Consider the following 288358-nt stretch of genomic DNA (forward strand, 5'->3'; position numbering starts at 1 on the left):
CTCCGCCCTCTTTGACAAGGCCGTTGGCAGAATGAGGCTGACTTCTTATGCCGGAAGTCTTCGGCCGCCAATGCTGATTATTTATCAAAATTTAGGCAGTGGCGGGGATCGAACCCGTGACCGAAGACGTTTTGATTATGAATCAAAGACGCTACCCCTAGACCACGGATATCTCCAATCTCGTAAAGCACGCGTAAATAATGAACACCTGTATCTTTCCGTACGAGCTCTGATTTCCTTTATTTTATCTTGGTGATCGTTCTTCCCTATGTAGCTCGGTGTCAACAAAATATTTTCGCATTCGGAGGAGAAAGTTGGTGATTGGAATTTCGTGAGAAGATTCCGTCGTAACGAAAAACGCCTTTCTTTTAATGATGTCCAGCCCAAATCCGGTATCATTTCTGCGACACTCTCTCCCATATTTCGCGATAATACAAAACATGCTGCCTTTCTTTGAACTTTTTGATGTACTCCGTTAGTCCTATCTGGTAAGGATCCCACACCGCGAGGCAGTATTCTAAAAGCGGACGGACAAGCATAGTGTAGGCAGTCTCCTTAGTAGGTCTGTTACATTTTCTAAGTGTCCTGCCAATACAACGCAGTCTTTGGTTAGTCTTTCCCACAACATTTTTTACGTGTTCCTTCCAATTTAAGTTGTTCGTAATTGTAATACCTAGGTATTTAGTTGAATTTAGGGCTTTTAGATTACCCTGATTTATCGTGCAACCGAAGATTAACGAGTTCCTTTTAGTACTCATATGCATGACCTCACACTTTTCGTTATTTAGGGTTAACTGCTACTTTTCGCACCATTTAGATACCTTTTTTAAATCGTTTTTCAGTTTGTTTCAGAAAAATTGGATGATTTATTCACGAAAAAGAGCTTCACAAATTGAACAGGTCAACAACTTCTTGGTCCACCTCTAGCCCTTATGCAAACATTTATTCGGCTTGCTATTGATTGATAGAGTTGTAGGATGTCCTCCTGAAGGATACAGTGTCGATGGATACAGCGGCATCTTACATCGCCAAATTCCCTAGACGGCTGCAGATCCCTGATCATGCTGCTCCACAAGTTCTCAACCGGAACATATCCATCGACGTTGCTGGCTAAGGTAGGGGTTGCGAAGCGCGAAGACAAGCATCAGAAACTCTTGCCGTGTGCTGAAATGTAACCAGAGGATGGTTTACAATGAGAGGTAGCAAAAAAGGGTGTAGAATATATGACCTACTGCTGTCGGAGTGCAGCGGATGAGAACCAGAGGGGTCCTGCTATGAAAAGAAATGCACCCCAAACCATCACGTCTGGTTGCCAGGCATTACAGCAGGTGGCAGTCAGGTTGGTTCCCACCGCAGTCTGGGGAACCTCTAGACACGTCTTCGACCTGAAATCTCATTGACTGGAGTAGAATTGTCTTCAGGCATGAGTCACACTTGGAACTGAGCTCCGATGACCAGAGAATACGTGTCTAGAGACCCCCACCAAACAGCGGTGGGACACCAATCTGACTGTGGCCCGACAACCAGTAATGATGCTCTGGGGTGCCACTTCTTTTCATACCAGGACTCCTTTGGTTGTCATCTACGGCATCCTTCGACAATGTTTTAACTTCAGTAATATAAGTGACATAAAATCATGCAGGAGGCAGGCGACCATTTTTGTAATAATCAGTATTTCCCAATTCAGGCTGAAAGGGTCGCAATATCAAAAGTCAAACATCGGCAAGGAATGACTTTATTGCTCATATGAGGCGTTTCGGGATTTCTTCATCATCAGATATCCGGGAGCGATTACTACACGTAGATATGGCGTTTCAAGTTGCATGTGAAACAAACATTCGCTGGCTGGTCTGCGAATATTTGTTTCACATACAACTTGCAACCCCATTGTTTCATATACAGCTTGAAATGACATATCCGCTAGTCTGCGAATATTTGCTCATATACAACTTGAAACGCCATACGTACATGCAATAATCGCTCCTGTATATCTGATGATGGATAAATTCCGAAAAGCGTCTTATGAGCAATAAAGCCATTCTTTGCCTGAAGTTTGACTTTTGGCATCGCGAGTCAGAATGCAGAACTACTGATTGTTATACAATAATTTCGCGTTGACGTCGGATAACAAATGAAAAATCAATTTTTTCGTGTGATGTACTTAAAGGTTAATAATTTTCGGCTTTTTACGTTACTGGTTCTATGCAACCTTGCTTCTCGCCAAATTTTATCATTTTAGATCAACGGGATGTACCTTATACATAGGTTTTAATGAATAAGTTTGCGAGAGTCAAAATATGTGACACAAATGGCTGTGTCTTCTAATTGGTCTGACTTGGAAGTTAAAGTTTATTATACCGCCAAGAGACCATAGACTTTGGACTGTAACACAAATTTCAGCTTGATATGTCTACCCGTTTCTGAGAAAAAGGGGTCTTAACACACGTACGGACAGCCAGTTAGATGAGGAAAAGTACAAAAAAATTGTTTTTGTTTGATATTAAGGCAGATATACAGTTTCCTGATGTTTTTATTTGATTGCACTGTGAAACCTTCCTTTTTGCCAATAGAAAAATGTACGGTCACACATGTATCATCTGTGCCCAGAAAACACATGGCGCACTGAGTTAAGAAGGAAGGAAAACCGAACAAATTATGATCCAATAAAAATCTCAAAGCATTTACAAAGCGTCATTAACACAGTGACGAAATCAACTGTATTACCATTCGGATGAATTAACAGCAAACAGATTCTGAACGGAGCCGCGAAACATGCTCGCCTCACAAAGACCCAATAACCATATGTGACACGCTAGTCCAGAACGTGAAAGTTATAGCAGTTCCGGGGGCTGAAACATGAAAGAGTTAAGCACAAATCACACACATGGCATGAATGACTAACAGCGTCGTATCGCAAGTGCGCATTTCCTGACCGCAACCGAGCAATGGCCACCCCCACCGTCCAGCGTTCACCAACTTTCAGCATTCAGAAAAAAGTACATCTTCCTTCAATATGGCGAAACGCATGGGTGCCCATTCAGACTCATGACCCAGAATTCTCCGCAAGCAGACCGTGACCTGGTTGGTCGGTTAATCTGAATCTAAACAAGGCTTTCTGGATGCCTCACAGGCTAACCCCAAAGATAACTAAGTTGTTTGTAGTCGATACTCGGGACAGAACTGTATCTCTGCAGTAGGTCTGCGGTAAACTAGTACACGAAAATGATTGAACTGTATAACAGCAAATTAAATATTCAAACTTGCAATGTAACATTAACTTTTATTGTATGTGTGCCCCCCCCCCCTCCAAGTTCGTAAAATAATTTCTGAAACTCACTTTGTATATTAAAAATTAAAGTTGTATATTTCGGACTACAGAGGACGTTTCAGAAATGAATCGTAACATAATGTGTGTGGTTCACATTAAAACGTCTTTCATTTTTTTGTACGGACTGATATATATATTAAATAAAAAAAATCTCAAAATAAATAAGAGTTCTTCACAGATCAATACATATGTTAACTGCACATGTTAACAGAAGTAGCTTATCGAGACTTACAACTTTGCATTGAAAGAAAATGTCACAATGTACGACATTTTTGGTTTCCTACATTATCGTGGACAAAGGCCCATCGATCTTGAACATTTATTCCTGCATATCAAGAGCAAACGTGAATTCGTTGCCGACGCCAACCAACGGTGCAGTGACACCATAAAATCCTTTACCAAGAATGATCACACTGCATCCATGGCCCATTCGCAACGTAACCACTTCAAGTATATTTTGGAATATGACGTTGCCTGAGGAGTGTTTGTTTCTTTCAGTTTCGTGCTAACCAGTGATCATGGTTCACCTTCAGCTACTCTTCTTACTTTGTTGAGTGTTGTTCTAATGGCCTTATATCTTCTTCCTGTTTTGCGTTTCCTTTCTTTTTGTGCGTACTGCCCCTACTTTTTTCAAAAAATTCTTTCCTCACAGGTGTTTTTCTGGATGTAGTATATGTGTCATGAAAGAGTTTCTTTTATTTCTGATTGTTGCTTACTTATTGAATCCAGATATCACAGTGACTAAGATTATTCTAATTCCTTTTTCTTGAAAGAGTGGGATATTTGGTAACTATTGAAATATTTGCTAATATGCCTTAATTCATTCTATACGGAGCTGTCCAAATTAGGTCTGCATTCGCATTTCTGTTACTTCTGATCTTCTACATAGGCTTCGGTGATTTTCCTCTTTGATTCCCATTTTTCATATATCATCAGCCTGTATTGTACATATTATTTCTCTTGTGCAATTCTCTTTTCTACTATCTTTTGTCTATTTAGTTCTTCATCAAACGTTCTCACAACTATAAACATACCACTGTAACTACACTAATGAAGTACAATAATTTTATATTTCAACTACTACCTTTGTTGTATAGCTTGCTCAGTAGACTATTTGGTCTTTCCATACTACCGTTTCTTCCTCTTATTGCCCACCTTTTTAATCAGTTTTCGTGTATGTAATTTTAAAAGTTTCACATTTTCTATTTTGCCTATTTCCTTAAGATATCTTGTGCTTTGGTGCATTCTTTTATATTTGTCATAAATTTAGTTTCTTCAGCTTATATTCATCCATGTCTCGAGTTATGTCAACAGGATTGCATTTGTTGACACGTTTACAAAGAGGTTGTCAGTTCGACTACATTCCTTCAGATTTTCTACATGTAATAACTGATTTTGTATGAGATTTTGTAATGGTATTCCTTCACAAATATTGGTTACAAATTGTACCGAAAGTTTTTTTTTTATGAAACTGTTAATAGATAGTGTGGTACAAGGTTGAGAGTAGCTGCAGTAGTCACTTGTAAAATTTTGTTTCCGAACAACAACAAACTAATGACCAATCGATTAATAAAGTATGTAATAGTGAAATCAGTCTGAAGTGTGTAACAGTTAATGTAGAGAGACAGTGTTTACTGTAGAGATTTGTAGGAAGCTTTCACTGGGTGTCATATAAAAAGAGGCACTTTAGGTGGGTATAGATATATTTTAGAAATATATCAAAGAGTAACTATAAATACAAACAAAGAAAACAGGATTGTTAAAAGACGAGACTAGCCATGGTAGGCCTTGCCGTAGGCCAGCGCGGGGGCGGCGGCGTAGGCGGGGGCGGCGGCCACGACGGGGGCGGGGTGAGCGCCGCCCTCCCTGTGCACGACGGCGTTGAAGCCGTTGACGGGGTCAGCCGTGTAGTCGACGGTGCGGATGGAGCCGTCGGGTTCGGCGACGCTGTAGCTGCCCTGGACGACGTCACCGCTGCGGGTTTCGTGCTGCTCCTTCGAGTCACCGGTGAGGGCGTCCTGCACGTTGTACCCGTAGCTGTACTGGGGGTTGGGGTCGTATTCGGCAGCCACGGCGGCGGGGGCGGCGATGGCGGGAGCGGCTCGCAGGTAGCCTGCCCGCGCCACTGCTACCACTGCGGCCAAGACGATCAACTGCTGGCCAACAAGACATCGCAAAGAATCACACAGTGCTCATTTACAGCAGCATCATGAAAGAGAATTGTGAACATATTCGAGAGCTCGCGGCCGTACCCCGGTGTACAGAAGGACTGCACAAACCTCACACTAACGTTTTTATCATCACCCCAGCAATCCCCTTGGTTACAGACAGAATATAGGCAGGTCTCACTGTTCCCTACGTATCCTAGCCGCCTGCACTAATCAGCACCAGATGTCAAGCGACTCCAACTAATCAGCACCGGATGTGTAGCGATTCCAACTTATGACAGATTGTTCAACGTACCTCTTCTCTAGTAAGTTGATAAGCACATGCATACTCAGCTTCCTCCCTGTACACTATTCGGCTTCCTTTTCCATATTAAAGATGATCAGTCTGTATGTATTATGCCTTCCCCCGATCTTTGCTCTGGCTTACTCAGACAATATTAGGAGGAAAGTTTTGCCTGGACTCTGAACCATTTTGATGTATGCGTGGTGATTCAGTTGCCTCTGCTGCTGGGTCCTATGCAGTTCACAGTGCTTTCGCATACAACGTGAAAGAGTTTCATAATCTATTTCTCGCTACGTGGAAACTGTTAGTCCTACGGAACAAATGAACAACACCTTTTTGCACGAAATTCAATGCAGTTAAATTTTTACTGTGTTAGGTTTTCGGAGGAGGCCACAGTTTTCGGGTTATTCAAGAAAAATGCGTTTTAAGGTCGTTTTGTAAGTTTCTCTAGAATAATTAGGAAACTATTGCCTGTAGCAAAAACGTACCTGAATGCAAATAGAACTGCATTAAATTTATTACAGAAACGTCCTGTTAATTTTTCCCGTTGGAGTAATATTTGTATGTAGTGAGCGACAGAATACGAAAACAGCGTCCGATATTTGAAGGCGTTGCGGGTTATATATTAACGCCTTCAAATATATACATATTATATCGTTTTGTGCATCGATATTCCAAACGAGAAAAACTAGATGGTCGATGTGGCCGAGCGGTTCTAGGCGCTACAGTTTGGAACCGCGCGACCGCTACAGTCGCAGGTTCGAATCCTGCCTCGGGCATGGATGTGTGTGATGTCCTTAGGTTAGTTAGGTTTAAGTAGTTCTAAGTTCTAGGGAACTGATGACCTCAGAAGTTAAGTCCCATAGTGCTCAGAGCCATTTGAACCATTTGAGAAAAACTATGTTAATTGTTACATAATTTGATGAAAGTCCATCTAGTCTCTTGTTCAGGACTTCACTTATGTGACACCATCAGTATTTGAGCAATTACACCTCTTCGCCTAATTTTCGCATTCACGAACCTTACTTTGCTGTTAAATATCCTGCGTCGACTCAAGTTCTTAAAAAATCCAATCCTTCTAAAAACAAATTGATTCAAACACTTGCATGCACCAAATACCTCTTGCACCTAGTCTGATGTGACTAATCTTGCAAATCCCGAGTGATCTCTAACACCGGCCATGGAATACTTCTCCCCGAGAAAATCTTCAAAATGAATATATTGCGAACGCAAAGGACCGCTATTTAAGTATTCGACACGCACAGCTTGCGATTAGATTTTTTTCTAGTTATACCTTCAGCGAATATACGAATGCACCCCATATGATGCGTGACGTGTTGCCTTATGAGATTCTTCAGTCAGCCCAAACAGAACAGACAAGCTGTGATAATTTCATTTAAATAACGTTTCTATGGTAACTAGTTGGGACGTCTCGGCATGTTCGGTGATGCGGGGAAACAGATACTTCTCTGAAAGAAAGAACAGGAACTATAGACCGTTAAAACTGTATAGCTCAGTGCAGTGACCTCCAGACGCTAGGATAAAAGGGACCACTGTGTAGTGCATTCGTGACTGGACCCGTGTTAGACAAAACCCAGGAAATGTGATTATCGCCGGGGCACGGGCACTGCGGTGCACGGCCGCGTGGGGCGCAAACCAGATCTGCGGAGAGAGCCGGTGCCGCTGGCGTTGCCTCACCTTGCAAGCCATGCTGCTGCTGGTGTGGGTCCTCGCTGCTGTCTGCTCGCCGTGGACACTCGCCCCGCTTATATAGCGCACCACCTGACGGCCAACAGCCACCGGTCACCACGCCGAATGCGGCCACACCCTCCGACACCTCGCCACAACTGTTAAAAAGGGCAACGCTTGCTTGTGCAGCAGCTGCAACAATAAATTTACGGTTCCTTGCGACACCCAAGAGGCTGCTATAGCACAGGTACTTCCTCATACAGTATTTCTTTATCGCGAGGAAAAGCTTTTAATGAAGAGTCTCAGATATGAATAAGGAATAATGGGTGAAAATATAATTTTATCCAAACTTTTCCTGCATTCAGTTCAACATTTAAACAGTGCTGCATTGATGTACTCTACGAAAGGAAAAAGAGGGACGTTAGATGTGCTTTATATGTGATTTTCCCGGCCTATACTGCTGACGAACATCCCGCTGAGCTCAATAATCTAAAAACAGAGCACTAAAAAAATGGCTCTAAGCACTATGGGACTTAACATCTGAAGTCATCAGTCCCCTAGACTTAGAACTAATTAAACCTAACTGGCATAAGGACATCACACACATCCATGCCCGAGGCAGAATTCCAAGCTGCGGCCGTAGCAGCTGCGCGGTTCCGGGCTGAAGCGCATAGAGCCGCTCGGCCACAGCGGCCGGCTAACAGAGCACTAGCATTATTGGACTTTTACAAGGGAATAAAACATCTAGAGTTTCATTCAAGAAACCATGTTCGTTGTTGTTGGGTTGGGTTGGGTTGTTTAGGGGAGGACACCAGACAGCGAGGTCATTGGTCTCATCAGATTAGGGAAGGATCCCGGTATTTGCCTGGAGCGATTTAGGGAAATCACAGAAAACCGTTGTTGTTGTGGTCTTCAGTTTGAAGACTGGTTTGATGTTGTTCCATACTACTCTATCCTGTGCAAGGCTCTTCATTTCTCCTGATGAAGACATCCTCCTGAGTAGTCTCCGCCCGGAGATCAGAATGGGGCACTATTTTACTTCCGGAATATCTTACCGGGGAGGATACAATCATCCTTTAACCGTACAGTAGAACTCCACCCCTCGGGAAAAAATTACGGCTGTAGTTTCCCCTTGCTTTCAGCCATTGGCAGTACCAGTACAGCAAGGTCGTTTCTGTTGATGTTACAAGAAAAGATTAATCAATGATCCAGACAGTTGCCCCTGCAGCTACTGAAAAGGGCCGGCCGCTGGTGGCCGAGCGGTTCTGGCGCTACAGTCTGGAACCGCGCGACCGCTACGGTCGCAGGTTCGAATCCTGCCTCGGGCATGGATGTGTGTGTTGTCCTTAGGTTAGGTTTAAGTAGTTCTAAGTTCTAGGGGACTTACGACCTCAGCAGTTGAGTCCCATAGTGCTCAGAGCCATTTGACCCATTTTTTTTTTTACTGAAAAGGCTGCTGCCACTCGTCAGGAACCACACACTTTACTGGACTCTCAACAGATACCCCTTCGTCGTGGTTGCACCTACTACGGCTATATGTATCGCTGATGCATTCAAGCCACCCAATCAATGGCATGGTTCGTGGTTCATGTGTTGGGTGGCGGGGGGCGGGGGGGGGGAGGGAGGAAGATGGGGAGGAGGGAGAAGAAACCACACAAGCATTCAATTGTAGTGTTTTTTCGAAACCATAGAATTCTTACATTTGGTTCGATAGCATTTACTTCAAAGTGATTCCTTCCGAATAAGCTTCTTAATCACCGACTCCTTTAATTTCCGCAGTTTCATACTACAACCACTTGCTCTTCATGTTCTTTATTTCATTCATGTGACTTCAAATCAACTAATTTTTACTTCACGTCAGTGTCTTAATATTTTACCCGCAAGGGAAGGCAATATTTCTGTATAATTCATTTTTCCAACGATTATTGTTAACCAACATAGAGAACGACAGGTCCATACAAACGAAACTTTGCTCGTCATAGATGAGGAGAACGTTTCTTGCATTCTCATAGAATGAACTGAACGATGTGACGCAGCGATTAGCACACTAGCATTCGGGCGGATGACGGTTCAAATACCCGTCTAGCCATCCAGATTTAGGTTTTCCGCGACTTTCCTAAATCACTCCGGGCAAATTCCGGGATGATACCTCTGAAAAGGACACGGCCGGTTTCCTCCACCGTCCTTCCTTAATGCGAGCTTGTGGTCCGTCTAATTAGACTTCGCAGTAGAAGGGTCGTTAAACTCTCGCCTTCTTCTTTCCTTTCTGGACCATGCAGAGGGCTATGGCTAGAAAATACTTTAAACATTAATCAATGTCCGCAGTTTTACCGCTTCCATGTCACAAAAACCAACTAAAAACTAATCTTCAGTTCCACAGCTGATTCTGGTTAATATTAATAAGAAACCACCACAACTGTACTGATACATTTTTATTGTGTCTCACGACTATTATCGTTCGAAACACCATACTCAGGTTTCCTGCAGTTGAACAAAAGAATAGCTAAGGCAAAAGTCGTAGTAACTTTCCCGTATGAACGATGTGCAACTCACATAGAAAATGCTCACAGTTGTACCACTTTCATGACATAAGAAGTCTAGATATCTTACGAAACGTTAGCGAATACTCTGTTCAAGAATCACAAGAGGAGGAGGAGGTGTACTTGGAAAAGACCAGTAGAGACAGCAAGATTCCAAATGGACTACATCATGATCAGCCAGAGGTTTGAAAATCAGATATTGTTGTAAGGCGTAGCCAGTAACAGATGTAGACCCAGATCACAAGTTGGTAATGATAAAGAGTAGACTGAAGTTAAGAAGAATCATCCAGAAGAATCAGTGTGGAAAGAAACGGGGTAGTGAGAAATGATGAGACGCGCCTGAAATTCTCTAAGGATGTGGGTACTGCGATAAGGAATACCAGAGCATGCAGTTCAGCTGAAGAGGAGTTGACATCTATATAAAGCACAATGACAGATTCTGGACAAACAAACATAGGTACAGGGAAAATAGCTCCGAAGGAACCATGTGCTCGGGAAAAGACAGGAATACAACAACATAAATCTCTTAGGAATCAAATGAAGTGCAGGGAAGCCAAGATTAAATGGATGCGGAACAATTGTGAAAAAATCGAAAAAGAAGTCCTCGTCTAAAGGACTGACTTAGCATACAGAAAAGTCACAAAAGTTTTGGTGATACTAAAAACGAGGGTGGTAACATTAATCGTCCGATGGGAACTCCAATGTCAACTGCAGAGAAGAGAGCTGATAGGTGTAAGGAGTACACTGAAGGCCTCAATGAGTGAGAGGACGTGTCTGACGACGTGATAGAAGGAGAAACTGAAGTCGATAGGGGAGACGTAGGGGATCTTGTATTTGAATCAGAATTTACAAGAGCTCTGGAAGAAGGGATAAATAATATTCCATCGTAACTCCTTAACTCGTTGAGGGATGTGGCAATCAAACGTCTATTCAACTTGGAGCCAGAATGTATGAGACTGACGATATGACATCAGACTTTCGGAAAAATATCTTCCACACAATTCCGAAAATAACAAGGCCCGATAAGTGAGACAACTGTCGCACTATCAGCTTAACAGCTAATTTACAGAAGAACGGGAAACAAAACTGAGATGGCGATCAGTTTAGCTTTAATCGTTCACCATTAGGAAATGTAAAGGCGCCAGAGAGACGGTTCCGACGTTTCGTTTAATAATGTAAACAAGACTAAAGAAAAATCAAGAGAGGCTCGTAGGATTTGTCGACCTAAAAAAAGTGTTCGATAATGTAAAATGGAATAAAATGTTCGAAATCCTGAGAAGAGTAGGAGTAATCTATAGGCAAAGATGGGTAATATACTATATGAACAAGAGTAAAGAAGGAACAATAAGACTGGCTGACCAAGAACGAAGTTCTCGGATTAAAAAAGGTGTAAGACAGGAACGTAGCCTTTCGCCCCTACTATTCAATCTACACATCGAAGCAGCAATGGTGGAAATAAAAGAAAGGTTTGTAACCTCCCCCTCACTTATCGACCTTAATGACAGTGGAAAATTAAACCGCGTGTACCTAATGGAAATTTGGGAAAAGCAATCGTCATCCGAAGTTAATCTGTCGGTAAAGAGGGAGGAAAGGGTTACATCTAAATGAAAGGAAAAATGCAAATGAAACTGGTGGAAATTAATTTTGAAAAGGGGTAAAGGTAATAAAGAAAGTAAATGTGCGGCCGTTACGTTAACAATTAACTAGCGGTAATTAGATATTTGAGATTTGGGGAAAATTACGGTCGCCAGTCCTATGGACATTTACTATAGTAACTGAAAAAGAAAGGTAATTGCACATATAATTAGCACTAGAAGCGTGGCAACTGAAGGTTGACATGTGTAGTGTGAAATTGAAAGTTTGTCAGAAGTAATAAATTTCGCTACACTCTGACTTAATTTAGCAAAAGAGTTAATAAAACCGGAAAATTGAAAGTTAATTTAGTGACTGAAATTAATAGTGAGCTTTGTTTCTAAAGCACATCGAAATTAAATAAAATAAGGTTAGTCTTGGGCTACCTCAACAATCACTTCAAAAGCTGCCCGCATCTCGTGGTCGTGCGGTAGCGTTCTCGCTTCCCACGCCCGGGTTCCCGGGTTCGATTCCCGGCGGGGTCAGGGATTTTCTCTGCCTCGTGATGGCTGGGTGTTGTGTGCTGTCCTTAGGTTAGTTAGGTTTAAGTAGTTCTAAGTTCTAGGGGACTGATGACCATAGATGTTAAGTCCCATAGTGCTCAGAGCCACTTCAAAAGCTACTTGAATCTACGCAATTTAGAAATAAGAGATTTAACTTTGAACTTGAAATAAATGATTCTGAACAATTAACAATAGTAAAATTTAGTACGTACCAAGCTGAGCTGCAGTCACAGGTAAGCTAAAATACGGTAACAAAACTCGCACTCTTAATTTGTGCTTGCGTAATCTAAATATTGTAGCCAGCTATGAATACCTTAACTGAACTTTGAAATTAAAGCAGTGAAATCGAATGATATTACTTTAATGCTGGCGTTTGAATTTCAACGACACTCGGGTTCATTCCGGAAAAGGAAGGGACCCTGCTTGGTAATGCAATTGGGACAATGAGCAACAAAGATTCATGCTACGTTGCTGTAATTTTGTGATGCAACAATTTTAAAAGCTGAGGTCTGCCATACAGTTCTAAAACTTTACGTGCTTCCAGTCTTCCTTGTTGGTTGATTGAAGGTCTGCAGTCGTCGGTCGAGCAGGTGACGACAGCCACTCATTGTCGGCCGTCGCTGTTGCAGAAGCTGGATGTTGGCGCGCCTTCTTCTCGACACGGTCACCAGGCGAAACGGGCTCTTGATGTGTGCCAACTAACACTTCCCGTCCGCGACACCATGTCAGAAACTATCATAGCAGTTCGAGCGCAATTACATGCTGCCAAACCCCGAAAGCGCGGCAACTCGCGGGAGCGTCGCACAACACACCTGCTCCACTGCACTACTCCAGCCAGACTCTCCTCTGCCCGCGCTCCACGCGACAGAGTTAACACTACCAAAGATCCTAAACACTTTGGTTCTCCACACGACCTATCGATGTATTCGTTCGATAGCATAGTTTTCCCTAGGCCAGACCCAGCATATAAATACAAATAATACACTCCTGGAAATTGAAATAAGAACACCGTGAATTCATTGTCCCAGGAAGGGGAAACTTTATTGACACATTCCTGGGGTCAGATACATCACATGATCACATTGACAGAACCACAGGCACATAGACACAGGCAACAGAGCATGCACAATGTCGGCACTAGTACAGTGTATATCCACCTTTCGCAGCAATGCAGGCTGTTATTCTCCCATGGAGACGATCGTAGAGATGCTGGATGTAGTCCTGTGGAACGGCTTGCCATGCCATTTCCACCTGGCGCCTCAGTTGGACCAGCGTTCGTGCCGGACGTGCAGACCGCGTGAGACGACGCTTCATCCAGTCCCAAACATGCTCAATGGGGGACAGATCCGGAGATCTTGCTGGCCAGGGTAGTTGACTTACACCTTCTAGAGCACGTTGGGTGGCACGGGATACATGCGGACGTGCATTGTCCTGTTGGAACAGCAAGTTCCCTTGTCGGTCTAGGAATGGTAGAACGATGGGTTCGATGACGGTTTGGATGTACCGTGCACTATTCAGTGTCCCCTCGAACATCACCAGTGGTGTACGGCCAGTGTAGGAGATCGCTCCCCACACCATGATGCCGGGTGTTGGCCCTGTGTGCCTCGGTCGTATGCAGTCCTGATTGTGGCGCTCACCTGCACGGCGCCAAACACGCATACGACCATCATTGGCACCAAGGCAGAAGCGACTCTCATCGCTGAAGACGACACGTCTCCATTCGTCCCTCCATTCACGCCTGTCGCGACACCACTGGAGGCGGGCTGCACGATGTTGGGGCGTGAGCGGAAGACGGCCTAACGGTGTGCGGGACCGTAGCCCAGCTTCATGGACACGGTTGCGAATGGTCCTCGCCGATACCCCAGGAGCAACAGTGTCCCTAATTTGCTGGGAAGTGGCGGTGCGGTCCCCTACGGCACTGCGTAGGATCCTACGGTCTTGGCGTGCATCCGTGCGTCGCTGCGGTCCGGTCCCAGGTCGACGGGCACGTGCACCTTCCGCCGACCACTGGCGACAACATCGATGTACTGTGGAGACCTCACGCCCCACGTGTTGAGCAATTCGGCGGTACGTCCACCCGGCCTCCCGCATGCCCACTATACGCCCTCGCTCAAAGTCCGTCAACAGCACATACGGTTCACGTCCACGCTGTCGCGGCATGCTACCAGTGTTAAAGACTGCGATGGAGCTCCGTATGCCACGGCAAACTGGCTGACACTGACGGCGGTGGTGCACAAATGCTGCGCAGCTAGCGCCATTCGACGGCCAACACCGCGGTTCCTGGTGTGTCCGCTGTGCCGTGCGTGTGATCATTGCTTGTACAGCCCTCTCGCAGTGTCCGGAGCAAGTATGGTGGGTCTGACACACCGGTGTCAATGTGTTCTTTTTTCCATTTCCAGGAGTGTATTTACAAAACAAACCAATTATACATCGACATAAATGCATAAATATACAAATAGTAAAACAATTACAATATACAAGGACACAGAAACGTCATATCTTCAGGTAACAAAATAAGGAAAAAAATTTATAGTACTATAGATGTAAATAGGAGGATATGCATTTCCGGCGTTACAGGTTCAAGGTGGTATTAAATTCCAGGATGGAAGGATATCAATGATAGGATTCGTTGCCGACATTGCTATCGTCAGTGAAAGTGAATAACGATTACAGGAGCTGCTGAATAGAATGAATAGTCTAATGAGCACAGAAAATGGATTGAGGGTAAACCACAAAAAGAGCATAGTAAGGAGAAGCAGCAGAAATCGATTAACGAGAAACTTAACATCAAAATTTGTGATGACGAAGTAGGATGAAATTAAAAAATTCCGCTACTTGGAAGCAAAATAACCTATGACGGACGAATCAAATATGACATAAAAATCTGACTAGCACAGGCGAAGAGGGGACTGTTGGCTGGTACCAAACATTTAACTTTGTTTGAGGAAGAACTTTCTGAGAATGTACATTTGGAGCGCAGCATTGTACGGTAGTGAATTATCGACAGTGGGAAAAAAAGAAACAGAGGAGAATCGAAGCATTTTGCGATGTGGTGCTACAGAAGAATGCTGAAAGTTAGATGGACTGATAAAGAACGAGGCTCTGCGCAGAATTGGTAATGAAAGGAACATATGGAAAACACTGATAAGAAAAAGGGCCAGAACGACAGAATATCTGTTAAGACACCAGGGAATAACCTCCATGGTAGTAGAGGAAGCAGTAGTGGGCAAAAACAGTAGATGAGGACAGAGACAGGCACACACCTAGAAGATAATTCTAGACGTGAGGGGCAAGTGGTACTCCGAGATGAAGAGGTTAGCGTAGGAGAGAAATACGTGGCAGTCCATCAAACCAGTCAGAAGACTGATGACTCAACAACAACAACAACAACAACAACAAAAACTAACGTTAAAGTTAAATTCCGGAACATAACGATCGTGCAAACACTTCGTAGACCGCCTATCAGAAGCACGACACTTTTTCGTATTGGAAGTAATTGTTTTATGAGTACTGTAGGCATTGCTGAATCTATGTACGTAGCGATGCAACCACTGGAGTGCTAGTACATTTTATGGGCTGTTAAGAAAATCCGATAATCGATAACTTACACTCAACAGAGTCGTACCAGCATGCTCAGGTGTTTACTTCTCTCATTGAGCGGCGCTGTCTGAATAGTCTAGTGTACATAGGATCCCATGTTGCTTGTACTCACTGCTTTCGGCGCTTCTGCCAGGTGTCGTCAGGTTCGTACGTTACGTACGCCAACTAGACTTCTTAAGTCATGATACTGGCACAACTCTCAGAATTACTTATGAAGACTGTTGGCAGTGTGAGCTGCACATCGTTTATTCTTGTAAGTTACCAAAGCTTTTACCCTAACCTTTGTTTGTTCAACTGCAGGTAACCTGATGATGTTCTTTCGAATGGAACTGCTCGTGGCATAATAAATATGTATTAATACAGCTGTTGTGGTTATTATTAACATTGAGAAAAACTTAGTGATTCATTTTCCCGCATCTACGAGGTGAAAAAGTGGAAGTCATTTACTATGGCTCTGGTATCTATTAGATTTGCAGCCATCTCGCTAAAATAGTAACAGTTCGCAAAGCGCAGGATGCGGATTATTCCAGGAAGATGAGACACATACATTATGTGATCAATAGTATCCGGACACCCCTAGAAACATCCGTTTTTTTTTATACTGGGTGCATTGTGCTGCCACCTACTCCCAGGTACTCCATATCAGCAACCTAAGTAGTCATTAACATCATGAGAAAGCACAATGGGACGCTCAGCGGAACTCACGGGCTTCGAACGTGGTCAGGTGATTGGGTGTCACTTGTGTCGTAACACACGCGAGATTTCCACTCTCCTAAAGACCCCTAGGTCCACTGTTTCCGATGTGATAGTGAAGTGTAAACGTAAAGGGACACATACATCACAAAAGCGTACAGGCCGACCTCGTCTGTTGACTGTCAGAGACCGGCGACAGTTGAAGAGGGTCGTAATGTGTAATAGGCAGTCACACATCTATCCAGACTATCAAACAGGAATTCCAAACTGCATCAGGATCCACTGCAAAGTACTATGACAGTTAGACGGGAGGCGAGAAAACTTGGATTTCATGGACGAGCGACCGCTCATAAGCCACACATCACGCCGGTAGATGCGAAACGACGCCTCGCATGGTGTAAGGAGCGTAAACAGTGGACGATTGAACAGTGGAAAAACGTTGTGTGGAGTGACGAATCACGGTACACAGGAAAAACGTTGTGTAGAGCGACGAATCACGGTCCACAATATGCCGATCCGATGGCAGAGTGTGGGTATGGCGAATGCCCGGTGAACATCTGCCAGCGTGTGTAGTGCCAACAGTAAAATTCGGTGGAGGTGGTGTCATAATGTAGTCGTGTTTTTCATGGAGGGGGCTTGCACCCCTTGTTGTTTTGCGTGGCACTATCACAGCACAGGCCTACATTGATGTTTTAAGCACCTTCTTGCTTTCCACTGTTGAAGGCCAATTCGGGGATGATGGTGATCGCATCTTTCAACACGATCGAGCACCTTTTCATAAAGCAAGGCCTGTGACGAAGTGGTTACCCGAAATAACATCTCTTTAATGGACTGGCCTGCACAGAGTCCTGACCTAAATCCTATAGAACACCTTTGGGAAGTTTTGGAACGCCGACTTGTGCCAGGCCCCACCGACTGACATAGATACTTCTCCTCAGCGCAGCACTCCGTGAAGAGTGGGCTGACATTCTCCGAGAAACCTTCCAGCACCTGATTGAACATGTCTGCGAGAGTGGAAGCTGACATCAAGGCTAAGTGTGGGCCAACACCATACTGAATTCCAGGATTACCGATGGAGGGCGCCACGAACTTGTAAGTCAATTTCATGCAAGTGTCCGGATACTTTTGATCACATAGAGTAGATGTTGTATTTCCTGTGTATCGCAATCGATTTTGGTGGAGTTGTCCACAACGTAAGGACACATTTGAAGGTTAAAAAAATGTGACACACTAACACACATCGACAAAGATTTTCATATCAATGTAAACTGTTTCGTCTTTAAGGCAGTAAAAGGGCAACTCGCAGCTAATATATCATGCATGTAATAATTACTGTCTAGCTGAAAATTTCATAGAAATATTGTATCTACAATGGAGGTTATTTAATCATCATGAGTTATTTTCCAGGATGCCATAGATTCATTTAGTTTCCAAGAATTTGCTACTATTACATCAGTTTAGGGTGAACTTTTGAATTCAGAAGTGGAGGCGAATATCACCTTGGGTCGTATTTTACTTGTAGCTCAGTGAGTTAACTGGTATACGCCAGGACCGTGTAGCAGTTAAGAGACGTATCTTATACATCCGAACAACATGCCGGCCGCTGTGGCCGAGCCGTTCCTGGCGATTCAGTCTTAATCCACGCGGCTGCAACGGTCGAAGTTTCGAATCCTGCCTCGGGCATGGATGTGTGTGATGTCCTTAGGTTAGTTAGGTTCAAGTAGTTCTAAGTCTAGGGGACTGATGACTTCAGATGTTAAGTCCCATAGTGCTTAGAGCCATTTGAACCATTTGAACCGAACAACATCCTCATGAGTGGTTCATGACCTCTCGTGGGAAAACCTGCACCTGAGCATTCTGCAAGCAACATTGCTTGCGAGCGCGTGTGCACTTCCGAGCATGCAACAGTACCAGCAGTTAAAACAGAGCCTTCATCTCTTGAGTGGCAAAAATTAAGACAATTTTGCCGCGAACCTACGTCTATTGCGGACTCGATTTCTGGAACAGATTTCAGTTTCTCAAGTATCCACCACTGTGTCACAGGGACTTTACAGTCCAACAACATCCATAGTTTTGAGAGCCTCAGCCAGATTGAACGTCATGAAAATTAAGCCTACTCCATTTGGACTTGACAATGGCTGTCTCACGGTTTGTTAAACCGGATGCAATCTCACCTTTGCTTCAGAGATGGTGTCGACTAACAGCGGACACCACATTTGCAAAATTTCACATGAATGCTAATGGAGAATAAGGCTCTACATACGGCTGATTCTAGAATGTTTCATCGTCTGTGGTGAATGGTACAGACTGTCTTCACCGAAATGCCCCATTTTTAATTTGTTCCCAACACAAAATTAAATAAATTTATTCCTTCTCAAAAAGTATATGTATGTTAAGTTTTTTAAAAAAATCACGACATCAAATAAAAATACCTCCAAGTGAACCCCTGCGGTGACATGAAGAATGTCTAGTCTTCAATTATTTCAATAAAGGCGGTCTTGATCGCATGAAAGTAATTTATTTCATTGATGACCGGTCCCCTGCTGTCACCAAGGAGAAAAATGGTCTGATTCGACCCCGTAACAGATCAAAACCTGTCACAAATTGAAATAAATAACTTACATGTGATTAAGACTGTTTTTATTGAAATAATTTTATTACAGTTTCATCAATCGCAGTTTTTCATGGAAAGCGTTCCAAAAATCCTAAATGTCTAGTCTGTAATCAGTTTCCAAAAATGTTCAAATGTGTGTGAAATCTTATGGGACTTAACTGCTAAGGTCATCAGCCCCTAAGCTTGCACACTACTTAACCTCAATTATCCTAAGGACAAACACACCCATCCATGCCCGAGGGAGGACTCGAACCTCCGCCGGTACCAGCCGCACAATCCATGACTGCAGCGCCTTAGCCCGCTCGGCTAATCCCGCGCGGCATCGGTTTCCAACTAGGTCCGCTGCAACATGTGCCGAGAGATGATGGCACCGTTGCCTTTCACAGTACAAGAGAGGGGGTCTGATGGGCCTCTGCACTGCAGTGGCGAACACCCTGTCCTTCATGTAGACCCAGAGAAAAAAAGCCAATGGTGTGATGCCAGGAGGACAGAAATGCTAATTCATTGGCTCATCACGTCCAGTTCAGCATCCTGGAAACGTTCGATTCAGAGCTTTACGAACATCCAACTATCAGTGAGTTGTAGCATCATCTTGTCGAAAACAAAGGTTTGGTTGCAGATCTTCAACATGAGGAAAAGCAAACATCTACATCATGTCTAGATAAGTCGTTCCGGTGACAATTTCGACAGTAAAGAAGAACGCTCCAATTATCTTGTGGCGCATGAGGCCTCGCCTAACGTTCAGTAGAGGGGTATCTCGCACCTTTATCCTGAAGCTGCGTGCTTTCTTTGACCCCTAAGTGCGAACGTTATGCTTATTCACAGTTCCAGGTACATGGAATGTGCCCTCATCAGGAAACATTACAATTGACAAGAGATCAGGATTCCAGTCGATTAGGTCAAGCAATTCACATTCAAATCAATATCGCTGTTGTCTGTCTTTGGGCTTTATGGGCTGCAGAATCTGCATCTTGTATGAATAAAAAAAAACCGCTTCTTGTGGACCTTATGAATAGTCACATGTTGTATCTGAAAGTCCTGTGAAGTTTGACTAACGGATTTGCGTGGACTTCGTTGGAACTCTTGGCGGACATTCCCAAACTGCTCTTCAGAGACACGTCTGTTCTCTACACGCCGCGTCATATTGCTGCCTGCGTCGAGACACTGCCTGTGTCACGCTTTTAGTGTCTTGGCGTCTGGCGCTACTCTCTTTGCGCTTTAGCAATGGATTTAATCTCTGCAAACCAACGCATAGTTTCTGCCTCTTCCTCAAGTGTCGCCATTTTCGCTTGGACGGATAACAATGACACAGTGAAAACGTGCCAAAAGTTGACAAAAGTTAGGCAGCAGCTTGTAATAGAACATTATGAAAGAGAATCCACAGCCTCCCAAGATCCGAGATGTAAAAAATAATTGTACTGTCTATATAAATTTTTCATTGTGTTTTTTTTTTTAAACACCTGCTGGGACTAGCTCAGCTCCTTGTATCACTCACTTCCTGGTGATATTGTTATCATTGTACAACTTAGATTAATTATATGTTCTCCAAAGTAGCATTAATTTTGTTTAATGTTACTAATATTTCCTGTCCTAACATCGTTTTTAAATGTTTTTTCAGGATTGTAGCAGTGGGTGCCAGATGAAGTTGGTTGTTACTGATAAGGTGATGCTGTTAATTGGTTGCCATTTTTGCACACACACTCACACACACACACACACACACACACACACACACACATGATATAGTGCAAACATTAATAGTATTGTAACCTAATGTAGTAACTTTAAGAAACCCTGTGGAGATGTTGCTCAATGGAGTAGAAAGAATTATCAGAAATTATCGTAGAAAATTAACCAAAAAAAGTTAAAGCCATGAGACGGATATTCCGATATAGGCACAATTCTGTAAACATACGTACTGCCGGTAGGCATACAAATAATGAGTTGAAACCATCAGTGATGACTAGAACCACCACCAGATTGACTGACTATTGTCACTAAGTGACCAAGTTATTAGATTTGTAAGGTAGTATAATTGGCGTCAATGAGTCAGTTAATGAACACTGCAGAGGACCATGGAGAACGTCATGGAGATTGCTGTGCACTCGTGTGACACAATATTATCGGTACTTGCCAGTCTGAAAGCGCCACCTTGCGGTTGACTGTAGACGAATTGTTTAATATGCAGGCATTTGGAGTGTTTGTATGTGATGATGAACCAATACTGGATTGTATGGGAACGTGAGGAAAACCAAACGCATCGTTAAGATTATGGTCCACCAAGTCTGGCCATACCAAGGGAGGATTCCCCTCCTGCGCACCAAGCCCGTAACATCTCCTTCAGATACATACCAGATGTTCCGGAAGAAGTAATGGATTCAATGCAGCACCCTGTGTATTGGTTGTAGGCTACCAGTAATCTGGCTACTAAATACACTCCTGGAAATGGAAAAAAGAACACATTGACACCGGTGTGTCAGACCCACCATACTTGCTCCGGACACTGCGAGAGGGCTGTACAAGCAATGATCACACGCACGGCACAGCGGACACACCAGGAACCGCGGTGTTGGCCGTCGAATGGCGCTAGCTGCGCAGCATTTGTGCACCGCCGCCGTCAGTGTCAGCCAGTTTGCCGTGGCATACGGAGCTCCATCGCAGTCTTTAACACTGGTAGCATGCCGCGACAGCGTGGACGTGAACCGTATGTGCAGTTGACGGACTTTGAGCGAGGGCGTATAGTGGGCATGCGGGAGGCCGGGTGGACGTACCGCCGAATTGCTCAACACGTGGGGCGTGAGGTCTCCACAGTACATCGATGTTGTCGCCAGTGGTCGGCGGAAGGTGCACGTGCCCGTCGACCTGGGACCGGACCGCAGCGACGCACGGATGCACGCCAAGACCGTAGGATCCTACGCAGTGCCGTAGGGGACCGCACCGCCACTTCCCAGCAAATTAGGGACACTGTTGCTCCTGGGGTATCGGCGAGGACCATTCGCAACCGTGTCCATGAAGCTGGGCTACGGTCCCGCACACCGTTAGGCCGTCTTCCGCTCACGCCCCAACATCGTGCAGCCCGCCTCCAGTGGTGTCGCGACAGGCGTGAATGGAGGGACGAATGGAGACGTGTCGTCTTCAGCGATGAGAGTCGCTTCTGCCTTGGTGCCAATGATGGTCGTATGCGTGTCTGGCGCCGTGCAGGTGAGCGCCACAATCAGGACTGCATACGACCGAGGCACACAGGGCCAACACCCGGCATCATGGTATGGGGAGCGATCTCCTACACTGGCCGTACACCACTGGTGATCGTCGATGGGACACTGAATAGTGCACGGTACATCCAAACCGTCATCGAACCCATCGTTCTACCATTCCTAGACCGGCAAGGGAACTTGCTGTTCCAACAGGACAATGCACGTCCGCATGTATCCCGTGCCACCCAACGTGCTCTAGAAGGTGTAAGTCAACTACCCTGGCCAGCAAGATCTCCGGATCTGTCCCCCATTGAGCATGTTTGGGACTGGATGAAGCGTCGTCTCACGCGGTCTGCATGTCCAGCACGAACGCTGGTCCAACTGAGGCGCCAGGTGGAAATGGCATGGCAAGCCGTTCCACAGGACTACATCCAGCATCTCTACGATCGTCTCCATGGGAGAATAGCAGCCTGCATTGCTGCGAAAGGTGGATATACACTGTACTAGTGCCGACATTGTGCATGCTCTGTTGCCTGTGTCTATGTGCCTGTGGTTCTGTCAGTGTGATCATGTGATGTATCTGACCCCAGGAATGTGTCAATAAAGTTTCCCCTTCCTGGGACAATGAATTCACGGTGTTCTTATTTCAATTTCCAGGAGTGTAGCTACCCAATGAGTGGGTTGTCGTTGACACCACAGCACAAACGCATGCCTTTTGACTGGTGCCGTAATTGGGAAACATATATTGCTACTAAATGGCGTCGCGTCATGTTCAGTGACGAATCTTGATTCGGCTCTAGCTCATATGAGCAAGTAAGGTATCTTAAAGTACAGTGGACACAACGTGCCAATGTTTTGGAGGGACGCATTGATGTAGGCCTAGCATCATAGCTTCAATTAATACCTGAGGAAGAATAAGATATTCTTATTTTTAGTTTAAAAGTGTCTTCGACATTACTGAATCAGATTTACAAACTCACTGGTAATATCAGCTTACTTTATCGACGAAATTAAGCCACGACTATATTGATTTCTTATGAGGTGCTACAACATTTCTTTCATTTTTTAGTCTAAATGATGGTTTTTCTGTTCGATATTTCTTATCGATCTCTTCCGGTGCAAATAATGAACAGATATCCTTTTATAGTTCTGAATTTATTTATATGTTAACCAAAACATATGCACACACAAATTTACTTCTCGCTGTTGTAAAACATGCAAAGCTTTGAAAAACCTTGCTTGGATCATACACCAAGAAAATGTTTACCATGCCGAAAGTCTTTTTGTTGCTTTCTTCCTGTAAAAGAAGACGGTCTAAAAGCCTTGCACACACATTAACAGATACTATTAGAAGTGTACCAATTAGGAGTTAGTAGCTACCAGACGAATTCAGATGAAACAGATAAATGTTTAGATGCTTTGACACTTCACGTTGTGTCTTTACAAAATTCCTGTACAATGAGGTACAGTATTAAAAGTGTCTAACCGTTTGACTACTAGCGACGTATATACGAGCCGTGCACAAACATCGTGCCTCCAGTGCTGAAAATGTATATCACAGTCGACAGCTGTTGGGCGGGCCCGGACTGCTAGCGTCAGGTATATACGCTTCAAGGTTTTCTTAATAAATGCACGCTATGAGACACGCGCTATTCGTGGACAACTCATACACAAGCCCGTCTCTCTTCCACTACTTGCATGAAAGAAGAACAAACGCGTGACGTACATTTTGCGGGAGCCGGAAAGCCACGCCAAAACTTTGAAGCCAATTAGCAGAGATGTGAGATGGAATCTAGTCTAACAGACACTATGATAGGTTTCCAGTGCTATGACAAGACAGACTATCTACAGGGCATACATAATTTAATTCCAGTTTCAGAACGCTGTAAAAGACAACCACTGCTCAGAATGACGTCAGATTTGAACAGCATATTATGATGCAGAGGAAAACGTCATGGGGAAAAAATGACCCGTAGATGGTGCTGTAAGAGTCAGGACATGCTCACCAGCAGACGCGCGGCTCACGGCAGTTCCTCTGTTTGCGTCCGAGACGCCCAACATGGCTGTCTCAATGAAGGATCAAACGCTGCTGGTGCAGCTCTTTTACAGAGGACCACGATTGAGCCAGTAGCCCTGCACGAGTCCCGGACACTGATGGGTATGAAAAAAGGTATTATTGGTCCATTGTCTGCTAACGGTCTACAAAAAAATGATTATAAAATTTGAAACGAGAGGTTCTTTTGAAGTGCATTATGGCAGAGGGAAGAAGGCACTTGAACAGGCATTGTTGAAGGTGTGATCACAGCAGTGCAGGAGGGATCGAGCGGTGGTGTGAAACTACACTACTGGCCGTAGGCTACAACCCGAGCTTTATCAAAGTCGGAAACGTGATTGTACGCATTTCTCCTCATTATACGATGCATCACAACAACGTTTCACCAGGCAACGGCGGTCAACTGGTGTTTGTGTATGAGAAATCGGTTGGAAACTTTCCTCGTGTCAGCAGGTTGTAGGTGTCGCCACCGGCGCCAACCTTGTGTGAATGCTCTAGAAAGCTAATCATTTGCATATCGCAACATCTTCTTTCTGTCAGTTAAATTTCGCGTCTGTAGCACGTCATCTTCGTGGTGTAGCAATTTTAATGGCTAGTAGTGTACGTAATGCAAACATGTAGTGCACGTGGAATTGCCCGAAAGCTGGAGATGCCTGCGAGCACGGTGCATAAAATGCTACGAAACATCCTACTTTGTTATCCATGCAAAACCACCGATGTTCAGGAGCTGTCTTCGAGCAAGACAAACGTTGACTCTGGAATTTCTTACTCGCATGGAAGTGGACAATGAATGGGCATGGAATATTCTGTTGACAGATGACGCCCATTTCCGTCTCCAAGGTTATGTCAATAGGCAGATTGTAAAATATGGGCAACGGAAAATCCGTATGCACATCAACCGGTACCACTTCATTCCGCAAAGGTGACTGTGTGGTGCGAGTTGACCGCATCTTTTATCGTAGGGCCGTATTTTTTCGAGGAGATGGGTCCTGCGGGTCCTGTTACCCGTACAGCCTCTGTTATTGCGCACCAACGTCATCCCTACCTTCATCAGCGTGGATGCGTGGGTAGCCTTATTTTTTTGCAAGCTGGCGCTGCTGCAGGGGCTTTTCGGAAATTCTAGAATTATCAGTCGGCATTTCCCTAGGTCACCTACCTTAACCCCTGTGACTTCTGGTTTTGCGGTTATCTGAAAGATGTATTCAGTATTCCAGTTGCGAACGTAGCTGAACTGAACGCAAGCACTGAAGAAAGCATTCTGAGCGTGACCCCAGAAACAACCCGATTTGTCGTGTAGCATACTGTTTCTCGATTATAACTTGTGGCAGAAAACGGTGGACAGCGTATTCAACATGTCTTGCACCAGTTTCACGATATTTGCTTTTTATGCTGTTTTTTGCCCGAAGATAATTAAAACCGATGTCGTTTTGCGTTTTATTCAGTTGCTGGCCAATCTTTCGCATCCGATGTGATACGATCTGGCCGTGTCGGATGGGTCACAACTGTTGACTGACGAACATTGCAGTCTTGACTTGGAACATTGCGGATGGAGTAGTGTGCAATTCAAACCATAGCCGTCGAATTGTGAGTCATCTGTCACTTGTAGCTGACCCCATTTACATTAAGACGCTTTATAGTGCCATCTGTTTGTAAAACTTTCGTTTTTTTTCATGAGTTTCCCCCTGCGTCAGTAATATACTATTCAAATTTGACGTCATTCCGAGCGTAGTTCACTCTCTGCAGCGTTTTCAAACTGGATCTATAATTGTGATCAGCCTGTATGCTGCTGGGCCTGGTGATGCCAATTGAGGAGCTACTCGACCGAATAATAGCGGCTTCGGTCAAGAATACCATCTTACGACCGGGAGGGAGGTGTGCTGACCCCACGCCCCTCCTATCCGCATTCTCCACTGAGGATGACACGGCGGTCGGATGGTCCCGGTAGGCCACTCGTGGCCTGAAGATAGAGTGCTTTTTTGTATGCTGCTGGCATGCTACAAAGATGTGATAAAATCAGCTGCGGAAATGGACTGCCAAAGTAATCCCGAAAATGTTGAACAAAAATATGTGTTGGATTACATCGAGTCTAAAGATGCGGGGGACAAACACGACATTTTACTTACCGCAGTGTAATGTGTTATTAAACCAATGAAATGATACGAGGAACGCTTTTTTCTCTCCTTAGACACGTCTGTCTTAAATTCTCACGTTATTTACAAGATTCACACCGCAAAGAATACTTGAATTCTTGAATTTCTCAGCCTCATTTGTCAGATTTTAGGGGCATGAGGGGCATGAGGAAGTCGTCGATCTGACGACAAAAATCCATTGCGGCTTCGAGAAGAGAGCTTTTCAAGTGTTTTCAGTAAAACAACACGGACCTGTAAGGAGACGGATCAGCTGCAGAAAGAACCAAAAACAAAAGGTATCGTGTCACTGCTGTAAACAAAGTGAAGCGGGACTGTATCTTACGCCTTGTTTCGAAATCTATCACGCAAAAATCTTTCTGAAATACGCTTCTTTTAATGTTATCGAGTTTTGGGAACGTAGACAATAAAGAACAACCAAAGTAAAATTTATTTTAAGACCTTGTCGATGAGAAAAAATACAGGGGAGACTGCGATAATAACGATGATACCAGGCGCTGTCGTGTTCAGCGCCGAATATCGTGCCCAGCACGGGCGGCGCCGTCGTGTGGAACTGCGCGATCACACACGGATGGGCGCACTGTTAAGGCGCCCTGAGCAGTGAAAGGAATAGCTTGTGTAAGACTGAGCACTACAGAACATAATACGACAGCGTGAGCTCACACAATGCACTCATAAATTATGGCTAATCGTGTGCCCTAATTAGCAAATCGAATCTACGATCGTCCATGCTTCTATCTCTCCGACCTCAGATAAAGAAATATGAAAGTAGCACTGTATATCGTGAATCTATGAGAAAGAACAAAGATTAGAATCAAACATTCAGTTGGTACTACAGTCATCAAAGAGGAAGCTCTAGCTGAGGTTGGATAAGCTGTCTTGAAGTAATTGAGGAAAACCGATGAAAATCTAAATTAGGGTGACCGCATAGCGCTTCTTTTGAATGTGAATCCATTGTAATGTACAGCCACTCAGGTTTGTTAGTTGATTTGGGGGAGGGAACCAAACAGCAGTGACCTTTAAAAGGAACCATCTCGGCATTTGCTTGAAGCGATTTAGGGAAATCACGGAAAAATTAAATCAGGATGACCGGACGCGGGTTTGAACCGTCTTCCTCGCGAATGCGAGTCCAGTGGACTAACCAACGTGCCACCGCTCCCGGTCACTCAAGACAAAACAAAATACTGACAATTGTAAAATTTTGCGCATGCATGCAAGCCGTGAATGACGTAGCGGAAAATGAGAGAAGCTACTGAAACAGTTAAACGCTCCAACATTATGACCAGGAAGGATAGTTACAAGTAGTCGATGGCTGGCCTCCAGCGATCGCACGCAACGGAACGAAAGTGTTCGCCAGCAGGAAGACTAACAAGACCCCATTTCACCAGGATTAACAAGTGGTCAGAAGAACATGCATGCATACAACGTTGCGAATGGGGTTTCCAATTAGACGTTATGAAATACTGGCCTGTCATAGGTCGTGAAGGTGGGGTCCACGTGCCATTGAACATTCAAGGGCAATCGACTAGCATGTCGTAAATTATGATTGTGTACCCATTTCTGTTTCTCCGATTACAGCGCCATCTGCGGCGAAACAAAACAAAAAAAAAATGCTTCAGACGAAACTTATGTAAATTTTGCCACAGAATTGTAAAAAACAGATGTTCCCATTGAAGATTTCAATGTTGTCCCCCGCCATCCACGCGCGAGTTCGAGCGTGGTATCATTGGATCTCTTCCTCCGAGACAAACAAATTGGAATCATAACTTTTTTTGATTCGATGTGTAATTTTCGAGATATTTCAATGCCTTCAGTTAAAATGAACACCCTGTATGTGGAAAACTACTTCCAGAAAGCAGCCAGCTCTTTCACTATGCTGATGACACAGCCTTCCTAGCCCTCTCCCCAAAACACCAGATATCCCAACGATCTCTCCATTTGAATCAAACATTTTTTCACATGGTGCGACAAATGGCTGTTGAAGAAAACACACTTCAAAACACAGGAATAATTATAAGACGAACGAACCAAACCTGCAGTTTCCAGGAATTTCACCCAAGCATTTACAACCGTCCTAAACAGTTGACGAAAACACTCGACTGGCAAGTAACATGATATTCTTACCTACTGACAGTTCAACAGAAAGCCCAGAATAGATTAAGACTTCTGAAACTACTAACGAGCCGAACATTGGGATTACAGCCCTCTCCACCGTACATCACAGCTACAAAACAGTGACTCGCCCTATGCTCCCTTAGGCCAAAGTTGCCTGGATACCCGCTCTGCCCAAATTCTATCACTTCTCCAAAATCCTTGAAGGCCATGCATTAGTATTGTTTTTCGCATCCTTTTACTTTCCTCATGTGGATTCTCTACGATCTAATCAAATTTCCAACACTCCTCACCCACCGCAAACAGCTCCGCATATCCTGCACTATCCGCAAACTAGATTCCAATAAGCCTATTTTTCCCCTCTTACTACCAATACTGATATGCTGCCACGTCTCTACACCTACACACAGTTTATATCCTATCACGATGCAACTTCAACCAGCTCCCACACACAGACCGCAAAATCTGTCCTATCGACTATCTTTCCCATCTATCCTGCTCCATATCAGGGCTCCCTCTTCTCTCTGACCTCTGCATATTTCCCCATCTTTTCTATTCTTGATGCTGTAGCACTGCCCACGCCAAACTCCTCACTTTTCTCATTTCACTATCCACCTCAACAATAATCTTCTTCTTCATAGATACTATCAACCGAATTCTTACATTTTTAACCATAACCTTCAAGCCACTTTTCCCTTCCCTAAAACATTTTCCTGTTACATGTCTCTCAGCTTTCTGAGAATGTCCAATGCTACTTTTTAAAAGAATGTCATCATGTTTGCAAAATGTATTATGTGTATATTTTTACAAAATAGACTGATTAAAATATCGAGTCAAATTTGCTAGGAACTTGGCAGTACAGGCCCACTTGCTAGTATAACGTTGCACCCCTTTTGGTCTGGTCTGTCATAAGCTGTTCTATCGTCAAAGAGGGTGGAGGAGCGGACAGAGGTTCAGGGCACTCTCTTGTCCTAGGGGTGGGAAACTGACCCTAAAGGTAGAAGAATCACCAATGATCAACGGCATGTGGACGCAGAAGGCAATGGAAACCGCGTAACGCGTATCCACAGGACATGTGGCCTGTAATTGAAGAAGTGTCATGATGATCTCTCCATTGGAAAAAGATTCCGGAATAGTCCCCCTTCCGGATCTTGTGGAAGGAACTGCCAAGGGAGAGGAATAATCAACGGAAGCATAGCGTTCTACGAGTCGGGGCGTGGAATCTCAGAAGCTTGAACGTCGTAGGGAAACTAGAAAATCTGAAAAGGAAAATACAAAACCTCAGTCTAGGTATAATGGGGGTCAGTGAAGTGAAGTGTAAATAAGACAAGAATTTCTGGTCAGATGAGTATCGGGTAATATCAACAGCAGCAGAAAATGGTATAATGGGAGTAAGATTCGTTATGAATAGGAAGTTAGAGCAAAGAGTGTGTTACTGTGAACAGTTCAGTGACCGGGTTGTTCTAATCAGAATCGACAGCAGACCAACACTGACAACGGTAGTTCAGGTATACATGCCAACGTCGCAAGCTGAAGATGAAGAGACAGAGAAAGTGTATGAGGATATTGAAAGAGTAATACAGAATGTAAAGGTAAATGAAAATATAATAGTCATGAGAGACTGGAATGCAGTTGTAGCGGAAGGAGTAGAAGAAAATGTCACAGGGACAAGGAATGAGAGAGGAGAAAGAGTAATTGAGTTCTGTAACAAGTTTCAGCTAGTAATAGCGAATACTCTGTTCAAGAATCACAAGAGGAGGAGGTATACTTGTAAAATTCCGGGTGATTCCGGAAGATTTTAGTTACATTTCCTCATAGTCAGACAGAGAAAAATGGTTCAAATGGTTCTGAGCACTATGGGACTCAACTGCTGAGGTCATTAGTCCCCTAGAACTTAGAACTAGTTAAACCTAACTAACCTAAGAACATCACAAACATCCATGCCCGAGGCAGGATTCGAACCTGCGACCGTAGCGGTCTTGCGGTTCCAGACTGCAGCGCCTTTAACCGCACGGCCACTTCGGCCGGCTTCAGACAGAGATTCCGAAATCAGATACTGGATTGTAAGGTGTTCCCAGGAGCACACATAGTCTCAGATCACAATATAGTAGTGATGAAGAGTAGGCTGAAGTGTAAGACATTAGTCAGGAAGAATCAATACCCAAAGAAGTGGGTTACGAAAGTACTAAGAAATGACGAGATGCAGTTGAAGTTCTTTAAGGCTATAGATACAGTAATAAGGAATAGCTCAGTAGACAGCACAGTTGAAGAGGAGTGGACTTCTCTAAAAAGGGTCATCAGACAAGTTGGGAAGGAAAACATAGGTACAAAGAAGGTAGCTGCGAAGAAACCATGGGTAACAGAGGAAATACTTCAGTTGATTGATGAAAGGAGGAAGTTCCTGGAAACTCAGGAATAGAGAAATGCAAGTCGCTGAGGAATGAAACAAATAGTAAGTGCCGGGAAGCTAAGACGTAATGGCTGCAGGAAAAATGTGAAGACGTCGAAAAAGAAATAATTGTCGGAAGGACAGATTTAGCATACAGGAGAGACAAAACAACCTTCTGTGACATTAAAACCAAGGGTGATAACATTAAGTGTGTTAAATGCAGAGAGGAGAGCGGATAGGTGGAAAGAATACATTGAAAGCCACTGTGAAGGGGAAGATTTGTCTGATGTGAGAGAAGCAGAAACAGGAGTCGATTTAGAAGAGATAGGGAATCCAGTGTTAGAATCAGAATTTAAAAGAGCTTTGGAGCAGTTAAGATCAAATAAGGCAGAAAGGATATAATATTCCATCATAATTTCTAAAATCATTGGTTGAAGTGACAACAAAACGACCATTCACGTTGGTGTCTGGTGACATACCATCTTACTTTTGGTAAAGCATCATCCACACAATTCCAAAGACATTAAGAGCTGACAAGTGCGAGAATAATTGCACAATCAGCTTAACAGCTCATGCATCCAAGTTGCTGACGCAGTTTGGCTTTAGAAAGGGTAAAGGCACGAGAGAGGCAATTCTGATGTTCCGGTTAATAATGGAAGCAAGACTAAAGAAAAATCAAGACACGTTCATAGGATTTGTCGGCCTGGAAAAAGCGTTCGACAATGTAAAATGGTGCAAGATGTTAGAAATTTCTGAGAAAAGAAGGGGTAAGCTATAGGGAGAGACGGGTCATATACAGTATGTACAACAAACAAGAGGGGATAATAAGAGTGGACGACCAAGAACGATGTGCTTGCATTAAAAAGGGTGTAAGACAAGGATATAGCCTTTCGCTCCTACTGTTCAATCTGTACATTGAGGAAACTACGATGGAGATAGAATAAAGGTTCAGGAGTGGAATTAAAATACAAGGTGAAACGATATCAATGATACGCTTCGCTGATGACATTGCTATCCTCAGTGGAAGTTAAGAAGAATTACATGATCTGCTGAACGGAATGAACAGCCTGATGAGTACAGAGTATCGATTGAGAGCAAGTCGAAGAAAGACGAAGGTAATGAGAAGTAGAAGGAATGAGAACAGCGAGAAACTTAACATCGGGATTGATGGTCACGAAGTAGATGAAGTTAAGGAATTCTGATACCTTGGAAGTACAATAACCAATGACGGACGGAGCAAGGAAGACATCAAAAGCAGACTAGTAATGGCAAAAAGGGCATTCCCGACCAAATTAAGTCTACTAACATCAAATATCGGCCTTAATTTCAGGAAGAAATTTCTGAGAATTTACGTCTGGAGTACATCATTGCATGATAGTGAAACATGGACTGTGGGAAAACCGGAACAGACGAGAATCGAAGAATTTGAGATGTGATGCTACAGACGAATGTTGAAAGTTAGATTGAATGATAAGGTACGGAATGAGGAGGTTCTGCGCAGAATCGGAGAGGAAAATAATATGTGGAAAACACTAATGAGGAGAAGGGACAGGATGATAGGACATCTGTTAAGACATGAGGGAATGACTTCCATGGTACTAAAGGGAACTGTAGAGGGCAAACACTATAGAGGAAGACAGAGACTGGAATACATCCAGCAAATAATTGAGGACGTAGGTTGCAAGTGCTACTCTGAGATGAAGAGGGCTAGTACAGGAGAGGAATTCGTGGCAGGCCGCATCAAACCAGTCAGAAGACTGATGACAGGAAAAAAAATCGTCTCCTGTTGTAGTCTGGCCCACAACTTATCCTTCATATCCTGGATAATGACACTGGGACAGCTATGACGTCCGATCTGGTCCCAAACAGATTCTATTGGGAACAGGTCCGGAGGCTTTTCTGGAGCCGGTAGTACCTCAATACAATGAAGACAGTTCATATAAAAACGTGTCCCATGTGTGGATGCCGCGCGGGATAGCCGCGCGACCTAGGAGCCTTGCCACGGTTCGTGCGGCTCCCCCCGTCGGAGGTTCGAGTCCTCCCTCGGGTATGGGTATATGTGTTGTGTTAGCGTAAGTTAGATTAAGTAGTGTGTAAGCCTAGGGACCGATGACCTCAGCAGTTTGGTCGCATAGTAACTCACCACTAATTTCCATTTCCGTGAGTGGACAAGTAATGTCTTCTTGGCAAATAAGACCGCATGAGCGGTAACACATCAGAAAGCAAGATTGTCGTGATGCCCCGTTGAGTTATTAGAGTTCCTTCAATCACTATCAGCTATGACCTGAACTCATACCCGATGGCTTCCCACCGGGGCCAACATGAAATACCGACTCGGCAACGAACTTGTGACGTCACACCAGCTTCCTTGCATGAAATAAATCACAAACGCTCGGCTGCGTCCTGGGTCAGGTGGAAAAGCAGCATGTCAATGAAAATATACCCAATAAAGTCTTCACCTTTGCTATATCTTATCGAAGCGTGGGTCTATTTAAACGCGCAGCTACATATTATTAAAGTGATTTCAAATAATAAATCGCTCTCACCTGGAGATGGTCGCTGCAGTTTGTAAGACCTGTAGTACCACGTTCGTTGACGTACGCCACTAGACCTATAAATTTCATTGGTCCTGTTCGCCACTCCACTACACCAGAAGAATGGCACCAGTCCAAGGGCAGCCGTTTTTGTCGTTGTGTGAAAGGCAGCCTACACATAGGACTGTAATTATCTACTGTGGCTGCTGCTAGTTTACGACCAATGACAGTACAAAAGCTGAAAACCACTAATATTAAGATAAAATTGTACGTATAAGTATAATTATTAAAGTAACTGCTGCGTACATCCATTAATCGTTTTCTGTCATTGCAGCTTCTTTAGTGTACCCATCATGTCTTTACCCGTGATATAAGAATATGCTTATTCGGTTTCGTGTTAATATATATATGGTCCGAATTTGAAGAAAGAAATAGGTTTTACAACACTTCAGTCGTAACTGCAGCAATATTAAGATTAATAACAGGGCACATGTAGAAAACAACCAAAAATATTCGAAAAATAACAAAATTCCGGAACATCACGAAGGAGGTAGGATATAATCAGAAAACTAAACGGTAATTAATTTCGTGTGGCTCTCCAAAGACTTATCTAATTAATTCAAGAATTCAGTATAGAGCGTTGTGGAGAAGTCAGTCTACGATAGAAACACTAATTGTTCTCCTTGTTTAGCTGTCACCGAAAATAAAGCGACTGCGAATAGTCTGCGGTCACTGTATCCAATGAGCACATTAAATAACACCCTATCTGTAAGGGGAACCAAAAACAGGATTTTTGCTGTTACTGGGGGACACGTAAAAGTTCCAGGAGCACATTTGTTAACTCCAAGCACACATCACAGAAGAAAACGAAAATATCTTCAATAACATCAGAGAAAGGCATCCGCCTCAGTCACGCGCTGTTTTGAATCAGCATCCGTGAGAAATCGTCAATTAGAACGGAGCGCTTGTATTCATAAACGTCGCTCCAAAACAGTCTGTAGGAGAGGAACCTCGTGAAACCACATGGTCAACCACCCATAAGAAAAAAGATGCAGAATGTGTGAGAGAAAAGGAAAAGGAGATCATATTCACTAAAAATAACGCATAAATATTTAATAACAAACGGGTTGACAGTTTCGCTACAACACGTTGCACAAGCGATCATTGGTTCAAATGGCTCTGAGCACTATGGGACTCAACTGCTGAGGTCATTAGTCCCCTAGAACTTAGAACTAGTTAAACCTAACTAACCTAAGGACATCACAAACATCCATGCCCGAGGCAGGATTCGAACCTGCGACCGTAGCGGTCCTGCGGTTCCAGACTGCAGCGCCTTTAACCGCACGACCACTTCGGCCGGCCAGCGATCATTGTTTGCCCATTGTCAAATTTGTGCGCAGCAGAGTTACGTGTTAACAGACGGTCATAGAAGTATGCCATGGATAATGGCTCTTGCATTTCTTGGTTTCCTGTCTTCTTCTTTTTCTTCTGTATTTCTCCCGCATCGGCACGGGGTCGGCATGGCTATTGATGGACTTGGCACGGTTAATTTAAGGGATTTTGGAACAGTGAAAAGTAGTCTCCACTCACAGGAACATCCTGCAGTCCGTTGGTATTTAGTAGTGTCAAGGACAACCATTCTGTGCCCTTTGACAGAAACAGTTATGGATTTCACTGTCATCACATTATTTCTTTACTTCTACTTGCAAAACTGATGTTTACTTATTTTATGCAACAAGTTAAAATTTTGTGTTGGACTAGGATTTGAACCCAGTGCCCTATCTTTAGACTCTGACAGCTACAAATTACACCATCCGAACACACCTCACGGACCGATCCTAACTTTCAACTTGTCACACGCAGGCTCCTCCACTCTTAAAATCTTCAGCTGTTCTTCCACTGTGTTGAGAGCCAGTAAATCCTAGAGAAAGGACGAAGTGGGGAATGTGGCTTATGCCTAGCCTTAGGGTATTTGCTGCAAAGTGTCAAGTTGAAGATTTTAAATGTCTACGACGCGTGCTCGGATGCAACGATCGGTAACGTGTTACATTGAGAGGTTCGACTCCTGGCGTAGCGGACAGTTTTGGCTTGACGTATGTAACTAACACTAAACACAGCACACTTTCCGCGTAGAGTAGGAAGACAATTCATTATCAGAATCTTATTGCCCAATTATTTGGTAATCACCGTGACCTTATAGCTTAACCTCGCAGCAAATTCGAAAATTTGTCCGGACTGTTACTTTGCATATGAGCTGTGGATGTTACCTTTTTCTTATTCGAAGCGACCTCACACAATACTTGGCAGAACATAGATATTTTAACAAGGAGTGAAGACTGGTTCTTCGAGAAAAAAACTGTATTTAACTGTATTTTTACTGTCTGAAGAAAGGTGCTGAAGCACTGAAACAATTATTAAACAGACGGTACTTTCATCTTCCCAACGCTCTTTCTTGGTGCGAATATAAACAGCCGGTTTCTGTATTTTTCTTTATTGTTATTTCATCACTCTCGCCCAATAAGGGCGGAGAGCGGAGTGTACACCACTCCTCCATTAAAAGCTTTGAAAGATACATTAAGGAAAACAAATACACCGCCTTACTAAAAAAGTGAAGCACCTAGAACACATAGTCAGAAGTCAATGTAGCTTCGTACATGTGAATACTATCGGCTGCTATGTAAATGACTACAGTACATTACTGCTGTTCGTGTTTAGTGTTGTTAGCAGACGTGGTAGGGTGTAAGAGCGGAGTGAACAGCGTCCGGTGTGGAGCGCCCACTGTAAAGGACACGGCAGTGGCTCTGAGCACTATGCGACTTAACTTCGGAGGTCATCAGTCGCCTAGGACTTAGAACTAATTAAACCTAACTAACCTAGGACATCACACACATCCATGCCCGAGGCAGGATTCGAACCCGCGACCGTAGCGGCCGCTCGGCTCCAGACTGTAGCGCCCAGAACCGCACGGCTACTCCGGCCGGCGGACACGGCAGTGGAGAGCTACAGTGTGAGACAGCGTTGTCAGCTCCTAACAGAGTTTCAGAGGGGCCTCATTGTGGGTTTCCATTCGGCCAGCTGGTGGAATCGTGCAGTATCGAGATTTGTGGGGCATTCGGATGTGACAGTGGCTGTTGCTGGTCTACTTCGCCATACTTGTCTTTAAGGTAGCAGTCGACCACGTCTGACTACCATAAGGAGGATCACCGTATTTAGCACCAAGCAAATCCGTTGCATCTGCGTCTGCCATCCGAGAACGAATAATGGACTCCCTGAAACACAATATGCTAATTCTCATATAAGTTAACTAGTAGTCATATGAACTACTAATTAGGTATGGCATCACTCTCATGACCTACGTAGTTTTTGCTTCTTTTAAAAATATGTGTATTATTATCATTATTCTCGATTATTCCCCTTTCACAGAGTGTGTGAACTTGAACCTGTCACAGCTAACCTTCCTTTTCTTCTTTTCTTTTCTTCCCAAAACCTCTTCATTAATTCTCTGCGTTTTTTTCCTATCATCTGTTTATTTTTTCGCTGTTGCTTTCTCGTTGAGACTTTTTCAAAAATTCTTGTTTTTAATTTTCTTCTGAACTGTTTGCTGTCCTCGCTTTTTTCTTCTGAAATTTCCAATTGCTATTCTCTTTGAGTTTCTTTCATCCAAATAGTCTTTAATTTGCTTGCTTTTCCGATGTTAAAAATTTTCTTTCTCAGTGTTTTCACCCATCCCACATAGGTGTCCGCGGAATTGTAGGTGTCTTCTCCTAATTTTATTTGTGATGTCGTAGAGTTCCTTTGTTGGTCGTCTGACCCAACTTCCATCTCGCACAACAACGCCAATGATTTTTTTAAAGAATTTTCTTTCTTGTTTCTCTATGGTATGAAGTTTTGTCATACCTCTAATTACTGTGGTTTCTACCGCACCGCGCGGGATTATCCGAGCGGTCTAGGGCGCAGCAGTCAAGGACTGTGCGACTGGTCCCTGCGGAGGTTCGAGTCCTCCCTGGGGCATGGGTGTGTGTGTTTGTCCTTAGGATAATTCAGGTTAAGTAGTGTGTAAGCTTAGGGACTGATGACCTTAGCAGTTAAGTCCCATAAGATTTCACACACATTTGAACATTTTTGTTTCTGCCTTATGCGAAGCTTCTGGTAAAATAACCATGTCGTAGTGTCGTAGTTTTGCAGTACGAGATGTTGCTTTTTTGTTGTGCTGAGTCCATATCAGTTTGTACGCCTTTTGCTGATTGAATATTCTCTCTGCGTTGAAGATTGAGTTCAGTCCTGTGGGCTGGATGGTTTCCATAAGTACTTGAAGTGAGTGGCCAGTGATATTTTTCCACATTTTGTTTTCACTGGACGTTTTCCGTTTGATTTTCTGTTGACATACTGAAATTTTTTCATTGAAAATTTGGAGTCCGGTTTTACACGAGATTTCGTGTAGTTTATCCAGCCTTATTTTGGCTCCATCTTTGTTGTTCGTTAATGTAGTCAGGTCACCCGCAAAAGACAGGCATTTCGCAGTGACACTTTTTTCTTTCTCTTTTCCAGTTTGTATACCTCTGATTCATTTTTCCCATTCTTTGATTATTTTTTTCAGTACGATGTTGAAGAAGAGTGACGCTAAGCCGTCTGCCGCTATGCCGTCTGCTTGTCGGTCTCCAGTGAGTTTGAGACTTTTTCCATGAATTTCACTGTTGTAATGGTTTCTAATAAAGTTCCCTGCATGGTGGCTCTAATTTAAATGTTAATTCAGTGCATTTTATTATATCCTCTGGTATTGTTGGAACATTTTGATAGACAGCATCCTTGACTGCCCCCCCCCCCCCCCCCCACACACACACAGCAAAAAAAAAGAAACAGCGGTGTAAGGTTCGGGGATCGGGCACGCCAACTAACTGGCCCGCCACCTCCAATCCATGTACCATTGTATTTACGGTCCAGAGTTCGTCGTACTCGTAAGGGGCTATATGCAGGGCATCCACCATGTCGTCAAATCAGAGGTACGGCGTCCAAGAGCACAGGAAAAGTGTATTCTGTAAGTCGGGTATATTGTCTGCCATTTTGGTTGCCATTTACAAAGAATGACATCTCCAGTAATGATAATGACATCTCCAATAATTCCACACCAAACTTCAACGTTCCATGGACGTTGACGTTCTACCTGTCGGAGCCATCGTGTGTTGTTGATGGACCAATAATGCATATTTCTTCTACTGGCAGTTCCTCTGTTGGAGAATGACTCCTCGTCGGTAAAAAGAGCATCCGAGAAGAAATTAGGTTTAGTCAGAAGATGTTGCTGAACCTACTGACAAAATTGAACCTTATTGTTGAAGTCATTTCCATGGAATTCTTGGTGTGAATGAACATTGTAAGCATGACGTTTCAGATTGCAATGTGCACTTGTTTTCGAGACAGCAGTTTCATCTTGAATTTGTACTTTGCTGACTTTAGGGTTCACGGCTATAGCAGCGAGCACTGCAACCTCAGAAGCTTCGTCTGTTCGTGTTCTATCCCGTGCTATATCCTGTGGAAGTCTGATGGATGGGTTTGCGTTTTGCGAAGTCCTGGAGGATGTTGCCTGCCACCATCTGTAGTGCCAACAGTGGAGTACGGAGAAGATGGTGTTATGGCATGGGAGTATTTTTCGTGGTTTAAGGTGTGGTTCCTTTATTCTACTTAAGAAAACTCTAAATGCTGAAGGATTATAACACATTTTACAGCATTTTGTACTGCTTTCGTTAGAGAATCAGTTCGGAGACGTTGACTGTTCGTATCACACCCTGTCATAAAGCAGCATTTGTGAGCCATCGTCTATGGACAATAATATCCCTCAAATCGACTAATCTCCCCACAGTTCCGATCGGAACCGAATGCAACACACTTGGAGTGTGTTATAGCGTGACTTCGCTCCAGACCCCAGCATCCAGTACCACTACCTTCTCCGGTTTCGGTTCTTGAGGAAGAATGAGTTGAAATTCCCCAACAGACATTTTAATACCTCATTGATAGTGTCCCCAGCAGATTTAAAATCGTCATGAAGGCGGAGGATGGACACATCCCATATTAATGTCGACTATAGGTGTCCGTATAATTTTGATCAAGTAGTGTAATCAATTTGGGCTCTAGGCGACCATTAGAAACGTCCGAGTACCATCGTGTGGGAAGAAGGTGATGTTGGGAAATCTGGGGTGGAATGTGGTTCAGTGATGTTTAGTTTTCTTCAGCGACGATCGTAGGATTTGTGTGATATCTTGTCATCGTCGTACAATAGTTTCGAGGTGAGCAGAAACAATACATATCTCACGGATGGAGCAGAGAGGTGGGGCAATCACGTTTTGGACCGATATCGCATGCTGAAGTTCGACGTCTCTCATCTCTGTGGGTGTGTAGTTTCAGCACAGGATCCTTCAAATTACTGTCCAGAACTTAGGTCTACTTCTAGGCCTGTCAAAACAGTAATGGACGAGCACGTCGCGCCCATCTCGTGAACACCTCCCTCCAAGACTTGTGGGTCAACCGGCTGGAACAGCCTACGTTGCCTGCTGACATGAACCTGATTGACCATGCTTGGAACCATTGGAAACTCGCAATGCGTCATCGCAGCAACTGTCCTGGAACACCGTATGGCCTCAGGAAGTAGCAGTCGAAGACTAGGGAAGACTTGACCAGAATGACTTTACTGTCTTGTTGACACCGTGCTAAGTAGAATCCAACTTTGTTAAATGAATGGGATGGAGCAACACGATATTTCACAGATGTGCAAAATTGTGCGCTTTACGATAGACTGCATTTATTACGGCTATACAGAGCCCAATCACATTAATATGATCGCCACCTGTACTCGGCGTCAACGTGCAATAACCACTCAAAGATTGCAGGTGACAACACTAGCAGTGATGGGTACATAAAGGATGTCTGGAGGACACGGAAATTGTACAGTCGTTCAAGTAAGGCGGCAAACGGAGCGATTTATCTGACATCTAAAAGGACATGATCATTGCTTTCGGGACAAGGGAGGAAGCATTTCAGAAAGAACTAACTTTGTAAATTTTTCGCGCACCGCCGTGGTTAAAGTATACCGTGCGTGGCAAAATGGCACTATCGAGAATCGGCGCCGAGGCAACTGTGGTGTACCAAGGGCCATAAATGATGGGAATGAGCGACGGCTGCGGAGATGTGTACGGGCGAATAGACGCGCAACTGTTGCGCAACTGACCGCCCAGATGAACCAGTGTCTTTCTCCTCAAGGATCGTTCAGCGAAGTTGCTGCGTATTGGCCCCCGCAGAAAGCACTTGTTTCATGTAACCATTCTGAGTGCAGTTCATCGAAAACGTAAACTGGAATTTGCGAGCGACAGTACGTCAATACCGCAACAGGACGTCCATTGAGAGGCGGCAAGTGGCCTTTTCAGACGAGAAGGGAGGAGAGAGAGTTGTGGTTTGGGTGATTTCGTCATTCTGGAAGGCACAATGGATCGACACAAGAATGCATCTACCACTGGGGACCTCGTCCACCCCTACATGCAGTTAGTTTTTCTCAGCACGATGGCAAATACCAGCAGGACTATGCAACATGTCACACAGCTTGCAGTGTACGTGCGTAGTTTCGAAGAGCACCAGGATGAGTGTACCGTACTCTCGTGGCCTCCAAACTCCTCGGATTTATACCCAGTCGAGAGTCTGCCAAACCCCAAACCACCTTGATCGGGCTGTTTGCGCCATGGATCCTCATCCGAGAAACCTGGCGCAGCTGGCCGCGGCACTGGAGTCGGCTTGGCTTTACATCCCAGTCGGTATCTCCCAGAACCTCACTGACTTTCTGCCTGCATGTTTCGCAGAGTTCCGCGACGCAAAAGATGGTTATTCATGCTCTTGACAGGTGTCCACATTAATGTGACTGGACAGTGTAGTTTTGTTTACATTTTACAGTAAAGTTATTTTTTCACATCCGTAGGAATTATTCTTTCGTTTCCTGCTCCCAGTGAATGAAAGATAACTCAGGTTGACAAGTACGTAATGGAAACGAAACTTTTTTGAGCAAATTATGGAAATTCAAGTCGGTATATTATCCACCCCACTCTTCTTTATAAATGCCCAAATATTTTTCAGCACCTTTGTGTTCTCAGTAGTAGGTAATTTTATTCACTTCTATAAAATGCAAACATGTCTTAAGTACAAATTATCCTAACGAAATCAGAGCTAAAAAATGTTATGCCTGTTGTTATTGCCTAATATATATTTTGTTCGGTTGTGTAGGGCCCCCTTTGCATTACTGTGTATTGGTAGCTTCTCATCTGCAACTAACTGATATGACTTATAAGTCTGGCTGACCCTGAAAAGCCGTCCGAAGTGGCCGTGCGGTTAAAGGCGCTGCGGTCTGGAACCGCGGGACCGCTACGGTCGCAGGTTCGAATCCTGCCCCGGGCATGGATGTTTGTGATGTCCTTAGGTTAGTTAGGTTTAACTAGTTCTAAGTTCTAGGGGACTAATGACCTCAGCAGTTGAGTCCCATAGTGCTCAGAGCCATTTGAACCATTTGACCCTGAAAAATATTTGGGCATTTACAGACAGTAGTTTCATGCGTGGTAGGCGGACCAGAATTCCCATAATTTAGTCTGTTAACATGACTTTTGCTTGAGCTTTAAAATCAAACGATCATTAATTTTTTGACCAGTTTATACCCTTTATCTCACGTCAACTGACTCATTTGCAAATATATTTGAGTTTTTTCTATATTTAACCGTTGTAAGCTTTTATATGTTGGTGTATACCCTCTTTTCCTTAATGTTATCGAATAAAACTCCGTCAGAATAGGCCTCTGGCGGCCCGACGGTAACGAGCAACGGCCGTGTCATCCTCTGCCGACTGGAGTCATCAGACGTGCTTACAGAGCGGTGTGCGTGCTGTCAGCACACTGTTCTCCCGGCTCTGTTGTCAGTTATCGTGGTGACCTGGAGCCGCTAGTACTCGGTCAAGTAGCTTCGCAATGGGCGTCGTTAGATTGAGTGCGCCCCCTCGCCCCCTCGCCCCCCCCCCCTTTGCACTAGGGGACAGTGCATCTCAGCGCGGACGATCATCCATTAGAGTGCCAAATTCGCCCGACGGTGCTTAGATGGGAACCGGTGCATCCACTGCGGTACAACCGTTGACTAGTAAGACCTAGTTTTTTTTTTGGTCAGCAGTCTACTGACTGGTTTGGTGCGGCCCGCCACGAATTCCTTTCCCGTGCTAACCTCTTCATCTCAGAGTAGCACTTGCAACCTACGTCCTCAATTATTTGCTTGACGTATACCAATCTCTGTCTTCCTCTACAGTTTTTGCCCTCTACAGCTCCCTCTAGTACCATGGAAGTCATTCCCTCATGTCTTAGCAGATGTCCTATCATCCTGTCCCTTCTCCTTATCAAGGTTTTCCACATATTCCTTTCCTCTCCGATTCTGCGTAGAACCTCCTCGTTCCTTACCTTATCAGTCCACCTAATTTTCACCATTCGTCTACAGCACCACATCTCAAATGCTTCGATTCTCTTCTGCTCCGGTTTTCCCACAGTCCATGTTTCACTACCATACAATGCTGTACTCCAGACGTACATCCTCAGAAATTTCTTCCTCAAATTAAGGCGGGTATTTGATATTAGTAGACTTCTCTTGGCCAGAAATGCCTTTTTTGCCATAGCGAGTCTGCTTTTGATGTCCTCCTTTCTCCGTCCGTCATTGGTTATTTTACTGCCTAGGTAGCAGAATTCCTTAACTTCATTGACTTCGTGACCATCAATCCTGATCTCGCTGTACTCATTTCTACTACTTCTCATTACCTTCGTCTTTCTCCGATTTACTCTCAAACCGTACTGTGTTCTCATTAGACTGTTCATTCCGTTCAGCAGATCATTTAATTCTTCTTCACTTTCACACAGGATAGCAATGTCATCAGCGAATCGTATCATTGATATCCTTTCACCTTGTATTTTAATTCCACTCCTGAACCTTTCTTTTATTTCCATCATTGCTTCCTCGATGTACAGATTGAAGAGTAGGTGCGAAAGGCTACAGCCTTGTCTTACACCCTTCTTAATACGTGCACTTCGTTCTTGATCGTCCACTCTTATTATTCCCTCTTGGTACATATTGTATATGACCCGTCTCTCCCTATAGCTTACCCCTACTTTTTTCAGAATCTGGAACAGCTTGCACCATTTTATATTGTCGAACGCTTTTTCCAGGTCGACAAATCCTATGAAAGTGTCTTGATTTTTCTTTAGCCTTGCTTCCATTATTAGCCGTAAGGTCAGAATTGCCTCTCTCGTCCCTTTACTTTTCCTAAAGCCAAACTGATCGTCACCTAGCGCATTCTCAATTTTCTTTTCCATTCTTCTGTATATTATTCTTGTAAGCAGCTTTGATGCATGAGCTGTTAAGCTGACTGTGCGATAATTCTCGCACTTGTCAGCTCTTGCCGTCTTCGGAATTGTGTGGATGATGCTTTTCCGAAAGTCAGATGGTATGTCGCCAGACTCATATATTCTACACACCAACATGAATAATTGCTTTGTTGGCACTTCCCCCAATGATTTTAGAAATTCTGATGGAATTTTATCTATCCCTTCTGCCTTATTTGACCGTAAGCCCTCCAAAGCTCTTTTAAATTCCGATTCAAATACTGGATCCCCTATCTCTTCTAAATCGACTCCTGTTTCTTTTTCTATCACATCAGACAAATCTTCACCCTCATAGAGGCTTTCAATGTATTCTTTCCACCTATCTGCTCTCTCCTCTGCATTTAACAGTGGAATTCCCGTTGCACTCTTAATGTTACCACCGTTGCTTTTAATGTCACCAAAGGTTGTTTTGACTTTCCTGTATGCTGAGTCTGTCCTTCCGACAATCATATCTTTTTCGATGTCTTCACATTTTTCCTGCAGCCATTTCGTCTTAGCTTCCCTGCACTTCCTATTTATTTCATTCTTCAGCGACTTGTATTTCTGTATTCCTGATTTTCCCGGAACATGTTTGTACTTCCTCCTTTCATCAATCAACTGAAGTATTTCTTCTGTTACCCATGGTTTCTTCGCAGCTACCTTCTTTGTACCTATGTTTTCCTTCCCAACTTCTGTCATGGCCCTTTTTAGAGATGTCCATTCCTCTTCAACTGTACTGCCTACTGCGCTATTCCTTATTGCTGTATCTATAGCGTTAGAGAACTTCAAACGTATCTCGTCATTCCTTAGTACTTCCATATCCCACTTCTTTGCATATTGATTCTTCCTGACTAATGTCTTGAACTTCAGCCTACTCTTCATCACTACTATATTGTGATCTGAGTCTATATCTGCTCCTGGGTACGCCTTACAATCCAGTATCTGATTTCGGAATCTCTGTCTGACCATGATGTAATCTAATTGAAATCTTCCCGTATCTCCCTGCCTTTTCCAAGTATACCTCCTCCTCTTGTGATTTTTGAACAGGGTATTCGCCATTACTAGCTGAAACTTGTTACAGAACTCAATTAGTCTTTCTCCTCTTTCATTCCTTGTCCCAAGTCCATATTCTCCTGTAATCTTTTCTTCTACTCCTTCCCCTACAACTGCATTCCAGTCGCCCATGACTATTAGATTTTCGTCCCCCTTTACATACTGCATTCCCCTTTCAATATCCTCATATTCTTTCTCTATCTGTTCATCTTCAGCTTGCAACGTCGGCATGTATACCTGAACTATCGTTGTCGGTGTTGGTCTGCTGTCGATTCTGATTAGAACAACCCGGTCACTGAACTGTTCACAGTAACATACCCTCTGCCCTATCTTCCTATTCATAACGAATCCTACACCTGTTATACCATTTTCTGCTGCTGTTGATATTACCCGATACTCATCTGACCAGAAATCCTTGTCTTCCTTCCACTTCACTTCACTGGCCCCTACTATATCTAGATTGAGCCTTTGCATTTCCCTTTTCAGATTTTCTAGTTTCCCTACCACATTCAAGCTTCTGACATTCCACGCCCCGACTCATAGAACGTTATCCTTTCGTTGATTATTCCTTTTTTTTTCTCATGGTAACCTCCCCCTTGGCAGTCCCCTCCCGGAGATCCGAATGGGGGACTATTCTGGAATCTTTTGCCAATGGAGAGATCATCATGACACTTCTTCAATTACAGGCCACATGTCCTGTGGATACACGTTACGTGTCTTTAATGCAGTGGTTTCCATTGCCTTCTGCATCCTCATGTCGTTGATCATTGCTGATTCTTCCGCCTTTAGGGGAAATTTCCCACCCCTAGGACAAGAGAGTGCCCTGAACCTCTATCTGCTCCTCCGCCCTCTTTGACAAGGCCGTTGGCAGAATGAGGCTGACTTCTTATGCCGGAAGTCTTCGGCCACCAATGCTGATTATTTATCAAAATTTAGGCAGTGGCGGGGATCGAACCCGATGCCGAAGACGTTTTGATTATGAATCAAAGACGCTACCCCTCTTTTTTTTTCAAAAGAAGACTCCAATTATACTGGATTCTCCTTCCAGTAAACAAAATGAGTCTCCTCCGTCTTGTTGGCGAAGAAGCGATCTTGTGGAACAAAAAAAAATTCCTCGAAACCAATATCAAATTTCTTTTTCCTTTAAGAACAAATTATGAGGAATAATTAAGGAAACTTTTTTTTTAAATTAAAGTCGTCGTGCAACTTGTAGTTAAAGACCAGTTCTTACAGTGGCTCCTGAAGTGTCTCCGCCTACAGCATGCCAGCTCGTCCAAACGTGTCTTCTCATTGAGTAGGCGTGGGTTCTGGGTAGCAGATCTATTCAGTTCGGTTCGGTTTATACAGTTTTCAGCTTCTCAGGGCTTGGACGTTCCAGCTACTTGGTGGGTCATCGAAAGTGCTCCGTAAGAAATTGGAAAATTATTGCTTATAACGTGGGTTGCGTATCAGGACGCAGTGTCGTTCGTTGACGTAAGTCCAATATCCTAGCGTAGACTGGTCGCCAGAAGTAAAAAGATAGCGGATCGTGTGGCCACAGATCCAATTCACAGAGTGAGTTTTGGCGGAGGGGTAGAAAGTCTTATCGGGGTACAAAAGCATGTGGACGTCGATCTGAGCCGGTGTCTGGCGAGTAAGACACGCCAAAATTAGCCGCGTAAGTGTCCAGACGTCGAACGCTGTGCCACAGTTGAACCGGTGGACATCCGTGTCATCCACTCCACAGTGGGTGCAGAGGGATGAATCGGTGAGATGGATGCGGTGCAGACGAGCAAAAGAATAAATCAATTTTTGGCTCGTTTCAAAGTGAAACGGCTTGAGTTGAATTTAAACTTAATTCTGAATATTACTATTTCTGATCATTCTAGGTGATTCTACAAAGCAAATACTCTCTCAATTTCTGTGAGTTGGCTTGGTAATTACTACCAAGACAATTTATGCAACTTGGGTTAACAAAATTCTATCCTTCAACTTATTTAATGATTTTGGATATTACTCTTTGGACAATTGATATAGAATTAGTTAAGTGACTTTACTTGAAAGGTTACTCAGAAAAATTTAAGTAACTATAAATAGGCGACTCATTCTGGTGTGACCATTGCTCTTTTCAACATTCTTATACGCTAAAGTATTCTACAACCAAAAGAATTGTAAATGAAAGAGGCGATGGTGGCATCAGTCTGATTTCACTATACTACACTCCTGGAAATGGAAAAAAGAACACATTGACACCGGTGTGTCAGACCCACCATACTTGCTCCGGACACTGCGAGAGGGCTGTACAAGCAATGATCACACGCACGGCACAGCGGACACACCAGGAACCGCGGTGTTGGCCGTCGAATGGCGCTAGCTGCGCAGCATTTGTGCACCACCGCCGTCAGTGTCAGCCAGTTTGCCGTAGCATACGGAGCTCCATCGCAGTCTTTAACACTGGTAGCATGCCGCGACAGCGTGGACGTGAACCGTATGTGCAGTTGACGGACTTTGAGCGAGGGCGTATAGTGGGCATGCGGGAGGCCGGGCGGACGTACCGCCAAATTGCTCAACACGTGGGGCGTGAGGTCTCCACAGTACATCGATGTTGTCGCCAGTGGTCGGCGGAAGGTGCACGTGCCCGTCGACCTGGGACCGGACCGCAGCGACGCACGGATGCACGCCAAGACCGTAGGATCCTACGCAGTGCCGTAGGGGACCGCACTGCCACTTCCCAGCAAATTAGGGACACTGTTGCTCCTGGGGTATCGGCGAGGACCATTCGCAACCGTCTCCATGAAGCTGGGCTACGGCCCCGCACACCGTTAGGCCGTCTTCCGCTCACGCCCCAACATCGTGCAGCCCGCCTCCAGTGGTGTCGCGACAGGCGTGAATGGAGGGACGAATGGAGACGTGTCGTCTTCAGCGATGAGAGTCGCTTCTGCCTTGGTGCCAATGATGGCCGTATGCGTGTTTGGCGCCGTGCAGGTGAGTGCCACAATCAGGACTGCATACGACCGAGGCACACAGGGCCAACACCCGGCATCATGGTGTGGGGAGCGATCTCCTACACTGGCCGTACACCACTGGTGATCGTCGAGGGGACACTGAATAGTGCACGGTACATCCAAACCGCCATCGAAGCCATCGTTCTACCATTCCTAGACTGTCAAGGGAACTTGCTGTTCCAACAGGACAATGCACGTCCGCATGTATCCCGTGCCACCCAACGTGCTCTAGAAGGTGTAAGTCAACTACCCTGGCCAGCAAGATCTCCGGATCTGTCCCCCATTGAGCATGTTTGGGACTGGATGAAGCGTCGTCTCACGCAGTCTGCACGTCCAGCACGAACGCTGGTCCAACTGAGGCGCCAGGTGGAAATGGCATGGCAAGCCGTTCCACAGGACTACATCCAGCATCTCTACGATCGTCTCCATGGGAGAATAGCAGCCTGCATTGCTGCGAAAGGTGGATATACACTGTACTAGTGCCGACATTGTGCATGCTCTGTTGCCTGTGTCTATGTGCCTGTGGTTCTGTCAGTGTGATCATGTGATGTATCTGACCCGAGGAATGTGTCAATAAAGTTTCCTCTTCCTGGGACAATGAATTCACGGTGTTCTTATTTTAATTTCCAGGAGTGTATGTTTGAGGTTACTACACTTTACAATGAACAACATGCATCGTAATTTTACTCATTACTATATTCTGTCCTCTGCACTTGCATAAAAGAAAACTGGTATTCTCCTTTTACATGTATACAAAGTTCGAATTAACAATTGCAAGCAGTCTTGCCTTGGGTAGACGTGTCGGTGCTGGTGGTGAGATGCAAGTGGCTAACGCAGCTCTTCACGCCTCATGCCCTTAATGGCGGCTGGAACTACGAGCTGTAGCACTCGTATAAGCTACTGCACGTCCGCTATAAAATCTGGGCGCAGGAACTCTTACAATCAGCCCCAGTGGCATAGAGGCGGCTTCGACAACCATTCGTCGCGTTTTACTCCACAAACGGCGACGATATTCGCCTCTTCGCTGTTGCACAATAACTTTTGAGTGAGCACAGTTACGCACGTCCGATCACGTCAACACTCCCCAGGCCATTCCATTGTTCAGTCCCTGTGTCTCCAGCTACCCGTAGCTACGCTCGTATCACCAAGAGTGGGGGGGGGGGGGGGCTTTCCCCTACCACCTTTTTACCGAAATCATTTAGTATTTAAGAATATTTATATTTATTACCCTGGAGTTCATACCATTCATAATGATTTACTACTAGCGCTTTACAACATTAAATTATACAGTAATAACTTATAATTACCAAGAAAAAGAATACATTTGACTCCGAGAGCTTAGTGCATTGTCTGACAGGTAGCGCTAATTCCCAGTTTCGCCAATAGATGGCATCAGGGTGCACTCCCTGGCAGTCTCACACCAGCGCGCCCGTTTCCGACGCGCGGGCTCCAAATTATTGTCAGCCCACCATCATTTCAGTTCCGTTACAACCGGTAGATATAACTGAACTCCAGGAAAAATCGTTGGATGTAATAAAAGGGGGTTGGAATGGTCGATACCAGTACTGGGGCGGACAAGGAGGCCGGTGCAAAGTTGTGAAGCAGGAGGCTAGTAAGGCTCTGCGGGCAACGATGCCAAAGTTTTAGTTGGGAGCTGACGTATAGTGCCTTGACACGAGTCGGCACGTGGATGAGTCCCACCCCGCCACGATCTCGTGGCAGTGCAAGGGATTCATACTGCACCTTGAATAACATCCCCGAGCTGACGAAGGAGCCGAAAGCCATCAACAGTCGTCGCGCCAGGAGATTTGGGACTGGTAGTACTTGAGCCATGTGTGGTATACGGGAAGCATGATACATGTTCACGTATTGCGCGCGTTGGATAACGTCGAGAGCTCGTAGCCGGTGATCTGCGAGATTTGCTCTGATTGTCTGTAGCAAGCGGCTGCCATTGATAGTCGCTGAGCGGCGCAGGTCTGCCGTGAAATCAAGTCCGAGACACCGTATGGTGGCGGCGACACTGAGGGGGGCGGCGCATCTCTCCGGCAAGCCCTCACCAATGAGCAGGACCTTGGATTTTGACACGTTGAGGCAGCTCCCCGACGCTTCGCCGTAAGTCGCCATCCACGTCAGTGCTGCTCGTACTTCATCTTCACTTCGCAGATATAGTACTATGTCGTCTGCGTAGGCTGTACAACAAAAACGGTGGCCGTGCACAGCCATTTCCAAACGTTGGCGCATGCCCTAGAGCAGGGGTTCCAAGGCGAAAGCATACAAAATCGTGGAAAGAGGGCAGCCTTGCCTCACAGATCGTGCGATGACCAGGAGTGGTGTAAGGCGACCATTGTACATGATTTTAGAGGTTGCACTACTCAACAGGCGCATAACCACTGTGACAATACCGCCAGGAAAACCCATATGCTGAAGAACTGTCCGTAAATAGAAGTTGTCAACACGGTCGAAAGCCTGGCTTAAGTCCAGTGAAGCCAAGGCGCCAGGGAGACGCTGATAATGCGCTAATGCTATCATGTCTCTGTAACGGCAAAGGGCCGTACGGATGTTGTTGTCGCCTCCTAGGGAAGTCTGGTCGCAGGATGTGACGTAACGTGCGACCTTCTTGAGTCGCGATGCCAGTAGCCGTGTGAATATTTTCATGTCGCTGTTGAGCAAAGTAATTGGTCGATAGTCCTGGACCTTCGATAACCCGCGCGGTTTATGTACGGGGATAATAATGCCTTCGAGAAAGGCACTCGGGACCACTGTCATCGGTGACATCAGCTCTTGTGCGATTGTCGTCCATGTTGAAGCCAACAAATATTTAAAATTTTTATAAAATTCGATGGGTATACCGTCGGGTCCAGGAGATCTGTTATCGGAAGCCGCCTTGATAGCATCTACCACTTCATCTGTGGTTACGTCGTCTTGGAGGTCATGCACTGCATCCTCCGGAAGAGTGTTCGTAGTAAGCTGAGCGACTTCTGTGATCAGTGCTGCAGAATGCGGTACGGCTGCGTACAGCCCGGCAAAATGAGCATGGAGAGTACGACCGATGCTTTGTTGGGTGTCGTGCCGGCGCCCTTCCACATCAGTGAGGACTTGGATCAGAGCTCGTCGTCGTCGTTGTCTTTCCTGAATGAGGTGGTACATCGACGGACGTTCTTGAGGGATTCGATTAGAAGCTCGAGAACGGACTACAGTGCCTTCCAAGTGACGCCGCATGATCAAGGAGATCTGCGCCTTCGTGCGATGGACCATCGACTGCCGGGCTGGCGAGAAAGGCATCGTCGTACCGTCACGTAGTATGGTGTAGTAGAAGTGCAGGGTATTAGTTTGCCACGCCTTTAATTCCTTCCCATAACTCATCAGAGTCTTCCTGAGGGTCGGCTTTGCACAGGAGAGCCACCATGATAAGGTGGAGTCATAGGCTTCTCGACGATGGTGGCAGCGTGCCCACGCTTCTTCGACCATACGGTGACAGTCTGAGGAGGTCAGGTGAGCGACATTGAGTTTCCACAGACCACGACTATGCCACACTTGCTGTCGGGCGAGAGTGACGTCACAAAGGTACGCATCATGGTCTGAAAAGGCCAAGGGCCAGACTTCCGCATGACGTGTGCCATCAGCAAGGGAGCGGGTAACGTAGATGCGATCTATGCGGCTTGACGAGTGAGAGGTGTAGAATGTATAGCCCGGTTGAATTCCGTGGAGCTTCTTCCATGTGTCAACAAGTCGTAGACGGTCGATGACCACTGAGAGAGATGCACAAGAGGAAAGTCGCGGGAGTTGGTCCGCGGGCTCTTGTGTCGAGTTAAAATCCCCACCGAATATCAAATCGTAATGCGGACCGGTGAAGAGAGCTGTGACGCTTTCGGCAAAAAAAGTTTGTCGGTCATGACGGCGGCCAGTGCCGGACGGAGCGTAGATATTAATAATACGCACGCCGAACAGTGTGAGGGCCATACCTCGCGCAGTGGGGAGGTAGACGACGTCCTCTGCAGGGATTCCGTCGCGTAGCAGGATGGCGACGCCGCTACCGGTGTCGGATGCGGGGGAAACAGGCGTTGTATCCGGTGGGAACTAGGAAGTCAGCTACAAACACCTCTTGTAAGAGTGCTATATCCACATCCGCAGAGTAAATAGAGTCTCTGAACATGGCCAGTTTATGGGGGGCACGAATGGTGGCAAGATTCATCGTGGCGATACGATATTGCTGTGTACGGCCATCCACAGTATTTGCAGAACGTGCGGTAGAAGTAGCCGGCAGGTGGAGACCCGCCGGTGGTGCCGCAGCGGTGATAATTACTGGCGGGGCGCCAGCCCCTGTGTCGCCGTGGTGGACTCCTGTGCAGACACGCTGGCAGTCTGTTCCACTTCGTCTTCAACGTCATCGGCCCAGGAAGCTGACGACGTGGACATGTGACGGTCACGTATTTCCGGAACGGGTGTTGTGGATTCCGCAACTTGAGTGGCAGGGGGACCGCCGTCATCATTCGTTGACAACGGCGAGGACACGTCCCGAACTGGGAGAGGAGGCGTCACAGGAGGGGCGCCTGCTGCTGCTGGATCGTGTGACTGGACGCAATGTGGGAGATCACCGTCAGACATCAGGTCGACGTCTCGCGGGGAAGTCTGAGAAAGGGCGTCATCGGAAGGCGTTAGTCGTCGTTTCCTGTGTTTGCGAGGAGACTGCTGTTTTCTGATGTGGCCTTCTGAATCAGAATGTGGTCGCCCGTCGTCTGACGCCGAACCCGTCTGGACAAAGGCAGACGTCGGCACGACACCGAGGTCGACGTCCATGGTTCCAACAGGAACATCGGTTTCGGTCTGCAACCCGGACGGTCCTGAAGCGAGCACTGGCGGCGACGCCGTGCTTGTGTCCTCGGCGCGTTGTGCTGCGGCGGGTGGCGTTGACGATGCTGCTGGCGCAATCGAGATTGGTACGACCGGCTCCTGTGCATCCTTGGCGTAGGTGATGGGTAAGGATGTGACCGTCGAAGCCTGGGTCTCTTCACGTAACGGCGTCCGTATTAAACGGCGGTGTAAGCATTCGGAGCGTACATGTTCCTCCTGGCCACATCCTGCGCACGTTCGTGGCTGTCCATCGTACATGACGATGGCCCTCACACCGCCAATCAGCAGGTACGATGGGACATGTTGCGTCAGTTCAATTTTTATTTGCCGGACGCCATTTAATATGGGTTAGGTCGTAAATGTTTGCCACTTCTCCGCGACGTGACCCAAAACGGTGCCACATGGTTGAAAAGCGACAAGACCACATCCTGAGGCACCTCGAACGGGAGCTCAAACACCCGCAATGTCCGGAGACCGAATCCAGCATGGGCGACTGTCACAGCACGCGTATGTCCATCAGAGTGTTTAAATTGAGTCCGGTGGCATGACGGTGAATTATGTCATTGCAAATTTCCTCCGTCGACATCTTGATGTAGACAACACTTCCAGTGATGGAAAAATGTATGCCGATTACGTCCTGGGGATTCAAACGTAGATCCTCACGTATGAACTGTTCGACTTCGAAAGCTCTGGGTCGTGGATGTTCGGCCTGAAACGTTACTTTGATCGTTGCACGGCGGTTCGAGTGCGCCATGGTGTACGTTAGTACTGGACTCGATAGACACAAACACCGCGACGCGTAAGTAAACACCGCCGAGAGCGGTGCGTCGGACGGCGCGCGGAGCAGCCCCGCACGCTAGCACGGCTGCGAGCCGACTGTGATTATTCAATCTTTTTCTCATGGTAACCTCCCCCTTGTCAGTCCCCTCCCGGAGATCCGAATGGGAGACTATTTCGGAATCTTTTGCCAATGGAGAGATCATCATGACACTTCTTCAATTACAGGCCACATGTCCTGTGGATACACGTTACGTGTCTTTAATGCAGTGGTTTCCATTGCCTTCTGCATCCTCATGTCGTTGATCATTGCTGATTCTTCCGCCTTTAGGGGCAATTTCCCACACCTAGGACAAGAGAGTGCCCTGAACCTCTATCTGCTCCTCCACCCTCTTTGACAAGGCCGTTGGCAGAATGAGGCTGACTTCTTATGCCGGAAGTCTTCGGCCACCAATGCTGATTATTTATCAAAATTTAGGCAGTGGCGGGGATCGAACCCGGGACCGAAGACGTTTTGATTATGAATCACAGACACTACCCCTTTTTTTGTTTTGTTTTTTTTTCTTTTTTTTCTTTTTTTTCCAAGTGCTCTACCAACTTTTTTTTCTTTTTATTTGTTTGTTTGTTTGTTTTTTTTAAACTGTCGCGCTGACCACTTTTTTTTGTTTTTGTGTTTTTTGTTTTACGCTACCCCATTTTTACAATAAAGAAAGAAAATTACCTCTTCCACTTCAAGCGTTGGCCCCTATCACCCATACTACCCCCGAAAACCTATCTAGTCTAAAAACAAAAACAAAACTAGTGCCACCGCCACTTTCATCCTAAAGCTAACTAGGGCGGCCGTTCGCAACCACTTCAGGTTCCGCCAACGAACGAAAATTAAATATGCCTCTGAACTTTGTATGAAAAAATAAAATAAAAGGAGAAAGAAAAGGGTATAATACTTTATTATATTTTATTTGTTGTTCATTTTGTTCTTATTTTGTTCTTGTGCATTTATTTGGATTCGAACGCAGGTCTCCTGCCCACTTTTTTTAATTTTTTTTTTATTTATATAGATATCAATGTGCGAACAATCATAGTTAATCAAGCCTGGAAAACTAAAACAGAATGAAGACGCCATCGAAGATATGAAACATAAATAACATGAAAAGAAAGCTACCACGTCGTAGTGAGGCTTTCCAGCGACTGCGCCCACTGATAAAGATTGTTCAATATATGCTCGTTTGCAGTTCGTTCTGACCTCATCTGCCACTGCCTGGAACATTCCAGCTACACGGCGGGCTGTGAAAGGCACTCCATAGGTAGTTTGCGAAGCACTGTCGATATCTGGTATGCCCAGAAATAGCATGGTGTCTTTCTTGCAAATAGAGCCAGAAGTCAAGGAAATTCTTGTGTCCGTCACGACAGAGGTAATGGACTGCATGTCCACGTATCCAGGTGACAGAGTTGGTTCGAGTTTTGGGGTAAAATGTCTCATCCGCAAACAATAACGTGCGTGCAGATATATGCTCCGGCCTAACTCGCAAGAGATAGCCAGCATCTGCCGCACTAGGTGCCAAACCGGTTCCGCCTCTCCACAGCTGAGGCGGTGCTCGTCAGAATCTACTGTATTACAACCCACATAATTGGGAGATTCTGCCATGTGAATATTGTAGAGACGTTCTTGCGTCACGAGCTTCCCATTAACGACTACGTACCATTGAGAAACAACATCGGAATCAAGCATGGCATCGTGTACAGTCTTCCACACCACGCGCCACCGTACGCCAGGATATCTTAGTTCGACCACATTTAGGGGGCGGCGTTGCAGCATGTCATGATATAGGCGTCGAGTTGTGGCCATTTGTGGTGTCGTGAGCGCGACACTGCAATAACTTTGTTCTAAATAGCAACGTCCTATATAAAAGAGGGGCGCTGGGATGTCCTGTAGTGGCACCGGCGCTCTTAGTGAAGCAGGTCGTAGCGTCGTCAGAAGCAGACTCGTGAGGCTCATAGGACAACGGCGCAGCAGACATAAATGTGAGCTAACATAGAGGGCAATGGCCCTATCATGGACGTTAACTAGGCCGAGACCACCTTTTTCCTTGGGGAGGGTAAGAGATACGTATCTGATCTTCAGTAACATACCAGCGGTGACGAAGTATCCCAGCGCTGCCATAATGCTACGAGCCAAGGGCTTCGGAATGGGTAGCGTTTGCGCGACATGCGGAATGCGGGGCGCAAGGTATACATTGGCATAATACGCCCGCTGAACGATGTTGAGGGATCGCAAGCGCTGATTTGCAATTCCGGCCCTAATTTGGCTAAGAAGGCGTCGATAATTGAGCGTCGTCGCGCGTCGCATGTCGTTCATGAAATCTAAGCCCAAGCAGCGTACAGTACCACTGAAGCGTAAGGGGGCAATGTGTTCCTGCGGTAGCCCAATCCCGATGCTCAAGGCGACGGACTTGTCAACGTTGATTTGGCTACCAGAAGCTGTACCGTAGGTTGCAATCCAGTCCAAAGCCGCGGCCATGCCGTCAGCTCCACGTATGACGATCATCAAATCATCCGCATATGCGGTGCAACGATAGATGGAGCCGCCGAACTGTATCCCAGTGAGCCTGTCTCGGAGACCACACAACAAAGGTTCTAAGGCCAATGCAAATAACAATGTTGATAATGGACATCCCTGTCGTACTGATCGGCGGATCGGCATGGGTGCCGTCAGTCTTACATTAACAAGAACTCGAGAAGTTGTACCATGTAGTAGGCGTGTCAACACTGTGATAAAGGGGTCGGGGTATTCCATGCGCCGTAGAACGGCCGTGAGGAAAGTGTGGCCCACACGGTCAAAAGCCTGGCTAAAGTCGATAGACGCGAGGGCTGCCGGCAAACGTCTCACCCGTGCAAGGGAGATGAGATTTCTGTAACGACATAACGCAGTTCTGATGTTGTTGGGTCCCCCCAAGGACGTCTGATCGTCGAACAAGACGTGCCATAGTGTGCCGCGAATACGTTCTGATAGCAGCCTCGAAAAGATCTTGAAGTCGCTGTTCAATAACGTTAAGGGACGATAGTCGCGGACATGATTCCGTCCCTTCGGCTTATGGATGGGGACAATCAGACCTTCCAAGAATGGTGCAGGCAATGTTATACCCGGGGACATCAATTCCTGGCAAATTTCAATCAAACACGGTAGCAACAGTTGTTTAAAGGCTCGATAGAACTCTAATGGTAATCCATCGATTCCTGGTGATTTATGGGGAGCACCTTTACCAATGGCGTCGAGCACTTCCTCTTCTGTCACTTCTCCCAGTAAAGTCGGTACCATGTCTGGTGGAACTGTACCGTGGACATGTGCTGAAATGGTGTCTACCGTCGCCATATCAGGGAGCACTGCTGAATAAAGTTGAGCGTAATGCCCATAGAAGGCTTCTGCTATATCTGCTTGTTCTACCACGTGTCGACCGTCGTCGGTTATCATGTCGGTTACCAGTGCCCTACGGCGCCTCCTGCGTTCCATGAGCACGTGGTGCATAGATGGCCTTTCTGATTGTATCATGTCTGGAGCAAGCGACCGTATAACAGCGCCTTGTAAATGATGGCATGCTAAGGAGACGAGCTGCGCTTTCGCGCGATTGACTGTGATCTGCCTGTCCGGTGAGGGCTCCATAGCAAGACATTCCCGTAGGACGGTCTAATAAAAGTTTTCCGTGCTCCTCCTCCATGCCGCTGCTTCCCGGCCGTAAGCCATGAAGGTGCGCCTAAGAGCAGGCTTCGCACATTCAATCCACCAACTGAGGGTCGATCGGTAACGACCACGACGCTGTAAGGACGCGTTCCACGACTCTTCGACAGCACCTTTACATGCCGTCTCGTCCAGATGGGCGACGTTCAGTTTCCAGGGGGGCCTACTGCGCCACACACGTGCAGGTTGGAGGGCAATGGTACAAATATAGGCTGTGTGGTCGGTGAATGCAGTGGGCCAGAGCTCTGCTCCTCTCGTCGCCGTCGAAAGGGTGCTTGTGACGTAAATCCTGTCCAACCGACTTGATGAATGGCTTGTATAATGGGTGTAACCAGGAGCTGGGCCATGGATGTGGCGCCACGTGTCAATCAGGTGGAGGTCACGCACTAGCATTTCCAATTCCGCACACGGGACGTGATGTGGCTGCTGATCAGATGGAGATAATGTACAGTTAAAATCTCCTCCGATCACCATATCGTCTGTGCGGCCCATGAATAGACGCGTAATATCTTCCGAAAAAAAGCGGGCCCGATCTCTCCGTCTCCCTGATCCTGAAGGGGCATATACATTGATGAGACGTACACCGTTGACAGTTACTGCCATGGCTCTTCCACTCGGTAAGTACAGTACGTCCGTAGCCGCCAAACCGTCCCGTAGCAGAACAGCCACACCACAATCGGTAGAAGAGGCGTGGGAGATGTGGGCGATATATCCGTAGACGTCATGGAAACTAGCGACACATACTTCCTGTAAGAGGGCCACGTCGATGTCCGCCGCATCAAGCATGCGTTGTAGCATTGTTACTTTGTGTGGTGCCCTTATCGCGTTGATATTGATTGTGGCAAGGCGAAAGGTGTGCTGCCTAGTCTCTTCACCTAGGGTAGACGCCATGGCAATCAAAGCTAACCGCAAGAGATGCCGGACCCACCAAACCCGTTACAAATTATGAGCCTTTCACGCTAGGAGTGGCATCCCCAATGCTGCCCCCTCCCCTGTCACCTGTGCCCTCTTCAGGAAGTTCCTCAACATCGTCCGACCACAGTGGGTGCAACACGATGCTGTGTAGCTGATCGGCACCTAAATCTCTCTCACGTACGTCGTCTCTGGTAGAGGTAGACGGAGCGCCATCCATCGACGCGACCTGCCGCGTTTGTGGTGCAAGAAGTAACTGGGCACTCGTAGTATGGGCAAGTGAACCGTCTACACCACTTAGATCCTCAGCAGGCGCAGCATCCATGCTGTCTGATGAGGTGTCACCTTCTTGACCGGCCGTGTGTAGGAGGCAATCGTCAGAAGGGGTCCGCCGACGTCGCTTGCGTCGTCGAGGCGAACGTTGCTTTCGAACGTGGACATCCGTATCCGAATGTGGGAGACAATCCAGCGTCGTATCACCTTCTGCGAGGAAAGCCGCGGTCGGGACAATGTTCGCGTCCACGTCCATCGCGTTCTGAATGTTATGTTGCGTCTGGAGTCCGTGGGACTGTTGCTGCTGTTGTTGCTGTGGAGGGGGCGACGTATGGGTTGGCACCGAGGGTCCTTCCTCTTCCTCCCTTGGTGCTTCTGGCGTCGATGGATGTGTCTGATCGCCCGTTTCATCAACTATGGTGCGCATCGTCGTCTGAGCGTACTTGAGGGGCAGGATTGTCGTCCCCTTCGGGGAAACGGAGTCTTCCACTGGTATCTGCGTAATTCTACGTTGTAAGCAGCTCGATCGAACATGGCCTTTCTGCCCACATCCGGAACAGGTACGCGGTTGACCGTCGTACATGATGATTGCACGACAGCCACCGATGTTCAAATAGGACGGCACATGTTTCTTGAGCTCAAGTTTAATTTGGCGCACACCATTGTAGACCTTATAAGTCGAGAAAGTTTGCCACTTTTCTGCAACGTGGCTGATAACATTGCCATATGGTCGGAAGGCGTCCTTGACAACTTCCTCTGGGACCTCAAAGGGGAGCTCAAAAACCCTTACAGTCCTTAGGCCCATGCCTGCATGATCCACCGTCACTGCACCGATATGCCCGTCAGAATGTTTGAATCGGAGAGAGTTCGAGTATTTAGAAACCACTGTCGCGCAGACCTCTGCACTGGTCATTTTAACATAAACCACGCTCGCCGTTATAGAAAAATGTATTCCGACGACAGTCGCCGGATCTAAACGTAGATCGTCGCGTATGAACTGTTCTATTCCATAGGCTCGAGGACGCGCGTGATCTGGTTGGAAAGTAATTTTGATCGTATCGTGGCGCCATGTGTGTGCCATAGTCGCACTGAACTTGGAACAAATACAACTCGCGCCGCGAGAAGGTAAACACAAGCAAGCGCTCACCGTCGCGCACGGCGGGGCGCAGCGGACGTCCTCGCCCCACCACAGCCGAAAGCTGACTGCACCCCTAGACCACGGGTACAGACCTAGTATCTAACCAAAATTGCAATGAAATATTTCGAGCGATGTGTGCGTAAGGGATGGGAGAGACATTAAAACTGCACTTTGATTTCTGCTTCTTGATTCGATGATATGAAACAATAAGTACGATATTTCACTCGAAACAAACTGCCTTCTACAGGGACAGTGCTTTTTATAATATACACTATGATTCAATATGAACCTAATAAAACACTTCTAGTGCGGATACATCTTCATCCGTTGCCTTTTTCGTGCTTGTCTTCTGCATTTCACTAATTTCGTAAATACAAAGATGGAATTGTAGAAGTGTATTATTTATTAAAAATCAAAATGGTTCAAATGGCTCTGAGCACTATGGGACTTAACTTCTGAGGTCATCAGTCCCCTAGGCTTAGAACTACTTAAATCTAACTAACCTAAGGACATCATACACATCCATGCCCGAGGCAGGATCCGAACCTGCGACCCTAGCAGTCGCGCGGTTCCGGACTGAAGCGCCTTGAACCGCTCGGCCACCGCGGCCGGCTATTAAACATCCAAACAACAACCAAAAGAAAAGTCAGTTCATTGCTTCAATTACGTCATGACGTTTAGAGGCATTGTTTGGAATTACAAGCGAGGAGATTGTAGTAGATTTGTTCATGAACAGACATGGATTACACCAGTGCTAAAATGCTAGCGGAAGACGTGGAGCTATAGAAAAGCTAAGTCATTTAATAGAGGTGAGGAACCGCTGTTCGCAAAATTTTGTGTTGTCACTTGTGAGAACGTAGGAGTTAACTAGCAGCAGCAGGGCAGGGTCGGGTTTTGCGTGGATAGCAGGAAAAGTGAGACAGACCGGGCTGGAGCCGGCGCGACTGGCTGGTCGCCGCAGGGTGGCGCTGCGCTATATAAGCGGCCAGCTGGCCACAAGGCGCAGCTCTCCGTCTTCCACGACCGCACCAGCATGGCTTGCAAGGTGAGACAACCTCTCTCTCACATACACACACACACACCCACACACACAAACACAGACCAGCTATAGTAGCTCCATGGCATAGACACATGTGTTTGTTACATAATTGAAGTTGCCGTAGGTGGTAAACGTTGGCTGGCTTTCTTAACTCAGTACATATTCCTAATGAAATGCATCGAACGACCGTAATATCCGTCGAATCTGACAGACGGTGTGTAGCTCTCTGTAGTGTACAGGGAGATCGTATTAAAAAAAATCCTGACAAATTTGTAAAGACTGTTGTATGATGAGTGCTTCCTGCGAACACATGCAACTGGTCCACATCATAAACAAATGTTTTGCCACGCAACAGTATGGTGCATTAGTCGATCGTCTGACGATATTTCCGACGTAGAACGTTTTACAAGTAATCCCCTCACACAAAGATGCATAACTGCAGAACTTCACTGCACGTCAATTACAAAAGGTACACTTTCATGCTTTTCAACACTAAATTATCGCTGTTGGAATTGTTACGTACCTTTGCATCTCCTATAACACACAGCTCTTCCAAATCTTGCAGTACATTGTGACTTCATTCCAACTTATCTTACGAAGCCTCTACTAACTTATCTGTGAAATACTACACCGTAGCGCCGGCCGCGGTGGTCTAGCGGTTCTGGCGCTGCAGTCCGGAACCGCGGGACTGCTACGGTCGCAGGTTCGAATCCTGCCTCGGGCATGGGTGTGTGTGATGTCCTTAGGTTAGTTAGGTTTAATTAGTTCTAAGTTCTAGGGGACTTATGACCTAAGATGTTGAGTCCCATAGTGCTCAGAGCCATTTGAACCACTACACCGTAGCTTTCGTACGCTACCACGTTTCGTAACTGAAGCTACATTTCCAACAGATTTTAATTGTGGTTATCACATACAAACTTGTGTCTTGTATCAGATACGCTTTGCTTCATATTCTAACTGTATTACAAGTTTAAGTGGCAGATAAAAGAACCTAGACAGTGGTGTTACAGAAGCTGTCCATACCTTTGGGAACTTTTGGGCGTAGGATGGTACACGTCAGTTTTTAACACTCGAGGTGATACTTAACTATTAAATATCTTGCTTGACCAAGGCTCAGTTTTTTTTCTTTCTAGTCACCTTGTCAAATGCACGTCTGCATTTTTCCTCTACTATTCTCGTGCCAGCAAAGTGGGCAGCCACGTATGGTAGACGCGCGATCTGAGGCGCCTTGGCACGGTTCACGCAGCTTCCCCTGTCGGAGGTTCGAGTCCTGCCTCGGGTGTGTGTGTTGTCCTTAGTATAAATTAGTTTTAGTTAGATTGATTAGTGCGTAAGCCTAGGGACCGATTACGTCAGCAGTTTCGTCCCATAGGAACTTACCACCACCACAATAACAAAATGGTCATTGCTTGTACTAAAATCAACATAAACAAGTAAATATCACATCAGATTGATTTTAGCTGCGTTAAATACTTTGTTGGAAAAGTAAGAGGGCAAAACAGCTCCATTTAAGTCCCATCCGTAATTTGTGCTGAGAAATATGACCGTTGTCAGTGGATGCAAGGTTACGTATAAAAGGCAGCAAACCGATAACGCATTTGCTTTCAGGTTGTAATGTTGGCCGCCCTGGTGGCAATGGCCAGAGCCGGCTACCTGGGCGCACCCGCCGTCTACGCACCTGGAGCTCCCCTGGCCTCCCGCGCCTATGCCGCCCCCGCCATCGCCGCCGCTCCCATTGCCAGAGCCTACGCCCCAGCAATTGCTGCCGCCCCCATAGCAAGGGCGTACGCCCCTGCCATCGCCGCCGCCCCCATCGCCAGATACGCCGCCGCCCCCATCGCTAGGTACGCCGCCGCCCCCGCCGTCAGAGCCGCCCCTGTGGCCGTTGCCGCTCCTGCCGCTGTCGCCGCCGAGTTCGACCCCAACCCGCAGTACAGCTACGGCTACAGCGTGCAGGACGCGCTCACCGGTGACTCCAAGAACCAGCACGAGACGCGCAGCGGTGACGTCGTCCAGGGCAGCTACAGCCTGGCCGAACCTGACGGCTCCATCCGCACCGTCGAGTACACAGCTGACCCCGTCAACGGCTTCAACGCCGTCGTACACAGAGAGAGCGGTGCCCACCCCGCAGCGGTCGCCGCCGCCGCCCCCGCCATCGCCGCCGCCCCTGCCATCGCCGCCGCCCCCATCGCTAGGGCTGCTTATGCTGCCCCCGCGCTGGCGTATGGCAAGGCTTACCACGGCTAGGTTTCCAATACGTCATCTTTTACGCTCATAACCATCATGTACAAATTTATTATATTCATAATTAAACGTCAGTATCTAAAAAATCCTGGCTCATGTCAATTATTATCCTACGGAGTCGTTGGAGGCATTTCACCATGCACTTTAAGAGCACAGTTTCTTGCTCCTGTAAACATCTTCATGGAAGAGATTAGTTGCTTCCACCATCCGTGATGCAAGGGTAACAGCTGATGAGTGCATTATCACAGTCTTGATTCCACTGATTACTGCAATACCACGAACTGCAGTTCATTGTTTTATTCTCTCTGTCCTCGCTTGTACCAAATCTCGCTTTTTTTCTTTCTTATAACCTCCTCGTCCCGAGTACATCTGCATTTTACTTGTACTATTATCTGTTTGTCGCGATTGTTCCCCGTCAGGAATTAATCCTCTACGCCTACATTTCATATTGTTATGTCCCATAATTCGCAAAGAGTTCCCAACCAGTATGAATGGTAAAGCATTCAGCAGGGTCTATAGGATCTAAGCTGCCCTCTGCATTGCCACGATCCGTGCCGATGAACGAGCGGAGTACAGGAAGGGTGACTTGGATAGACAGTGCTGATAACAAAGCTCAGACGCAAAGAAACATAATCGCTCAGCAGTACTTCATTACTGTACTTCCTGATCACAACGAGCCTTGGTTCATCTCAAAGACATTAAACCGTCAACCTGTTGGGTTTAACAATTCTGAGGACGATATAATGAGAGCCACTCCATGCAGTCTTCGTGTGACGCTTAGATAATTATGGCCCACTTCGCTCAACTGCTCTCATTATCCATCTACCTCCGTCACAGTAAAGAAATATATTGAACACGCAAATGCCACGCAGTTAGCACTATGACTAACTGGCATCGTTACCTCAAAATAAGAAGAAAAGTTAAATCCCTTCACCACCTCCAGATATTGTGCAGAAATAGAGAGTATATCAAATTTTTGGGTCAAATTGAGGTAATAATTGGCGCACAACCAATTATACTGAGATAAGGAATCAGTCGTCGAAAGTGCACATTTATTGTGCTATGGGCATACAAATCGCACACCGCATAACAACAACGTAACTAATAGTAATTGTTCAACGTGACAACCGCCAACCTCAATGCATGCATGGCAACGGGGGATGAAGTTCTGCCGCACTCTCACAATCATCGCTGATGTCGGTTGCACCAGGAGAAAGGCAGCTTGGACACTAGCAAGCAGGTCTTCACTCGTTTCTATAAGGGTTTCATACACCAACGTCTTGACATACAGTCAGAGGAAAAATTGCAGAGATGTGAGATACGGAAATCTTGCTGCATGGGAAAGGACCTCTCCCTCCAATCCATCTTTAATAGTACATGTTGTTCAGGTGCTCGCGGACCTTAGCATGGAAGTAGGCTGGTGCAGTGTCGTGCTGAAACCACATCCTTTCACGGACGACAACGGGTACAGCTCCCACGAACTCTGGCAACGTGTCTGGCAGGAACACGAGGTAACGCCGACCGGCCAGTCGGGGACCCAGCAAATGCCCTCCCATACGTTGACAGAATATCGTTGCTGCTGGCCACCGATATTTGTGGCGTAGGGATTATCCTCACTCCAAACATGTCTGTTGGAGCTGTTGAAATCACCATCACAAATTAATTAAGTCTCATCCGCGAACAGTACAAACTGTACGAAGTTCGGCATTACATCACTGGAGTAGACAATCTTTTGACAGACGTGGACACGGGGCTCAAAATCCTTCGGTCACAGTGCTTGGACACGTTCTTTGCGATAGGGTGTAATACCTGTTCCACCAGTATTCTCCCCACTGTATCCTTCGGAATTGCGTTTCACGGACAAGTTGTATTGCTGGGTGATCAGCTACACCATCCAACACCATCTTCTGAAAATCTCGTGTTAGGACGTGTCTTTGGCGGGAACGTTGGGCGACTCTATGCATGAACGGTCCCGTCTCTCTTAAGCTGGTATCCACGGAGGTAAACTTCTTCTCCAATTATGATGATGCCTGCTAGGAATGGGTTCTCTGTACTTTCGAGGTGCCTTACGGCACTACCTCCTGCTGCACCTTACATTAAACGCATGTCTGCTAATTCTTGTGACGAGTAACTTTCCGTCTTTGACCACGCGTCATGCAGTGTATACAGAAAGTCACCTCACCATGGACAAATCACAAGTTGTCTGATGGAATGGACAACTAACTCCAGGGATAATGGTGTGCGTGTGACACATTATATTGCGCTGATGCGATGCATGCGATTGTCACATGACACACGTGCTATGAGCTAAGTTGTGTATTGTATGTCTGTTTTGTGGTCAGGGGTGTACACTGTTTATCTACATCTACATCTACATGGATACTCTGAAAATCACATTTAAGTGCCTGGCAGAGGGTTCATCGAACCACCTTCACAATTCTCTATTATTCCAATCTCGTATAGCTCGCGGAAAGAACGAACGCCTATATCTTTCCGGCCGCCTGTTCCAGTGTATAACAGTCAATTGGAATCTTTGCGCCACGCGGAATGGCCGCGCGATTTGAGATGCCATGTCACTGACTGCGCGGCCCCTCCCGTCGGAGGTTCGAGTCCTCCCTCGGGCATGGGTGTTTGTGTTGTTCTTAGCATAAGTTAGTTTAAGTAGTGTGTACGTCTAGGGACCGATGACCTCAGCAGTTTGGTCTCTTAGGAATTCACACACATTTGAACATTTTTTTTTTTTTTAATCTTTGCGAGGATGCGGCTGAACTGCCTGCGCAAGATGCGTTGTTGTTATGCGGTATACTCTGTATATGTCCATAACATAATAAATATGCATTTCCGACCATTGGTTCCCTGTCTTAGTATAATCGATTGCGGACACACTATCACCTGCTTCAGTTTCACCCAAAAGATTTTAGACACCCTGTATAACTAAAAACAGAATTTTAACAACGTTGGTTAAACACGCAACATTGTGAAGGATTTGGACACGTTCATTAAATGTTCAAATGTGAGTGAATTCCTAAGAGACCAAACTGCTGAGGTCATCGGTCCCTAGACTTACACACTACTTAAACTAACTTATGCTAAGAACAACACACTAGGGGTAAGATAGATACGGCCTACAGGAAAATTAAAGAGACCTTTGGAGATAAGAGAACCACTTGTATGAACATCAAGAGTTCAGATGGAAACCCAGTTCTAAGCAAAGAAGGGAAAGCAGAAAGGTGGAAGGAGTATAAAGAGGGTCTATACAAGGGCGATGTACTTGAGGACAATATTATGGAAATGGAAGAGGATGTAGATGAAGATGAAATGGGATATACGATACTGCGTGAAGAGTTGGACAGAGCACTGAAAGACCTGAGTCGAAACAAGGCCCCCGGAGTAGACAACATTCCATTGGAACTACTGACGGATTTGGGAGAGCCAGTCCTGACAAAACTCTACCATCTGGTGAGCAAGATGTATGAAACAGGCGAAATACCCTCAGACTTCAAGAAGAATATAATAATTCCAATCCCAAAGAAAGCAGTTGTTGACAGATGTGAAAATTACCGAACTATCAGTTTAATAAGTCACAGCTGCAAAATACTAACACGAATTCTTTACAGACGAATGGAAAAACTAGTAGAAGCCGACCTCGGGGAAGATCAGTTTGGATTCCGTAGAAATACTGGAACACGTGAGGCAATACTGACCTTACGACTTATCTTAGAAGAAAGATTAAGGAAAAGGAAACCTACGTTTCTAGCATTTGTAGACTTAGAGAAAGTTTTTGACAATGTTGACTGGAATACTCTCTTTCAAATTCTAAAGGTGGCAGGGGTAAAATACAAGGAGCGAAAGGCTATTTACAATTTGTACAGAAACCAGATGGCAGTTATAAGAGTCGAGGGACATGAGAGGGAAGCAGTGGTTGGGAAGGGAGTAAGACAGGGTTGTAGCCTCTCCCCGATGTTATTCAATCTGTATATTGAGCAAGCAGTAAAGGAAACAAAAGAAAAATTCGGAGTAGGTATTAAAATCCATGGAGAAGAAATAAAAACTTTGAGGTTCGCCGATGACATTGTAATTCTGTCAGAGACAGCAAAGGACTTGGAAGAGCAGTTGAACGGAATGGATGGTGTCTTGAAGGGAGGATATAAGATGAACATCAACAAAAGCAAAACAAGGATAATGGAATGTAGTCGAATTAAGTCGGGTGATGTTGAGGGAATTAGATTAGGAAATGAGACACTTAAAGTAGTAAAGGAGTTTTGCTATTTGGGGAGCAAAATAACTGATGATGGTCGAAGTAGCGAGGATATAAAATGTAGACTGGCAATGGCAAGGAAAGCGTTTCTGAAGAAGAGAAATTTGTTAACATCGAGTATGGATTTAAGTGTCAGGAAGTCATTTCTGAAAGTATTTGTATGGAGTGTAGCCATGTATGGAAGTGAAACATGGACGGTAAATAGTTTGGACAAGAAGAGAATAGAAGCTTTCGAAATGTGGTGCTACAGAAGAATGCTGAAGATTAGATGGGTAGATCACATAACTAATGAGGAGGTACTGAATAGGATTGGGGAGAAGAGGAGTTTGTGGCACAACTTGACCAGAAGAAGGGATCGGTTGGTAGGACATGTTCTGAGGCATCAAGGGATCACCAATTTAGTATTGGAGGGCAGCGTGGAGAGTAAAAATCGTAGGGTGAGACCAAGAGATGAATACACTAAGCAGATTCAGAAGGATGTGGGTTGCAGTAGGTACTGGGAGATGAAGAAGCTTGCACAGGATAGAGTAGCATGGAGAGCTGCATCAAACCAGTCTCAGGACTGAAGACCACAACAACAACATTTTTCGAAGGAAACAATATTGCTTTCATACATGTAAACCGAGAAAAACCTGAAGCAATTTCCCCAGCCAGAGGTTGAGCCTCGCTTCTCTCAAACATAAATTCAGTGTCCTGTGATCAAGCAATTTGTTTAAGCTCGATGTAGCCATTTTCTTCGTAGAGTTCTTTATTCAGTTTTTCGTAGAAGATGTTAATTTTCGAGAAAAATAAGAAAAAAGCTAAATGGATAAAACATGCGACTAATACCAAGATTTAAGTGTTTACAAAGGTATCCATAAAATAGCCAACATTAAAAATGATTAAAAGCATAACGTTGGCACTAAAAAAAATCAGGAACCCGAAAAGGTGAACGCTTAGAAACTCACAGGAATCTTGTGCTACACGATTCACGAAAATTAAAGATAGGGTATAATGGTTGTCACAGATACATATCAGGATAAAAAATGGAATAACCTTAAATACAATTCTTTCAGCTGAAAGAAGGTATAAACTACATTATCTAGTTTGGTAAGAAGGTAAATCTAAAAGAGGCGAAGGGTTAGAATTCACTTCAGACAGGCACGCTACACAGAAAATTAGTAATTTTTTATTGTTCAAAAATTGACAGAATTGTATAAATAGTGAACAGCATTCTCAACATAATAGTATAATTTTTTGTGCTTATGCTGTTATACAGGAAACCACAAACTGTGTCATTTCCGCAGAAGTAAAGGAGACATTGACAAATCTTTAATACGAAAAATATGTTGCCAATAACAATTTGGGTTATTCACACAAATACGGAGATGAGCATTAAAGTCTTCCCTTTTTCAGTTATGAAATAATTTATTACCAGATTACTGAATTGCTTACTAACAACAACCACTGCAGTTTTTATAGTGGCACAGTGCAGCTAACAACAGAGCTGCTGTTTCGTGTGTAACTTGTGACGGCCAAATGAGGTGAGACGGGCCATGGTTCGATGCATATCGCTCTGCGAAGCATTAGAGATTAAGATTGTTATACCTGCCAGTGCTTTAGTTGTCCAGTGCTTACATTGTGCAGAGCAATTATACCTGTCCCAGCTAACCAGAAATCATACAGTATGAGACCTGGACAAGTTAGAGACCACTTTTGTTGGAAAGACTGACTGACGAGATATTGATTTCCATATGCATTCACGAACTATATTCAAGCCCTGACATAATCAGTATTATTAAATCACGTAGGATGCGATGGGCGGGTCACGTAGCTCGAATGGATGAGGGCAGGGCAGTGCGCAGAGTACTGGTAGGGCACTTGGAGGTAAAACGTACTGTGGGGAGACCGAGGCGTAGATGGGAGGACAATGTGAAGGCTGATTTGAGGAGCCTAGGTATTGAAGGTGAATGGAAGGAAATAGCCCAAGACAGGGACAGATGGCGAAAATACGTTGCTGCGGTAATGGACTCTCGAGTCCGGTATGACCAGTGAGTGTGTGTGTATATGCCAGTTATAGTAGCTGCTAAACAGGATGTGCGACGTGTCGAATGCCTTAATACTTCTTAAATGTAGCACCATGCAATGAAGCCTGTTTCTTAACATCATTTCTTATCTCAGTTTCATATACGGTGTATGATTATTCGAGCTACTGTACCGTAAGGGGTGCAGGTTGACTGCCAAGAAAAGTGTTAGTATCATTTTCATGGTTCACAATGAAAATTGATTTTATTGCACTAGAAAGTGTCTTTACAAGTTTTGTGGTAATTAAATAATGTGTTCCATAATGTGCAATTTAATGTCTGTCCCCGCTGAGAGTGATCAACCAATCCATACTGGCGAGTCGGCCATCCCAACCGACTAGTAGCGTCGTGACGAGGGATGAACTGGAATCTCGCAAGGTCTAATATGAAATAATTTTACACTAAAGCGCAGTATGCGAATTGGGAATCGGAACCCAATACCATCCCTCCTGGCTGTTGGACCTCCCATTTTGCTATGCAAACAAGCAGTAAGGACAAGGCATCAGCTGGGTACCAGTTCTGCTCCAAATCTTCCAAACTCCAAAAAGAATCTCCTACGGTACTATCGAACACGCTTCTTCAGAGAAAGGATCCAGTAAAGAATTCGATTTAACCACCACCTCAGGGATGTTACAGAGATACATTTTTACTCTTCAGCAGGAAGTGGACATTTGTAACGAGTTACAGTGGCAGACACCCTGGATCGAGACCCACACCAGCGTTCAAAGTGTCCATCATAACAAAATTGCCCTTTTGTAACAGTCTGCACCTTGTCCCGAGTCACCGCCACATCCAATGGCAATCAATTCATAGATTTTTGGTCGGTAATAACGTGTTCCTGTTCTTCACAAGCGTGGAAAGCCTCCGCTGTTTCTTTGCTGTCTAAATTGTGACTCAGACCTGACGAGAACTATGACCCATGATCTACAGCGTTCTGTGTGTGAGTAAGCTAACTGCTAACACTCTCTCCTGTAAATTTCCTTTACTCCACCTCTATGGTCTCAAATTATTTGTCAACAGACTACCGGTTTACGTCAATAATGACCATCTTCAGATTAGGACAAGTTTTTACAAAAGAGATCTGAAGATAGTCATTACAGGCCGAAACCGGTAGTCTGATGACAAAAAATTGGTGACCATAGAGGTGAAGTAAAGAGAATTTATACTATACTCGTATCACTGTTCAATTCGTGACCATGTCGCAGCTTGTGACTCCCTCCCGTGACAAGCGATATTCGACGCGAATGTAGCTTGATGCCTCATATACACACGATCTGCATGACGGTTCCTGCGCACAATACTCCACGATATCAAATTTCCAGTGGCTACAGGAGTGGTACACCTTAGTCTGGGTGCGTCACCCTCCATTGTTTCTTCGACTGCACAGCAACGAGTATTAATTACCTAGTCGCCTCACAGCTCTTGCACAGCCTTCATTTTCGGTTCAGGCTGCAGGCATTGTTACAAGCTATGGACAACAGAAGAACGAGACTTCATCAGCTTACCAGCATATTATATACCAATGCAGTCCGTCTTCTAAACGTTGCCTCGACGCTACTCAACGGATTCGAGTACCCTAATTGACATTTTTTACTGTCATGGCACAACTATCATCCTATTCTCAAACACGTTTTTGCCTTTTACGTGCTTATGATATAAGCAGATTACAGCACTGCTGGCTTAAATGTGGAACTCTTATGCAACACTGTTTCAGTATCCAAAGATGAAGCACACATTATATCAATCTGACGTTTGTTGCACGTCGTCTTCATGGTGTTAGAACTGTGGTGTACAGCATTGCGCTTGTTGGTAACAACGCGTTGATTGGTTTACACTGCACAGAATTATTACTTGTTTGTGATGTTTTGCTAAAATCAGAAATCACAATATTTCACGTCACTGGTTATCTACCTTTTCTATCGAACGAATTAAAACTGTTGTTGATGTCAAGGCAGACCTTCTTCCAATCGGTTACCGCACCACTTAGCAAGGCTTTACTCATCATGCACAATGCTGGCCATTGCAGTTCTAAGGCCGTGAAGACGACGTGCAAAAAACAACAAACTGATATAAAGTGTACTACATCCTTGGTTATTCAAATGATTTACATTTCAGAGCAACTGCACAAGGACGGCCGGAGTAACGCCATCCACAATTTTCATATAACGAAAGATAATCCAGTCAGTTTCTCATTCAGATGTCACAAATGCTTGTGAGAAGATCGTGTTGTGCCTCGTGTAAGGAGGAGAAACGTTATCAGAACGAGTCGAAATTCAGCAGCGCCGGGTTCGTGGTCTATCGAGAAAGCTCTTAATGGATCCGCGATATTGTTGTTCGCGTTACTCGGAATCCCACGATTGTTATGTGAAAACGGGTTGAATGGGTCAGAAGAATCATACTCATCGCCATGCAAGATCTCAACTGGTTCAGGCGTGTAGAGCCCGAGAAGGTAGATACAGTTTTCACACTTTGAGTCAGCGAAGTGGGCGTATCTGTAGCAAGACAGGGAACTACAAGGGCAGTGCGACGACATGTGGAGCACAACGGACCAACAGCTGTACGACCGTTGTTGCGGCTTCCCTCGAAGGGGCAGCAGTGGTGCCCAGCGACAGCACTGGACACAGACGATATCTTATTCTATGTACATCATTACGACAGACATATCCGTGTTTGGCCGCTCCGAGGAGAACGAACGTTGCCAGACTCCATCACCCGTCGTCGCCATACAGGAACAATACGTGGGGTGATGGTATGGGGTGCCTCTGAGTACACAACACGATCGCCTCTAGTTCGCACATGTAATCTGGACGTCAGCTGTTTCATTTCTGACATCTTAAGGGGAGACGGAAGGCAATTTTTGTCCCCATTCTGCCAATGCTATTTTACACTTTGAATAGGTACACTTTTCAAAATAACTATAAGTGATAAAACAATGAAATTTTACTGCATATACCGGGTGATCAAAAAGTCAGTATAAATTTGAAAACTGAATAAATCACGGAATAATGTAGATAGAGAGGTATAAATTGACACACATGCTTGGAATGACATGGGGTTTTATCATCATCATCATCATCATCATCATTTAAGACTGATTATGCCTTTCAGCGTTCAGTCTGGAGCATAGTCACCCTTATAAAATTCCTCCATGATCTCCTATTCAGTGCTAACATTGGTGCCTCTTCTGATGTTAAGCCTATTACTTCAAAATCATTCTTAACCGAATCCAGGTACCTTCTCCTTGGTCTGCCCCGACTCCTCCTACCCTCTACTGCTGAACCCATGAGTCTCTTGGGTAACCTTGCTTCTCCCATGCGTGTAACATGACCCCACCATCTAAGCCTGTTCGCCCTGACTGCTGCATCTATAGAGTTCATTCCCAGTTTTTCTTTGATTTCTTCATTGTGGACACCCTCCTGCCATTGTTCCCATCTACTAGTACCTGCAATCATCCTAGCTACTTTCATATCCGTAACCTCAACCTTGTTGATAAGGTAACCTGAATCCACCCAGCTTTCGCTCCCATACAACAAAGTTGGTCGATAGATTGAACGGTGCACAGATAACTTAGTCTTGGTACTGACTTCTTTCTTGCAGAAGAGAGTAGATCGTAGCTGAGCGCTCACTGCATTAGCTTTGCTTCACCTCGCTTCCAGTTCTTTCACTATGTTGCCATCCTGTGAGAATATGCACCCTAAGTACTTGAAACCATCCACCTGTTCTAGTTTTGTTCCTCCTATTTGGCACTCAATCCGTTTATATCTCTTTCCCACTAAAATTACTTTCGTTTTGGAGATGCTAATCTTCATACCATAGTCCTTACATTTCTGATCTAGCTCTGAAATATTACTTTGCAAACTTTCAATCGAATCTGCCATCACAACTAAGTCATCGGCATATGCAAGACTGCTTATTTTGTGTTCACATATCTTAATCTCACCCAGCCAGTCTATTGTTTTCAACATATGATCCATAAATAACATGAACAACAGTGGAGACAGGTTGCAGCCTTGTCTTACCCCTGAAACTACTCTGAACCATGAACTCAATTTACCGTCAACTCAAACTGCTGCCTGACTATCCATGTAAAGACCTTTAATTGCTTGCAAAAGTTTGCCTCCTATTCCACAATCTCGTAGAACAGACAATAACTTCCCCCTAGGAACCCGGTCATATGCCTTTTCTAGATCTATAAAGCATAGATACAGTTCCCTGTTCCACTCATAGCACTTCTCCATTATTTGCCGTAAACTAAAGATCTGGTCCTGACAACCTCTAAGAGGCCTAAACCCACACTGATTTTCATCCAACTGGTCCTCAACTAATACTCGCACTTTCCTTTCAACAATACCTGAGAAGATTTTACCCACAACGCTGATTAAAGAAATACCTCTGTAGTTGTTACAATCTTTTCTGTTTCCATGTTTAAAGATTGATGTGATTACTGCTTTTGTCCAGTCTGATGGAACCTGTCCCGACTCCCAGGCCATTTCAATTATCCTGTGTAGCCATTTAAGACCTGACATTCCACTGTATTTGATGAGTTCCGACTTAATTTCATCCACCCCAGCTGCTTTATTGCACTGCAATCTATTGACCATTTTCTCCAATTCCTTAAATGTGATCCTATTTCCATCATCATTCCTATCCCATTGTACCTCGAAATCTGAAACATTACTGATCGTATTTTCACCTACATTGAGCAACTCTTCAAAATATTCCCTCCATCTGCCCAAGCAATCCACAGGATTCACCAGCAGTTTTCCTGACCCGTCCAAAATACTTGTCATTTCCTTCTTACCTCCCTTTCGAAGACTGATAATTACACTCCAGAATGGTTTTACAGCAGCTTCACCCAAAGTCTCCAACCTGCTTCCAAAGTCTTCCCAAGATTTCTTCTTGGATGCTGCAATTATCTGTTTGGCTTTGTTTCTTTCTTCAACATAACTTTCTCTGTCCACCTGAGTTCTATTATGTAGCCATTTTTGATACGCCTTCTTTTTCCTTATACAGCCTGCCTTGACTGTGTCATTCCACCAAGCTGTTTGCTTCATCCTACCTTTACGCACTACTGTTCCAAGACATTCTTTAGCCACTTCTAGTACTGTGTCCCTGTACCATGTCCATTCCTTTTCCAATGACTGTAATTGACTACATTCAACTAACTGGTACCTTTCTGAGATCGTTGTTATGTACTTTCCTTATCCTGAAGTTTCTCCACTCTTATCCTCCTACATATGGACCTGACCTCCTGCACTTTCGGCCTCACAATCCCAATTTCACTGCAGATTAAATAATGATCAGTGTCATCAAAGAATCCCCTGAATACACGTGTGTCCCTCACAGCCTTCCTGAATTCCTGATCTGTTATTATATAGTCAATGACAGATCTGGTTCCCCTGCCTTCCCAAGTATACCGGTGAATGTTCTTATGTTTAAAAAAGGAGTTTGTGATTACTAAGCCCATACTGGCACAGAAATCCAAGAGTTGTTTCCCGTTCCCGTTGGCCTCCATATCCTCTCCAAATTTACCCATAACCTTTTCATAGCCTTCTGTTCGATTTCCAATCCTGGCATTAAAATCACCCATGAGCAGAACACTGTCCTTGTCCTTTACTCTAACAACTACATCACTGAGTGCCTCATAAAAACTATCCATCTTATCTTGATCTGTCCCTTCACAGTGCGAATATGCTGACACAATCCTAATTTTCTTGCTAGACACTGTTAAATCTATCCACATCAGTCGTTGGTTTACATACCTTATTGCAACTACGCTGGGTTCCATTTCTTTCCTGACGTAAAGCCCTACACCCCATTGTGCTATTCCTGCTTTGACTCCTGACAGGTAGACCTTGTATTCTCCCACTTCCTCTTCTTTCTCACCCCTTACCCGAATGTCACTAACAGCTAAAACGTCCAGCCCCATCTTACTTGCAGCCTCTGCCAGCTCTACCTTCTTCCCATAGTAGCCCCCATTGACATTAATACCTTCCCATCTCATTACCATTTGTTTGCCAAGTCGTATCTTAGGAGTCCCTGGTTTGTCAGTTAGAGGTGGGACTCCGTCACCTCCAAAGGTCCGATGCATTTTGCTCTAATTGTTGCCAGCATCATATTTAAAGTACCAGGGAAGCAGGTTGCTAGCCTTACTTGCCCCGAGTCCCATTGAGTTTTACCCCTAACGGTTGAGGGACTAACCGGTGGATTTGGTATTCTTTGCCGTATGAGCACAAAGGTGACCACGCCTCAGATTATGTCCGAGATGCCCAGTCTTATTCCAAAGTAGCTGGTATCCCGACTGTCGGGACCACTTACTTGGCCACTCATACGTTGCCCGTGGTTCATGAACTAGGACATGACTACAGGAACCCACACCATGAACCACATGGGGTTTTATTAGAACAAAATAGTGTTCTAATGGGGTTCTATTAGAACAAAAAAAATACAAAAGTTCAAAAAATGTCCGACAGATGGCGCTTCATCTGATCAGGATAGCAATAATTAGCATAACAAAGTAAGACAAAGCAAAGATGATGTTCTTTACAGGAAATGCTCAATATGTCCACCATCATTCCTCAAAAATAGCTGTAGTCGAGGAATAATGTTGTGAACAGCACTGTAAAGCATGTCCGGAGTTATGGTGAGGCATTGGCATCGGATGTCATCTTTCAGCATCCCAAGAGATGTTGGTCGATCACGATACACTTGCGACTTTAGGTAACCCCAAAGCCAATAATCGCATGGACTGAGGTCTTGGGACCTGGGAGGCCAAGCATGACGAAAATGGCGGCTGAGCACACGATCATCACCAAACGACGCGCGCAAGAGATCTTTCACGCGTCTAGCAATACTTTTTTTTGTTCTAATAAAACCCCATGTCATTCCAAGCATGTGTGTCAATTTTGACCTCTCTATCTACATTATTCCGTGGTTTATAAATTTTTCAAATTTATACTGACTTTTTGATCACCCGGTATATAACATATACGCGTCAATTTACAAGTAAAATGAACATAATACCTCTTATATTGTGAAGAAAAAAAATTTATTCTTTCACTAGTAAAATTTAATTTTTTTGTACATTAATTATAATAAAACAGTTTCTAATTGTTAGGTGGTTCTCAATTTACTTGTAATAACTTATTACCATCTGCAGTACAAATTGACCAAATTTCATGTTTCTAACCCCATTAGTTTATCAAATAATGGTAACTGAAAGTAAAAAATGTATTTTTGAGGAAAATCAATTTAAAGTTTAATATTGCAATTCTAATATAGTTACTGATGAGAATTACGTACCACTAATATTTTCCTGCACCACACTCAGCATCATCTGAATCATACTTATCTTCTTTTCTTTTCTTGGTCCCTCTTCTTTTCTGTCTGGCTTCTTTAGTGCACTTAAAATTAGCAATATCTGCTTTGGGGATTCTCTATCTATTTGCACCAAGGATTTTGCAGTATTTTTACTAGATTTCATGCTCAATAATTCTCAAACATTCAGTTTTCTAATTATACCATCACTGAAGCATAAAATAGCATTACATACACTAAATTTGAGGGCTGTAAGCTGAACAAATAGTTTTCGGTAACCGGTTCCAAATGACAGAATTCACACATTCATTTAAATTTTGGGTTTCCCCATGAAGACATTTCTTCAACAAGGTATCTTTACAAAGGTCTCTAAATATGGGTATGATTTAATTTAGTTAAATGCTGTGCATTATCTCCGCATGGCTCAAAAAGGAAGGCATGGCATTTAAATGCCAGATTGCACAGAGCTTCAGGAAAAACATCATACCTCATGAAAAAATTGTCGTATTTATATAAAACTAAACTGTTTCACGTAGGAAAGACCAGACATTGCAAATACGCTAAAATCTAAAAATCGTATTTTTGAAGCCCTCTTGCCTTCCGTCTCCCCTTAAGGCCAGTAACTGTGCCATATATTTGGGGGCTTCGTGACGATGACTTCCAACAAGGTAACGCAAAACCGCCTGTTATCCGCGTTGTCCTGGGTTTCCTTGGTAAAAAAGGTGTCGTGTGTCTCCATGACCATCTACGTCCTCCAGCCCTCTCACCCACTGGAAACATCAGTTCTTGAATTACTGGAAGACTACTACGCCACCATCCGTCAGCCAGTAAAGGTCGATGATCCCTGGAATAGGATTGAAAGAGCAGTGACTGACGTACCTGTATCTGTTATTAGTTAGAATCGATGACCAGCAGAGAGGGAGACATTGTTTCTGCTAGATGTGGCAGCTCAGTGTGTTAAATTTCGCACCCTGCAACTCATAACCCGCGGCTGACCTACAAATTTAGTTGCGTATTCTCCTCGCTCTACTCTAAGCAGTGGTAGTCAGCCTGGTCCCTAAAGCCCACCAGCACACGTTCCAGGTTTCGTGGTTATCTGCAGGCGGTAGGAATTAAACAAAAATCTTCATTAGATTTTCATAAAATTTTTACTTTAAGTGCTCGGTAAGAAGCTCTTATTAAATGCTGTAACTTGCTGTAACGCTGCTTTATAAACAAAGTCAAATTCTATCTCAACTTTACAAATCACCATTACTCTAGAAACGGTAGACTGTTAGAAAATTTTACCATTAACAGAGATACAAAAGTGGGCGGTAGGTAAAAGAGGTTGACTACCACTGCTTTACAGGGAGTTTTTGAACGACATTTTAAAAATTAGGAAACAGGTGCTTTACACCGAAACAAGAAAGAAATGCTCTGTCACTCTGGACTAAGTTCGTACCTTAAGAGCTCTGAGCACTTGTTCATCTTCGCTAGAGTGAAACACAGTTCTACCGAAGGAGAGACTCTTAAGGTACGCGCTTTAGAGCCCTTGTTTTGCTGGACTTTTTTTATTTCCGACTAACTACCTCCTTCCAAAATATGGAAAGCAAAGAGCTTGCAGTGGAAGAGGTGTGTTTCAGAATATAGAGGACGAACAAGTGATCATAGTTCTTCAGTTCTGCATTTATACATTTTGGAGCCCATGTTTACTGGATATTTTTTTCTTGTTTTTGTGTAACTAAGTTCTTCAGTTCTGCATTTATACATTTTGGAGCCCATGTTTACTGGATATTTTTTTTCTTGTTTTTGTGTAACTTATCTATCCCCAAATTTTTAAAACGTCATTTTGAAACACTCTGTATATACACAACTAGTAAAATTTACTTGTTTTTTTTCCTCATTGTGTGGCAATTTTAATAGTAGCAGTGTATATTAAAAAAACTAGAAACCCTCCTCGACTGCGAAAAAAGCATCTAGTGTTTAGCTAGGTTTCGGCGTAGATAACTACACCTTCTTCAGAACAATAAAACCCACAAGTGCCTAAAAAGACCTTTGTCAATTATTAAAAGAACACCATGGCTATACATTTATAAACGAAAAAAGGGAAACACAAACAGTACATATGTACAAAGTCTAAACCGTTACTTAACTTAATGGTGTAACCTCCACCTCACTCCAGCTTATGTTCGACGGGCCACGACCCGCCATACACTGCAGCAGTGTATATCAAAAACGACGTGAAATCAGTAATACTCAGAAACTATTAGGTACTGGCCATGGTATGTGTTGTGTTGGCTGAAGAGCCAACATCGTGTTACTACAGGAGGCCGAAATGCACGCGTTTTAGCTCTCGCAGGCTGGCGTGAGGAGGGAAGAACTATACTGACGTGAGGTCTGGAACATGACAAGGAATTAGAATTCAGAAAGCGGACGTAGCTAGTTTGGTAGTTAACTTTAATCCATTAATGATGAACGTCGCTCTTGACGGTACATGATTCACAATATTATCAGTTCAGAATACATTCTTGAAGAATATGGTGCCTTGCTAGGTCGTAGCAAATGACGTAGCTGAAGGCTATGCTAAACTGTCGTCTCGGCAAATGAGAGCGTATGTAGACAGTGAACCATCTCTAGCAAAGTCGGCTGTACAACTGGGGCGAGTGCTAGGAAGTCGCTCTAGACCTGCCGTGTGGCGGCGCTCGGTCTGCAATCACTGATCGTGGCGACACGCGGGTCCGACGTATACTAACGGACCGCGGCCGATTTAAAGGCTACCACCTAGCAAGTGTGGTGTCTGGCGGTGACACCACAGTATGCGCAACTAAAATGTCTGTGTTATAGATCATGCTAACATTTTCACCTTTGTCCCAACGGCCCTTGCCTCATGACTTTTGTTCACATTTTATTGAATACGAAATTTTCATCCTAATTAACTTGCAGTGCTCCTCACTAGTACGCTGGAAAGCTTCGAAATCGGTGGCGAGGAGGCTATGGTCTCTCCTGCTCAGCCGCATTACTGTCTGTCCAAAAATTTTCAACTGTTTTCTGCACGCAATCACAGTGTCAGCAGGGACAGGTGTCGGTCTCTGGTTCACTGCAGACACTTCTGTTATGGTGCGGCTACCACAGTCACCCAGCTACAATTACAAGGTGTTTCAAAATGACGTTTTAAAAATTTAGGAACAGGTTCCTTATACAAAAACAAGAGAAAAGTGTGTAAGTAGGCTGTTTAGGTTTTTATGTCGGTAAAGCCACGTAGCGGTCTGTATGGAAATCACTGACTGTGCTGTGTGCAGTCTGTGGCTGGTTGGACTGATTGTTGGAATATTCGCTTGTCTAGTGTTGGGCATTTGGACGTAAACGGCGCGTAGCGTTTGGCTGTTGAAGGTGAGCCGCCAGCAGTGGTGGATATGGAGAGAGAGATGCCAGAGTTTTGAGAGGTTGCTATAAGAGGACGACCTGGACGTGTGTCCGCCAGATAAAAAAGTAAGTTTGTAGAGATGGCTGTCATTAATTTATATATATATATATATATATATATATATATATATATATATATATATATATATATATATATATATATACGAGGCCTGTTCAGAAAGTAAGCTCCGATTGATTGCCAAATTGAAACCACAGTGAACATCCGAAATGTTTTACTTGTAACAATTAGCTACACCTTTCAGCTACTTCTCTACGTAGTCGCCGTTCTGACTTAGACTTTTGTCATAGCGTTGTACCAACTTTTCAATAGCCTCATCATAGAAGGCAGCCGCCAGTGCTTTCCGCCAATTCTCCACGCTGGCCTACACCTCGTTGTCTGTGTCAAAATGTTGTCTTCAAAGACAGCGGTTCATGTGACCAGAGATGAAACTCAGGGGAAGACAATTGCGGAATGTATTGTGGGTAATCTCACATTTCCATTTGAAAACGATGCAGGAGCATCTTCATTGCCCCTGCAGAATGCGGCTGAGAATTGTCTTGAAGAAGAAACAGCACGACAGTTATGTAATGTTAGCTGCATAGCTTCAGGCGAAATTTCTCACCAGGCCCTCGTACTTGGCGGCAGACACTATTTTCTAGACATCTTTACGCACTCACTGCGAGCTCAGAAATGAGAAGAGCGACGTGATGCTAACTGGGGTTATACTAGAGACACTACCCAACACATCTGTGCAAAGCTTTATCGGATTTTCATAGTCGTTTCCATTTCGCGACCGATCGGAGCTTACTTTCTGAACGCCCCTCGTGTATATATATATATATATATATATATATATATATATGATGACTTTTCAACATTATTCAGGTAAATACATTGTTTGTTCCCTATCAAAATCTTTCATTTGCTAACTATGCCTATCCGTAGTTAGTGCCTTCAGCAGTTAGAATCTTTTCTTTAGCTGGCAGTATTGGCGCTCGCTGTATTGCAGTAGTTCGAGTAACGAAGATTTTTGTGAGGTAAGTGATTCATGAAAGGTATAGGTTATTGTTAGTCAGGGCCATTCTTTTGTGGGGATTATTGAAAGTTAGACTGCGTTGCACTAAAAATATTGTGTGTCAGTTTACTGCTGATCAGAATAAGTAATGAGAGAAGTGTCTGAGTACGTTCAGTTCTGCTCAGCTGTTTGAAAATCAAATAACGTAAGAGGTTTACCAGCACAGTAATACATAATTTTCTAAGGGGACGTTTCAAGTGTCCAGTAAACATGGGCTCCAAAATGTATACCTTGAGAGCTGTGAGCACTTGTTCATCAGAAGGGATGTGTTTCACTGTAGCGAAAAGATGAAGAAGTGCACGTAACTCTTAAAATATCCATTTTAGAGCCTATGTTTGGTGAACATATTTTTTTGTTTTGTTTTGGTCGATACTACCTCCTCCCAAAATGTGGAAAGCAAAGAGCTTGCAGTAGAAGGGCTGTGGTTCACAGTATCGAGGGTGACCAAGTGCTCATAACTTTTAAAATGTGCATTTTAGAGCCCACGTTTATTGGACCTTTTTTTGTTCTCATGTAGGGTATGTGTCCCCAAACTTTCAAAACGTCGTTCTAAAACACTCTCTATAACACAATGAATGGAGGTTTACCTTCGTCTCAACAAACACGATACACAGTATCATTGTATCGATATATATTAATCGACATACTACAAGTTTTATCTCGCTTAAGAACAAACGTAATTTATCTGACGAGCACGTAACTATAAAGAGCGCGATTTCTTTCACCTAAAATTTTTATTCTACTCTTTTTCAATCAGTTGCTTATTATCAGTATAAATTTTAGATGACAAGCACCACTGACAATTTCATGTACCGGTTGTGTTGTTACATTGTTATGGAGTATGAATATAATTCATATCTTCATATATATGTGGTGTCTGTTCTTTCGGACGTGTCGCAAAGAACAGATTCCACGTGTATATAATTAAGGCGAGGACAGCCAATGATCTCCTCAGTGCAGATGCCCACTATATTCGAGCTCATACGTGAATTGCCGAAATGCCGCGAGTCATGAGGATAGTGGGCAAGGGGCGCTACTTTCGTAGTGTGTGAATAAGTTGAGAATTTGGGTCTGACGGGAGCCCTGCTAGGGTAGTGCGTGCATTGCGATAAGCTCTGTGTCCGACTGGCTCAATGGTCAGAGCATCTGCCTAGTAAGCAGGAGATCCGGATCGAATCCCGGACCGGCACGAATCTTCAACTTTCCCCATTGATTTAAATCAATTTCCATTCGCAGCCAATGTCTGTAATTACTTTGTGGTCTTGGTATCTTCAATTTTGTTGTAAATTATAATTCGACAGGCAAGGATCAAATATACGTATACATTGAGAATATTGTGTGTCTGAGAAGATAGGAAGGAAAAAGGGATACTAAAAACTATAAAAAACAAAACTGTTTAGTTATTAATGTGTATGTATTGAAGTGCACTTATGACTACATACATTTGTACAAAATGACAGCGAAGGAACATAATCATATTAGAAATCAACCGTGGTAGGCACCACCGTAGGCCAGAGCTGGGGCATACGCAGCCCTAGCGAGGGGGGCGGCGTAGGCAGCCCTAGCGATGGGGGCGGCGTAGGCAGCCCTGGCAATGGGAGCGGCATAAGCCCTGGCGGGGGCGGCGACGGCCACGGGGGCGTGGGCGACGGCGACAGGGGCAGCGGCGGCGGGGTGGGCGCCGGCCTCCTTGTGCACGACGGCGTTGAAACCGTTGACGGGATCAGCCGTGTAGTCGACGGTGCGGATGGAGCCGTCGGGTTCGGCCAGGCTGTAGCTGCCCTGGACGACGTCTCCGCTGCGGCTCTCGTGCTGGGCCTTGGAGTCACCGGTGAGGGCGTCCTGCACGTTGTAGGCGAAGCTGTACTCAGGGTGCGGGTCGTACTCGGCAGCGACGGCGGCGGGGGCGGCAGCGACAGCTGGGGCGTAGGCCCTGGCGACGGGGGCGGCGTAGGCCCTAGCGACAGGGGCGGCGTAACGAGCGATGGGGGCGGCGTAGGCGGGGGCGGCGGCGTAGGCGGGGGCGGCGAAGGCGCGGGCAGCGAGAGGTGCACCGGGGGCGTAGACGGCGGGGGCGCCCAGGTAGCCGGCGTGTGCTGCCGCCACCACCACGGCGAAGATAATGAGCTGCACAAACAAAGAGTTCATAGTAATTTTTTGTCTATACCTACCAATATCTCATTTGTGTCGTATCAAGCAAAACTGTAGAGGCTGAACTTATACCCTTCAAAACTGTGTTATGTAATGCATTTTTAGTAGGAGGAAGATTAGATTTTACTGGCACTATAGCATCAAGGCACGGTAGGAGAAATACTGGGAAGGAAATGACTGTTACTGATTTACGATACACTTCCAGCATTGGCCCTAAATCTTTTAAGAAAATTATGAAAAATTTAAATGAGTTGGTCTGAAAAGGGATTTGAACCTCACTCCCTTAAATTCCAAGTCCTTTATATTTTACAGTACCTTCTTTCATAACAATCTTAATATTTTGACAACTCTATTTCGGTGCTACAGAACGAAAACATATAGGCATACAGGAATAAAACTGTGATAACAAGAACAACTCGACGAAAAATCTGAGAGAGCAACAAACAAAGTAACCAACATAAAAAATGTTCACTCCCATTTTGTATGTAAGCAAAGTCTTTATCAGAAATTTTGCTGTGGACAGGTTACTTGCAAGTTTTCAAACTCTTGTCTCACTTTTTTTTCTTTTTTTTCTTTTATGCTTTGTTGCAATATCAGCTGTGGGAACGGAGTGAAATGAATTTCTTATTGCACAAAACTAAAAAGGATTACAAGTGAGCTACCTGTAACTTACTGTTTCTTTTTGCGTATGTATGCATGGAAAATTCGTGTATCTAAGTCAGAAGAGTGGCAATACAGACGCTTGTTTCATGTGCTGCATTTGCACGCATAATATACTGACTACAGTGTAATGTAGTTTTGTCTTGTTCAAGAATGTGATAATTACCCGTGTTCACAGAAACTGAACAAAAGCAGTTATACCCAACCTTGAATTTTTGTCGCTTCTTCATTCTAACCCGTTCTGATTGTCATTCTCGGACGGGATTAAACCGAGTGGAACGCTTTTTAGGGTTCGTTACACATATTTCTTCAAGCTGTTTATTTTAAAACAATTCCTGAGTGCAACGGATCTTCCAGTAAGTAACGCGTTCAGCATGGAGCTTCATGGGTCGATTGCTATCATTTTACTATTCTGCGAGCACCGTTACGTTCTGAAGTTGTGATCTTGCATATGATGCAGTTGAAGCATTCTTACGTTACTATGTTTAACGCCAACTGCAAAGATTCCGAATTTCATGAAGGAGAAAAGCTTTGTTTTCTTGGATCAGCCTGACAAACCTATGTCCTGCCTACCCTGTTATTCAAGGGAAAGTTACGTGTCTCCTACGTGTTGTGGTGCTTGAATTGAATATAAACCGAGAACTTATAGACATGTCGCAGCACGACAGACGGGACAGAGACGCGGACCGCCCGCGGGAAGCTCCTGAGTCAGTCATTGAGATTCTGGCGGTGGCTGCCTTTTGGTTAGTCAGTTCCCGCAGTGCAGGAACGCGAGAGAAAGCTGGGCGTGGTCTCACCTTGCTGGCCATGCTGCTGTGTTGTGTCGCTCGCTGTCTCTGTCCTGTCACTGCGCCCGCTGGCGCTTATATAGCCCCACCTTGTCCCACGCTGTCCCGTGATTGGCCGTCAAAGGTTTCAGCCGTTCACCGAACAAAACCCGGGGTGCCCCTTTGCACTTTTCGCCCGAATACTTTCAATATCAGGCCTATGTCTCTGGGTGGCACAGTTCTCAAAGCAAGGCGCGGAACTTTCGCCAGTGATTGAGCGATGATTCATAAAATATATTCCTTACATTTTTAACAATAGGTTAATTTCCAGAATGAATTTTCGCTCTACAGCGGAGTGTGTGTTGATATGAAACTCCCTGCAAGATTAACACTGAATGATGGACTGGGAATCGAACCCAACGTTGACTTTTGTGGTTTAGTGCTCTACCTACTGAGCTACCCAAGCATGACTCGGCATCCCTCCTCACAGTTTTACTTCCTCCACTAGCTCAAATATTTTAAATCTGCCGGGAAGCTTTAAATTTTTATTGTTATAAAGTGAAAATAAAATTTCTTCAGCTTTGGAGAAGTCCTCGGAGTCAACGTTCATTGTTGTTCTTTGCCAATTGTACGCCTAAAACCACGAAAAAATGTTACTGGTTGTACCTAGCCGTCACGAGGATGACACTAAACTGTTCTATACCCCCAACCCAGTAATGGGAAAACACTTGAGAACGGGGATATGGTTTGAAACTAGTTGTGTGAATAAACAAAATTTAAATAAAATTCACGGGAAGTTCCTGTACATTATCAGTACACAGTGCCTATTATCAGCATGTATCTTCAACAAAATTCTTGATACCTGTTTTTTCCTAGGGCTTCGCAATAGAAGATACACCGTCCTTCCAAAAAGTTCCGAGACTGACATTATTCTTGGCGTATAAGCGACGTTAGCGCAGTAGCTACGGTGGAGCTTGAACTGACAACTGTAAACAACAGATGTGCATTCGACTAAACAGCCTTGAGCAGGTAGTGTTCAGTAGTGAAGTGCGGCCGTAGAGTATGAACGTTGTTGTGTGTCAAATCACAAAAGAGCAACATCTCTACATCAAGCGTTCAAGTCGTTCTACAGAAAGTTTTGAAGAAGAGAAAAGTGTGTGCAAAGTATGTCCTGCGCACCCGAACAACTGCCATGATTTAATTGAAATGCAACATGTGGACAGTTCTGTTCTGGAAAATATCATCATGCCTGACGAGACTCGGTGTTACCAATACTAACCTACTACAAAACGACAGAATGAAGAAACTCACGTGACATAAATGGCATTCAAACCAATGTGACGCGCGAATTAAATAATATCCCAACCAAAGAAACAATGAGTTTTCTGACAGATTCACATAGTAGTATCAACGTTCTATCAGTTGTACTCAAGCGAGGGGGCGGGGCATTGGTGGAGACGGGGGGGGGGGGAGGGGGGAGGGGGGGAGGGGCTGGCAGGACTATGTAGATCACCTGAAACTACCTTTAAACTTTTCTCTATTTTTTATTAACCATCTCGAAACTCCTTGGACTGACGGGGTATACGCCTGGAAAAGACGGAATTCTTAACCTAGCAGGACACTCGTATACTCGTATTTATAATCTCTCACAGCTGTTTCTATTCGTCGGTAGTTTTAATGTAGAACATTTCCAGTGTACAACTGAGAAATATGGAGGATACCTCATTTCCATTGAGGGAATCTCGAAGTTTTTCCATACATGTTATAATAGTTTTATTTTTCTACTCGTTATTGATAGCCAGGGAGCACAACCCATTTTCAGTTCCACTCTCATTTACTGTTTGCTTTTACTGCATTATTTCTTCGTCTTTGACAGTGTTCTTTCTTTAGATGCTTCACAACTATTCTCTCACAACTTCGACATTGTACTCCTTTCAGTTCTAAGACTCCCCTTCTGAAAACATTTTTTTCCGTTGCAGTTCTTCTTTCTTATGTTATGTATTTCTTTCATAACTTATGGAATCCAGCTTCTTGTTAATTTCTTGTCCCAGAGCTTCTTCGAAACTGTTTTGTTATAACATTGTCGTTCACCCATTATAAATGACCAAAAAGTATGTCTTCTTTTGCTAATAGTTTCTGCTGTTTTCGTCTATGTGTACTTACTACTTAATTTCCAGGTTTGTATCTTGCAAAATATCCCTCACACTTTTTAAATCCAATACTTCTGGTCAGTGCGACGAATCGCTTGTTTATAGGTTTGACAGTTTCACTATGGTGTTGTAATGCATTGTTTTTAATTTCTCAATATTCACTTTTTATTGTAAATATGTTTAGTTTTTCTGTATCATATTTCTACTTTGCACATCATTTCATATGCAGCATTTTCTTGACTTACTTTATAATATTTTGTTACCTCAGTGATGATTCTTACACCTTCCTTAATTTCTACCGGGTATACTTACAGTACCCAGAGTAAAGTCATCCACAAAAATTAAACAAAGTTTACTTCAATATAGTGTTCCTTTGCCCTAGATTTATCGGTGATACTTGCTATTGTTTTAAAATTTCTAATTCACGGGTCAAGAGACAATAATAGTAATTGTGGTGTTTATAATACAGTAATATTAGTATTACTTTCGATTGGAAATAAACAATACTAGGATAAAATAAACTTAAGTACTCCTAGTATGAGTGATATTAACAAACAGCTAAACCTTAAAACTCCCCCAAATAGGAAGGATACATCCAAAAGTTGATGATTTAGAAACAATGTCGAATATTATACTCGTAGATTGATTAACTAATTAAGATACATGCAATCGAATTGTGGACGTAAGTTGTTTAAGGCACAGTTTGACGAAAAGGAGGGATAGGTTGATCGGTCACATCCAAAGGCATCAAGAAATAGTTAATTTGATAATGAAGGCTGTGCTGCGTTATGGGCACGATGTAAGTTCGCCTTTACTCTCTTTCGGCATCTGACCGCATAGGGAGTGGAAACAAGGTTTGTGTATGTAAAAATGTGTGCGTGTTTTATATTATGTACTTTTTTTGTAACGATGTTCTACATATACGGTTCGTTGGAGACCAAAGGGGGATTAACGCACAAAGTAGCAGCGAGGCAGCCATTGGTCGTCGCAGAAACCAGATGTGTAACGACACTGTGGAGTAACGATGAAATCATTGTCAACAGTCGAGATGGCGTTACGTGATTGTTCCCAATGTCGGTTCCAAATGATTTTTACATGATAATGGTGGGCAGTCCACCTGTGAGCTTCGTAGGAGTCAGTTCGAAAAAAGCCGAAAGGTCATAGTCCGTACTGGCTGAGGTCTGATTTGTGGTCTGGTGGGGCCAGACTTTCTGATAAGCAGACTAACGGGTAGGGTAAGTCGAATGTTGTGAAAAGACTACCGTTTAATGGATTGGCTGCGAGATTTTTTCTCCCAAAACCGATTTATGACTGACTTTATTCGGGTAGGTGCCTCTGCTAATATTCGCTCCTAACAATTGTTTAGTACTCGGAAGGTAGAGTATAGTATACGAGGGCAGTTCAATAAGTAATGCAACACATCTTTTTTCTGATACAGGGGTTGTTTTATTCAGCATTGAAATACACCAGGTTATTCCCCAACCTTTTAGCTACACAACACTATTTTTCAACGTAATCTCCATTCAATGCTACGGCCTTACGCCACCTTGAAATGAGGGCCTGTATGCCTGCACGGTACCATTCCACTGGTCGATGTCGGAGCCAACGTCGTACTGCATCAATAACTTCTTCATCATCCGCGTAGTGCCTCCCACGGATTGCGTCCTTCATTGGACCAAACATATGGAAATCCGACGGTGCGAGATCGGGGTTGTAGGGTGCATGAGGAAGAACAGTCCACTGAAGTTTTGTGAGCTCCTCTCGGGTGCAAAGACTTGTGTGAGGTCTTGCGTTGTCATGAAGAAGGAGAAGTTCGTTCAGATTTTTGTGCCTACGAACACGCTGAAGTCGTTTCTTCAATTTCTGAAGAGTAGCACAATACACTTCAGAGTTGATCGTTTGACCATGGGGAAGGACATCGAACAGAATAACCCCTTCAGCGTCCCAGAAGACTGTAACCATGACTTTACCGGCTGAGGGTATGGCTTTAAACTTTTTCTTGGTAGGGGAGTGGGTGTGGCGCCACTCCATTGATTGCCGTTTTGTTTCAGGTTCGAAGTGATGAACCCATGTTTCATCGCCTGTAACAATCTTTGACAAGAAATTGTCACCCTCAGCCACATGACGAGCAAGCAATTCCGCACAGATGGTTCTCCTTTGCTCTTTATGGTGTTCGGTTAGACAACGAGGGACCCAGCGGGAACAAACCTTTGAATATCCCAACTGGTGAACAATTGTGACAGCACTACCAACAGAGATGTCAAGTTGAGCACTGAGTTGTTTGATGGTGATCCGTCGATCATCTCGAACGAGTGTGTTCGCACGCTCCGCCATTGCAGGAGTCACAGCTGTGCACGGCCGGCCCGCACGCCGGAGATCAGACAGTCTTGCTTGACCTTGCGGCGATGATGACACACGCTTTGCCCAACGACTCACCGTGCTTTTGTCCACTGCCAGATCACCGTAGACATTCTGCAAGCGCCTATGAATATCTGAGATGCCCTGGTCTTCCGCCAAAAGAAACTCGATCACTGCCCGTTGTTTGCAACGCACATCCGTTACAGACGCCATTTTAACAGCTCCGTACAGCGCTGCCACCTGTCGGAAGTCAATGAAACTATACGAGACGAAGCGGGAATGTTTGAAAATATTCCACAAGAAATTTCCGGTTTTTTCAACCAAAATTGGCCGAGAAAAAAAATGTGTTGCATTACTTATTGAACTGCCCTCGTATTATTGATTAAGAGTATTTTGTTGGTGAAAGTAACGATTAAAGGTTTACGTGGAAGGAACGGAAGTAGCCAAGTCGTCGTTTGGTGATAACTTATTGTATCGGAAGCTATCTGAATTTGGTCTGTGTCGTCCTGCTAGTTGGCTGAAAGCACTCCAAGAGGTAATTTGAATGGGTGCTTTTGTGGTGCCTCGAGCGAGGTATTGGTCGAGCGCATATTGTTATATATATAGCGGCTAGCACATACCATTGGAATTACTAGGCTTGTTAATATTGACTTTGCACACAATAACTGGAGATGACCCTGTCCTTGACCTTAGTTTAAACTAAAACCCAGTAAAGAGGAACCATCGAACAAAAAGCACGTAGAAAAACTGAGACCTGACTGTCTATGAAAGACTAGTGGCCAAATTTCATTTTAGGAACTGCAGTGGGACGCGTATCGCCAACGCCTGAAGAAGAAGAGTTTATTGAATTGCATAATTTTCAAGAACCAAAGAGGCCGTGTCACGTAGGATTTTTTTCGTGTTTCATTTTGTTGTTGGCACTCGCACCCGAGCTATGTTTCACTATATTGAAATATCTAAAGCTCAAATAAATAAAGCTACGTGCATTCCAGAAGAGTAAACTAAAATAAATAATTTGCGTCAGTTGTTCATTCCAGTAGATAACATTTGTGGTCACTGATAGAAATATTTTGATACTACGTACTAGTAAACTTAATTTTACTAAATGGGAAATAAATTTAAAAATTTATCTTTTGCCTAGGACAGTTAAAGTCACCATTATTGATGAGTTATTTCCGCGAAAGTTGAAGAAAACATAGGGAAAGAAAGCAGCTGGATTTAGGTAATGAAAAGTAAAGAGTATTCATACCTTTGGTTGGTAAAAGTAAGTTGGTCGTATAATTTGCTATCAGCATAGTTAAAGCGGAGAAAGAAAGATAATTGCGTAATTAACGATTGACTGAAAGGAAAAATTGCTAAAGGAAAAGAATTGAAATCACTCTTAATTGGGAAATGAGGTTTTCTTAGAAAGCAAATATTAGTTGAGATGGTCCTTTACCGTAGTTTCTGAAAGTGATCGCAGATAATGTGAGGTTGCATTAGCGCCACGATACATTACGGCCAGCTAAAAATTTCACGGATATTACGAATTAAGGAGAGACTTTTTCGCAATAAAAGAAAATCTTTCCATATAACAGTAGTGACACAGAATGGGGGAACAGTGTTTCTTATATCGACATTAAGAGAAAAACAGTCCGCATCAAATGAAAGCGCCAATATTCTGAAGCAGTTGAGGATTATTTCTGACTAAAGGCTCAACGATAAATTTAATGCTGCAATTAAATTTATCGCTTTAAACAAAAGAGAGTAATGTTCATATTCTTCGATAGCAAGACTTTGTAAAAGGTTTTGCTCTTAAGTATATGTTCACCTATAAAGTTTTTGCCTCCTCATATTAGTCTGAGCTGAGCCGATTTGTTAATTATTCCTTAGTTTAAAGTAGGACTTCTGATAACTAAGTTGACTTCAGTCTTTTGCCCCTGTGTTGCGTATTGTGAAGTACACACATCAAAAAAACAGTTTTGCATCACCTCGGTTCCGAGAGTTCCGGAACCTGTACAGAAAATTGGAATAAAGATCAACAAAAATATCATTTCCGCCCTTTTTATTGCTCATGAAAACCACACATTGCATGTTGTACAACCATACAGCGAGACCTTCAGAGGTGGTGGTCCAGATTGCTGTACACACCGGTACCTCTAAAACCCAGTAGCACGTCCTCTTGCATTGATGCATATCTGTATTCGTCGTGGCATACTATCCACAAGTTCATCAAGGCACTGTTGATCCAGATCGTCCCACTCCTCAACAACGATTCGGCGTAGATCCCTCAGAGTGGTTGGTGGATCAAGTCGTCCATAATCACACATTTTCAATTTATAGCAGACATGTACGATAGGGTTCATTTCTGGATAACATGCTGGCCGCTCTAGTCGAGCGATACCGTTATCCTGAAGGAAGTCAGTCACAAGATGTGCACGATGGGGGCGCTAATTGTCGTCCATGAAGACGAATGCCTCGCCAATATATGCTGCTCCTCGGTCGGAGGATGGCATTCACGTATCGTACAGCCGTTACGGCGCCTTCCATGACCACCAGCGGCGTACGTCGGCCCCACGTAATGCCACCTCAAAACAGTAGGGAACCTCCACCCTGCTGCACTCGCTGGACAGTGTGTCTAAGGCGTTCAGCCTGACCGGGTTGCCTCCAAACACGTCTCCGGCGATTTTCTGGTTAAAGGCATATGCGACACTCATCGGTGAAGAGAACGTGATGCCAATCCTGAGCGGCCCATTCGGCATGTCGTGGGACCCATCTGTACCGCGCTGCATGGTGTCGTGGTTGCAAAGATGGACCTCGTCACGGACGTCGGGAGTGAAGTTGCGCATCGTGCAGCCTATTCCGCAACAGTTTGAGTCGTACGCAACACGAAGTCCTGTGGCTGCACAAAAAGCATTGTTCAACATCGTGGCGTTGCTGGCAGGGTTCCTCCGAGCCATAACCCGTAGGTAGCGGTCATCCACTGCAGAAGTAGCCCTTTGGCGGCCTGAGCGAGGCATGTGATCGACAGTTCCTGTCTCTCTGTATCTTCTCCATGGCCGAACAACACCGCTTTGGTTCACTCCGAGACACCTGGGCACTTCCCTTGTTGAGAGCCCTTCCTCGCACAAAGTAAAACAGTGTGGACGCGATCGAACCACGGTATTGTCCGTCTAGGCATGGTTGAACTACAGATAGCACGAGTCGTGTACCTCCTTCCTGGTGGAATGACCGTATAAGAGTGAGTGGGACTGTGTAGTATGGCTTAATTTAATTTTCAGCTTTCATTAGGTAACTACAAGGACTCGCAAGTATACTGGATTGGTTCAAATGGCTCTGAGCACTATGGGACTCAACTTCTGAGGTCATTAGTCCCCTAGAACTTAGAACTAGTTAAACCTAACTAACCTAAGGACATCACACACATCCATGCCCGAGGCAGGATTCGAACCTGCGACCGTAGCGGTCTCGCGATTCCAGACTGCAGCGTCTAGAACCGCACGGCCACTTCGGCCGGCTAAGTATACTGGAAACCACCGTGAAAAGTTAAGTGTAACGATTTGAGAAATCTTCTGTTATAATCACTGTATATATTTCTGGTGTGATGGAAGGCGAGTGTAGGGAATAATAGTGCAACAGGAAACTAGTTAAACACAGTGTGACGTCTTGTGCAATGGCTCACTCTGTTGTAATATCTTAAAGTAAATACGACTCTGGTTTACACGCTGAAACTTTACAGCGGCTACAAATTTCATCTCTCTCTACAGAAAGCGGGTTTAAATGCATGTAAGGTGCAGTAGCTTGCCCAAAATAGACTAGCATCTAGAGCTGTATAAGACCATTCTCTCCACTGTAACTACAAGAATCGAAAGCAACATTACACGATATGACCAAAGTAATGGAAACACAACAACATCACTAGTACAGGGGAAAAAGGCAATTTTCTTCCACAAAAGAAATCCATAAACATGAAACATTGCGTTCCTGAAACACTAGGTTCAGGGATCGATGCAGAATGTTAAGAACTATGGAAAATAGAAGTTATTGTAAAATAAGTTTTTTGAATTGAAGATGGGGCATATAGTAGGAAACGTATGGAAAATATTGACCACACGGAGACTAATTTTCTAGAGTATAAAAGGACTGATAAATTATAGATGACTGTTGAATAAGACGATAGATGTCGTAGTGGAGTAGGAAGATCGTTGGAGTAAACTATGTTAACAAAGTTTACTACTGATTAAAATCGTTGCAGGGATCATCGATTACTTGTTAAGGACTTGGCACATCTTGAAACGTCAGAGTAAGACTTCGCTATGGTATCATACTAAAAAAAAGTAAAAAGAAACATGGAACATATTTATGAAACAATTTACGGAAAAGAAGACCACAATTCAAATTCGTCCAGTCAAAAGGAACCGTTACTGTCAACTTTTAACACTAACTTATTGATGCTGATTGACATTTCTTCATACTAACCTCAGTATCTTTAAAATCAACTTTGATGAGTACCATATATACGGAAATAGATATTTACTAGAAAACATTCTTCTGTCTATCGGTAGTAATAGTTTACGTTTATAGAATATAAATATCTGTGGGATGGAGAAACGGACCTTTCACGGGGATTAGAGAAAAAAGTGGCTTGCAAACAATTCATAATGTCTGCTATCTTTTACGAATACCATGCCTATGAGTTCTTTTTCTCGGATACACATAAAAAGTAATATTTTAATCAGCTATCTATTTATTGATGCCGTAAATTTTCTTGAGGTGTTGTGGCTTAATTTTCATCGCATAAGTGGCTTATTTCTTTCCAATTTTTATGTTGTTCGTTCTGTCCATTTGCTTTCTATTGCAGGCCCAGTCAGATAGCGTTTCAAATCGAAGAGATGTTTCCTACGATTAATTACATTTAATTCTAGTTTGAAATTTCTCTTCTTTCACGAATAACATGTTCATTTCAGTATTCGCCAAATATGGAATATATTTGAAGGCAAACTTACCTATGAGTGATAGTCCTTATTTTTCACTGAAGCTACAGTTCCTCTTTGAATTTTAGCACATAATAAACTGGCTTAGCAGCATGTAAATCACATTTTCTTCACTGTTGTCCTCTATCCTACATTACATTTGGTGGTAATGTTTTCCTCGTTCACATTATCGGAACATTCCCTCACTTTCTTTTAATTGACCATTTTAAGACATTTAGTTACAAATTCTATTAAGTATATGAACAGGAGGAAAAAGAAAGCTGTCCGTTCAAAGTCGGGATGTCTTGACGTCTTTTAATATCTATTATACAATGTCTACCGTCGTGAATACTACACAGTTCCTAATCAGTAGCCAGACTAAATACACAGTTTGCACAGATTTTGCTGTTCCACAAATGAAATATATTTTTTAATACATTGCAGTAGAGTTTTAGCCTCGCTTGTACTCGAGCGCTAAATAGCTTTCTCGGCCTAACAATTAGTAATAGACTATTACACGTCCTCGGCATCGCTCGGCCGTCGCTATATGTCAATAGTTTGTCCATTTTTTAATGATTTAAGCTTTGTGTTGCATATGAGACTCTTACAACGTTAAAAATTATTCATAGCCTTTTTTATCCTTAGCCTACATTTAATTTGATAATTAGTGGCCGTAATATTTGCAGCCAGATATAAATATCTCAGCATACTACGTTCGACCTTATGGACCGCAGTTCTCACTGTATGCAGTTTCCACCCCATCCTGGCCCCAACCTACACTGTCAGATGTTATTCTAAAGGGAATGTTATTCTAAAGGGAATGTTATTTTAAAGAGAATACACTAAATCCACCGATAAAAGTTCTGAGAATTTTTGGGATATTTTCTGAGTGTTTTGGTGTAAGGGTAACGTAGTGTCCCGTCACTCGCTACACAGGAATAATGTAATTATGGTTTATTTGGTTTATTACCCCAGTTACCTTTGTTTCTGTGAAAATACCTTCACAACAGCGTGTTGCAGTTGGGGTATGAAAGGGGCCGATGACAAAATCCGAACGCTTTCGGGCACCAACAGCTCAGCAACTCCGTCCATCGATGGGACAATAACCGGCGTTTCGAGACATTTCGAGGCGTTTGACGGGCCGCGTACGTGCTCTCAGACCTGCTTTGTCTTGTATAAAAGCTGACCAAGCGGTCAGGTTTGGTTGCCGACATAGTCAGACTTCGAATCGACGTCCGTTCTACGTAGATTTCCGCTGTGAGGTCGTCAGCGCGCTTGCTGCTGCATACCACCGCTGGATGGGGCGAGGGTCGAACCGATGCCCTTCTAGTCACCGAGCCGCAGTGCGCCTGCCAGCACCCACAATCGTTTCAGCTGGGCGGGACGCAGCCGCGCCGCCAGTAGCATAACAACATAAGGCTGCCGCATCTGACGAAACACTGCCGAGATATTCCGACCAGGCAAGGTTTTGGCACTACAGGGGTAGCAGCAACTATCGTCGTCACGACACCACTTCTCGCTACCGTGGGCCATGAGATCGACTACTGGCCACGCCCTTGCAAAATAGACGTCGTGAGTCGACTCAAGAATAACTGCCAACACGATCAACTTAGAAGTACCTAGTGTCAGTACAGCGAAGCAGCTTCAGTCACCTAATAAAGGCAAGGCCTCCGGTCCAGATTGGATAACAGCCAGGTTCCTTTCAGAGTATGCTGATACAGGAGCTCTATACTCAGCTATCTTATACAACCGCTCGTACGACGAAAAGTCCGTACCGAAAGACTGAAAAGTTGCAAAAGTAATACCAACATCCAAGAAAGGGAATAGGAGTTCGTGTATGAGAAAATCGGACGTCTGCCACGCTACTTCGATACAGTTTATGTATCTGCCCATTTGGTAAATGAGGATCTCATCGTTTCTGTCATGTTCGCTGTCTTTGCCATGTCACTGCATCTGTTCACATACTTAGACATTTTTGATGGATTTCACTAGACTGCATTATTCTACGTTTATGTGTGCTTGGAACATTTTGAAAAGTACTGTGTTATATGATACTACCCACTGATTATCTATTTCCAGCTCGTCGCTGCCTCGTATTCGTAATTTTGCTGTGAATCCACCGTTTTTGAGTAATCGTCTTCTGTACCTGGGATAACCATCAACTCCGGTTTGTGTGTCGTCCAAGTACGGCTTTGAGTATTTTTTTTTTTTTTTTTTACATTTTCCATCGCTCATACATGGCGGATAAGATTTAATTGCCCACATGGTCCGCGAATCATGTGTTTCACTACTGTGTAACACTGTTCCTGATTTTCTTGTGGACAGGGAATTCCAGCTTGGATGATTTTGTCGATATCCGTTATATGAATTCTGTTGTGTAGCCTTATGAGACAGTGAAGCAGTCCTCGTTTTTGTCATTTGTTTTTGTTGGAAAACTCGGGCTGTTTCGCTGTGTGGATGCATGGGGGCTTGTCCGTATCTTAGTTGTTATTTGATTTCTGGCCACGACGAGTTGCATGTGAATGTTATGAAGACGTCAGAGGCCCATATTTTCTTATGCAGGTCATGGCATCTTAAGTCTATTCGTGCATGTGTCTCGGACATCCTACCTCTTATGTATGATGAAGGTAATATTATGATTCTTCCAATGCCGTCAATGTTTCCGTCATTTGTGATTACGTCTCGAAAGTGGATGTAATCCTCCGTGCGTATTTTCTTCTGATGCAGTCTTATGTAAAGTATCCGTTCCGATTCTATTTTTGCATACATTGCTACCACGAATTGTTGGACTAAACGGCGAGTGATGAAAATATGACTGTATGTTTCATTGTCTCTGATCGTTTAGCGGTAAGCGTAGAAACCCTTGGAAGTGACTGTTTTGTTTGTTTATAAGCCTTGTTCAGGTTAGTTTCACATTAAAACGATATCCGTTCATTCCTTGCAGAAATATTAATAGATATTGGAGGGAGTCATATGAACGGTGTGTCCCTGCAATGCGCTGTAGTCCCTCGGTGCTACAATGTACAATTATGTCACGGCTTGTGCTTTCATTTTTCACAATTACGATGGCGACTTCGTCTATATGAGCTGCATTAAATCGACGTTCGTGTTCTCCAGGCGGTCTCTTGTCAGCTCGTATTATAACTTTGTAGTCATCACAAATCATTCGGTCTAATGCTGTTCTGGATATGGAAATCAGTTGATTGTATTTGTGTAATCTTGGACTACTTCTCGCCTCAGTCCACTGATATTTGGGGATCATTGATCAATTTCTGTTTCTTCATTTCAGATAAAATATACTTGCGTAAATTTATGGTCTTCACTGGGTAGTGGTAGTAATGAATCCATGTTGTGATACATTTGTCCTTGGATAGAAAAAAATATAATCAGTTTCGAAGCAGGCGTTGTACACTCTTCTATTTTGTAGAACGTGTTTTGATTCTCGAGTTTCTCTGGTCATTTAATGTAAAAGTTCCTGCGGAGGTGCTTCCAGTAGTGGCAATCGAATTTTTCCATTCAAGCAAATGAATCCTGATGTTTCTCTACTGAACTTTTTCGAGGTTGCATAATTGACGGATGTTATGTTTTTTTTTTCCATTAAGACGTGTTTATATTTGTTATATTCTTTCATCGGGTCGTAGTGGAATGCTTCGTTTGTTAGGTTGTGCTGTTTACTTGTCCCTGTCCGCGCTTCTCGTAGGGTGATATTTTCATGGCTAGCTTGAGTTCGCAGTCTTTTATTATAAGATTGTGTCGCAATTCTTGATGCTCCAATCCATTCACTTCGTTGTTCTTCGGTTTCTCTGCTTCTCACGGCGCTCATTCTCGTTCGTTGGGAACTTAAACGTGCCTCGCGTTATTCGTCTGTTTCGCTTTCTCTTTGTTCTTTTCGTTTTCGCCGTTTTGCTTCATAATTGACATGATCTTCTCCTCTTTACGTTCTGGCATTGTCTAAAATATAAACCAAATCTGCTTTTTATTAACAAATACACTAAGTACACTGTACACACTTTCACACTTTATTGTCGATTTATATACAGTCGCTGTATCTCTTTGACTACTCACACTTTACTGTTTGTTTTTATTAGCTCACTGCACTAGCTTTTCGGTTTCTTCCTTCATCACTGATAAGAAACTGACCCCCGAAGCCACGACTGGTCTTGCTTTATATACCCCTGCTAATGGGTAGCCCCACCAGCTACGAATTTCAGAACATAAGAAAAAAGCTTCGAATACTCCAGAACGTTCCAGAACATTCACAACATTCGAGATTGTTCTGGAATGTTCGACAATGATCTGGGATGTTCCGGGATGTTCCCGAAAATTCTGGAATCAGAACATTTCGGATCATTCTGGAACATTCCAGAACATTCTTGAATGTTGCGGAATGCTCACGAATGTTCTGGAATGTTGTCGAATACTCTCGAATGTTTAGGAATGTTCTAAAAATTTCTAGTGATTAATATATTAGCAATAACTAAGTCAATCCTCCAAACATCTTTAATATGTTCTTTCCTTTTCCTTTTAATTTTAGTTTATCGTTTTTAAACACGTTAAAATAAAGTAATATTACCGCGGGTGCTTGAAATACGAGTATGTTGTTGCAACACGGCGTTAGTGGCCCGATGTTCACTGTCATGTTTCTTAATTAGAGAGCGCATTAAATAGTAAATCCCGACGGCCGCGTTACGTCTTGAACCATAAGACTCCTTGAACAACCTCCGAAATTTTGTCGTGTAGTTCTGGCTTGCCCCGTATACACAACCTAGCAACCCTTCTGACTCTACTCTTATCATGGCCGACCTACATTTTGAGATGCAACTTCTTACTTTAAATTATTACTGGAGAAAATAATCGTCGCTGTGTAACTGGTGTGATCAGGAACGTCAAAAGTGGGGAGAAGTAAGTAAGCATTTCCCAGAAGCAATTTAGGTAAATCACGGAAGACTTAAACCCACTTGACTGCTATACGAATCCTGTGTGTCAGAGGCCAATGCCTGCCTGCCAAATTAAAATTTGTAAAAATGCATTAGGAATACTCTAAGAAATGATTTCTCTTTTACCAGCTCGTTGTGCACTGTTACGAGCGTATTCACGTATTAACACTAACCTATTCGTGGTAATAGGCTGATTACACCTAGACTGTCTGCCCTCAGTAACGTTGCTCCACCACATCTGAGACGACAGGAAGCAGTGATCTGTGGGTGGGATAAGATTAAAAACTTGGGTCTTTCCCAAAGGCTGGCAACAGCCTTACCACAGTGGATACAACGGTTCCTATCTGCATCCTCAGCTGAGAATGACACGGCGGTCGGATGGTCCCCGTGGGCCACTTGTGGCCTGAAGACGGAGTGCCTGCCCTTCCCAAAGGCTACCTGTATAGGAAATTGTGCGCAGCTCACCCAGAATGCGTCTCAAGTCAAGAAAAACCATTCTGGGTAGCTCTTGATATCCAACCACTCAAAACTGAAGATGTGTGAAAGGTGACATGTAAGAACAACACTGTTCGCAATACAAGTTCACAGTAACAACATCCATCGAAAATGTTCTCGCACTGTTGTCAGTTTACTACTTGGAATGCATTCTCATAAATAAAAGTATTGAAAGTCTCCAGTACCTAACATACATCACTTCCCCGCTTAACTGTCTTTTAGCGACTCTCTAAATATATATTTATAAACATGTCTTTCTCCACCAGTTCGTAGGGGTGTGAGGTCACAAAAAAGAAATAAATAGTGAATCAGAAAGGATTTCACAACTTTGGACTGATGTAGAAATTTGTTGAGACAACTTGCAGAAACAGTATATATGTCATTTTGCAGCAAAAATCACGTTTCACATAAAAGTGTCAAGTATCATTTTGGTTCCATGTGACTACCATTTGTGATGCGGCAAACATCCCACGGGTAGTCAGTTTCTTCCCACACTCATTACAGCAAATCAGGCGTAATTTGTGGCAGCGTAGACTCGATTCGATTTTTCAGGTGAGTTAAATTGTTTGGTAGGGGAGGAAAGTACACACGGCCTTTAATGGACCCGTAGAGAAAGAAATCCAGTGGTGTCAAGTCTGGTGAGTGAGATGGCTACGCACTGGCCATTCACGGCCGATCCATAGACCTAGGGAACGATTATCGAGGAAACCACGAACTTCCGTGAGGTAATGAGGTGGTAGTAAACCATCCCATCTCGGTCATCTTCATCGATCTGTGAAATTAAAAAGTTTTCAAGCACACAATACCAACGACAGTTTTCTCCAAGAAGAAAAGCGGCCGTACACTTTCAATTTGCAAGAGGCGCAAAACACACTATCTTTGGTGCTGTAATGACTGTGATTCAGGGTTGCATGTGGATTATCGCTGCACCGTATTCTGCGTTTGTAGGGGTTCACGAAGGCACTGATATGAAATGTCGACTCATCGCTGAAGATTATTGTGTTCAGGAATGTCTCGTCGTCCTCTAACCGATGCAACATTTACGCACAGAATTTCCCAGGAGGGACCTTATCTGCATCACGAACGTACTGCACCATTGTGAATCTGTACGGTTTCAAGTGGAAACTTTTACGCAGTACTCGCCAAACAGTCGTTTGTGGAAGGCCAGTCTCATGAGACGCATGTCGCGTTGATTTTTGTGGGCTGCGAGCAAAGATCTATCTCACCCGTCCGAAAAAATCATCAACACACGGGCGGCCTGATGATTTATCACGTCACAGTGAACAACCCGTCTCAACAAAGTTCTCGTACCAACAGTAAATTGCACGGCTGATTGAAAGTTCGTCAGCGAATTCGATGCGAAATTTACACCGAACATCTGTTGCAGAGTTCGTTTCATGAAACCACAACACATAGGTAGCACGCTCTACACCACTTAAAGTAACTACTCGTATTTCAACTGTGCACTTCGTTGCGCTCCTGGTGGCAGAATGCAATAGATGCACTACTTGAATAAAAATTTAAGTTCCTTACTACAATGGCACACCTATCTATTCTATAAGTTATCTCAATAAATTTATATGTCATTCCAAAGTTTTAAGGTATATTTTTATTCACACTGCCTAAATACATACCTCACAGTAAACTTAATCCGCTTGGCTACCCTTATTATTTATATTAGTTTTAACTCAACAGAATTTTCTTTGTGTATTAAATCAGTCGGAATGTATAATAATGTTGTAGTAACCATACTTGATTCCACTATTTTTTACACAACTCGATCCGCTACAGCAGCAAAAAAAAAATTAACGTAATTTTTATGAAATTTAAAACTACTGCGAAATTATATATAACACGTTTCATATTAACGGAATTTCTGTGCTGATTCCATAACTGAGATTATGGTAGGCTGTTATATTTCCAGAGTTACGAATAATCTAGTAAAAGTATCCATATTTTATTAATATTGTTCTCCAACATTAGTTGAATGAACGTAACTTCTGAAAAGCATTGTTCAATTGAATCTTATATTGCACGACAGCTGTCATTATTAAATCAGAATAAAATTTTGGAATTAACTGGATAATCAGGTCCCCAATGATACCAACTATCCTATTATGATTTTTTTCATCAGGTCTTCTGACTGGTTTGATAAGGCCGCCACAAATTCCTCTCCTGTGCTAACCTGTTCATATCAGATCCGTAAAATACCATCTCTCTGTTGGTTATTCCATCTTTTTCTGATGACCACCTCCCTCAAGGCATTCCTTCCTGAATATCCGAGTGAGGTATTAATTCGGAATATTTTGCCAATGGAGAGATTATCACACTTTTTAAATTACAGGCCACGTTTCCTAGGATAAACATTATGTACCTTTAATGCAGTGCTTTCTAATGCCTTCTACATTCTGATGCCACTGATCATTCCTGATTCTTCCACCTTTCAGAGGCAGTTTATAAAGGCACATTTGCATGCCGTGCGTGAGTTTCCTCGAAAACGCGGAATCTTAATTAAATAATTAATCTCTGACAAATAAATAAAGCCTATGGCACAGAACTGCAGCGCTATGCCGCTGATAAAACAAAATACAATTAGGACACTCTTATGTTTCATTAAGAAGAAGGAGGTCTGGAGAATAGCTGGTGCGGGAAGCACGTATATTTTATTAACTGGCACACTGCCATATTTGGTGTTAGATAAGAACACTGCGCGTTGCAATCTTACTAGGCACTCGATTCTGTAAAGAATTTATATTTATGAAAGTAAGTATAATTATTTAACTGTAGGCTTATTCGTTGAATATATCTGATTTAACTAACTGTGTAAACTTTTTTATGTTTAGTAGACAGTCACCCCTGTACGACGTATTGACATGGCTGGCAAATTATTCTAATATTGAGATTTAGATTTTGAGTCCGCACCTACCGCAGCAGTCTTTGGAAACGATTTAAATACGAAGTCCGATTATTTGAGTCTTATTTCACGGTCAACTACGAATAACATTGCATTTACGAAAAAGCCATTGTCAAGCGTCTGATACGAAATAATTAAACGTCCACGTTCCAGATAAGCAAATATTAATTACAACCAATCACTATCATAAATATACAATAACTAATATTTTATTTTATTTATTTATTTTATATTGCCAACTGCGTGTCGGACTTGTAATTTTGTCATTTGTTACATTGTTCTCTTTGTTTCATGTGAAAAATCAACTTTCTGGACCTGGACTTGAATATATGAGAAATAACAAAAATCTGAAGATATTTTTGAATTCTAAAATTTTGCGGGAAGACGCAACGAAGCTTCCAGCAAAATAAGGTAAGACGCAGCATCTTTGCATTGGCAGGCTTGACCAGACGCATAATTCAGTGTATTAGCTCTACAGTAGATTCTGTAGTATTTCTTTCGCGCGTAGCAGTTTTCAGTGATAAATTTCATTCTCAGTGCTTTTCCTTAAACAATAACTTCTGCAACAATACCAATACACGAGTGTACAATATGGCCGACTTCTGTACGATACGTTGTAACATGGCCAGCAGCCATTAACAATAATCCCATATTTAGTTTACATTTTTAAATTAACAAACTGCCATTGTTGCTACGAGCGATTCATGTTCAACTGCATTTTATTTTAAAACCAGTGTCAAACTTTATTTTCTTGAAACATATATTACGTGTGGCATGGTCATAACTAGAAAACAATACGCAAAGGTGGAACATCAAAGACATACTATTCAGACGCAATCCGACTCGGACGCGAGACAAATGTTTGAAAATGACTTTACGACAGCAACCGGTAGTGACGATACATCAAATATTGATGCAAGTGTTAACGAAAATTTTGACAATAGGCCGTCCACCACAAAAATTTCAAAGTCTCAGTCAGAGCCCATGTTAATACATGACGTCACGTCTAATGACGCGGCGGGGGCAGTGACCTTGCAAACAGTAAACATTTCCAACATGTTAAAAATGCTAATGAAACAAAACGCAGAAAATATGGCAACCTTAAAGACACAAAATGACGAAATTAAATCTGACCTTATAGCAATCAAGACATGTAATGACACTTTATGTAAACGTGTGGAACTTATAGACGCCACACTGACCAAACAGATGACTGAACTCAGTACGAAATTTTCCAAGCTTAATACGATACAAGAAAAGACTACAAATGACGTAGCACTTTTACAGACACAAGTAAAAAACCTTAATGTCACGTGTGAAGCTCTTACTGGGCAAATTCAAACATATCCTTCAGTACATGACTACCTTGAAAAACTAATTACTGACGTGCAGAATAAATTTGACGATGTTGAACAACACCTGACTGACAGATTATAATCTGATGCCACAGCTCATTTTAAAAGTATTAATAAGAAATTTCATGATTGGGTAGAGAACAAAGACAAACATTTTGATAGATGCATACGTGAAAATTTACCAAAAAAAAATTGTTCAAATGGCTCTGAGCACTATGGGACTTAACATCTATGGTCATCAGTCCCCTAGAACTTAGAACTACTTAAACCTAACTAACCTAAGGACAGCACACAACACCCAGCCATCACGAGGCAGAGAAAATCCCTGACCCCGCCGGGAATCAAACCCGGGAACCCGGGCGTGGGAAGCGAGAACGCTACCGCACGGCCACGAGATGCGGGCGAAAAATTTACCAACAATTGTGCACGACTCCGTAGCGGAATACATCACTAATAACAAACAGCTGATTAGTGACGCAGTACAGTCTGTCACTGCACCAGTGACACAATTCACCGATCAACCACAGTCTGAATGTAACGAAAATATCAGTCAAAATGTACATTTCAGAAACCAATATACATACGAGTATGACGCACACATACCGCACACAACAAACACGCAAGAACAAAACACACCACGACAACAACACATACCACGTCGTGCAAACACAAACACAAGCTATTATCATGGTAAACCACAGAAACATTATCGTAATTACTCGCCATCTGAACATTACAGTAATTACAGTGTAACAAATCCATATCATAATGCAAAGGAAGAAGAAAGTTTAATAAAACACAGGCAATTTCAGACTTTTATCCCAGAAAAACGAACCATTCATCCGGTGATTTTTCTTAAATCTTTTAGTAACGCATTTCCACGCACTTGGAGTGACCGGAAAAGGATTTCATATATTGTCGGTTACATCCAAGGTGATGCAGCTGTCTGGGCATACAGTCAAGCTGACGTATGTACAACGTACAGTGAGTTTGAGCGTGCCTTTCCGAACAAATTCTGGTCGCAATCCGTCCAGGAGCGACTCAGAAGACAAATTTTAGAACCTGAAACTTTTAACAGTAAAAATGGTAACTTACGCAGATATTTTGAAAAATACTTGAACATGGGACATTTTTTGGACGAACCAGTCGCAACATGCGATATACTCCGTGCGTTGAAGGCCAAATTGCCTTTCAACATTAAGAAAAACGCTTACATATTCCGGATGACGATCCAGATTATTTTTTAACAGCTTTAGATTCGGTTGACATGTTACTAGAAGATCAGCGCTTCGCGTGGCAAAACAGCAGCCACAATGTTTATACTAGTGGTATGCAAAACATGCAGGCTTGCCAACTCAATTCTGGCGCGCCGACAGTTGGATACGCGGTACAGCAAAAACAGCAAACTCACATGCCTTCTCAATACGGAAATCAAAATCAACACGCGTATTCCAATACAAACAACAGTTACAACAGTAATAACACTTCATGCGGCAATCCATACAAGAGGCACCGCGGTAATAACAACAACAACGGTAACAACGGATACAAATATAACAACAAAAACACAAACAGAAATAGAAATAATAATAACTACGAGCCAAGACAGCATCAAGGCTGGACTCGTAGCGATCACTACTTTCATTCAAACACTGCTATACCACAGCAGCCACCAGGACAAAATTGGAGCATACCTTACGACCGACAGGTAAGTCATAATGCGCAACTGCAACAACAACCGCAAAAGTTTGGAGATCACAACAGGCAATATCCGAATGTGAATATAATAGAAGTGACACCTGATACACAACCTCAATCTGTGTCAGTACCTAATGCAAATGCTAATCCAACAAACTAGAAACAGTCACTTCTATGCCCCGGGTCGTGGCTGAAGAATTCTTGGGGGGCGACTTCAATGTTAACCAGTTATTTGACACCACCATTGAACAACAAAATATTGATATGCCTAATAATTTTAAACAAAAACTACCTGTTTTATTTATAAGATACAACCACAATGAGAATATATCAGATGAACTTTTGCAAGACAGTACACAATGTCGTTCAAAGACAAATGAAATTGTTTTAGCCTCTACCACTGTTGTAGTAGGTGGGATTCCAACTACTATTATCTTAGATACAGGTGCAGCTGTGAGCGTTTTGTCTTTTAATTTCTATAAAAAGATGTGTGAATTGGAGCCTGTGCCTGAGTTTCCTGCCCAAAAATGTAAAATAACTACTGCTCTAGGTAATAAGTCATGTAGGGTTAAGAAGCAAGTTTTTGTAAACATTAAAATAGGTAATGGAACCGTACAATGGCCATTCCTGGTTGTATAAAACCTTGTGACAAATTGAATATTAGGATTAGATATTATGAGCGAGAAGGACTGCATTATAGACTTCTCCAAAGGCAAATGTATTTTAAATGATAAAGGCAGTGTAATTATTATTGATTTGGACAGGAGAACTCTAAAGCATGACAAACACTGTACAGTGTACAAGGTTCAGTTAGTACTTGACAATGACATTCAAGACACGCACACACACTCATCTGACACAGAGCTAATGGACTTGAAAACATTGATTGATCATAAGATAAATGAAGCTACAGCTCTCAGTGTACATGAACGTATGAAACTACAGGAAGTGCTATCCAAATATTTACAAGTTTTTACCAAACGATTAAGTGTTATCAACACGAATGTCTACAAAATTGAAGTTAAGCATCGCAAGATCTTCTACCACAAGACATATAACGTACCGTTATCTCAACGACCTGCTGTGTGGCAAAACAAATGTTAGACTGGAAGGTCATTGAACCATCCACCTCACCTTAATGTAGTCCTCTACTTGTTGTCAAAAAACCAAATGGTAACATTAGGCTAGTGTTAGACGCACGAGCAATTAAAGAAATAATTTTACCAGTTCACACAAAACCCGAAAATTTAGAAGAGCAATTACAGAAATTTCTAGATGCAAAATATTTTTCCACAATTCATTTTGGCAAGTAGGTATCACTCCTGATTCTCGGAAATATACTGCATTTATATTCGGGGGGCGAACCTATCAGTTTTGTGTTCTACCCTTCGGATTGAATGTCAGTTCTGGAGTATTCATTACAGCCCTGGATACCGTGCTTGGCGATGATTTAGTTGAGACAATCACACACTATGTAGATAATATACTGATAGCTACACAGTCTTGGAATGAACACATTGACACACTTCAAAGAATTTTAGAAAAATTTGCACAAGATGGAGTCACAGCCAATCTTAGAAAATCAAAATTTGTTTGCAGTGAGATAAAATATTTAGGACAGATCGTTAATTCACAGGGCATACGTCCTGAACCCAGTAAATTAGATGCTATCAGAAACTTTCCTAGCCCTCGAACAAAAAAGCAGTTACAATCATTCCTTGGGCTATGTTCATTTTTCAGACGTTTTTTACCACAACCACTTCTGAACAGTAAACATCTGTTAAATCTACTCAGAAAGAATCAAGTTTGGATCTGGTCGGAACAGTGCCAGAATGACTTTAATACAATTAAACATGCTTTAGTGAATGCAAACATATTGAGCCATCCAGATTTCAATTTAGATTTTTGGATGACTTGTGACGCTTCATGTTCCGGCTTGGGCTGTTGCTTATTTCAAGTTGTAAAGAATAAAGAAAAGGAACAGATAAGAATTATTGGTTTTGCAAGTCGTACTCTAAGTGAATGTGAGCGTACATACTCCACTACTGAGTTAGAAACACTTTCCATAGTCTGGGCATTTAAGAAATTCAATTATTATTTATTTGGCAAACATACAGTAATTTATACCGATCACCAGGCCCTGACATTTTTGTTAACTTGTAAACTTGTACATCCTAGACTATCACGATGGGCAGTTACTCTTCAGAACTACTCTTTTGAAATTAAGTACATAAAAGGTAAGGACAACACCATTGCCGACGCTTTGTCTAGACTTCCACAAGGTATGAATGAAACCAACAGTGACTTAGAAAATATAAATGACTACAGGATTCTCTTAATGCAAGACAAGCAGTATCACCAATATTATATTGATATGTGCAGAAAAATGGATAAATTACAAAAATCTGATCCTCACTGGTATAAGATAATAACATTACTGGTAGAAAAACACAATCATCCTTTGACTAAGTATTACAAGTTACAAATGATGTATTATTTTATCGCCGACATCCAAATGCTACTAACTGGTGTGTATGCATTCCCAAAGAGTCTGAATGTAATTTGATTTGGCACACACACTTAGTGTGGGGTCATTATGGGACAAGAAAGTGTTTGGCAAAGCTCAGCACATACTGTTATTTTAGCAATATGAGAAGAAAAATTTACAGGGAACTGAAAACATGTGTCATATGTCAAAAATCAAAACCTCAGAATTTATCCACAAAAACAGATTTACATTCTATTTTACCGAGTAAACCTCTGGAAATTCTGTGTACTGACATCAGTGGACCGCATCCAGCAAGCTCTGGAGGCGTCAAATATATCTTCGCTTTTTACGATATATTTTCTAAACATGTAAAACTTTATGCTTTAAAATCCGCCACTGCAAATGCTATAATACGAAGATTCTCAAGTGATTACCTGACGCACGTGGGAAAACCTAAAACAATTCTGTCAGATAATGCAGCATACTACTCTGGGTACAAATGGGGAAATTTCTTGAAGGACAATAACATTAAAAGTACATTTATTTCAAGGTTTAGTCCACAATGTAACGCGACTGAGAGACTTTTCCGAGAACTAAAACGATTCATGAGGACCTATATTTCATCAAAACATACTAATTGGGTGTCCTACCTAAGTCTTTTCGAAGACGTACACAACAACTTAATTATTTACAATACAAATTACACACCTAACGAGATCATGTTCAATTGCAAGCAGAACGATCAGTGGATAGAACCATTACCTAAGTTGTCAGACAAGGAAATCACACCTGAATAGAAAATAAAAGAAGTATTGACTACACTGACACATCACGCACAGATACGAAACAAACATCACACAAACATAATAAAAAGAAAACAAAAATTCAAGGCAGGAATACTTGTACTACTTCGTACTCATCATAAATCTGTAGCACTCAAACGACGCAATGCTAAGTGACGTCTGCTATATGAAGGACCTTATATTGTGAGACCTGAGTTTCTCCTGGCGTATACAGCTTTCAAATAACTTCCGGGAATTCAGCCAGGTAACACTTTCAGCGACCGCCGATATTTCGGCGGGAGAACACCCCGCCATTTTCAAGGCAAACTGCAACGGACAGGCGGCGTGCATGCAAATTTAATACCTCGGTTCTGCGACAGAAGCAGGAAAGATAACACACACACTGAACACTAGTGCCACCAAAGATGACCAAAGTCAGAGCTATCGATAGTGAGACTATGAATTCACAGGTGAGGCAGCATTGACTCTGTTCCTCTGTTTTTTGACAAGGGAGAGAGCCGGATTCCAAACAGAGTTTAAACAGAAACCTCCATCCCTGTTAACGAGGTTGCTCGCTAGTTTAATCTCAACTGCCTCCTTAATGACACTGTCCCAATAGCTGGACGTACATGCCAATATCTCGGTGTTATTATATAACATGGGGTGACCAGTATCCAAGCAATGTTCGGCAATAGCAGATCTATTTGGCTGCTGTAATCGTGTGTGCCGTTTATGCTCAGTACATCTGTCCTCCACGGTCCTGATAGTTTGACCAATATATGCCATACCGCAGCTACAGGGAATACGATACACACCTGCCTTACGCAATCCAAGATCATCCTTAACGGAACTCAAAAGTGCTCTAATTTTAGATGGAGGTCGGAAAACACATTTCACATCGTATTTCCGTAAAATACGACCGATCTTATTGGACGTGTTTCCTACGTAAGGCAAAAAGGCAGTAGACTTAGGTGTTGACTCAGAATTATCATCAATCACCCGATGTACAGTTGGTCGATAGCGCAACGCACGTTCAATCTGTCTATCACTATAGCCATTTTGACGAAATGTAACTTCAAGATGGGACAGCTCAGCTGGCAAAGTCTCAGCGTCAGAAACGACATGTGCCCTGTGTACCAAGGTACGAAGTACCCCTTCACGCTGAGCCGAATGGTGACAACTATTAGCTTGTAAGTACAAATCGGTGTGAGTACGTTTCCTGTAGACTGCATGTCCCAATGATCCATCATCCTTCCTCCTAACCAACACGTCGAGAAAGGGAAGGCAACCATCCTCTTCCACCTCCATCGTAAAACGAATGTTCGGGTGGATCGAGTTCAGATGTTCTAGAAAGACATTCAAATTCTCCCTACCGTGAGGCCAAACAACGAAGGTATCGTCAACGTATCTAAAGAAACAGGCGGGTTTTAAAGGCGCCGACTCCAATGCACGTTCCTCGAAGTCTTCCATAAATAAATTTGCGATCACAGGAGACAACGGACTACCCATCGCAACTCCATCTGTCTGCTCGTAATACTGGTCATTAAATAAAAAGTAAGTGGATGTCAACACATGCCTAAAGAGATTAGTTAAATCAGTACCAAACCTGGCTTCAATTAACCGCAACGAATCAGACAGAGGAACACGAGTGAAGAGAGAGACCACATCGAAACTCACTAAAATATCAGAGTCATTCAGCCTCAGTCCCTCCAAACGACGTAAAAAATCAGCTGAGTTCCTGATATGATGTTCACACTGTCCTACTTGTGGACTCAACAGAGAAGCAAGATGCTTGGACACACGATATGTCGGAGCGCCGATGTTACTCACTATAGGACGGAAAGGAACCCCTTCCTTCAGTGTGTGTGTTATCTTTCCTGCTTCTGTCGCAGAACCGAGGTATTAAATTTGCATGCACGCCGCCTGTCCGTTGCAGTTTGCCTTGAAAATGGCGGGGTGTTCTCCCGCCGAAATATCGGCGGTCGCTGAAAGTGTTACCTGGCTGAATTCCCGGAAGTTATTTGAAAGTTGTATACGCCAGGAGAAACTCAGGTCTCACATTGTTTACCTCTACGGGGAGGAAATGTATCGGTGTTTACGTAAGTTGGATAAACTTCGTAGCTGTCGAGTTAGATTGCAATGTGCTTTGTCGTTTTTATTGAGGTGTCGTGATGAAAATCATGTCCCAACATTTGCTAAGGTTGTGCACCATATTAATTCACCTGCCGCCAATCGTATCAAGCAACGTGCTGGCTTGGCTCTTGTTCGCGAAAGGATTCGTTTTACTCGTCGACGTTTGGATTCTGTTTCCAAAGAATTGTATAGTTTTCATTTAATGGTTGCATCTGAAGTGTCTGATTTCACTTGGGATTGGTTGGACGGTGCCTCATGGACCCAAGCTGACTGGGAGTACAACTCCGTTACTGCCCGGCATTTGGCAAAGTTTGAACGTTTTCATCGCGCGGAGTCGGATGTTATATCTCGACGTTCTGTGATAAATCTCACAGAGAAGTCTTTTGACGACGCAACCTTATCCGTGCTAGGGAAGGGTTTAAATTTTGCACCCACTCCGAAGAATTTGCCGGTAGTTGATTTTATTAGTTCAATTGAACAGGCAGTTTGCAAACTACCTCCTGACGCTGCAGAGGAAGTTAGGAGGGAGGCATGCCGTGTTTTGACTAGGGCTCGTCCACCCAAGAGTAATGTAACAGCAGCAGAGAGGGCTGCTTTACGCTCTCTCAAAGTTGATCCCAGTATTGTTATTTTACCTGCTGACAAGGGCAATGCCACCGTTGTTTTAAATAAACCTGATTATGTACAAAAGATGCAACGTTTACTATCTGATTCAGCGTATCGCAGAATCGATGCTGACCCCACGAAAAGTGTTGAGAGAAAGACCAACAGCCTCCTGAAGAAAAGTGGTTTTTCGCAGGACACAATCAAGAGGCTTAACACCTATAGTGCCGTTCCCCCTAGGTTATATGGCCTTCCAAAGATCCATAAGGAAGGGGTTCCTTTCCGTCCTATAGTGAGTAACATCGGCGCTCCGACATATCGTGTGTCCAAGCATCTTGCTTCTCTGTTGAGTCCACAAGTAGGACAGTGTGAACATCATATCAGGAACTCAGCTGATTTTTTACGTCGTTTGGAGGGACTGAGGCTGAATGACTCTGATATTTTAGTGAGTTTCGATGTGGTCTCTCTCTTCACTCGTGTTCCTCTGTCTGATTCGTTGCGGTTAATTGAAGCCAGGTTTGGTACTGATTTAACTAATCTCTTTAGGCATGTGTTGACATCCACTTACTTTTTATTTAATGACCAGTATTACGAGCAGACAGATGGAGTTGCGATGGGTAGTCCGTTGTCTCCTGTGATCGCAAATTTATTTATGGAAGACTTCGAGGAACGTGCATTGGAGTCGGCGCCTTTAAAACCCGCCTGTTTCTTTAGATACGTTGACGATACCTTCGTTGTTTGGCCTCACGGTAGGGAGAATTTGAATGTCTTTCTAGAACATCTGAACTCGATCCACCCGAACATTCGTTTTACGATGGAGGTGGAAGAGGATGGTTGCCTTCCCTTTCTCGACGTGTTGGTTAGGAGGAAGGATGATGGATCATTGGGACATGCAGTCTACAGGAAACGTACTCACACCGATTTGTACTTACAAGCTAATAGTTGTCACCATTCGGCTCAGCGTGAAGGGGTACTTCGTACCTTGGTACACAGGGCACATGTCGTTTCTGACGCTGAGACTTTGCCAGCTGAGCTGTCCCATCTTGAAGTTACATTTCGTCAAAATGGCTATAGTGATAGACAGATTGAACGTGCGTTGCGCTATCGACCAACTGTACATCGGGTGATTGATGATAATTCTGAGTCAACACCTAAGTCTACTGCCTTTTTGCCTTACGTAGGAAACACGTCCAATAAGATCGGTCGTATTTTACGGAAATACGATGTGAAATGTGTTTTCCGACCTCCATCTAAAATTAGAGCACTTTTGAGTTCCGTTAAGGATGATCTTGGATTGCGTAAGGCAGGTGTGTATCGTATTCCCTGTAGCTGCGGTATGGCATATATTGGTCAAACTATCAGGACCGTGGAGGACAGATGTACTGAGCATAAACGGCACACACGATTACAGCAGCCAAATAGATCTGCTATTGCCGAACATTGCTTGGATACTGGTCACCCCATGTTATATAATAACACCGAGATATTGGCATGTACGTCCAGCTATTGGGACAGTGTCATTAAGGAGGCAGTTGAGATTAAACTAGCGAGCAACCTCGTTAACAGGGATGGAGGTTTCTGTTTAAACTCTGTTTGGAATCCGGCTCTCTCCCTTGTCAAAAAACAGAGGAACAGAGTCAATGCTGCCTCACCTGTGAATTCATAGTCTCACTATCGATAGCTCTGACTTTGGTCATCTTTGGTGGCACTAGTGTTCAGTGTGTGTGTTATCTTTCCTGCTTCTGTCGCAGAACCGAGGTATTAAATTTGCATGCACGCCGCCTGTCCGTTGCAGTTTGCCTTGAAAATGGCGGGGTGTTCTCCCGCCGAAATATCGGCGGTCGCTGAAAGTGTTACCTGGCTGAATTCCCGGAAGTTATTTGAAAGGACCTTATATTATTGTTAACATACCGCATCCCGGTGCGTATCTATTACAACATCCTAGAACTAACAAAATTATTGGGCTATACGCATACCGAGATCTTAGAGCATTTCATGCTAAATAATGTCAAAGTCATATCCATGAAAACATTGCTAAGCAACTCGCAAAACTCTGTTTGCTACAACATAGATAATAAGTAGTATAGAAATGTTCATTTCAGCTGTTGCAGTGACGCAGTTGAAGACAGAAGAACTTTTCTTTCAACGCCGCGGCACTACCAAGAAGACTTAATATTAAGGTAAAATTTATGATTACGTAGCAGTGAATGATATATTAATTTTTCACGGAACATTTGTGGCTGTAGGTACTACTGACTTGGTATGACACCTGACGAACCGACAGACGTCATCTGTGAAGGGATCTTTTACTTCGAGAAATAGATTAGACGCACATCTCTCAGCAAGAAAAGCATCTACCAGTAGCCAAGGCCACACAGACACTATACACACACGCACAAAACGCGAGGAATCTAACAGTTTTCCGTCTCTTATTATTTTGAATATTTATTGAGTAGTGAAAACGCCTGGTCTTGCCTACTGATGTAATGAATGTTGTGTCTAACCTATTTTAATTTCAGATGACATCACAAAAAACATCGATAACACCCAGCAAAACCGTTAAAGAGAATGTAAATATCTGCAATTCATGTAATCAAATGTGACATAATGTAATAATTTATAGCTATGTAATGATGAGGTAAACATGTTTATGTGTAACTGTATTATGTTTATGCTAAGAAAATATGTGAAGTGTATATGTACGATTACTTATGTTTTTTAAAAAAATGATGTATAATGTAACTGTTACTATGTGAAAATTTGAACGATAACGAGTACCAAAATGTGAAAAACTTTTAAAAAAATTGTATAGTGAACGACTGTTCACGGACATTAACGTACATTAATAAGTCTGCAACTACGCAGAAACGTATGTGAAAGAAACTGTTGATGATATTCATCATGCATCGTACCTCTGTAAACGCGATGAACGATTTCTTTGTTAAGTAACTACGAACATTCAGGTGAGCTGTATTTAGCAAAAAACTGAAAATGTGAAGTGCATAATTGGTGCATCGTCTAGTGACATTACTACAGTATCTACCTTCAAGATGTTAACTGGATTAAATGGTCACAACGTGCCTGTCCAGAAAACAACACGACGAGTGGAAGAATTTTGGTTGGAACTTCAGGGAATGGAATGTTCTCGAAATGTGACGGGCACACTTACCTGGACTGTCCAAGGATCGATGCCACCTATGTGCCGTCCGAGGTTCTGCAACCAAGATTCCACGGAATATTGAAAACGAACTGCATATGGACCAATTACTCGACGGGTCACGTCCGATCTGTAATAAACAATGCTTGTTGTCACAACGAACTGCATCACAACGACTATAATGGAAATAGGAAATGGACATGCTTATGTATCAATTACGTTGTTATACAGCGATGTTACTGTGATCAAAAAAACTTTACCTCGACGACACTAACCTGTGAAACATTACTGTGCAGCAGATGAATATAAACTGTAATAACGACACGATGTGTATAGGTCAACGCGCCTGAAACAAAAAGACATTTTTCTTTGAAGCATTTCAATGCAATACTATGTAACTCCCCCCATGAACCATGGACCTTGCCGTTGGTGGGGAGGCTTGCGTGCCTCAGCGACACAGATGGCCGTACCGTAGGTGCAACCACAACGGAGGGGTATGTGTTGAGAGGCCAGACAAACAGGTGGTTCCTGAAGAGGGGCAGCAGCCTTTTCAGTAGTTGCAGGGGCAACAGTCTGGATGATTGACTGATCTGACCTTGTAACATTAACCAAAACGGCCTTGCTGTGCTGGTACTGCGAACGGCTGAAAGCAAGGGGAAACTAGAGCCGTAATTTTTCCCGAGGACATGCAGCTTTACTGTATGATTAAATGATGATGGCGTCCTCTTGGGTAAAATATTCCGGAGGTAAAATAGTCCCCCATTCGGATCTCCGGGCGGGGACTACTAAAGAGGACGTCGTTATCAGGAGAAAGAAAACTGGCATTCTACGGATCGGAGCGTGGAATGCCAGATCCCTTAATCGGGCAGGTAGGTTAGAAAATTTAAAAAGGGAAATGGATAGATTAAAGTTAGATATAGTGGGAATTAGTGAAGTTCGGTGGCAGGAGTAACAAGACTTTTGGTCAGGTGATTACAGGGTTATAAATACAAAATCAAATAGGGGTAATGCAAGAGTAGGTTTAATAATGAATAAACAAATAGGAGTGCGGGTTAGCTACTACAAACAGCATAGTGAACGCATTATTGTGGCCAAGATAGACACAAAGCCCATGCCTACTGCAGTAGTACAAGTTTATATGCCAACTAGCTCTGCAGATGATGAAGAAATTGATGAAATGTATGACGAGATAAAAGAAATTATTCAGGTAGTGAAGGGAGACGAAAATTTAATAGTCATGGGTGACTGGATTTCGTCAGTAGGAAAAGGGAGAGAAGGGAACATAGTAGGTGAATATGGATTGGGGGGGAAGAAATGAAAGAGGAAGCCGCCTTGTAGAATTTTGCACAGAGCATAACTTAATCATAGCTAACACTTGGTTCAAGAATCATAAAAGAAGGTTGTATACCTGGAAGAATCCTGGAGATACTAAAAGGTATCAGATAGATTATATAATGGTAAGACAGAGATTTAGGAACCAGGTTTTAAATTGTAAGACATTTCCAGGTTCAGATGTGGATTCTGACCACAATCTATTGGTTATGAACTGCAGATTGAAACTGAAGAAACTGCAAAAAGGTGGGAATTTAAGGAGATGGGACCTGGATAAACGGAAAGAACCAGAGGTTGTAGAGAGTTTCAGGGAGAGCATAAGGGAACAATTGACAGGAATGGGGGAAAGAAATACAGTAGAAGAAGAATGGGTAGCTCTGAGGGATGAAGTAGCGAAGGCAGCAGAGGATCAAGTAGGTAAAAAGACGAGGGCTAATAGAAATCCTTTGGTAACAGAAGAGATATTGAATTTAATTGATGAAAGGAGAAAATATAAAAATGCAGTAAATGAAGCAGGCAAAAAGGAATACAAACGTCTCAAAAATGAGATCGACAGGAAGTGCAAAATGACTAAGCAGGCATGGCTAGAGGATATAGAGGATGTAGAGGCTTGTCTCACTAGGGGTAAGATAGATACTGCCTACAGGAAAATTAAAGAGACCTTTGAAGAGAAGAGAACCACTTGTATGAATATCAAGAGCTCAGATGGCAACCCAGTTCTAAGCAAAGAAGGGAAGGCAGAAAGGTGGAAGGAGTATATAGAGGGTTTATACAAGGGCGATGTACTTGAGGACAATATTATGGAAATGGAAGAGGATGTAAATGAAGATGAAATGGGAGATAAGATACTGCGTGAAGAGTTTGACAGAGCACTGAAAGACCTGAGTCGAAACAAGGCCCCGGGAGTAGACAACATTCCATTAGAACTACTGATGGGCTTGGGAGAGCCTGTCATGACAAAACTCTACCATCTAGTGAGCAAGATGTATGAGACAGGCGAAATACCCACAGACTTCAAGAAGAATATAATAATTCCAATCCCAAAGAAAGCAGGTGTTGACAGATGTGAAAATTACCGAACTATCAGTTTAATAAGTCACAGCTGCAAAATACTAACGCGAATTCTTTACAGACGAATGGAAAAACTGGTAGAAGCGGACCTCGGGGAAGATCAGTTTGGATTCCGTAGAAATGTTGGAACACGTGAGGCAATACTCACCTTACGACTTATCTTAGAAGAAAGATTAAGAAAAGGCAAACCTACGTTTCTAGCATTTGTAGACTTAGAAAAAGCTTTTGACAACGTTAACTGGAATACTCTCTTTCAAATTCTGAAGGTGGCAGGGGTAAAATACAGGGAGCGAAAGGCTATTTACAATTTGTACAGAAACCAAATGGCAGTTATAAGAGTCGAGGGGCATGAAAGGGAAGCAGTGGTTGGGAAAGGAGTGAGACAGGGTTGTAGCCTCTCCCCGATGTTATTCAATCCGTATATTGAGCAAGCAGTAAAGGAAACAAAAGAAAAATTCGGAGTAGGTATTAAAATTCATGGAGAAGAAGTAAAAACTTTCAGGTTCGCCGATGACATTGTAATTCTGTCAGAGACAGCAAAAGACTTGGAAGAGCAGTTGAACGGAATGGACAGTGTCTTGAAAGGAGGATATAAGATGAACATCAACAAAAGCAAAACGAGGATAAGGAATGTAGTCAAATTAAATCGGGTGATGCTGAGGGGATTAGATTAGGAAATGAGACACTTAAAGTAGTAAAGGAGTTTTGCTATTTAGGGAGCAAAATAACTGATGATGGTCGAAGTAGAGAGGATATAAAATGTAGACTGGCAATGGCAAGGAAATCGTTTCTGAAGAAGAGAAATTTGTTAACATCGAGTATAGATTTAAGTGTCAGGAAGTCGTTTCTGAAAGTATTTGTATGGAGTGTAGCCATGTATGGAAGTGAAACATGGACTGTAAATAGTTTGGACAAGAAGAGAATAGAAGCTTTCGAAATGTGGTGCTACAGAAAAATGCTGAAGATAAGGTGGGTAGATCACGCAACTAATGAGGAGGTATTGAATAGGATTGGGGAGAAGAGAAGTTTGTGGCACAATTTGACTAGAAGAAGGGATCGGTTGGTAGGCCATGTTTTGAGGCATCAAGGGATCACAAATTTAGCATTGGAGGGCAGCGTGGAGGGTAAAAATCGTTGAGGGAGACCAAGAGATCAATACACTAAGCAGATTCAGAAGGATGTAGGTAGCAGTAGGTACTGGGAGATGAAGAAGCTTGCACAGGATAGAGTAGCATGGAGAGCTGCATCAAACCAGTCTCAGGACTGAAGACCACAACAACAACAACAACTATGTAACTAAGAACATTCAACAATCTAAAGTTGTATTATAACAAATATTGTAATATTAAATTAAGTTACCTGTCATAGAATGTACTCTTCATATGTAATCTTGGTGGGATGTTTTCTTTATGCAACGACTAAGAAACGCGCGCGCACACGAACAATATGAACGGCAATACTGTGCCGCGTGATCTAAATTTACGATATAACGGCAGTGCCGGAGTCACATAGACGCTTCTGCGCATGCGCATTTATATTTATGAAAGTAAGTATATTCGTTGAATATATCTGATTTAACTAACTGTGTAAACTTTTTATGTTTAATAGACAGTCACCTCTGTACGACGTATTGACATGGTTGGCAAATTATTCTAATATTGAGATTTAGATTTTGAGTCCGCACCTACCGCAGCAGTCTTTGGAAACGATTTAAATACGAAGTCCGATTATTTGAGTCTTATTTCACGGTCAACTACGAATAACATTGCATTTACGAAAAAGCCATTGTCAAGCGTCTGATACGAAATAATTAAACGTCCACGTTCCAGATAAGCAAATATTAATTACAACCAATCACTATCATAAATATACAATAGCTAATATTTTATTTTATTTATTTGTTTATTTTATAAGTTTCCTATCCCAAGGGCAAGCAGTTGCCTTGAACCGCTGTCAGGTCCTCCGCCCTCTTTGAGAAGGCCGTTGCCGGAAGCCTTCGGGGACCATTGCTAATGATATTTATTGAAATTTGAGCAGTGACGAGGTTCGAAAGCGAGACCGAAGACATTTTGATTTCTAGTCATAGACGCTACACTTGAACAATGGGTGATTAACCTCTAGTTGTTACAGATCACCAGTTCACGGTAGCAATATATGGGGTGATAAATTAAACTTGTTTCAATATTCGAAATATGGATTTCATACAGGAATCTTAAAATGCAATTTTAGAAAGACTGTATGGGATCTGTGGAATCAGCTAGCAATCGACAATGTTGTGCTGTTGTTATAAACATATTTTACGTACAAAAATACATAATTTACATGACATCAATTTAGGTTAGAATAGTCTTTCGCTACATGTCCCAGTCTTTTGCTTCAATGATCGCTATTCGATAGTTAAATTAAATCTCAACTTGTCCTCTCAATCTCCTATAAATATATTTTGCTGAAAAGGCATCTATAAATTACACACTTTATGGTTAACACCGGTTTTATTATGTCTTCAGTTTATGGAAATGTCTCCTACGTCGATCTAATGTCCACTTAGAGTACATGAAGATTCATCATTCACATTTTTCATTGAAGTACGCCATTAATTGGGTTACTCTTTCCGGCCGCCGTAAAGAAAAACATACTGTTGTCTATTGCACAATGCTAATCATTGAATAAATCGTTGGACCCCTATTTGCGCCATCGTTCAACTGGCATCGACTTATACTTGTTCACATGAGCTGACTCCTTAGACTAATTGCCTACGCACCTAGTCTGCAGGCACCAAAAGCTCACTCCATTCTCTAGCTGACGAGACATCCCCTTATCACCTGTGACCGTGGGTCCAGCATAGATGGGCAAGCGTAAGATCCGACACATCTTAGACATATCCTTAACTCATTGTTCATAAGAAAAAAGTCGCTACTAATATAATCTTTTGCAGTTGATATTGTCATCCTGTTTGCAACACAACTGTAACAAAATCATTAACAAAAATGGACTACTCAAAGAGTGAATCCTGTACTTAAATTCTCCATGGACAATATTAATTTGGCCAACTGTACGTGAGCTCTCTGTGAAATAAGCTATTTATTTATTACTTACCCTGTAGGTTGTTCTACATCTACTTCTACATCTACATGAATACTCTGCAAATCACATTTAAGTGCCTGACAGAGGGTTTATCGAACCACCTTCACAATTTCCTATTATTCCAATCTCGTATAGCGCGCGGAAAGAATGAACACCTGTATCTTTCCGTACGAGGTCTGATTTCCCTTATTTTATCTTGGTGATCGTTCCTCCCTATGTAGGTCGGTGTCAAGAAAATATTTTCGCAATCGGAAGAGAAAGTTGGTGATTGGAATTTCGTGAGAAGATTCCGTCGCAACGAAAAACGCTTTTCTTTTAATGATGTTCATCCCAAATCCTGTATCATTTCTGTGACACTCTCTCCCATAGTTCGCGATAATACGAAACTTGCTGCCTTTCTTTGAACTTTTTCGATGTACTCGGTCAGTCCTACCTGGTAAGCATCCCACACTGCGCAGCAGTATTCCAAAAGAGGTCGGACAAGCGTAGTGTAGGCAGTCTCCTTAGTAGACCTGTTACATTTTCTAAGTGTTCTGTCAATAAAACTCATTCTTTGGTAACCCTTCCCCAAGACATTTTCTATGTGTTCCTTCCAATTTAAGTTGTTCATAATTGTAATACCTAGGTATTTAGCTGAATTTATGGCTTTTAGATTAGAATGATTTATCGTGTAACCGAAGTTTAACGAGTTACTTTTAGCACACATGTGGATGACCTCACACTTTTCGTTATTTAAGCTCAACTGCCACTTTTCGCACTATTCAAATATCTTTTCTAAATTGTTTTGCAGTTTGTTTTGATCTTCTGATGACTTTATTAGTCGATAAACGACAGCGTCATCTGCAAACAACCGAAGACGGCTGCTCAGATTGTCTCCCAAATCGTTAAGATAGATAAGGATTAACAAAGGGCCCTTTTGTCGACAGCTAAACAAACAGCTACAGAGGAACTGTTAGTGTATTTCCGCGCACACCAAGAAGGAAACGTGCTCGTTAGAAGCCAAGCGATGATTTGCAGACTGCCGCCTATCACTGAGAAGCCGGTTAGCCCACCAGTTGCTTCTTACCTATGTTTCCCTTTCCGTCATGACTGGCCTGTTATATTATAAGGCCAATAAATTTTCGAAAATGTGACGTATTGACGCCGATCGTCTGCAAAAAATAGAGCCGCTTTCCTCCACCAAAACAGAATTCCACTCAACAAGAGAAACTATGAAAAAGAAATGAGTACAATCATACAAGTAGCCTGGAAGAATGGGTATGACACGCATGTAGAACACAGGCTCAATAAAAAAAACACAAATACAAAACAATCACAACACTTCCAGAATACAAGAGAGTTCTCAAGCTGCAACTTACAGACACACTCAGCAAACAGGCACAATGGCAACATCACACAGAAAAGAACCAGTTGGAACACTATGACTTACACACATAAATTAACACACAAAACTGCTAACCTCCTAAAGAGACAGGGTTTCCAAATAGCATATAAGATTGAGAAAACCCTCCAGTCAAACTTAAGCCAACCAGCTACCAAGAGGGATAAATTCCAGCAATCAGGAATATATAAACTTGCATGTCAAAGTTGTGCTGCAATATACATAGGCATGACATGCAGGAATTTCAAAACGCGGTAGAAAGAATATATCAGGTGTTGGAAGTACGAAACAAACCATTCCACATTTGCAGAACATTTAAAACACCACAGCCACCATCCTGCAAACATGTAACAAGAAACGAAAATAATGGGAATAAGGTTCAAATGGTTCAAATGGCTCTGAGCATTATGGGACTTAACATCTGTGGTCATCAGTACCCTAGAACTTAGAACTACTTAAACCTAACGAACCTAAGGACATCACACACAACCATGCCCGAGGCAGGATTCGAACCTGCGACCGTAGCGGTCACGCGGCCTCAGACTGAAGGGCCTAGAACCGCACGGCCACACCGGGCGGCAATGAGAATAAGCAACCATGACAAACATCTTACACAAATGCAAGAAATCTTCCACATTCAGAAAGTCGTCGCTGAAAACAAATAGACTATGAGATAAATGAACAAACATACATGAGTACAGAATCCATTCTACACTTAATAAAAGAAATGATAAGATAAAATCGACCCGCTCACAAAAGCAATAATAATATTAATAATAATAATAGTATATCTCGCCCCCCTTCGCCTTCTGAACACAAACATACACACAAAAGCCCACAAAAATGTTTTATATCGCACCAAAACACACACACACACACACACACACACACACACACACACACTAATGCATACATAAACAGATCACAGTTACTTCAAAAGTTACACTTGAAAGTTGGCAATAACATCCGACAGTCGGCAACAGAAACCAAAAAAGGGCATCAAAACAAATGTTCAGTTCCTAGCGCTGTGAAATGTGGGAAAAAAACCGTAAGTGGCACTTATAAGAAGAGGAACGGCACGAAAAATGGAACAGAAGCGTAATATGCAGAAAATCGTCCACGCGACCTGTAAGTACAGTTCAAAATATTACTACATAATGGGAAAAACCAACCACCAGAACTGTTTAAAACCTATAGGTACATCGCCAAAATGTAAACTAAATAGTAAAAATATGTACATATTCCACGCCACTAAAGATGACTTGTATAGATTAAAGGTGAAACGTGAATGGTACGAAAATTGTTTCATTCAATTGCAGTCAGACGGTCCAAAAAGAAAAAAATTATCTGTATACCGTAATTGTTTGAGGAGCTTTCTGGACAATTCGAGCTAACGATTTTGTCACTCCAATCGCTCGACATAATTCCCATCGAACATTTATCGGACATAATCAGGAGGTCAGTTTGTGCACAAAATCCTGCACCGGCAACACTTTCGCAATGATGGGCAGCATGGCTGAATTTTCTGCAGGGAACTTCCAATGAGTTGTTGAGTCCATGCTACGCTGCATTATACGTCTACAACCATACTCTACAAGCCACCTGACGGTGCGTGGCGGAGGGTACCTTGAGTACCTCTATCGGTTCTCCCTTCTATTCCAGTCTCGTATTGTTCGTGGAAAGAAAGATAGTCGGTATGCCTCTGTGTGGGCTCTAATATCTCTGATTTTATCCTCATGGTCTCTTCGCGAATTATACGTAGGAGGGAGCAAGCAATATACTGCTTGACTCATCGGTGAAGGTATGTTCTCGAAACTTCAACAAAAGCCCGTACCGAGCTACCGAGCGTCTCTCTTGCAGAGCCTTCCACTGGAGTTTAACATCTCCGTAACCCTTTCGCGTTTACTAAATGATCCTGTAACGAAGCGCGCTGCTTTCCGTTGGATCTTCTCTATCGCTTCTATCAGCCCTATCTGGTACGGATTCCACACCGGTGAGCAGTATTCAAGCAGTGGGCGAACAAGTGCACTGCACCCTATTTCCTTTGTTTTCGGACAGCATTTCCTTAGGATTCTTCCAATGAATCTCAGTCTGGCATCTGCTTTACCGACGATTAATTTTATAGGGTCATTCCATTTTAGATCACTCCTAATGCTTACTCCCAGATAATTTATGGAATTAACTGCTTCCAGTTGCTGACCTGTTATATTGTAGCTAAATGATAACGGATCTTTCTTTCTATGTATTCGCAGCACATTACACTTGTCTACACTGAGATTCAATTGCCATTCCCTGCACCATGCGTCAATTCGTTATTGATCCTCCTGCATTCCATTACAGTTTTCCATTGTTACAACCTCTCGATATACTACATCATCCGTAAAAAGCCTCAATGAACTTCCGATGTTATCCACAAGGTCATTTATATATATTGTGAATAGCACCGGTCGTAGGATACGAAAAGGTTCATTCTATGAAGTATGAACATCACGATAACTACTCAAGAATTCGCCAACTACCAACCAAATCTTCGCCTCAGTCTAACCAAGGTATATGGTATGGAACTGATCGCTCGTTCACCTCGACCTTAATCCCAGAAAATTGTAAAGATACTCAAATGAACGCAAGTGCTGCGTTGCATCACCAGAAGTATGTCGGCATGATGCCATGTATTCTGATTCAGAAGCGGATTACAGCATTCGCAACTCCTATGCACGAAACAGCATCCGACGTCTGATTACTTTGCAAACGAGTTAACGTGTGTAACATTTGACGTTAAGCATGTAAGCGAGAATAAGTTTAGGAACGGTTTGAAATTATTCTTAAAATGTGTTCGAAGTCGCCACGTGTACATTGTGAAATACTGGGTGAATACAGTCTGGCTAGTTTGCGCTCCTTTTTAAAGAAAAGCCAGTTTATCGCGCGTCTAAATATTTGAGACGTCACGTATACTGATGTGCGTGTCGTAGGACAATATAATTTTTGCAGATACTTTCTATGGGGTGCGGGTATACTGCCTGAAAACTGTGTTGGGAATAGAATCAGTACAAATAAATTAATAAATTAAAACCATATGTGTGATGCCTAAGTTGACTGCATGAACAGCGAAAATGTGCTAGTTCACGTGTGTGTGGGGCGAGGGAGGAGGGGGGGAGGGGGTGGTAGCGAAAAAATGAAGTGTTTGTAGTCTTGTGTGCTGCAGTTTCTTCGCTACGGTCGCAGGTTCGAATCCTGCCTCGGGAATGGATGTGTGTGATGTCCTTAGGTTAGTTAGGTTTAAGTAGTTCTAAGTTCTAGGGGACTGATGACCTCAGATGTTAAGTCCCATAGTGCTCAGAGCCATTTGAACCATATTTTTTTTTTTTTTTTTTTTGCAGTTTCTTGGAGGTCGCCAACTGCCCTCATTCTGAAACACTGCCTGAATAACGTCCGCATATTTCGGCGCCCTGAGTTGCGTTACCTTGCGACGCGCAATGTTTCCAACTGCGGTACTTTACTTACTGTGTGAAAGTCCTAATGCAAGTTATGCGTCTGAATAAGTACATTACGACAACATTTTAGATCTTTAAATTCTGCCAAGTTACGTGAAATATTGAAAAACAAATTTCAGCCAGCCCTGGAAGCCGTTAGACGCCGTGTCGCACTAAAACTCGCTTACTCCAAAGTTCTGCATTTGATGGTTTTCGTAAACTTGCGTCGTAGGAACATAATCAACAATGCAAGGTTTTCATTATAATTACCTATGGTACGTGAATTCTGGGGAATCTACGCTGGCACATCGAAACACTAACCGACTGAATGTAGCGTTATTTATACGGGGCAAAAGGAAGTCCGACACCCTATTAGGAGGTGTTAAACTAACGTCTATTGCGACACTACGAAGTTTTCAAAGCCTCTCCTGGAAAAATTCAGACCCTGGCCCCGGTAGAACGAAGAAATAGCCAAAGATGTGGTTGCCACCAAAGTGAGAGCTTTGAGAGCTGGTTGAACGGATCTACGTTGTGAGTTCGCAAATTTGGTTGAGAGCTAATGCTTCAGTAAACTCGCCATTGGTTTTTCTGCATCCCAATGGTTGAATGCCAGGCAGAAATTGTTACATCCTGAAGCACCAGATGAATACTTATCAGGTTTTGGAGATGTTCATCTTATAACGAGTATAAAATGAGTAAAACTTATGAAACGTCCCATTGGAAAAATTATAAATGACTGTGCTTAAACTGACACAATATTTTTAGCGCAACGCAATCTGACTTTTAATAATCCCTACAAAAGAATGGCCCTGACTAACAATAACCTATACCTTTCATGATTCACTTAAGATTCTAACTACTGAAGGTACTAACTACTGGTAGGCATAGTTAGCAAATGAAAGATTTTGATAAAGAACAAACAATGTATTTACCTTAACAGTGTTCAAAAGTCATAATATATATCAGTTCATGACATCCAATCTTACAAATTTACTGTCTCTGATGGACACACGTCCAGATCATCCGCTCTCAAAACTCCGCCATCTCTCTCCCCACATCCACCACTGCTGGAAGCTCACCTCCAACTGCGCAACGCTACGCGCTGTTAACAGCCAACTGCCCAACACTACAATAGCCAACAACAATGCAAACCAGCCACAGACTGCACACAGCACAGCCAGTGATTTTCATACAGAGCGCTACGTGGCGTTACCAATAAAAAAAACCTATACAGCCTACTTACAAACTCTCATTTCAAGCGTAACTGATGTCCACCATCAACATCAGTGCGAGACTTGGCCTCTACAGGCGTGAATGGACAACAATATTCATTACTCCAGGAAAGCAAACAGCCACCGAATGTAATCTTGAGGGTTTTTTGAGTGCCTGAAACATATGTCGTGTCTGTCCGTGAACGTTGCTGGCTGGAGGCTCGTATCAAAGTAGGCTTATTCCCATCGCTCCCCAGATAATTTCTATGAGTATCAAATTAAGGGGCAAGCCAGTCTGTACAAGGATCCGTACATTCTCGAGGCGTCTGTGGAGCGAACTGTAAAGTGCGGTCTTGCATTATCCTGCTGGAGAATGCGATTTGGTTCTTTGTATGATGAAGGCTATAACGAAAAGCTTTACCATTCGTGCTATATATTGGCGAGCATTCAGTCTCCCTTCAACTGTTACCAAACTAGTCGTGGTGCTGTATTGAAAAATCACCGCACCGTGATTCTCGATGTTGGAGAGGTAACGGGCTCGAGAATCCTGTGACGTTCCACTCTGACCAACTCGTCTACTGAACACCACAGAATGCCACTCAGTGACCGAGTCGTCGCTGGCTCTGCACCACGCAAGTCTCTGTTGTTTGTGTCAGGCCTGTTCACCGAACTGCTCGTGCGAGTTGCTCGTGCACACGCCTCAGCAGTGAACAACCGACCGGGAGGGAAGGGGAGAGGAAGCGAGGAGGAATCGGAACAAAGCAACTCGGCACGAGAAACGCAATTCTACGGCCGATACAGAGATGTATCGCTTCACGGTGGCTAACTAATGGTTTTCGTGGCAAATTTGTTTCCTCACACTGATGCATTGATGAGAATTGACAGTGAAATTAATCTTATGTACCTTTTAATTGATGAGGTGCAGAATATGGGGCAGGTAAGTAAAATGAAAATATTTAGGTGCAAACCCTGAAATAATCGTAGCTGCAAACTTGTGAAGTGAACATTTACGTTGAAAAAACTTTTATCCAAGTCTATAAAAGTCAAATTGTTACGAAACTTATGACGCTACCTCTAAATCTACATGGCTATTCTGCAATTCACACTTAAGTGCCTGGCAGAGGGTTCATCTAACCATTTTCATACTGCTTCTCTACTATTCCAAATGGTTCAAGTGGCTCTGAGAACTATGGGACTTAACATCTATGGTCATCAGTCCCCTAGAACTTAGAACTACTTAAACCTAACTAACCTAAGGACATCACACAACACCCAGCCATCACGAGGCAGAGAAAATCCCTGACCCCGCCGGGAATCGAACCCGGGAACCCGGGCGTGGGAAGCGAGAACGCTACCGCACGACCACGAGATGCGGGCACTCTACTATTCCACTCTCGAATGGCACGTGGGAAAAAGGAACACCTAAATCTTTCCGTTCTAGCTCTGATTTCTCTTATTTTATTATGATGATCATTTCCCCCTACGTAGGTGGGTGTCAACAAAATGTTTTCGCATTCGGAAGAGAAAGTTGGTGATTGAAATTTCTTAAATAGATCTCGCCGCAAAGAAAACCGCCTTTGCTTCAGTGACTGCCACCCCAACTCGCGTATCATATCAGTACACTCTCACCCCTACTGAGCGATAACACGAAACGAGCTGCCCCTCTTTGCACTTTCGCGATGTCCTCCGTCAATCCTACCTGGTAACGATCCCACACCGCGCAGCAATATTCCAGCAGAGGACGGACAAGTGTAATGTAGGCTGTCTCTTTAGTGGGTTTGTCGCATCTTCTATGTGTTCTCCCAACAAAGCGCAGTCTTTGTTTCGCTTTCCCCACAACATTATCTATGTGGTCTTTCCAATTTAAGTTGGTCGCAATTGTAATTCCTAGGTATTTAGTCGAATTGACAGCCCTTAGGTTTGTGCGATTTATCGTATACCCAAAATTTATCGGATTTTTTTTAGTACCCATGTGGATTACCTCGCACTTTTCTTTGTTTAGTGCCAATTGCCACTTTTCGAACCATACAGAAATTCTCTCTAAATCATTTTGTAATTGCAATTGATCGTCGGATGATTTTACTAGACGGCAAAGAATCTAAGGGGACTCCCTATCATGCTGCACACGTGTAAGCTATAACTGTAGCTAGACATCCTACAGTGACGTGTTATAAATTGATTTTCGTGTATATGGCCTATTGTTTTGAGTTCCTGACCTGGTCAAAATGCTGCCTTTCACCGATTCCTGTAGAGCTACTGTCCACTTTAAGTAGTGCACCTTGTGTTTGAGGCTAAGGCGAACTTAACATACGGTCATTCCTCTCAAGACGGCGCACAGTTTGCGTCTCCCCTGCGCTGTCAGACCATCCTAGGTTTCCGCGAGCCCTCACTGCACAGGCATCTAGCGAGCGTAAGAGCACGTGCTGGCCTATCCACCTCCTGAACAGGCCTGATCTGTGATATGGTGTCACCGGCAAAGGGGATTGCAACCCAGCTTCCTGCAATCTGTTCCCCGCGGTTCGTGGTGGAACTGTGGCAGTAACATTTTCCTGGATTTCAGCTGTTGTCGTCCTTCTGTTCGTCAGAGTAAGTCGAACAAACCCATAACGTTCTCGTGGTGTAGACCTACCGGAATTATCAGTGCCTGTTCTTCTTACACACGGGCCGGTCGTTGTGGCCGAGCGGTTCTAGGCGCTTCAGTCTGGAAACGTGCTGCTGCTACGGTCGCGGGTTCGAATCCTGCCTCGAGCAGGGCTGTGTGTGATCTCCTTAGGCTCGTTAGGTTTAAGTAGTTTAGGGGACTGATCACCTCAGATGTTAAGTCCCATAGTGCTCAGAGTCATTTGAACCATTTTTTTCTTAACACGGTTGTCGTGCGTCCAGCTCATCACCACTCATCCTGAAGTCGTTGCTCTACAGCCAAATGTCTGTTCAGTCTGTCAGTATGACAGGAGTTGCCAACCGCACTGTTGGTGGAATGGGATGCCCTGCCACGAGAAGTCCTAGGCAAACCTTGTGGCCAGCATGGGAGCACGTTGAGGACCATGCACTGAAATCGTGGTGACTGGACACCGTATTAAGAACCATAGCGAGCGGTTCTAATGTTCCGGGGAACATCATAAATAGCGGTGACTTCAGTGCAGTTATTGTCTTTGAATAAAAGTGTTCATTCTGTTCATCTCACTGCGTGTTTCTTTCTGTTCCTTACTATACTGCTGCAGTTCTTTCCAGGTCTGGCCCAAGTTTCATCGAGCTGTGGTACTTGGCACCGGCATATCATGCGAATATTACTTTCGTCCTGAACGATTTGCACACTAGTGTGCCGGCCGAAGTGGCCGTGCGGTTAAAGGCGCTGCAGTCTGGAACCGCAAGACCGCTACGGTCGCAGGTTCGAATCCTGCCTCGGGCATGGATGTTTGTGATGTCCTTAGGTTAGTTAGGTTTAACTAGTTCTAAGTTCTAGGGGACTAATGACCTCAGAAGTTGAGTCCCATAGTGCTCAGAGCCATTTGAACCACACTAGTGTATTAGTAGTAACTTAAAGGAGATTTTCTGCTGCAGATTAAATTTGTTTGAATGAACCTTAATACGTACGTACTTTAATCCGTTATCAGTAACACAAACCTGGCTGCCATGTATGAATGTTTTACGAAATTTAAAATGACTAGGAATTAAGGTATTAAGTTTATAATCTTAAATGGATTCCCGCGCTGATTTCGAAACAGACTGTGTGAGTCTTTAATGTTTTCGACGGTGTGGAAGATTTAATAATATTAATTCAGCGGATGGCTTTTTGTTTACAGTTCTACGTGTAAAACGTGACTTCTTGTCTCTAGCAACACTTAAACAAATATTGCTTATAAAAAAGCCGTTTAATGGGATTGTAAAGTTGCACAATAGCTTCCTTTGTTAATACGTCATACAATTTTGGAATAAGCCAGGGTTGTCAGCTGTTACAGTTCCTTGTGGCAGACTAATACAGGATTGGCTTCAACATTATAGAAATCCGAAAATACAATGCCAGGAGCTTTGTAAGACACCTACAGAATCAGCAAGCAGTCAACGATATTGCGCTGTTGTCATAAATATGTCCAATGCGGGCCCCTTCTTTGAACTTCCGCCCCACGCGCCTGGCGTATGTCACTTTTCGCGGCTCGGAATTTGTGGCGCCAGGGGGCGTGGTGGGGCCGCGCTGCGTAGCGAGGAGCGGCGTCGGATCGCAAGGACATTCTATGTTTTGAAGCCGGATCGGAGGATGAACAGCGCACGGTCCGAGGGCAGTAGGTGCCGTTCGGCCAAACTCGACGTGCCATAATACAGGATTAGTAGCCCTTTAAACGTTTTGTCTATCTAACAGTGAGCACGGGGATTGGCTCTACCGCCAAATGTCTATTCAGTCTGTCAGTATGGCGCTCCAATGTGATCTCGGCTATTTGAATTTGCTGTTGGTTCTTCTCGGTGGAAGTCACGTTATTCGAGGAGCCTTATGATCTGGTAACCTTCCTGCTTTGAGTCGTGTTGCGCGACTTGATAGCTTGTTGCGTTGCCTTGGAAGGGGTTAGGGAAACATGCAACCGGAGACACTTGTTGCCATACAATTTCCCACGCTCAGCAGTGGATTCGATAATGTGTTAATCCTGTAGATTGTTTTAAGAGCGACCATGTTTATTTACAGACCAAGTTTTTGAAGAGCATCATCTGAAGTGTCCATTAATCTGCACAAGTGTTGTGACGACCCAGTTGTGTTAAGTGAGAATGACAGTGGAATTTAGACGCTCACTTAGTTCGCTCCTGTTTTCTACTGTTGCGCCACTCTTCTGATTGTCTTGGAGCTGGACCCAGTGCATGCTCATCGTATTGTGGCTCTTAACCTCGAGTCTGTACAACGGCTTCATGGAATGCACCGCCGCCTTAACTCAAGTTACGTAAATTACTGTTTGAAATCTGTATTAAAATTTTGTACATTTTGATATTTGGGGCTTTCTGAGTCAAGCTCTCTTGTTGGACATAGTGTCAGCGCTGGTAGGATGGCAACATGTCTGTACGGTATGTGAATTGCACTTGTCATATTGAGATGTTGGCCGGACTTTGAAAATATAGCCCACTGATGATGACTAACTGGCACACGTAAGGTTCACAGAGTGTGAAAATCAAAAGCGTGCAAAAGTCTTAAATGTTACTGTGCTCTGAGGGTTCCTCATGTGTTCGTTTGCTAGCCATTTGTGAGCTGAAGAGCAAAAGAAATTTATTCCCTGTCTCAGCGCTAGTTACAGTTTACTAGATTTATTTATTCAACTATTTGTTATTTAAATGTTTTCATACGGTGACCTTCCTTCACCTTTTATTTATTTATATATTTACCTTTTGCTGCACGTTTGTTCTGACTTCTAATTATTGGTTCTTAACCTTTTTAAATGGCGTTCTTGAGCCGCTGTGCATGCACGTTCATTTACTGAATCATTTAAGTGGTAGACCTTAAGAGAATTTTCAATGTCGGTCTGAAGGCAGCTATATCAAGCTGTGAACACTCGTTCTTTTATTAATTACTTAACCGCCCGTAAGGGTGAGATTTAGGGAGACTTTCTCTGTCTGCCTGAAGGCAGCTCTATAAACTTGTGCACATGTTTACTTTATTAAATTATCTAGATGCCCTTGGAGGTGTATTTTAAGAATTTATTTTTCCCAGTTGTATCAAAGCAGCTGTAAGTTGCTCTGTCTACTGGTATAGCTATTACGTTTTTAGCCTTTGAGGTGACTCAGACTTCTATGTTGCCTTACAGAACCATCTGTTTCCAAATATTAAGTATTGTTCATTTGTTGAAGCATTTTCTTAGTTGTGGATCGTAAAGGTGGAAATTTTGAGTCTGGAATCTAAGAACTGTGCTCAGGCACAGCTTTTGTCTTTAACTATTGCCTTATTTAAATTGTTACTAAACTAAGATGTGTAATCACTTAACCTTGAAAAGTTCAGAGTGTTGTTTGTAATCCTGTAAGTCTATCTGATTTTAACTGTTTTTCTTAAACAAATATGTTTTGATAAACAATGGTGAATGATGTGAACTCCAGTCCGTCCAGTCCTTGCACTTAATTTCCTGTTTGCCTGTTGGAGGTTTGATAATGTATAAGAAATAAATGAAATTTACTTGATACAAATTTTGGTTAGGTTCAACGAGTTTACTGCTAGGTATCGCGATCAACTTTATTTCCACAATCGATTACCGATTGTGAAATTGTATCACAAGATTCTGCCTGTCGTTCAGTATAGCTGAACTCATCGATTCCGTATTCGCGCCACAGTTAAAGGTATCCTGACTAACACGTGCGTCAATATCTCCGAACGATAGACCGCCATCTCGACAGGCCACGATCCTACCGCTGTCGAGTTCCAATACGTGCTGGGAAACGTTCCTCCTTCTTACAGGAGGCATAAACGACCTTCTAACAAACGAACAACGTTGAGATGTGAGTGTTGAATGAGAAGCCCGCTGCCCAGCCTTTCCTTATATACACAGTGTAGACGGCGTTACCCTTCCCTGCCTTATGCAGTTGCATTTCAATGCTAATAATTTCCTTATCCAAGCATACAGGTTGAAGCAGCTCTGACAGCCTATCAGAAATGCATTAAGAATGAATAAACATATCGAGGTGCGATTTTCGCCAGGTTATAGTGGACAACATGGCGAATTTCCTGACGATTGCATGTATTTTTTATCGTTTATAGTGTCCAAATTACGACACCAACTTTGTTTTTCTTTCTTTTTTCATGCAATTATGTACGGTTTTCTGCAGCATTTGAAAGAAGCTGACAGGTGTCATGTATAATTTAGGTATCTGAATCGATTGTGAACGAGCAGCGATGTTGTTAAACTGTATCGCAGAAGCTAGGTTAGTATCTCTGAACTGCGCGAGGGCGCAGTGGGTCAGACAATGTTAAGCTGTGTAAGAGTGAGGAAGCGATGGCAACATTATGTTTCAAATGTAAAGTATGAATTTATAAATTTATTCAGTCGACATGATTATATCAAGATTGTAATGGAAACTGATACGTGAAGGAGGAAGTCTAATGGAATGTCAGAGGTAAACACTATAATGATGTTACTTTTTTTTCACTATTGCTGCGCGATCGGACTAACTTGCTTATCATACTGAGAGTTGCTAGATTTGAGAAATAGGAAAGTGTATTGTTTGGATGTTAAGACGTTCATTAAATTTAAAATCAGCCTTGAGCATTTTTTCACAGTAACAAGAAAAAACCTTAGTGTTGTCATTTGTGAATATATTTCATTTTTTTACCAACCTTCCTCTTTCAATTTTTAATCGATCATGGAACCAAGTGTGTTCGGAAAATTAGCTCGATTTGAAACTAACAGAGAACTCATTGCACGTTTCGAGTGTGTCTGTGCTGCGACGCGTTATCCAGATTTGCGCCGAACAGAGTTAAGGACAAAATATTTCGATTTTTTTATTTATTCAATCAGGGCCAACTTACGTCATTCAGAGACAGTTTTTGTGATCAGTTTTGCAAAACCATTTACTGTAGGTTTTATGTCAAAGTTCATTTTTTCAAGCAATTAATACTGCTAAAAATTGAACTTTTCGAGTATGTAAGACTTCCCTTTTCATTACGACAATTAATCACTATTACAGTGCAGCTTTGCTTTCACATTACGTCAGTACAATTTTGATTACGACAGTTTTTTTATTATTACTGCTCAGTCCTTACAATCAGAAACAGTACGTCAGCCCTATTTTTTATTATTTAAAAAGAAATTTCATATATTTTTTATTTATTTACAGAGAATTTCCACTATTATTTTAATTATTTAAAGAGAACTTTCAAAGCTTCTAAGAGTACTTCAACGACATAAAACGTACGTGACTTTACGAAATAGTATCAAGATAACAGCGCCGCATACCGTTGCTCCGTTGCCAGGAGAAGAGGTTCCACAAACGTCTGCCCCATTATATCAAATGTAATCAAACACGAAACTCAGGTATGGTTCTTGTGTTTACGAGTGCGTTTTAAGCCCATCAGTCCGTGTCCTCTTGTTGTAGCAGTCAGATAACTTGCTCGTGAAGCCACTGAGGCGTTCACAATATATACGAGAGTCGAAGAAGTGAATATCTTTTATATCGAACGTTGCCAAACTACTCGTATTGGAGCAGCTGTGCTGTTGTATGCTGAAGAATATCCAGATCGTGCAAAGCACTCTGGATCTGTCTTTGCAAACATTACAAAAAAAGGTCTAGAAACTGGAAGTGCAGAGAATAAAGTACACCAAGGACAAAGAAGAGCAACTAATCAAAGAAATGAAACTAACATTATAGCAGCAGTACCACAGAATGCAAATGTCACTAAGAGGTATCTCGGGCGTACGAGTGGGATCAACAAAACGAGTGTACTACGAACACTATATCCCATTGTATATCATCCTCTTCACATTTCTCTACATCTTACCAGTTTCAGAACAACGACTTCCGTCATTGGTTACAGTTCTCCGAATGATATCTACGAAAAGTGCAAAGTGATACGTCATATCTTCGCGAAATTTTGTATAGTAAAGCAGCACCGTTTAAAAATCATAAGCAACTCAATCTCCGCAATGTGCACCGATCGTTAGTTGAAAATCGACATTGATTCAAAGAAGTGGATAAAAAAATTTACGTTTGGTACACGTTTTTCAAGATCTACATCATTGGGCCCTCTTCTGTTGATGGGAATCTAAACACATTCTACTATCTCGAGATCTAAGATATTTTGCTGCCGCAGAGATTGGAAAACATTCCACTGAACATAAAGCAATCAATGTGATACCAACAAGATGGATGTCCTTCCCATTCTGCGCATGTAGTGACAGACCCTCTTAAGAAAACGACTGGAGAGTGTTGGAAGAGTCGTTCAGGAAACGCAAATTGGTCTTCACCTCTCACCAAATTTAACACTTGCCTACTTTTGCCTGTAGCGAAAATCAAAACAACTGTCTGTGTAGCAGTGCTTAAGGTCGACATTTTCTGTACTTGGTACGTGTTTGCTGACATTTGGTATCATATGGCAGACGTTTGTGGAACCTCTTCTGCTGTCGGCGGGCAGTGGTAAGCGGCGCTGTTTTCTTGATACTATCATCTTCATGATATTGCAATTTAAATGGTTAGCAGAGTAAATATATGGAAAGGTTTCCAAACTTGATTAATAGGTTTCAGATTGGAAACATTCAAACGATTCTGTTGATATGAGTGACATTCATTGTAAGCCACCAGAATTCTCTATCTGGCTGGCAATAAAAAGATATCACAATATCAAGAATCCTATATACGATATACCACGCCATTGGAAAGCTTGATGCTACACAAGTCCCCATCCATAGAACCCACTTTAAACCAGCTGAATCACCGTCAGCTGCAGTAACGTCAGAAAGTTTCAGAACGTCGTTCCACAGCAAACTCACGACCCTGCTAATACAAATCCGTCATGAACATGATGAGACCTTTAAGAAAGTGCCTGAGAAAGTGCGTTTGATTCCCAGTCAGACATTATTCAGCTACCTTTAACTTTATTTCTTCCTCGTGTGTAACGGTGCTGACGATTTTGAACTCTAACCTTTCGTTCTCCTTATAAAGCCAGCTATCCACCACCCAATATTTATTACATACATTTATATAAAGCAAGTCATTCAGTCTCATTAAATGTACTTTAGCAAAAATTTTATCTGTTTCCCCAATGTATATTATTTTTTCCATTGTAGTTATATGACTCGTACTATCGTGACGACTGATGGGCTGGGCTTTCGAGTCACAAGTGTGGGCGATACTGAAAAAAAAAAAAAAGATACGTAGATCTAACAAGTCATTCATTGAGACAACGTGCAATAGAAGTTGGTCTGTGTGTTTGAGAGGGGCTACGTCTCGGACCTAGATGGAACTTGTTAGTTACACATATTGTGTAATACGTGAGCGTTGCAGTTGTATCATATCAAATACGTTGGGAATAGTGGGTAAGAGCAAATAAGTATCACCAATGAAAATGCTCTCTATATGAGATACACCCTACAAACAGGTACGATCATAGATTCTGAATGAGCGTTCGTTCACACTGACATCCGGGGTGTCGTGGAGCCCTCGTTTTGTTTTAGCTTCACACACAGTGTGCAGAGGCAATGCTGGTGACTGAAGCACATGCCGCATATGGCAAGGTCGACACTATTGGCATATCTAGTGTCGTGTTGCGTGCTTGACTGTCTAGAAAGTGAAAGCATAGTAGTGTTGAGAGATTCTACGGGCAGTAACGGTTCTCGCGTCTTACTCCTCACAGCAGTGTTCCAGACTTAAACAACGTCTCACTATGTTGTCAGAGTGAGGAATTGCAATCAAGCCATTAATATATTGTCCAGCTACACTTATACCTCGCCATCAACGAGTTTTCGTACATCAGAATTCGTTACTTCATCTCAGCGGTATGGCGTACTTGTATCTATTTAGTAAAGATATTGTAGATAAGCAGTTGTTCAGTCATCTGAAGCAACAGGGATTAAAATGGGAAGTAGAAGTGGTACAGATAAAAGATTGTAACATAAATATTTGTATAGACATATATTGACATGCATGAATGGATACAAAAATTTATACAAAATGAGGATGAGAGGTTGGTTGGTCCACATCAGTCTTTAACCATGGTAGGCACCACCGTAGGCCAGAGCGGGCGCGTAGGCAGCCCTAGCGATGGGGGCAGCGTAGGCAGCCCTGGCGATGGGAGCGGCGTAAGCCCTAGCGGGGGCGGCGACGGCCACGGGGGCGTGGGCGACGGCCACGGGGGCGGCGACGGCGGGGTGGGCGCCAGCCTCCTTGTGCACGACGGCATTGAAGCCGTTCACGGGGTCAGCGGTGTAGTCGACGACGCGGATGGAACCGTCGGGTTCGGCCAGGCTGTAGCTGCCCTGGACGACGTCTCCGCTGCGGCTCTCGTGCTGGGCTTTCGAGTCACCAGTGTGGGCGTCCTGGACATTGTAGGCGAAGCTGTACTGCGGATGGGGGTCGTACTCGACAGCGGCGGGGGCGGCAGCGACAGCTGGGGCGTAGGCCCTGGCGACAGGGGCAGCATAGGCCCTAGCGACGGGCGCAGCGTAACGAGCAATGGGGGCGGCATACGCAGGGGCGGCGTAGGCGGAGGCGGCGTATCCTCGGGCAGCCAGAGGCGCGCCGGGGGCGTAGACGGCGGGGGCACCAAGGTACCCAGCGCTAGCCACGGCCACCATCACGGACAGGATGATCAACTGTGAAAAGTAGAAGCTATTTAATTTCATTGTCACTGACACTTTGATGAAGCAGTATGTGTTGTGGTTGGCAGGAGAGCCAACACCGTCTTACTAGAGGAAGCCGAAAGGCACGCGTTTTAGCTCACGCAGGCTGGCGTGAGGTCTGGAACAGGACAAGGAAATTAGAATTTAGAAAAAACGGACGTAGTTGGTGGAATACTTAACTTTAATCCATTAATGGTGAACGTCGCTCTTGACGTTACACGACTCACAGTATCAATAGTAACTGGTAATGGCGCCTTGCTAGGTCGTAGCAAATGACGTAGCTGAAGGCTATGCTAACTATCGTCTCGGCAAATGAGAGCGTATTTTGTCAGTGAACCATCGCTAGCAAAGTCGGTTGTACAACTGGGGCGAGTGCTGGGAAGTCTCTCTAGACCTGCCGTGTGGCGGCGCTCAGTCTGCACTCACTGATAGTGGCGACACGCGGGTCCGACGTATACTAACGGACCGCGGCCGATTTAAAGGCTACCACCTAGCAAGTGTGGTGTCTGGCGGTGACACCAAAGTATGTATAATCTAAAACTAAAATTCCGTCCAAACAAGTCCACGTACCTACTCCTGAAAGGGCAACTAGTTAGGAATCCAACAGTAAGAATAGATGGCTCACCAGTTCTTCGACGCCACGATGCGCGATACTTGGGAGTAATCGTCGATGAGAGGTGGACTTATGCATCACATATTGACACCGTCACACATAGATCATTAGAAACACTAAACAACTTAATATCAATTGGTCACAAGCGATTCCACCTGCCACCAGATTTAATCAAATTATATCACAATAGTATACTGACATCAATTGTAGGATATGGGTCAGGAGTCTGGGCCCACAGACTCACGAGGGTTATACCTGCCATGGCTGTGAGAAGAGTGCAGCGGAACATGCTTCTCAGATCAGTAGGGGCATATAGAACAACACCGGGCGGAGCACTAACAGTGTTAATGGGGCTTTGTCCGCTTGATATAAAAATCAGAGAACAAGTGACATGGTACTGGGTTAAGAAGGGAAATAGGGAGAAAATAGTCGACCTAATGGGGACTCATGTGGGAAATAAAATGGAAATTAAACGCAAGGGGGAAGAACTTTGGCAACAACAATGGGATAACGAAGAAACCGGTCGCAGAACATACGAACTGCTGCCCAACGTCAGGGAAGGACTGCAATTAAAACACTTTACACCGTCACGAGGACTGCTGCACTTCCTCACAGGTCATGGACCCCACCCGGCATATTTATGCCGGTTCGGGAAACGGGCTACACCAGCGTGTGACTGCGGGGCCACACCAGGCACCCCAGAACACGTGGTGTATGAGTGCCACCTCTTCGACGACGTAGCAGCGCATTTACGTCACCAGTTACCCAATTTCGACACGTATCACCTGCTCAGGCATGAGGACCATTTCTCAATCCTAAATATATTGGCGAATGAGATATCACTTAAAGTAATAAAGGAATATCTTAGGAACAACGACTAAGATCTCATCACACCAAATCTGACTCCGCGCACCTGTCCTGTTCCGCCGGGGCGTGGACTTGGCAAGCCGCCTCACGGCTGGAATCCGCCACGTCTGGGATTAGGGGGAGGGTGCGCCCAACCACCGATCTAGACACTCACCAATTTCGACACTAGGCTAAGTTAGGTTAGATGTAGGATAAGCTAGGATAACAAAATAGTATAGTACTGCAGCGATCAACAATTCTGGCCAGCCCGGTGCCAGGGGCGCGTTCACCGGGATTAGCTCGGTGAACAGGGCCACTAACGTAGGTTTATGTAACGCTGGCACATCTGTAACGCTGCAGGTAGATGTAGATTAGCATAAGTAGAATAAAATAACATAGAAAGACATAACCGTAGTGCCCATAGTGAGAACAAAAGAAAACTAACATAGAGTAAGCTGTAGTAGTAATACCAAATTGTATCAACTAGGACCCACTAATTGCATAAGGTGGTGGGTTGTTATGTATCATATATATTGAAGAATAAAGATTTTTTTTATTTTTTTTTTTAAGAAACAAGTCCTCTACTAGAGACTAGCGAGAGAGTGCGACATTCCTCCATTGTCAGAAGGTGACGCACAACAGGACATGGACGTAGACAAGCGGGCCGAAGAACTGGTGGGCGCAGTTACCAGAGCGGTAAAGGCAGCTGTTCCAACCAGGTCGGCCGCGGTGGTCTCGCGGTTCTAGGCGCGCAGTCCGGAACCGCGCGACTGCTACGGTCGCAGGTTCGAATCCTGCCTCGGGCATGGATATGTGTGATGTCCTTAGGTTAGTTAGGTTTAACTAGTTCTAAGTTCTAGGGGACTGATGACCTAAGATGTTAAGTCCCATAGTGCTCAGAGCCATTTGCACCATTTTTTTGTTCCAACCAGGAGGAGGGCCATGGCGGCCTCCCCGTCACCATGGTCAGCTGAACTTGAGGAAATGCGTCGGTCTGTCAGAAGGCTGAGGAGGCACTACCAGCGCAGTGTCGTCTGGTGGGAAAAGCAAAGATGGTTACTGCAATACCGGGAGGCTAAAGAGAAATTTCAAAAAGAACTGAAAGAGGTCAGAATACGCAGTTGGGAAAGATTTGTGCTAGACCAGTTGGTCTTGGATCCATGGGGAGTACCCTACAAATTAGTAAGGGAAAAGATCCGTTCCCCAATGATGCTATCAACGGTCAGGCACGGGGATGGGATGACGGACTCTTGGCAGGAGACTGCCGAGGTCCTTCTCCGATCCCTGCTGCCTGATGACGATGAGGCCAGCGATACGGAAGGCCAGTCCCAGCTACGAAATCAAGATCTGGACAGAATAGCTAACAACAGGGCAGTCTACCCCTTCTCTGAGGAGGAGGTGGCTGGCCACATCAAAGCACTAAAAACAGGGAAAACCCCCGGCCCAGACGGCATTGTGGCGGAGGTGGTGCAGTTCTTGGCACCCCAAGTGATGGCGCCACTAACCCAGCTATACAATGAGTGCCTAAGACAGGGAAAATTCCCGAAAATCTGGAAAGAGGCAAACGTTGTGATCATCAAAAAGGGACCCGACAAGGACCCAGCGGATGTCAAGTCCTATAGACCGATCTGCCTACTGGACATCTTTGGGAAATTACTTGAGAAATTGCTAGCTGACAGACTGACTGCACACCGAGTGCTGTGCGGGATGAGTGGCAGGCAGTTCGGCTTCAGGCCGGGGCGATCGGCAACTGATGCAATCGCTCTGGCGGCCGAGGTCTGCGGCTCTACCCCATACAAGTACGTTGTTGGCATCATGGTTGACATCAGTGGCACCTTCGACAGCCTGTGGTGGTCTTCGCTCTTCTCCTGCTTGCGGGAGAAGGAGTGTCCAGGGTCGCTATATGGTTGCCTGAGGAGCTATTGTGAAGGGCGGGAGGTCTGGCTATCATCCCCTAGCGGTAGTGTAGGAAAAACTATAACTAAAGGATGTCCCCAGGGTTCCGTCTTAGGTCCCCTGTTCTGGGACATCCATATGGAACCGCTTTTAGATAGTTTTCAGCAGAGTGAAGAAGTGCTAGAGGTGATAGCCTACGCAGATGACCTCCTCCTGCTGGTCGGCGGCCGGAGCCGTGAGGACATTGAGCCAAAAATAGACAGAGCAATGACCAAATTACAACTGTGGTGTACAAACACCAAGATGACGATCTCTCTAACAAAATCGACGTACTTATTACTGAAGGGACAGCTGGTAAGGAACCCTGCAGTCAGAATCGGAGGCTCACCAGTTATAAGACGACAAGAGACTCGCTACTTGGGCGTCATCATCGATGAAAGGTGGAACTTTGGAAGGCACATTGAGTCCGTAACCCAAAAAGCACTACAAGTACTAAACAACCTCACTTCCATAGGCCACAAACGATTTCACCTTCCACCACACCTAATCAAGCTGTATCATAATAGTATATTAATGTCAATAGTGGGTTACTGATCGGGAGTCTGGGCACATAGGCTCACGAGGGTGGTGCCTGCCATGGCAGTGAGAAGAGTCCAAAGAAACATGCTATTAAGATCTATAGGGGCGTACAGAACATCCCCAGGGAGTGCACTATTAATAATAATGGGGCTCTGTCCTTTAGATATAAAAATACGGGAGCAAGCAGCATGGTATTGGCTTAAGAAGGGGAACAACACGAAAATAGAGAATATCCTGGGGGCACTGGTGAGGGACAAGGGAGAAATACGCAGAAGGGGTGAGGACTTATGGCAGCAGTCTTGGGAAACAGAAGAAACTGGCAGAAGAACCTTTGGGTTCCTGCCAAATGTAAAAGAAAGGCTAGGGATGAAGTACTTCGAGCCAACGCGGGGTCTAATACACTTTCTCACTGGTCATGGGCCTACCCGACATACTTGTGTCGGTTCGGGAAAAAGGCTACACCCGAGTGTGACTGTGGTGTTTCGGAGGGCACTCCCGACCATGTGGTTTACGAGTGCCCCCTTTTCGATGATGTAGCAGTGACACTAAGACAACAGCTTCCGCATAACAATACATATGACCTACTAAGACATAAAGAAACTTTTGAAACTTTAAATAGACTGGCAAACGAGGTATCACGGAAAGTACTGACAGCATACCTGAGGGACTTTCACGACTAACGACAAAAACCGAACGTGTCCAGTTACCCTGATCCTATACCGCCTGTGCGTGGACAGGTCGACTTTTCAGTTGCAATCCGCCACGTGCAGGGCTAGGGGGACCGGGGTACACTGATCTAGACTAAAGCACCGGAATTGACGTAGCTTAGTACAGTAGTTGTAGCTTTAGATATAGATATTAAGTTAGGAACCTGCAGCGACAAACAATCTTGGCCTGCCCAGTGTCAGGGGCACGCTCATCGGGATTAGCTCGATGAGCAGGGCCTAAAATAGTAGGTTTATATCTACGCTGACACACCTGTTACGCTGCAGGCAGTTAGGAATTAATAAGTAGGTAAGAAAACTAACAATTAGCAAGTAGTATAGATTAATAGCTGTAGTCTGCCTATTACCCTGTCTGTAGCTCACAATAATAAACATAGTACCATAGTAATAATAATGAAAATAGCTGCTGAATATATAACATTGTAGTATTGTTATGACCCGCTAATCATTAAGGTGGTGGGTTCCTTTTGTATAAATATTATAGATGTTGAAATAAAGATTTTTTTAAAAAAAAAAAAAAACAAGTCCTCGAAGGAACACCGGTACCAACCGACCGCGGTCTCATCCACGGTGGAGGGGGGGGAGGAGGAGGGGGGGGATGTGGTCAGCACACCTCTCTCCTGGCCGTTGGCTGTGTACGAGACCGGAGCCGCTACTTCTCAGTCAAGTACCTCCTCAATGAGCCTCACAACGGCTGAGTGCACCGTGCTTGTCAAGAGCGCTCGGCAGACTGGACGGTTACCCATCCAACTGTTAACCAATCTCGACAGTGCTTAACTTCGGTGATCTGACGGAAACCGGTGTTACTACTGCTGCAAGGCCTTTGGCAGTACGTGTAATGTACTTCCTAAATGTACTGTGTATAGTTACTTCATCTAATAATCCTCAGTGCAAATTACTACAGAATCACATACATTTAGGTATCATATACCAAGCAGGAAGTAATATTATAGGCTAGAACTATACCTCGAAGTTCTTCCCTCAATTAAAGAAAAATAAATGTCAATAAAAGAATCGTGAGATGAATCCTAAGACAATCAGTACTGTTATCTATTGCAAAAGAAAAATTAATTAAAACGCAACGAGTAGAAGTATGCAGACAGACACCCAGCATTTTGTAGATATCTAAAGGTTTCAACGTATCACTAGTTCTTCTCCAGGTCATGCGAAGTCTAATCATGTTATACGATTATGATTCGGAACTAACACCTACAGGAGAATGCCTGCAGTCGATGGTCATCACTCGGGTTACATCTTTCACTGATGTTTCTTTCATATTAATTATGCCAAATGTGTGGAACATGAGCAGTTTAGTGAATTTTGTTACAGTATATAAACTGCATCGTGAATTCCGTAGACGTCGGTGGAAATGAATGTACAATAAATTTGAACAGAGAAAGGATCCTACTGTTAAACGATGCTACCGCGAATATGACGAAGCCCAGGAAAGCAGTTAAAATTTTTTATCTTAACCTAAAGTATGTTCGTGGTTCAGCCCATGTGCTACATCGTGTAGCTGAAGCAGTACGTCTAAAATAGGACAATGTGTATACGTTGATATCCTACACAAAAAAGGTAAATAGACGCACAAAATACAACGGTTTGACACTGCAGATAGCATTAATTAAGCCATACGTTGACTTTTTTGTTGTTGAAGGTATTTTTCAAAATATGTATACATATTGCCGCATTTAGAGCTATACTCTCAGATTTAGCTTTGTCTCCACAACGTATTTTAACCTGGTGGGGTACCTAGATAAATGCCGCCATCTTTTACGGTAAGGATTGCGATGAAGTAAAGTCGATAAGAGTCCGTTAATTACCGCAAATTTGTTTAAGCGTGCATCTGTTTGCTTCGTTCTATTGAAAATAATTAAGTTATTGCTCTATTTTTTTTTTTCTTTTCGGGTCTGGGTCGTAGACGCTTTGGGCGCCACTAATACAGCTTTCAAGAAAACAGATTTGAAGCAAGATCTGATTTACAGCAAATCAAATTTTGAGCATTTGTCTGCAGAAATAACAAAGTTGGGATCCTCAGGTAACTGGTAGAATATCTGACAATGGTTGAAGAGATCGAAAAATCAAGAAATGAGAGTTGCAGCAAAAGATAAGACTAACAAATTTGTCGGATAAAATCCTGATTTTAAGTTTATGAAGTTGACAGAAAAATATTTTGTGGCGAAAATATAAAAGACTTTCACCGTGATCCGCCTTTGTCCGAAATTTTTTCGGTTAAGTATGCACCTGACATTTGTTGTAGCATAGAAGGGGCATTCATTTTTCACGTACGTAAATGTTTTGGCAGATAAACAAATGAGGCTTAGTGAAGAAAATTTGGTAAAATTGACTGTCGCGTACTGTTTTAGAAGGGAATGAAAATAAATATAGAACTGTATTTTCAGATAACATATTTTTATTGTTTTGCTGTCCCATTACGCACGTTTAATGCGTAGTTCTAAGTTCTAGGTGACTGATGACCATAGATGTTAAGTCCCATAGTGCTCAGAGCCATTTGAACCATTTTTTTGTAAGTTAAGCAAAGAAACCCCCCCATAAACCATGGACCTTGCCGTTGGTGGGGAGGCTTGCGTGCCTCAGCGATACAGATGGCCGTACCGTAGGTGCAACCACAACGGAGGGGTATCTGTTGAGAGGCCAGACAAACATGTGGTTCCTGAAGAGGAGCAGCAGCCTTTTCAGTAGTTGCAGGGGCAACAGTCTGGATGATTGACTGATCTGACCTTGTAACATTAACCAAAACGGCCTTGCTGTGCTGGTACTGCGAACGGCTGAAAGCAAGGGGAAACTACAGCCGTAATTTTTCCCGATGACATGCAGCTTTACTGTATGATTAAATGATGATGGCGTCCTCCTGGGTAAAATATTCCGGAGGTAAAATAGTCCCCCATTCGGATCTCCGGGCAGGGACTACTCAAGAGGACGTCGTTATCAGGAGAAAGAAAACTGGCATTCTACGGATCGGAGCGTGGAATGTCAGATCCCTTAATCGGGCAGGTAGGTTAGAAAATTTAAAAAGGGAAATGGATAGGTTAAAGTTAGATATAGTGGGAATTAGTGAAGTTCGGTGGCAGGAGGAACAAGACTTTTGGTCAGGTGATTACAGGGTTATAAATACAAAATCAAATAGGGGTAATGCAGGAGTAGGTTTAATAATGAATAAACAAATAGGAGTGCGGGTTAGCTACTACAAACAGCATAGTGAACGCATTATTGTGGCCAAGATAGACACAAAGCCCATGCCTACTACAGTAGTACAAGTTTATATGCCAACTAGCTCTGCAGATGATGAAGAAATTGATGAAATGTATGACGAGATAAAAGAAATTATTCAGGTAGTGAAGGGAGACGAAAATTTAATAGTCATGGGTGACTATAATTCGTCAGTAGGAAAATGGAGAGAAGGAAACATAGTAGGTGAATATGGATTGGGGGGAAGAAATGAAAGAGGTAGCCGCCTTGTAGAATTTTGCACAGAGCGTAACTTAATCATAGCTAACTCTTGGTTCAAGAATCATAAAAGAAGGTTGTATACCTGGAGGAATCCTGGAGATACTAAAAGGTATCAGATAGATTATATAATGGTAAGACAGAGATTTAGGAACCAGGTTTTAAATTGTAAGACATTTCCAGGTGCAGATGTGGATTCTGACCACAATCTATTGGTTATGAACTGCAGATTGAAACTGAAGAAACTGCAAAAAGGTGGGAATTTAAGGAGATGGGACCTGGATAAACTGAAAGAACCAGAGGTTGTACAGAGTTTCAGGGAGAGCATAAGGGAACAATTGACAGGAATGGGGGAAAGAAATACAGTAGAAGAAGAATGGGTAGCTCTGAGGGATGAAGTAGTGAAGGCAGCAGAGCATCAAGTAGGTAAAAGAGGGCTAATAGAAATCCTTGGGTAACAGAAGAAACATTGAATTTAATTGATGAAAGGAGAAAATATAAAAATGCAGTAAATGAAGCCGGCAAAAAGGAATACAAAGTCTCAAAAATGATATCGACAGGAAGTGCAAAATGGCTAAGCAGGCATGGCTAGAGAACAAATGTAAGGATGTAGAGGCTTATCTCACTAGGGGTAAGATAGATACTGCCTACAGGAAAATTAAAGAGACCTTTGGAGAGAAGAGAACCACTTGTATGATTATCAAGAGCTCAGATGGGAACCCAGTTCTAAGCAAAGAAGGGAAGGCAGAAAGGTGGAAGGAGTATATAGAGGGTTTATACAAGGGCGATGTACTTGAAGACAATATTATGGAAATGGAAGAGGATGTAGATGAAGATGAAATGGGAGATAAGATACTGCGTGAAGAGTTTGACAGAGCACTGAAAGACCTGAGTCGAAACAAGGCCCCGGGAGTAGACAACATTCCATTAGAACTACTGATGGCCTTGCGAGAGCCAGTCATGACAAAACTCTACCATCTGGTGAGCAAGATGTATGAGACAGGCGAAATACCCACAGACTTCAAGAAGAATATAATAATTCCAATCCCAAAGAAAGCAGGTGTTGACAGATGTGAAAATTACCGAACTATCAGTTTAATAAGTCACAGCTGCAAAATACTAACGCGAATTCTTTACAGACGAATGGAAAAACTGGTAGAAACGGACCTCGGGGAAGATCAGTTTGGATTCCGTAGAAATGTTGGAACACGTGAGGCAATACTAACCTTACGACTTATCTTAGAAGAAAGATTAAGAAAAGGCAAACCTACGTTTCTAGCATTTGTAGACTTAGAGAAAGCTTTTGACAACGTTAACTGGAATACTCTCTTTCAAATTCTGAAGGTGGCAGAGGTAAAATACAGGGAGCGAAAGGCTATTTACAATTTGTACAGAAACCAGATGGCAGTTATAAGAGTCCAGGGGCATGAAAGGGAAGCAGTGGTTGGGAAAGGAGTGAGACAGGGTTGTAGCCTCTCCCAGATGTTATTCAATCTGTATATTGAGCAAGCAGTAAAGGAAACAAAAGAAAAATTCGGAGTAGGTATTAAAATTCATGGAGAAGAAGTAAAAACTTTGAGGTTCGCCGATGACATTGTAATTCTGTCAGAGACAGCAAAAGACTTGGAAGAGCAGTTGAACGGAATGGACAGTGTCTTGAAAGGAGGATATAAGATGAACATCAACAAAAGCAAAACGAGGATAATGGAATGTAGTCAAATTAAATCGGGTGATGCTGAGGGGATTAGATTAGGAAATGAGACGCTTAAAGTAGTAAAGGAGTTTTGCTATTTAGGGAGCAAAATAACTGATGATGGTCGAAGTAGAGAGGATATAAGATGTAGACTGGCAATGGCAAGGAAATCGTTTCTGAAGAAGAGAAATTTGTTAACATCGAGTATAGATTTAAGTGTCAGGAAGTCGTTTCTGAAAGTATTTGTATGGAGTGTAGCCATGTATGGATGTGAAACATGGACGATAACCAGTTTGGACAAGAAGAGAATAGAAGCTTTCGAAATGTGGTGCTACAGAAGAATGCTTAAGATAAGGTGGGTAGATCACGTAACTAATGAGGAGGTATTGAATAGGATTGGGGAGAAGAGAAGTTTGTGGCACAACTTGACTAGAAGAAGGGATCGGTTGGTAGGACATGTTTTGAGGCCTCAAGGGATCACAAATTTAGCACTGGAGGGCAGCGTGGAGGGTAAAAATCGTAGAGGGAGACCAAGAGATCAATACACTAAGCAGATTCAGAAGGATGTAGGTTGCAGTAGGTACTGGGAGATGAAGAAGCTTGCACAGGATAGAGTAGCATGGAGAGCTGCATCAAACCAGTCTCAGGACTGAAGACCACAACAACAACAACAACAAGGAAAGAAATGGCGTGAAAGATATCCATCCACTGCTATTGCCCAGCCTTTCCACCCCTATGTACTTCATGTGTCGGATAGCTTCCTCATACTGCCCAACAAATTGCTTCCCTTAAAAATAAGTTACTGCAAAAGTTTTGGTATGAACAGAACGCAGTCCGCTCTAGACAGACGCACGTGCCCCGGGACCTTTCGGCGGCCCTCGGGCAAACGCCAGTGAGAGCTGCTACTGTACCGGTTGCCTCACCTTGCACGCCATGTTGCTGCTGCTGCTGCTGTTCCCTTGCTGTGTGCTTGCTGCGCCGCCGGCCACAGCTTATATAGTCAGCCGTCGCCGCCTGGTCCCCCCTTGGGCATAAAAGTCGTGGCCATTCACCAAGCAAAAGTTGACACCCGTCGCCCTTTCCATGTTGCAAAACTTCAGCAGCTAAAATGAGTGATGAATAGAGGCGCAAAAATTCTTTAGTCTTTTTCACTTCACTGTTTTTAAACATGACATAATACGTAAAACGGTTTTTACTTCGTGCCGAAAACAAAACAAAAATTAAATGTTAGAAATACTGGGAAGAACTCAAGTCTCACATGTGGCATCGAAGACAGTATCGAACAATTACCGCGTAATCATCACACCATTTAAATGACTTACATAGTAATTCGTCAGCTCGAACGTATTCATATCCTCTGATGACATGATAATAAGCAGGAGCCGGTAATGCTACCATTTCTGTGACCATAACCTCAAACATATGATAAATTACGAGAGAGAGACACTGTGTTTCTGGCATGATTGGTATGTGTAATTTTAGAATTAATTTTTTTATTGAAAATACGAGGCGTGTTTTTTAAGTAAGTACCGTTTTGAAATTAAATAAAGACGTGCTAAGATATCTCAAAAATTTTGTTTTTACATGAAAGCCTGTGGCTTAATCTACGCACTGACGCCATTACAGTCTGATTCTTCCTTGTTTACATTGTGTACTGAGTGTTTAAGATGCCTCCGATAATCGTGAGTCCCGCCGACTGTGAAGTACGGGCTGTTATAGGATTTCTTAGTGCTAAAGGCCTGAAAGCGATCGATATTCATCGTGAGATATGTGCAATTTATGGGGAAAACATTATGAGTGTTGGAATGGTAAGAAAGTGGGTGAGAGCATTTGAAGATGGCCGCACAAATGTGCATGATGAACAACGGAGTGGGCGTCCTTCGGTCGTTAATGAAAGTTTGGTGCAGAAACTGGACAATAAGGTGAGAGAAAACAAGCACTTTACGATTTCCTCCTTGCGAAATGACTTTCCTAATGTTTGTCATAATGTTTTGTATGGCATTGTGACCGAGCACTTGAATTAGCCTACCGAAAATTGTGCGCGCGTTGGGTACCGAAAATGTTGACGGATGTGCACAAAACCAAACGTTTAGACAGTGCATTGACTATCCTTAAGCGGTACAACGACGGTGATGATTTCTTAAGCCAAATTTTAACGGGCGATAAAACATGGGTGGCCTACGTCACACCAGAATCAAAGCATGGAAGTTGAGCAAGAGCATCGTTTTGCTGCAAGACAATGCCCGTCCGCATGTGGCGAATCAGACCAAAGAACTCATCACAGCTTTTCGATGGGAAACTCTAGATCATCCTCCGTACAGCTCAGATCTTGCGCCCAGTGACTACCATCTGTTCCTGCACTTGAAGAAACACCTGGGCGGTCAGCGTCTTCAAGACGATGACGAAGTCAAAACAGTGGTGATGCAGTGGTTAACAAGTCAGGCGGCAGACTTCTGTGAGGAGGGTATTCAAAAACTGGTACAACGTTATGAAAAGTGCCTCAATATTGACGGAAATTACGTAGAAAAGTAGATTAAGGTAGAGGCTTTCATGTAAAAATAAAATTATTGAGATATCTTAGCACGTCATTTTTTAATTTCAGAACGGTACTTATTTAAAAGCATGCCTCGTAATATATACCCTATACCCGTAGGGTCAAATTACAAGGTCAACATTTTAGTGTGAAAGCTATTTTTCGAATTAACCTTCCTTCAAAAAGATTGTTGACATTCTTCATAGAGAAACACCGCACTCTTATCGGTAGATTTCTTTCATTACCCAACCAGTAAACCGCTCACCCCACAAACTCTGAAGGCGTGCGTGTTAATTTTTCTTGTTTTGGATGTCTGAAATCGCGCTCATAATGTTTGAATAGCATACACAGCCGTGCGCAGCCTCGACAGAGATGCTGCGCCGCGCAGAGATGAGCCAGAGGTGATCTTTGCTCTGCGAAGAAGCGCGCCAGATTCATCTGTCGATCGCGAGAAGAGGAGAGGAGACAATCAGTTGAACTTTGGTGTTAGATGTCGAGTTTTGGTTTAGTAGCAGCAAGGGACAAACAATGGAAATTTTTGCAATTATATTATGAATCAATAGAAGACTTATTCCGGAGAGGAAAAGAATTGATTTTTACATTGGAACGATTATATTTGTACAGAATGGATTACAGCTAATGATTAAATTTGTTTTATTTGCAGCAGGGGTTTGATAATGCAGCATTCTTGGTTCGTCAGACTTTCATACGAGAAGTCGTTTTGCTTTTGATTTTTTGTTAGGATTTATCGATAATTGGATTTAAGAATTTGATTACTGAATTTTTTAAGGAGAGATTATACGTGTGATATTCAATTTTTGTAATTATTAGTTTACTGTCGCGTGATTTCAGAGAAAACTTAACTATTTTTGACATTTCGTTAAATGCTATGGAGTCATCGAAATGAAATTGGAGTTCAGTTTATTTAAACCAGAGCCATTGTATGCATCTTAAGAGTCGATTAATTTTCAATTTATTTAGAAACCATTACCAAAATTTATGAACCAAGAATGATAGCAATGTTTTTTGAGTACGCATTGCATCTCTGCGTTTCTCTTTAGTTAGATTTCGCACCTGTTCTTTATGCATACTCGCAGTTTTTGTTACCAAAAGCTTTAAGTTGCCTACAGATTCACATTTACATTCAACTGGCAACAGGACGACTATTCACATTGGTGTTTAGAATGGATGAGACTGTCGAGATACCATCAGACTTTCGGAAAAGCATCGTTCACACAATTCCGACGACTACAAGAACCGACAAGTATGACAAGTATTGCACCATCACTTAACACCTCTCCACTGCCTCTCCACTACCAACCGTTGGCGCCGGGTCCGATTCCCCGCCTGCTCGGAGATTTTCTACTCTCGGTGACTGGGTGTTGTGTTGTACTCATCATTATTTCATCATCATCGACATATAAGTCGCCCATTATCACGTTAACTGAAAAGACTTGCAACTCGGCGGCCGAACTTCCCCACGTGATGACTTCCAGCCATCAATGCTATACGTTCGCTTCATTTCATTCGCTTAACAGCTCATGCGTCTAAGTTGCTGACAAGAGTATTATACTGAATAATGGAAAAGAAAATTGAGGGTCTGTTACATGACGATCAGTTTGGCTTTAGGAAATGTAAAGGCACCAGAGACGTAATTCTGACTTTCCGGTTGATAAGGGAAGCTAGATTGAAGAAGGGTCGAGACATCTTTATAGGATTTGTCGACCTGGAAAAAGCGTTCGACAATGCAAAATGACGCAAGACGTTCGGAGTTCTGAGGAAAGTGGAGTTAAACTATAGGGAAAGACCGGTAATATACAATACGTAAAAGAATCAAGAGCGAACAATAACAGTGGAAGGGTGTAAGACAGGGATGTAGTCTGTAGCCCCAACAGTTCAGTCTACACGTAGAAGAAGCAATGACGGAAATAAAAGGAAGGTTCACGAGTGGTATTACAATTGAAGATGAAAGCATATCAGTGATAAGTTTCGTTGATGACATTACTGTCCTGCTGCCCTGCTGAATGAAATGAACTGTCTGGTGACTACAGAATATGGTTTGAGAGTCAATCGAAAAAATACAAAAGTAATGAGAAGTAGCAGAAATGGTACAACCGATAAATTTAACTTCAGAATTGGGAATCACGAAGTTACAGAGATCTAGCGCGTCTACTAGTATCAAACATAGGCCTTAATTCGCGGATGAAATTTCTAAGAATGTAAGTCTGGAGCACAGCATTGTATAGTAGTGAAACATGGACTGTGAGAAAACCGGAACAGAAGAGTTGGGGAGGAGACCAAGCAGGGAGGTCATCGGTCTCATCGGATTAGGGAAGGATGGGGAAGGAAGTCGGCCGAACGCTTTCAAAGGAACCATCCCGCGATTTACCTGAAGCGATTTAGGGAAATCACGGAAAACCTAAATCAGGATGGCCGGACGCGGGATTGAACCGTCGTCCTCCCGAATGCGAGTCCAGTGTGCTTACCACTGCGTCACCTCGCTTGGCTCGGAACAGAAGAGGATCGAAGCATATCAGATGTTGCGCTACAGAAGAATGTTGACAATTAGGTGGCCTGGTAAGGTAACGAATGAGGAAGTTTTCTAAGAAATCGGTGGGGAAAAGAATATGTGGAAACACTGACAAGAAGACAGGAACAGGATGACAGGACATCTATTAAGAGATCATGAATAACTTCCATGGTACTAGAGGGAGCAGTTGAGGGTAAAAGCTGTAAAGGGAGATATAGACTGAGATACTTCTAGTAAAGAATTGAGGACAAAGTTTGAAACTGCTACTCTGAGTTGAAAAGGTTGATACCCGAGAAGAATTTATGGCCTGCCGCGTCAAACCAGTCGGAAACTGATGACTGAAAAAAAGCATGTAAAAGAGAAAATAGAAAAGGTTAGAAATCATGTTTAAACTATGTTGGTAGTCGATATGTGCTCTCATTATCAGACACTGGATGAGTATATTCTGCGTATTTTGCGCTGATCTTTTAAGCAAAAGCACGTTCTTCGCGAATCTCAATGTTAATGGCCTTATATCGTGTGGAATATGTCCGATACAATTTTACAAGTACATTTAGTAATATACTGAAGCGTCAAAGAAACTGGTACAGGCATGCGTATTCAAATACATAGATATGTAAACAGGCAGAATTCGGCCGCTGCGGTCGTAAACGCCTGTAGAAGATAACAAATGTCTAGCGAAATTGTTAGATCGGTTATTGCAGCTACAATGGCAGGTTATCAAGATTTAAGTGAGTTTGAACGTGGTGTTATAGTCATCGCACGAGCGATGGGACACAGCATCTCCCAGGTAGCGACAAAGTACGGATTTTCCCGAACGACCATTTCACGAGTGTACCGTGAATATCAGGAACCCGGTAAAACATTAAGTCTCCGACATCACTGCAGCCGGAAGAAGATCCTCAAGAATGGCACCAACGACGACTGAAGAGAATCGTTCAACGTGACAGAAGCGCAACCGTTCCGCAAATTGCTGCAGATTTCAATGCTGGGCCGTCAACAAGTCTCAACGAGCAAACCATTCAACGATACATCATCGACATGGGCTTTCGGAGCCGAAGGCCCCTCGTGTAGCCTTGATGATTGCACGACACAAAGTGTTACTCCTCGCCTGGGCCCGTCAGCACCGACATTGGACTGTTGATAAATGGAAACATGTTGCCTGGTCGGACGAGTCTCGTTTCAAATTGTCTCAAGCAGGTGGACGTGTACGGATAGGAAGATAACCATATGATTCCATGGACCCTGTGTGTCAGCAGGGGACTGTTCAAGCTGGTGCAGACTCTGTAATGGTGTGGGACATGTGCAGTTGGAGTGATATGGGACCCCTGATACGTCTAGAAATGACTCTGACAGGTAACACCTACGTAAGCATCCTGTCTGATCAACTGCATGCATTCTTGTCTATTGTGCATTCCGACGGACTTGGGCAATTCCAGCAAGACAATGAGACACGGCTTGTGTTGTCTGTATTTCAACCATAACTAGACGGTCAATACCGCGGTTAGATCGCGTCCGCATTGTTTCTTTGTGCCAGGAAGGGCTCTAACAAGGGAATTAACCAGATGTCTCGGAGTGAACCAAAACGATGTTGTTCGGACATGGAGTAGATACAGAGAGACAGGAACCGTCGATGACATGCATCGCTCAGGCCATCCAAGGGCTACTACTGCAGTGGATGACCACTACCTACGGATTATGGCTGAGAGGATGGCTCAGAGTAACCCTGGCAGCAACGCCACCAAATTGCACATTGCTTTTCGTGCAGCCGCAGGACGTCGTGTTACGACTCAAACTGTGCGCAACAGGCTGCATGATGCGCAACTTCACTCCCGACGCCGTTGGCCAGGTCCTTCTTTGCAACCGCAACACCATGCAGCGCGGTACAGATGGGCCAAACAATATGCGGAATGGACCGATCAGGATTGGCATCACGTTCTCTTCACCGATGAGTGTCGCATATGCCTTCAACCAGACAATCATCGGAGACGTGTTTGGACGCAATCCGGTCAGACAACGCCTTGGGCACACTGTCCAGCGAGTGCAGCAGGGTGGAGGTTCCCTGTTGTTTTGGGGTGGCATTATGTGGGGTTGACGTACGCCGCTGGTGGTCATGGAAGGCTGTATGATACGTGAATGCTATCCTCCGACAGATAGTGCAAACATATCGGCAGCGTATTGGCGATGCATTCGCCTTCATGGACGACAATTCGCGCCCCCATCGTGTTCATCTTGTGAATGACTTCCTTCAGGATAACGACATCGCTCGACTAGAGTGGCCAGCATGTTCTCTAGAACCCTATCGAACATGATTGGGGATAGACTGAAAAGGGCTGTTTATGGACGACGTGACCCACCAACCACTCTGAGGGATCTACGCCGAATCGCCGTTGAGGAATGGGACAATCTGGACCAACAGTGCCTTGATCCTCTTGTGGATAGTATTCCACGACGAATACAGGCATGCACCAATGCAAGAGAACGTGCTACTGGTTATTAGAGGTACCGGAGTGTATAGCAATCTGGACCACCAACTCTGAATGTCTCGCTGTATGGCGGTACAACATGCAATGTGTGGTTTTCATGAACAATAAAAAGGGCAGAAATGATGTTCATTTTGCCGGCCGGGGTGGCCGAGCGGTTCTAGGCGCTACAGTCTGGAGCCGCGCGACCGCTACGGTTGCAGGTTCGAATCCTGCCTCGGGCATGGATTTGTGTGATGTCCTTAGGTTAGTTAGGTTTAAGTAGTTCTAATTTCTAGAGGACTGATGACCTTAGAAGTTATGTCCTATAGTGCTCAGAGCCATTTGAAGTTTTGATGTTCATTATGATCTCAGTTCCAATTTTCTGTACAGGTTCCGGAATTTTAGGAACTGAAGTGACGCAAAACTTTTTTTGATGTATATATATATATATCAGCTCTGTCTACAAAATGTGTTGTGAACAGTAACTTTTGAGAATATTTCTTGTGGAGGAATGTGTAAGTATAATCTGGTTAATTTGCACTGTTTTTTAAGCAAAAGCATCTCTTTCGCCCATCTTATTATTTATGACGTCATATCTCCTGAACTACGTGTGATATAATTTTGCAGGAAAAGTGTGTGGTGTATGTGGACACCATCTGCAAAATGCATTGCTAATATAGTTAGTAGTAAACAAATAATGAAAAGTCTTGCGTTATGCGCCGGTTTAATTGTATGAACAGGGAAATTGGAGAAGCGATAACATTCTCCTTTTCATTATTTTGTGGGGGTGTCACCGAGAAAATGTTAGAAAGGGTTTGAAATTATGTGTACACTTTGTTGGAAATCGCTAAATGCTTTCATTCTCAAATACTAGTTGAATATATCTGGGTGATTTGCGCTGCCTCAAGATATACACATAGTTTCTAACTGTAATATTCTCTCATACAGGGTGGGGCAAATAAAAGTGGCGCGGAGAATCGAGTTCCAGTGTACAAAGAAAAGCAGCAGTGGAAAGGAAATACAAGACTAATCTCAGTACAGCAGATGTTGAAAGTGAGTACCATTCATCTCTTAGCAATTTTGGTCCTGGTCAGCAAGTTGCTGAAGGCAGATCGAAACTGCAGTGCTGGGATTTCTGCAATCTCATCCGAAACGTTCTGCTGCAGCTCTTGAACACTATGACGGCTGTTATGATACACCTTATACTTAAGGGCTCCACACACAAAGTAATCGCACACTGATATATTTGGTGAGCTTTGTGGCCGCGAACATACTGACCGCTACTAACATCTCTGTCAGTGTGAAGATTGAGAAAATGTGCTCCAAGTTACCGGTGTGGATCACTTGTCGGGAGTACACGTGGTGTGCGCGTCATGGAGTGTGGTTCACATCCCATCGTATCCACTCGTCTAGGCCACTGTTATTTGCCTCACCCTGTCTAAGATTATGTCTCTCAATGAATAGATTTTAAATTTTTAAATTCCGTCAAAAATTGTGTGTGATGGTGAAAATATATTTTTGTAACCGTTTCTGCGCCATGCTTCGTTTTAACCGTGTAGTAACACAGATATTGGTCTGTGGCCGACTTATGTCTCGCGTTCAGGCGTTGTATGGGGTCATTCTCTTTCTTAGCTTTTATGTGGACTCCATTTCAGGTCTATAGAAGCTCTTGTGTCAGTTTGCAGAAAGCGATTCCCATTTATACTTCGAAAAGATGTAACGAGTAGTGCAAGCACATTCTATTAAAAATACTTGGACTAAGTTCTTAAATGGATTTGTCACACCAAATAATGATGCGAGTATCATATTAACATCCTTTAAAGTCAATGATATTCACAGGCAAAGCATTGTTTTCTGAAGAAGACGGACAAATGTACCGTAAGGAGTCGCTTTAGTAGATTTTTCGCACCTTCCCTGTATTATTTTGATACAACGCTATCTTTGGCTAGCTGCCCCACAATTTTTTCTATGAGATGTCCAGTTTAAATTGACCTTAGTTGTGATCCCTACGCATTTAGTTGAATCGACAACCTTTAAATCTATGCTATTTGTCTTTTAATCAAAACTTTTTTTTTTAGGATTCATAATGAAGGATCTCACACTTTTATTCTTCGGGCTGAGCTGCTATTTTCCGCAGCATGCAGATATTTTGACTTAATCATTTTGTAATCCGATTTGATCTACTGATAACTTCACTAGATGGTAAGCGACAGTGTCATCTACAAACACTTTAGTGTTTTCCAGAGGAATTGTCTGCTAAATCGTTTATACAGATTATGAACAGCAGAGTGCCTATAACGCTTCCTTGGAGAACCTTAGATACAGTATAATTCGGTTTTTCTAGTGACTTCCCTTCAATTACTAAAGACTAACAGAACTCATGAATCTAATCTCACAACTTACACGGTACCCCACAGGCATGCAGTTCGATTAGGAACAAGTTGAGATGATCGGTGTCGACAGCCTTTTGTAAACCTAGAAATGATGAATCAATTTGAGATGTCCTTTCGATAGCACTCATTACGTCGTTTGTATAAAGAGCCAGTTGTTTCACAATAACGACATTTTCTGAAAAAAAAAAAAATGGTTCAAATGGCTCTGAGCACTATGGGACTTAACATCTGAGGTCATCAGTCCCCTAGAACTTAGAACTACTTAAACCTAACTAACCTAAGGACATCACACACATCCATGCTCGAGGCAGGATTCGAACCTGCGACCGTAGCAGTCGCGCGGTTCCGGACTGCGCGCCTAGACATTTTCTGAATCCGTGCTGCTTAAGTGTCTATGTAGCACAGTGTATGGTCCATAATCCCATTATAAATTAATAGCAGAGATATGGGTCTTCAATTCGGCAGGTCACTTCTATTGCGCTTCTTTCCAGTCTTTGGGTGATCTTCTGTCGAGTGAGTGGTTGTTAATCTGTACTAAGGAACTTACCTTTATTGACTGACTTAAGCTGCTTCGCTACACCAAGTGTATCCAAATTAGGCATGTTGGCAGCTGTTCTTGATCTGAATTATGGAATATTTACTGGATCTTCTTTCGTAAAAGTATCAACGGAAAGTCATGCTTAGCAAAGTTTTAGTGGTGCATTCGCCGATATCATTACCGTTGTTAACGCGCGGGGAAAATATTGTTTGCATCTTGCTTTTGGTACGCTATCACCAGAACGTACTCGGATTTTCTGCCATATTTCGAGACAGTTTCGTAATGGTGACTGTCAAAAGAATATCTAAGTGTAGGAGGCACTAATTTTGAGCTTCCATAACTAATCGCCATTCTTTGAGATTTTACTTTCTTTTAATTCTGGCATACTTCTTTCTTTGCTTCTGCAAATGTGCAGACCTGTTTCGAGTCTTACTGATTTATTTCGTATAAAATCAATTGCTGTCACCGCCTTCTCTTTAAATTCAAACCATATCTTACATAGTTCGCTATAAAGAATAGAAACCCTCACTCCATTAGCAAAGCATCAAACAGTTTTTTTCTTCATTTTAAACAGATTCATTTTGCGTTTGTTTTTGGATGTTACGGTGTTTAGTCACGCTAAAACGAACTCGCGGCTACTAGTTATATATCCATCATGACACTGTATACTTGTTCAGGATTTTTTGTCACAAAGAAGTCTTCGCGATCACTCACACCAAGTGTATCCAAATTAGGCATGTTGGCAGCTGTTCTTGATCTGAATTATGGAATATTTACTGGATCTTCTTTCGTAAAAGTATCAACGGAAAGTCATGCTTAGCAAAGTTTTAGTGGTGCATTCGCCGATATCATTACCGTTGTTAACGCGCGGGGAAAATATTGTTTGCATCTTGCTTTTGGTACGCTATCACCAGAACGTACTCGGATTTTCTGCCATATTTCGAGACAGTTTCGTAATGGTGACTGTCAAAAGAATATCTAAGTGTAGGAGGCACTAATTTTGAGCTTCCATAACTAATCGCCATTCTTTGAGATTTTACTTTCTTTTAATTCTGGCATACTTCTTTCTTTGCTTCTGCAAATGTGCAGACCTGTTTCGAGTCTTACTGATTTATTTCGTATAAAATCAATTGCTGTCACCGCCTTCTCTTTAAATTCAAACCATATCTTACATAGTTCGCTATAAAGAATAGAAACCCTCACTCCATTAGCAAAGCATCAAACAGTTTTTTTCTTCATTTTAAACAGATTCATTTTGCGTTTGTTTTTGGATGTTACGGTGTTTAGTCACGCTAAAACGAACTCGCGGCTACTAGTTATATATCCATCATGACACTGTATACTTGTTCAGGATTTTTTGTCACAAAGAAGTCTTCGCGATCACTCCACTTCATGTGGACTCCTGAATTAATTGTTCAAAAAATTTTCGAAGAAACTATTTACTACAATTTCGGACCATTTTTTATGCCTAACACCGACTTTGTCGAGTGTAACTTATACCCACACTGGCAGCAACTATCTCCTTCCAGACAGAGCGAGGTGGCGTAGTGGTGAGCACACTGGACTCATGTTCGGGGGACGACGGCTCAAATCCGCGTTCGACCATCCAGATTTTCCGCGATTTCCTCATATCGCTCCAGGCAAATTCCGAGAAATTTCCTTTGAAGGGACACGGGCTATTTCCTTCCCTGTCCTTGGATGATCTAGTTTCTGAAGGCATGTTAAACCCTAATCTTCCTTCCTTCTACTTCCATTTCACTACAAGATAAGCTTTCTCTAGCAGCAACAAACACGCCCCAACCAACTGAATTTAGTCTATACCCTTCTGCCCTTGGTCAAAACTTGGATTAAACTTTTCCCTTGGCTTAGCCAACTTTAAATAGCTATGAAGATTGTTTTTTAAGTGCTTCCCATGACTGCTTGAAGTTCTGGTCGTTTCCCAACACAGCTACGACAATTTACAAATGTAATCTACCATCGTCCTATGTTTGACCCACTCTCTCAGAGACCGTACGCATGTCTGAGCTTTTCCAGCATCCTCTAACTTAAATATCGTTCAGTCCGCACCACACACGCTCCGCTAACCATATAGCCACCTAGCTCCGTACGAAAGGACGCAAAGTCCTGTCGACAATGTTGCAGATGTCTCAAACCCGACTGACTGTCTTTATGACTTCTTATAAACGCTGAAACCGGAGTGAATCTCCTCTGATTCGAAGCGACACGCATCATTGCTACCGACGTGAGCCACTACCTGCAGTTGGCTGCTTTCTGCGCTTTTCGTGGTATCTGGAAGCGTCCGTTCCAGATCTGGGTTGACTCCTTCCGGTAGGCACACAAAGTGCACAATGGATTTCTTCCTCTCCTTGACAGCACAACATCCCTAAGGATCTCCATCACCCGCCTAACACTGGAGTATCCTAAGATCAATAACCCTATCTTCCGTGAATGTTTGGACCTTGCAAACCGAGAAGTATCCTATGACACAGGGAAAACGCTTGCATCTGCCAAAGCTTCGTAATACCCACAGATATCGCCTGAAACCCGTTTCTCAGGCAATTTCGAGAGGCCTTTCGATCCGTCTTCCAGAAAGCCTTCTGTCGGTCACATCTTAGAACGACCTCTTACTGTAAATTTTAATGAACCTCTTTTGGCTAATTACAGATACATGATGTTCGGAAATTCCCGTTACAAACTTCTAGGACTTATTTAGGGAAGTGAGTACATTATATTTTAAATAGGAACTTATGTTCGAAAACGTACCATTTGCGTTCTATGATGGTTTCAGTTCAGATATTAAATTCATCCACTTCCGTTTGAGGAACTGAATTAGGCTTGACGCAGTACTGTTATTAGGTAACAAATAAGTATAATAAAGCATCCCTTTATCACTGAAGTACATTTGTATTAACGCTTAACCATTATGTTCTGTACGTGGATTACTTTTTGTTTTGGTTTATTGCGAACATGTAATGTTTGAGTGTAAATACAAAAAAATGTGCTGAAGTGATAAATGGATGTATCGTTACCTTTCGTTTCGAACTGTTACCTAATAATTGTAGTGCGTCACGCCCAAGTGAGTTCTTCAAGCATAAGTGGATGAGTCAAACATATGAACTGAAACCGTCGTAGAATGGAAACGGTACGTTTCCGGACATGAGCTCATATTCAATATATTACATACTCATACCGCTATACAAGTTCTGGCAGTTTGTAACGGGACTTTATGACCATCTAGTATACTTAATAAAATGACTCAAATGTATATTAAAAGTGACAGAAGGTCTTCGCTGCTGCCTAAAATTCTAGTAGTTTATATTACTTCGGATTATAAAAAGTAATAATGTAACAATACATTGTTCAGACGAATTGATGTTTATTAATGGATACAAAAATTTGTACGAAGTGAGGATGAGTAGTTGGTTGGTTGGTCCACGTCAGTCGTTAACCATGGTAGGCGCCGCCGTAGGCCAGGGCGGGAGCGTAGGCGGCCCTAGCGAGGGGGGCGGCGTAGGCAGCCCTGGCGATGGGAGCGGCGTAAGCCCTGGCGGGGGCGGCGACGGCCACGGGGGCGTGGGCGACGGCCACGGGGGCGGCTACGGCGGGGTGGGCGCCGGCCTCCTTGTGCACGACGGCGTTGAAGCCGTTGACGGGGTCAGCCGTGTAGTCGACGGTGCGGATGGAGCCGTCGGGCTCGGCCAGGCTGTAGCTGCCCTGGACGACGTCTCCGCTGCGACTCTCGTGCTGAGTCTTGGAGTCACCAGTGTGGGCGTCCTGGACGTTGTAGGCGAAGCTGTACTCGGGGTGCGGGTCGTACTCCACAGCGGCGGGGGCGGCAGCGACAGCTGGGGCGTAGGCCCTGGCTACGGGGGCGGCGTAAGCCCTAGCGACGGGGGCGGCGTAACGAGCGATGGGAGCGGCGTAGGCGGGGGCGGCGTATCCTCGGGCAGCCAGAGGTGCGCCGGGGGCGTAGACGGCGGGGGCGCCCAGGTAGCCGGCGCTTGCCACGGCCACCACCACGGACAGGACGATCAACTGCCGGAGAAAGAGAACACTGTTATCATTCTTGCTATCGTCACAATCCTAATTAAACAATACTTCATCTTTTATGTAGAAATTGTTCTCCTTTACTGCTGTGGCTCTGCAGCAGATATCTTTTTTTGTAGGTATCTGTGACATTCCCATATGGGAGTCTGAAGTGAAGAAAAATTTGGAATTCGCTAAATGAAATTCGGAGCAAAAGAAGAATAGCGTTAATGTAATTTTAAAAACATGCATCAATACTGAGTCTCCTTTCAAAACTTACTATTATATCTACATTCCGTGGATTAATACGCTACAACATACTGCGAAGTTTTTTTATGAAATAGTAAAGAAAGTTCAGATGGTTCAATACTGCCTGCGAAAGGCGCATATCCACAATTAAATCGCAGTGCTACACTTTACATTAATCTATTCCACATGTTCCCACGTTATCTGAATCGTAGTGTACTAATTATTGTGACTTCTGAATCGTAGGAATGTACGTGGTTTCTTCGATAATCGTCCTGACTCAAGTACCATAAAAAATATTTCATGAAGGAATTTGGCGTAATGTTTGAAATAGATTATGTCCTGAAGGTATTAAGAAAGGAACAAAAATGTGTCGTCTAACACATTCCTGCTCCGCACTATCGTCCACAATGTTCAGTTCCATTTTAAGTGATGGACAGATTCCGTGGTCCTCGTTTATGGCGTACGACAGGTGAAAGTAAGCTCTACACATAGCTCCGCTAAAGACGTCGGTACGATGACAAGCGAACACGAGAGTGCGCTGCTGCCGGTTGCCTCACCTTGCACGCCATGCTGTTGCTGTTGCTGTTTGCTGCTACGTTCCGCTGCTGTGTGCCTGCTTGGGCGGCGGTCACAGCTTATATAGCCACAGCCGTCGCCGCCTGGTCCCCCCTACGGCGCAAAATTTTCGCCATTCACCGCACTAAACCTGATCCCTGTCGCGCTTGTTCGCCGCATACTTCCTACATTGCAAAACGTCAGTGGCGAATATGAGTGTCTTAGTTAATTAGTAACATATACCCATGTTCCGTTTGCCCGTTAAATTGTAATGATATGAAACGAGTCATTTTATATTAACATCACAAATTATTTAGTAAATATAGCTACTTCTTCTTCTTCAGTAGCATTACAGCTCTTGGTGAGCCTTGGCTTCTTCAACAATCTTCCTCCACACTTCTCGATTATTTGCTGCTCTTTTCCACGCCTGGACTCCCATACTCGTCATATCCATCATTACCTCGTCGATCCATCTTCTTCTAGGTCTCCCTTTTCGCCTAACTGAATGGATCATACCTTTCATAAGATCATCAGTCCCTAAGCTTACACACCACTTAACCTAAATTATCCTAAGGACAAACACACACCCATGCCCGAAGGAGGACTCGAACCTCCACCAGGACCAGCCGCACAGTCCACGACTGCAGCGTCTGAGACCGCTCGGCTAATCCCACGCGGCACCACCCTATACCCTATTTATTATTTCCTCACCATGTGTTACACTTACAGGGTGAGAATTATTGAACTATATATAAAAATCGTCATAACTTCTGAACGGTTAGCGTTAGGATATTCAAACTGCACTGTTGACCACGGGGCATGATAGGAATCAGCATGCGTAGGCATGGTTTGGTTTCATTTAGATGGGCTCGTCAATAAGCATAATTGCGGTATTTCGGGGACTGAGAATCCGCATTTCGCAATCGGGAAGCCTCTTCACCCTCAACAGGATAATCAGTGCGATATTTCTTAACGTCACGGTGACTACCGGAAGGTACGTGAAGGTTTTGGAAGATGATTTCATCCCCATTATCCAAAGTGACCCTGATTTCGACAAGACGTGGCTCATGCAAAACGGAGATCGACGTCATCGAAGCAGGAGAGTGTCTGATGGACGAAGGAGGACTTTGGAGGCCGCATTCTGGCTGTGGGATACCCAGAGGCCACAGGCCTGGGTCTCGATTGGCCGCCACATTCTCCGGATCTGAACACATGCCACTCCTTTTTGTGGGGCTGTATTAAAGACAAGATGTACAGCAACCCCAACCTTCTAACTAGCGAACTCAGTGACAACAGACGATCCAAATACACACACACACACACACACACAGCGGGTATGGTACTGCAAAATACCTCCAAAGTATTCTCTTACATAGCACTCGCAACGGAACTCCTACAAAAAACACCACCAGGCCACCCCACCTAGATGCTAGACAGTGAAACAAAACAACGTAATATCACGCGTGCGCACTTGTACACACACGCGCGCGCGCGCGCGCGCGCGCGCGCGCGCGCACGCACGCACCAAATAACACTATCGACACTCCGGAAGACAAAGCACGTACGAAGCAGCTTGCATCCTGTACAGTGTGCGGGACACAACAACCAGACCTCATCACAATCAAACAGACACCCACACTTCACAGCCCTAAACAACTTCCCTCCCATCCTCACCCCACCAAGACGGTAACTATTGCAAGTATTGTAACTTAAAACAACAAACAATACTCCGAAAACAGAGAACCTCCGTATTGTAGCATTTATTATAGACAATATGTTCCCCTAAATTTCTGAAAAGTTATTTCCATCTTTACTTTTTCTATATTCTTACTGTGCATCCCACATTACATGTTTTAATACCTCACGTCTTAATGTATTCTCACTTGCATATACTTATGTTTTTCATTTAATCTTTTATGTTTTGTACCTTTATATTAACTTGTCCTAAAATGAAATAAATATACGATGTGGAAATTCCTTTTATCAAAATAAATGAGTAGCAAGGACTTCTTGCAGTCATTTGTAAATAAAGGATAAAAATAAAATGTTCAAATTATAGCGCAGAAGCGAACAATGAGCAACTTAGAAAGCTATAGAAAAGCCAACTCTTCCCCCTTCAGGGTTACAGAACCGAAAAATCTAAAAGAAAGTGCACATCCCCGCACAACTTCTGGACCTCGCTACACTCCTCAGGAGCTCTTTCTCGCGGAACATTCTTCGGATTACTACGCATCGCACGGATTTTTGGACGTGGCCATCAACACGAACGTTGATGAAATCTTCTCGGGCTTCCATCCGGGTAGCTGCGTCGAAAATGCGCGACGTTTCGATGAGTGTCATTCTCATCATCTCCTGGCGAAGATGATCGCCAGAAGATGATGAGAATGACATCGAAACGTCGCGCATTTTCGACGCAGCTACCCGGATGGAAGTCCGAGAAGATTTCATCAGCAGTATACACACACCGGGAAAGCCTACATTCACATAACACGAACGTTTCTTCGGATTCTGCTTCGGACTGCCTGTACTTCCCAGTATGCACTGAACCTGTGATGTTGAACAAACTTTTTGTTGAACTGACGCGAGATTTTGCATTGTGTACAAAGTACATCTGTTTACAAATAGGGAAAGTGTCAACCGTTAACCCGGGTAATATTTACCGAATGCTAAATGATCATCTATGCAGTATGGAATTCCCTGAGAGTTCTACCAGTTTGCCCGAAGTGGAACTGAAAGACACCATTATTGCACTGATTTGTGACAGCGTGAATAGACATTCGACCATAATGTTGTTGTTGTTGTGGTCTTCAGTCCTGAGACTGGTTTGATGCAGCTCTCCATGCTACTCTATCCTGTGCAAGCTTCTTCATCTCCCAGTACTTACTGCAACCTACATCCTTCTGAATCTGCTTAGTGTATTGATCTCTTGGTCTCCCTCTACGATTTTTACCCTCCACGCTGCCCTCCAATGCTAAATTTGAGATCCCTTGATGCCTCAAAACATGTCCTACCAACCGATCCCTTCTTCTAGTCAAGTTGTGCCACAAACTTCTCTTCTCCCCAATCCTATTCAATACCTCCTCATTAGTTACGTGATCTACCCACCTTATCTTAAGCATTCTTCTGTAGCACCACATTTCGAAAGCTTCTATTCTCTTCTTGTCCAAACTGGTTATCGTCCATGTTTCACTTCCATACATGGCTACACTCCATACAAATACTTTCAGAAACGACTTCCTGACACTTAAATCTATACTCGATGTTAACAAATTTCTCTTCTTCACAAACGATTTCCTTGCCATTGCCAGTCTACATTTTATATCCTCTCTACTTCGACCATCATCAGTTATTTTACTCCCTAAATAGCAAAACTCCTTTACTACTTTAAGTGTCTCATTTCCTAATCTAATCCCCTCAGCATCACCTGATTTAATTTGACTACATTCCATTATCCTCGTTTTGCTTTTGTTGATGTTCATCTTATATCCTCCTTTCAAGACACTGTCCATTCCGTTCAACTGCTCTTCCAAGTCCTTTGCTGTCTCTGACAGAATTCAATGTCATCGGCGAACCTCAAAGTTTTTACTTCTTCTCCATGAATTTTAATACCTACCCCGAATTTTTCTTTTGTTTCATTTACTGCTTGCTCAATATACAGATTGAATAACATCGGGGAGAGGCTACAACCCTGTCTCACTCCTTTCCCAACCACTGCTTCCCTTTCATGCCCCTCGACTCTTATAACTGCCATCTGGTTTCTGTACAAATTGTAAATAGCCTTTCGCTCCCTGTATTTTACCCCTGCCACCTTCAGAATTTGAAAGAGAGTATTCCAGTTAACGTTGTCAAAAGCTTTCTCTAAGTCTACAAATGCTAGAAATGTAGGTTTGCCTTTTCTTAATCTTTCTTCTAAGATAAGTCGTAAGGTTAGTATTGCCTCACGTGTTCCAACATTTCTACGGAATCCAAACTGATCTTCCCCGAGATCCGCTTCTACCAGTTTTTCCATTCGTCTGTAAAGAATTCGCGTTAGTATTTTGCAGCTGTGACTTATTAAACTGATAGTTCGGTAATTTTCACATCTGTCAACACCTGCTTTCTTTGGGATTGGAATTATTATATTCTTCTTGAAGTCTGTGGGTATTTCGCCTGTCTCATACATCTTGCTCACCAGATGGTAGAGTTTTGTCATGACTGGCTCTCGCAAGGCCATCAGTAGTTCTAATGGAATGTTGTCTACTCCCGGGGCCTTGTTTCGACTCAGGTCTTTCAGTGCTCTGTCAAACTCTTCACGCAGTATCTTATCTCCCATTTCATCTTCATCTACATCCTCTTCCATTTCCATAATATTGTCTTCAAGTACATCGCCCTTGTATAAACCCTCTATATACTCCTTCCACCTTTCTGCCTTCCCTTCTTTGCTTAGAACTGGGTTCCCATCTGAGCTCTTGATATTCATACAAGTGGTTCTCTTCTCTCCAAAGGTCTCTTTAATTTTCCTGTAGGCAGTATCTATCTTGCCCCTAGTGAGACAAGCCTCTACATCCTTACATTTGTCCTCTAGCCATCCCTGCTTAGCCATTTTGCACTTTCTGTCGATCTCATTTTTGAGACGTTTGTATTCCCTTTTGCCTGCTTCATTTACTGCATTTTTATATTTTCTCCTTTCATCAATTAAATTCAATGTTTCTTCTGTTACCCAAGGATTTCTATTAGCCCTCGTCTTTTTACCTACTTGATCCTCTGCTGCCTTCACTACTTCATCCCTCAGAGCTACCCATTCTTCTTCTACGGTATTTCTTTCCCCCATTCCTGTCAATTGTTCCCTTATGCTCTCCCTGAAACTCTCTACAACCTCTGGTTCTTTCAGTTTATCCAGGTCCCATCTCCTTAAATTCCCACCTTTTTGCAGTTTCTTCAGTTTCAATCTGCAGGTCATAACCAATAGATTGTGGTCAGAATCCACATCTGCCCCTGGAAATGTCTTACAATTTAAAACCTGGTTCCTAAATCTCTGTCTTACCATTATATAATCTATCTGATACCTATTAGTATCTCCAGGATTCTTCCAGGTATACAACCTTCTTTTATGATTCTTGAACCAAGTGTTAGCTATGATTAAGTTATGCTCTGTGCAAAATTCTACAAGGCGGCTTCCTCTTTCATTTCTTCCCCCCAATCCATATTCACCTACTATGTTTCCTTCTCTCCCTTTTCCTACTGACGAATTCCAGTCACCCATGACTATTAAATTTTCGTCTCCCTTCACTACCTGAATAATTTCTTTTATCTCGTCATACATTTCATCAATTTCATCATCATCTGCAGAGCTAGTTGGCATATAAACTTGTACTACTGTAGTAGGCATGGGCTTTGTGTCTATCTTGGCCACAATAATGCGTTCACTATGCTGTTTGTAGTAGCTAACCCGCACTCCTATTCTTTTATTCATTATTAAACCTACTCCTGCATTACCCCTATTTGATTTTGTATTTATAACCCTGTAATCACCTGACCAAAAGTCTTGTTCCTCCTGCCACCGAACTTCACTAATTCCCACTATATCTAACTTTAACCTATCCATTTCCCTTTTTAAATTTTCTAACCTACCTGCCCGATTAAGGGATCTGACATTCCACGCTCCGATCCGTAGAGTGCCAGTTTTCTTTCTCCTGATAACGACGTCCTCTTGAGTAGTCCCTGCCCGGAGATCCGAATGGGGGACTATTTTACCTCCGGAATATTTTACCCAAGAGGACGCCATCATCATTTAATCATAAAGTAAAGCTGCATGTCCTCGGGAAAAATTACGGCTGTAGTATCCCCTTGCTTTCAGCCGTTCGCAGTACCAGCACAGCAAGGCCGTTTTGGTTAATGTTACAAGGCCAGATCAGTCAATCATCCAGACTGTTGCCCCTGCAACTACTGAAAAGGCTGCTGCCCCTCTTCAGGAACCACATGTTTGTCTGGCCTCTCAACAGATACCCCTCCGTTGTGGTTGCACCTACGGTACGGCCATCTGTATCGCTGAGGCACGCAAGCCTCCCCACCAACGGCAAGGTCCATGGTTCATGGGGGAAGTCGACCATAATAGAACAAGATAATGGTCTACAGTGTGATGGATGAACTCCATGATATAGCAATGATTGACAGTGATTGTATATGTGATTGTAAAACACATGAGCAGTCCTTTCTTCAGAAACCAAATTAAATTTCGATTATAAGAAGTCTGCAGTTGAATTTTGAAAAAACGGAAAGAAGGGAAACAGGTCGCTTTCATCCATGCAGCATAAATATCACAAAGTTATGTCAATGAAAAATCTGGGAAAAATATTTTTTTCGTGATGGCACACAAAGTGATGAGATGATGATAGTACAATATTGGACTTTACAAGAAGTAATGTAGGCTATGGACCATCGACTGTTTATCCAAGATACCGAACATTCGAAAGTGGGCCTTGCAAATGAGCAGCGAAGTAAAGTTACACAATTTCAATGCATGCCCCAAATGGCTACTGAATTTTGAAAAGGTGCGCGGAATTTTATCTCGGAAAACACAAAGTTTATAAGTAGACACTATAAACTATGAAAATGATCTCGACGAAGTCATTTTACGACTTGAGCGCAAGTTAAGGATTACAACAGCGTTTTTGGGAGCTGAAAAGTTGTACAACTTCGAACAGACCGGATTCAACCTGGAGTTCCATTCTATACGTACTTTTTTCCAAAATGGTGTAAAGAAAATTGAATTCATACCGCAGCCATTGTAATCAGTTACAGTTAAACGATTCAGCCATGCAGTCTCTGAAACTAGCAAACTGTTTACCAGCCTATTCATAGTTTTAAAAGAAACTAATGGAGAGATTTCACAGAGAAGTAGAGAACTTCTTTTTGAAGCCAAAAATGTTCTTGTGACGCCTGACCATGTCAGATGATTCTTGACAGAACTTTTCTTTCCCAGTGCAGGAGAAAAATCTGTATTATCGTTAGATTCCTGGGGCGGTCAGTGCGAAAGAACTGTTGTGAATGTCGTAACTGAGGACGAGGAACTTGTTCATCTGGTGGTTCCAAAAAGCTCAACGGGGCAAGTTCAGCAGTTGGACGTATACCGCTTTCGATGTTGGAAGAACTTTGTGACAAGATTCTCAGATTTAGTTCTGCTGCATGATTATTATGTCAATCTCTATTTGAAAAATAATATGATGAAGCTGCTGCCACTAGTGCATTGGCAGTTCTCTTAGTCGAGGTGTTCCAATGTACTGAAATATGACTGGCACAAATCAGTTTTAAGCATTTATTTACCGATTACCATTACTGTAAAGATTTTATATCATAATAATTGGTTATCATTATTTTCTGTTAAGAAAATACACGTATGTGAACCGGTAGTTAAAAAAAAAAACAAAAGAAGTATGAACTGAAAAAGTAAAATAACAGTTTCCATAATACAACAAATAACTAGAATAATAATGAACGTTTATATATTTTAATTAGGTGTGTTGCACATACTCCAACAGCACATTCTGTACAACTTATTTTCCAAAAAATGGTATTACAGAAACTATCTTCATCACACATGAATGTATGTGGAATGTGAGTTTCTTTAATTTATGTTGTAACAAAAGTTTCTATTTTGCAAAATTCATTAACGATGTAGGAGTGATTTGTAGATTTTATGAGTTTTTTCAAAAGTTGTTTATACAGTTTCCAATAACGTAAGTTACACTTCAACTTTATATAAAAGTGTTTTATGTTTCATGGTTTCGAAGCTATTTCCTCTAAACCCAATACACCAAATTACTTTTCGGCATTTGTTTTACCCCTTAAAAGTGAAGCTGGGCAAAAACAAAAATACTTATTGCTTTATTTTGCTCCCTACAAACACCTACCAAATGTCATCAAGATCGTTCATTGACTCTAGGGAATATTCCTTGTGAGTGTAACGATATTGCCGACCGGGGTGGCCGAGCGATTCTAGGTGCTACAGTCTGGAACCGCGCGACCGCTACTGCCGCAGGTTCGAATCCTGCCTCGGGCATGGATGTGTGTGATGTCTTTAGGTTAGTTAGGTGTAAGTTGTTCTAGGGGACTGATGATCTCAGAAGTTACGTCCCATAGTGCTCAGAGCCATTTGAACCATTTTGTTACAATATTCCTGTCTCCTGATGGCATAGTGAGCATGCATAACATCGCATGTTTAAGTTTGATATCATAATGTAGAACTAAACTATGTTTTCTACATAATTACAAACTTTTAAAAATTCCACCGAGTACAGCATTTTGCATGAATAGATATACCTTATCCCTGATGGCTGGGAATACAAGTTCTCAGTTGTAAAACTCAATGTAAATCTCGCAACACAAAGAAGCCTCGAAAGACAGTCTAGAACGCTTCAAAAATGATTTATAAGTAATTGTCCCTGTAACCGCCCTGTTAAATTGTTAGAATCTTAGTCAGAAATGTCGTGTAATAAATATTTCGCTTGAAGCGCCGTTGTGACGCAGGCAAAGGCCAATTGTGGAAACTAAGCCACTGAATATTAAAAGCAACGTTATTAAAGAATACACCCGACTGATTACACACAATAAGAGAGCACGTACATTCAAGAATGAGTGGTTCAAAATAAGAATTAATACTGTAAGAGGAATGGGTCATAAGTATAGTTAGATCGGTACACACTCAGTTGTATGCGAACATACGATCGGTATAGAGGCACGTACATTCTAAGTACTATCATTCCCCGTGGCCTGGTTAAAAAGAATTGTGGTTAAAATGCATTTATTCATCTAAGAAAGAAAATAATCGGACTTCGTAAGTAAATGAAAAGAAAGATTGCAGGCGAGGTAAATATGACCTATATATTGCAATTGACATTGGCGGCCACGAAGGGAAAGAGATGAACGCATTCAGTACCTCTATTGTTGAGCAGGGCCGTCGTGAACATCGTCACCACCATCTAAATTCTCCATACTAAATTAAAATAATAATAATCTTCCAGAGTTACAGGAACTGGGATTCATAGTATCGAAAGTGAGAAAATCGTTCTGTTTCGAAAGTTGCTTTCATTATTTAGCACAATTTCACTAGTAACTACACAGCACGTCTTATCACCAGGACATGAGAACAACGAAAGGTAACTATCACTAAACCTAATAAACGAAGAGCGTAAATCTTCTTTTGTCCATCACTGTTAAATACTTCTCAAATGAATCTTTGGTGTTAGAGTCGAAAAATTATCTGTACATTTATCAATAAGAAAAAATTATTAACTTCCTTTATGACTCCCATAATTGTGAACATCGTAGACCGAACAAATGTCCAGACTAAAAGGAGACCTGGCAGATTGTTGATCATAGAGCTGCTTATAGCTTGTGAGGAGACTGTGAAGTCAAGTTACTGACGGTGCATCCCAAATCTGCTGTACCGCTCCCTTTGATACTGTATATAGTTCAGTGCTACAAAATTACTGAAAATTATTGAAATCTGAATATGGGTGTCCACATATCTGCAAACAGCAAGCACTTCACAATCAAATCAGTGAACACCTCAATCCCGCACTCGACGTTTCCCAGCAGATATCATGTAAACAATCCCAAGCTTTATCTTCACAGCGTCGACTGTATGACATTTGGTATATACTATTTCTCAGCTCAGCTAATACAGCACAGAAAACAAATTTATAAACTAGTAACGAACAAATGAGGCAAGGCAACTGGGCTCTATTCTGGTACCCTGAGATAAACTGAAATAATTCTTTGAACAACTGATGTCAGCATGAATATAATTAGCAATCTATTTTTGACCACTGATACAATGAGTGCCAGTTTATGTGCTGATTTTCATGGAAAGCTACACCATGAGTTATCTGAAGCTTCAAACTATTATTTACATGTGATATTAATGTTGTCCTTTGCAGTTACCATGCACTACAAGCTTCCTGGCAAATTAAAACAATGTATCAGACAGGGAATCCAACACGGAACTTTACTTTTTGTGGACAAAGTTTTGCTGGTTTTCTTTTCCTTTGCCGGGACTCAAATCCAGGACTCCCATTTACTGTTCTTCCTACCAACTTTTTTCTATGTATTTATTTTTTAAACCAAATTAAATAAGAACAGATTGACGTTCCAATCTTTACATAAATTTGTTATTTTAATTAAATAGTATTTAGCGGCCTTCTTTTCTAAACTCACTACAAAATGAAATATTAACTTGGGTAAACAAAACAATACAAACACACCCAAGGGCTCTTCTTTTTTTCTAGCCGTCATAGTCCGGTGTATTCTTTTATTTCAGAAACAAAAAATAACCAGCCATGAAGAGACGTTATACAGAGTATACGATCTTTGTTTCTGATCCTTTTTTATAACTTGTTTTCCATGATTAGTAAATAGCCACAATAGCCGAGATTATGCAAAAAAAATAAAAAATGAAAAATGAAAAAGAATCAGGCTGCTGTTGCAAAGTCATCCGTGAATTAAACACTTGTAAGGAAAAATGCTGAAAAGATGAAAAGAAAAAGAAAGAAGGAAGGTAGGAAGACTTGCATCGTCATGCTCCACTCGTCTCGCCGTTAGAACAACGGTCTGGCACCGCGCGACCGCCACGGTCGCAGGTTCGAATCCTGCCTCGGGCTTGGATGTGTGTGATGTCCTTAGGTTAGTTAGGTTAAGTAGTTCTAAGTTCTAGGGGACTGATGACCGTAGATGTTAAGTTCCATAGTACTCAGAGCCATTTGAGCAATTTAGAACAACGGCCGTTCTATCGTCGGAGGGGAGAGGGGGTGTTTCCCGCCTTTGTGGCGCGTTTCGTCTCGATTCCAGCTCCTGGGAGGGTTCTAAGGAGTTCATGAAAGTGGCCCGATAGTGTCGATGCCGGCGCAAGGTGTGGCGTTGTACATGGACAGGTGCCCAGAAGTTCGCCGGATCTACGATGTGACGGCGTGCCACTTAGACGACGGAAACTAAGGCGCATCAGGATATATCGGCATGGTAGGAGAGACGTGTTAGGGGGCACTCGAAGGTAGAAAACCACAATCTTCTGTACAAGGCTCCAGACAGCTGCTGGAGCCCCATACTCGAAACTGCGTAAATCCGTATCTTCGACATCGCAATTGAGGAACAGGGGTGAGTCCACCAGCGCGATGCGGTGCAGTTCCTGCCTTGTAGTATATTTGCTATTGACGAGAAAGTACCACGTCACAGTGATGTCAGTGTTGTTGTATGATTTGATTTGATCCATTATAAATGGTTTGTGAAAGCCTGCGACTGTAGATACAATAGGTTTGTTTATAATTAAATAAATCTTCTGCTACCAGTCACGATTTTTCTTTATTTTACTATTCGCACGACGCGTTTCGAGAAATAATTCTCATTTTCAAGTGCGTTTTTTGATGTGTGTTAAGCCATTTCTTTTGATGTTGTCAGTGTGTGTGAGTCTGCTTCATTTTGTTGACTTTTACTGTAATACATAAGAAACGCGATTTTTGGTTGGGTATCAATTCTTTCTGTGAGGTTAGTGGCTAAAGTTTGAGAACAATTTGTACTTACAGTTTTCTAATGGTCCATTTGTGTAGAGTCTCACACACACTTAACATCACACACAACTTGTACACTTTACACATCGAAAATATCTTATATAAACAAAACAGTTACAGAGATCTTCTTACAGGTAGTTCACAGAGATAACATTATAGGTCTTCCACAGATTATGATATGCTTTTGTACAGAGGTTATTTATCTTAACAGTTTGATTTTACAATTGTGCTTATTTATATGTTTTACTATTTTTATTTAAGTATATTATCGAAACATCTGAAGAAATTCACTGATTCACTTTCAAGTTTTTCATTTAATATTTTATCTTCATATTTTCTGTAATGTGAATATATCTCCAGTTCTTCAAGCAAATCCATTTTATGTCCTTTATTTAGTCGGTGGAGTACTTTGACATTTTGCTCTATTTTTCCAAGTGGGTGTCCTGTATTATGTATGTGTGTTGCTATTGCTGATGTAGTGTTTGTTGTGTGTGTATGCTCTAATGTGCTCTGTGTACCTGGTGTTAATATTTCGGCCTGTTTGTCCTACGTAGAACTTGGAGCATTCCTGGCATGTTACCTTGTATATTCCAGAGTCTGAATATGGATCATGATTACACTTTATATTATGTATTAGTTTTTGGTGTAGTTTATTGGATGTAGAAAACCCAATTTTTACTCTGTGATTTTTGAAAATATTTGCAATCTTCTGTGATACATTGCCTATGTATGGAATGCTAGATATATATTTGTTTTTCTCTTTTTCTTCTGTGGTGCAGTTTGTACCTGGGTTTCTCTTCACTTTGTCTAAGATTGTGTCAACCATGGAAGCATTGTAACCATTGGCAACTGCAATCTTCTTCACTGTGTTTATTTCTTGTTGCATATTTTCTTGGTTCAATGGTATTTTAGTTGCCCTATGCAGCATTGACCTGTATGCTGCCTGTTTATGGATATTTGGGTGACATGAGGTTGCAGGGATTGTGGTGTCAGTCATTGTGTTTTTCCTATAAATTTTGAATGTGCATGTGTTGTTGTGTCTTGTAATATTTAGGTCCAGAAAGTTGATACTTTTATTTTGCTCATGTTCCACTGTAAATTTGATTTTCTCATTTAGATTATTGAAATGATTAAGAATGTCTGTGATGTCTTTGGTATCTCCTTTCACTAACAGTAGTGTGTCATCTACATATCTCCTGTAAAATTCTATTTTCTTTAGGCAAGGTTCTTGGCTGTCAAATAATTTTTGTTCTAAGTGATTTATGTATATGTCAGCTATGGTACCGGATATACATGATCCCATTGCTAGGCCATCTGGTTGCTTATAAATGTTGTCATTAAAGGTGAAGTAGTTGTAACTTAGGGTTAGCTGAAGGAGTTCCATAAATTCGACAATCTCTGTGTATGAAAGTTTCTTGTGTTGCATAAGGTTCTTTTGTATTACTGTTAGAGCTTCTTGTATGGGTATGTTTGAATAAAGGTTGGTGATGTCAAGTGATATAAACTGTGCATCTTGGGGGAGCTTTCTGGTTCTTAGTTCTTTGGCTAGAATCATGCTGTTTTTTATGGAATATGTTGTTTCATATGTATAATTTTTCACCAGTATGTTATTTAGTTTTTGTGACAGTTTGTATGCTGGGCTGTTTATAGAGTTAACCACAGGACGTATCGGGTTTCCATTTTTGTGTATTTTTGGCTGTGCTCTTAGGCGTGGTGCTTTTGGATTCATACATGTAAGGTATTTCTTTTCAGTTTCTGTCAACAGAAAATGTGTGTTCTTTAATTGTTCCTTAATTTTACTTTGGAATTGTTTGGTTGGGTCTTTTTTAATGTGTTTAATATTTTATCTTCATATTTTCTGTAATGTGAATATATCTCCAGTTCTTCAAGCAAATCCATTTTATGTCCTTTATTTAGTCGGTGGAGTACTTTGACATTTTGCTCTATTTTTCCAAGTGGGTGTCCTGTATTATGTATGTGTGTTGCTATTGCTGATGTAGTGTGTTTGTTGTGTGTGTATGCTCTAATTATAAACAAACCTATTGTTGTATAATTGTTGGCTCGTTTCCTAAACTATAGGTCATGAAAACTGGGGTGACGTGCTTCGGCGGGGTTTCGGGGTAGGGACGCTCAGAGAAGGCGGTAGATGCGCAGGTATTCGTCTTCCAGCCTGGGGAGCGTGTTGCATATGTAACAGTATTCCAAAAGGAAAACTCCGATCAGTGGCATTGGAAGTAGTATATGTACCAATGACGTTGGCAGGCGTCTCGAAATAAGTCATATTCGGCGGTCAACATTCCAGTGAAACTAATATTCTCGCTTTTCCACAACCGGAGGGTAGTATTGGTGTAAAGTCACGTGGTACTAGCTCTTACGTCAACAAGCGTGAGGCCACCATCCCACTTCGGTAAGGTAAGGGCATCATACTCGAATATGAAGATATGGCCGCAACATATAAAATACCCGAAGGCTGCTTATAGTCTGGCAGCCATTGTCGCAGTGATGGGCAGAATCTGGACCATGTGGGGTATCCGGGCTGCCAGGTGTGTACTGACAAAGGTGATCCTCTGGCACATTTTCAGCAGGCGTAGTAGGTGGCTCTGTATGTTCGCCCGCACGCGTTGAAGTAGTGCCCCAAAATCGATCAGCGAGGTACGGCGAAGCTCTCGCGTGCACACCACTCTGAGAGAGCGGAGGATGTCCACCAGCTCAAAGAGAGCCATGCTATCTGTGACCCTGCCTTACTGGGCGTTCGATCCGTATATACTCTCTGAGTCTTCTAATGACGAGAAGCCTGGACATCGCCCCTTGAAGGAGGTGCGTGATCACACCTCCGTGAACGTCGGGGATATCACTATCCAGTCCGTCACTGCGTTGAGTAACGCGTGACTCACACGATCAAACATTTGATTGAAATCGATGGAAATAGAAACGCGTGTCAGTCGGAATTGTGTTGCCACAGCGATCACTGAAGGCAGTCTTGATGTTATTATTGCCAACTAAGGAGGGCGTGCTATTTCGTGCTATTTCTATGACTTCCGGGCGTGGTTCTTGCTCACAATTTCTGGTGCAAGAATGTCATTCTTCGGGAGAATGCGTCTCCCTGGCAGCAGAAGATTTCGTGTATGAAGTCAGATTTTTGCGGCACCTCTTCGTCTTGTGAAGTTGACTCAGTGGTCGATTCTGATGTCTTGCTGCGTTTCCTGCCCCGTTAGGGCTACTTTTCCTTCCGACAATGTGTGTCGATGTCTTAGGAAGAAAGTGACTCCCGTCGTTCCGGTACAAAAGCCGCTGCTGGGATAATGCGGTCTTCAGTCTCCTTAAGACCCTCACGGGTATGCTTGTGATCTTCGAGTGTGGGTGGGTCCGGTTGGAAGTTATGTTAACGGGCAGCATTGTCGGTGGCAACCTGCTGTGACGCCTTCGGTTGTGTCAGTCCTGGGAGAACGTTATGAACAGCGCCTCAGCGCCTTCTGAGGGGTGGTCGTGCGGTGCCAACACGTAGGTGAGTGGAAAGTCAGTTGTGGTTCGGTCGGCTTTCGTGTCGTCGTACCGTAGTTGTGTGATGCGGCGTTTCAGGCATTCATTGCGGACGTCGCCCTCTTTGCCATAACCAAACACATGTTCGGGTTGACCGTCGTAACTCATCACTGTTCGGCAGCAGCCAACTAAAATGTACCCGTGTTTCGGCTACACGTTTGTATACTCTCCTATAAGGGCTTAGCTCCGCGATGACTTCTTCCTGTACCTCGAAAGGCAGTTCGAGAACACGGATCGTTCGGAGCCCAAGTTCGGCATGGCCCACAACCACAGGCCCGATGTAGTCGTCGGGGTGTCGAAATTTGAGTAATTGTCGCGTCCGTTGGATAATCTCGTTGCAGGCAACGTCGGAAGTCATCTGAACATAAATGACGCTGCTGACCATCGATAGGTCAACGACGATGAGATCGTCACAAGGAATCTTGACATCATCACGTAAGAGTTGGCCATGACAGTTTGTTCGACTTAGAGGCGCTGTGACGCGGAAGTAAACAAACACCACGCGTGCGGCGGCGGGGACGGCTGTGAGCGATCCGCACTGCGGAGCTGCCAGAGGCGGATGCTGGTTAAGCTAACCACGCGTGACTCACAACCCGTCCTCGAAACTACACATCGAGCAGTACCTCTTTTCTACTATCCAAAGTTAACAGACGTTCTCCTGCATATTTTCTGGGACTGACACTCCAGGAAACAAATTGGCCATATGCGAGTGAGACTCACCTTCGTACAAATTTAATTAGGTGTGTACACAGTTCTGCAGTCGGGGAACCGGAAATCTCGACGATTTTTGCTTGTTATCGATACTGATACCGGCAAGATATATGTGCAACAATCCAAGACTTTCGAGAATGCTTTAATTTTAACTTTGAAGTCGGATAACAAATGACAAAAAAAATATTTTTTTGGTGTGATATAATTTCAAATGAAGACTTTTTGGATTTTTTCCTGTACTAGGACTGTTAAGGCTTGTTTCTTGCCACAGTTCATGATTCTAGGTCAATGAGAAGTAGCCTATACCTTTTAATGAGTTTGCGAGTGTCAGAAAACGTGACACAAATGGCCGTATGTTTTGACTGTATTTACTTAGAAGGTTACATTTAGTACGCCGCCAGGGAACCATAGACCTTTGTACATCACTTAAATTTGAACTTGATACGTCTACTCGTTCCTGAGGTAAAAGGTTTTAACAGTCGTATAACTAGACGGATATACAAACAGACGGACAACAAAGTGATCATTTAAATGTTTCGTTTTCACCGATTGAGTCACGGAACTTTAAATATGATACTATGGAGAAATGGCTTAGTCACAGTCTACAAGAACTGATCCAGAATTAATCTTACACTCTGCAGCGGCGTGTGCACCGTTGTGCAACAACTACTTGAAAAAGTAATACATACCTATATGGTAGAACAACGCAGAATTAGATGTCACCTTGAGCTTTTTCCAGAATAGTGGTACATGACCAGAAATTTCTTTCTGGAACATGGATAAACTGTGTTGTTCTCGCCCGATGGCTCGATCCAACTGGTTCTCACCCTGCACTGTATACTGCTACTACTGCTTCCGACCAATGTCTTCAGCTTCCTATCTGTCAATTATGACATCTGTCCCCTCTGGCTATGTTTGTTAATGTGGAAACGCTGAACTGCAACGTGCCGTGAATCGGACCCCAAGACACCCTGTAAGTATTTCTGTATAACCCGTCGGGTAAGTCCGCTAAGAGATGAAAGCTCAGAGGTAAGGCAAGGGCGTACCACTTCCAATAAAACCATGCCTAGTAAAACACAGTGCCAACGGCCTTGCCGCAGTATTAAAACCGGCTCCAATTGGGGAGCTACTTGACAGAAGTAGCGGCTGCAAAACCGACAGCGACCGGGAGAGGGATGTTCTGACTGCATGCCTCTCTATACCTGCATCCAGTGAAGCCTAATGGCTGAGGATGGTGGTCGGTCGGTACCTTTGATCCATTCGCAACCTGTTCAGAGCCAGTGGTTGTAAGGCACAGCAGTGTTCAAACAACCTTTTAGATGGTGACAGATTTACCTTATTTTCTGGTAACTGGTTAAATTGCTGGAAATGTTTTATGGCGTAGACATTCTACAACTTGTGCTACATGGCATACAACATTGGCTACATATTATAATTTCCAAGTACTGAAAATAGTTATAATACTGTAGCTCAATTACGTACATTTGGGAGAGCTATCGTAATTTAGCATACTTTGGAAAGGCTGGGTTTGGGATGAAAATGGAAAAACGTAATAACGTACCACTAAATAGTTTAGACAAATATTATATTGATGTTCATTAATGGATACAAAAATTTGTACAAAATGAGGATGAGCAGTTGGTTGGTTGGTCCATGTCAGTCCTTAACCATGGTAGGCGCCACCATAGGCCAGGGCGGGAGCGTAGGCAGCCCTAGCGATGGGGGCGGCGTAGGCAGCCCTGGCGATGGGAGCGGCGTAAGCCCTGGCGGGGGCGGCGACGGCCACGGGGGCGTGGGCGACGGCCACGGGGGCGGCTACGGCGGGGTGGGCGCCGGCCTCCTTGTGCACGACGGCGTTGAAGCCGTTGACGGGGTCAGCCGTGTAGTCGACGGTGCGGATGGAGCCGTCGGGCTCGGCCAGGCTGTAGCTGCCCTGGACGACGTCTCCGCTGCGACTCTCGTGCTGGGTCTTGGAGTCACCAGTGTGGGCGTCCTGGACGTTGTAGGCGAAGCTGTACTCGGGGTGCGGGTCGTACTCCACAGCGGCGGGGGCGGCAGCGACAGCTGGGGCGTAGGCCCTGGCTACGGGGGCGGCGTAAGCCCTAGCGACGGGGGCGGCGTAACGAGCGATGGGGGCGGCGTAGGCGGGGGCGGCGTATCCTCGGGCAGCCAGAGGTGCGCCGGGGGCGTAGACGGCGGGGGCGCCCAGGTAGCCGGCGCTTGCCATGGCCACCACCACGGACAGGATGATCAACTGCCAAAGAAACAGAATACTGTTAACATTCCCGCTCTGACATCTCAGTCCCAGATAAAAAGTGCTCCCTCTTTTGTGTAGACCTTTTTTCCAGTTTTCGTATGGCCCTGTAGAAGGTGCCTGCAATACTCCTAAGTGGGACTCTGAAGTCAAGAAAAATTTGGCAAAAATAAAGTGGAGATTTTCTGCTGTATGAAGAGTCCATTCAAAGCAAAAGAACTAACGCAGGGACACATCTCTTTGATAAGCGCTAGTGACCAGTAGTGCGTGTGCTTTAGATGTAATTCTATGGAATATTTAATTGCATCTGCAGCCGTTGGACTAATATATTATATCATTCTAAAGTGTTTTTTTTTTTTTTTTTTTTTTTTTATTCGAGGCGTGCTCTGCCACGAGGTTCACGAGGTGATAGGTCCGCAACTCTTTAGTGTTGAGGAAATTGGATATTTTTTTTATTCGTCTGTCTCAGTAGCACTGATATAAAATTCAGCTGTAGTGTTTACCAGCTTGACGCTGACACGCCCACTCTCAAACCACACACCTTGCTATTATTCATGCAATATGTATATAGTACCAAAAGGCACAAACTACTTCTGTACAGGAAAGTATACAGTGGGGAACAAACACCCTCATCATTGATCTTAGCCTATTTGTTCGTTAAATTTTCCTCTACCTTCTCCCTCTCCCTCTGTTATCTCTCTCTCTCCTTTTTTTTTTTTTTTTTTTTTTTTTTTTTTTTTTTTTTTTTTTTTTTGCAAGGAAGGAAGTCCAGGTAGCTAACACTGCTTGTCAAAGGCGCGCAAATGGCAATGCAACGCACTATATTAATGTATTCCAATTCCAAAAGTATCTGAGATATCTCAGCATAATGTAGTAATTATTGTTTCTTCTGAACAGTGCGAATGCCCATTGTTACTTTGATAATTGTCCTAACTCAAGTAGCCTAAAAATTAGACATGGAGGAACCTGGAATAATGTTTTGACAGACGATGTTTTAACAGACGATCTCATTATTGTGTTACGGAAAGCAACAAAAAAAATTGCCGTGTAAGACACGTCTGTCGTTCATTACCGGCAATTGTGTTCAATTCTTCATCGTTATACGTGATTTCTTGTCCCTCGTTTACAAGTATACGAGAGGTGAAAGTAAGTTCAAATTAATGGTTGGCAAAGCCGTCGCCACGGCGCCAGCTAAACACGAGAGTACGCTGCTGCCGGCTGCCTCACCTTGTACGCCATGTTGCTGTTGCTATTTGCTGCTACGTTCCGCTGCTGTGTGCCTGCTTGGGCGGCGGTCACAGCTTATATAGCCACGGCCGGAGCCGCCTGGTCCCCCCTACGGCGCAAAACTTTTGCCATTCACCGCGGAAAACTTGACCCCTGTCGCGCTTGTCGCGTGCATACTTTCTACATTGCAAAAGTCAGTGGCGAGTGTCAGGAGACATAAAGAAAGTACAGATTAGCTTTAATGTTTACTTTTTAAGAGCAGATTTTAAAAAATTAATCTTATTCTCAGTTTCACTTTTGACATTATATGCATTGATACGTTATTGCAAACGCCAGTGCAAAGGAACACAGATTACATGGTGGTTCTGAAAACTTAAGTGAATTGTCTCAGGTAATAAAGGAAACAAAAGTTACAAACAAAATACTTTTACTGGTCTTGAAAAGCAATCACCATTAGCTGCAAAGTTCTGACATTTGCCAGAAGGCTGTTTCAAACCGACAGCAAACGTATCTTCTGGAGACGCTCGAAGCACTGTGGCCCCGTGTTGTCGGATATCCGCATCAGTGCAGGAGATGACACCTAGTGTGTCAGTATGTTCCGTAGACCATGCGACAGTCAATGCATGGTCTGACACAAGGAAAATTACGCTGTTCTCACGTACGTATTCCATATCCTTAGACAATAAGGGGAACTTTGCAGAACAGAAAGAGCTGTGTATAAAAAGTGAACTCATCTATCTAAATAAATTCCGATTGCTTAGACTATTGCATTCTTTCGTTTCAGCACTATTGCAGTGTTATATAAGGAAATGGAGAGATAAACGGTGGTCATTGATAGGTGCAATTATTCTTTTATTTTGCACATTCTTCTAATGTCATTAATAAAGGAATATGAAATATTTCACAATATGGGTATGGGATTCCAAAGTCGTGTAAAATCTCTTTTGGTGTGACTCCCGTTTGCGAACGTCCTTGCCGCTGTGGTTACACCGGTTCCCGTCAGATCACCAACGTTAAGAGCCGTCGGACTGGCCTAGCTTTTGGGTGGGTGACCATCCAGTCTGCCAAGCGCTGTTGGCAAGCGGAGTGAACTCAGCCCTTGTGAGGCAAACTGAGGAGCCACTTGACTGAGGAGTAGCAGCTCCGGTCTCGTAAACTGACATACCGCCGGTGTGCTGACCACATGCCCCTCCGTATCCGCATCCAGTGACGCCTGTGTGCTGAGGATGACACGGCGGCCGGTTAGTGCCGTTGGGCCTTCATGGCTTGTTCGGGCGTACTTAAGTTTTAGTGACTCGCGTTACTGAAGGGGGTGGAAAAGTTGTTGACTGCTTAGTGAGAAAAAATTAATTAATAATTCTGAAAATCAGAAACACACGCAATTTGAGGATGAGAGATAGAATCGTTAGTCGCAGCACTCGAAATGGATTTACATTAGCGAGAGAGGTACGAACAAGTTATATCCCAGTGCCATATTTCACTATTATTGTTATTTTTTCGATCTAGAAAAAAAAATATCTGTCTCGGGGGTGGGGTTGTTTGGGGCAAGAGACCCACCAGCGAGGTCATCGGTCTCATCGGATTAGGGAAGGACGGATGTTAACCTCCCAAGTAATAAAATAATTATAGATAGTATTCACATTCAGCGTAACCTCCGAATAAATAAATTCCGTAACCTCGCAATAGTAACGTGACTAACCTCCCAATAAAAACTGTGACTCATATATAACCTTTCAATAATTATCTGTCTGTGAATCTTAACTGATAAATTTGGACGTCAGCAGTGCTGCGTCATGGCCCTGAAAGCTCATACTGAATAAATTGAAAATTCTTACCTCAGTGAAGTCGCAGGATAACGCGTATATGTCTGCTCCTATAAGAAATTTTTCAGGCGCAGCCCAGTGCAATGCTAGCCGATAGATTTGTCATGTATAAAAGGAACAACTGATTTTTCTTTACAATAATCGGGATGACCATGGATTGGAGAAATTAGTAAATTCTTTAAATTGAGATGAATGATTGTCAAAAGTTAATTTTTATAAGAAAGATTATTATCAAGAGATTTTTTTTTTACATTTACATGGGACTTGATATAACAGTAGTACATGTGCGTGAGGCTGCTTTTACCTTATACTACATCGTTCAGGTACCGCCATCGTTCCCCATGACCGGCGCAGCCAACTCCATACACCAGACGTCTAGCTACTACTTACTACTACTGCCATACAGTTCGTACTGCATACAACACTGCTCTTTGGTCTGAGCGATTCTCTTATAGCTTACATATCGAAGGCAGCGCGTGAGCAATCCATCGAAATTGCATCTGCTCGAGTGCGCTAGCAACAAATTCCTTAGTCATGGACCTCTTACACGGGGAAGGAAGTCGGCCGTGCCCTTCCAAAGGGGCCATCCCGGCATTGGCCTGGAGCGATCTAGGGAAATCACAGAAAACCTAAAGCAGGATGGCCGGACGCCGGACTGAACCGTCGTCCTCCCGAATGCGAGTCCAGTGTGCTAACCACTGCGCCAGCTCGCTCGCTAAATACCTGTCTCGCTTTAGATTTCTATGCAGGAGGCAGAGGGCTTCTCTGATGAGCTGACCTGGAGAAAACTATTAATCTTACGTTTTGATCGTGGAATCGAAAAGTTAAAGACTGCAAGCTCTTCAAAAGGGTGAGAATTATACTCGATTAATTTTTACGTACTGCCCAAGAGGCCATTTTGACACTGTCCAAGCCGCGCGGGATTAGCCGAGCGGTCTAGGGCGCTGCAGACATGGACTTTGCGCCTGGTCCCGGCGGAGGTTCGAGTCCTCCCTCGGGCACGGGTGTGTTTGTCCTTAGGATAATTTAGGTTAAGTAGTGTGTAAGCTTACGGACTGATGACCTTAGCAGTTAAGTCCCATCAGATTTCACACACATTTGAACATTTTGACACTGTCCAAGGCTTCCAGGAACCGTTTACCTCCTTTTACAAAAAAATGGATCTGAGCACTATGGGACTTAACATCTGTGGTCAGCAGTCCCCAAGAGCTTAGAACTACTTAAACCTAACTAACCTAAGGACATCACACACATCCATGCCCGAGGCAGGATTCGAACCTGCGACCGGAGCGGTCACGCAGTTCCAGACTGTAGCGCCTAGAACCGCTCGGCCACAGCGGCCGGCCCCTCCTTTTACAGCCTCGAAGAAGAAGTCATAGAACAACATTATTCACTGGAAAGGTTCTATTCAACGCTAAAAAGTAAAGATACCCAAATGTGACGAAACAAGTTTATCATTAGCATATCTACTGTTTTTCTACAGAGATCGTAATATTCCATCTGGCACCGAAATTATTCAGTATTAATCTTCACTGCTCCCTTGGGCGAAGTCTGTGCAGTCCACTCTCAAACGGCTGGGCCCAGTTCACCAAATATTTGACATACTATCTTTCATTTGTGCCATACTGTTCTCGGATATTTTACAATCTTAGTATTCATTGCTGTCCATGTTGCTTTCAGGTTTCGTTACCTCGTGCGTGGTACTTTCAAGTATCAATTTTTACAGTAACGTCAAATGGTCTGTCGTTCTGTTCTTTTATCCGTAGTAACGCTCACAGTACTGTCTTCACACACAAAAAAATCCTTATAACGCATCTAACTACATCGCATAACTTATCAATCATCACGATAGATTCATAAAAAGTGATTTCTGTCTTTGTACATATTTTATTCATTCATATTTCAACCATACAACAAAACAAGTGTTTTTCAGTTATCTTCAGTGATCTGGTGATCCCAAAAGGCACGACGGGGCAAATACAGCAGTTGCTGCATACGGCTTTCAATGTTGGAAGGACTTTGCGAAAAGATTTTGAGATCTAGTTCTGCTGCATGATATGAGGTCAATCTCGACCTGAGAAAAAGTATAACGAAGCTGCAGTCAATAGTACATTGGCAGTTCTCTTCATCGAGTTTTTCCATTGAACTGAAATATGACTGGTACAAATCAGTTTTAAGCATTTCTTTGCCGATAATCCTTAATGCAACGATTTTGTATCATAATAATTGGTTGCTCATTATTTTCTGTTAACAAAATATACATATTTGAAAGGATAAATTGAAAAAAAAGAAATAGAAATATGAACCGAAAAAGTGAAATAACAGTTTCCATAATACAACAACATATGTACAACAAATAACTGGAATAAAAATGAAACGTTAGATATTTTAATTAGGTATAAGGGGCGTTCGAAAAGAAACCAACGGGAGGCATAATTACAGAAACCAGTACTTGTGTGTTAGAAGTATTGACCCTGGCTGTTGAGACACTTGTCCCACTGTGAAAAGGTGGTGAACGGTTGTCTCATGAAATTCCCGGGGCTGCAATGCCAACCAGTTCTACATGAGCAGCTGGACATCGTCGTCCACACGAGTGCAGGAACGGTTATGCTGACGTTATTCTTTGACCAAGATGGGCCCCTTCTGATTCTCTGCCTGCAGCACGGGACAACAGTGAATGCCCAGTGTTACTCGCAAACCTTGACCACCCTTTGCCAAGCAGTCAGATCAAAACGACCAGGCAATCTCACCCGTGGCGTCACTCTGCACCACAACAATGCAAAACCTCATACGGCCAACACAGTCGTGGCACTCCTGCAGAAATTCAAATGGGAAGTCCTCGGCTACCCTCCATACAGGCCGGACCTCTCTCCCTGTGATTAAGCCATTTTTGGTCCCCTTAAAAAGGCTCTGAGGTGCAAACGATGCACCTCGGACGACGACTTCCAGCTGTACGTGCGGATCTGGTTAACATCGCAGCCCCGGGAATTTTATGAGACAACCATTCACCGCCCTGTCTCACAGTGAGACAACTGTCTCAACAGCCAGACTCAATATTTCTAACATACAGGTACTGGTTTCTGTAATTATGCCTCCGGCTCGTTTCTTTTTGAACACCCCTGACATATTGTACGTACTCCAACAGCACATTGTGTAAGACTTATTTTCCAAAAATGGTATTGCAGAAACTATCTTCCTCATACATGGATGTATGTGGAATGCGAGTTTCTTTAATTCATGTTGTAATAAAGTTTCTGTTTTGCAGAATTCATTAATGGTGTAGGGGTGATTTCTAAATTTTCTGATTTCTTTCAAAAGTTGGATATACAGCTTTCGAGATCGTCAGTTACACTTCAACTTTTATATAAAAATCTTTTTTATATTTCATTGTTTCGAAGCTATTCCCTCTAAACCTAATGCGTCGAATTAGCTTTCGCTGTGTGTTTTACCCCTTAAACGAGAAAATAGGCAAAAACAAAAGTACTTATTGCTTTATTTTGCTCCATACAAACACCTGCCAAATTCTATCAAAATTTTTCATTGACTCTTGTGAATGTTCCTTGTGAGTGTAACGATATACCTGCCTCCTGCAGGCATAGTGAGCATGCTACTTAACATCCCATGTTTAAGTTTTAATATCATAATGTAGAACTCAGCTATGTTTATTACATAATCACAAGGCCGGCCGGTATGACCGAGCGGTTCTAGGTGCTACAGTCTGGAACCGCGCGACCGCTACGGTCGCAGGTTCGAATCCTGCCTCGCGCATGGATGTGAGTGATGTCCTTAGGTTAGTCAGGTTTAAGGAATTCTATGTTCTATGGGACTGATGACCTCAGAAGTTAAGTCCCATAGTGCTCAGAGCTATTTGAACCATTGTGAACCATAATCAGAAACAAACTTTTAAAAATACCAACGAAGTACAGCTTCTTGCATGAATAGATATACCATATCCCTGATGGCTGCGAATGCAAGTTCTCAGTTGTAAAACTCAGTGTAGGTCACCCAGCACACAGAAGCCACGAAAGACAGTCTGGAACGAGCAGCGCAAGAAGTTTGCTCCACCCAACGTGGACAACTTGGACAGGCTAGTGTACAGGCTAGTGCACGTTGCGATTGGTTCAAAGCTATAGACATTCATTTGTCGTGGAAGCAAGAAGTGTCATTCAGGCAGAATGCATTAGTAAATGCCGGCCGCGGTGGTCTAGCGGTTCTAGGCGCTCAGTCCGGAACCGCGGGACTGCTACGGTCGCAGGTTCGAATCCTGCCTCGGGCATGGATGTGTGTGATGTCCTTAGGTTAGTTACGTTTAAGTAGTTCTAAGTTCTAGGGGACTGATGACCACAGATGTTAAGTCCCATAGTGCTCAGAGCCATTTAAACCATTTTAGCCATTAGTAAATTACGAGCTTAGGCAGTAGTGTGATCACGTGTTTGAACGGCATGTATACTACGTATGTAGCTTCAAAACTGACTTTACGTAAGTGACTCACACAGTCATGAGCATCTTAGAACGAAGAAATGTCCAGAGTAAAAGAAGACCGGGCAGATTATTGTTCAGAGAGCTGTTTATAGCTTGTGAAGGGACTGTGAAGTCAAATTACTCATGGCACATCGCACAACTGCTTTACCGCTCCCTTTGATATTGTACACATTTCAGTGCTACGAAATTATTGAAATCCTCCAAGAGTATTTCAGTGAGCCCAGTCCCACTGTTTTGGTATAAAATCAAAATGCGGTAAGAAAGACAATCTGAATATGAGGGACCACATATCTGCAAACAGCAAGCACTTCACAATCAATTAGTGAACATTCGAAGTGTCCCATGTCATGTAAATAATCCCAAGCTTTATCTTCACAGCGTCGACTGTGTAACATTGGATATGCACCATTTCTCACCTTTTCTCACCTAATACAACACAGTAAACAAATTTGTAGAGTACTAACTAAGGAATGAGGCAAGTCAACTGAGCTCTATTTTGGTAGCCTGAGATAAACTGAAACTAAACTATTATTCACATCTGACATTCATGTGCTCCTTTGCAGTTACCATGCACTTTGCTGTACTTTTTTTTTTATCAGGACTCGAACCAGAAACCAGGGATCTCCAGCTTACTGCCTTTCCTACCAACTTTTCTTTCTATGTATTTATTCTTTCAAGCCAAATTAAATAAGAATTGTTGGACATTTCCAATTTTTACATAAATTTGTTATTTTAAATAAATAATATTTATCAGTCTTCTTTTCTAAACTCACGACAAAATGAGTTAATAGCTACGGTGAAAAAACAAAAAATCTCAGGGCACAAAGGCTCTTCTTTTTGTTTCTAGCAGCCACAGTCCGGTGGATTCTTGTATTTTAGAAAGAAGAAAAACTAGTCATGAGGAGACGTTATACAGAGTATATGATCTTTGTTTGTGATCGTTTCTTTCTTTCTTGCTTTACATAATTAATAAATGGCTGCAATAGCAGAGCACATACGAAAGAAAACAAATGAGCCTGCTGTTTCAAAGCCATCCGTGAATTAAACACATGTAAGGAAAAATGTTGAGAAGGTGAAGAGAAAAAGGATAATGAAGAAAGTAGGAAGAGTTGCTATGCCATGCATCCCGTCGTCTCGCCGTCAGTACCAACGCCGTCCTATAGTTGGAGAGGGTGGGGGCGTTTCCTGCCTTGGTGGAGCGTTTCGTCGATTTTCCAGCTCCTGGGCGGGTTTTAAATAGTTCTCGAAAGAGGCCCTATTGTGTCGATGTCTGCGCGGAGTGTGGTATTGCACTTGGATACGTGTCCAGAAGTCCGCCGTATCGATGATGTCGCCCCGGAAGAGGTATTTGAAAGCCCAGCCACTGATCCGTGTGGTGGCGTGCCATTTAGACGATGGAAAATAAGTCTCATCAGGATATATCGGCATGGTAGGAGAGACGTGATGCGAGGGCAGTCGGAGGTAGAAAGTCGCAATCTTCAACACAAGGGTCCAGACAGCTGCTGCTGCACCACACTGAAAATTGTGTAAATCCGTATCTTCGACATTGTAATTGAGGCACAGGGTAACCCCACCAGCGCGATGCGGAGCAGTTCCTACCTTGTAGTATATTTGCCGTTGATGAGAAATAACCTCGTCGTGGTGATGTCAGTGTTATGGTATAGTTTGTGGCTCGTTTTTCAAACTGTAGACCAGAAAACCAGGGGCCTATGTGCTTCAACAGAATTTAAGCGTGGGTACGATCGGAGAAGGCGGTAGATGCGGGGATATTCGTCTTCCAGCCTGGGGAGCGCGGTGCATATGTAGCAGTATTCCGGAAAGTAAAGTACGGTGTGTGGCATTGGAAGTGGGCTATGTACCAACGATGTCAGAAGGCGTCTCGAAATAAACGCGAATTTGGCTGTCAGCATTCCAGTGAAACTAATATAATGGGTTTTCCACAACTGGTGAATAGTATTTTTGTGAAGTGCTGAGCTGAGGTCCTAGCTCTTACGTCAACAAGCCGGAGGCCACCATCCCGCTTCGGTAAGATAAGGTTGGTTGGTTGGTTGGTTTGGGGAAGGAGACCAGACAGCGTGGTCATCGGTCTCATCGGATTAGGGAAGGACGGGGAAGGAAGTCGGCCGTGCCCTTTCAGAGGAACCATCCCGGCATTTGCCTGGAGTGATTTAGGGAAATCACGGAAAACCTAAATCAGGATGGCCGGACGCGGGATTGAACCGTCGTCCTCCCGAATGCGAGTCCAGTATCTAACCACTGCGCCACCTCGCTCGGTCGGTAAGATAAGGGCATCATACTCGACCTTGACGATGTTTCCGGGACATATAAGATACCGGAAGGCTGCCTGTAGTCTGGCCGCCATAGTCGCAGTGATGGGCATAATCTGCGCGATCTGAGCTGCCAGGTGTGTATTGACAAAAGTGAGCGTCTGGCAACATACTCAGTAAGCGTAGGGTGGCTCTCTATGGTTGCCCGCATGCGTTTCAATAGCGCCCGAAAACTGATCGTCAAGGTACAGCGAATGTCTCGCGTGTACACCTCTCTGAGAGAGCGGAGGGTGTCCACCGGCAGAAAGAGAGCCGCGCTATCTGTGGGATGGCCACAGTCGTTCTTAATAGGGCATGGTTTTGCGACCTTCATAGCACTCCCTCTCCCTGCACTGTAAAGGGTAAAACCCATTGCTGCCGCGCGGGATTAGCCGAGCGGTCTGGGGCGCTGCAGTTACGGACTGTGCAGCTGGTCCCGGCGGAGGTTCGAGTCCTCCCTCGGGCTTGGGTGTGTGTGTTTGTCCTTAGGATAATTTAGGTTAGGGACTGATGACCTTAGCAATTAAGTCCCATAAGATTTCACACACATTTGAACATTATTTGAACAAAACCCATTGCATCGTGGCTTGTATTTCGGCCACTGAATATGCGAAGAGTGGCAAGTCGTTCGCGTAGGTACGGAAGCGGAACACGTGCTCCCAGAGTGAAATACCCATCAAGCTTCGCCGTAGTCCGCAGATAAATGGTCCCATCGCAATGGTGTAAAGCGAGGTCGACAGTGGGCAATCCTGCCGTACTGAGCGTTCCATCCGTATAGATTCTCTGCGTCTTGACGAGAAGCCTGGACATCGCCCCTTCAATGAGGTACGTGATTCCATCTGCGTGAACTTTGGGGGAATCACTATCCAGTCCATTATTGCGTTGAGAAATGCGTGACTGCCACGGTCAAACGTTTGATTGAAGTGATCTTGTGGATGACATCGGAAGTTCACTGAGGCTTTTTGCGAATGATGCTGTGGTATATCGAGAGGTTGTAACAATGGAAAATTGTACTGAAATGCAGGAGGATCTGCAGCGAATTGACGCATGGTGCAGGGAATGGCAATTGAATCTCAATGCGGACAAGTGTAATGTGCTGCGAATACATAGAAAGAAATATCCCTTATCATTTAGCTACAGTATAACAGGTCAGCAACTGGAAGCAGTTAATTCCATAAATTATCTGGGAGTAGGCATTAGGAGTGATTTAAAATGGAATGACCATCTAAAATTAATCGTCCGTAAAGCAGATGCCAGACTGAGATTCATTGGAAGAATCCTAAGGAAATGCAATCCGAAAACAAAGGAAGTAGGTTACAGTACACTTGTTCGCCCACTGCTTGAATACTGCTCAGTAGTGTGGGATCCGTACCAGATAGGGTTGATAGAAGAGATAGAGAAGATCCAACGGAGAGCAGCGCGCTTCGTTACAGGATCATTTAGTAATCGCGGAAGCGTTACGGAGATGATAGATAAACTTCAGTGGAAGACTCTGCAGGAGAGACGCTCAGTAGCTCGGTACGGGCTTTTGTTGAAGTTTCGAGAACATACCTTCACCGAGGAGTCAAGCAGTATATTGCTCCCTGCTACGTATATCTCGCGAAGAGACCATGAGGATAAAATCAGAGAGATTAGAGCCCACACAGAGGCATACCGACAATCCTTCTTTCCATGAACAATACGAGACTGGAATAGAAGGGAGAACCGATAGAGGTACTCAAGGTACACTCCGCCACACACCGTCAGGTGGCTTGCGGAGTATGGATGTAGATGAAGATGTAGATTGAAATCGATGGAGACTGAAACGCGTATCAGTCGGAAGTGCGTTGCCACGGCGACCACATCTCGATAATCACCGAGGGCAGTGTGGGTGTTATTATCGCCACCTAAACAGATTTATTCATGGGACACATAGCATAGCTAGAAGACGCATGGAAATCTTGAAATCGGAATTTAGTAACCTGACAGGCCAGTAACTATCAAGCCGTGTTCCTCCTGCAGGTTTCGGGACTTGTAATACCGAAAATGCAGATAAAATACCTTCTGCACCATTCCAAAGTTTTCGCCGTTTTATATCCGTTGATAACTTGTATTGTACTTATGATTCTGAAGCTGTAAACTTCACTACAGAAACTATATTTCATATGTAATCGGTGTAAAAATGTGTTTATTTCTAACTGTATATAATTGATTGTAATTATAATGAAAATATTGTAAAGTGCTCGGTAATAACCAAGGTACCTTTATTTAAATGTATCCATCGTAACGACGAAATGGAATTAGCTGTGCCGTTGTTCATCTTTGCGTATGGAGAGTCTCTGCCGCGTTGCGACCAGAGAGGAGGCAGAACACCTTTTCATGAGTGTTTGTGGGGCGCGCCCACCGACGTAGTGTGCAGCTATGCTCGCACCAGCGTAGACGCGCCTGATTCGTTAATACGCGAGTATTGATAAGACGATAGGACTGGACAAGCGGAGGAAGCTGCAAGTCTAAATATTGCGTGTCCCATAATTATCCGTGGCTCTGGAGACGACTCGGGGCTCTAGTCGAACAGCAGCAAAAGCAACAACGGCAGCGCAGCATTGTCGTCGGATACATTCTTCGTCGTCCGCACAGCTACAGCCCGTAAAACTGTTAAGTGAAAAATTATAAACTTACGTAGGTATTACCAAGCAAAGTTTCTGTCACAAAGTATGGCTAAGCTCAATAATAACCTGCAGTAGTTAAAACTTGTAGAGCACCTGCGCTGTCATTGTCCTCAGACATTATTACCAAGCAGTGTCCCTTTCCTTTCCATGCAAACACCGAGTGCCGTAAGACGGTTCAAATGGCACTAAGAACTATGGAACTTAACATCTGTGGCCATCAGTCCCCTAGACGTAGAACTACATAAACCTAACTAACCTAAGGACATCACACACATCCATGCCCGAGGCAGGATTCGAACCTGGGACCGTAGCAGCAGCGCCGTTCCGCACTGAAGCGTCTAGAAGAGGCTCGCCCAAAAGTGTCATAAGAATAGGAAAATTGGCTAACTATTTATTGCCAGTTTTATGTATTTGCTAATGACCAGTTTCGGTCGAAATTTTCTGCCTGAGTAACTTTTCATTATTGTATTGCATAACAGATGCTACTTAAAGCAAATTAAAATTTCACTGGCAAAACCAATAACTATAGATCCATCACAAATTAAGAGTACGCAGTTTCGTTTATTATGTATTTAGCTTGGTGAGTGACTACTCCTGCTACGGTCGCAGGTTCGAATCCTGCCTCGGGCATGGATGTGTGTGATGTCCTTAGGTTAATTAGGTTTAAGTAGTTCTAAGTTCTAGGGGACTAATGACCTCAGATGTTAAGTCCCATAGTGCTCAGAGCCATTTGAACCATTTTTGACTACTCCTGGTTTGGTATGTATTGTATTGCTGTTATTTTAAAAGGAAAATCAGTTGCTCAATGGCTTAAACTAAATTCAGTTCAATCTTTCAATAATCAGAAGTAAACTGCTCGCCTCTTTCTACTGGAAGGAATTTTTTTTTCTATAACGCAGTTTAAGTTAAGCCAGTCATTCATTTAACCAGTAACTCCATTTAATTTTACTTTCAAAATTTAGTATTTCAGAATTATTAACTGTAAACTCTGTGCTTTCTGATTCATTTATTTTCTCATGAACTGTTGTTCTGTGGGAAAGCGTGACAACCTTTGCTAAAATTTCTTTGCCATTACAGTTCTCACGATTCTGGAGATTTATTGCCCTAGCGGGCGGGCGACCGTTTAATTAATTTTTTTAGCTAATCAGTATTTTCTTTGTGTTATTAGTGATTTTTGTAGTAAATGTTACGTGGTACCCCTCTTCCCCCTGTGCAGATAGAGAGCGACTGCACTATAGTCCACCCATTTCAAAATTATCATTAGTATTTGGGTTCACTTTAGAATAGATTCTTCTTCAGAAGAGCCTGTTATACATTTTTCTCCAACTAAAAGGTGTTATTTTCCTTCGGAGACGATAGCCTTACTCACTGTAAATTTACATTAGGCATATGCAATCACGGTCAGTTACATCGCAAACCAGTAGGCCGATTAGGAAGTGGGAGGTTATTGACTGGTATGAGTAAGCGTTTCAAGGACGTTGGTGGCGGCAGTACAGCGCCAGACAAAGCTCCTAGTACATGTCTCTCCAGCGTGGCAACATCAGATCTTGGAAAGTTCTGTAAAACTCGAGCGGTAACCGTCTGGGCCGAGAGACCGATTCAGTGATCCATTGTCCACAGGTCCAAGGATATCGTCGGCCATCACTTCCGCAATAACGAGGGTTGTTGCCGCGGCGTCCAGTGTACGATGGATCTCCTGGGGAACCTCAGCAATAGCATCTGCACCATCGGTATTTCTTGAAGGTGGTGTCTGTAGTGCGTCGTGAAGGCATCAGCGATGGCAGCTTGCGATGTCAGCCGTCGTCCATCAGGTAGGTCTAAAATTGACAGTAAGGTCTGTCGACGTCGACAAACGTAATGAACGATATCATGCATAGAAAGTTCTTCACCATTGATTTGTCTTGGCCGCGTGGTCGTATAATAGCGTCTTCCAGTCTGCACTTGGTCAAGGTTAAAATTTTTATCTTGATGAATTGAGCTTCTTTTAGACAATCTTGGGACGGAGGACGGTCTATGAGGTAGCATTGAGCGTTATAGTAGAAATCTGTTGTGAGGTAGTTCCACTTGACTCTGGCTCTAAAAAAATGGCTCTGAGCACTATGGGACTTAACATCTAAGGTCATCAGTCCCCTAGAACTTAGAACTACTTAAACCCAACTAACCTAAGGACATCACACACATCCATGCCCGAGGCAGGATTCGATATTGCGACCGTAGCAGTCGCGCGGTTCCGGACTGAAGCGCCTAGAACCGCTCGTCCACCGCGGCCGGCTCTGGCATCAGAAGAAGATTAGTCGTGTACGCAATCAGATTTTTGCGGCACCTCTTCGTCCTGCGAAGTTGACTCAGTGGACGATTCTGATGTCTTGCGGCGTTTGGGCTACTTTTCCTTCCGACAATGTGTGACGGTATCTGCGGAAGGAAGAGACTCGCGTCGTACAGGTGCAAACGACGCGGCTGGAATAACTCGGTCTTTAGTCTGCATAAGAGTCTCACGGCTATCCTTGTGAACTTCGAGTGTGGGTGTGTCCTGTTGGAAGTTATGTTAACGGACAGCACTGTCGGTGGCAAGGTGCTGTAACGCCTTTAGTTGTGCCAGTCCTGGGAAAGCGTTATGAACTGCGTCTTGCGACCGCCATACAGGTGAGTGGAAAGGCGGTTGTGGTTCGGTCGGTGTTCGTGTCGTCGTGTCGTAGTGTGATGCAGCGTTGCAATTTTTCATTACGGACGTGGCTCTCTTTGCCACAAACAGAAACATGTTCAGGGTTGTACGCCGTGAGTCATCACTACTAGGTAGCCGCCTACGAAAATGTACCCATGTTTCGACTATATGTCTGTGTACTAGAGGAACGGAGGGTTCCAAATGATTGGAAAAGAGCACAGGTAGTCCCGGTCTTCAAGAAGGGTCGTCGAGCAGATGCGCAAAACTATAGACCTATATCTCTGACGTCGATCTGTTGTAGAATTTTAGAACATGTTTTTTGCTCGAGTATCATGTCGTTTTTGGAAACCCAGAATCTACTACGTAGGAATCAACATGGATTCCGGAAACAGCGATCGTGTGAGACCCAACTCGCTTTATTTGTTCATGAGACCCAGAAAATACACTCCTGGAAATTGAAAAAAGAACACATTGACACCGGTGTGTCAGGCCCACCATACTTGCTCCGGACACTGCGAGAGGGCTGTACAAGCAATGATCACACGCACGGCACAGCGGACACACCAGGACCCGCGGTGTTGGCCGTCGAATGGCGCTAGCTGCGCAGCATTTGTGCACCGCCGCCGTCAGTGTCAGCCAGTTTGCCGTGGCATACGGAGCTCCATCGCAGTCTTTAACACTGGTAGCATGCCGCGACAGCGTGGACGTGAACCGTATGTGCAGTTGACGGACTTTGAGCGAGGGCGTATAGTGGGCATGCGGGAGGCCGGGTGGACGTACCGCCGAATTGCTCAACACGTGGGGCGTGAGGTCTCCACAGTACATCGATGTTGTCGCCAGTGGTCGGCGGAAGGTGCACGTGCCCGTCGACCTGGGACCGGACCGCAGCGACGCACGGATGCACGCCAAGACCGTAGGATCCTACGCAGTGCCGTAGGGGACCGCACCGCCACTTCCCAGCAAATTAGGGACACTGTTGCTCCTGGGGTATCGGCGAGGACCATTCGCAACCGTCTCCATGAAGCTGGGCTACGGTCCCGCACACCGTTAGGCCGTCTTCCGCTCACGCCCCAACATCGTGCAGCCCGCCTCCAGTGGTGTCGCGACAGGCGTGAATGGAGGGACGAATGGAGACGTGTCGTCTTCAGCGATGAGAGTCGCTTCTGCCTTGGTGCCAATGATGGTCGTATGCGTGTTTGGCGCCGTGCAGGTGAGCGCCACAATCAGGACTGCATACGACCGAGGCACACAGGGCCAACACCCGGCAGCATGGTGTGGGGAGCGATCTCCTACACTGACTGTACACCACTGGTGATCGTCGAGGGGACACTGAATAGTGCACGGTACATCCAAACCGTCATCGAACCCATCGTTCTACCATTCCTAGACCGGCATGGGAACTTGCTGTTCCAACAGGACAATGCACGTCCGCATGTATCCCGTGCCACCCAACGTGCTCTAGAAGGTGTAAGTCAACTACCCTGGCCAGCAAGATCTCCGGATCTGTCCCCCATTGAGCATGTTTGGGACTGGATGAAGCGTCGTCTCACGCGGTCTGCACGTCCAGCACGAACGCTGGTCCAACTGAGGCGCCAGGTGGAAATGGCATGGCAAGCCGTTCCACAGGACTACATCCAGCATCTCTACGATCGTCTCCATGGGAGAATAGCAGCCTGCATTGCTGCGAAAGGTGGATATACACTGTACTAGTGCCGACATTGTGCATGCTCTGTTGCCTGTGTCTATGTGCCTGTGGTTCTGTCAGTGTGATCATGTGATGTATCTGACCCCAGGAATGTGCCAATAAAGTTTCCCCTTCCCGGGACAATGAATTCACGGTGTTCTTATTTCAATTTCCAGGAGTGTAGTTATAATACTGTAGTTCAATTACGTACATTTGGGAGAGCTATCGTAATTTAGCGTACATTGGAATGGTTGGGATTGGGATGAGAATGAAAATACGTAATAATGAACCACTTAATAGTTTAGACAAATATTATATTGCTGTTTTGAAATGGATACAAAAATTTGTACGAAGTGAGGATGAGTAGTTGGTTGGTTGGTCCATGTCAGTCCTTAACCATGGTAGGCGCCACCATAGGCCAGAGCGGGAGCGTAGGCAGCCCTAGCGATGGGGGCGGCGTAGGCAGCCCTGGCGATGGGAGCGGCGTAAGCCCTGGCGGGGGCGGCGACGGCCACGGGGGCGTGGGCGACGGCCACGGGGGCGGCGACGGCGGGGTGGGCGCCGGCCTCCTTGTGCACGACGGCGTTGAAGCCGTTGACGGGGTCAGCCGTGTAGTCGACGGTGCGGATGGAGCCGTCGGGTTCGGCCAGGCTGTAGCTGCCCTGGACGACGTCTCCGCTGCGGCTCTCGTGCTGTGTCTTGGAGTCACCAGTGTGGGCGTCCTGGACGTTGTAGGCGAAGCTGTACTCGGGGTGCGGGTCGTACTCCACGGCGGCGGGGGCGGCGGCGACAGCTGGGGCGTAGGCCCTGGCTACAGGGGCGGCGTAGGCCCTAGCGACGGGGGCGGCGTAACGAGCGATGGGGGCGGCGTAGGCTGAGGCGGCGTATCCTCGGGCAGCCAGAGGTGCGCCGGGGGCGTAGACGGCGGGGGCGCCCAGGTAGCCGGCGCTTGCCACGGCCACCACCACGGACAGGACGATCAACTGCAAAGAAACAGAACACTGTTATCATTCCCGCTGTCGTCTCAGTCTCATACAAAAACTGCTACCTCTTTTGTGTAGAACATTTTTTTTCCAGTATTGGTATGGCCCTGTAGAAGGTATCTGCAATATTCCTACGTGGGAATCTGACGTCAACAAAGCTTTGGCCAAAATAAAGTGGAGATTTTCTGCTTTATGAAGTGACCATTCGAAGCAAAACAACTAAAGCAGGGACATGGCTCTTCGATAAGCGCTACTGACCAGTAGAACATGTGCTTTACATGTAATTCTATGGAATATATAATTGTAGCTGCATCCATTGGACTGATATTCTAGGACATTCTGCAATGCTTTTTTTTCTTTTTTTTTCTTTTTCGAGGCAATCTCTGTTACGAGATGGTAGGTCCGCAACTCTTCAGTACGGAGGAAATTGGATAATTTTTTCAAATTCGTCTGTCTCAGTTGCACTGATATAAAATTCAGCTAAGTGGTTACCGATTTTGCGCTGACACGCCCATTCTCAAACGATACACCTTGCTATTAACAGTAATTATTCATACAATATAGTGCCAAAAGGCACAAACAACTTCTATACAGGAAAGTATACAGCGGGGAACAAATACCCTCATCGTTGACCTTAGCCCATGTGTCCGTTCCATTTTCCTCTACCTTCTCCCGTTCCTTCTATTATCTCCCTCTCCCTCTCTCTCTGTCTCTCCCCTTTTTTTTAAATAGAAAAGGAAGTTCAGGTAGCTAACACTGTTTGTCAAAGGCGCGTATCCTTATTTAAATGGTAATGCAATGCAGTATACCAATGTCTTACAATTCCAAAAGTTTCTCAGATATCTCTGCATAATGTAGTAATTATTGTTTCTTCTGAATAGCGCGAATGTCCATTGTTTCTTTGATAATCGTCCTGACTCAAGTAGCCTAAAAATTAGACATGGAAGCACTTGGATGTTTTAAAACACGATCTCATTATTGTGTTACGAAAATAAAAAAAAAATCGCCGTCTGAGGTATGTCTGTCGTTCATTACCGTCTGTTGTGTTCAATTCTTCTCCATTTATACGTGATGGACAGATTTCTTGTCCCTCGTTTACGAGAGGTGAAAGTAAACTCAGATTAATGCTTGGCAAAGCCGTCGCCACGGCGCCAGCTAAACACGAGAGTGCGCTGCTGCCGGCTGCCTCACCTTGCACGCCATGCTGCTGCTGCTACGTTCCACTGCTGTGTGCCTGCTTGAGCGGCGGTCACTGATTATATAGCCACAGCCGGCGCCGCCTGGTCCCCCCCGCGGCGCAAAATTTTTGCCATTCACCGCGGTAAACCTGACCCCTGTCGCGCTTGTCGCGTGCATACTTTCTACGTTGCAAAAGGCAGTGGCGAGTGTCGGCAGACATAAAGAAAGTGCAGATTACCTTTAATGTTTACTTTTTACGAGCAAATTTGAATAAAACATTGCAATTTGCATTCCATTTTACTTAAAATGTGCTGGACGAAAATTAAAAAAAATAATAATTTTAAGCTCAGTTTCATTTTTTACATAATATACATTGATACATTAGTTCAAAAGAACACAAATTACATGGTTGGTCAGAGAACTTCGGTGAACTGTCTCAGATAATAAAGGAAACAAAAGTTAGAAACAAAATACTTTTACTGGTCTTGAAAAGTATTCACCATTAGCTTCAACACACTCCTGACATTTGTCGTATGGCTGTTGCAAACCGACAGCAAACGTATCTTGTGGAGTCGCTCGAAGCACCATGGTCAAGTGTTTATGGATATCCACGTCAGTGCAAGAGATGAGACTCGTTGCTGTCAGTATGTTCCATTGACGATGCGGCAGTAAGTGCATGGTCCGACACAAGGAAAGTTACACTGTTCTCACCTACGTATTCCATACCCTTAGACATTAAGAGGAACTTCGCAGAACAGAAAGAACTGTGTATTAAAAGTGGACTCATTTCCATAAATAAATTCTCTTGGCTAAGAGTACCGCAGATTTTCGTTTCAGCACTACTTCCGAGTTATATAAGGATATGGAGAGGTAAACGGTGGTCACTGACAGGTGCAATTATTCTCTTGTTTTCCACATTCTTCTGATGACGTTAAGAAAAGGAACGTGAAATATTTCACAATCTGTGTATGTGATTCCAGTGTTACTCCCGTTTACTGAAGGGGATATAAAATTGTTGATTGCTTGGTGAGAGAAAAATAATTTAATGATTTTGAAAATCACATACGCACCCAATTTGAGGATGATTCTCGAAAGAATCGTTAGTTACAGCGCACAAAATGGATTTACTTTAGCGATAGAGATACGAACGGATTATGCCCTTGTGTCGCATTTCATTGGTTGTAGTTAATTTTACGATCTAGAAAAAAATACCTGTCTCTCCTTAGATTGGTATGCAGGAGGCAGAGGGCTTCTCTGATGAGCTGATTTTTCATTTTATGGTTTGATCGTGGAATCGGAAAGTTAAATACTGCAAGCTCTTAAGAAAGGCGAGAATTATACTCGCTTAATTTTTACGTAATATGCTAGAGGCCATTTTGACACCGTCCAAGCATTCGAGGAACTAATCCGTTTTCTCTTACCTCCTTCTACAACCTCGAAGAAGAAGACATGGGACAATAATAAGTTTGTACACCGTTTTGTTTACTTGAATGGTTATTAGTAAATAATGGTCGGACGTACTCCCATGTGCCCAAGTTCTTTTCAGCGATAAAAACTAAAGATACCTGAATGTGTCGAAACAATATCAGCCTTAACATATCTACAATTTTTCTACAGAGATCATGATATTCCATTTGGCACCGAAATTATTTATTGGAACTCTTCAGTAGCTAGCTATACTTAAAATGTGTACATTGCTATTCCTAAAATATTTCTGTAAAGTACAGGTGTCGACGTTCCCGATCATCAAGATTCAAATCCTAAACTTGGCATCCCGACTTACGCAGTTTCCTAGATGCGCTCCTGCACAAGACACGACAGTTCGTTCTTCATAATATCGAAGCTAAGAGTCTTCTTCCCTTCTTTCCTCGTCCTCTTGCTGGTCTATCAGGAAAGTTGAAACTTGTTTATTTTAAAAGTAAAGAAATATTTTTTTTTAAAGTTCAGAATTTGCTAAAGGAGAGGTCGTTCCAAGTTTTAAAGAGAGAAGGTACTTTCTATCTCCGCCTTGGTAAATTGTCCATTTTAAACGTATCCGTTCTCTGGAAGCGTTAATAGTAGGACACTTAAATTTTTTAACATACATTTACATTATACGCCAAGAAGGTGACATTTTTAGGAGTAATATATTAAATTATAATTTCGAAAAAATTTAATAGTGAACCGTTTTGGGATATATTTTTAAAATAAAAGGCCCTTTATAATAGAGCTAGAAAGCTAAAAAGATCTCACTTCATGCACCAATACTAAGACGACTGACTGTAGAATTTCATTGCTCTGGGATAAATGATTTCAGAGAAAAGGCACATTTGGCTAGAAAAAGGAGGAAGTTAAGGGAAATTAAGTTTAAAATTTTATTGGACTTACAGTGTCAAGCACTAAAGAATTATATTTCTGAAATATTGTAGGAAGACTTGGTAGGTTCATAATAGCACATAAAGTGTTGACTTCATTCCAGTGGTAAGCATGCCACACACAAATCCTTCAGATTATTTTCTTGAAATCTTTGGAAGTCAGCATCGGTATTTATTTGCTTAGGAACAAAAAACCCACGTGTTACTTATTACTTTAGGATACAACTGAATAAGAGAACAAGAACTGCTGACAGCTCAAAGGAGAGGAAATATATTCCTAGGTTTATGAATTCAGAGAATAGAAGTCACAGAGCAACAAGTGGGTGTGTTTCACTCTGCAAGCTGCCATTTAAAGTGGCATCTAGGGCCCTTAAATAAGGATTTGATCTAAATGCCTTTTATATTCGTGCGAAGACTAATTCTGACCGTCATGATCAACAATAAAAAGATTAAGATTGTCATCATTTTCATCTGTGGTCTTCTTTCTAAGTCTCATAATAGACCAGTTGCTAACTTGTTTCTGTAATTTATATCTTAAAACTGGGCCATCGCAAACTAAACATTTTAAGCACCTCAGCAGCACAACTTGATGGGCTTTGCCTGGTACTATTCTTTATACTGTTTCATCTCAGTACCACCCGGGGAAAAGCTGTGTTATATGTAAATATGGACAGTCATCATACCTAAGTATGCCAACCAAGTTCCAGGGTGGCAAAAGGAGACTCCAGTAAGAGCGCGCACCCAGCGTTAAGTGCTGAATCTGCACTTTGTTGCATGATCACCGCCATCTAGCGAATCTAGTGGAAACTGTAGGCTGCTCAGTTACTCTTCCGGAAGGAGTCTTGGGAATTTACATTTCAAATGAATTCTGTTGTATGGGCAGCTCTAGCTTGCAACGCCATGAGGCAGATGAGGGTGACCGGCTGAGAATTCTTTAAGTTGCTACGATTCTCTGAGTGCCGTGGTCATCACTACCATTTAAATTTGAAAAACACCTGTTTCGAAAGAAAGCAACTGATTCAACTGTAGTGGTTACAGTTTAAAAACAGCAGCTGGCGACAAATGCAACATAAAACTATTAAATATTCTTTTTCATATGCCTAGTATACGCTTTTTAATAGAAGAGTCATTTCGCGATTATGCAGTGATGTCGTGCCCTAAGATGAAAAAAATTTAATTTTTGTTCTGATTGAATAATCAAATGAAAATGAAGTGTGAAATTATATAACATGCTAGAAATAGTCTAATATTTGATAATGGTTTACAGTTTCTTTTTATACATTATGCTTCTGTATTCGAAATCATTTTTGAACTGATACTTCAGCATGAGCACACGGAGGCACGGAGCAGAGTTTTCTCCTGCAGAGAACGCAAAGCGTCATCTTTCATTTCATTTAACTCTCTCAAACTCGAAACAATTCAATGTACAAATATGAAACTGACATCCCTGTGTCCTGTAAGAGCTGCACTGTATTTTATTTTTGTTTTATTTACTCGTTCGGCAACAATTTGTTTTTAAGATCATGTATGGAAATTTTACGAAAATGGATTTCCTACTGATGATAGCTAATTTTCAAATTGCAAGAAACTCTTTTACTTCTGAATTTAAGTGAGCGTAATCTGCTGACAGAATCTTACAAATACGTTGGACCCTAGATCTTCATCTGGTCCAAACCAGAACTCTGTCAGATACCTACAAAATGAGATAATTTGGGCAAAATGTAGCCTGTTTGGTTTCATACGAGATGCGGATAGCTAGATTTATAATTGCCTTAACATTATTTGTTCTGAATAGATTTTGTACTCATTTCTAACACAAAAAAATTATGATTGCTAATCGAGGTGCGAATTCTTATCTTATAAGTTTGACAAAAGAATGATTGTGACACAAAATACTTTACCTAATTATTGCAGCAATTATGTTGTAAACATTGCTACAGATCTCTTCTGTATGGCAAGGACTGAATTTCTGTGATAAACTTTATTTTAACTCAGATGTCGAACAATACCCTTGTTATTAAGAGTTGAAATGTACGACAATATAATGCAGTCACTTAAACTGCTAACTCCAACGGTTCAGCTGACTTTGCCTGTGCATCATCTTTTGTGGTGAGAATGGAAGAGCTCATTTAACGCTACTCTCTTCGCCATCACATATGCTTGAAGTGACACTGTCTTTTTTAATGACCTGATTTCTTCTGTTGGATTTTCTAAAATATCTTTATTCTACCATGTTTTACAATAATATGTCTGTATGTTTGTATTTATGTATGAGTGGCGGCTTTCTTCCGGTCTTCAGTGACGACTCTCCTGACAGCTTCGTTCGCCAGCACTTCGACTGCAGAAAGAGCGGTTTTTATTATTAATGGCAATGTAATTTTTAATTTCGGCTCTTACTAATGTTACTGGCGTCGTCAGCAAGCCATCGTTTCTTTCTCCTTCAACAGCTTGCAGCTACAGAAATGTTCGGAGTGAAAACCCACATTATATCAAACTATAAACAGCAATGTACAACTGTCTGGAAAATGACTTGCTACCTTAAGTGTGGCCAATAATTTGTTAAATGTTGGATGTCCCTTTCTGGAGTAATAATCACAAACATGGCAACGTATCAGATCCACTGCAAATGAATCAATGATAGTAACGCAGTTATCCTTACAACGTATGTTACCCAGATTTTTCAGCTTCCTCTACTTTCTTGTACATTTACTTGCCAATATTATAGCAGTATTTTTGTTTGAAATCAGACCTTCAGCAGTTATTTTGAACAACTTGTTCGTGGAGACAAGCCATTCAACATAAAGTTTCTTGAAACAGGCACGTAATTCCCGAGAATTTCTCTCTGCTGACCTTATACGGATATCCCATGGGCAAGAGAGGGGCGTCGAATATTTCCACTGTATAACATTTGATGAAATTTCTTCTAACACTGTTCGGTATCACACAACAAACAATAGCAATAATAGATAAAGTATTAACCCTGCATCTGCGGGAAACGAAAAGCCAAATCACAGGGTACAACGTACGATCCCATAGGAGAGCAGGCTGCCTGAACCTGTCACAAGTGTTGTAGCGGTGGGAGTGAAGGTCTGGAAAGGCAGGTCTCATGATACTGGCTGAACGCTTGCCGCGCCTCCCATATGAGCCTTAGTCCATTGCTTCTGTCATAGATGTCAATCTTAGTGTAATTCTGAATAAGTATCGTTCGCTTTATGTGTTTTCATTTATTTAGACGTTTCGGCTACTATCATTAGATCTGTAACTAAGATCAAAGTAATGTAAGAATGAGAAGTGTTAGATGCACAGACGTCAAAAGTAAAAGCCACATCGCTTTTAGTTCCCTAAACAGTTAAGCCCGAGTTCCAGTTCGCGCTCCCCTTAATCATCCGTACTTCCATACTAATACTAATACTGATATATGCAAATACTCTAATACTATACTATGCTAATACTTACTATACTAATACTTACTAATAATATTATAAATGCGAAAGTAACTCTGTTACGCTTTCACGACTAAACAGTTGAACCGACTTTGATGAAATTTGATATGGAGATAGCTTGAATGTTGATTAACAACATAGGCTAGTTTAGAAGCTGTGTATTACAACATATTTATTGATTTGAAGAATATAACGCGAATTATCGAATAATAATTACCCTCTGAAAAAGTTATTTACTCTTTGACTTTAGAATTGTATCATGTTTGTGAAAGTGCTTTTATTGTTTGATATGTTCTACATAATACGGTTGAGAGTATTGAATACAATACTTACATTATCTTCTACATGTTTAATCCATACTTCTATAGTAAAATCAGTGACAAGCCCGTCACATTTTAGCCGCTCTCTCGCGTGTGTTATGACTTCTAAGACGTGCATTCGTGTATTGTTTCGCAACAACCGGTCGTGACAATGTGGTTTGCCTTGCTGACTCACAATCCAATAGTACCTGGTTCGATTCCAAATGGGGTCGGATTTTTTCCTCTGGCGACTAAGTGCGTGTGTTATCATTTTATCATCATCGACGCAGAAGTCGCCGAAATGACATCGAATAAAATACTTCCACGAAGCGCGTCGTGGTGGCTGGTAAGACTTCATTTAAATTTTCCTCTTAGCCCAAATCCGGAAAATAAAGAGCTGCTGCTACAATTGCCTCCTCAGGAACAGCTGCTACGCTGATCAATTGTGGCTGAAAGTCGCATTCAGTACATATGCTTTCACTCAACTTAGTTCACGAAGATAATGCGAGAAATAGCAACCTTGGACGGATATTGCAGGAATGTAAGCAGTTACTTTGGGTGTACAATGTCTTGTCAGACTCTGCCGTTAGTAACTGAAAGTGCACCGGAAGATGAAATAAATGAATGTTTAAAGGCGTCAACCTTATGACAACATGTTAAAAAATATAGTTCAACAACAAATATGCGCTTGGAAATGCGCAAGATACATAACCATCATAATATGTGGGATGTTCTGAAAATCGGCAAAGATCGTTCTGATACCGGTGCCAAGGGCATAATTAGATTATGTCGTGAATTCTGTAATATTGTTCACAGTTCATAAGAGTTGATGAACAAAGTGTATGCTGAACTGCAAGCAAACGTGAGAGTTAAAGAATGGTTTTGTGAAAGGGCAGTTTCGGCGCCAACAAATGAATTTGTAGGACAGCTAAATGAAGAAAAAAATTTTCACAAGTAGAAGGAGATTTTGTAGAGTAGGAACTGTCAGAAGTGCCAGTTGCTGGAAATGCCTTCTCATAAACTAAGTTTAAAGGTTGGTGTTTCAGTCCTCTTAATGAGAAATCGTGATGCGAACAGATCGTTTAACGGTACGAGCGTAAAAATTACACATATATTGCTAGGGCTACTATAATTAGTAGCTCACCTAAAGTAGAAAGTGTTTTAATTACACGAATCTCAAGCAAACTAAAGGATTTGTCTTTTAAATTTGAAATATTACAATTCCCACCAAAAACGCTTTTGGATAGGCCATAAATAAATCCGAATGGCATATACTCAAAGTTGCCGGTGTGCTTTTCGAAAGAATGTGTTTTTATCATAGACAGCTCTATGTGGCGTGCGCACGTGTATCCAGCCCATAAAACAGGTAAGTTCTTGCAAAAGAGGCCAATACCAAAAACATTGTCTATGCAACAGTGTTAGAATCTTGCAATAAATACCTGGTACGAAAGAAACATTTTAATATTTTTAACTAACATTCAAAATACGACAAAAAATTAAAACATATTCATTATGTACCTACATACCAGCAGACAAATTTGTTTTCGTACACACATAGTTATCTACACCACTATCTATCCAGATATTTATAAATTACTGGTATACTTCCTCACCACCACATACCATAACGGAATTACTAAGGTGCGAGCGCAGCTGTGAATAACAGCTATTAAACTATATTTTATGAAGCTGAAATTTGTTTTACGAGTAATGAGATTTTGTGAATGAATTTCTACTGTTTTCGGCTGGTAATGTGTGTACTTATAACACTTGTCATTACGTTCATTTCATCTTGCAACTGCATGCTTATTTAGAGCTTCGGCCACGTGACCACTACCTTCCTCAACGAAAGTATTCATAAAACAACCACCATTCATCTTTTTTATTCGAATTTCACTTACATACACATTAAATGCTGGATAAATCTTCATGGTTTGCGCCCTCATAATAAAATGTTTAAATCTACATTTAACAGTGATAAATGACTTCATGCATTTATTGCTACATACAATACTGCAGTATAACTCTTGTCAAAACATTTGAAACTAATGTGCGTTAGTACGGTTTGAACTTCGAAACAAAAATCTGCGACACCACAATAAACAGCATCGTATGTTTCACAACTTTCCATTAATAAATTTCATACTGCGCACAATGGAAACACCACTTACATTGAAACATCTCTTTGGTGTATATCTGTTAAATGTTAAACAAAGGTTGTCTAATCATGGAAGAAGTCGTAGAAAGTAGGGTTCATTAATGGAAGTTGATTCCATAAATTACTAAATTTTTATTCACATTTAAAAAACACATGGGATCTTACTCCAGTTTTTCTCCTGGAAAATAGAAACACAAAAAATTTACTTGAAACATTGAAGCTAATAATGTGGGAAATTGATGGACATCAGTAGGAAGACTGATAGAAGAATAAATTACAGTTCCTTATCTGCACAAGTCACATTGTCAAAAAAACAAGAGAAATGACCCAAAGAATTTCGCATGCAAGGTGCACAGCAACAAGGTAAATGCGAGTTGCTCAGAGTACGGACTCTGAGACATTAAACGAACACCATGCTATAGCAAAAAGCGACGCTTAAATCTTCAAACATTCAGCATGGGAAGACAACCAGGAAACGAAAGATCTGTATTCAGAGTTCTCTGTTCTCAGTCCAAACTCTTTTTGGAGGGCTGACAATAAGCGTGTAGCCATTGTCATTGAGTGAAAGTGTCTCAAAGCATGAAAATACAGTGGAACGCTGCAAAACTTTCCCTGATATAGCGCATAAACAATTTCTAAGGTTGGTACCGAGTTTGAACGGTCTTTGTTGAGTAGCATAAACAGTGTCTAACAAGGAAGGTAATGCACAGCATTAGCTGGACAGTTATACAGTCGAGATAGGGCGAAATTTCTCAGGTTTCATGGGAACGGAAAGCCACGATTCTTGTTGACATCTGTGCTGTGTACATACTTGTCACATCTGAAGTGGGCACATGGCGGCTAAGGCACCCCTGCGACCGCACGTTAAAGATTAACGCCCGGAAATTGCAACTTCAGGACACAGCGAACTTTACGCGTCTTTGCTACAGCGCAGACGGGGATGCCATGGTTCTAGCAGGGATAGATCAGCGCCTGGAAATCCTTTGCACGAAGGAGTGAGTCCGTCCAGCCAGAGCATGCTAGCGGGGCAGAAGCCCGCTGCTTGCTCTTCGCGCGATGACGCATAAAAGTGAAGTATTTTGTGGAAATATTATACAGAATCGAGCCAGAGCCATCACGCGATTGGGACGTGTATGTGTGCAAGCAAAGTGACCGCTGTTAAAATAATAATTTTGAAGCTCAGTTTGAATTTCGTATCGGCGGAGTCGTTATATTTTTAAATGGCGATCGCACAATAAGGAATCGGCAATGGTCAACTCGTATAAGCTCGAGAAAGATATGTGCCTGTAATTGTAGTGTGAGTGCGCCCAGAATCGGTAGAGACACTATACTTTAATTTAAGGTGTAATAAATTAACTATGTCGTACAAAAATGTTCACATATTACAACCTTTTCATTATTGTTAGAATATTTTGGAAGGAAATGAATTACAGAACAGTGTCGGAGAATAGGTAGGGCATGTGACGTAGGCTCACAGTCAGAACTTTAGTTATCGGTGCATGTGGTTTTGCAGTAAGTTTTCCCTTCAAAACTGTCGACTGAGGAATGAATGTCCGATGCTTAATTTTGCAACTAGCCAGACTAGGGCAAATAACAATCAGCAATAAATCAATAAATAGTGTGGAGGGTGGCTTATAGAGCCTTCCCAGATCTATCACCCAAACTGAGGCAGGCTTCTCCATCGCTGGAATAGAAATCATGTGTTGTCCCCACATTGGCATCCTTGCCTGAGTACCTTACAGCCACCATCGAACAAATTGTGCTGCCCTCTATAAATAGTAAATAAATGAAACTGAACTGATATAGGATAGTAAAACGATCTCCACCAGTTATGTTCCACATCAGAGTAGGAATTGACTGGACCTTAGAGTAAAATTCTTATGCTGGCTTTATAAAGTGTTTTCATACGTTAAATCATAATTTAGGCATATTTCCTCATATTACTCAAAATATTGTTTATAGCTATTAGTACATTTGATTAACTATAAAAGTGACTTGTCTTCACTGCTGTATCAAGAGCTTTTGAAGGACATGTTATTAGTATACTTTGCGTGACTGCTTCAGTTGTTATGAATTTTATAAAGAATAATAATTATATACGTTAGTAACTTTATAAATAATATGTTTACAAGCACTATTCTGGATTAAATCTCACGTTGGCACAGAAAGGGGTGAATTATGCTGCCACAAAAATCTTTGGTCATTTGCCAAATAGTATTAAGAGTCTGAGAGATAGCCATCCAACATTTAAAAGCAAATTAAAAGAATTTCTGAATGACAGCTCTTTCTACTCAACAGATGAATCCTTAGATATGAGGTAATAACAGTAAAAAAATTAAAAAATTAATTATTTTGTCTAAAGAAACCTTATGTTAAAGTGACACGTTCCACATCATTATGAAATGTCGTATTCATGATCTATGGAACAAGGATTAATGTATGTACGTATGTATGGATTAATTTGCAAGGAGCTCGTCTCACCATCACTACTCATAAGTTGTGATTAGTTATTTCGTAACATGACTGTAAGTCATTTTATGTAATGCAGTTTTGCCAAATAAATATATGATTGGAGACTAGCAGTTATATCATATGGATTGTTGATGATTCACAGCAGCAACTTTATTCAAAACAAACCGTCACTAGTTTCAAATTAATACATTTAATCATCAGATGGTTTTCATGCTTTTGCCAAGACACATGTTATAATGGTATAGAAGTGACTTTGCCGTAGAATAAACAATAATTCACAGAAGTTGTAAGCGCGTAACGAAGATGGTTGAACTACAGACATGTGTCAGTCTGCAACTTACGTGAAATACCCGCCTGGAACATTTGTATCACACAGCTTGTCTCCAATGAAACATATCCATATAGTTTAAGGTATTATTTTACTTATACTCGTTTTCATTATTAAGCGTTTTTGTTGGGTCACAAAACAAATTACCAGTCCATATCGCTTGTTTTGACTTGCTTGCAATATATGAAAACAAACGAAGAGTGTTTACAAAGTACATGAATGTCAAAGATGCTGCGACACAATTTAAAGTTCACTTAAAAAGATTCTCTATGGAAGGGACGAAATAACGTTGTTTGCAATGTGGCGAACGAGAATGTCACTTATTTTATGAAAAGATAGGGAAACTCAGCAGAAATTTCCCATTCTTGGTGTACAAAATGCACATTAACAACAAATATATGGTGGTACTCCTCTGGAGCAGAGTCTCCTCAATTGATCAGGCTCTTTCCACGAAGCATGGTGGCAAGGCACCTCATTCAACTGGATTCGCCAAAATTTTGGATCAAAAGGGATCGAATTTTCTATGCTGGTGAGGCAGCACCACGGCATCCTGTCCTTTGATATACGAACAGAAAAGGCAAATGTCATACTCAGTTATTTTCCGAAGACGGCTGTAGTGGCACGGCGTCCTCTGTCATCAACGAGGGCAAACGCCGGCTCTACCATCAAAAGCACGGAGTAGGCCTGCGGATAGGTAAGTAAGCTTTACCTATATTGGAGTGTGGAAAGCACTATCTGGAAGTTTTTCAGGAAAGGAGTATTATCCAACTCAGTCTGCTCATTAAGGATATGGTCAGAGGAGCCTTTCATGTATGTGTGTGTGTGTGTGTGTGTGTGTGTGTGTGTGTGTGTATTTCTATTTCTACTGTTATCCCATACATAGGCCCACTATATAGTCAGAGGAGACTTTTGTGTATGTCTGTGTGTGTGTATTTCTATTTCTACTATTATCCCGTACATAGGCCCACTATCACACCCAATAACAAACGTTTTAAGAAAAAGAATACTAAAATCGTCTTGCTTATTGCACACCTTCCACATTTGTTCTTCATATTCACAAAGCTGTTTCTCTTTCCCCAAAAAGCTGCTTTAATTTTTTTGTAGCCAGCATCTATGCTTCCTCTAGTTACACATGCTTCTACACCCTTGCACTTATCCTTCAGCCATGAGGGCTTGCCTCTTTTGAATCCTATCACAATATCATATGTTAGGCTTCTACTTCAATTTCTGCATTTTATACTTTCTTATTTCATCACTATTTCTTGTGTTACCCTTTTCTTTTCGGCTATTTCGTTCTCTACTGCCTTCAACATTTTATCTCTCGAAGTTACCCAGTCGTCTTTATTGCATTTTCTCTCCCCTGTTCCTGCCAATTTTCACCTAATGGTCCCTTTGAACCTCTCAATAACCTTTGGTTTTACATTTTATACAGATCTCATCTCCTCAATTTTTTATCTTTCTGCAATTTCCGCAGTGCATAGCCAATAAATTATAGCTAAACTCCTCATCTGCATCTAAAATGTCTTACAGTTCAAATCTGATTTAGGAACTTTCCTCGCCTTTATGTAACGGATCTGAAACTTCTCGGTGCCTCCAGGTCTCCACCCCGTATACAGACTTCTGTCATGATTCTGAAATAAAGTGTTAGCAACTATTAAATTATGCTCTGTGCAAAATTCAACCATGCAGCTTCCCCTTCCCATTCTTTCTCCCAGACCATGTTCTTTTACGGTTCTTCGTTCTCTCTTTGTTCCTACTATCCAAATCATTTCTCGAATCAAATTACGTTTTCGTATCCTTTAACTACATGAATAATTCCTTTTATCTGATCATAGATTGTTTCAATCTCTTCCTCATCAGCAGAGCTAGTAGACTTTCGAGAGTATTAGCTTCCTGTGTGCCTTGACTACGATAATGCTTTTATGATGTTGTTCGTGATAGTTTATATGTATTATTTTCTTTATATTATTACATCTATTCCTGCAGTACCCTTATTTGACTTTGCACTTTTAAGCCTGTTCTGGCCTGACCAGAAGTCTTGTCCTTCTTGCCAATGCGCTTCACTGACTCCCTCCATTCTAACTTCTACTGTGCATTCCCTTTTTAAGTTCTCTAAACAACCTACCTCATTAAAGGACCTTACGTTCTACGCACCGGCACTGATATACGTCAGCAGACCATATGATTTACTACGACCTCCCTTCTAACAGGACTGAGTCATCCGCCTGTTCGGAAACTACGTTTGCCTCTATACCACCATTCTGTTGGCCCCTCACAATATTAAGATCGATTTTCAATTCTATCACTTGTTGAAACAACTGACTGATAGTCGCCTTTTGTTTGGGAGCTTTCTTTATTCGTGTCAGAGATATAGATTACAAGGGAGGCAACAAAAAGCTTAACAGTTATAAATATGTGTGCATGGACCATAGACATTAACACAATTAAACCTGGAAGTAGTCAGACATGACAGTAATTAAATCACTTTCAACCCTAGATGGGCTGCGTCCAAGCATTAGAATTTATACTTGAGTAACAAGTCTAATACATTTTTGGGTAGAGGAACTAACAAACAAATAAAATTTTTTCTTCCAGAACTGGAGTTCGTCCAAGTCGTTAGAGCTGCCCAGCATTAGATCTTCTTCGGTGCCTGATGAAGGGCACAAATGGCAGCTGCGCAGTTGAGACATTGTCTATTTCTTCCCACAACCACAGCCTGAGGGTCCAGTAACGTATCCCCAATTTTTATGATTTACTGCACACCGCCCAAAACCAGGTTCACAATCTGTTGAGTTCTGATGCTGACCAGGATGCAGTTTTTCTTTAGAATTTCTGCACCCTAGAAGGGCATTCTCTACTCTATTTTCCCATATGTCTAGCCTTTGGGTTGTATTGTTGTTGTTGACATAAACTCTTACAAAGTTCTTTGTCGACTTCAAATGTGACGATTCTCGGCAGAGGTCAAATAGCGGGTGAATATCAGAGGTCAAAGCTTTACATTCTTCTGTTTGGGCAGCTGCTACACGCCAGATGTATGGCGGAGCTATGCCTGCAAGGACATGTAACTACTAAATTTTAATTGATGTGAAACATCTAGTGATCATGTGACACGTCTCATTCAGAACGGAATCCACCTGCCTAGCATGGCAGGAATTATGTTAGACAGGCCCTGCATACTCACCCGCAAAACAGCATAACGCCAATGCAGCAGTCCGGATAGTGGCTGGTTGTGCACCCCAGTTACATCCTCTCAGTTTCCGTATGATATTGTTCCCTGAAGATTTTCATCTTATGGCAATGCGAGTCTAAGGTGCAGTCTAATGTCCTCCCAAGGTATTTTGGAGAAAAGGAATGTTCGAGTTGAGTGCAATTCCATGATACGTTTAGTTGCTGATTGGCCTGTCTGATGTTTGTATGGAAAGCACTTACTTCCGTTGTAGTAGGATTAGACCTTAGATAATGTTTGTAGACCTAGTTCTTCCAAAGCTTCAGACAGGTTACTATTAGCATTATGGAAGTTCTTTCCATGCGTGGCCAACGCGAGATTATCGACATACAGAAAACTTTTAGAGTGTATAGCGACCAGGATACTGCCATTGGGTAGCCCATTTCTCTGTATCTCCATCTACTGCGCCGTCCTTGAAACTCCATGCAGAAATATCTGTTGCTACGGAAGCTGGCAATTAGGATAGTTAAAATAGAGTCATTAGTGACGTCGTAGAATTTTTCCAGGAGTAATTTATGGCATTCAGTGTCGTTCGGAACAGAAGGATAACAAAGGCCACACCGGTGATTACACGTGATTCAAAACCATCTTCGATGTACTGGGTAAGACTGAGGATCCGTGAAGTGCAACTTTTACCAGGTCTAAAACCAGCCTGTTGAGGTGTGAGCGCAAAGTCATTTGAATCTGCGAAACGGTTCTGTAATATCCCTTATATACTCTAAATCACGTAATTTACACAACCATTCATTAAGGTGGACCTTAACTCTACTTATTGAGCACAAAATCAAAGTTACAGTATTTCACACACCAGGAACAGTCACAGTACTGAAGGCCAATACAGCACCTACTTCACCGAAATAATCAGCCAAGATGCACCCGGCTGGCCCAAAACTCCCCACAAACGCGCAAAGTTCCCATCCATTGACGCCCCTCTGATGTTCCACTCGAAAATTAATTGGTCCCTCCTAAGCTGGTTCAAGCGAAGGCAGCGACGGGGATGCAAGCACTTGGTTCTGTCTTCCTGCAATATAATGGAAGAAGAAGGCGTCTTCGCACAACCAAATACTAAACACCTTAACTACATATAGTACATTATGAATGTTGCTGTTACGTCCTACAAGGGGACTCAGAGCACAACTGCGCTCTGCTACCGGTGATATGTGTCTGTTTAAGTTAAATACACTGAAGAGCCAAACAAACAGGTACACCTGCCTAACATCATGTAGTGCCCTCGCGAACACGCATAAGTGTCGTAACAGGACATGGCATGGATTCGACTAATGTCTGAAGTAGTGCCGGAGGCAACTGACACCATGCATCCTGCAAGGCTGCCCATAAATGCGTAAAAGCACGAGGCGGTGGAGATTTCTTCTGAACAGCACGTTGCAAGGTATCCCAGATATGCTCAATAATATTCATATCTGGGGAGTTTGGTGGCCAGCGGAAGTGTTTAAACTCAGAACAGTGTTCCTGGAGCCACTCTGTAGCAATTCTGGACGTGTGTGGGGTGTCGAATTGTCCTGCTGGAATTGCCCAAAACCTTCGGTATGCACAATGGACATAAATGGATGCAGGTGATCGAACAGGATGCATACGTACGTGTTATCTGTCAGAGTCGTATCTAGAGGTATCAGGAGTCCCATATCACTCCAACTACTCACCCTCAACAATGTTACAGAGCCTCCATGAGCTTGAACAGTCTCTTACAGACATGCAGGGTCCATGGATTCATAAGCTTGTCTCCATACTTGTACACATCCATCCACTCGATACAAGACTCGTGTGATTAGGCAACATGCTTCCAGTCGTCAAGAGTCAAGTGTCGGTATTGAAGAGCCCGGGAGAGGCGTAAAGCTTTGTGTTGTGCAGTCATTAAGGTTATACGAATGGGCCTTCAGCTCCGAAAGCCCAAGTCGATGCTGTTTCGTTGAATGGTTCGTACACTGATGCTTGTTGATGGCCCAGCATTGAAATGTGCAGCAATTTGCGGAAGGGTTACACTTCTTCCATGTTGAACGATTCTCTTCAGTCATCATTGGTCCCGTTCTTGCAGGATATCTTTCCGGCCGCAGCGATGTCGGAAATTTGATGTTTTACCGGATTCCTGATATTCATGGTACACTCGTGAAATGGTTGCACGGGGAAATCCCTACTTCATCACTACCTCGGAGATGCTGTGAACCATTGCTCGTGTGCCGATTATAACACCACTTTGAAACTCATCTTGATAACCTGGCATTGTAGCAGCAGTAACCGATGTAACAAGTGCGCCAGACACTTATTGTCATCTAAAGGCGTTACCGACTGCAGCGCCGTATTCTGCCTGTTTACATATTTCTATATTGGAATTCGCATCCCTCTACCACTTGCTCTGGCGCTTCAGTGTAATAGAAGGTAGGAATGCAAGGAGCAGAATTGCCGAGGCTCTCCATGTTGTGGAATAGCACCTCAGAATCTAACGTAAAGGGGAGATGCAGCCTGAAACCCAGGTGCAGGTACTTACACAAATGAAATGACACAATTTCATATCTGCATGAGACCAGTAAAGTCTCTGAAATTGTGTCATTTCACCTGTAGAAGTACGTGCACCTGGGTTGCAGGCTGGATCCCCCATTTACGATCGATGCTGAGGTGCTATTCCACATTATGAAGAGCGTCAGATATTCTCTTTGTGTGTAACGGAGAATTTAAAGACGACGGGGACGGCAGTGCGAATTTTGATCGAGGAGGGAGGCGTGACAGGGTAATTCACGCAGTTGTGTGAACCTCTGTGCCAAGGTGGCATCGTGGCGAAAGCATCTGTCAGGTAAGCAGGAGATCTGGGTTCGATTCCCGGCCTTGGTACAAATTTCCTCTCGCCGCTTCAGTCTATGTACATAAAATCGTATCTGCTTGAGACAGTAAAGATTCTGAAATCGTATCATTTCATTCCAAAATAATTAACCTTGGGAGCGACAAATATTACGCCCAAATGGCGGAAATAGGTAAATACACTTCCTTTAAACAGTAATAATCGTAGAAAGTTTTGGGCATCCAGGAAACAAGAATTTAAAAAAATATTAAAACAATCAGATGACTGCGCAGACAACCACCCCCATGGTACGGCCAAACACATCGAGAGCACGACAGTGCACCAACACTGTCCCACGGCTAGAAAGGCCAGACAGATAGAGTACATCCACAACATACACAAGTTGTGAATTAACAGGATACCATAGCAAATTATACCGATAGAGTTTCATGTGAGGACAAGTTATCACCTGAGCTGCTTTAAAATACAGAACAGAAATCAATAAGCCAGCGTCAGTAACGGCGGCCGCGTGTCACGGAACCACAACACAGCTAGCGCAGCCGTTAAGACGAACACGAACACGTAAGCGCGCGAAACCCGAGAAAGGCTACCGAATCGTCCACGACAGACTGATTCTCGTTAATTGCAAACAGAGCTTAGCTTTTCTTGTAGCTACACTGTGTACATTGATTTAAACCATTAATTTTTCCTATTTGTGTGTCCGCGCTACCCAATAGTGATGTTGGTATTGGGTGACTACAACACGTGTCCTATGCTGTGAATATTTGCTGTCATCGGTAGGCGAGGTCACGTGACGTCAGCCATGATTGGCTTACAAAAGCTCATCGCAATATCGATTTCAATGCTTCGGAAATTAACGTGCTGTGATTGGTGGAATTCGAATTTATACTTTCGTAATGCGAAAATATGCAGCGTACATATTGCTGCACATCAGAGAAGCGAAGATCTTTCCAAAATATATTTTTTTCTGGGTTTCGTTTTCTGAAGTGTCGGGAAGCTCTATGCCGGTGTATAAAACTTTAACCATTCGAAGGGTTGTTAAGTTTCACATTTCCGAGGGAAAGTATACTATCACTTAACACGGTAAACTGTATTTTCACGGGGGAAAGGTGTATTTGTAACCGGGAAATGCGGAAAAATTTCTGGAATTTTTTTTTTTTTACTTACCCGCGTTTACACGCTATTCTCTAAACCCATCTACCTCATTTACAATGCCCATGCGTAGGCATTATTTAGAAAATACATATAGGCTCAAAAACGTGACTACTATCCATAAGCTTTTTTTCCCTGATAGGCAACTTCCCATAAGCAAAATTCCCCCTGATAGGCAACTTTCCATTCACAGAAAACAACAATGTAGTGTACTATACTTTCAAAAACTACATTCTCCTCACATGTGTTTTGTAACATACTCTGATTTTTCTTCTTCAGGACAATAACAGTGTGAAGATCAATAACTATCCATCCGCTAGTTCTTTCAGTTCCATAAAGAATGTACAGACATTCTTACATCACAAAGCAGCTGCAAGCCATCTGAACTGAAAACGATACATATGCGCTAGCTTCAAATATCTCTCAAATGTAGCTGTTTAATGTAACATAGAAGGCTTTCCTGGCGTAATAGATCTTGAAAGTATCTTCGGGTTTGCTGCTGGATCCTAAAATCAACTTTATATTTCGACGATCCAACTGATCGCCATCTTCAGGAGAAAGCTGCTTAGTTCTCAGCGGGATTCATCAGCAGAAGCAGCTTTGTCCTCCAGCTTTAATTTCAAAAGCATTTTCTGCAGGGCATGTGATACGTGTTACTTATTGCCCGGTAGGACAAAGCCTAATTAACTGCAAAGTAAAAAGTCGAATATGACCTATCAGTTAAGATCAATTCAAGTACACTCCTGGAAATGGAAAAAAGAACACATTGACACCGGTGTGTCAGACCCACCATACTTGCTCCGGACACTGCGAGAGGGCTGTACAAGCAATGATCACACGCACGGCACAGCGGACACACCAGGAACCGCGGTGTTGGCCGTCGAATGGCGCTAGCTGCGCAGCATTTGTGCACCGCCGCCGTCAGTGTCAGCCAGTTTGCCGTGGCATACGGAGCTCCATCGCAGTCTTTAACACTGGTAGCATGCCGCGACAGCGTGGACGTGAACCGTATGTGCAGTTGACGGACTTTGAGCGAGGGCGTATAGTGGGCATGCGGGAGGCCGGGTGGACGTACCGCCGAATTGCTCAACACGTGGGGCGTGAGGTCTCCACAGTACATCGATGTTGTCGCCAGTGGTCGGCGGAAGGTGCACGTGCCCGTCGACCTGGGACCGGACCGCAGCGACGCACGGATGCACGCCAAGACCGTAGGATCCTACGCAGTGCCGTAGGGGACCGCACCGCCACTTCCCGGCAAATTAGGGACACTGTTGCTCCTGGGGTATCGGCGAGGACCATTCGCAACCGTCTCCATGCAGCTGGGCTACAGTCCCGCACACCGTTAGGCCGTCTTCCGCTCACGCCCCAACATCGTGCAGCCCGCCTGCAGTGGTGTCGCGACAGGCGTGAATGGAGGGACGAATGGAGACGTGTCGTCTTCAGCGATGAGAGTCGCTTCTGCCTTGGTGCCAATGATGGTCGTATGCGTGTTTGACGCCGTGCAGGTGAGCGCCACAATCAGGACTGCATACGACCGAGGCACACAGGGCCAACACCCATCATGGTGTGGGGAGCGATCTCCTACACTGGCCGTACACCACTGGTGATCGTCGAGGGGACACTGAATAGTGCACGGTACATCCAAACCGTCATCGAACCCATCGTTCTACCATTCCTAGACCGGCAAGGGAACTTGCTGTTCCAACAGGACAATGCACGTCCGCATGTATCCCGTGCCACCCAACGTGCTCTAGAAGGTGTAAGTCAACTACCCTGGCCAGCAAGATCTCCGGATCTGTCCCCCATTGAGCATGTTTGGGACTGGATGAAGCGTCGTCTCACGCGGTCTGCACGTCCAGCACGAACGCTGGTCCAACTGAGGCGCCAGGTGGAAATGGCATGGCAAGCCGTTCCACAGGACTACATCCAGCATCTCTACGATCGTCTCCATGGGAGAATAGCAGCCTGCATTGGTGCGAAAGGTGGATATACACTGTACTAGTGCCGACATTGTGCATGCTCTGTTGCCTGTGTCTATGTGCCTGTGGTTCTGTCAGTGTGATCATGTGATGTATCTGACCCCAGGAATGTGTCAATAAAGTTTCCCCTTCCTGGGACAATGAATTCACGGTGTTCTTATTTCAATTTGGTTGATGCTTTCAACTCGTCCAACTATTGTCTTCCTTGATCTGATAACACTTCGTTTCGCAACGCAGATAAACTGCATTCTAATACCATAAATACTGGAAATGATTCGAACATTTTCTGTAAGTACCAGCCAGTCATGAGTCGTATGACATACACTGTGTGCTACATGTACGAAGTGTGTGAGAAAATTAATGAGACTGGCAACACGGCGAGAGATATGGCAACGCTGTGTTGTTCTGCTTGTGTAGACCGATGTGTTCATTCCTTCCAGATACTCAGTCCGAGGTTTAGCTCTGTACAGTCATCATGTGATTTTTGAGAGCGCCATCAATGAAGTTGTGTTATGAAGTTTTTGTTTTGTCTTATGAAAATGGAACACCGGAATTTTGATCAATGTTATACCATCTAGTTTGTGTTAAACTTGAGGAATCTGCGAATATTACCTTTAAAAAGTTGACACAGGCCTATGAGGAACACTCCCAAAGACCAAAAGTTATTCGCTGGCCCAAACCATCTTTAGAAGACCGGAAACACGTTGAAGATGAACCTCGCTCAGAGAGACCAACTTCAAAAACCGACATAAACATCGAACGTGTGCGTGCTCTTGTGACATCAGACCGACGCTTAACAATAAGGATGATGAGTGACCTGTTAAACTTAAACACTTTCAACATACATCAAATTTTGACCGAAGTTTTGCACATGTAAGAGGTTTCTGCCAAAATGGTGCCAAAAACCTCACAACTGAGCAGGAGAGCCGAAGAAATGTATGCGTTGATCTTCTTTAGAGGACTGCCAGTGACCACGAATGGTTCAGTAGTGTGATCACAAGTGATGGATCCTGGATTTCTGATCACGATCCTCAGACAAAACAGCAAAGTGAGTCATGGCACACTGAGACACGTCCTCGGTCGAAAAGAGCCCGAATGAGCAAATCAAAGAGCAAAACAATTCTGATTTGCTTTTGACAGTAGGGGTATTGTGCATACGGAATGTGTTCCTCCAGGAGAAATTGTCAACCTAGTGATTTACAAAGATGTCATTGAAAGGCTCACGAAAAGGATGAATCGAGTGAGACCGGACGTTGCAGACAAGTGGATGCTGCATCGCGATAATTCCCCATGTCACATGGCCACTTCTGTCACGAAATGTTTGACCTCAGAAGTCATTCCCATTGTTCCACAGCCGCCCTATTATCATGATCTGAGTGCTTGTGAGTATTTTTTCTTTTCCCGAGGTTGCACAATCTTTTAAAGGACATCGTTTTGGGACTCTGGAGAGCATTCAGAGGAATGTGACCGACATGTTAAAGGCCCTACCAGTTGAAGCTTTCCAGCACTGCTACCAAGACTGGGAGCAACGACTCCACTGCTAAAGGAAAGTACCTTGAAGGAGACAATAATGATGTTTGAAAAAAATAAGCTTTGGTAGATAAAAAATCTGTCTCATCAGTTTTGTCACACACCTCGTACTGAGCCTTTCTTCAAATATTGAAGATAGTTTTTAGAATAAGTCTGATCCCATGGCTCATGTTCAAAATGTTTCTCTGCTAGGAATGGGGGCAGTACAGGCAAAATAATGGAAAAAATTGATTATAAACGTATATATTGATGTGCATTAATGGGTACAGGTATTTGTACAAAATGAGAATGAGAGGTTGGTTGGTCCACGTCAGTCCTTAACCGTGGTAGGCACCACCGTAGGCCAGGGCGGGGGCGTAGGCAGCCCTAGCGAGGGGGGCGGCGTAGGCAGCCCTAGCGATGGGGGCGGCGTAGGCAGCCCTGGCAATGGGAGCGGCGTAAGCCCTGGCGGGGGCGGCGACGGCCACGGGGGCGTGGGCGACGGCGACAGGGGCGGCGGCGGCGGGGTGGGCGCCGGCCTCCTTGTGTACGACGGCGTTGAAGCCGTTGACGGGGTCGGCAGTGTAGTCGACGGTGCGGATGGAGCCGTCGGGCTCGGCCAGGCTGTAGCTGCCCTGGACGACGTCTCCGCTGCGGCTCTCGTGCTGCGTCTTGGAGTCACCGGTGAGGGCGTCCTGCACGTTGTACGCGAAGCTGTACTCGGGGTGCGGGTCGTACTCGGCAGCCACGGCGGCGGGGGCGGCAGCGACAGCTGGGGCGTAGGCCCTGGCTACGGGAGCGGCGTAGGCCCTAGCGACGGGGGCGGCGTAACGAGCGATGGGGGCGGCGTAGGCGGGGGCGGCGTATGCGCGGGCAGCCAGAGGTGCACCGGGGGCGTAGACGGCGGGGGCGCCCAGGTAGCCGGCACTCGCCACGGCCACCACCACGGACAGGACGATCAACTGGCGAGATATAAAAAACTATTTTATCTTGGTTACAGACACTACAGCTTCGAATGTATTGTCTGCTAACGGCATGACAGTATAATTTTTTGACTGGGTTTTGTGTGATGTCCTTAGGTTAGTTAGGTTTCAGTAGTTCTAAGTTCCAGGGGACTGATGACCATAGATGTGAAGTCACATAGTGCTCAGGGCCATTTTTTTGTATAATTTTTACACATTTCTGTAACATGCTCTGTATGAGTGTCATTGAGAGTTAGCGCAGCTGGTGAACTGTCTTCTTTGACGAAAATTGTGGCAATTCATTTACATTGATTACAAATTTGTAATCGGCTTGTAAAGTAACAATTCATGATTATGATTAGCCATTTGGTTTCCACCTCTGTACAGATTCACAGATTTTGCCGTGCAGCTACGGAGCTTACTAGTAGAGTAGCGAAATATGCAAAACATCTAAGTAGGTTATTCTCAGTTAATGAAGCAAAATGAATGTGGGGGCATTTTACGAGGTGAAGAGGTCGAGATCGACCAGAGCAAAGACACAAAAATTGTCCCCCATGACTATGTTAAAGCTGCTATTGTACTTCAGTGCGTACATTTTTTTAGGTTTTACTCGAAATGCAGCAATTCTTTCGACAGGTACTATATATATATATATATATATATATATATATATATATATATATATATATATATATATCACGAACTCTGACAATGCACTACTTTACTGGAATATTTTATTCGGTATGTGCATGAAGGGGAAATAGATTATGAGAAGGCCCTTTCATGTACAACATTACAACATAATATAGATCACAATGAATATCGAATCACCAAATTTATGTAATGGACAATATGAGGCAAAACTGTATTCATATGTCTCACGGACTCTCCTTGTCTTTCATACTCCATCATCTAGTCGTACAAACACCTCTCGATAAAAAGCTGCATAGAGCAGAGATGTCAAATATGCGATGTAGAACACTCCTTTCCTGCTATTGTAATTTAATAACTTCTCCTGCTTCTACAGTACGTGTATTTGGTACTGTCATCGAGCCACTACATGTAGAGACACATTACTGCTAAGCATACTACAGTGAAACTACATGATCTTCCCTAGACAGACGCGCGAGGACCGGGTGACGCATTCCCCATCCTCGCGCCGGACCTCAGGTAAACACGAGAGAGAGCTGCTGCCCTACCGGTTGTCTCACCTTGCACACCATGTTGCTGCCGCTGCTGTGTTCGATTACTGTGTGCTTGCTGGGCCGCCGGCGACAGCTTATATAGGCCGCGGCCGGCACCGCCTGGTCCCCCCTGTGGCGCAGAAATGTTTGCCATTCACCGATCAAGAACCTGACCCCTGTCTCACTTGTCGCGCGTAAGCTTTCTACATTGCAAAACGTTAGCGGCGAAATGACTGATGGATAGAATGCAAAGTCGCTATAGTGTTAATCATAAAAGGCTTAAACAATACAGCAAATGTTTTGCTTTGTATTCAAGGCATCTAGAAAACACGGTAAAAATTAAGCTTAAGCTTAGCAGTCACTTTTAATTTAAGGAAAAAGTACTTGTTGAGATTCTGCTACATGGCATTACAGCATCAGAAATTTAATGTACGGTACGAGGAAGTCAGGAACACGACACAAAATTTCTTCTTTTTCTTCGCTTTATGTACTAAGCGAATCGCCTATTACAGTACTCCATCTCTTGTATGTCCCTCCTAAATTTCTTCTTCCAGGACATTTATAAATGAGAGCCTTTACCAGGAGTCTTTCTGCACCCATACAGTCTGTATGTTTCTTCAATTTTCTCCCATTTGCTTTCTTTTTTCGTTTATATATTCCTAAATCTTTCATTTTTTCTTTTACGATCTTCTCTTGTACATCCTGCGTTCTTTCTTAGAAACCTCATTTCTCCTGTCAGTCTTCTCACAGTAATATCGCGCAGGCTTTTTGTGCCATTTAGTTCAGGTAAGGTCTGGGTTACCTGTCATCATCCCTCAATTTTTATAATGATATATCCATTCCTTCTCTTCTATATTACTGACATCTGTATGATCCTTTTCTTGTCTACTGAGTGTTTTTATCATTTTGTAAGCGATTTTTTGTCCGCCGTTTAAATCATGTTTACATTGCTCATAAAATGTTCCCATGATTTATCATGTACTTTCCGTGTCATATCTTCCGCATTATTTGTCTTCCATTTATATTCATAATAGTTTTCATTCGTGGTATTGAAAGCTTGTTTTTTCTTTAACTGCCGTTTACATTTCTTGAGCCCAAATCCTTAGTCCCCTACGATTTCTGGATGTCTTTTTCTCCCGCAGAACCTCATTAGCTATGTTTCTCACAGCTTTTTTTTTAAGTTTCGCTATTCTTCTTCCGAGTCTTCTACCGTTTCCAAATTTGCTAATGCCTTTTTAATTCGATTTTTGTGGAGATTTCTTATGCTGCTATATTCTAAAAAGTACGCATTAAAATTTGGCCTTGTTTCCGTTCCTTAATTGATTTCTTTGGTTTTCTCCATTTTCCATAGATGTCAGTTACTGACAACAATAGAAATAATTGCTAAAATAGTTTTCAATATTGTACAAAAACCCACCATACTTTCCACATATCGTCCCATTCACACACACACACACACACACACACACACACACACACACACACACACGTACATACACACACTCATTCTTCTAACTTATGGGATCTTTGAGCCCATGAAATCACATGAGGCACAGCGACTACATCTATATTAAAACGTCCCCGAGGAGATTGTGGCAGGTGATACGGATACAAAACATGCCGTAGCATCAGCGGTGTTTGGTGCTTACCATATGGAGTGTCACCGTATCAGTGGCGATACAGAACGCAATTGTGGGGTGTTATGCTGACGCATGGCAATGCAAATCACACAGAAGCTCTCCCATGCTGTGGATCACATAGTCCAGCACTGTTTGCTCTGACTACCACTGGTGTTCTGCATGGCTGAATATTTGATCTCCTCCCATTCATACTATATGTAACATGACTTTCCCTTTTACTTGTAGAGCAGAGAGAATATTATTTTCTGATGATGTAAGCATAATACTCAAGCGCAATAAAATGCAATAACATATAAAGCAGTAAATGAATTACTTAGAAAAATATTGATTGGTTCTCTGTAAATAGCTTATCACCTAACAGAAAAAAACTGTTCAGTCACTGTCGTAGGTCCTCGCATACATATCATGATCAATAACAGTGAAGAGAACATTATGTTCAGAATTCCTGGGTGTCCATATTTATCACAATTGGAAATGAAAATGACATACTGCAAATCTTAAATGATTGAGTTCATCAATATTTGTTCCAAATGTAGTTATTGATTTTGATGATAAAAGCATGAGAATGTTGAATTACATTGCATATTTCCATTGACTGATGTCACATAGAATAATACTCTCAGGCAATTCCCCATATAGGCGCACACTGTACAGTCTGTGAAGATGATGTCCGCGAATCGTATGTAGGAAACTGTGCTAAAAACTAGATATACCAGCAAGGACCTCACAATAAATCTGTCATTTGATGAAGTTTGTTGTGAAAAACTAGCCACAAGTTGAAAATAATAACAGTAATCCCAAATATAGCACTAGATACAAACCAGTCTCCCTTGCCCCCTGTGCAGAAAGAAGTGAGGTGTATTGCCTCCTGTGAGACTTAAACGTGCTGATGGACAGAGCATTTTTTAAACAAACTGAAATAATTTCTGACTGACAACTTTTTCTAATACATAAATGAATTTGCCAATACGTTTATATTTATTCAGCTTAACTATAGATCAGAGGTTAGAGTGGAAATACAGGTATGTAAATGGCCAGACGTTTTTTGACTATAAAAAGTGTGTCTTATCCGTAAACCTCTTTACTCATTCCAAAAGCACACAACATGCCTTCAGAACAACTATATCGATCTTTGTGGACTGAGCTATTTACGTATTTCCGGCTTCCTCTTTAATTATACTGAGTATAGCGAAAACTTTTCAGAAGCAGCACCGTGTCACTCTAGCAGCTCCTCTCTGATACGCCAGTGTGAGCCAGTAAACAACATTAGCTCCATTTGACCGAGCGAGGTGGCGCAGTGGTTAGACACTGGACTCGCACTCGGGAGGACGACGGTTCAATCCCGCGTCCGGCCATCCTGATTTAGGTTTTCCGTGATTTCCCTAAATCGCTCCAGGCAAATGCCGGGATGGTTCCTTTCAAAGGGCACGGCCGACTTCCTTCCCCATCCTTCCCTAATCCGATGAGACCGATGACCTCGCTGTCTGGTCTCCTTCCCCAAACCAACCAACCAACAAGCTCCATTCTCCTCCACTTCCGACATTCAATCACATGAAGAACGCGTTTCGTGGTGTAATGTTATGAATGTTTCTTTCAGTTAGAAGCATATGATAAAATACTTCGCCGGCAACCCAGAAATTTGTATCTCGCAACGGATAAATCAGTCGTGTCGTTTTCAACTGAACCGACCAAAGCAGTACGTGTGAGCATGTTTCTTGCATAATCCGTATCCGAGTGTATCTTCAGTTTTCCTCGGTGCAACGACAACCAGCAACGGAAAACAACTGATGCCTCAAGTTCCAATGTCAGTTTAATGATTTTACGAACCACGATTAAATTGGTCGAGGAACTCGTCCAGAATTGTCGCGCCACGAACGTATCATCAACGCCTCTGTAAAAAAGCCTCGATGGGCATGATGGTCTCCTTAGAGTGATCTTTGCAAGTTCCTCCATAAGGTAATTCACAACCGCAAATAATACAGACCACCTCACGTAGGTTCCAATTGTGCTGAAAACATGTCGCTGTTAAGGCCATACGTAACAATCTTAAGACGTGACGTTCAAAACGTCAGTCTAACATGGTCAGTGTTCTTGGAGAGGAACTATCGTGAACAGTGGAAGACATCCGAGCTCTTGAAAATGACATTTGAATCTGGTTTTCTTTGTTTTACCATATGCACAAATGTGACAGATTTATGATATGGTGATTGCAGTTATGTCGCATACCTTGGTGAGTCGATACCACGAACTAAGAGTCTAAGCGGCACATCCCAGTTCAGCAGGTTGGAAGGTGCATGTAAGTCATGTCAGCTCTGTTAGGTGCAGTCTGTACTCTGACATCTATTGCCAGAATTATATTTCTACTACCACCATTTGACAAACACAGACCTCACTATGCATTGTGGTTTCCAGCTATATTGTTGCCGTGGATATTTCCGAGCCTCAACCACGAACCTTCAATTAGGTCCCCGCTCCAGTATTTCCATATGTCCCTGAATCCAGCAAAGAATTTCCTTGGTCGAACTATCACGAATTGCCCTGACTAAAGGCTCCCATTTCATCTCCCTTACTGTCGTAATAAGGATATAGTTAGTGACATTGTATGCTCCTCATTGGTGCTAAACCCGCAGGGTTGCAGTCTTATCTGATAGTGTGCGAGGTGACAATGCGTGTAAACCTTCGATGTCACCTTACATTTCATTCGGTGACAAGAACTTAAACATTGTATACCCAAAGTAGCATCTAAATTAACCCCAAACTCATGTCTCAGATTATATAGCAGTTTGATTATAAGAAAGCACTACATAGAAAATGAAAAATTTAAGGATATAGCATTCGTCGTGAAATAACGTGAAAACATATGTTGTGACAAGTGTAAATGACCACACATGACGTAGCGACGCCAACCGATGGCGTTAGCCGAGAAGATACGTCCCTGGAGAGTGACGCCAAGCAGAGGTAGTTGGAGACAGATATAGTGTAACCTTCCCCTTCCTAATTGGCCTACTGGATTGCGATATAACTGACCGTAATCGCATATGGCTAATGAAACTGTACTGTGAGTAAGGCTATCGTTACCGAAGGAAAATAACATCGTTTAGTTGGACGAAAGTGTTCAACAGACTCTTCTGAAAAAAGAATCTGTTCTAAATTTAAGCTAAATACTGATAATAACTTTGAAATGGGTGGAAGATAGTGACATCGCTCACGAACCGCACAGGAGGAAAAAGGGTACTACGTAATATTTATTACAAATATCACTGATAACACAAAGAAAACACCAATTAGCTCAAAACAGGATAAGTAAACGGTCGCCAGCCCACTAGGGCAATGAATTACCTGAATCTTGAGAAAGATAATGGCAAAGAAATTTAAGCAAATAATCAGTGGCGTGGCAACAGAAGACTGTCACTCTTTTCCACAGCACAACAGTTCACGAAAAATAAATGAATCAGAAAGCACTGTGTTTGCAGTTACTTATTATGAAATATTAAATTTTGAAAGTAACGTTAAATGAAATTACTGGCAAAATGAATGACTGACTTAACTTAAACTCTATTATGAAAAAAAATGACTTTCAGTAACCTCAGTGTAACATAACACGAAATTAAAAACGGCAAGCAATTTACTTTTGACTATTGAAAGATTGAACTGAATTTACTTTAAGCAAATGAGCAATTGGTTTTGCTTTTAAAATAACAATACCAAGCCAGTAGAAGTCACTCGCTTAGCTAAATGCAGAATAAATGGAATTGGGCACTCTTAATTTGTGCTGTACCTTTAGTTATTCGTATTACCAGTGAAATTATACGTTACTTTAAGTAGCCTCTGTTATGCAATACAATAATGAACAGCTACTGAGGCAGAAAATTTAGACTGCACTGGTCATTAGCAAACACACAAAACGCAGCAAATAGTTGATCAAATTTCATATTCTTACACAATTGGTGATTGCATGGAAAGGAAAGGGACCCTGCTTGGTAATAATGTCTGAGGACAATGACAACACAGGTGCCCTACAAGTTTTAACTATTGCAGATTATTATTCAGCTTAGCCATATTATGTGAAGAAAATATTGCTGGGTAGTGCCTAGGTAAGTTCATAATTTTTCTCTTAACAGTCTTACAACGTTGTAGCTGTGCGGACTAAGACGAATGTAGCCGACGACAATGCTGAGCTGCCATTGTTGTTGCTGCTGCTGCTGTTGCTGTTCGAGTAGAGCCCTGAGTTGTCTCCAGAGGCACGGATAATTATGGGACAGGCAACAGTTCGACTTGCAGCTTCCTCCGTCTGTCCAGTCCTATCGTCCTGTCAATACTCGCAGATTAACGAATCAGGCGCGTCTACGCTGGTGCGAGCACAGCTGGACACTGCGTCGGCGGGAGCGCACCACAAACGCTCGTGAAAGGGTGTTCTGCCTCCTCTCTGCTCGCAACGTGGCAGAGAATCTCCATACGCAAACATAAACAACGGCACAGCTACTACCATTTGTCGTTGCTATCGATACATTGAAATAAAGTTCCCTTGGCTATTACCCAGCAATTTACAATATTTTCATTGTAATTACAATCAATTGTATACAGTAAAAATTAAATACACTATTATATCGATTACGTATTAAATATAGTGTCTGTAATAAAGTTTACGAATTCAGAATCATAAGTACAGTACAAGTTATCAACGGATATTAAACGGCGAAAATTTTTGGATGGTGCAGAAAGTATTTTATCTGCATTTTCGGTGTTACAATAGGGCCGGACGCGGTTGGGACACGAATTAATGCTCGACGTAGAGAGTGAACACTGATGAATGAGGTCGAAGTACGTAAAGAACTGGTGAGATAATTAACAGAATACTGAAGGCGCAAGTCAATGGTGAATACTGTATATTAAAAATACATTAATAATTTTATTTTTGTCGAACTGCAACGTACTGAAAACACATGGTACAATAGGTACTAATAGTGTATAATAACAGCTGGCATTTTAACCTAACAGTGGAAATAATAAGTGATCATGTAAAAGAAATGAATGTAGCTCTCCCTTAAAAATGGTACAAATGGCTCTGAGCACTATGGGACTTAACATCTATGGTCATCAGTCCCCTAGAACTTAGAGCTACTTAAACCTAACTAACCTAAGGACAGAACACAACACCCAGTCATCACGAGGCGGAGAAAATCCCTGACCCCGCCCGGAATCGAACCCGGGAACCCGGGCGTGGGAAGCGAGAACGCTACCGCAAGACCACGAGCTGCGGACAGCTCTCCCTTATTTTAAGATATCATCTACCTATAAATGTATCTCACGAAATGGTTGATGCGTTCCATTGTAGCTCAGACTTATATTAAGATAACAAAGAACTTGAAAAATATCATATTACTGCCTCAAACAGTTGCTAAAGCACTTTATTTATACACTATTTTCAGTCGTCTGACCATCGTCATGTTCCGTATAACAAATAAAGTGATATATAAATAACATTACAGGCTTAAATTTCACGAATTTGTGAACTGGCGTAAATGGTAACAACAATATACACTTAATGGAATGTCACGTACTCAGATAAAAGTATTCATAACATCATGTTAAGAGAGACATAAAATCGTTTTGTTACGTGACAAAACCACGAATAATTCATAGAAAATAAAAGTATATCATAACACAATGATATGACCCATTACATATCAGAAAGACGTTAATGGTTCACATTTGTACAGAGTTACCTGTTATCACATTATAACATAAATTACATCAAAATCTATAGCAACTGCGTTAGGGATTGTACTCATTCATATGAAAACTATAATCGGTGTCAACGCTAAGAACAGATTCATACCACACAGTGTTTATTGGTAGAACTAAAGATGTCATAGAGGCCTGAATACATAGACAGTGACTATAATCTTGCGATTACTAAGTTGCATGTCATCTGCTACGATAAGGACATGTCACAGTCATAACAGGTGGTCTATATATTGCATCAAGCTTCAAGGGATGCAGTTGGTTGTCAGCTGTCAGCGTGCCTTCCATTACTACCACAGGTTCCATGCAACTGCAGGAGTGTCTCCCATAGCATAATACTGCTCCCACCAATCTGCGTCCGTGGCGCGCTGCACGTTTCGAGCCCCTGTTCACCTCGATAAAGCCGTCGGCACACGGACCGTCCATCCGAACGTTGAGCGTGCCGAGTTTCTGACGTCACAGCATGGAATAGCACGCTCGGGAGTCTTTCCGAACGTGTAGAGCAGTATCTGGCATGTCAGGTATTCTGAGTGTGCGTTTGAGCGTTGACCAATGATATGGCACAACGTCACCTACGTCACACGCACGCCGTCTCCCTTCAGTACAGAGTTGTGAGGCGCCATATTGGTATTCATTTCAAGCCTATATGTATATATGCCGTTTCTGAGCACCAGCAAATTGAGAATCACTGGAAAAGCCGTTGTTAGTTGTGTGATTCGTTCCAATAAAATAATGAGAAACATCATATTCGTGGCAAAATAATTATTGTAACGAGCGTATTATGAGAGTAGGCTATTTGAAGGCAGCGACACACTGAGGATCCACCAAAAACGCATTGCTCATCGTACAATTTGTTATAATTAAATTTCAGTTAGTAACATATCTACGATTAAAGACTTTAGCATGATAATATTTTTATCTAACAGTAGCGTGTCGTTGGTATAGCGTAATGGGTAGCGTTTCTGTCCAGTGAAGAGTTTATGCTAGGGCGGTGGTTTGCGTTCTTACACTCCCAAATTATTTTTTTCTAACGTTCGCGTTTTTATTTAGTTCTGAAACTTTATTATTAGTGCAATATAAGTATATGCTTTAATATTTGAGGTTATGTAAATATAAGTTCACCGTTTTTTGAGGGGTGACTTTGTTCGATTAGCTTAATTTCAGGACAGCTTGCGCTACTTGTATAAACACATTTTGGTCGTTTTTCTTTTACGGTTCGTAATTCACACGTTGCAAAGATTCTGCTACTGGATAGAAACAGTGATCAAGTAAGACTGACCTTGGGGTTTTCCTAAAATGTGGGAATGATGAAATAATGTTTATCTTATGCGGAGAAGTATTCCAAATTGTACCGCAATGTTTGTAATGGAACTTTTGTAAGCTTGTGTCCTTATTGATTGAACATGGTACCTTCCTTTTCGTGGACAATGGAGGAAATGTACGTTTTAATAGACCTAATGTGGGAATTTTACGCGCACCCATTGAGTAAACAGTGTGATTTACGAACTAGAAACATCCCTCAAACTGCCGCTGGAGTGCGTTGCGATCGCGTATACCACGTTGGGGCCCACGTACCAAACGCACAAGTCGCATCGTTCCTGAGCGTTCAGCACCGCGTTGAACTTGGCACGCCCAACGTTAACGTCCGACAGCACGGTCCGTGTGCCGACGGCTTAACGGCGATTGTGGAGACGACCGTCGACCTGGTGTGGCAAGCAACATGATTCATCCGAAGAGCCGACACATTTCCAATGACTTACGAATCCCAATGGTCCTATGCCTACTGCAGTCGAACTTTCAATGTCGTTGGGGCAACGTGTGAAGACGTGATTTCCTGCGGAGCTCCATGTTCAACAAAGTACGATTAACGATGTGCTCCGAAACACCTGTGTGTGCACCAGCATTGTGCTCTTTCGGCAGAGATGCGACAGATCACCATCTGTTCTACTTCACAGAGCAGACAAGCCCTCAAACCCCAAGTTCTGTGAAGGGTCGTAGACGTCCAATCATTTAGCGCCTAGCAGTAATTTCACTGTCCCTCAACCTCTTTCCTTAGATGCTCACGACAGTAACACGTGAACATTCGACCAGCTTTGCCGTTTTCGGGACTCTCGTTCACAGACTCTGCGGAATAATAATTTGCCCTTTGTCAAAATCGTGTATCTCAATGGATTTCCCTATTTGCAGCCCATATCTACGCTAGGGTGATCCCCTTCCGTGTCTGCTTCGCTGGTATACGTCCCCGCAACGTCACCAGTCGTAGTCCAACATCACGGTAGGCATTGGTCATTATAATTTGGCTTTTTAGCGTGTGCTTCCTGCTAGATTTATAAAAACGGATTACCTATAAAATTAATTCTGAGATAGCACCTGTATTGAGCAATCTTATTGTAAGGTGGTGATATCATTTTGATTTCTGTAAGATATCGACGTGCACGTCAGAGAGAGAGAGAGAGAGAGAGAGAGAGAGAGAGAGAGAGAGAGAGAGAGAGAGAGACCAAGTTATGATACTATGAAACAAACGATCTTTGTTCTTGTTGTGGGACAGTCTTTGCTTCTGTGTAGTCTGATACATTCTTAGTGGAAAGGTGGTAGCTGATGAAAGTACCCAGTACCACTGTGTTGACTCAGATTGTATCTGCTGGACGAAAAAAGATTTATTGTAAATGAAATCAAGGATGAATTTGATGTATATACTGAACGGCGAAGTGAGTGTAAATTTTGATTCAAAAAAGAAAGAAGAAGATCGGAATGAATATTGTCAGCCAGTTAACTTTGTTCATTTGCTCAGAGCTGAGAGAAAAACCACTTTACTTCCCTGAGTCATACATTAACATATCAACTTATTGAGCTGTTGGTTCTCACATAACATCGTACCCTTTTAAAATCATTGTTCACTTTGTTAAGCGTAGTATTGTTCAAATCGATATTATGTGCGAAGATCATCCGATGTTTTGCTCTGTCTTTATGAATACATACTTCATTCTAAAATCGTTTCTTGGAATATCATTTCATAGGAATAGTTACTCCCTACCCCCTTCCCGCTGTTTAAAGAAGGTTTATAATTACGCATTACCACATTGTTCTATATGGTATGCAACAGTTTGAATATTGCTTGAAAATTTAATTTAAAAATAGAACTCTAGCTTAGCCGCTGCCTGCTTGCTGTTTGCTGTTGTGCTTTCGAGAAATCTGCAACAATGTTGTCAAGGTGCGAGGTCAGTGGAAATTTTGATTACAGCCAGATAATTGTCTTACTTCAGTTGCGCGTTTAATTATGTTCTGTTCAGTCAAAGGTTAGCATACGAATTTAAGTTGGATAACAGTTTATGGGTACATAGTTTTGGTAATACGTACACTTTTTATTGAGTGGGAAGTAAATCTGGGTTAAACATATAGTGGGAAATTTACACAATCACGAGCAATGTTTCGACCCATGGATTAAATTAGTAACGCGATCTGACCGCAAAATTTATAGAATATGACCTAGATAGGGAAGGGGGGAAGGCTTACTTTGCACAACGATTTATAATGCGCATTTCAAAAGAAAACTAATTTTATGTGATCCTGAATAATCTTAACAAACATCTCACTTTACATGAAGACGCGTAAAACAATGAAACTTACAGCCCCGTGGCGTGCGATGGACCCATACTGCTATAACAGCACACAAATACAAGACGTCAGATAATCTCACTTTTTATCGAACGAACAAGCTCCGTATCTGTCAGCAGCATGAAGCACCGTTTCAACATTTCGCGCTGAAAAATAATGCATAGAAAAGCGAAAGTTCACCGTTCTAATCTGAGATTGATAGTCGTATGAATTCCGGGAAGTTGCACCATTGCTGAAGGCAAGTAGTATGCTCTGCATAGAGTGATCTTGTGGTAACTGCTGTGTGCGATGCAGTGTAAACACGTCTAAACAGGAAACTGGTGAGATGAAAAATTGCTTTGAAAGAACATTCGACTATAAATCCGCATAATTGTTTCTACAAGCAGTTACGCCTTGACAGCACATGCAACAATAGTGTTCAGAAAACACGTGATACACCAAGATATCAGCATGTGAGAAAATGAAATAAAGAAAACTGTATAAGTAGCCCAAAACACTGGAAAAAGCTCATTGAATGGTATGTGATAAATATAAATGAGCTACTATTTAGATGTGTTACTGACAAATAGATTTTGTATATTGCTCCACAAAGGTACAAAGACCGTGTCTCCATATGGAATACACGCTTTAAAGTCACGAAAGCTTCTGTGAAATTCTCTGTCTTAAACTTAGCAATGTGAACCAAGTTAATAATTGCGGGTGAACTACATGACCCCTGTGAATGATTAACAAACTCGTATTACAAATGTGCTCATCTTACACACAGCCACACTGCATCTTAGCACTGTTCCAAAGACAAACTGCGTTGGCAGCAGTCGATAATTAGGTACCGAAACGTATCATTGAAGTAGTAAATAATACGTGATATGACTGAAAGATACAAGTGTAATTGGCAACTTCCAATCTGGAGACACCAGAAACTTTCATACAGAGTACATTATGGTAAGTCGGAAATTTAGAAAGCATAGTTAAAACAAATATTTTCAGTGGCAGATTTGGACTCTGACCATATTCATTGTTTATGAGTTGCAGATTAAAGCCGAAGAAATTCCAGGAATGTAAGAAATGCAGGAATTGGGATGTGGGTAACTTGATAGAACCAGAGGTTGAAAGTTTCAATGATTGGCAGAAATAGGGAAAGGAATACATAGAACACGAATAGGTAGCTTTTTAAGCTGAAATAGTGGCGGCAGAACAGGTTTAAAAAGGCAGAAAGCCAGGGCCAATAGAAATCCTTCGATACCACACGAGGCATTGAATATAGTTGAAGAAAGGAAAAAATATAAAAGCGCAACAAATGAAGCAAGGAGTACAGATTTCTAAAACCTGAGACTGAAAAGAAAATGCAAAATGGAAAGCAGGAATAACTGGACGAGAAATGAAAGTGTGTAGAAGCATGCATGACCGGAGAAAAGGTAGATGGTGGCTATATGAAAATTCAGGAGACCTTTGGGTAAAACAGAAGCAACTCTGAACATTAAGAGCTCAGATGGCAACACCATACTAAGAAAATAAAGAAACTTTGAAAGGTGGAAGGAATGTATAGGAGGGCTATAAAAGGGAAACGAACTCTAAGACAATGCAACATAAAGGAAAGAGAATGTAGGTGAAGAAAAAATGGAAATATGACACAAGCAGAAGAATTTGACAGAACTCCAAAACACCTACATGGAAACAAAACCCCTGTAGTAGACGACACTCCCTAAGAATTACCGATATCCGTGGCAGAGCCAGCCGTGACAAAAATTATTCCATCTGTTATACAGGGTATATGAGACAGGCGAAGTACCCTTATACTTCAAATCCAAAGATGGCAGGTTCTGACGAGTGTGAATATTACCGATCAATCAGATTAATAATTCAAGATTTCAAAATAATATCATGAATTACTTACAGAAGAATGGAAAAACTGCTAGCAGTCGACCTCAGGGAAGATCAGTTTGTGTTCCGGATAAATGCAAAAACACACGAAGCAGTACTGACCCTGTGACTTGTCTTGGGATATAGGCTGAAGAAAGATAAACCCACGTTTATAGCACTTTTAGATTTCGAGAAAGCTTTGACGATGTTGACTTGAATATACCAGTCCCTTATGTAGGTACCAGAGATGAAATAAAGAGAGCGAAAAGTTGAATACAACTCGTGCAGAAACCATGCTGCAGCTGTAAATATCGAGAGACATGAAATGTGAGCTATGGTTGAGAAGAGAGTAATAGTTGCAGCCCACCCCCAATTTTATTCAATCTGTATACTAAGTAAGCAACAGAGGAATTCAGAGAGAAATTTGGAAATGAAATTAAAGTACAAAGAGAAGAAATAAAAACTTAGAGTTTTGCCGATCACATATTAATTCTGTCAGAGGTGGCAAATGACGTGGAACAGCAACTGAACGGGATAGGTAGTGTCTTCAATGAAGGTTATAATATGAATATCAAACGAGGACAACAGATTGCAGTCGATTGAAATCATGTCTTTCTGATAATATTAAATTACGAAATAATAAACTAAAAAGAGTTGATGAGTTTAGTTATTTTGGCAGCGAAGTTACTGACGATGGCCGAGGTAGAGTGGATATAAAATGAGGACTCGCAATAGCAAGAAAAGTTTTTTGAAGACGAGAAATTTGTTGACATTGGATATAAATTTAAGTCAACATACATCAAGCTGATGTATATACAAATTCAAGTGTTAGGAAGTCTTTTCTGAAGGCATTTGTCTGGAATGTAGCTGAGGTGGGTTACCAACACAAGTACAAGGATAGCGTACCAATAGGGACAAGAAAGGATGCATGAAGGGCGCCAAAAACAGAAATAACCATCATCCATTTATTGCACCATTACACACGCACATCATGATATATGAGACATAATTGCCATACTCAAATCTGTTATGACAATATGTATCACGAAGGGCACATACAATGGAGTTTATGAAATTACAATGGCACATCTTTACCAATGTAAGAAATTAAAATAATACTAGCATAAAATTAACTAAAATGCCTTGAAGGAAATGTTTATGAGAAGAACACGACGCGGCCGCAAGGGAGGGGGCAACAATACTTAACTCAGGTGTAACAAAACAAACAACGGACACCAGGCCGCGCGAACAACGGACACGTAAGGCACGCAACTACTCTCTCCGTTGCGGTTCCGCGCGTTACACCCAAGTAATAGCTACCTGAAACATTTTAATACTTGGAACAGTACACCAGTGATCAGCAAATTAAAAAAAAACAATAACATGACAAGAAAATCACATCATATGACTTCAGCTTAAGGTCTTTCTGTAATTAACAGATTACGAAACAGGTGAAGGGGCGTGTGCCACTATTAAATCTTCCGTAATTACACTACTAAATTTCTCAGTACCCAAGTTGCAATTAACGCAACAAGAATTAAATCATTTAAGTGATAATGTTACTTTAAAATAATAATAAAATCATTTCATACAGCAGAGGACCAAGAATGGCCCGATCAGTAATCCCCAGTGAAGCAGTTCACACAAATGGTACTCCACGGCTCCGAGCACACAGCCCCATACAAAATGCAACACAACCACAGCGACCCGGCGTACTACCAGAACCACCAGGCAGTAAACCAAAATCGTACTAAGCCAAAACAAGGACCGACTTTTAAAATAACGAGACCGAGCCCGGGCCGCACAACAGACCAAATGCCGGGAAATCCATAAGAAACCTCAGCCAACTTAATACCAAAACAACAATTTATGAACAATATGCAAAACACAAGACCTCTCAGTCCAAAGGCTTCCGTTTAGTCGCGAAGGTGGCTCCGACCCGCCTGCTGAGGTGCCAAGCGTCGTACGGAGTGCCGAATCAAGCTTAACCTTCGTTAACGGAAAGCGGAAGCACCACAAGACAAAATAAACTCCAATCGAACTGCACAAGGCAAACTCTAAGGAGTGCCACTCTAAGTCTATGCACTTGAAGATCAAACAGAAAGCACCCAGACTAACGTGCCGCTGAACGACGCACTTCCATCACCAACGTCTAGTAGAGCACGGAGAGCAGCGTAGCCCATCGATATACATCCATGGGACGGTGAACGAGGATAGCAATCCCAGCGATGGAGAGACAGGAGGACGAAATGACATCCCGCCGCACATAGATTTCAAACTCAGGCTCGACAAACTACAACAGGCGAGATTTTGCTCCCCTTGCGAATCAAGTTAAACGGCACACCACGCCGCTGTCGACACTATTAACCGTAAAATCACGGTCCGGTCTTCCCATCGGGCCCCACTCGGCGTCCAGACGCAAACAACCCGAACCGAACTGTCTCCACGCCAAGGCAGCCACCTCTTTCCTCATCACACGCCTCCAGCTAAGCTGCGGCCAGCGATCACACACGGAAACAACCGCCTAACGCCAAAGAGCCGTCTGAGTGAAAACTCAGCACTAAGATCGATACGGACTTGGAAATAAGCGAGCACCGTAACAGTAGCTTTGAACGGAAGTGAAACATGGTCAGTAGACAGTTCAGACAAGTAAAGAACAGAAACTTCTGACATGTGTTGCTACAAAATAATGGTGAAGATCATGAGTAGATGAATAACTAAAATGTAGGTATGTAATGAAATTGGAGAAAAAAGAAATGTATGGCACATCTTGACCAAAAGAATTTATTGGTAGATAGGACACACCATGAGGCATCACCGTATCGACAATTCGGTAATGGAAGGAAGTGTGGAAAAATTGAAATGAGCGTTTGGCGTCATTGGCCGGGAGGCCACTTACGGGGCAGGTCCGGCAACCTCGGTGCAGGTCTTAACTACATTCGACGCCACATTGGGCAACCCGCGCGCCGGAAGGCGATGAAATAATGATGAAGACATCACAACACTCAGTCCCTGAGCGGAGAAAATCCCCGACCCATCCAGGAATCGAACCAGGGCTCGTAGGACGGCAATCCTTCACGCTGACCACTCAGCTATCGGGACGGACAGGAAGTGTGGAGAGAAAAGTGTAGTGGTAGACTGGTTTAGCTGAGGCAAATTTAAATGGATGTAGGTTGCAGGTGGTAGGCAGAGATGAAGAGTCTTTGTCAGGGTAGAGAGGCGTGCAGAGCTTCATCGGACCAGTCGTCGGGCTGAACACAACAACAATTACTACTACTACTAACCAAGAGACAAATGAGCTGTATTTCAAACGAAACAACTTTACAAATTACGACTAGCTGGAGCATAAAATGGAAGAATTGAATTTTAGGAAACAAAGCATCGTCCAACAAGTAGAATGGTTAATGACTGTTAAGCGAGGAGAACATGAGATTTCAATAAGTGATGAAAGAAGTATAGATTGCTGTTAAACAGAACAAATATGGAAAAGCCAGGAAAAGAGGTTATAGCTACAAAGCTATTAAAAAGTGACAGGGACTGAAACTAACTGTTAACAGTAATTAGTTAACTAAATCTTGAGAAGGGCTGTTTATGCGATATATTTTGTGGATCTGGGAAAAAGCATTCCACTAAGTAAAATGATCAAAGTTTGTTGAAATCTAGCAGAAAAGTGGCATGGGTTTAAAGGTAAGAAGCTTACTCGTCCCTCGACACACGCAGCCAGACATTTTAGAGCTGTAATTTTACATATGAATTTGCCTGGAGCAGACGCGCTATCAGGCTTTCTACACGCCACTAGTATGCAGCAGTCTAGAATGCATGTTTTAGCCGATGACACCGCAAGATATCACACTTGGTATTTCGCCGCTTAGTCATTCAGCACTATAGCCTACAAAGTGCAGGTCACCACCGCACAGACTAAGCACCTTGGATGGTGGTGGAATAACACGTATTCAGCCGTCACTACAAGACACCGGCTTTCGAATGTCGCTTGCACGCAAGCTTTATTTTGAATTCTGAACAGCTAAACTGCAGTATGACACTCAAAAGGGTTAAGATTTTACGATGATTGTCACGCCAAATCACGGAGAGTAAACTGAAATGTTATATTTGTGTAGCAAAAACTATTAATTAATGCACTGAAAAAATTACGCATCGATTTATTGTGTATTCCCTTGACTAGACAGAGACAGAAATCAATTACTATTATTTGTTATATACGGAACTATTTTTGAAATATATAAATATGAATAGCAAGCTGGCTGTGATCATCATGCCCTAATGGCAACTTTACGGATCTGTATAGTCCCGTCAGGAGTCGCTTGTATAATAAAAATGATCTGATTTCGGTTCAAACGTCTATTTAAGATGCAATAGAAAATAATGCCAACCACGACAGCATGTTGTTGTCTTGCTGGGATCAAGTCTTCAGACAGAACCTGTGGTGTCACCGGCAGACACCACACTTGCTACGTGGTAGCCTTTAAATTGGCCGCGGTCCGTTAGTATACGTCGGATCCGCGTGTCGCCACTATCAGTGATTGCAGACCGAGCGCCGCCACACGGCAGGTCTAGAGAGACTTCCTAGCACTCGCCCCAGTTGTACAACCGACTTTGCTAGCGATGGTTCACCGACGAAATACGCTCTCATTTGCCGAGACGATAGTTTAGCATAGCCTTCAGCTACGTCATTTGCTATGACCTAGCAAGGCGCCATTATCAGTTACTATTGATATTGATTCATGTACCGTCAAGACCGACGTTCTTCATTAACGGATTAAAGTTAGGTATTCCACCAGCTACGTCCTTTTTTCTACATTCTAATTTCCTTGTCCTGTTCCAGACCTCACGCCAGCCTGCGTGAGCTAAAGCGCGTGCCGTTCGGCCTCCTCTAGTAACACAGTGTTGGCTCTCCCGCCAACCAAAACATTGGCGACAAGGCAAAACCGCGTTCTTATCGATATTGCCCTGATTTACTTGTGTAATGGCTTCTCCACAATCTCCAGATGTACTGTCCGAATTTTCTCGCTTACAGAATCAGCAGACGCAGGCCTTACTGGATGCCCTTGGACAGCTCGTCCAGGATCAACGGGCAATGCAAAACGATGTGGCAGCCGCCGCACCACCGCTAACGCAGCCACAACACGCTGTTGCAACAACTTTTTGACCTTTTGATGCTGCACTGGAAAGCTGGACGGAGTGGTCACGCCAATTTGGATTCCATCTCGTCGCTTACAGAATTCAAGGTAACGAGCGGCAGCCTTTCTTGTTATCATCCGTCGGGGTGACCACATACCGTGTGATAGTCAAATTATTTCCCCAACGCAACGTAGCAACTCTGTCCTACTGTGGGGCGCCGAGTTAGAATTGAAAATTAATCGTTTGCTGTATAAATGTTGGAATGTTGAATCAGTTTCTGGCTTTTAGAATGTTGTTAATGATGTCTTTCGCCGTTCTCAACACTGGCTCTCTATTTACCTTTCAGCCCCCAGAAAGTGATTTAACAAAACGTGAAGCCTGTAATTAGAGTTCCTAGTGCCCACTTCATCTGAGAATCCCATTATAGCTGCAGCTTATAGCTCTGAGGAATTAGGAGATTGTCCAGGATTTCTAATCAAAAACGATTTTCCAAAATAGTTGAGTATATTCTCAAAGTCACAAATAAAAAACACAAGTATCCCTACAATCTAACTAACAGAGCAGTTCAGAGTCTAATGCGCTGATGCAACTATAAATGTCCGAATTAAATGTTGAAAAGAATGCTCGCCATAATTTCATCAAACGCCACGCTAAATTATTGGTAGAATGTCTATCCCGCGACGGCACGTGAAAATACGACAATACGCAAACTGAAGCTAAATAATGAAAGTCAACCCAGAATTAACACTTCACTTGAAATGATTACATGGTTATGCGCATCTCGAGTAACTGAATACGGCATCCGAGGCTGTTAGTAGCAGTGATACCGACGCGACGCAACTCCCGACACAGATGGCGTGTTATTCAGCGTCTGGAGAGAACTGGGGCCTTGCTTCCTCGCGCAACGTTCTTATATATAAAGCCGCAGTGCGGACGGCTAAGGGAACGCCTGATCAAATCGGCTCTCCCGACTAGCGACTGGGCTAGTAACGCACCACTTCAAGTTACATAATAAATTATAGCTTCTCTTGCTGATGGCCGATGAAGCTCTTAATTTGAATGTGCATTCAGCACGCAGTTAAGTATTGATAATAAAATTTTGACGTGGCTAAGTTAAATATTTTGGGCGAGAAAATTAATTTAATTACACTGCACGCAGCAGATGAGCTCTGAACTGTCCCTTTTGAGATCCGCTATCGCTATAATTTTATAGGTATTCAAAAGAAACTTTTCACATCTTCATAGTCATAGCAGACCTCCAACCTATTTAAATCTAAACATCCTAGCCTTATTTATTAGCCTACTTAATCTATCTTGCTTCCTTCAGTTTTGAGACGAAAACCAGAAAATCATGAATTTCCACTAAAATCTTAATCTGTGAAATCCAAAGTACTGTTTTTATTAAATCATTATGAAAGATGAATCTAAATATAAATTTTGAAGTCTCTAGCTCTTTTCTGTTGCGCCAATGATTTTTACAGAAAAACGTCCAAATTTCGGAAATGGCTTAAGTTATCGAACTGATATTCAACACACATTAATTTAGTATTATTTCTGACATGCTAGAAAAGTTTTAGGTCATTTGCTTGATTTTAAAGGTATTGCACAACATTTATGACGTCAGAAATAGTTACAGCAGACTGGCTGGCACACAATGGAAACTGATGTGAATTTACTACAGCGTGAGTAGGCTGCTTCCCTACATCACCCTCTACTTAATTTTTTGTTTATGAATGTCAATGAATAAAAAAAATTAATTACAAAAAAGGAAGCAAGAGTACAGTTTAACTCCCTATGAAAAATCAAAATTGAAATGTAAACCTATAGACACATTAAAGAAAACTGATTACCTACATTAATTATTTAAATTGTGGGCATGTTCACTGCCTTTTAAACAATGTCATTACTCAAAATTTTAAGCAAGGTCAATGAAATATTTTGGCATACATATTGCCTTAGACAAACAAACACATACAAATTGAAAATTTATGAAAATCTTAGATCCATTAAATACATTAAATACATTTTTACATACACAAATTCAAAGAAAATAACATGATACATAAACAGATGATTATCTCTTAGCAGTCTTTTCTAAACCTGAAAGAAAAGTTCACAAATAATTTTTACACACGTGGTTGTAGCCGCTTTGGCTGGCGTCCTACACTTCCATTCACAAGGGTAGAGGAGGGGAAGTTGCTATGGTGTGCTTCCTTCACGTTCTCTCTAAATTACATGGGGAAAAGGGAGGGGTCACTGTGAGTTGTGTCCAAGTCACTCCACGCTTTCACGCAGCTACCAGGCTGCCATTATCTGGTTTGTCCTGTAGAACAAACAAAAAGAGTGCCTCAGACTCTGTTCACTTAATATCTATGGGTGGGTCACAATGAAATGGGGATATATACATTTTATCCTTCAATATTTTGCTGGAACAAAGTTAACAGAACTTTTTCAGTATTACTCTCGCAGTTACTTAAAATCGTTAAACAAATGGCTCAAAACGCCTTTAGTCATGTACTAGAGAAATTTTATGCTCTTAAGGCATACAATCATAAATCATATTTAATCTGAATTTATTATTTCTGGGCCGGAACACTGAACCAATGCTCGGTACATTCCTGATACATTTGTATTTTATTCACTTAGCTGACTCATCTTTGATTACCTTATTCTTAGAGATAGTATGAGTATGATTAGTGGTTGTTTTCTCAGCTTCTTTGTGCATGTGAGTAACTTTTGGTAATAGTACAGTTGTGAGTGTTCAAAACACACTACGTTTAGTTGACTATTAAATCCATTTATTGGTCCTCTGTTGCTGTGTCAGTTCCACATCTGCAATTAGGTACTTACTTACTTTGAAGTGTATTTATGCTGAGCTAAAATAATGTTTTACGTCTGCCATTATGTTACTTATTTACTTTGCTAGTGTATGTACTTATTTAACACTCACTCTATTAATATTTAAAGCATAGGATAGCACATTTATTTCATATCTTTAGTGTATTGCAGCTGATCAGTTTGCTCACGTGGCAATCCATTTCCACTCGACCGGACGCTGAAACCACAGGTAGTCTCTCTCAGACCTACCACTAAAGTGCATCAAGTAATTATGGACGAGCGTAATGCTAATTTCCTTAAACCTATAGGACACCATGAGCTGCTCTGTCTCATCTAACATAAGGGTACCTATGGTCGCATTCACGCCTCCAACTCATAACCTCAATACGTGTAGGTGTATCCTGTCACACACTACACCAAAATAATGGCCAGCTCCAACCTTATAAATACTTCAGGGACGTGTCCTTCACGTCTCACCCACAAACACTGCTCAATTCTATTTCACTGCCTTTCCGTGCTACACAAGGTGAGTTCATCCTTACAACTTATCTGCATATTTTTCATAACACTAAGCAATCTCTTTTTCTATTAATTAGTTAGCTCTACAGCATACAATAGGTTTCACTGCCACTTCAGATCCTGCTTGTACATGAATTTGTACATCCTTTTAAATTACTGTTGGTGGACCATTTCCAATAACACAACACTTTGTACTTACTATATTACCAGGGTTCTATACATAATTGTTACTCAAATACATTTTATCTTAATTACATCATACTTCTCTATTGTTTAAGTCACTGTTAGGTTTGTCACATTAGGTATTTTTCTTCACTAATCGGTGGATAGAATAGTTACAGAACTCATGGCTTGATAGTCATGACGGAAAATTTTTGTATTTGAGAGTAAGTGCCGAAATTTTGGTGGATAGGAAAGATGAAGAGTGAGTGAGACCTGAAAAGGAGAGAAGATCTCACACAGCTGGGACTGCACAGCTGCCACACTGCGTAGAGGTTACAGAACAACCCCCTCCCTACAGCATTCATTGGCTGAATGCTGACTTGATAGTCATACCGGAAGATTTTGTGTTGGAAAGAAGAGGTCGAAATTTTTGGGGACAGGAAAGATGAAGAGTGAGTGAGACCTGAAAAGGAAAGAAGATCTCACACAGCTGGGACTGCACAGCTGCCACACTGTGTAGAGGTTACAGAACAACCTCCTCCCTACAGCATTCATTAGCTTCAGAAATTTTTCATATTGGAAAGAAGGGATCAAAATTTTTGTAGATAGGAAAGATGAAGAGTGAGTGAGACCTGAAATGGGAAAGAAGATCTCACACAGCTGGGACTGCACAGCTGCCACACTGTGTAGAGGCTACAGAACAACCTCCTCCCTACAGCATTCATTCACTACCTATGAATTTCTTTAGGTCGATCACGTTCCTGAGACCTAATATCTTTTTACTTTTAGGATACTCTAGCCTATATGCATTGGCATGTGGTTTTCCTATAATCCTGAAAGGTCCTTGGTATACGAACATGAATTTCTTTGTTTCTGCATTTACTTTCTTTGATTTTTCCTTGGTTTTGACAAGGACTAACTGACCTATTTCAAAGCTAGTAGGTACAGCTTTTGCGTCATGACGCTTCTTCCTTTCTAACGCTCTTTTTCTTATATTTGCCCTAGCCTGTAGTTTCTTTTCGTCTGTGGATATTTGCGTTAGAATAGGGAATTCTACCATATCTGCAATCACATTGTGTGGTTCTTGGCCAAACATCAATTCGCAAGGTGCAAAACCAGTTGCATCATGTCTTAAGTTGTTAATTACATTCTCAAAATACTTAATGTGCTCTGCCCAACTTGAGTGTTTCCGAGCACAATAAGTTCTGCAAAGCCTATTAAAATTCTCTCATAATACGTTCACTCATATTTCCTTGGGGGAAATACGCAGATATTTTCAGATGTTTCACGCCGGCCTTATCTAGACATTCCTTAAATCTATCAGAAGTAAATTGAGGCCCATTGTCTGACAGCAAATTCTTCGGAACGCCAACGTTCATGAAGAAATCTTTTTCCAACTTTTCAACCAATGTTTTTGTATTTGCTCTTTTAATTGGGTATAGCTTAACATATTTACTAAATCCATCAACAACAACAAAAACATGGGTGCAACCACCTCTCGAAACAGGAAGAGGGCCAAACAAATCACAAGCCAGTAATTCTAGGGTTTCAGTTGGCTCTACTGAATGCATATCTCCTTGTATTCTGGTGTTAGCAGCACGGACTTTCTGGCACACTACACAAGATGCTAGACGCTTGGCCACACGGCGGTACATGTTGTCAAACACAACCTTCTCTTTTAATTTTGCAATGCACTTCTTTGCACCGTAGTGCCCATACCTCAGGTGTACGTAGTCGATTAGTAAGTCTACATGTTGTGAGGGAAAGCACAGCTTCCACTCAGAAACACCTATCTTTTTCCTCCTAAACAGAATACCTTTATGCAAACAATAGTATTGCGAAACCTTAGGATAGTTCGCATTTCCTAAATAGCTCTTCACTAATTTCAGTTGGTCATCTGCATTCTGCTCACGTCTCAAGTTCTTAATAACTCTCTTTAATGCACTTTCTTCCTTTACTTCGTGCAATGCAAACATTCGAACTTCATTTAGGTCTGTTGCTGTAATTCCCGCGTCATCACAGAGCTCCGCACTTCTAGATAACCCATCAGCTACCAGATTGTCTTTCCCTTGAATATATCTAACCTCAAGGACAAACTGCTGGAGATACAATGACCATCTTACCAAACGGGAATTCCTCAACTTACAGGTCTTTAAAAAGGTCAACGCCTTATGGTCACTGTAAACAATTATCTTGTGACCTAATAAATACTGCTCAAACTTCTGTACCCCAAATACAATTGCCAATGCTTCTAGTTCTGAGATGCCATAATTTCTCTCTGCTGCCTGTAAAGATCGACTTGCGAAAGCTATAGTCTTGTGCACTTCTTGTTCGTTCTCTATTTCTACTTGGAATATCTCCACAGCTATACCATAGCCACTAGCAACAACAGACATACAGAATGGTTTTTCAAAACCAGGATGATGCAAAATTGGAGTATTAATTAAAGATTGTTTAAGCACCTCAAACGCCTGTTGACATTCTGCTGTCCAAACCCAAGGGGTATTCTTTTTCAGCAGGAGGTGAAAACAGGGAGCATTAAAAGCCTGATCACTAACAAAACGCCTATAGAAGCCGAAAAGACCGAACATCGATCTCAACTGCTTCTTGTTTCCGAGAGCCTCAAATTTTTCAATGACTGCTAGCTTGCCTGGGTCAGGCAGAATACCTTTTCCACTTATCCTATATCCCAAGAAACCTATTTCTTCTTTAACGCACTCTGTCTTTTCAATCTTTAGTTTCATGCCACCTCTCTCAATAGCCTCTAACACTTCCTCTAATAAAGCTATGTGTTCTCCCCAGGTAGGAGTTGCTATTAACAGATCATCTACGTAGACTGTTATTTTATTACTTAAGGCTGGTCCTAGAACATGGCACATCACACGTACGAAGGCACAAACAGAGATATTAAGTCCGAAAGGTACCACACGGTATTGGTAACAAACTCCTTCGTACAAGAAAGCTGTGTACTTCCTTGAACTTTCCGCCAGTGGCAAATTCCAATATCCACACGTGATGTCCATAGAAGTTAAGAATTTTACTCCCCGGAACTTTTGCAATAACTCGTCCATGTTCTGCGGTCTATCACTTTCCCTAACCACTATTTCATTCAACCAACGAGCGTCCAAGACTAATCTGACACTCCCGTCTCTTTTTGGTACAACTACAAGAGGACTATTGTACTCACTGACCGCTTTTTCAATCACACCCCACTCCAGCATTCTCTGTATCTCCTTTCGAACCGCCTCCTTCCTGGCTACATGTATTTGGTATGGCTTCCTGAAGAACACTTGGCCGGGTTTCACCTTTAATTGACATTCATAACCTTTGACTATGCCAGGTCGATCTGAAAATACCTTATGAAGCCGTTTTAAAACCTGTCTCAGTTCTTCCTTCTGATTGGCTGAAATCTTATCGATTTCCTGCAATTTAGCTTCTATCTTGTCCAAAATAATTGCTTCTTCTTCTTCTGTGTTTAGCTTACTGTTACTAAGATTAACACCTTCGTCCCAATATCTCCCATTTTTCAGAACTCGTATAGGCAGCTCCCAAGTTACATCATCAGTTACTACATATTTATCACTAAAAGGGACTGTAATTACTCCGGTTATCGGCAAGACCATTTTTAGCTGGCTTCTTTCAAAGTCAACAACACTCTGATATTTTGACAAGAAATCTATGCCAATTAAAACCTCAATACTGAGATTGTTTACAATTAAACATGGATGATTAATTAAATTACCATTAATGTTAAAGGGCAGTAAAGCTTCTTGCTTTACCGTTTTTGACACCTTGCCAGTAGCACCAATTATTCTTAGTCCTGATACCCTCATTACTGTAAGCTTGTCTTTACCAGGTAATGCATCAAAGAAGGACTGAAATATTGCACTCACCTCACTTCCACTGTCTAAGAGACAACGTACATTGATACCCAACATATTCACTATTATTATAGGGTGGCTTATTCTAGGTTGTACAGGTGGTTCCTCAAATTCATCTAATAGTTCCTTTTGGATTCGTCTCCAACTAAAGTGATCGACATCTGTCTTCATTACATTTAGGTCACAGTGTGTAGGGGTTTCCTGAGTTACATTTTCAGCTGCCTTTTCCAGTCGGTCTATTAATTTTAAATCGAAACACCGCACGACTTCATTACATTTAGTTTGCTGAACATAACCCAAATTACTGTAGTCTGAGCGATTCTGCGTCTCCAGACCGGGCATAACACTAGTTACAGCTAAACAACTTTCACCATTATCGTCGGTTTCCTTCTCAAGTGACAACTGGTCACAGCTACTGGGTTCATCGACCCCCAACAGGCTACCCTCTACATTCTCATTTATCTCCTGTCCTAAATCTATTAGTACATTATCAACATCCTGCACAGGCACTTTAGATAAGAGCACATCATCTTCATCGTAAATATAAGCATGAATTTCTTCTGCTTCTTCACCTGACAATTCAATATTTTGTAGCTCTTCCCTATCGTTACACAGCTGCGCCTTCTCTTGCTCTTCCCACTTAGAAAGCGTCTCTAACACGGTATCTATCAAATACTGTGAGTGATCTAATATTTCTGTTGTATCCTTAGGTGCTACCGACTCTTCATCCACATGTTCAGTTTGAGTATTCTGATCTGTCTTACCAATTCCCTTAACTACTGGCTTAGGAAAAGTAACCGCCTGGTGAGTGCCAGTGTCCTCATAGACGGGATCTAGTTTTCCTGCCTCGGCCTACTACTGTTTCCTTTAGTTTCATTATAGTTAGCTGGCATAGCATTGCTTTCTGCGCTGTTGTTTACCTGTATAATTCTGTTTGGAACAACATTACTGTCATTTGGATGCCATTGTTGGTTCTGATAATTATTTCCCCAATTCCTACCTCTCCTAGGATGGCGAACACCTACTGTTCTGATGTTTACATTGCCATTTTGCTCGTTCCTAAAATTACTACCATTATTATTAGAATTTCTGTTATTACGTGCTTGCTCCTCATCGGCCGCAACACGTTCTACATGTTCCAGATATTCAATGAAACGATCCAGATTATCTCTAGGGGCAGATATAATTCTAGTTTGCCAATACCATGGCAGTTTGGCTTCAAGACCTAGTATAATCATTTCAGGTTTCAGCTTTTCGGCCAAATGTGACAAACGTGAGATCCATGACCTAGCAAACTCTTTAATTGATTCCTTGCCTGCATTGAAGCGTTTTCCACTCCAAAATTCTCTCAATACTTCATTTTGCTTATTACTTGACCAATACTCATTAATGAAAGCTGTTTTAAACTCCGCTAATGTTTTACACTTCAACATAACATCAGCTGACCAACGCATGGCGTCACCTGCTAAATGGCTTCTAATAAATGAGATTTTCTCTCGTTCAGACCAAGTTGGTGGAATCACATCTTCAAAATCGTTCCAGAAATCTAGCGGGTGGATATTTTTATCTGGATCGAACCGCAAGAACTGCCGACACCCGATAAAAGCGGCGTTTGCAGCTACAACTTGTTGTATACTACCATTACCAGAAGTTACTGAAGCTACTTTACTCTCAAAGTTAGCAATGTTAGTACTGATATATTCTACTTTCATTTCAACATTATCTACTCTTTGTACAATATGAGTAGCATCAGTTTTGATTGCATCTACGTCTGCTTGACATATATTTACTTTTATATTAACATCTTTAAATCTATCGGAGCACAGTTCAGATTCCGTCTCGATGTTTTCTGTTAACTTGTGCTCCAGCTTCGCATCTTCCATTTGGAAGTCTTTGCGAACCTCAGCAACTTCGGATTTAACTGTTTTATACATTTCAGAAAACTGTTGAGCAACCTTTTTCTTGATATCCTCATGATTGTAATCAATTTTATAATTTAAACTGTCTAGATCCTCTTTCAACTTATTGCAACCAGCCTTGAAGGTATCGTCCATTACCTCCAATCGTTTATTAAAATTAGTTTGGCTGGCCATAATCTCAGACTTTAATTCAGCATTACTGGCAGCTATTGCTTGTAATATAACATTTAAATCAACAGCCCCAGCATCTTTGGGTTGCTCACTAGCTGGCTTTTTATCCCACTCAGGTGACGAAAAACTAGCTCCAATACCAGAATCATCAAAACTAAATGAAACTTCAGATTGATCAGTTATATCTAACTTCTCCTTCTTAAACTCTACCATCTCTGATGACTGTTTCATTTTTAATTCATCAGAGAAACTATCATCAAATAAATTTACAATTTCTAATTTCTGCTTTACTACAGGGGTCTCTATTATTGAATCATTGCCCCTTCGCACACTACTGTCAGGAGACAATACTTCATATTTCACCTTAACATTACTACTTTCATGCATGTTTACACTTCAACCGTTGTCTGAATTTACAGTTCCCTCAACAGACATAGGTTCTAATTTAAGTTTAAACTCAGTTTCTTTTGGCGGTTCCATCGCCGACAGTCTTTTAGTGCAGGTTAGTAAAATTTTTAACAGCTTTTCACTTAACTTAGTTCCTTCTGCACGACGTATGGCGTTGCCGGCGCGGCGTACCAGAATTACTGATGCGACGTGGCACGTTGAACTGCAGACGGCACTCCGATGGCTGTTGTGTGTTTGTGTGGCCCGCAATTGCAGGCGTGATTCCGGCTGCTCCAGCGGACGACTGCGGTGAGGTGAAACTGGCGTCTCTCGATGCCGGCAGCACCGCTAGACTCAGTGCCAGCTCCGTCAATCCAGATGCGTTGTTAATCCAATTGCGTCGTCCACATGCACACGTAACACTTTCACTGTTCTATTACTCAGCTGCTTGTCGCATTTCACTCGCGAATCCGAATAGTTAAAAATCACTTTCACTTAGTTGATTTCCTGGCCGATGCACCATATGTGGGGCGACGAGTTAGAATTGAAAATTAATCGTTTGCTGTATAAATGTTGGAATGTTGAATCAGTTTCTGGCTTTTAGAATGTTGTTAATGATGTCTTTCGCCGTTCTCAACACTGGCTCTCTATTTACTTTTTAGCCCCCAGAAAGTGATTTAACAAAACGTGAAGCCTGTAATTAGCGTTCCTAGTGCCCACTTCATCTGAGAATCCCATTATAGCTGCAGCTTATAGCTCTGAGGAATTAGGAGATTGTCCAGGATTTCTAATCAAAAACGATTTTCCAAAATAGTTGAGTATATTCTCAAAGTCACAAATAAAAAACACAAGTATCCCTACAACCTAACTAACAGAGCAGTTCAGAGTCTAATGCGCTGATGCAACTATAAATGTCCGAATTAAATGTTGAAAAGAATGCTCGCCATAATTTCATCAAACGCCACGCTAAATTATTGGTAGAATGTCTATCCCGCGACGGCACGTGAAAATACGACAATATGCAAACTGAAGCTAGATAATGAAAGTCAACCCAGAATTAACACTTCACTTGAAATGATTACATGGTTACGCGCATCTCGAGTAACTGAATACGGCATCCGAGGCTGTTAGTAGCAGTGATACCGACGCGACGCGACTCCCGACACAGATGGCGTGTTATTCAGCATCTGGAGAGAACTGGGGCCTTGCTTCCTCGCGCAACGTTCTTATATGTAAAGCCGCGGTGCGGACGGCTAAGGGAACGCCTGATCAAATCGGCTCTCCCGACTAGCGACTGGGCTAGTAACGCACCACTTCAAGTTACATAATAAATTATAGCTTCTCTTGCTGATGGCCGATGAAGCTCTTAATTTGAATGTGCATTCAGCACGCAGTTAAGTATTGATAATAAAATTTTGACGTGGCTAAGTTAAATATTTTGGGCGAGAAAATTAATTTAATTACACTGCACGCAGCAGATGAGCTCTGAACTGTCCCTTTTGAGATCCGCTATCGCTATAATTTTATAGGTATTCAAAAGAAACTTTTCACATCTTCATAGTCATAGCAGACCTCCAACCTATTTAAATCTAAACATCCTAGCCTTATTTATTAGCCTACTTAATCTATCTTGCTTCCTTCAGTTTTGAGACGAAAACCAGAAAATCATGAATTTCCACTAAAATCTTAATCTGTGAAATCCAAAGTACTGTTTTTATTAAATCATTATGAAAGATGAATCTAAATATAAATTTTGAAGTCTCTAGCTCTTTTCTGTTGCGCCAATGATTTTTACAGAAAAACGTCCAAATTTCGGAAATGGCTTAAGTTATCGAACTGATATTCAACACACATTAATTTAGTATTATTTCTGACATGCTAGAAAAGTTTTAGGTCATTTGCTTGATTTTAAAGGTATTGCGCAACATTTATGACGTCAGAAATAGTTACAGCAGACTGGCTGGCACACAATGGAAACTGATGTGAATTTACTACAGTGTGAGTAGGCTGCTTCCCTACACTACGAAGAAATTTTGTCTGCTTTAGATACATATTTCAAAGAATCAATCAATGTAGTTGTGAAAAGGTATACCTTCTTTCATACAAAACATATGGCAGGTCAGACTAATCGGGAGTGGCTTGCAACCTTGCAGGGCATTACTAGGGATTGTGCTTTTGAGTGTCAATGTGGACTCCCTTATTCAGATACTATGGTACATGATGCAATTGCACAGAACTTTTCTGATGTTTGTATAAGGGAACAGATTTTGAAACTAGTGAATCCCTCCCTTCAACAAGTGATGGACATATTGGATCGGCAGGACACACTTGACTTTGCTCAGGAATCATTTGAAACTTCACCAGGCGTGTGTCAGGTTAACCGGCCCGCCGGAGCAGTAAACAGCCCTCGCGCCCAGCCGCGCCGCTGCCGCCAGGCTCTCAACCTTGTGTGCCACACAGGCAAGCAAATGCAGTGCTCAAATCATGCCCGCGGTGTGCTACTAGACATTCGCGTGAGAATTGCCCGTCACGCCAAGCTATTTGCTTTTTCTGTAATAAAAAAGGACATGTTCAGAGTGTTTGCCAGAAAAAGCTCAGATCGGACACTCACAACCATTCCAGGCCCTTTACTTCGCGCCGAATTTGAACCAAGGATACTCAGGTTCGCGAAACTTCGCCCATGGAAATTCATGTAGTTCATTCCACTCCGCCCAGTGCCACTCTCTCTAACAGTGACTGTGTTCGTCCCACAAATAGTGTGCATCGACATCGCCGGAAATCCCGTCAAGTCGCAAGTGATTATGTGCCAGTGTCAGTTCACGTTTCACAAGACAGTCGCAGGACAATAAACTTTTTGTAGACTTGGACATTAGCGGCAAAGTGATACCATTCCAGCTCGATACCGGAGCTGCAGTTTCACTGATCAATCAAGACACATACAAACAGCTGGGCACACCTCCGCTGCGTGCCGCAAATGTTAAGCTAACTAGCTATTCAGGTCAAAAGATCCCAGTGTTAGGACAGTGCAGCCTTCTTGCAACATACAAAGGACAAACAAAACTTGTGTCATTTTACGTCCTTCATTCTTCTTCTGCAGTGAACTTGTTTGGTTTCGATTTATTTCAGTTGTTTAACTTGTCTATAGTAAATCAGGTCCTATCAGTGAACCAGACTGTGCCCTCAGACAGTGTTTCTCGTCTATGTGAAGAATTTGCAGACATTTTTGCACCGGGTCTTGGTTGCGGTAAGAACTATAAAGCACATTTGGAACTGAAAGTAAATGCGCAACCGAAATTTTTCAGAGCGCGCAATGTTCCCCACGCATTGTGTGATGAGGTCGCAAGAACATTACACGATTTGGAATCACAAGGTGTAATTGAACGTGTGCCGGCTTCTCTCTGGGCATCACCCTTAGTAATTTTGCCAAAACCTTCGGGAAAATTGAGACTTTGTGTGGACTTCAAGGCAACAGTGAATCCACAACTAGTGATTGCAACTTTTCCTTTACCCTGCCCGGAAGATCTTTTTGACAAACTGTGCCCGGGTAAATATTTTTCGAAGTTGGACCTAGCAGATGCGTACTTGCAAATATCGGTGGACGAAGAATCCCAGCGCGTTTTGGTGGTTAACACGCATCTTGGTTTGTATCGATTCAAACGACTGCCATTCGGGTGTGCATCCGCCCCTGCATTGTTTCAGCAATGTCTCCAAACTGTTTGTGCGTCGGTCCCTACTGCAGCAAACTATCTGGACGATATTGTGATCTCCGGAAAGACGGAAGAAGAACATTTAGCCAATCTCAGAACATTATTTCAGGTCTTGCGACAAAATGGTCTTCGCTTGCGGAAGGACAAATGTGTGTTTTTTGCTCGTGACTTGCCCTTCCTCGGACATGTACTCAATGCCCAAGGCATTCATCCCAGTCCCGAGCACCTCCGTGCCATACAAGACTTGCCTTCGCCGCAGAATTTGAAGCAGCTACAGAGTGTGCTTGGAAAAATCAACTATTATCATAAATATGTACCGCATGCCTCTTCCATTTCAGCTCCGCTTCATCGCTTACGCCGTAAGGGTGTTCCGTTCGTCTGGACGACGGAATGCGAACGCGCCTTTCGCCAGTTGAAATCGGCGTTGCTTTCCAATACTTGCCTTACGCCATTCGATCCCCAGAAGCCCCTTTTGTTGATGGTAGATGCATCGGAATTCGGGATCGGTGCTGTGCTTGCGCACAAAGATGGATCGCACGATCGCCCTATTGCCTTTGCGTCCAAATTGCTCTCGTCTGCGCAAAGAAATTATTCATAGATCGAGAAGGAAGCATTGGCTCTCGTATTTGGTGTTACAAAGTTTCATGATTTCTTGTATGGTCGTCACTTTACCATCATCACAGACCACAAACCTTTGACATCACTTTTTCATCCGACCAAGCCTGTACCTCCACGTACAGCGCAGAAATTCATTCGCTGGTCTATTTTCCTCTCGCAGTACCGCTACGATATCTTGTATCGGTCCACTGCAAAGCACGGGAACGCCGATGCGTTGTCCCGTTTGCCTGTTGCTGAGGATAGAGCATTCGATTCCTCCGAACTTGCTTGCATGTTCATTGATTCGGAAACCGATGCCTTGGTCGAATCGTTTCCGATTGATTTTCGTCGTGTAGCTACAGCCACAGTTGCCGACCCTGTCCTTGCTACCGTTCTGCGTTTTGTTGCTACGCAATGGCCCTTGTCAAAGTCACTGATCGGGGATCCGTTGGTTCGCCGATTTTTTGCTCACAAGGAGAGACTTTTTGTTCGATGTGGTGTTTTGCTGTTGCGTTCTGATAATGATCAGTCCAGGGTCGTCGTCCCACGTTCGTTACAGTCCTCTGTCTTACAGCTTCTCCACCAAGGACATTGGGGTATAGTGAGAACGAAACAACTTGCTCGTCAGCACTGTAATTGGTTCGGAATCGATGCCGCGATTACGAATATGTGCTCTTCTTGCATGGTGTGTGCCCAACAACAATCAGCCCCACCGCGGAAATGCTTTGCATGGCCAAAAGCCACTTTCCCTTGGCAACGCTTACACATCGATTTTGTTGGTCCATTCTGGACTGCTCGATGGTTGGTTGTGGTTGATTCATTCAGTAATTTTCCTTTTGTTGTCCGGATGTTTTCCACGACGTCATCTGCCACCATCCAAGCGTTATCTGCTATCTTTTGCATTGAAGGTCTTCCACAGACTATTGTTTCCGACAATGGCCCACAATTCATGTCCGCAGAATTTCAGTCATTCTGCAAGGCCAATGGTATTCAACATCTGACGTCCGCGCCGTTTTCGCCACAGTCAAACGGTGCCGCTGAACGATTTCCAAACAGGACCAAATAGGATCAAGGATAAAAGCCAAGGATGACAGCCAAAAACAGTTGCAGGATAAAAATTTATTAAAAATTCTTGACCAAGGTTTCGGTACATATAAATATACCTTCATCAGAAGTAAAAAATCCTGAACAGGAAGACACTTTCATTAGAAAAGCCTTAGCATCGGAAGTGATTTTTTTTTTCTTTATTGTGATTTTAAAACCTGTATTACAGGCAGGCCTGCAGCAGCATACTACACCGCTCTTTGGCCGCAGAAAAACACAAATATACAAATGACGACATTTAGAGAAAAAACATGGTGGACATAGAAACGGAGACAAACACTTTTTAAAATACAAGGTGCCGTTCACGGGCGTAGAGTCCAAGATACAATTGTACAGACACTTGGACACAGACGGAGACGAAAATTTTCACACGTGAACGTAGGTACACAAAACGAATAACACTGAACCACTTAAGCACAAAACAACGGCACACACAGAACACGAGGCGTTGACCTCCGGCGCGCGAATGTTCACTAACCGTGTACGAGTCCGGGGACCTGCCAAGAGAGGAGGAGGGGGGGTGGGAGAGGGAGAGGGGAGAACAGATGCCATGGGCAAGGGAGATAGGGGGAAGGGAGGAAGCTGGAGGGGAAGCCTGGGGGAAGAGGGAAGGAGGGAGCGGATTGGGGAAAAGGAAAGAGAAGGGAGGGAGGGTGCCTAAAGGAAAGGACACAGGAAGTGGGGGTGAGCATCAAAGTTGATAGGAGGGGTAGATGGAGGGGAGGAGGACATCATCAGGGAGGGGGAGCTGGCGGAAGCCACCTTGAGAGCGGGTGAGGAGGGTGGAGAGATGGAGACCGGGTGGGACGTGGGAATACAGGCGCGGCACCGGGCAGGGGTGGGAGAGGATTGGTGAGACAAGCGGATGAGGAGGATCGAGTTTGCGGGAGGTGTACAGGATTCGCATCCTTTCAAGGAAGAGGAGGAGGTGGGGGTAGTGGATGAGATCATACAGGATACGCGTGGGGGAGGGGAGACGGATGTGATAGGCGAGGCGGAGAGCATGGCGTTCAAGGATTTGGAGGGATTTATAAAAGGTAGGGGGGGCGGAGATCCAGGCCGGATGGGCGTAACAAAGGATAGGGCGGATGAGGGATTTATAGGTGTGGAGGATGGTGGGGGGTCCAGACCCCACGTACGGCCAGAAAGGAGCTTGAGGAGACGGAGTCTGGAGGGTGCCTTGGCTTGGATTGTCCGGAGATGGGGAGTCCAGGAGAGGCGACGGTCGAGGGTGACGCCAAGGTAGTTAAGGGTGGGAGTGAGGGCGATAGGACGGCCATAGATGGTGAGATAGAAATCAAGGAGGCGGAAGGAAGGGGTGGTTTTGCCTACAATGAACGCCTGGGTTTTGGAGCGATTGACCTTGAGCAACCACTGGTTGCACCAAGCGGTGAACCGGTCAAGATGGGATTGGAGAAGGTGTTGGGAGCGCTGCAGGGTGGGGGCAAGGGCAAGGAAGGCAGTGTCATCGGAAAACTGGAGGAGGTGGACGGGGGGTGACGGCGGCGGCATGTCCGCCGTATACAAAAGGTACAGAAGCGGGGTGAGGACAGAGCCTTGGGGCACACCGGCGGAGGGGAAAAAGGTGTAGGAGTCGGTGTTATGGATGCTGACACAGGAAGGGCGGTGGGAGAGAAAGGAGTCGATCAGACGGATGTAGTTAATGGGAATGGCGAAGATTTGGAGCTTGAAGAGGAGACCGGAATGCCATACGTGGTCATAAGCTCGTTCGAGGTCCAGGGAGAGGAAGATTGCGGAGCGACAGGAATTAAGCTGGTCGGAAAGTAGATGAGTGAGGTGAAGGAGAGGATCGTCCTAAGAGAAGGATGGCCGAAAGCCACACTGGGTAATGGAAAGGAGGCGATGCTGGCGGAGATGCTGGTGGATGCGGCAGGTGAGGATAGATTCCAGGACCTTGCTGAAGACCGAGGTAAGGCTGATGGGACGGTAGGAGAAGACGGCGGACGGCGGTTTGCCAGGTTTAAGGAACATCAGGATACGGGAGGTTTCCCACAGGTCGGGGTAGTAACCGGTGGACAGGACTACATTGTAGAGTCTGGTCAGGACAGAGAGGAAAGAGACAGGAGCTTCACGAAGGTGACGGTAGGTGACACGATCGTGACCAGGAGCGGTGTTGCGTAGTGTGCGGAGTGTAGCAATGTGATCCTGTGTAGTCATAGGAGCATTGAGTACCGTGTGTGCAATGTTGTCCAAGTAGTGGAAACCAGGAGCGAGGGGAGGGACAGAGGAGTCAGTTGGATCGCGGACATCCGGGAAGAGTAATCGAACTGGGGATCATCAGGGATGGAAAAGACATCGGAAAGGTAAGAGGCAAAGTGATTGGCCTTACTAAGGGAGTCAGGGGAGGGGTGATCATCATGGAGAAGAGGATAGTAGGGGCAGGGTTTAGTTCCAGTAAGGCGACGGAAGGCTGACCACAACTTGGACGAGTTGATAGGTAGGGTAGCATTTAAATGGGTGCATGTCTGTCGCCAGTCCCGGCGTTTCTTACCCGCGAGTAAATTACGAATGTGTCGCTGGAGGTGCCGGTGGCGTCGTAGTGTGTCCGGGTCACACGTGCGGAGGAAGGCACGGTAGAGACGGCGGGATTCACGGAGAAGGAGGACGGCCTGTGGGGGTAAGGTAGGACGGTGGGGGTGGACGGCGACAGTAGGGACGTGGACCTCCACGGCCTCAGACAAGGTCTGCTGGATAAAGGAGGCGGCATGGGTTACATCGTCAGGGTGGTGGTAGGTGAAGGGGTGGAAAGGGTATCCCGGTAGGCATTCCAGTTGGCAGAGGAATAGTCATGGATGTACTTAGGGGGAGGGTCAGTACGAGGGTCAGGGCAGGGGCGACGACCGTCTGAAACGGTAAGGAGGACAGGGAGATGGTCGCTACCAATAGGCTCCAGGACATCCACCGTTATGCGGCCAAGGAGGTTGGGGGAGGAAAGGATAACATCTGGAGTGGAGTTGGATTCGGGACGGGTGTGCTGGGGGATGGGGATGAGGTCGCCTTGAAGGGGGGAGAGGAACCGACGCCACCGCCGTAACTGGGCGGCGGAACGACTATGGATGTTGAGGTCGGCGGCGATCACGTAGGAGGAGAAGGTACGGTCAATGTGGGAGAGGAAGTCGAAGGAAATAGGGGCGTTAGGGCGGACACAGATGGTGGCGCAGGCAACGGTAAGGCTGGGGAAGAAGAGACTAAGGATCAGGTGTTGGGTGGGGTTGGGAAGGAGAGGTTGGAGCCGAAGGGGGATCTGGCGGTGGTGACCAATGGCAACTCCGCCACACGCAATCGGGAGGGGATTATCGGAGCAGTGGAGGATGTAGGGCGAAGTGTGGATGGTGGGGAAAGTTTCATTGAGGAGGAAGGCTTCCACGCGGTGGGTGGCAAGGGTGTTCAGGAGGAGGTTCTTGTTGGTGGGAAGGGAGAGGATGTTGTTGAAAAGGATACGGTGCTGTCGCGCCATGATAGGGATTTAAACGAGGGTGTCAAGATGGGAGAAGGTGAAATGGGCCTGGTTGTTGGAGTAGGTGGCGTACATTTTTAGTTGGAAAACGGAACGGGCGGCGAGGGATACCTGTTGGAGGGTGTGCTGGCGCTGGAAAGGATGAACATTCTGAAGGACGATGGTGAGGAATCTGATGATGTCCTCAGCGGTAGGGGGTGGGCGAAGGGAATTGCTGGGAGGGGTGGGGGCGTCCAGAGGGCGGACAGGAACGGTGAGTTCAGGAGTGGTAGGAGGGGGTCGGGCCTTACATTTCTGGGAGTAGGTAGGATGAGGGAGGTTACAGGTATTACAGGAGGGGGGGGGTGACTGGAGATTGGGGCACTGCCGTAAAAAGTTGGCTTGCCTACAGTGCGGACAGGTGGGGGCCTCGCGGCACTCAGATGTCGGGTGTGCATTATACCGCAAGCACCTCTGGCAGTGGAGGGATTGAGGAGGGGAATGGGAGGGGTCAACTTTATAACGGTTAAAAAGGAGGGCACAGTCCTTCAGGAGACTGTCTATGGAGGGGGCGTGCTCGGAAAAGACCCACATAAGGCGGGTGGGGCCGGCAGCGTTGTGTATGCGACGAACCACACGCACCTCCAGATGGGGATGTGCCTGAAGCCCCGCCAACACCTCCTCCTCCGTGATCGTCCAACTAAGCCGAGTGATCACGGCGGTGAGGGTCGGCGGGCGACACGTGCGTTGGTGTTGGCGGGAGAGAGGCGGGGAAGGAACAGGGGTGATGATGCATTAGGGCCAAAGCGGGTGACAGGGATGCGGGAAAGGAGATCTGTGTGGAGGATAGGGCTGGGGGAGGAGATGAGCACCGAATAATGGCGAGGAGTGAGGAGGGAGATGGGGGCACCAAGAAAATTCTGGCAAAGGAAGAGGGTGAGGTTCTGGGCTCCAAGAAGGGAGGGAACAGGATGCGAGAGGAGGTAGCGGTAGGAGGAGGAGGAGGAGATTAGTGTTTAACGTCCCGTCGACAACGAGGTCATTAGAGACGGAGCGCAAGCTCGGGTGAGGGAAGGATGGGGAAGGAAATCGGCCGTGCCCTTTCAAAGGAACCATCCCGGCATTTGCCTGAAGCGATTTAGGGAAATCACGGAAAACCTAAATCAGGATGGCCGGAGACGGGATTGAACCGTCGTCCTCCCGAATGCGAGTCCAGTGTGCTAACCACTGCGCCCCCTCGCTCGGTCGGTAGCGGTAGGAGGAGGGGGTAGAGGAGGAGGAGGAAGGGGCAGAGACAGGCAGGGAGACATCCATGGCATCATGGGTGGGGGAAGGGGGACGAGGTGGAGCCTTTTTGGGAGTAGAGGAGGCAGCGGTGCCACTGGGGCGCTTGACGGCGATGGAGGAAGTGTGGGGGATGGGAGCGACTGAAAGGTGGCAGGGAGTGGCAGGTCCCAGTGCCAGAGGCGGCGCCGGAGATGGTGAGGGCGATGGCGAAGGCGACGGTGAAGGTGAAGACAATTACAATGAAGGCGAAGGGGAGAGTGGAGCGTGGAGCGTGGGCTGTAGCCCTCCGGGCGACCACCCTGGTGGGGGCCGTAGAAACGGAAGGAGCAAAGGGAGGGAGCGGAGGGAAGGGATCAGGGGAGGCACGGGAGGGAGGAACTGGGGATGGGGCGACAAATAGTGAGGGAGAGTGAGGAGTGGGGGGATGGACTGAGGGGGGAGTGATGCGGCACACCACGTGATAGTGGTGGCGGCGGCGGAGGGGGATGTGTATATGATGGCGGTGGTGGTGGCAGTAGTGCGGGTCGACATTACGAGAAGGGGAAAAGCACAGGACAGGACAAAGAAGGCGACGAGAAACACAGAGTAGAAGGGACGGAGAAACTATTTAGGAGACTGGGGCCGAAGTGCCACTCTGCTGCTGTTGGCGGGGGAGGCGACCTGGCTGGCTGGCTGGCTGGCTGGCTGGCTGGCTGGCTGGCTGGCTGGCTGGCTGGCTGGCTGGCTGGCTGGCTGGCTGGCTGGCTGGCTGGCTGGCTGGCTGGCTGGCTGGCTGGCCGGTGGGGACGCTAGTGGTGCTGCTGCTGCTGCTAGACGCTGGCTGCTGGGAGGAACCGCTGGACGCCGGCTGCTGGCTGGAACTGCGGCTGGCCGCAGGACGCTGGCAGGAACCGCTGCTGGCTGCTGCACGTAGACGGGCTGGCTGCCACCTGTAACACCTATCGCTTCGATTGGTACTGTAATAGCACAATCGAAGGGCGGTATTCAAACGAATTACCGCCGGAGGTCGGAAGTGAGAAACACGAAAGCTTAAGTAACAGTGAAATTACCAGAGTAATGCAGGCACAAAATCTTTAGTTACTTACTAAAATTACATCATGCAATGGAGATTAATAAAACAATTGTGCCAAAGGCGTCGTCAATAATTGAGACATCTTCTCCAATTGTACAACATGACTATGGGCACAGGGTCAAAGCGAACAGTTTAGCACCATTACTTCGCCTATGAACTATCGAGACAACAGTGTGAAAGCACTAGGACAGATGATTTCGCCGAGAGAGGGCACTTGTATGTGCCAGATACTCGCGCATATTAAAATCCATGAATATATACATAAACGCATCAAAAATTATTAAAAGTTGTGTTAATTCATACTTTCTGTCTTAATAAATAAAACATATCAGACCATTTAAAAACATTTATGTAAAATAGAAAACATAGAACTAATTTACCTGTGTCCTAGTGTCAAACAGCTAAATCTTGCGCTATGGAACATCTAACGTGAGAGGGCACTAGTGTAATGCGCGAGAATCTCGCGTAACGTAGGCGGTGAAATACATACTAGCGAAAACAACCAAAATGTTATAATAAAACGAAACCATCTGTCGTTGTGAATAAAAACATACTAGTCAATTAACCACACATACACATCGAAAATCACAAACAACAAACATCAAAAATACGTAAAATCCCAACAAGACAGGAAAAGCGCATTTCATCGGCATCAACAAGCAAGAAAACTAACTTCTAGTCAGCCAGACTATATTACATTAAGGCAAGGAGGGGTTTGAAACTGTCTAAAAAATTTTTGTTTCGAAGCTGCACCTGTTCATTAAGAACAAATCCATCTTTTAGACACAGATGCTTGAAAATCTCTAATTCTTCGAGCAAGTCCAGTTTGTAACCTCTATTCGCTTCATGAAGCAACTCTACGTCGTCCAGTTCACGTGGCGTATGCTGTAAGAGCCATAGAAGTTCGGCAAACGTGGAATTATGTACGTTTTCCCCATTTTTACCTAACATGTGTTCTTTATACCTAACTTTAATGAGTCTACCTGTCTGTCCAATGTAATAGTTTGGGCAGTCGTTACAAGTAATTTTGTATACACCGGACTTAGTGCCGAGTTCTTCCCGTGCTCCAATATTATGAATTACTCTTTGTTTCAGGCTATTATTTACGGAAAAGGCAACTCTGTAACCGTATTGTTTCTGTAAAAGTCTTCTTATCTTATATGAAACGTTCCCCAAAAATGGAATAGAAATAAAGTTATTACCCTCATACTTTTTCGCCCTGTTATCGCCTAAAGTTGAACATTTTACAGCTGTTTTTTTCTTAACACTTTGGTCAATTAATTTAGGGTCGCATCCATTGTTAGTAGCCATTGATTTTAATAAAGATATTTCTTTTTCTAAAAAATTCTGTGCTAAAGGTGTGCTCACAGCATGATGAACTGCAGAATGAAAGAAGGCGATTTTGTGAGTTTGAGGATGACAGGAATCTGCTGGAATAATATTATCAGAAAAAGTTTCCTTACGAAAAATGTCGAAGCTAATAGTGTAACCTGATAACTTATGTTTCAAGTCAAGAAAATGGAATTTCATTTTCGGCCCCAGTCTCCTTCATAGTTACTCAGTCCCTTCTACTCTGTGTTTCTCGTCGCCTTCTTTGTCGTGTCCTGTGCTTTTCCCCTTCTCGTAATGTCGACCACCACCACCACCACCGCCACCACCACCAGCACCACCACCACCACCACTGCCATCATTTACACGTCCCCCTCCGCCGCCGCCACCACTATCACGTGGTGTGCCGCATCACTCCCCCCTCAGTCCATCTTCCCACTCCTCACTCTCCCATCTCCCTCGCTATTTGTCGCCCCATCTCCCTCCTCACTCCTCGCCATGATTCGGTGCTCATCTCCTCCCCCAGCCCTACCCTCCACACAGATCTCCTATCCCGCATCCCTGTCACCCGCTTTGGCCCTCATGCCTCCCTCACTCCTGCCCCTTCCCCGCATCCCTCCCTCCAACCACAACCTCCGCGTCGCCCGCCAACCCTCACCGCCGTGATCACTCGGCTTAGTCCGACGATCACGGAGGAGGAGTTGTTGGCGGAGCTTCAGGCACATCCCCATCTGGAGGTGCGTGCGGTTCGCCGCATCCACAACTCTGCCGGCCCCGCCCCCCCGCCTTATGCGGGTCTTTTCCGAGCACGCCCCCTCCATAGACAGTCTCCTGAAGGAGGGTGCCCTCCTTTTTAACCAACGTTATAAAGTTGACCCCTCCCGTTCCCCTCCTCAATCCCTCCGCTGCCAAAGGTGCTTGCGGTATAATGCAAACCCGACATCTGGGTGCCGCAAGGCCCCCACCTGCCCACACTGTAGGCAAGCCCACTTTTTATGGCAGTGCCCCAATCTCCGGTCCCCCCCCCCACCCTCCTGTAATACCTGTAACCTCCCTCATCCTACCTACTCCCAGAAATGTAAGACCCGACCCCCTCCTACCACTCCTGAACTCACCGTTCCTATCTGCCCTCTGGACGCCCCACCCCTCCCAGCAATTCGCTTCGCCCACCCCCTACCGCTGAGGACATCATCAGATTCCTCACCATTGTCCTTCAGAATGTTCATCCTTTTCAGAGCCTGCACACGCTCCAACAGGTAACCCTCGCCGCCCGTTCCGTTTTCCAACTAAAAATGTATGCCACCTACTCCAACAACCAGGCCCATTTCACCTTCTCCCATCATGACACCCTCTTTTAATTCCCTGTCATGGTGCGACAGCACCGTATCCTTTTCAACAACATCCACTCCCTTCCCGCCAACAAGAACCTCTTTCTGCACACCCTTGCCACCCACTGTGTGGATGCCTCACTCCTCAATCAAACCTTCCTCCAACCCCACCACACCGTCCACACTTTGCCCTACCTCCTCCACCGCTCCGATAATCCCCTCCCGATTGCGCTTGGCGAAGTTGCCATTGGTCACCACCGCCAGATCCCCGTTCAGCTCCAACCTCTCCTTCCCGACCCCACCGAACACCTGATCCTTAGTACCTTCTTCCCCGGCCTTACCGTTACCTGCGCCACCATCTATGTCCGCCCTAACGCCCCTATTCCCTTCGACTTCCTCTCCCACATTGACCATACCTTCTCCTCCTACGTGATCGCCGCCGACCTCAACATCCATAGTCGTTCCGCCGCCCAGTTACGGCGGTGGCATCGGTTCCTATCCTCCCTTCAAGGCGACTTCATCCCCATCTCCCAGCACACCCGTCCTGAATCCAACTCCACTCCCGATGTTATCCTTTCCCTCCCCAACCTCCTTGGCCGCATAATGGTGGATGTCCTGGAGCCTATTGGTAGCGACCATCTCCCTGTCCTCCTCACCATTTCAGACGGTCGTCGCCCACGCCCCGACCCTCATAATGACCCTCCCCCTAAGTATGTCCATGACTATTCCCATGCCAACTGGAATGCCTACCGGGATACCCTTTCCACACAGGTCGACAGCCACCCTTTCACCTACCACCACCCTGACGATGTAACCCAAGCCGCCTCGTTTATCCAGCAGACCTTGTCTGAGGCCGTGGAGGCCCATGTCCCTACTGTCGCCGTCCACCCTCACCGTCCTTCCTTACCCCCACAGGCCGTCCTCCTCCTCCGTGAATCCCGCCGTCTCTACCGTGCCTTCCTCCGCACGTGTGACCCGGACACACTACGACGCCACCGGCACCTCCAGCGACATATTCGTAATTTGCTCGTGGTTAAGAAACGCCGGGACTGGCGACAGACATGCACCCGTTTAAATGCTACCCTACCTATCAACTCTTCCAAGTTGTGGTCAGCCTTCCGTCGCCTTACCGGAACTAAACCCTCCCCCTACTATCCTCTTCTCCATGATGATCACCCCTCCCCTGACTCCCTTAGTAAGGCCAATCACTTTGCCTCCTACCTCTCCGATGTATTTCCCATCCCCGATTACTCCCTCTTCCCGGATGTCCGTGATCGAACTCACACCTATATCCCTCCCCTCGCATCTGGTTTCCACTACTTGGACAACATTGCACACACAGAACTCAATGCCCGTATCACTACACAGGATCTCATTGCTACACTCCGCACAAAATGCAACACCGCTCCTGGTCACGATCGTGTCACCTACTGTCGCCTTCGTGAAGCTCCTGTCTCTTTCCTCTCCACGCTAGCCAGGCTCTACAATGTAGTCCTGTCCACCGGTTACTACCCCGACCTGTGGGAAACCTCCCGTATCCTGATGTTCCTTAAACCTGGCAAACCGCCGTCCGCCGTCTCCTCCTACTGTCCCATCAGCCTTACCTCGATCTTCAGCAAGGTCCTGGAATCTATCCTCACCCGCCGCATCCATCAGCATCTCCGCCAGCACCGCCTCCTTCCCGTTACCCAGTGTGGCTTTCGGCCGTCCTTCTCTTCCGACGATCTTCTCCTTCACCTTACTCATCTCCTTTCCGACCAGCTTAATTCCTGTCGCTCCGCAATCTTCCTCTCCCTGGACCTCGAACGAGCTTATGACCACGTATGGCAGTCTGGTCTCCTCTTCAAGCTCCAAACATTCGCCCTTCCCATTAACTACGTCCGTCTTATCGACTCCTTTCTCTCCCACCGTCCTTCCTACGTCACCATCCATAACACCGACTCCTACACCTTTTTCCCCTCCGCCGGTGTGCCCCAAGGCTCCATCCTCTCCCCCCTTCTGTACCTTTTGTATACGGCGGACATGCAGTCGCCGTCATCCCCCGTCCACCTCCTCTAGTTTGCCGATGACACTGCCTTCCTTGCCCTTGCCCCCACCCTGCAGCGCTCCCAACACCTTCTCCAATCCCATCTTGACCGGTTCACCGCTTGGTGCAACCAGTGGTTGCTCAAGGTCAATCGCTCCAAAACCCAGGCGTTCATTGTAGGCAAAACCACCCCTTCCTTCCGCCTCCTTGATTTCTATCTCACCATCTATGGCCGTCCTATCGCCCTCACTCCCACCCTTAACTACCTTGGCGTCACCCTCGACCGTCGCCTCTCCTGGACTCCCCATCTCCGGACAATCCAAGCCAAGGCACCCTCCAGACTCCGTCTCCTCAAGCTCCTTTCTGGCCGTACGTGGGGTCTGGACCCCCCACCATCCTCCACACCTATAAATCCCTCATCCACCCTATCCTTTGTTACGCCCATCTGGCCTGAATCTCCGCCCCCCCCCCCCCTACCTTTTATAAATCCCTCCAAATCCTTGAACGCCATGCTCTCCGCCTCGCCTATCACATCCGTCTCCCCTCCCCCATGCGGATCCTGTATGATCTCATCCCCTTCCCCCACCTCCTCCTTTTCCTTGAAAGAATACGGATCCTGTACACCTCCCACAAACTCGATCCTCCTCATCTGCTTGTCTCACCCATCCTCTCCCACCCCCGCCCGCTGCCGCGCCTGTATTCCCACGTCTCACCCGGTCTCCGTCTCTCCACCCTCGTTACCCTCTCCCAAGGTGGCTTCCGACAGCTCCCCCTCCCTGATGATGTCCTCCTCCCCTCCATCTACCCCTCCTATCAACTTTGATGCTCACCCCCACTTACTGTGTCCTTTCCTTTAGGCACCCTCCCTCCCTTCTCTTTCCTTTTCCCCTATCCCCTCCCTCCACCACTCTTCCCCCGGGCTTCCCCTCTACCTTCCTCCCTTCCACCTATCTCCCCTGCCAATGGCATCTGCTCTCCCCTCTCCCTCTCCCACCCCCCCCCTCCTCCTCTCTTGGCAGGTCCCCGGACTCGTACACGGTTAGTGAACATTCGCGCGCCGGAGGTCAACGCCTCGTGTTCTGTGTGTGCCGTTGTTTTGTGCTTAAGTGGTTCAGTGTTATTCGTTTTGTGCACGTACGTTTGCGTGTGACAATTTTCGTCTCTGTCTGTGTCCAAGTGTCTGAACAAATTTTATCTTGGACTCTACGCCCGTGAACGGCTCCATGTATTTTAAAAAGTGTTTGTCTCCGTTTCTATGTCCACCATGTTTTTTCTCTCAATGTCTTCCTTTGTATCTTTTGTGTTTCTCTGAGGCCAAAGAGCGGCGTCGTATGCTGCTGCCGGCCTGCCTGTAAACAGGTTTAAAAATAACAATAAAGGAAAAAAAATCACTTTCGATGCTAAGGCTTTCCTAATGAAAGTGTCTTTCTGTTCAGGATTTTTTACTTCTGATGAAGGTATATTTATATGTACCGAAACCTTGGTCAAGAATTTTAATAAAGTTTTATCCTGCAACTGGTTTTGGCTGTCATCCTTTATCGTGAAGAATTTCAACAGTTGCTGTTGCAGCCGTGTTTAAAATCTTGAGGATCAAGTGCCTTACTTTTGACATTTCTCCTGAGTATCCTATAATAACATCCTCGTTAGGATAGTCAGTGCCCAGCACAATAAATCTCGTGCTCACCATGTTGGCGGAAGTTTTGTACTGACAGCTTGCGGACTCAGAGGAGTAACGATTCTGCCATATGCTGCACAAGACCTGGCAAAAACTGAAGAAGCCACAAGACATTGTCGGAAGTTAATGTGGCTTCGTACTCGGACACATTATCGTTGGGTGTATATACCATTAAAGCCTCAATCCTCTATGACAGCTAGAATGGCCACCAGATTGTATTTTTGTGTTATTCTTGTTATCAGTCCTGGTAAGGTATACAGGGTGAGTCGCTAACTATTGCCATCAAGAACAACTCCGCAAGTGTGATGGGAGTTGAAAAGTTTGTGGGACAAAAACTGCATGGGACAACGGAGGCCATAATATGGCGTTGGTTTTTTGTTGTTAGGTGGGGTCGCTTCAGGGATATGAAGGTCAACTTGTGTTTTTTTTATTATTATTAATAGGATGCTATATCTTGGTACTTATTTTCTGATAGTGGCTATCGAGACAAATCCAGTGATGTGTAACAGTAAGGTCTTTGAAGGTCAACGAAGGTCACAAAGGTGGCATGAACGTCCATTTACAGAAGGTGTTCGAAGTGATGACCATTGGTATCAATGCAGTGCTCCAATCTTCTTATCATGGATTGAGTGGCATTCCTTATCACATCGGCACTTATCGAAGTACATGCTCTGAAAATTCTCTCCCACATGTCTTCACGTGTAATTGGAACGTCTTTATAAACAATGTCCTTTACGAGTCCCCACAAGAAAAAATCTAGAGGCGTCAAGTCTGGAAAACGTGCCGGCCATGAGACAACTCCTCCTTGTCCAACCCAGCGGTTTGGGAATTGTCTCTGCAAATCATTTCTTGCCATCAGCGAAAAATGTGCTGGACCATCGTGCTGATACCACATTCTGTTCCTTGTTCCTAAAGGTATTTCTTCCAATAACAGACCTAATGTTTCTTGCAGGAATATTGTGTACTTCCGACCATTAAGATTTACTTCTATGAAACAGGGGCCTATAATTCTGTCCTCCAGAATCCCACACCATACTTTCACCGACCACGGTTTTTGGTGTGCGACTTGCAGCAGTCAACATGTATTTTCAGTGGCCCAATTAATGCATGTTACGAATTTAAGCCACATCTGGTCTACACTTATATTGTTAATTTGGAATGAGTGGAGATTGTCTCTCAGGAAGGCGTCAAGTGAGTTTTTATCTGCTTTTTTGAATAGGTATATTTTTCGCTTATTTTTTGAGGATTTGGAGATTTCAATGTTCAGTCTCGCTACGACAACTCTGTGTTCACTAATCCCTGAATCTGTTTTGATGCTCGTTATTAACTCCGGATTATTTGTTGCCAAGAGGTCAAGTGTGTTTTCACAAGCGTTTACTATTCGCGTGGGCTCATGAACTAACTGCTCGAAATAATTTTCAGAGAATGCCTTTAGCACAATTTCAGATGATATTTTATGCGTACCTCCGGAATTAAACATGTATTTTTGCCAGCATATCGAGGGTAAATTAAAGTCACCACCAACTATTATCGTATGAGTCGGGTACGTGTTTGAAATCAAACTCAAGTTTTCTTTGAACCTTTCAGTAACTGTATCATCTGAATTGGGAGGTCGGTAAAAGGATCCAATTATTATTTTATTCCAGTTGCCAATAATGGCCTCTGCCCATACTAACTCACAGGAAGTATCTACTTCAATTTCGCGACAAGTTAAACTACTTCTGACAGCAACAAACACGCCACCGCCAACCGTGTTTAGCCATCTTATGCAAATTAATATTTCCATGGTTCGTGAATGTAGCCTGGTCGGTAAATAAAATCAAATTAATAAATGTGTCATCACTCTGAATCTGAAGTAGAGCCCGTCGGCAGAATTTAATGCGACGCATACAATCCCTACCAGTTAATTCTTGGTGGTAAGGATGATATTTATGGCGACGCAGATCACGAACAACACTGCTCTGGCTCATGCCAGATTCTCTTGCAATTTGACAAGAACTAACACAAGGATCTCGAACCACAGTCGCAAGAGTACCAATTTCCGTTTCCTCGTTAGTAACTTTCGTTTTCCGGATATGTTTCCGATGCGTTAAAGATCCAGTAGTTCTCAGTTTATCATACACATATTTAAATGTACGACGTTTATGGTGACTAGGTTGAGGACATCTTTCAGCGTATAAGTCTCTATCTCTCACTGAATTTCGTTGGCGTTCTCCATAAATGAGAAGCGTATTGACTTCTTCTTCGAATGAATACATCATTCACATTCGCTTCATTCGACGATACTAGTCTTACCGTTCCTATTAGTATTGCATTGCGAAACCGTCGAATGGTGTTTACATGTCAATGGCAAATTAGATGGATACGCCGTGTTCGGCGAATATTTACTATTTGCTCGATATACGAGAGGGAATTGTCAGAGCATGTGCTTCGGTAAGTGCCGATGTGATAAGGAATACCAGTTAATCCATGATAAGAAGATTGAAGCACTACATTGATAGCAATGGTCAGCACTTCGAACACCTTCTGTAAATGGACTTTCATGCCACCTTTGAGACCTTCATTGACCTTCAAAGTCTTTATTGTTACACATCATTGGATTCGCCTCGATAGCCGCTACAAGAAAATAAGTACCAAACTATAGCATCCCATTTAAAAAAAAACGAAGTTGAGCTTCATGTCTCCGACGCGATCCCACGTAGCAACAAAAAAACCAACGTCATATTGTGGCTCCCATTGTCCCATGCGACATTCGTCGCACAAACTATTCAGCTACTATCATACTTTCGGAGTTATTCTAGGTGGCAATAATATGTGACTCACCCTGTATAATAGGGGCGAGCAGCGTCAGACGTCGAGTGATCATGGTGAATGACACTGAGACGACGCGTTCTCGTATGAGAAAACGTTATCAGCACCTGGCAGCGTTTGAAAGAGGCCTCATTATGAGTCTTCACTTTTCCAGAAGGTCGAATCGTGCAATATCGAGACTTGTGAAGCATTTGGTTGTGACAGTGGCCAGATGGGAACTTGAGGATAGGCATACTCATCGTCAAGATTCCCGTCGACCACCCCTGTCCACCACAAAGGACGATCACGTATTATTGTGCACATCGTAATCCCTTCACATCTGTGCCAGCCATGTGAAAACAAGCAATATTCTGTGTCATCCCGCATCATCTGTCGGAGACTAGCAGCAGTCGGACTCATGCATTGGCTGCTGTGAACACCACAACGCCTATGCCTGCGTCTGGAGTGGTGCCGTGACTGGGAAGCATGGGCTGCTGGTGACTGACGTCACTGGGATCAAGGGACCCTGCACTGTTCCGGATGACCGACGTCGGCGAACATGATGGCGGCCTAGAGAGAGGTCGCAAGCTTCCAATGTTTCGGAAAGCCACAGCGGCGCTACTCCTGACGTTATGGTGTGAGGGGCCATCGGGTGTGATATCAGGACACGGGGAAAGTGATTGAGGGAACACTGACGACACAACGGTAGATCACGGAGAGCCTGCGTTCTCATGTGTTTCATCTTTTTCAACAGTATCGTGATGCCATTTTTCAACATCACAACGCTCGTCCACACACAGCACGTGTTTCTATGAACTGTCTGCGTGATGTTGAGTTACCCACTTGGCCAGCAAGATCCCTAGGTCTGTCTCCGATAGAATAAGTGTGGGACCAGCAGCAACGTCAACTCAACACCGTCCCAGTGCCATTACCCTGGTTATCAAGGACCATTTATAACAATTGTGGGCCACATTGCATCAGGAAAGCATACAGCAACTTTTTGACGTCTTTCCCAACTGAAGCATCCAGACGGGGGTGGGGTGGGGGGGGGGAGCGGGAGAGGCGTCGTCGTACTGATAAGAGGACTCATGGTACTGCCAAGATCTTCGTAATTTGACTGTATTTTGTACTTACAGAATGAACAGAACATATTCTCTCATCGTGTGAAGCTTAATTTCGTTTCCTCCTCCCGAGCTGGGTCGTTCACGTTTTTTTGTCAGGCAGTGCACATCGTAGCGTTTACCGTTGACGAATCGCTAGAGACATTCATGAACTGTCGACGCAACGTCTGCGGCTACACGTCGAGATGCTACAGCCTGTAGGCTTGGTTGCACGCCGCTATCTTCCATTGTCGATTCTCTCTCTCTCGCCTTTCTATACTTGAGGACGTATTAAGTAACACCACTTTGTAGATTTGTGTGTTTGTTAAATACGAAATACCAGTGTATTTTTTACCCCTAATGTCAGTCCGAAATATGAAGTGAGTCAGGGGAAAAGATACATGCTTTGAGGGTGGACAGTACTAGCGATTCTGAACAAAAAACTTCATATGGAGATATGCCGTATTACGAGTGGTTTCCGAGATGGAAGACATTTACTATCACTTTTGCACGTTTTTCTTTAATAATAGAGGATACTCATACTGATGTTCCAACTTGTGATATTAAGAGCAGTCTGCTCGCCTACAGACTTCGATTACCTTAGGTACGTCTGTTTTGACACTGTTTATTTGGGAGATTGGGATAGTTTCCAGAAAAACAAATTTTTAGTATGGCCCTCATTATCTTTCATTCCCAACCCATGAGAGCAGGGCGGGCTGTTGTGTAACTTTTCTATTTTCATCCAAGTATCCTAGCAGCATGGAAATGGAACACGGGAAATATTAATTAAGAATGTTTGGTAGCTAATTCGCATAATTCTCATTATGTATGTGTTCAAGAAAATTGTAATAGGTATCAAAGAAGGTGCCAAAGGTCCACCAACCAGTGTTGCCAATTGTTAAAGTGAGCTCCCTACCATTTTCAAGTGCAAAAACTACTAGAAAACTACTAACAAAAGTAACACTACTCTCATAATCGCTAAATTTCCACTAAAAAGTTTTGTAATTATTATGAAAGAAAACAATAAGTATATTATTAATTAGTTTCCTTTATTATTAATAAAATATTTACAATCATTAAATGAACATACAATAAATAAATCAGCAAGTCAAGGTCAGGAACATACAAAAAGTTCTATAGCAACAGGTAATTATTTAAATGACTTCGTCTTCTTCAGTTTAATCATTTTTGAACTAAGGCATTATTTCAATTACATTTTCTTCGTTGTGATTAAGTGCTTGTTCAGCACTTATTCTGGAAATTTTTTTCATCAAAGTCAAATTTTCTGGCAACCTGTTTTTTATTTCTTCAATCAGACTTACTGTAAATGTTACGCACCGATTACGCAACATTTCTTCGTCTTCCGTTGGTAATCCATTTTATATCATTTCAAGCAACTGCTTTTCAAAGCGGAATCCCAGACAACATCTTCGATAGACGAAATCAAGAATATTTTGAGTAAAAATATCTACTTTATTTGCAGGTAACGTAACTTCGCTGACAAAGTGGTCAACTCATCAAAGAGTTTAGTGTGATCTGTATTTTTCGACTCGAACATTTTATTAACTCTGTTTATTTCAGTTAATATTGGATATAAAAATAAAATATATGTGTAATTAATCTCGTTCGCATACATAGCGTGCAATAACTCTGTCATGTGACACTTTTCCCTCACTTTAGCTACGGAAAAATGTGTTTTTAGCTCTGACTGTTGCGTGTATATTCTTGATACAGCGGATTCTATTGACAACCACCTTGTCCGGCACGCTTGAACTATTTTTAACAGTTTCTGTCCATCGTTGATGGTTTTGTACACCCCCTTTTATAAAGATTGTCTGGAAGAGGAGCAACTAAGCCAATCATATGTCTCTTTAATTAAAAACTCCAAATCTATCGTTAAAAATTCTTTCCCAGCAGCTGGAACAGCCAGTTGGAATAGCTCTGAGCACTATGGGACTCAACTGCTGAGGTCATTAGTCCCCTAGAACTTAGAACTAGTTAAACCTAACTAACCTAAAGACATCACAAATATCCATGCCCGAGGCAGGATTCGAACCTGCGACCGTAGCGGTCTTGCGGTTCCAGACTGCAGCGCCTTTAACCGCACGGCCACTTCGGCCGGCAAACAGCCAGTTGGAAGGAATGGCACAAGCAACGTACTAAAATTAGGTGTGGTACCTCTTCTTTCAGTTTCGTAAATACTTCGTTATTTACTCCAGCCATGACAGAGGCATTATCTGTACCAATCTTCATTAAATTGTCAAGTCGCAAATCGAATCGTTGAAGTGTCTTCTGTATAGAAGAGACAATAGCTTCAGCATTATACTCGTGCATTTCAGCAAGGTCAAGGTATGTAGATACTATTTTTGGTGTAATTTACTGTAATAAATGTACAGTCTCCAGTAAATTTTACATATTCACATACACCTTTACCTTTAATCCAAATAAATACAGACTCATTTACAGATACCTTACGTCTATTACGGGTATAAAGGGAAAATGGGGAAGGAGACATATAAGCAGATTTGCCAAAGTCTTTATTTGCATGTTCAGTCACGTGATAGGTACGGTAGGCTATAATGTCCCTATCGACGAAACTCTCGAGGCCACCAACAGCTGGAACACCAGTACCACCTCTTACAATGGCTACAGTTAACCATCCGTTGCCATGCGTAAAGCAATCATTAATATCAATGCTGAAGTTCAGTCTACAGCCACGGAAGACACATGGTCCGTCAACAAGTGCAGTTGCAGCAATGTTCTTCACTGTATTCTTCTTCTTGTCGGCAGCTGATGTGGTAAATTCGATGTTCTCAATTGTTTTGTAGATTGTTTGACGTGCACGTCGACGGTACCTTCTATAAGGCATCTTGGCAGCGTTCAATGCAGTTGCCTGTGCAGCAGCAGCAGCGCGAGTGAGCCGCTGCGCGGCGCTTGCTCGCTTTTATAGAAGCGCGATAGCGCGTGACCTTGATTCGGACTTAGAATATTTCACAGTGCCCAATCCCAAGTATTTAGCGCACAACAGTATCAGTAGATTCGTCAATTAATAAGCTAAATGGCTGATCTTTCCAATCTTGTTTTAGAACATCAGTGAAATGCGGTGCTAACACGTTTTTTTTTTTTTTATAACTGAGGTGCGCTTAGTTCGGTACAGCTAAGCTTTTCCGATGTCTCGTTCATGACTGTGATTAATTACCTCTCCCAAATGGTCGACTACACGTACATTAGTACGCATCGCTGTGAATAATGCAAGTCTCGCTTCTTCCTTTTTTTATTCCCAATGGGCTCTGACTTAAAAGCAATTGTAGGCTGCATAGTTACAACCTGCAACAATTTACTCAGTCAAAGAGTGGTCAAAGATGTGAAACCGATCAATGAATGACTCACCAATTTGAAAATAGGTTGCTTACCTTTTTATTTTGTAGATGCTGCTTTGACATCCCACGAGACTTCAAACCTCCATAGTGACTCCTTAAAACTGTACCACAAAATTTGCACTTCGCTACCTGACTCGTAGTACTTTCAATAACTTGAAGCCTATCTTTTAAATGTAGGTCTTGAAGCCAAGAATACCGAAACTTTGGCATATATTGTAGTTTCGGCATGAAGTCGTGAAATAATACCATACCCAGAGAATCACGATTGTATAGTGGACACCACGAAAGACGACAGTATATTTACTTTTTCTGTGCATCTGACATGACGCACCCTGTATTGTTGGTAAGGCGGGTGCCAGGTTGCGATTCATTGGAAGAGTTCTTAGAAAATGTAGTCCATCAACAAAGAAGGTGGCTTGCAAAACACTCGTTCAACCTATACTCAGTGGTTATTCGAAGCTACAATGAAGCAAGTGAGCACCCATTGTTTGAAACCGGCTACTGCACACCCAGCATCTGCGCAAGCCGCCTTCTCTCGTGAAATGAACCATAACTAGATTCTACTAAACACTGTTTATTCTACAAGGAATCCCTGCATGTAGTCTATCGAGTGTGATGGTTCGTTTGATGTCACATTGTAATGGAACAATGTTGTCTTTTCTGTAAAAGTTAAATAGTCCTGAAATCAAATAAAGCAGAAATAACATATTTCGAAACATATAAATAGCTTAGTAGCTGCAACATCGCGTTTACACTAACTGAAACTGAATTCTACTTAACCACTATAATAAAATCCACTAGCAGCAATATTTTGCCTCTAAAATGATACTGGGAAATAGCAGCTGTAGTTGAAAGTCCACTAAGTTAAGAACAGTAATTAGGAAACACCTTGGGAATCGCAGTAATAGTCCCTATTAATACACAGTAGTGGTGAGCAGGAAATCGCGTATCTGTTAGAAATCGCAGTGACTGAGAAGTCACAGATATCACAGTAGCAACTTTACAGAATCTAACTGCGATTTCAGTCACAGTTAGCAGTCGCAAGTAGTATTTCACATTCAAAGACGTGAGCCATCTATTGGTCGAATTTAGCACTGCTTTCTGCGATTTCAGTGACAAGTCGCAACTAAGAGTCGCAAGTAGCAACTAAAAAGCGCGGTTAACAGTGGCATCTGTTGGCCGAAGTTCGTACTACGTCCATCTCTGCGGTACGCTATTGAGTCTAACTGCGATTTCCGTGACAAGTCGCAACTAAGAGTCGCAAGTAGCAACTAAAAAGCGCGGTTAACAGTGCCATCTGTAGGCCAAAGTTCGTACTACGTCCATCTCTGCGGTACGCTATGGAGTCTAACTGCGATTTCCGTGACAAGTCGCAACTAAGAGTCGCAAGTAGCAACTAGAAAGCGCGGTTAACAGTGCCATCTGTGGGTCAAAGTTCGTACTACGCCCATCTCTGCGGTACGCTATGGAGTCTAACTGCGATTTCCGTGACAAGTCGCAACTAAGAGTCGCAAGTAGCAACTAAAAAGCGCAGTTAGCACTGCCATCTGTTGAGCAAAGTTCATACTACGCTATTCGCTACCGAGTCAAACTGCGATTTCTGTGACAAATCGCAACTAAGAGTCGCAAGTAGCAACTAAAAAGCGCAGTTAACATACTTTTCCTAGTGTCATCTGTTGACCGACGTACGTACTTCGTTATGAGAGCCTTGTGCCTCACGAGATCGATGTGCTGTGTGTGCATATGAAGGGCTTATTTCAATAGTGGTACAAGTCCATTTTTGTTAATTTTGAGATATAGAGTCGTAAAGTTAAATGAGCGCTGAAAAATCTGCAGTTGAGATACCAGAAATATTCAAGCATATGGCTTCTTGCTAGAGATGAACCTTTATTTATGTTTGTTTGGATCACTAATTTTAGAAGCATTATAGACAGAAAAGTGGAGGTAATGGACTTGTACCACTATTGAAATAAGCCTTTCATATTATATGACGACATGCACATTCAGCATCAGTTATGGTTGGTCAAATACTGATGTGACTGAATGTATTATATTAATAAGAAACAACATTGCCATTTTCTCCTGAAAATATCAAGTAACGTAACAAATGTGTTTGATTCTGCTTCCAATATGACAGTTTTGGTTAATACTCCACATGCCTACAGGACTTTGCAATGTTAACACAACAGAACTCAGACATCTGTATAAGTGTAGAGAAATGAAAACAGTCATATGAATGCCTCACTTTTGTTCCGACACAGTTCAAGACTCGGGAGAAAAGTTTTACACCTGGTGTTCTACATGGCAACTTCACACACAAGAACTTTTTGCCGACACTACTACCACCTACATAAGTAAGCTTTTCCTGTGTTACTTTCAAGTAATGCACTTAAGCTATTCCTGATTTAACTGGAAGATCTGTACTTCTCACTTTCATATCAACAGCCTCAAAATGCATATTGTAGACTTCGGGATATGTTACAGGTCAGTGTCACACCAAGATTGGGGAGAAAGGGGGCGGCATGTCGCTCTCCAACAAGTGTTTACCAATAAGTAAGTGGCGGAAAATTATGGGTATAGGACGGCTTAACATGTGGAAAATGAGATTTTTATTATTCACTCACTGTATTTGACATTTATTATTCCTTTAAAATCGCACAACAACTTCAATAAAACACAGCTTAATCATTCACACACTTATTTCACAATTGTTTCACTTTTAAACTGCAAATCCTCTAAGAGCTGTCTTGAATCTTCACGAGTCTCTCCCAACAGCCTTGATGTGGATAGATACGTACAGCAACCAGTAATCAGAGTCAGAACTGTGTCTGCAAAAACACAAGGATTATTAAACAATTTTTGCTGTCATTAATTACTAGAAATATAATTGACAGAGTAGATTGCTAATATTTGCTATAATGAATATCACATTTGCAAGAACGATCTCACTGAAGTAATTAAGTCCATCGAAACGCTTAGAAACTAACCTCTCGTCTGACGAAAACGGTCTAAAGACGCAGTGGCAATTTCTTCAGATCTGTTGACAATGATATTTTGAGTTATCACTTTACTGAGTGACTGAAATGTAGTTCAGGTACCTGTGAACATAACAATATGTTAGAATTCATTTTCTAAAGACGAACTATTAAGGTACTGTACGGCTACTTACATATTAATTACACTATTAATATTTTCACAGTTGTTTCTTTAATACAAAATTAAAGCCAACGGAAGAAAAAACGTAAAACATACTTGCCAATGACAGGTTTGTTGGGATGCAATTTTCCGTGTTGACAGATGTAACTTTTTCATACAGTAGTAAGTCGCAGAAATCGCAGGAGTCACAGAAATCGCAGAAGTAGCAGAAGTCACAGAAATCGCAGAAGTAGCAGAAATCGCAGAAGTCACAGAAGTAGCAGAAATCGCGGAAGTAGCAGAAATCGCAGAAATAGCAGTGGCGGAGGGATACACGACCTATGTTCCTTAACTGCGACTCTTAACTGCGACAAATCGCAGTTAAGAATAACAGATACTGAAAAGTAGCATTCACAGAAATCACTGATATGGGAAAATCGCAGTTTAGCCCATCACTAATACACAGATACAGTTACCATCTCTCTGGAATAAGTAATACTGGGAAGTAGCAGCCCTAGTTGCAAATCTACTAAGTTAGGAACAGTAATAAGGGAAACACCTTAGGAATCGAAGTAATTGTCCCTATTAATACACAGGTTTAGTTACCATCTCTCTGGAATAAGTAATACTGGGAAGTAGCAGCCCTAGTTGCAAATCTACTAAGTTAGGAACAGTAATAAGGGAAACACCTTAGGAATCGAAGTAATTGTCCCTATTAATACACAGGTTTAGTTACCATCTCTCTGGAATAAGTAATACTGGGAAGTAGCAGCCCTAGTTGCAAATCTACTAAGTTAGGAACAGTAATAAGGGAAACACCTTAGGAATCGAAGTAATTGTCCCTATTAATACACAGGTTTAGTTACCATCTCTCTGAAATAAATACTAAACGTGACGTGTAACCCACTGCGAGAGGTAACGCATTCGGTAAGGCAATAGCATCTCACCGCTCTTGAATTTCGTTCACAATGGTAAACTTATTGCACTGACTTTGTGACTTTGAAACAGATTCAAGATCATTTCAGGATGCCAATATGGAATTCATATTTTGAATTTTCAGACTAGCATTGCACGTAGAACATGGAAACTTCATCTACATCTCCATCTATACTCTAAAAGCCACCTTACCGTGTGTGACGGAGAGTATTTCCGATCCCATTATCTTTTTCTCTCCTTCCCTGTTCCTTTGAGGAATGGCACATGGGAAGATTTGCTGTCGGTAAAGCTCCGTAAGAGCTTTAATGTATCTGATTTTCTCGTCGTGGTCAATTAGCGTGACACATGTGAGAGGAAACAATCTCTATATTATGAAAGGCAATGCCTTGACTATAACAATATTGTCGTGTGACAAGGGCCCCCCGTCGGGCAGACCGTTCGCCTGGTGCAAGTCTTTCGATTTGACGCCACTTCTGCGACTTGCGCGTCGATGGGGATGAAATGATGATGATTAGGACAACACAACACCCAGTCCCTGAGCGGAGAAAATCTCCGACCTAGCCGGGAATCGAACCCGGGCCCTTACGATTGACATTCTGTCGCGCTGACCACTCAGCTACCGTGGGCGGTCAATGCCTTGACTGATTGACTAACTGACGCATCATCGCCCAGCCCAAACCACTAGGGATAGAAACTTGAAATTTGGAGGTGTGGATCCAAGGGAGTGAAATAGGGGATGACGGTAATTTTTTTTTTACAAAAAAGCCGCTATTAAGGCAATTTTGAAGCTAGACCTACGAAAATTAGTATTTAGTTTGTCGGTCACAAATAAAAGAATACGTTTGTCAGCATTTTTGAAAATTTAACCATATGGGGGTGAAAAAGTGGGTGAAAGCTTTTTTTTGAAACTATGTCATTAATAGAGAACTACTACAGTATTTTTAATCTCAGTTACAAATAAAAATACGTGTTTCTGCATTTTTGCAAAGTGAACCCCTAGGGGAGTGAACAGGGGATGACATTTTTTATGAAAAACAATTTAAAGTCAAATCTATGAAAATTTAAATATGGCTTCTCAGTTAGAAATAAAAAAATACGTGTTTCACTGTTTTTGGAAACTCAACCCCTATGGTGGTGAAACGGGAACGACAGTTTTTATGGAAGAGTTTTACTGTGCAAGCATTTTTGAAGCTAAATCTATGATAATTTGTCTGTGGAATCTCTGTTTTTGAAAATTCACCCCCTGAGGGGGTGAAATAGGAGGTAAAACGTTTTATGAAAATATTTCATTGTGAAAGCATTTTTAAAGCTATGTCTATGAAAATTTGTATTTGGCTTTTCTGTTAGAAATCAAACATACACATGTCACTGTTCTTGGAAACGTTTTATCAAAATATTTCACTGCGAAAAAATTTTTAAAGCCAAATTTTTGAAATTTGGTGTTTGACTTCTCGGTTAGAGATGAAGAAAATACATGTTCCACTCATTTTGGAAATTCAACGCCTAAGGGGGTGAAATACAGTAAGATTGATTCACTGACTCATACTCGCCCAGCCCAAACCGCTAACGATAGAAACTAGAAGTTTGGAGATGGAGTGGATCGTATACTGTAGGCATCGCTTAAGAAGGGATTGACCGAAATTCCACTCCTAAGGGCTGAAATAGAGGATGAAAGGTATTTTGAAAGTATGTGGCTATTGAGAGAATTCTGAAGCTAGAACTACGAAAACTGGTATTTGGTTTCCAGACAGAAAATAAAAAATAAGTGTTTCAGAATTTTTGGAAATTCTGCCACTAAGGGAGTAAATAGTGGGTGAAGGTTTTTTTTTAATAAATGATTACTAAGGATATACTAAAGTATTTTAAAGGCTAAATCTGTGGCAACGGTATTTGATTTCTCAGTGTTTCTGGAAATTCAACCCCTAAGGGAGTTAAACAGGGCACGAAAATTTTTAAGAAAATATTTCGTTGCGTTAATAAAATTTTAAAGCTAAATTTAAGAAAACTGGTATTTTACTTCTCAGTTATATACAAAGAAATATTTACTAGGGGATGGAAGTTGCTATGGAAATATCTCCACAAGAACGCAAAAGACATGATTAAAAATAACTTTAGACTCCAGCTACCAGAATAGCGTTTTGGTCAAAAGTAAATTTGGAAAAAACGTGCTTATATGGCCTTTATTAGAGTGAAAAGCTCAGAGGGTGTTGCAATTTGCGAACAACGTAAAAATTCAATTAAATTTTACCTGGCTATTCTTGGAAAGCACGCCTCGAAATTTCAGTAGTAAACCACTTTGTGCAACACGACTTTCTTGTGGCGTCTGCCACCGGAGACTTTGTTGGGCATCTCCCTAACTCTCTGGCGTCGAGTAAACGATCCCGGGACGAAACACGCCGCTCCTCATTGCATCTCTAACTCTTCCGTTACTTCAACCTTGTAAGAGTTTCACAGTCGGTCTTACAGGTATTTTGTAAGATACTTCTTTCGTGGACGCTTTACATTTGGCGTCTGCTTTTCCTACTATTTACTTTATGTGGGCATTCCACTTTACATTGTTTCGGCTGTCTATTCATAGGTATTTTAGGTTGTTCCTGCTTTCAGTGACTGGTCACGAATAATGTATGGAACTGTAGCGGATCTCGACTTATTTATGCACAAAACGCTACATTTATTTAAATAAAGTGTCAACTGCCGGTAACTGCACCAATCGTCAATCGTCTTTAGGCGTTCCTGCATTACGCTGACACACGTCAGCATCGTCCGTGAGTAGCCTCATGAAGCCTTCAAAGTATCCACTAGGTCAGTGATTTGCAAACCTTTTCGGGCTAGAGCTGCGCTGAGCTGAATACGAGGGTGGTTTGATAAGACTGCCAAAACAGAAAAAAAAATTTGTTTCGTAAGCAGTTAATCTTACTTTTCGACAAGTCTCCTTTCAGAGATAACACTTGGTCCAGCGACCTTCCAGAGTTTTCATTCCAACGGTAAAATAAGTGCTGTCAAGCTCTGCAAAATATTCATTGACTGTAACTATCAATTCCTCACTTAATGAAAATTTCTTCCCAGCAAGCCGAAGTTTCGAGTGAGGGAACAAGAAGAAGTCGCTTGGGGATAAGTCTGGCGAATAGTGTGGATGAGGAACCAATTGAAAGGCCAGTTCATGCATTTTCGTCATTGTTAACGCTGATGTGTGGGACGGTGCTGTTGAACGAGCACTTTTTTCCTAGTCAGCAGTGGTATTTTTTCAGCTTACGTGTTTCAAACGATCCAGCAATGAAGCATAGTAGGGTCCAGTGCAGGTTCTCCATTTTTCTAAGTAATCTATGAAGATTATTCCATGGGAATCCCAAAAAACCATGAACATTATCTTACCAGCTGAAAAAATTGTCTTTTCCTTCTTGGCGCATTTTCACCAGCATTTGTTCATTGGTTTGACTGCCGTTTTGATCTCTGGTGTCTAATGATGGATACGGGTTTCATCAACAATCACAAATCGGCGCAAAACGTCTTGCGAACTGTATTAAATAACGCCAGACATTGCGTCGAAATGTGGTGCTGGATGCGCTTTTGGTCGACTATGAGCAACGCGTCACCCACTGCGCACCCGGTTTTCTGCATGCACTCGCTCAACTGAGATGCCTCCAGCCTCAGGAATCTCACGAATTTTTATTTGGAGGTCTTGCATTACCATATCATGGACTGCGTCAACCGAGTCCTTTGTGGTGACCTCAACAGGACGGTCGAAGTGCGCTTCGTCTTCGGTGCTTGCCTGGTCACGTTAAAATTCATTAATCCAAAAATAAATGGTCTTCAATGATGGTTCAGAGTCCACGTGAACTTCATCCAGTTCTGTTTTTATTTGTGCAGCTGTCCAACCCTCCAAATGAAAACGTTTAAAAACAGCACGAAACTCGATTTTCCCCGTTTTCAATCGTAGTCGACACACTGACCAATTCAGACAGCTGTCAACAATGAACTGTGCCTTGTACATTGTTGACATACCCTATACGAACCTTGGAATAACAAAGCTTATAACCATGAAGGTGCAACAAAATGTCCCATTGTTTCATGGAATAATAGTGTTTAATTCGTTATTAAATGTTGACATTGCACACTCGAATGCCGGCGCAAATTTGCAAAATGTAACTCGCATCTCTTTCTCCACATTCATTCGTGATCATTATTTAGAGTTGATGACAGCCGATGCTAAAAAACCTACCTGACGTAAGTAGGATGTTACAAAAAGTATCAAAACTCGTAGAGCCTTGTTACCTACTTACGTATAAACCTGTTCCAGCAAGCTCCGAAACACAACCAGTGATGGGGTAACGATCGACTTCAATGTAGATCCTGAAGAAATATCAATAAATTGCTCTTGTTCTTCAGTGGTAAGTGTTGATGGAAGTTCTGTACCGAAACTATCGTTGATCTAGTTGTGTTGATCACTTTGTTCTTGAAGTACTTCAGAAAGTAATCACCGAGTTCAGTTAAGTGATACACCAACACAGACTTCCGTTCTTCACCCAGGCGAAAGTAATTGTCTTCCAAAAACGTTTGAAGAGCAAGGACATATATCTTTATCATCCAGCTATTTCCTTCGCAATTGTACTTTCTTTCTGTAGCTGAAATTTTGTCTTTCACCATGAAGTTCTTTTTTTTTTTTTTTTGTAGTGTAATTTCTTTTAAATTGTGAGAAAAGTGTTCTCTTGATTTGTTTACCGAACTACCGTGATTTGACATAAGTGTCGTTTTATTTTATTAGGAAGCGTGCTCTCAGTAGCTAGGACTCTGAAACAAATGACACACCTTGGTCGTCCTTCGTTTTCAACAGCATAAAGTCGAAATTAAAATAACTGTTGTCGTACTTCGAGTATTTTCATGTATTCTTCTCTTTAGACTGTATGACGCATCTGAAATATCACATTTTGTACTTGTATTTAAAAATTTGTCTATACTGACAGAGAAAAACAAAACACAAAATACAAACAACAATCAAAAATGATCTGCATTCGATAAAACTAGCCTTCAAACTGATTTTTACTGAATGTGAACAAATGAGTCACATAGTACGATTCGACCGCCATCTATCACGCTGTCATGGCAATAAGACTTACTTGCCGGCCCGCTATATATCACCACTTGCACACATGTTTTTCCTTTACTCGGAAAACTAACTGCGGCGCCCGTCTCGAATATGATGACCCGCCTGGGTGCCGCGACGCACACTTCAAAAGCCGCTGCTCTAGATCACTAATATAAATTATAAACACTAACGGCCCTATAACACGCCCTTAGAATATTCCTGAAATTGCTTTTATGACTACATCTGCCGATTTTGTTCCGTTAGCATCTAAGTTTTGAGTTCCTGAAAATTGCAGCCACACATACACTACGAGTAACTTCTCACTTTGTAGTTTTTAATCATTTCTACATGTTACAGCGAACTGCAATTAGACTGAGTAGCCAAAACTCAGGGACAGGTTTGTCTCATTATAAAATGTGTAGTGCGGCTACACCCGCGTAGTCTGTTAAGGTTAGTTCCTCTTTCAAAATGGTCGAAAACTCGATTTCGTGTTGAATTTTTTGAAAGGTTTATGTATCTAGAATGTTGAGACGAAAAGATTCTCTAGACCGTGCGTTACAAAAGTTTCTACAGTCCATCATTCGAAGCAGTGTCACAGCCGCCGTGGGACTCTCTCAGCTGGAGACGCCCAGCTCAGGTAGAAAACTTGACGTGGCGTGCGGCACAAAATGATTTATATTGCAGTATGCATGCAAACATATTCGCCGAAAATTCTGACGAACAACGTGTGCAGACTGCCGAAAGCAGCGTATCCAGCTCAGCCACATCGGCTTTTCTCATCAAGAAGAACGAGAAAATTGCTCTCCAGGAACAATTCGAGTTAGTGGAAGGGCTGATATACGGTCCTCGAATTGCAAGCTAAACTCAAGTAACGAAAACACTTTTTTGTCAAATTTTGGTCAAAATTGATCAGAACAAAATTTTTGGTCCGAAAATGTTGAATTAGCCATTTTGAATTCTGAAAATCTGACTTCAGATCTGTGTTCGGCGACATCAAAAATGTATAATAGCGCTTACTTTTTATGGAAACTGAACTAATAATACATATAAAAATTTTCCCTAAACTTTAAACAGGTTTTTTTCGAGAAACAATTTTTCAAAACTGCGTGCAGCATAAAATGAAAACGGTTCAACCTATCAACTTCTACCTTTAACCTCGAAAAGCAAACATTTCTTGAGAGCTAATACCTATAATATTTCAAATTTGTTAATATTGTTTATTTTTTGTAAACCCATAAGGAGTGAAAAAACCCCAAAAATTGAACTCAAAATTCGAGTTAGCACCCTACCGTTAAATTTAAGGTTATTTCATTGCAGCTAGGCAAAAGCTCACATAAATTTAATGGAGTAACGAGTGATGTTATTCATTTTTTTTTAATTTCACATAACTCCTGAGGGGCTTCACTGCACGCAGTCTGCGTACTTTAAACTTGCAGGCCCTCCATCAGCCCTAATCACAGACGCCATTTTTTGTATTGAAAATCTAAAACAAAGTTCAGAATATGATCATTCAGAATCCCCAAACAGATCCTGTGTACGTCTTTTCATTGTCTCAAAAAAATCCAAATTTTGCCAATCTGGTCTTAACGAACTGTAGTGAACACTGTGAATATTGCATTTTGATCGTGGGGTGGTACTCGGCAGACGACGAATAGGCCATACCATAGGGAGATTACTCTAGAATTAGAGTTTCCGACGTAAATAGCTTTTTTTTATCCTCCTCGCCCTATATGGGTGAAGGGTAGGCTGTCAGCGACCTAGTTCTCCGTTCTTCCGCTAGGCACATTAAAAAACTGACAATGGGAAATACGAAAAAAATTTGAGGCTGTTTCCTATTTTAAATTAAAAAATCAAAGACAAACAGTTAAAAAAAAACGGAAATGTACACATTTTAAGAACACGTCGCAGGGCGGTGAAATTCTTCTGATAAAAACCCCAAAGCACTTCGCTTTCACATAAAATCTGAAGAACCTGCAGTTGGTTGAGAGGTATTGCTGGAAGAGAGAGTATACACCATAGGGTTGAGGAGTGTGAGTAGAAAGATAAGGGTCTTTAAGTAAGAAAATAATGGAGATGAGAGGTAGGAGCTGAGGTGGATAGTGGGAAAGACAGAGGGTGAGAAGTAGTGTGTGTGTGGGTGGGTAGGGCAGTGGTTGCAAGAGGAAAGTAATGTGGATGAATGGAATAGGAAAGGATAGAGGAGTCCTGATGTGGAGTGGACCAGGTGGGGAGGAGGGATAAATATCAGGGAAGATCTCATTGTCTGGGAGAGAAAGTTGGTTAAAGTTGCATTGGGATAGGATTTGGAGTATGTTTATATGCAGGAGTGTGTTTGTGAAGGTGTAGCAGCATACCAGGGTTCGTGATCAGAGAGGAGACAATGGGATTATTTGAATTTAATTTGTGGACAGTATAGGAGATGTGGAGACGTTCACTGTGGGTGAGGAGGGTTGGGAATTTTATCAGGTGGTAGAGGATCCAAATGAGGGAAGTTAACGGATGTGGAAAGCGAGATGGAGTGCATGGCGTTCGAGAATCTGGAGGGACTTCTAGAACTTTGGTGGGGCAGAGATCCATACAACATTTGCACGCCAGAGGATTGGTTGGATCAGTGGAGGGGTCTAATTCCAAATTTTGGTCTGCTACTAATTTTAGTCTGTTGTTAGCTTTCTGCTGGATGGTTAATAGGTGAGGTTTCCACGTTAGTTGCCAGTCAAGGATTAGTCCAAGATATTCTACTGTGTTAGTTAGCTGGATAGGACGACTATAAATGGTAAGGTAGAAATCATGGAGGTGGAAGGTGAGGTTGGTTCATCCTGGAATTATGACATGGGTTTTGGAGGGGTAGACCTTAAGGATCCATTAATTATACCAAGAGGTAAACTGACTGAGTAGGATTTCGAGGGACCATTAGAAGTTCTAGAGTGAAGAAAGTGGTGTCATCAGCATACTGAAGGAGATTGACTGGTGAGGGTGGTTTGGGCCTATCAGATATTT

At 43.3% G+C, this 288358-nt stretch overlaps 6 protein-coding genes across 8 annotated transcripts; 1 reads left to right on the top strand and 5 right to left on the bottom strand.

Annotated features, from left to right (window-relative positions):
- Positions 1-5013: 5013 nt before the first annotated feature.
- Positions 5014-223534, bottom strand: LOC126236228 (cuticle protein 18.6-like). 2 transcript variants are annotated; one of them, XM_049945362.1, is made up of 3 exons: positions 223507-223534; positions 221957-222295; positions 5014-5274 (listed from the first exon to the last, which is right to left on the bottom strand). In XM_049945362.1, exons 1-3 carry the CDS (start codon positions 223516-223518, stop codon positions 5101-5103), a joined length of 525 nt encoding a protein of 174 aa, XP_049801319.1. In that variant the 5' UTR covers positions 223519-223534; the 3' UTR covers positions 5014-5100. The 2 variants fall into 2 exon arrangements, with proteins under 2 accessions (XP_049801319.1, XP_049801318.1); XM_049945361.1 differs by lacking the exons at positions 221957-222295; positions 223507-223534 and adding exons at positions 137082-137429; positions 148200-148228.
- Positions 60624-62900, top strand: LOC126236224 (cuticle protein 21-like). The gene is made up of 2 exons (XM_049945356.1): positions 60624-60659; positions 62262-62900. Exons 1-2 carry the CDS (start codon positions 60648-60650, stop codon positions 62898-62900), a joined length of 651 nt encoding a protein of 216 aa, XP_049801313.1. The 5' UTR covers positions 60624-60647.
- On the bottom strand, positions 82409-84650 carry LOC126236223 (cuticle protein 18.6-like). Its single transcript, XM_049945355.1, has 2 exons — positions 84622-84650; positions 82409-83140 (listed from the first exon to the last, which is right to left on the bottom strand). Exons 1-2 carry the CDS (start codon positions 84631-84633, stop codon positions 82499-82501), a joined length of 654 nt encoding a protein of 217 aa, XP_049801312.1. The 5' UTR covers positions 84634-84650; the 3' UTR covers positions 82409-82498.
- Positions 161110-181870, bottom strand: LOC126236227 (cuticle protein 18.6). 2 transcript variants are annotated; one of them, XM_049945360.1, is made up of 3 exons: positions 181835-181870; positions 180042-180607; positions 161110-161204 (listed from the first exon to the last, which is right to left on the bottom strand). In XM_049945360.1, exons 1-3 carry the CDS (start codon positions 181844-181846, stop codon positions 161180-161182), a joined length of 603 nt encoding a protein of 200 aa, XP_049801317.1. In that variant the 5' UTR covers positions 181847-181870; the 3' UTR covers positions 161110-161179. The 2 variants fall into 2 exon arrangements, with proteins under 2 accessions (XP_049801317.1, XP_049801316.1); XM_049945359.1 differs by having other exon boundaries at positions 161110-161192; positions 180030-180607.
- On the bottom strand, positions 161112-162607 carry LOC126236225 (cuticle protein 18.6-like). Its single transcript, XM_049945357.1, has 2 exons — positions 162568-162607; positions 161112-161770 (listed from the first exon to the last, which is right to left on the bottom strand). Exons 1-2 carry the CDS (start codon positions 162577-162579, stop codon positions 161180-161182), a joined length of 603 nt encoding a protein of 200 aa, XP_049801314.1. The 5' UTR covers positions 162580-162607; the 3' UTR covers positions 161112-161179.
- Positions 197737-199640, bottom strand: LOC126236226 (cuticle protein 18.6-like). The gene is made up of 2 exons (XM_049945358.1): positions 199614-199640; positions 197737-198422 (listed from the first exon to the last, which is right to left on the bottom strand). The coding sequence occupies exons 1-2, from the start codon at positions 199623-199625 to the stop codon at positions 197832-197834; spliced, it is 603 nt and encodes a 200-aa protein (XP_049801315.1). The 5' UTR covers positions 199626-199640; the 3' UTR covers positions 197737-197831.
- Positions 223535-288358: the final 64824 nt, after the last annotated feature.

Source organism: Schistocerca nitens, chromosome 2, assembly GCF_023898315.1.
Source record: "Schistocerca nitens isolate TAMUIC-IGC-003100 chromosome 2, iqSchNite1.1, whole genome shotgun sequence".
NCBI lineage: Eukaryota > Metazoa > Arthropoda > Insecta > Orthoptera > Acrididae > Schistocerca > Schistocerca nitens.

What these genes read in the sequence shown, in the direction of transcription:
- LOC126236228 (XM_049945361.1), bottom strand. An exon ending in TCGTCCAGGGCAGCTACAGC is followed by an intron (nt 5,275 to 137,081) that starts CTGGCCGAACCC and finishes GGCAGCTACAGC; the next exon opens with GTCGCCGAACCCGACGGCTC.
- LOC126236227 (XM_049945360.1), bottom strand. An exon ending in GCCTACGCTCCCGCCCTGGC is followed by an intron (nt 161,205 to 180,041) that starts CTATGGTGGCGC and finishes TCCCGCCCTGGC; the next exon opens with CTACGGCGGCGCCTACCATG.